General features: G+C 39.9%; 4 protein-coding genes and 1 long non-coding RNA gene across 8 annotated transcripts; 1 reads left to right on the forward strand and 4 right to left on the reverse strand.

The window, feature by feature from the left end:
- Positions 1-507: 507 nt before the first annotated feature.
- ubr3 (ubiquitin protein ligase E3 component n-recognin 3) lies at positions 508-203,471 on the reverse strand. The gene is given in 41 exon segments (XM_052029328.1): positions 508-2,859; positions 9,734-9,873; positions 11,069-11,278; positions 13,178-13,360; positions 15,905-16,030; positions 17,554-17,643; positions 17,646-17,663; positions 23,098-23,219; positions 37,772-37,872; positions 38,960-39,065; positions 58,569-58,654; positions 67,891-68,027; positions 75,356-75,556; positions 79,035-79,145; positions 80,491-80,624; positions 81,865-82,014; positions 108,282-108,369; positions 109,667-109,688; positions 114,462-114,922; positions 123,320-123,487; positions 128,574-128,678; positions 129,622-129,763; positions 133,214-133,310; positions 135,591-135,730; positions 139,063-139,150; positions 142,127-142,260; positions 142,632-142,684; positions 142,838-142,966; positions 145,203-145,292; positions 147,683-147,748; positions 151,043-151,129; positions 157,109-157,242; positions 157,958-158,137; positions 158,449-158,677; positions 161,472-161,602; positions 163,515-163,581; positions 165,515-165,555; positions 169,489-169,632; positions 184,140-184,307; positions 194,685-194,824; positions 203,034-203,471. Coding segments are annotated over 41 exon segments (5,565 nt in total). The 5' UTR covers positions 203,462-203,471; the 3' UTR covers positions 508-2,741.
- A 21,783-nt stretch (positions 203,472-225,254) lies between these two features.
- Positions 225,255-227,585, reverse strand: LOC127573609 (uncharacterized). The gene is made up of 3 exons (XR_007956790.1): positions 227,570-227,585; positions 227,379-227,421; positions 225,255-225,525 (listed from the first exon to the last, which is right to left on the reverse strand). It is a non-coding gene; the product is annotated as an uncharacterized LOC127573609 (long non-coding RNA).
- Positions 227,442-252,181, forward strand: mettl5 (methyltransferase 5, N6-adenosine). Of its 4 annotated transcripts, none has more exons than XM_052021813.1 (7): positions 227,442-227,831; positions 231,209-231,323; positions 237,488-237,621; positions 239,498-239,580; positions 240,824-240,875; positions 241,258-241,307; positions 242,876-242,981. In XM_052021813.1, exons 1-7 carry the CDS (start codon positions 227,732-227,734, stop codon positions 242,915-242,917), a joined length of 576 nt encoding a protein of 191 aa, XP_051877773.1. In that variant the 5' UTR covers positions 227,442-227,731; the 3' UTR covers positions 242,918-242,981. The 4 variants fall into 4 exon arrangements, with proteins under 4 accessions (XP_051877773.1, XP_051877692.1, XP_051877863.1 ...); XM_052021645.1 differs by having other exon boundaries at positions 227,448-227,831; positions 237,437-237,621; positions 242,876-243,971; XM_052021732.1 differs by lacking the exons at positions 241,258-241,307; positions 242,876-242,981 and adding an exon at positions 251,870-252,181 and having other exon boundaries at positions 227,445-227,831; positions 237,437-237,621.
- On the reverse strand, positions 242,650-252,327 carry ssb (small RNA binding exonuclease protection factor La). The gene is given in 14 exon segments (XM_052021516.1): positions 242,650-243,131; positions 243,782-243,910; positions 243,989-244,019; positions 244,022-244,103; positions 244,105-244,172; positions 244,246-244,386; positions 244,943-244,982; positions 245,480-245,539; positions 246,864-246,964; positions 247,066-247,173; positions 247,793-247,964; positions 248,037-248,140; positions 249,938-250,013; positions 252,189-252,327. Coding segments are annotated over 13 exon segments (1,200 nt in total). The 5' UTR covers positions 250,004-250,013; positions 252,189-252,327; the 3' UTR covers positions 242,650-243,033.
- A 15,640-nt stretch (positions 252,328-267,967) lies between these two features.
- On the reverse strand, positions 267,968-273,446 carry klhl23 (kelch-like family member 23). Its single transcript, XM_052029355.1, has 3 exons — positions 272,222-273,446; positions 271,315-271,467; positions 267,968-268,284 (listed from the first exon to the last, which is right to left on the reverse strand). The coding sequence occupies exons 1-3, from the start codon at positions 273,444-273,446 to the stop codon at positions 267,968-267,970; spliced, it is 1,695 nt and encodes a 564-aa protein (XP_051885315.1).
- Positions 273,447-274,208: the final 762 nt, after the last annotated feature.

Below are 274,208 nucleotides of genomic sequence, written 5' to 3' on the forward strand. Positions count from 1 at the left end.
TATACCAGCTAGTGTCAGACTAAGGAAGTATGGAAGAACCTATGGATTAATACTGTGACATTACTGTTTCACATGATGACCTGGATTCAATAAGTCCTGTGTTAATCAAAATGACACATGACATTAAACTGAGCACAGGGGGAGGCTTGTAGTCTGAAGCAGAAACAGACTACTTTTAATGAGATGAAACTCGATACTGAGAACTTTAAAATGCTGCACATTGAATGAAGCAAATAATGTGAGACAACCAAAATAAATGGTATAAAATCAGTTAGGAGAGAGGCTGAAACAAACCGTGGGCAAATCCTGGCAGATTTAACTCTGAAGCTGGGACTCCTCTTGGAGTGCAAAGTTATGGCAATTCTCCAGGACTCATTCTGCAGAAAAACCTGCACCAGGTTAGGCCCAGAATAGGAACAGTATTGTGAGCTGTTACTGAAAATCTTTTTTTTAAAAAAGACAAACATGAATTACATAATTTTATTAACATATTTTACAGTCATTTTAATTAAGCCTAAGATTTACTTTTCAAGGTGCCAGAAAATGTTCAGCTTTTACAGTAATGTACTGTATTTAACACTCATTCATACAGGGTAACACTCTAGTGAATACTCAACTTCTATTTGCAAATTACACACCACTCTTTTGCATTAAAATGGTAAGTTGTAAAGTGGGTCTTACAAAACCAGAAAAGTAAAATGAAGCCTAATTCAGCAGCATGCATGAATTCAAATACATTTTAAAATCAACTGCATATCTGGCACTCAAACTCCACTAGCACATGAATAAAAAGTAAAGGGAAGCCCATTACCAACTTTGAGAGTTAGAACAATAAAGAATACTCTATATATAAGTAACTTAGGAGATTCATACCCATAGCCTTAACAGGTGCATTCATTACACCTGTGCTTGCTGCTGTCTAATTTATAATCACATGCTGGAGCTACATTGCTTCATCCTCTGATGTTGTTTATTAAAGGTTAACTTCCATTCTGCACTTCACTCTTACTGGTCCTTCTTTTAATAAAGAGGAAATTGGTGTAATTGACTTAAGACGTTAGGTCTGTCAGTCATTTTGCATAATATCAGAAGGTGGCAAATGTTATTAAACTATGTTTTCTAATAGGATCTGAATGTACTAACTGTGAACAATTTGGTGACTGAGACAAATAACAAATTAGCTATTATACATCAATTTTCAGTAGCTCCAAATGTTTTACAAAATGAATCCTTGTAAACAAGTCCACAGGATAATCCATGATGATGAGGAATAATCTTGTAACAATTCTACCTATTGATATTTATGAAATGCAGCATTTTATTAACTACTTCCCTGATTATGCAATTTTAATATACTCCTAGTGGTGGAATTTTCAGTTTTAACACTATCATCAAGTCTATGTTCCTTATTAATAGATATGAACATGAAACATAAAAATAACAATGACTTACGGAGTTTTAAACTGGACATTTAAAATTGTCTCGATTAAGGTCATCTTACAAAACTATGAAATAACTTTTCAGCTTTTGACTGAATGTTTTAAAATATAAGGAAAAGGCACAAAATAAAGCATGCATAAATTATTCTTAGATTTCCAAATTTTAAAATCACTTATTTCTATAATGAAAAGACAATTTCAGCAGTGTCTACAAAATATGGTAGTTGTACTTTTCAATTAGAATACATTTCCTACAATCATCTGAATTACTTGTTGTTTAGTAAATGGGTGCAATTACATTTCACAGTTGCAACACAGATAAGCCTAGGGTTGACAGAGTACATCTGAAACAATAATTTGCTGCAGGAATGGCCTGTGTAGTTCAGATCCAATCATGCTGTGACATTGCATGTTGTGCCACTTTTGATAGTCAAGGTTGTTATGTCTGTGAAGAGAATACTGGTGACCAAATTTAATGAACACACCAATCCAGTACAGGGCTTATAAACTTAAAGCAAGAAGCTATGATATCAAATAAACAAAACTGGGGCAAAAAGAATTATTCCATTATTAGCATTTAGTTCCAAAAAATTGTTTTGAACAGTTATTGTTAACAAAATAAGGAACAAAATTTTCCGAGACTTAAGATTTTACAGCCTAGTTTGCTTTTAATTCAAAGTTTCTATACATTGAAACATTATCTTATATATTTTTTAAATAAACTGGGCAAGTTACAGTGAACTTAATAAATGTTATGGAGAGAATTACAAATCAAAACCTCTCAAAAATGTAGAAAAACTCAGCAGAGACTTATCAGAAAATTGCCACAAGTGCAGCAAACTTCTGTGTAATGCAATAACATGTATGCGACCAGTTTTACTCTCCTCGGGGTGCATCCTCTTATGATGAAATGAGAATCAACTAACCACACTTCAAACATGCTGTATTGGCCTTATACTTTAAGCATTTCGCTCATTTTGGTGAGGGACAGATCTGAATTAAAACTGTGCTTCTTTATACTTCCACAGATTGCTACAATTGCTTCAATATAACAAATAAATAATAAGCTCTTTACTTTATAGGAGATAGTTTAGCCCATTCCTAGAGAGAGAGTCTTATAGGGTTGCTGGGATTTTGTTTCACACAGTGCCATAGATGTGATATAAATAGCACCTTTGTATATGCAGAATAATGTTTTTATGGATTGCTTTTAACAATATGGCTACTTTTAAAAATAAACTCCATAACATTCAGATGAAGCAAAGCTGCTTGATGACTTTGATTGAAGGATTCACAAGTCAGCTATAATCCATTATAATGTGGACCCCATCTTTTATTGATGTGATCAAAGGTGTGTGTCACCCATTGTTGTTCCAAGACTTTATACCGCTCACTGCAAAGGTACAGAGGCTTGCCACGCCTAGAAGTAAAAGAGAAAAAAAGTGTATATAAAACAGCACAACTAAGTACATATTTTAGTTAAATAAGACATCAAATGTTCACCATCCCCAGGCTATTTAGTAGTCCTGCAATGCAGAGGTCCAGAATTTCATCTGGAAGCAGATTCCCTATACTTACTATTAACCAATGTGACAAGAAAGAACTTTTGTAAATCTACCACTGTTAACTTCACCAAACCCGTTCCTTATTGGCAGGGCATCCCACATGTAAATCTGAAACATTGAAGAGGACAGAACAAGTGGAGTGGCCATTGTGAGAGTGGGCCAGTGTTTAAGAGTGGCAAGTAAAAGGGCTTTGACTCGTGAAGCTTCGGTGACAGATGTGGGTAAGGTTCTTTAAGTTTTCCATTTTAGTCTCAGGAGCAGTCAGGATGGCAATTAGGGCAGTAGAATGCCCCTCCTGCAGGATATGGGAGATCAGGGAGACTTCCCGTGTTCCTGAGGACTATACCTGTGGGAAGTGTGACCAGCTGAAGATCCTGACCAACTTGTAAATGAGCTGGAGTTGGAGCTGGATGCACTCGGGATCATCTAAGATGCTGAGAGTATCACAGATAGGAGTTTTAGCAACATGGTCACACCTGAGGTACAGGCAGAAAGTGGTTGAGTGACCAGCAGGAAAGGAAAAGGGTGTAGGCAGAGTGCAGAATTCCCCTGTGGCCATTCCCCTTGAAAACAAGTAACCCATTTTGGATGCTATTGGGAGGCTGGGTGGGGGGAATGACTGTTCAGGGGAAAGCAGCAGTAGCCAGGTCTGTGGCACCATGACTGGCTCTGAGGCTCAGCAGAGAAGAGTGAAGACAGATAGGGGGGCAGACAAGTGTTGCTGTGGCCATAAAAGGGATTCCGTAATGGTATGTTGCCTCCCTGGTGCCAGGGTCCAGGATGTCTTGGAGTAGCTGCAAAACATTCTCTAGGGGGGTAGGGAGCAGCCAGAAGTCGTCGTTGTGCAGGTTGGAGCAAATGACATTGGTAGAGACAGGAATGAGGTCCTGCAGAGTGAATATAGGGAGCTGGGAAAGAAGTTAAAAAGCAGGACCTTGAGAGTAGTAATCTCTAGATTACTTCCAATTCCACGTGATAGAGAGGGTAAGAATAGGAGGATATGGCAAATGAATACATGGCTGAAAAGTTGGTGTTGGGGGTAGGAATTCAGATTTATGGACCATTGAGATCTTCTGCGGCAGAAGTGTTCTATACAAGGAGGATGGGTTGCACCTGAACTGGAGGGGACCAATATCTTGACAGGCAGATTTGCTAGTGCTACTAGGGTGGGTTAAACTAGTTTGGCAGAGAGGTGGGAGCCTTAGCAGCAGGGAGGCAAATGAGAGGCTGGAAAGTGATGCAGAAGTCAGTGACAGTAAGTTGAATAAACATAAGGCAGGCACGGTAGTGTAGCGGTTAGCGTTACGCTATTACAGCACCAGTGACCCGGGTTCAATTCCGGCCACTGCCTGTAAGGAGTTTCTACGTTCTCCCCATGTCTGCATGGGTTTCCTCTGAGTGCTCCGGTTTCCTCCCACATTCCAAAGACATATGGGTTAGGAAGTTGTGGGCATGCTATGTTGGCACCGGAAGCATGGTGACACTTGCGGGCTGCCCCCAGAACACTCTACGCAAAAGATGTATTTCACTATGTGTTTCGATGTACATGTGACTAATAAAGATATCTTATGACGGGCAGAAGAACAGCAGGGACTGAGGAAAGCCTTCTGGATTAAACTGCACTTATTTCAATGTAAGAAGCCTTACAGGTAAGGTAGATGAACTTGGGGCTTGGATAGCTACGTGGTACTGGGATATTACAGCCATTACAGAAACATGGCTGGACTGGAAGCTTAATGGGGGCATGAGATAGCTCTGGCAGAGAAGATTAAGGAGAACCAAGAAATTTTAGTTTTTTTGGGGAAAAAGAGTAACTGGAGAGAGAATATGGTCTCCTCAAAGGCCAAAGGAGACATCTTTGTGTGGAGCAGCAGGAGATGGGCAAAGTCCTTAATGAATATTTCACCTCTGTTATTACTGTGGAGAAAGACACGAAGATTTTGGAAATGGGAAAAGTAAATGGGGAGGTCACGTGGATGGTCTGCATTACAGTAGAGGAGGTGCTAGACGTCTTACAGGGAATGAAGGTAGACAAATCTCCGGGGCCTGACCAGGTATATCCAAGAACACCGTGGGAGGCTGGGGAAGAAATTGTAGGACCCCGGCTGATATTTGCATCATCGTTAGCCACAGATGAGGTGGTAGTCGACTGGAGGGTAGTGAATGTTGTGCCTTTATCTAAGAAGGGCGGGAAAGAAAAACCTGGGAACTAACATCTGTGGTAGGGACGTTACTGGAGAGGATTCTGAGGAATAAGATATACATGCATCTGGAAAGGGGTTGATTAGGGGTAGTCAGCAAGGCTTTGTGCATAGGAGATCATGTCTTATGAACTTGACTGAGTTTTTGATGATGTGACCAAAGGACTTCAGTAAGGCCTTTGACAAGGTTCCACATGGTAGGCTAGAGGTTGGATCGCGTGGAATCCAGGGAGAGCTGGCTAATTGGATACACAATCGGCTTGATGGTAGGAAGCAGAGGATGATGGTGGAAGGTTGTTTCTTGCACTGGAGGCCCATGACAAGTGGTAATTACATTCCAGTTTCTTTCATTTCTCCAGCAGCTAAGATGTGGCAAAGGATCTTAAAGATGCATAGAATCAAAGAAACAGAGCATAGAAATAGGCCCTTTTGGCCCACCTCATCCATGCCAACCGTGATGCTAATCCCATTTGCCCACATTAGGCCCATATTCCTTTCCCATCCAAATGCATTTTAAATGTTGTAGTTGTATCTGCCTCACCTCCTCTGGCAGCTTGTTCCAGATGATCACCATTCTCAGTGTGAAAAGCTTACTCCTCCACTCTCCTTTAAATTTGTCCCCTCTCACTTTACATCTATGCCCTCCTGTTCTAGACTCTCCTGCCCTGGGAAAAAAGATTCTGACCATTGGTCCTATCTATGCCCTTCATAATTGTATAAACCTTAATACGGTTACCCCTTGGCCTCCTACGTTCCATTCAGAATAATCCAACCTCTCCTTATAACTACAGCCCTGGTAATCTCTTCTGCACTCTCTATTGCTACCACATCCATCCTGTAGTGTGGTGACCAGAACTGCACACAATAGTCTCAGTGAAGTAAACCGATGTTTTGTACAACAACAACATGATGTCCCAACTGTTGCACTCAATGCCTAAGCCTATGAACACAAGCATGCCAAATGCCCTTTTCACCATGTTTGTCACCACTTACAGGGAACTATGGACTTGCACCCCAGGTTTCTCAGTACATCAATGCTCCTAAGGTCCCTGCCATTTATTTGATATGTCCTCTGAGAATTTGACTTCACAAAGTGTCTGGATTAAATTCCATTTGCCACTGCCCTGCCCAACTTTTCAGCTAATCAAAATCCCACTGTATCCTTGAACAACCTTCTTCACTATCTAAGATTACATTAATTTTTATATCATCTGTAAATTTACTAATCATACTACCTACATACTTATCCTACATCATAGTACAAGTCATTTATATATGTTACAAAGTTGCCAGCACCAATTCCTCGGTACACCGCTTGTTACAGACAGTCAGAAAAACACCCATCCACCACTACTCTCTGTCTCCTACAGTAAAGTGTTACTTGATTGTGCAGAAGTAGATAAGCAAGAGAAAACGTTAATGGAGGAAAGTTAAAAAAAAAATGACCCGCTGGGCGAACTCAGTGGATCAGACAGAGGGACAGTTGACATTTCGGGCCGAGACAATGTATCAGGACCTGTCCAGCAGTTTGAATTTTGCTCCAGTTGCAACATCTGCAGTCTCCTGTGTAGATCTTTCAAAATAAGCTTTTGATTCAGTTTGATTTGTAAAAGGAAGTATAACTTCAGATGAGAATATTACCAACTATTTGAAATTTGGATCAAATAGAAGATCTAAGATACAAAAATACACATGCCTGTGAAAACAGAGCCATGGAACTGCAAAAATGTGCAAAATAGAATACAAAATTTATTTCTAGCTTTACTATAAGTGGAAAATTGTGACTGAGGCAAAGTATTAACAAAATTTTATGACCATTTTTCACTTCATGTTGCCTATCTTTAATTTATGAAACCTACATAACGGGGAGGGGGGAGGGTTTAGCCAACAGCAGCAAGCTGCTGCTGCCCTGTAAACTGCACGCACTTAGCCATGTGCAAATTTCCCAAGCTCAGCAGAGAGGCCCTGTGATGACAGTAGGAAACCATGTCACTTGTGGTTGGAGTGGTGAGAGGCAAGGGCAAAACGAACCCCACACATTAATGCTGGAAAAAAATCTGACAGCTGCTAAAGCTGTGAAAACATAACGTTTGAGCATTTCGGACATTCAGAAACATACAGAGACATTCCAAAACTATTAAAAATTAATTAAATCATTAAAGTAAATATATGAAATATATATAAATGAAAGCATAAAAAAAGTTTAACAAATTCAAAAACTCAGCTGATAGTCATAGAGCAATACAGGCCCTTCAGCCTGACCAGTCCATGCCAACCAAAGTGCCCAGCTAGCTAGTCCCATAATTTCCTGCATCCAGCCCATATCCCTCCAGGCCCTTCCCCTCCATGTACCTATCCAAGTGCTTCTTAAATAATACTGTTGTACCTGCCTCAACCACTTCCTCTGGCGAATCATTTCATATACTCACCACCCTCTGTATGAAAAAGTTCCCCCTCGGGTCCCCTTTTAAATCTTTCCCCTCTCACCCTAAACCTATGCCTCCAACTTTTAGACTCCCCTACCCTGGGAAAAAGACTTTTATCATCCACCTTATCTATGCCCCTCATAATTTTAAACATTTCTATAAGAAATGCCTCTTATTCTCCTATGTTCCAAGGAATAAAGACCTAGCCTGGCCAACTTCGCCCAAAACACAGGCCCTCTAGTCCTGGCAATATCCTGGTAATCCCCTTTTAATCCACCTGATCACCATGTTCCAACAATTTAATGAGATAGTGATTTATCGGTATCTTAACTCCATTCATCTAGTTTGGCTCCAAAAATCTACTTTTTTTTTATCATCACCTTTTGATTCCTAACTTCTCTCCTGAATGCCTTGCCTTTGATTTATGACCCCTTGTCCTAGACTCTTTCACCAACAGAATAAGTATGTATCTCTACCCGACTAATTTCTTCTCTAAAATCTTCAATCAAAGTACCCTTAAACTTCTATTCTTGGGAATATGAGCCTAGGGAATATGATCCAAATTCAAGAAGCAATCAAACCATGTTTAGTATATCTATAATAAAACTTCCCTTCATATTCTAGTCTTCTGTTTCAAAAATGGCCAACTATTAATTAGTCTTTATAATTTTTTTTTGACTAGCAGCAATTTTGACAAGCACTAAATCCTCATGATTTAGTGGGGATATTTCAAGGAAGCTTTTGAGCACATCCTTGAATTGTTTTTCTATTTGGCAATCGCTTGCTGTAGCACACTTTGGAATGGATATCTAAGGTCTGGTATTCAGCATGCGAATGATATGGCTGGTGTATTGGAGCCAGCTGGGTGTAAATACGGCCTCAATGGTCAAATAGGTTGTATGGAAAATAATTAGGGAAATGGGGTGGATGGGAATGCTCAGAGATGGCACAGGCTCAGTGGGCCACATGACCTCCTTTGTCACATGGAATTATGAAAACTGAAATAGCAATAATCTTTTAATTTTAGTCTTTATTTCAGTTAACACAACATCCAAATTGACAGTTTCTCAAGGAGCCTTTGAGGACATCTTTGACATGTTTTCATTGTCCTCAAAATTTCTTGCTGTAACAGACCTTGGAGAGGCATGTTTGCTTAGGGAGTCTTGCTGCATGCAGACATAAACTGCTTTATTTGTCGAGAAGTTACAAATGGAATTGAGCATTGTGCAATCATAAGTAAATATTCCCACTTCCAACCTTATGATGGAAGGAAGGTAATTGATGAAGCAGCTGAAGGTTGTTGGGCCTACAACTCTGACATGAGGAACTCCTGCAGTGATGTGCTAGGGCTAGAATTATTGACCTCCAATAATCACAACCCACTGTGTGAGTTAGTATTCCAACCACTGGAGTGTTTTGTCTTTGATCCCCACTGACCAGTTTTACCATATTGCCTTGATACCACACTTGAACAAATGTTGCCTTGATGTCAGGGGCAATGACTCTCACGTCATCTCTGCAATTCAGCTCTTTGGTCCATGTTTGGACCAATGCTGTGATGAGGACTGAAGGCAACTAGTGCTGTTTAAACCCAAATTGGACAATAGGTTAGTGGTGAGAATGTGCCGCTTGACTGCACTGTCAATGACAGTTGCCATCACTTTACTGATGATTGAGAGTACACTGATTGACTGGATGGCATTCTGTGAACAGGAGTTACAAAGGCAACTTTCCAATCTTGTCAGGCTGAGGCTAGCATGGAGAATGTAGCATGAAACATGCTATGGCCTATGCATTAAGGTCAAAGACAGAGCCTTGGTTGTGGAGATCTTTGAAGTGCTCCTGCCAATTGATGCTGACTGCCAAGCTTTTCTTGACAATTCTCTCATCCTTGGGCCTTTTGGCCATAACTGACAAGCCACATTTTAGGTGCCACTCTTTGAAGTGAAGTGAAATTATAAAACTATGATTTGAATACACATTCTATAAATTATTAAATCAGACCTCTGGTTTACTAGTCCAGTAAGGTTGCAACAATGTTAATATAACCTGCATTTAGTATAGAAATACTACTCCTAAGAAATGCTGCTGAAATGTTTTACCTCAAATCTCTGTCCTCTTCACCATGTGTATCGAGGTAGACAGATCCCCACACGCAAAATCTGTGCCCACGAATGACGATAATTACAGAGGCATTAATCAGAAGGAATATTCCTGTTCCTGCTCCACAGTTCTGGGAGTGCTGTTATAAAATTATAATACAATTAGAATCATAAAATACTTGGAAAAAATTATACCTACATTTAACAATAATAAATAAAATGGAGCTAATGATCATTCTGAATATGGATAGAAAACTGGTCAACCTCTGATTGTTTTTTCAGTGATTTCAATCTGATTTGTACCAAAATGAAAATTAGATCAAATATATATGTAACCATTCTTATGGAAGTCAATCAATCGATCAAGTGCAACTAACATTATTACAATTTGGTAAACCATTCTCTTAATTTTTTTTTCCAGTTCATTGCATGAGTATCTTCACTTAAAAAGAGTCAACAGCACAATAATTATCCGAGGGAGAATAGCCCCTTTAAACACTTGACCATTGAATAATAAACTAAATTTTCTCCAAGCTAATGGCAAACACAAGAATTTTACACAGTGCAATAAGGAAAGAACATGCACTGTGTAATGAATTGATCTGTACAAATGGTATGCAAGACAAGTTTTTCACTGTACCTTGGTACAAGTGACAATAATAAACCAATACTGTTAAATGTTGAGAAGTAGAACATTCTATGACCACAATTATATGTTAAGATAGATCATAATCAGTGCAAGCTGTGAAGACCCAGAATTTCAAGTAAGTTTACATGCCAAATCATTGCATTTGTACAGCACCTTTAACGTTGAAAAAGGTCACGGTGGAGTGAGCAAGAACAGAACAAACAAAAAAAAAATCAGGAGATAAATCATTCAGGATCATTTCAGTTATCTCTCAAAGGAACTTCATTTGGTGCAATGATGCACTCCAACTAGTGGAGATGCTGGAATACCAAAGTTGACTGGAAGATAGAATTGTAGTGCAACTGTTTCTAATGATAAAGATGCACTTGAGAATTTCCATGAAAAAGTCAAACAACTTCCATTTCTATTATCCCTGTAATACACAAAAAAAACATTTCTAATTAAACAAAAATGCCAAGCCAGGGAAGATATTAGGAGGAGTTTACCAGGTGTGTAACAAAGAAGTAGTTTATACCGATGTGGGCTGGGGAATAACTTTAATGACTATGTAACTGAAAGCATCTGTCTAGGCTCCATTGTCTCCCACCCTCTAATTGCTTCACGGAAGACTACACTAGGACTTAACTCCCCATAAAATATTGACCAGGTAAATCAGAAATTGTGTTTTGCCTTATCTATTTACTCACCAGTACACATTCACAATAGCTTTGCTGTTTACAGCATTGACCTTTGAGGCATACAAAGGTACCACACACTAGACAAAGTGCTGGATCCTTTGGAACTTTTGAACAGTGAATGCAGGCTTTACGATGATAGTACTGAAAGATGGTATTGTAATTCTCAGGTAGCTGAAGAAGACATGGTAATGGCCACTGTGGGTCCTGAACAAGTAGATTCTGAAAGTAGAATGGAGAAATTAATTTAATCTTGAACTAGCCATGACAGTCATATGTCAAGATGAAAGAATTTTTACTGCCATGCTTGCCTGAGAAAATGCGACTAGGCTATTCCATTGGATTACACGGGATATATAGCACAACAACAGTCTTTCAGCCCAACCAGACCAATCCAGCATTTCTGCTCCACTTCATTAAATTCATTAAAATTAGTGTCTACAAAATTCTAGTGCAGCTCTTTTATAATAATAAACAAGCTTTGTCTGCAGCAAGTAACCAATCTTCCAGGCTCATCATTGAAGTGCAATAGTGTTTAATTTTTCCTGTTTTAGAATTACAAGCTGAAAGCAGATCAGGCAGCATCTTTGATGAGAAGTAGTGAATGTTTTAGGTTACTGATCTTCCTGCAGAACCGTCTTCCAAGGGGTAAATTAAACATCTGAACTTACAATGAGTGCAGTACGCTGGTGTTAACTGAGGAGAGAAGGGTAAGGAATTAAGTGAACTGTTGAAAGGAAGCTCTGTGGAACAGGAACAGATAACTAGGAGGGGCAGACCTTGGGAAGGGAGGAGAGGGAGTGCCTGTTTGCCTACTACAAATAAACACAAGTTTCACATATTTCCCATTACAAATTATATTCAAGCAATGCATCATTTTTGTCCTAACAATTCATATCATTGAAACAGCTACAATTTTAATGGTTTGTCAACCATCCTCCTCTAAAAAAATTAATAATCTGTGATATTAATTATCATCACATTTTGAAATATTTTACAGCAGTTTCTTGAAACAATATGCTGTTCCATAATCATCATTTCTTAATATTGAAACAGCACCTGCTACTGCTTAAATTGTGACAGTCTTTCATTTCTTAAATGGTGGTTTTGCCAATATTTCCATACATCCCCTAACATTCCACGTGAAAGCCAAGGTAATCCACTTGGACTACTCAATCAAGACTAATTTTATTCACTGCCTATTGCAGTTCCTCTATCAATTAATTTTGAAACTGGAGTAACCAGTGCTCAAATGATTTACTGACTTGTGAATGGTAAGTCGATGCAATTTCTAGTTCTAAAGGAACTTCATCTAATAAAATCTAAACGATCACTGTTTCATTTTTTTTAAAGAACATCTTCATGAAAGGTCTATGTAAAGCATACTTTAGCCAGAAAAACATATCAAAATTCAAACCTGAAAAATGGCAAAGCTATGTACTTACATTTATTCATTTGATACCATACATTTGAGCAAATAATTTAAAACCAGGCCTGATTAGATATTAACTATCTAAACATTTGCAGATGAACCTGGATTGACAGTGGTGGTGGTCATTATTTAAATACTTAATTTAAATAGTTACAGACGATAAAATTTACTGTTTCTGATCCCTCTGGTTATAATTCTGAGGAGGAGAAATACACATTACAAAATGTACCAGGAAATAAATAAATAAATAGATAGATAGATAATATATATTTATATATCAACAAAGTTTTCAATTTACAGTATTTCCTTTCTATATGTTATGCCACTAGAACTGAAACAGCAAGGAATGGTTTCATGTTACCAGAACTGTGCATCCCTTCCCCATTCTTCTTCTTCCTCTGGGTAATATTAGATCAAAGGTTTTAACCAGCTGCCCTCTTTCTCTCTGGGATGTATATAGTCATTTACAATAATGCTTGGTTTTCCTTATAGAAATAAGCTCCACAGAGTCACTTAAATAGCAATGCAAGAGTTTAACAAGGTTGTCTCTTAGTATTTTTGCGTAGAAGACTGTTGATTTTATTTGGAACTCAGAGCCAAGCAAGTAGCAAAAAATCAAAAAGGTGAATGCAGACATTTATTAAAAGATATTACAAATTAGGTATGGAAAGCACCATAATTAAACTTACCATTACTTGTTCTGAGTGACTCTCTGCAGAAGTTGTTACTTCCAAGCACCACTGAGAAACAATATCTAGAGTTGCTACTGGCCATTCGAGGCAGGAAGAACTATTGACCTCATCAGTCGAATGAAGAGAGGATGGCAGTAACCCAAGATATCTGGCAAGCATCCCAAATTCTTCTTCTGTTTGCTTATGAGGAATAAAAATGTCATTTTTACACAGACCATCTGTTGTAATATACTGAGACAATAAACTATAAAACACATTAATCTGACAAGTCATTTCATGCAAACATCATGACAGTTTCATGGCAGCATGACTTTATGATGTTGATGTATCACTAATGAAAAATGAGTAGATAATTAGGACAATTGACATTCTAATCATTCTCAAAATAAGAGGATTTGCTTTTATATTGCATAATTATACCAAAAGTTGGGAAAAAACATTTAAACTATCAAATATTAATTATGCATAGTTCACTTGTCAAATTTTAATATCACTGGAAATAAGATATCTTTATTAGTCATGTATTGTTACCACAAAAATATTTTAAGATCAAACAGGAATGAAGACCATTAAAGAATAAATATTTATTCTAAGAAACTTACTCTTCCGATGACTATTGAGGTAGAAATAGATTTAATGGATCTGATATTATGATTTACAACATGGTGAACCACTATTTACTTAAGACAGTACTCCTTGGCTATCAACATAAACATTCAAGCTGTATGACCAATTACTACTTGTACTAATTCAGTATGTACAACCAAACCGAACAAAGTGTGGCAGAGTCTCTGAAATGAAACATTATCTGTTTCTCTTTCCACAGATGCAGCCTGACCTGCCAAGTGTTTCCAGTATTTTACGTATTTGTATTAGTAAAGCATCCGTCTTGCCATGTATTTATTTCCAAGCACTTTCTCGTGGTTGTCATTTAATCCTGAGCATTCATACCTTTGCTTTCTAGTGTTTGGACAAAAATATTATCTGAATATATTTAAGGTACCATATTTGCACACACTGCTGATCTTTATTCGTATTCAATACAAGATCTATAATTCCAATATAATAGTGTTAAATGTTAACAATTTGTAATATTTTGATTGACAGCAGATTCTACAATATTTCTATTTAGAGAATCTAATCTACTAAATGTTATAAACATTTTGTGTTATGACTTCTGATCTGAGGCAACAAACTATTAGTTTTTAAGTTTACCCCTGTTAATTTCCAGCTCCATGGAAACAGCTGTGAAATTACCAACTGAATTTTTCTCCATGCCGGTTACATGATACCACAGATCACTGGGATCACTGAGGTAAGGTTAACCATCTTTCAGACATTATAACTCCCAAACTTCTCTTTCCCCTCCATTAATCTACCCCTCCCCCTCACCGCAAGTATTTTATCGACTCATTCTAGCCATTTCTCCCTTCTAGACCCAGTCCCTGTATTTCAGAAATCAAAACAAAGTGCTGGAAATACTCCGCAGGTCAGGCAGCATCTATGGAGAGCAAAAGAGTTAACATTTCAAACCAATGACCTTTCATCAGGAATTCTTATCTGCCAGGCATAATCATCATGTTCCAATGTAACTCCACTCCTCTCCACCAATATTCTTGCTGAAATGAGTATTCAAGTATATGAAAACTACACATTTTTATGTAGTTTTCGTATACTTGAATACTAATTTCAGAAACAGCCTCCATTAGTTTAAGTTCCAGCTTTTTTGCCTGAAAATGTTTGATGGGTGTCATTTCACAAATGCTGATACCCTCCCTCATTCTACTTTCATATCTGGCCCTCATAGTTGAGATCAGATCACCACAAATGCCCTTCTTTATTCTCAAACAATAGGGCTGACTGAATAGCAATCAGGGATGGCATACCTGTTTAATTTCACTATCTAGGAATGCTGAGGGATGGCACTTAAGCTGATATCTGGAATTTCCTCTATATTTGTACCCAGAGGCATATCCTATTTGAGGCCAAGTACAAAATGTAAAATTACATCATTTTCAGCATGTCAGTTATACGCGCAGATACAATGCTCCCAGAGCTCCACAATGTTTAAGTCTATTGATTCTCCTGTCAGAGTACATACACGATCCTGCCCCCATGTTATGGAGGTAAGCAATTGCACTAACTCAGGCTTTCATAATTTTCTAACCAGGTATGCAAGTGCTGCTGAAGAGTACAAATTTGCTGTTTTTTCCTCAAAAAATTCTAGGACTTTTAATTGTAATTTCTGCTTCATGGCACAAGAATAAATCACATTTAAAATTAAAAGCACTTCTCTGGCAGTTTCTGATATATTCTGTCTCCAATGTAAATAAGTGGTTCCTAACATACCATTTTATGTACCAAAAATGATTAAATGAATTACAATAATTTTCTCTTTAAAAATAAAGAAAACATGTCATGAATTTGATGTTTTCCATGTTCCAATTGTTTTTACTGAACTCCACAGACTTTGAATGGATCGAGCTAACTCAGTTCAGAAAGGCAATGTAATGTCTGTGTGGCTTTATTGAAAATGGCCATTAATGAATGAGCCATTAGAAAGGTTGCAATTCTTTTATCACATTTATTCTTTGCAAGATATATAAAATTAATGGAAAATAAATGAAAATGTTATTTTCCAAGGACCTTTGCAGATAGGCAATTTTTTTAAAAAAAGTAAAGATTAGCACATCACATGACAGGGAGATAAAGTGGTTGCCATACCTGACAACTGGGAAGATCATCACTGAACAGGTGGTGTTGAAGAAGGCTTGCGGTCCTGAAGAAAGGTAGACAGAACTGCTGGATACTATATTCTAGGGATTGAAGTGACCAAATAGTGGTAGTAATCTGAGGAGTTAAAAGGCAAAAGAAAATATAATTACTAGGTAATTTTAAAATGACAAAATTTTATGGTGCTAATGACATCCAAAAATGAATTGTTACTTTCTATTTCAGTTTTTATGTTTTAGTTTTAGAGTAGCAATCATGCACAAAAAAGTTGGAACAAAAAATGAACATGTCATTTGATATTTTAAAAATTCTAGTCTGTTCTTTAGTTTAAATTTACAGATGATGTACCATATTAAATTAATCATCACTAGCAATAAAAAGACATTAATTTATTGAAAATGTATTTAGCTGATCACATTCACTCATTCTGTATTCAGCTGAATTTTAAGCTTGGGTCTTTACATTTTGTGTGTGAATCATTTATTAGTACAGTGGAGTCATTTACTTTGCCAGGGTGCAGCTATTAAAATTGTTGATGCCTTGTACTCTAGTATGTGGAAAAGACGCTCTATTTTCTAAACACAGGACATTCCACTTGGGCATATTTAAGTTACCATACAATTGTTTAACCCAAACTCAGAAGAAATTAAAATACTGATAAAGGCTGTCCTCAGAGATCTTGAACATTCATTTATTTCACTTTACCAGCAGCATAAAACCTCCTAAATCAATACATTTAGCAAAATTGTGCAAATAATTTTTATAACATCACTGATGTTCCCTCTATGTAACTGGTTTACTACTGGAATACTTACCTCTAGGCTCAGCTATTCAGTGCTCTGCTGGCCAACCTCCCAACTACCACTAGGCAAAATTTTCATTCACACAAATCTCTGTTGTCCTTAACCACAGTGCCATCTGTTTGCCCATCGTCAATGTGCTCAGTGACAATGCCTCATTGATTTTAAAGGCATTCATCCACGAGTTCAAATACCTTCATGGTCTTGCCTGTCTCTGTTCGCTCCTGCATACAGCTTGGAATTCCTCAAATGTCAGCCCCGTTTTCTTTCTCCTCATCTTTCTGTCAAGCCTTCACCTGTATCAGTGCCAAGGTCTGGAATACATTCCCTAAGCCACCTTATCTTTCCAACTCTTTTTGCTCCTTTAATACAATTTATTACAAAAATAAGCTCTTCTATCAAACCATTGGTCATCTAAACTATTACAGTTCAGTGTCAAATTTTGCCCCTAAGCACCTTGGGACATTTTACTGCATTCAAGCTATGATTAATTATTGTTGCTTTAAAACCATCATTTTTAAAACATCTAGCTGTATTGTGAATGGATAGCTTTTCAGTAAAACACTAAAGAAAAATTAATGCTGCTTTTAAGGTGTTAATGTGTTCCTTATCTTTAACAAAACTGGCATCAAGCAATTTAATATAGTAGCCTAAAACTTTTTCCTCGCAGTTTAAAAGTTTCTCCTAATTTATTTGAGTAAATTGATAAATGTGGTAGTAGCAAGAAAATAGAGTCAACAATTTGAAAGGAAAACAAATGAAGAGTTTTGATTAAAATTTACCTTGTGAAGGTATCAAATGCAGTGAGTTTATTTGATACAGTTACCAGTATGTACATACCATTGATGGTTGATTTATATTACTTGCACAGTAAAGCTTTCCTTTCGACAGTTCACTGATCACATGGCTAAGTAATACTTCACAGTTTTTTTTTCCGAATTACCCATGATCTGTGAAAGTTTAAAAATAAGTTGAGATTTGGATGTAGTAATAATGCCATGCAATATCTGTATATATTTAGATATTCCACTTGGAAAACCAAACAAGCACAATATTGAGAGCTGGAGAAGTCATGTTTTAATTATATTCCATAGGTAAAAATAGATCTCAGAAATGAAGATGTAATTGCTGAGGATGTAACTTAAGTAGAATTAAAATTTCAGAATCTCAGATATGACAAAGAATGTTGACCATAAAGGAAACTGATTAGATCAATGGACACAATAATGACTGAACTGGAATAAAAGGGGAAGTAGTATTAATTAATGCAAGTTTAGATATAACATTATAAACTTACTAGGTTTATAACATATGCTGCTCTATAACAGTGGCAATATATAAACAATGTCAGGAACTTGAAAAGTGCTTGGTATCTACATAACATGTGCATCAGTGGAAAGATCTGATGCAAAAAGAATGGGCTTGATTCACAGGAGAAAAAGAACAGAGCAGTATCAGTTCACAGTGTGCTTCTCAAGCTCACATACTCACCAATGTTGCAATCCTAAATTCACATATTAAACATTACCCACCATTGCAGGGGATTCTCCAAAGAATTTTCAACATTCTTGCTAATTCTACTGTTTGCCCCAGGCAGCTCCCTCCACCAACCTCCCATTCATTGCAACTAGAGATGGAACTCAAAGCAATGCAAGGGTACCATAGAAGGAGAGACCACTTTGCTCATCATTTCCTTGCTTATGGAAAGCATGCTGGCTATCATGAAAAATGGCAGTCAACACATCATGACACAGAATGGTAATTTTCTTGTTACCAAATCCAATTGATCAGACCTTGGCATCATTTTTAAAAGTTAGGTTAAAAATATACAGATATGGTGACTCAGGACACAAATGTGCAAGAGCTTTCTCTGATGGTTCACACTGGTGACAGGGAAGTCAGATAGATGCCACCTTGGCCTTGGTGACCTATGTCCATAAGGACCTTTGATGAATTACAAAGTTCCAAGACTGCTGAGGCACTATCCCAGGAATATGGCATCAGTTCCATGAGACACAGCCCTCAGGTTGATAACATGCCTGCTCCTTCACCAGCCACACTACCAGTGGCTCCAAAGTTCAGCAGTCTGCAGCTAGGTCCTCAACACTCTGAGCTAATCAAATTAATCCTCAACTGCTGCCTGAAATGTCTCAGTGGAAACTCAGAAGTCCACCTCTCAACCTATAAACACTGGGGAAATAACCTGTCAAAAAAACAAGAATACAAAACAAAAGCATGCAAGAAAAGCACCAAGGAGGGCAATAATGGTTTGTTGGCAACAATGGTAATTATTAATTACTTTCATTAACTGTTAGATAAAGATGCATCTTAGTTGATAAACTTGTTTCTTACTGTGATTTACTAGTATTGATTTTGTAGTGAAGTAAGGATATAATCAACACTGAACTGAAAGGAGGTTAAGTGGTTGCTGCTTAGAAGGAAAACAGCTCACACTTTGAGACTAAAGATCCATTGGGGTGCAAGCTAGTCTGCAAGAGCTGTGATGACTGCTGCTCCTTAACTCTGTCCAGCTGATTGTCCTACCTGGTTCTATTCTCATCTGTCCAACCACAGCCAGAAACTTTACTGCATTTGTACACCATTACTTCTGGAGCATTCCAGGGATCTTTGCTCCCTACAACATCTCATCTATGTTTTTCCCCTTAGTGAAGTCAACCAAACTGACATCAGATTCTATTGCACGCTGACAACATCCAGCTCTAACTCACCACCTCTTTTCCCAATTCTCTACAACATTTAATTTGTGAAGAGAGTTTAAGTTCTGAAAATATTAAACTCTCACAACTGGCCATCCAAGTTCTGAACAGCCTGCTTCATGTAATATCCAGTACTGAATGAGCAGAAATTCTCTTCAAGACACAAGCCATTGTTTTCAGTCTGTGTCATAAACTCTACCCTTAGTCAGTCCACATCTTCTCCTGGACAATTCACAACCTCACTATTATATCTGAGCTTGAAATGGCCTATGACCATATACTCTGTCCAATTTAGGATCAGGCTAGTCCCATTACCATCTCCACCCTGATCTTAGCCCAGCTGTTGCTGAAACCCTCATCCAATTCCCTCATTACCTCCAGAATAATTTTCAATGCTCTCTTGGTCAGTTTACCACCTTCCAACATCCAGAAATTTCAGCTCATTCAAACTTCTGCTGCTTGCATCCTAATTCACACCATCACTTTTACCTGTCACTCTTGTGTGACCTACACTTATTTTTTTTTTTAATTCATTTATTTCATATTGTGGAAGTGTTATCAGCAAGGTCAGCTTTTATTGCCCATTCCTAATTGCCCTTGAGCTGGTAGTGATGAGTTGCCTTCCTGAACCACTGCAGTTCTATTAAAGTTGCTCCAACAGTGCAGTTCTATTAAAGTTGCTCCAACAGTGCAGTTCTACAGGGACTTCCAAGATTTAGATCCAGTGACAATGGAGGACTGTGATACATTTCCAAGTCAGGACGGTGTAAGAGGGAACCTACAGGTATTGTGTTGTTATGGACCTGCTATTCTTGACCTTCTTGGTGACAGAGACCATGGGTTTTGGAAGTGCTGTTGAATAACTTGGGTGAGTAATTGCAGCACATTTTTGTAGACACATTGCAGTCACAGTGCACCAGAGGTGGATGGTATTAATGCCTGGCATGGTTGATAGGTTACCAATAGGCTCTTTTGTCCTAGATGGTATCAAGCTTTTTTTCAGAATTGCTGGTGCTGCATTCATTCAGGCAAGTGGAGAGTTTTTCCATCAGACTCAGTATTTGGGTATTGTAGATGGTAGAAAAGCCTTGGGTGTCAGGAGCTAAAGAAACCCATCACAGGATACCCAGGCCTCTGATTTGCTCTTCTAGCCACAGTATTTATAAGGCTGGTTGAATTGAGTTTCTGGTCAACGGTGACCCTAGAGGATGTTGATGGTGGGGGGGGAACGAGGTTGCGGTGGTGGGGAGGAGAAAGGGTGTCAGTACTGGCAATGTCATTGAATGCCAAGGGTAACTGGTTAGATTCTCTTGTTGGAGATGGTCACTGCCTGGCACTTTCGTGATGCAAATGTTATTTGCCACTTATCAACCCATGCCTGAAAGTTGTCAAGTCTTGCTGCCTGCAGGGAAGGGTTGCTTCATTTAAGATATCTTTATTAGTCACATGTACATCAAAACACGCAGTGAAATGCATCTTTTGCATAGAGTGTTCTGGGCAGCCCGCAAGTGTCGCCACGCTTCCAGCGCCAACATAGCATGCCCACAACTTCCTAACCCGTATGTCTTTGGAATGTGGGAGGAAACCGGAGTATCCGGAGGAAACCCACGCAGACACGGAGAACGTGCAAACTCCTTAGACAGTGGCCGGCGTTAAGGAGTTGCGTAATCATCAGCAAGCATTCTCACTTTGGTCCTAACAATGAAATTTCAGGTTATTGGTGAAGAGGCTGAAAATGGTTTACCCAAGGGACACTGCCTGAGGAACTCCTCCTGGCAGCAGCAATGCCCAAGTTCTCATTTTAAGCTAAATTTTCCACTGCTTGCCCTTCTACATCTCTGTAACATCTTGCAACAATCTGAGTTCTCTGCAATTCCTCTCATTATGGTATTTATGAACTAAATTTTGCAATTCCCACACACAAGTTTCTGCCTCTCAGCTCCCTTACGACATTATAACCTACCTCTTTGATCAAATTGTATAATATTTCTTCAGTGGCTGTGTCATTTTACATCTGATAACACCCCTTTGAAGCATTTTGATACATTTTCACTATTTTCCCTCAGCTTTTGCTAAGAGCAATCCTCATACTCTCTAATTTATATTTTGTTATCCCCTCCTTTCCAAACTGTCCTCACTTCCTAAATACATTTCTCCTTGAACATAATCCAAACCACCACAATGACAGGCATCCACTTGACCATACCATCTCACTGGTCACTCCACGGGTATGATGGCACTAAACATTGCCACTTTTGAACACTTCCTTGAAATCTTCATCATCTACATTCCATTAACATTTCTTTTAGATCCACTCTAAAGTTTCAAGTTGCTTACAACTACATTATAAAACTTTATACTGCTGAGCTTTTAGACTTCAATTTTTCTTGATAATGTACAGGTGCTGATTTGCTTAAATCACTCCTTTAGCAGTCCTTTGGGGCCCAGAATAATTTGCTTCAAGTCTCTGAGTTTCCAGTACTGTGAGTTGGAGGTGGTTGATGAGATCTGAATATGTAGAAGACTGCCACAGATGGGGTAGGATGTGCCTAACAGTGTAGGTAGGTGAATACTATGGGAGGTGGTGCTTTGCTACTGTCATTTTTGATAGGCCTCTACTTGCTCCTGATGAAGAGACTCTAGATTGTCAATGCTGTCATAGATGCTTGCATTCAAATTTGATTGGCATGGGCCAGGGATTATTATTTGTTGGTGAAGATGTAACATTTTTTAAGGATACTTAAGAGAACATCTTGAAACAATTCCTTTGTCCTCCTGGTAATCTCTCGCCATGGAAGAGCTCAGAACAAACTGTCTATTTCAGGAATGTGGTATTAAATTTGTGTGCCCTGCTGAGTGTGATAAAAGCCTTAATGTTGGCGAGTCACCTGTGCTTGGTTTACTCAACATATAAAGAAAACACAGGGTAAACTGCAATAAAAAAAAATGTAACTTTCCAGATTCTTTCCTGCAATGCTATAATTCCCGTTCACAAAAATTGACTCTTAAATTCTACATCTCAATTTGGCACAGGAACCAAGAGCAATTTCCACAGCATAAATGCCAAGGACTCTCAGCAAGCTCCTGCTCCGCCACTAGACGCAGGGAGCCTAGCAACAGAATGCAACGTCAAAATTGCTGATGGAGTTTGGCCAGTAAGTTTGGGACTTTTGTGTTCATACTTACACCAGACTGCTGGAAAAATCCAACAAATCCATTCTTTTAAGTCTGTTAACTGCATCTTGGTAAGAAAAGCCAAGAACACAAGACTATTTTTGACTGTTATCGCATTTCTATTCATTTTTTTCATTTTGTTCAGGTTACTCTCTCTGACAAGTTGGTTAACTACAATATTCACATTTAATTAAAAAAAACTACATCTGAAACATTTACACCATGTCTGTATAGAAGATAGATTGGTGGATATTCATGAGCTTATTCAATACACGGTTGGTTTGCCAAGGCATAATATGTATAAATAAGGACCAAGAAATATCATTTTAAAAAATGATTTCATGGTGTAGCAGATGCAAACTTTATGAACTTTGCATTTCAGGAAAGCCAGATACTTAGCACAATCCTTGTGTTTTCTAAAAGCAAATCTGTTTAAAAGTGGAGAGACTTGTGTACAAATTAGTGTGTTGAAGCTTTATTAATATAAACTGACCTGCAGTTTTCCAGAATTCTTCCAAGCTTCTCTTTCTTCTTCATTAAATCGAAATGAGAGTGTTGCAATAGCTTGTACATATAATAAATTGTACAAAACCTTCACAATACAGGTAAAATGTTCTGCAAAATAAAACAAAAAAAAATGGTTAAAACTTCTGAACACTGAGCAATGTATATAGCTGATCCTCATTTAGATCAAATTTAAATAGTACCCAAAGAGAACAATTTCCCCAAAGGTAAGATCCCAGGAAGAATATACAGTATACTACAATATGATAGTTCATTAATATAAATACACTGAGCGTAGGACAAAACACACTGGTCCTGAATGAGTTAGAATAGTCAAGTCTAGCAGTTAAAAAAAAAGACATCAGTGAATCTTTCTGCAGCAGATGACATGAGGTGGAGCAAAAATGTTAGAGAAATTAAAGGAGGTTAAAGTAGGCACTTCTAGCAAGGGAACAAATTGAGGTTCAAATCTCAATTTGGAACCAAATATGATATAATGGCTGCAAATGGTCAAACAGTTGCAGACATTTACCAAAGAAGGATGGTGCCAGAGCAAGAGAGAAATTTGTGATGATAAGCAAACAAGATAGATTTGTTCTTCTTAATAGGAAATTGAAGGAAATTTCTGTTCACCTACCATTGGATTCAGATACACAATCTGATAACTTAGAACCAGTATAGAGGTCCAAGACAGTTGTTCATGATGAGGTCATATGCATGTTTCAACTGACATCATGTTTTCCAATGATGGTGTTAATGAATTGCATATAGGTTATAGCAGAGGCTTGTACAGAAATAGCAATAAAATTATTAAAAGGATTTAACTTGGTCATCTTGATCTGACACTACACATCATTTTAATAAATGCCCACGACGAGAACCTGAAAAATGTGGACAACTTTCCCTACCTCGAGTGCCTCTCTCAACAAAGACAGACATCAATGATGTAACACACCATATCCTTCAGTGTGACTGCACAGCTTTTGGCAACCTCAGAAAAAGAGTATTTGAAGGTCAAGAACGCAAACCCATTACAAATCTCAGGGTCTACAAAACAGCAGCAACAGTCGCCCTCCTGTATGCTTCTGAGGTGTGGACTTCCTTCAGTAGGCAACACTAGCTGTACAGTGAAGAGTACTCCTGTTAAAGTGAAGGGCAAGGCTGGCAGGAGTAAGGAACATCTGGTTGATGAAGGATACTGAGGTCAGGAAAAAAAGAGGCATAGGTAAGGTTTAGGCAGCTGGGATTAAATGAGTTATAGGGGACAAAAGATCAGAAGGGCAAAAGGGGGGCATGAGATAGCTTTGGCAAAAAAGATTAAAGAGAAACCAAAGAGATTTTACGTATATTAAGGGAAAAAGTGAGAAGAGGCATGCTGACCTTCATCAGTTAAGGCATTGAGTATAAGAGTTGGGATGTTATGTTGCAGACGTACATGATGTTGGTGAGACTGCATTTAGAATACTGTGTTCAGTTTTGGTCACCCTGTTATAAGAAAGATACCATTAAGCTGCAAAGAGTGCAGAGGAGATTTACGAGGATGTTGCTGAGACCTGAGGGACTGAGTTATGGATCATGAATAAAGTGAGGACTTTATTCATTGGAGTGTAGGAGAATGAGGGGCAACCTTATAGAGATGTATAAAATCACGAGGGGCTTAGATAGGGTGAATGCGCACAGTTTTTTTCCCCCAAGGTAGGGGAATCAAGAACTAAAGGGCGTGGATTTAAAGTGAGAAGGGAGAGATTTAATAGCAACCTGAGGGGCACCTTTTTCACCCAGAGGGTGGTCAGTATATGGAATGAGTTGCCAGAGCAAGAGGTTGAGGCAGGTACATTAACAACATTTAAAAGGCATTTGGACAGGTACATGGATAGGAAAGGTTCAGAGGGATATGGGCATCTTAGTCAGCATGGACCAGTTGGATCAAAGGGCTGGATGACTAACACAAAGCACTGGAGGGAACAGCCAATTCTATCGCCACAAAATCCTCTAAATTAACTGGCAAGATAAGCAAACCAATGTCAGCATCCTCTTCCGGGCCCTATCCCCAGGTCTAATTACACTCACCAACAAATGGGCAGGATTTGCAGTTCACAAGCATGATGCCAGACTCCTGAAACAGACATTCTATTCTGAGCCTTGTCTTGGCAAGAGACTACCAGGGTAAATGATTCAAAGATGTTCTCAATGCCCCCTTGAAAAAGTATAACATCACTACCAACTAGTGACAAAGTGTTGCTTCTGAATGGTTAAAACAGAACATTCAGAAAAACAGATATTCTGATGTGCATAAACATTTTGGGATACTGTGTACCAGGGACACTCTGGTAAATTATACAAACCCAAACTCTGATAGTTGCAGACAAGGTGGCTAAGGTGATTGTGGAAGCTAGCAGGAATTTGAAAGAAGAAACAATTACATATAGGGAAAAGGAGTTGACTTATAGCCATACAATTGGTTGTAAGAACAAAGGAACGTCTAGAAGCTATGCAAAGAAATGTATTAAAGGTATCTCTTGAGATGATTGGCAGCAATAACTCAGGAGACCAACAACTGCAGAAGAACACCCCAAGTCCTTGACTCAGAAAAGAACTCACTGCATCAAACCCCAGCCAGGTTCATCTGGTTTTGGAAGTTGTGAAACTAACTAAAGAGTTAATGACTTTTATTTGAAACTGCATAGTGAATCAGAGTTGTTTGATCAAATCATGATCAATAAAGTATTTATTAGGCAAAGTCAATGTCTGGTGTGGTTTATTGGGTGCTGAACTTTAATTAATAACATTGGCAATGATGGCTTACTGACATGATTTTGGTCTCCTATGAGGGACATTTTTTCCCTGAAACAAACTGAGTCACTTAACTGGGATAGTATATACATGCACTTAAGGCATCCCATTTTTAAACCATTCATTTTTCAGCTTAAGGTTTGCTGCTGTGAATCCTGTAACAACCTCTGGAGGGTGCACATACATTTAAATGTGATAACCTAAAAGTTGCTGTTGATGCTTTCCTGGTCCTCCCCAGGAAGTGCTGCTCTCTGAAGTCCTCCAGTTTAATCTCCAGGAATCAGTAAATTAAAAAGAAAACAGGTATTTACAATCTATTCATGCTGCAAAATGCTCTGAAATATTATATGTTGAAGCAGGAGAGGCAAGGGAGTAAAAATGATGTATTAAGCCATTATTACTAACAAACAAACTCCAAAAACAAATATTATGCATGTGAATCATAATTCAGATAAATCTTTCAAAATAGATCGAATATTTTTTTCTGAAAGCTTGCTTTTGTTGCTTCTGTATCTACCTTTCCTTTAGGTATACAGAACATAGAACAGTACAGCACAGGAACAAACCTTTTATCCAACAATGTCCGTGCCAACCATGATGCCAAATTAAACTAAACCTATCTGCCTGCACATGATCTATATCCCTCCATTCTCTGCATGTTTGTGCGCATCTCTAAATGCCTCTTATATGCCACAATCGTGTCTGCTTCCACCACTACCCCTGGCAGCGTATTCCATGTACCTCCCACTCCCTGTGTAAAAAAACTTACCCGCACATCTCCTTTAAACTTTTCCCCTCTCACCTTAAAACTATGGCCTCTAGTATTTGACATTTCTACCCTGGAAAAAAAGACGATAACTTTTCTACACCTCTCATAATTTTCTAAACCTCTATCAGGTCTCCCCTGCTCCAGAGGAAACAATCCAAGTTTGTCCAACCTCTCTTTATAACTAATACTCTTGAATCTAGGCAGCTTCCTGGTGAACCTCGTCTGCACCTTCTCCAAAGCCTCCACACCCATCCTGTCATAGGGCAATCAGAACTGTACACAATATCCCAAATGCAGCCTAACCGAAGTTTTACACAGCTGAAACATGACTGATTAACATTATACTCAATGCCCTGACCACTGAAGGCAAGCATGCCATATGCCTTCTTTACCACCCAGTCTACTTGTCTTGCCACTTTCAGGGAACTATGGACTTGGACCCCAAGATCCCTCTGTACATCAATGCTCCTAAGGATCCTGCCATTAGCTGTATATTTTTTCCTTACATTTGACCTCCCAAAATGCAGCACCTCACATTTGCCCGGATTAAACTCCATCTGCATTTCTCTGCCCCTATCTGCAACTGATCTATATCCTGCTGTATCCTTTGCCAACTTCCTTCACTCTCCACAACTCCACCAATTTTGGGTCATCTGCAAACCTACTAATCAGCCCATCTACACTTTCATCGAGTAATTTATCTATATCACAAACAACAGAGGTCCCAGTACGGATCTCTGTGGAACACCACTGGTCACAGACCTCCAGTCAGAATACCCACCCTCCACTACTACCCTCTATCTTATATGACCCCACAAATTTTGAATCCAATCTGCTCCGTTACCATGGATCCCATGCATCTTAATGTTCTGGGTCAGGCTACCACGACGGACCTTCTCAAAGTCCATGCGGACAATCATCTTCATCACCTGGTCAAAAAATTCAATTAAGTTTGTACGACGTGACTGGCCCTGCACAAAGCTATGCTGACTATCCCTAATTACCCCATGCTTTTCCAAACACGAGTAAATCCTATCCCAAAGAATCCTCTCCAATAGTTTCCCTACCACTGATGTGAGGCTCACTGGTCTGTATTTACTGGATTATTCCTATTGCCATTGGCATTATTAGCACTACCCTCCATGTTCTCCTTCTTGATGCAAAGTACTTGCTGAGCACCACGCCAATATTCTCTGGTTCCAGACAAATTCCCTCCATATCCTTGAGTATTCCTACTCTCTAGTTACCCTCTTGTTTTCCAATGCATGAATAAAATGCTTTTGGATCTTCCTTAATCCTACTCGCTGAGGAAATTTCATGGCCCCTTTTGTCCCTCCTAATTCCCTGCTTGAGTTTTTTTCCTGCCTTTTTATATTCCTTCAGTTTTCCAAACCTTACATATGCTTCCTTCTTTGACTAAATTTACAACATCTCTTGTAATCCAAGGTTCCTGAACCTTGCCATCCTCGTCTTTCCTCCTTACTGGAACATGCCAGTCCCGAATTCTAATCAGCTAGTCTTTAAACAACTCCCACATCCCAGATGGGGACTTGCCCAATAATAAATGCCCCCAATCTACTCTCCCTAGCTCCTGCCTAATGACGTTGTAATTAGTTTTTCCCCAATTTAGCAGTTTTTCCTGAGGTCCAGACTTATCCTCATTCATAAGGACCTTTAAACCCAAGGAACTGTGATCACTGTTCTCAAAATGCTCTCCCACTGAAACCCCAATCACCTGGATAGACTCATTTCCTAATACAAGATCTAGCATGGCCTCTCCTCTGGTTGGACTATCTACATACTGTCTCAAGAAACCACCTTGGAAGCACCAAACAAATTCTGCCCCATCTAAGCCACCTGCACTAAGATCCAGTCAATATTGGGGAAGTTAAAGTCTCCCACTACAACAACTCTGTTGCTTTTACATCTTTCCATAATCTGCCTAAATATCTGTTCCTCTGTCTCTTGGTGGCTATTGGAGATCTATATTAATATCCCCAGGGTGACTGTACCTTTCTTATTCTTGAGCTCTACCCACATTGGCTCAGTGGATGAGCCCACCAGTATGTCCTCTCCGAGTGCAACTGTGACATTCTCCCTGATTAGTAATGCAGCTCCTTCCCCCTCATTTACATCCCTCTCTATCACATCTGAGACATTGAAACCCCGGAAAGTTGAGCTGCCAGCCCTATCCCTCACTCAACCTAGTCTCTGTAATCGCCACATCATAATTCCATGCACAGATCCGAGCTCTAAATTCATCTGCCTTACCCATAATACTCCTTGCATCGAAATAAACACACTTCAGCCCATCAGTCTCAATGTGTTCATTTACTTGGCCCTGTCTGTCTTTCCTATCAGGCTTACTTGGTCTAACCCCTACCTTCCCCTCAATCCCTCCATCCTCTGACATGTTGCTCTGGTTCCCACCCCTCTGCCATGCTAGCTTAAACCCTTTGTCTCACTGCTGACCACTAAATCCAGGTCACTATTATTATTATCCTGATCGTCCAAGTAAACTTTCTTTTGGCTGCTATTTTGTCATTTACTCATCTAAAAACAAAATTCCAGTGCTAATTCTATTAGCTGGTTTCTTTAAAAAGTTTCATGCTATAAATTACACTGGACACAGCACTGAATCCAGCAGCAGTTCCATAATGTCTTGAGCTGAGAGCTTGAATGCACTTGCTGTCTGGTCCCCCAGCTTTATGCCAGCCATTAGCAGTGCATTTGCCATGACTCCATTTGTTTGGACACATTTCAGACATTGCTTTTATTGTACTATGTTTGAATTAATATTAATGTTTTAAGCAAATTAAATAAATTGTTTTAATTTAAATAAGCTGAATGAAGGGGAATAGATATGAAAAAGAATCATTTTTTCACCTTTTGGGCCTATGAAATAACTGTTTCAGTCAATGCAGAAGTATTGAAACTTTGGCAGAATTGCCAAATTGATAATTTTATTTTAAAATGGCATCTTCTGGTTGATACAAGAAATGGAGAAAATTGCAATTGTAAATGAGGATGATACCGAGTAAGCTGAGGCTCACTGAGGGTGAGGTTGTAGACACATTACTGAGCAAAGGAAATAGCTTTTCTCAGCGTCAGGCTCAGTCATGCATAAGCTGGAACAATACATTCAGTACATAATGTGAATAGAGACATGCTGGGGAAAATCAGCCAAATAACTTGTTTTCCTAGTCAAGAAAACAGGCCAAAATTATGAACTAAACAGTGGAATATGCACCCTCAAAATGTGAATGATTATTATAAATGACGTATGATTTCCAATTGATCAAATATGCTCCATGGGTAAATTTTATAAATTGCATTTCAGAAGCTGGTTGTACTGACTCCAGTCTTTGAAATGATAATACAAATTATTAAATGGGATATTACTGAAGTCATCAAAACACCACCCACTCCAAAAATGCACAAGAATATTAACCTCAAGATCTAAGTGCAGAGTAGATGATGTATTTCCATCACATAAAAAGAGAAGCATGTGGATCTTAACAGGAGTAATGAATCTCCCGTCGGCTATTGGAACTCTGATCTTTTTAATCAACTCTACATGAACTTTCAATATAGAGTTCAATAGGAAGTTATATTTTCATCCCAAAATTTGTAGCCATTCCTTTGCAGAAGCTGCATGGCACATCACCATGGCAACAAGATCACAGTGATTACAAAGAAGCTGAAAGTCTCTTCATACTGCACTGCCTACACATTTGATCCCTGAAAACTGTTCCAGAAGTGATATTCACACATCCCATATCTTCAAATTGGTGATAAAAAGCATATATTGATTTCTCTATTGTCCTTAGTACATTACAAATGAGATTTCTCCTCTTCTTAATATTTTCATTGACCAAGTTGCACTTATTTTACCAAATTGATTACATATATTAATACTGATAGAACTAAAATATTATTACAACACAGAATAATGGTACAGGTTCATGAAGGCAACTGTGTTCTATTAAGCACAACTGAATATTTGCTTTATTTAACTTTTGCCATATTAGCAGTCTCTTATGTCCAATTCCATTAACCTACTGAATGCCCCATATTCCAATTTGATATGAAGCTCCCAATTTTCTAACTTAAAAAAAAGACCTGCAGGGTAAGAATTCATTCACTTACAATGATCAATTGATACCAAATTAATGTGCTGGTAAATACGCTATTAAAGTAATGTTTCCTTAGAGAAATAGGGTTCAAAGAACTAATTTAAAACCTTCCATTTTCCAAACCACCTCAGCAAAAACCACACATTTCAACTCTCCCCAAAGGTATAGGTAAAATTTTAATGGCAGAGAATTTGCAGTCAATAGCAAACAGCCAATGCTTGCCACAAACCAGTGAACAAAAGTTCAGATTCATTTACTGCTGTTTTCCCGGTGGAACTTGCCACCTGCAACCAGGTGGATTGACTGGACCTTCTGAAACATAAAGGGATCATGCTGAGAAAGGGTGGGGGTGGGTAAAATGCAATAACAGATTAGTCAGCCATCAAAACAGTCAAAATCTTTGAATGTTTCTAATTGGTACTGACATTCAAAACATCCAGAAATATTCAAAAACGATTAAAGCCTATGAAAATATAAAAGCCATAATATAATACCTCACTTCAATAAAAGAACCTCATATGTCCCAAGGGAACAAGTGTGTAGGAGGTGCCTCTAGCTGCTTAATCTCAAAGTCAGGATTTCTGAGCTTGGGGCAGCTGAAATCACTGCACAGTGTCATAGAATGTAAAGGTTTCCTCGATCATCCATCCCCAGAGATGATTACCCTGTAACTTAAGAGTCCCTGACAGTATGTGGGTGGCCATTCAAAATGTTAGGATCAACTAGTGTAGGAATCTTCAAAGAGTGTTTCTCTCTGGAAAAAAAAGTGCTCAAAAACTGAGGGAAGTAATGACCCTTTGAAGAAATATTGTTGAGAGCACGGCACCATGAGACAAAGGGGAAAAAGGGGATTCCAATACTCTTGGGCACAGAAGGTTACATTTCGGTAGCCATCAACAGGAAATCTCAATTGATGTGTTGCCTCCCTGGTTAAAATTACAGAGGGTGTAGAGCGTTCTGAAGTTGGGGGTGGGGGGGGGGGGTGGGGAGTTGGAATGGGAGATGAAGAGGGGACAAAAGTAGAATCTCACATCAGAACCGAGAACCAGTGATGCAGGGTTTTGACACAAAATGTCAACAACTCCTCTCCTCTCACAGACACTGCCCAACCTCCTGAGTTCTCCATTAGATTGTTTGTTGCACTCTAACAAGAAAGTTATGTTGAACCTGTTTTGGTGATAACTAAAGTATTATTTATCCAATTCTAATCAGCAAACTTTTGGAAGGATACAAAATCCTGGAGAGGACACAAAATAAATCCCTAAATGTGCTAGATAGGAGCAATTTCTGCTACAAGTTATCTAGATAAAACTGGGGTTGTTTTTCTTGGAGAAAAGTTGAGAGGAGATTTGATAGAAGTGAATATGATCCTGTGGCTTAGATAGGGTAAATGAAGATAACTACACTCTCAGTCCTGATGCAGCGTAATGACTTGAAAGTATTAGTGGATAATAATTTAGTAGGAAATAGTAATAGTAAATAGTAGGAAATAATTTGGAAGGTAATGGAGAAAGAGTGAGAGAATGGGACGGACAGGATTCCTCTACTCGAAAGCAGTCTAGACTCAATTAAATGAATGGCCTTCTTCTGTGCCATTACACTTAAAAACATTAAATATACTCAGTTAAAAATATCTGAATAAACAAATAATTGCTTGCTAGCATTCCCCTCTATTGAAGTCAATGGAGAAAATGTCCATGCCAAGTCCTATCTATGACATGATGTCCATGTGTATTCACCACTGGAATTGGTATAGTAGTGTTGCATGTGGAATCCCTGGCATGAGGAGCGCAGCTTAAGAGTGCATTCAGAAAGACATACACGTAGAACTAACTGCAAATTTGGGAATTCTGTCTTTGCTGAAATTCCAAAGGTGCAAGTAGCATTAACAGGTACATGGGCAAATGTCTATATTGCCTTACAAAATCTTGGCCAATATTTCAAAATTAATCAAACAGCAACACCTGATGTACAAGTAGTATTCAACATTACTGAACTGTAAACTCCAAAGATAGATTTAATTATTTGCTATTATAATAATTAATTTAAATGCAAATGAATCCTGTTCCATGCAAAGTTAAACATTCAATTGCTCATAACAGAGTAGAAAATAACAGTCATGTCAATTCTAAAAAGAAGGGCTTTCTCCAATTCATGCAAAAGAAATTCATAATAGAACCACAGAATTTACAGCACAGAAACAAGCCCTTTTGGCCAACCTTGTCCATGTCGACGGTGATGCCTATCAATGCTAATCCCATTAATCCCAATGCTAATCCCAGGCCTCTTCATTAGGCCTGTATCCCTTTATGCCTTTCCTATTTAAGCAGGTGTACAAATAACTTTTAAGTGTTGGAATTATATCGGCCTCTACCATCTCCTCTGGCAGCTTGTTCCAGATTATCACCAACCTCAGTGTGAAAAACCTACCCCTCAGATCTTCTTTAAATTTCTCCCCACTCACTTTAAACCTGTGCCCTCAAATTCTAGACTTCCTTGAATTAGGGAAAAGACACAATCTATCTTATCTATGCCCCTCATAATTTTATAAACCTCTATAAGGTCACTTCTCAGCCTCCGACTTTCCAGTGAGAATAAACCCAGCCCATACAATCTCTCTTTATACCATAGCCGTCCGTTTCAGGCAAATTGCTGGTGAATTGCTTCTGCATGCTCTCTATCGCTGTCACATCCTTCCTGTATTGTGGTGACCTGAGCTGTACGTAATACTCCATAGACAGTCTAACCAATGGTTTGTACAGATGTAACATGATGTCCCATTTGCATACTCAATGCCTTGATCTATGAATGTGAGCATACTAAATGCCTTCTTCGCCACCCTACCTGCCTGTGTTGCCACTTTCAGCGAGCTATGGACTTGCACCCCAAGGTCCCTCTGAACATCAATGCTCTAAAAGGTCCCTGCCATTTACTCTACATGTCCTACCAGAATTTGACTTCCCAAAGTGCATTACCTCACATTTGTCTGGATTAAATTCCACTGGCACTGCTCTGCTCAACTTTGCAGCTGATCTATCTCCTGCCGTAACCTTAGACAATCTTCTTTGCTATCTATGATTCGACCAAACATTGTGTCATCTGTGAACTTACTAATCATACCACCTACATTCTCATCCTTCACTTACTATATATATTACAAACAACAAAGGTCCTAGCACAGATCCCTAGAGTACACCACTTGTCAGAAACTTCCAGTCAGAAAAACACCCATCCACCACTACCCTCTGCTTCCCATCACCAAGCCAATTATAGATCCAATTTGCCAGCACACCTCAGATCCCTTGTGCCTTCACCTTCTGGGCCAAACTTACTGAAATCCATGTAAAGTCCACGTTGACCATGGTATCTTCTATTTTCTCAGTTGCTAACTCAAAAAGCTCAATCAGATTTGAGAGACACGACCTCCCCTGCACTTAACCATGCTGACTCCTCCTAATCAGTCCCCATCTTTTCAAGTGAACATAAATCCTGTCCCTCAGAATCTTCTTCAAAACTTCCCTACCACTGATGTAAGGGCTCACCAGCTGGTAGTTTCCAGGCTTATCCCTACTGCCCTTTTGGAGAAAAGGGACAACACTAGTTATCATCCAGTCTTCTGGTTCCTCATCTACGGCCAATGAAGATATAAAAATCTCTGTCAGAGCCCCAGTAATCTTCTCTCTTGCTCTTCTTAGCATCCTGGATAGATTCCACCAGACTCTGGGGATTTATCCACACTAATGCACTCCAATATTTCTAATACTTCCTCCCTCCTGATGCAGACATGCTCCAGGATATCAGTGAACTCCACCCTCAACTCTTAAGCCTTCACATCTTTCTCCCTGGTGAATACCGATGAGAAGTATTCAGTCAGAACGTCACTCATATGCCCTGGCTCCACACATAGATTGCCCCTTTGGTCCCCGAGAGGACCTACTCTTTCTTCAGCTACCCTATTGCTTCTCATATACTTATGAAAGATTTTTGGATTCTAATCTTATTTGCCAAGGTCATTTCATGACCCATTTCTCTCCTATAGCCCCTATAAACCTCAAAGGACTCAGTCAATACCAATTTCTTATACCTGACATTGCTTCCTTCTTTTCCCTGATCAAAACTTCAATATCCGTTGTTAACCAACGTTCCCTAATCTTACCACCTTTGCTTCTTTCCTTTACAGGAACATTCTGACTCAGAACTCTTACTATCTCGCTTTTAAATGCCTCCCACTTCTTGGATGTTGTTTTCCTCTCTAGAAGCTGCCCCCACTTCTACCAGGTCCTGCCTTACACTATTGAAATCTGCCTTCTGCCAGTTAAGGGCCCAATATTAATACTCAAAACAAAACCAAAAAGCAGGTTATCTGAAACTCATATGCAAAGGAAGGAGAGAGTGTATGAGCGTGAAAGAGGGAGAGCGCAGGACCGCAAAAGTGAGATGGAGCTTGCAAAGGAGTGAGCACACAAGGGATTGAACAATTGAAGAAGTAAACAAATATGTAAAATAGCAAGTAAATGTTCAATGAAAGCAAGCAGAGAACAAGCAAGGGAGCGAGCAATGGAGCACAACACTGTGAGCAAAGAAACACACAAAGGTGCAAGTGACAAGAGTGCACCGAAGAATATCCGATAGAGCGAGTGAAAGAGCAAACAAAGGAGTACATAAAAAAAGTCAGGAAGAATGAGACAAGGTCAATAAAAGAGTTAGTGAAAGACACAATAATTTCAATTATTTTACTTCTATGATTAAATAATTTTCTTGTTGTTGTTTTGTTTATCTAGACTGTCTAAACTTCAAGTTGCACCTTTTCAAAGACCTTAAAAAACCCTGATCTATGAGGAGACAAAGTATAGAATTGTGTTTAAATAGCCCATTCACCCTGAAAGCTACAATCAAATTCAATTTAGATTGACTGGATGAAGATGTCCTCCTCCTTTGTCTGCAAAAATCCAGAGTAAATGAGTTCTGTAGCAGACATAGTGGATGTTGTTCCACAGTAAGAAACTGTACATAATGAAGTACCAGATTGGCAGCTTCATCCCGAGAGGTCAGAATGTTACCTGGTCCTCAAAATGAAAATGACATACTAGACCAGTTGGGACTTTTAAACTAAAATTAAGGATAAGAAGCAATGATTGTAAATTAACTTTAAACTGTTTCTTCCCACTAACTTGGTCACATATTGGTTAAATACAAGAAAGTGGTTGCAACTTCTGGTCCTGAAATCTCTCACTTTGACATCAAAAAATTAATCTTAAAAATTTTTAAACGTTGTATAGAATGTAATAATGCAACAATGTTCAAACAAATTAAACTAGGAGTAAACAGGGACCAGTTACCTAATCTACAAAAATTTAAATATAGAATGTAGCAGCAACACAAAATGATGAAATATCCAATCGTATTTTGATGTATGTCAATAGTACCATACAATATCCAATCTACCATAATGCTATTTAGATATAAGAGATAAAGTTTAAATGTAATTTACACAACCAGCTAAGTATTTAAAACTGTGCATGAATACTGCCACAGCACTGAAAGTGTCGATAATATGTCCAATTTTCCCAATCACCTCCAGCATTTAACATTCCCTGCCATTAGGATGCATTCATAAAATCAGCCTTCAATTATTTTTGCTCTCTAAACTTATATGCCAAATTTTGTGGAAATGCACCTTTCACTGTTTTAGCCAAAGATCAAAATAATATTGCAGCGTTCTATTTCAATGATCTCCTTCCATCACCCACATTCCAAAATTACTTATGCCCAACAAAATTAGGAGAACTTCATTGTGATAACAATACGTGTGCAGTTATTACAGGATACACAGTATGTGCTCTGTAATTATGCACTCAGCATGTCTGGAGACAGTGTTTAACCATCAAACCTTTTCTCTGCTCACAATCTGTTTTGTACTTGCTAGTTTTCCATCCATTGCATCTGCACCCCTCCCCCACCACCAACAATTGCACTAACAGCACCAACAATTGTTCTGACCTCCATCAAGAAGTCCTTCCTGTAATAAAAGACTCAATTTGCAGCTGTGTCTCCTTGCAATGGGATCAGATCAATTTTCTTTCACAGGATGAACAGTGTAATGGCATTTGCTTTAGTTTAATCAATGTGGGATTGGAAAAGATACCAATTCTCATCTAAGCGCTAACAAGACAACGCAAGTCTCATAGTTCCAGCTTACGGGTAAAAGAATGTTGAATTTTCTTCTGCAAAACGTCAATTCTTTCTTCCAAAAAACCAAACTGTATTCACTACATGACAATGTGCAAAATTCACCATTTGTAGTCGAGTTTTTTTTAAATCATCTAATAGACTTCCATGGGTGTTCCCAATTTTAATTTACTGTTAGTAATAGATTTATTGAATTTGATAACTATGACCAAAAAAGCTTTGTGATTTTGTATTCATCACACGTTCTGCTCTGCCTGAGGCCATGTGCTGACATTACATGTCGCATCCAGTAAGCATTACTGTAATTATCATTTTTTTGTGTACAACCTCTTATTATACATGATTGCTGCAATTGTGACTGCTAAAATTCAATGTAAATTGCTATCTTTATTCCTCAGGCACTGAGCTGAGATTGAAGGATCACACAGATCACAGTACTGTTAACAGATGAAGGTCATTGAAAGGACTTTACTAATAAATAAAAAGCCTCAATGGCTTTCCAAGCCTTAGTGTGCTATGTACAACCAAGCTGATAACAAGGTAAAAGGACAGATGATAAAGGGACAGACAATGCTGATAAGTATATCAAGCTCATACTAAAGGTCCTTTAAGTCCAGTTTTGAGCATATATCTAAGATAGTATCATTTATTTGCTATATGAGGGTGCCCGGTAAATGATTGTTACACTCAAAATGTTAACATATTTTCATTCAGCTCAAAAATGCAAGTTAAGTGGCTCTAACAAGCAGCAATTTTTTCTAGAAATTAAAACTTGCCTTTGTGAAATTCTTGTGGCATGGTTAAAACAAGGATCATTAGGAGAGAGGGAACATCTCGGTATAATAATGGCACATCTGGCTTCTCATCATCACAAATTCTGAAAGTAGAAATTAAACAGTTATGAGTGTGCAAGACAGCTGAAAGTTTGTTTCTGCAAATTGATCACTGAGTATTCTGTGATCCAAATGTCAGCACCCATGGCCCTGTTAAATTTTTTGATTTAATCCATTTCAAATGCTATTATGCTTTTGACCTTAAACTATGACCTTAAAGACAGATTCTCCGGAGAATGGAAAAGCACAGAAGAGTAATTACTTCACAATAATTTTGGATTTTAAAAAAGTGGTTAAACAAAGCCCTTCACACAAAGCAAACAATTTTAAGTAAATGTTACATCAGATGTAATCCTTTCTTCCACTGAATTGTTCTATGGAATTAAAGAAACCCTCACTAGCTAGTAAAAATTTCTGATGGTGTCCAAGGCTGTAGCTTGTGTTAGCAGTGATTTCCCAAGTTAGTGAATTCAAAAAAGTGCATTCTCTAGCAAGTAATGAACTCTCCCTAAAAAAATACAACAGAGATGATATTTGCTCCAAAAATAGTTTTCAACCAGATAATTTATTGGAGATTATTACTTATCAGTTTAATTGATGATGTAATCCAGCCAAATGCAGCGCACCACCTGGTTTTGGATAATAAGGGAATCAAAGGATACTGGGCCGGTGCAGGAGGGAGAGTCTCAAAGGGCTAAATGGCCTCCTCTACTTTTAAAATGCATGGGGGAGGGAGTTTTGAGAGGAGGTGAGAAGGGAGGAGGAGAAAGAAGGGAGCTTGAAAAAAGGAAAAAACAATGCAACAGAACTCTGTTAACCATCAAGGAGAGCCAATTGAGTGAACATATTCTGAACCACAATATGTAATGATATGGGAGATTGGTAGTTATTCATAAGAGCTAGACATCAATTGCAGAAAATATTAGGTACGTTCCATTGCAGAAGAACTGTTTACCTCAGTATTATGAAAATTCTACTTGATCAAACCAGAGAATCAAAATGTGCTAATAAAGATGCCCTTTGTTCCTATCTTTGACAAAACTATGGTGAGGAGACTTGGAATGTATTAATTTCATTTTACCATCATTAGGTCTGTACATATCAGAAAAAAAATGTAAATGGAGTACTTACCCTGAATCAATAACCTGTGTTAACCGTGTAAGTCGTGACCAAGGATTGTATGCAGAGTCGATTCTAAAAAGGCGCATATGCATAGCAAGCACATGCAACAGCTGGTCTGAAATTTAAAACAACATGTTTAATATGATGTTTAACAGTGCTACACTTTCCCATTTTCTCCATGTTCTTAAAAATATAAAACAAAACTTCATTGTGCACAATCTCTGGAATGATTATCGACAGAATGAAGAAGTTGTGGGATCCTGCTGAATTGATATTACTGTTATCACAAAGTACAGCAACAATAATTTATTTTCTTGATTCTGAATATTCTTTTTAATAAAGACGTTGACACACATTGGAGCAATATTACCGAAATGATATGTGCAAACTTGCTCAACAGACCGAATCATGCTAATATGCTAAACAAGTAGAAGCAGTTGTATCATATTGGAGGTCTAATTACCTGTTGTCTGATCAGACAACAACTGAGCACAAATCTGATCAGATGACACTTATCAAAGTTCTGAAATTATTATTGTGGTTTCCATATTAAGTCTGGTCTCCTGTTTGAGAAAAATATCCCTTAACTCCATTTCTTTACACTTGGAACTTCCAAGCACCCCACTGCTTTAACCACAAATCCCTGACCAATGTCAGCATAGAGATGTATTAATAATTCTTGTATCCTTGGATATAAAGAACATTTAGTCACCTCAACATTTCACTCCCACAGCAGTCCCTTCTATCTCTTTAAATAAACATATATATTGTGTTCAATTTGTAGCTTCAATTAAATTTCTCAGATGTAAAAATGTATGAAACTAGAATGCTTCAAAATAATTTATAAAATAATAATGAATCCAAATGGGGAAGTATTACATTTCTGAATGTCAACTGAAGAATCTTGTTAAAGAAATAAACTATGAAAATAACTTTTCATGAAACTATGATAGCTTTAATCAATACAAAGGACCATAGGTAATAAGAACAGGAACGGACCATTCAGCCCTTTAAAACCACCTCGGCCATTCAATAGGCTCACGATCGATCTGACAATCTTCAAGTCCATTTCTGGTCCTTTCCTTACAATACTTGATTCTCTTATTGATTAGAAATCAATCTATCTTAAATATACCTTAGGTCTCTGCCCCAGTTCTCTGAGGCAAGAAGTTCCAAAGACTCCCAACTCTCCAAGAGAAGAAATTCTTCCTCGTCTCAGTCTTAAATTGGTGGCCCCTTATTCTGAGACCTAGCCCTCTGGTTCTGAACTTTCCCATTAGAGGAAATATCCTCAGTATTTACCCTATCTAGCTCTGAAGAATCATTTCTGTTTCAGTAAGAGCACCTCTCATTCTTCTAAACTCCTATAAATTGAATCCCAATCTATTTAATCTTTCCAGAAGGACAACCTCTCATTCTGGCAAAACCTCCCTGAACCATCTCCAATGAAATTGTATCTTTCCATAAATAGGATGACTGACATTGTTCGTAGGTATGGTCTCACTACAGTTTCTTGTACAGTTGCATAAAAATTTATACTGATTGCCAAAATGCATTACAAACATTAATAAATATTGATTTTCCCGTAGGTTTCGAAAAAAGGACAGGGCCGAGTTAAATGTCCTTGATAACTGGGTGATGAGCAGTTTTTTTTTAAACACTCGAAGTCCATTTCACAAATCAGGGCAATTTTTTAAAATAAGTTTTACAAGCTACAAACTTAGCACCCCTATTAATATTAAAATGTTGATAAGAGATGTTAACCTAAAAATTAAAACAGCTCATTGCCACTGTACAAGGAAATGTACAAGTTATTAAATCACCAGCTAACATACAACAATCCCTTAAGGGGCTCCATGGCATTTTCTTCCAGATGGGTTAAATGCATTCAATGATGCTATTCCCTCAGGCCATCCATTGTAAGCTCCCAAAAAATCCTAGTAGGATTGTGGAACAGGTACTTTCAGTGTAAGATACTACTAATGTAATGCCAAAAACAAATGTAATGAATGAAAATGGATAGACTGAGTGATGGCCATGCAGTGGACAGAGTGCACCTGACATCCATACGTAAAGTCATAACTACCAATTTCTCTGCTCCTACTTGGACAAATATTAAGAATTCTTAAATAGAAAGAGTTTTAATTTGGTTTTATTTTACTCGCAGTTTATCATTGGATAAAACAAACTCAATGTTATCAGTTCTCTAGCTGCAGTTTCGACTTGGCATTGACCTATTGTAAGGGCACATGTGCCAAATGGTAGCATTAGTGTTTGGGATAGCAACACTCTATTCCAAGAGACTCTTGGACCGTCATTGACGGCTGGTAACCTTGAATCCTTACCTAACAGAAAAAATAATCTTAAAATTTTCAACAAATTTAGCATTGACTATTTATTGGGGAAAGGGTTATAGATTGTGAAAATAATTATTTCCAACTGAACTCCTAAATAGGCTAATTTTAATTTAATCTAATTTATGTAGATAGTTTATCTGCACCTATCCAATGGAGCCCATTTATTATTTTAAAGGCCTCGATTATGCCACACAAATGACAAAATACAAACCAAGTTTATCCAATGTCTTCATAATTTGGCTTTTTAAGCTTGATATCCCTCAAGCCTGCCCTGCGACTCATAATGATCTGCTCCAGGTCTCATATCCTCTTCTGTGCCAGTTCCCCATAGCCCTCAACTCCTCAATTTTTCATGATCTAAATGATTGCATGATTTAAATGTGTTTTAAAATTACAACTGTGGAGTGTTTTAGCTTAGTATTAGCTTTTCTTCAATATATTGGAGCACTGCAGTTCATTGCTGCAGTCCAGGGATGTGATCGGTCTGATCGCTCTATGAAAAACAATGCAATAGCTTACTAGGCTTACTTTGACTGTACCAATCAACTCTGTGAACTAAACAATGAAGAAACACTAGATTATGCCATCATCCTGACCTAGATACATGGAGGGATGGGTTTAAATTCTAAAGACAATGACCAACCAAGCCAATTGCGTATTCATGATCATTAGCCCCCTGACTTTAGTTTCTGCAAAAAGTGTAGGTATCCCATCACATACCACAAACTCTTTGTAAATGGCAAAAGCAGTTTCACAATATAACTGGTTAATCGCCTAGCATGCTGATGGCAAGGACTTTAACAATAGTAGGGCCTTTGAAGGTGGCGGTCTTTTTCTGTTTGCAGATAGTTTAATACCTGGGACTTGGAATGTAAATCTTATCTCACACTTGACAGCGCAGATTGACAGCAGCAAGAGGCAAGCAGAGTCATATCTGTGGAGGCAGATGGATGGTTGATGTTTGGCCTCAAGACCCTGCATCAGGACCTGATGCAGTATCTCAACCAAGCCGAGTTCATCCAGTAGTTTGTTTTTTGCTCCAGATTATAGTATCTGCAATCTCTTTTATCTCCATATTGAGCTCCAGCCTGATGTTACATCGGATAAAATCACTGGTCAAGCAACTGAAAAGAACTGAATTTACAACACTTCCCTGAAAAACACCCGTCATATCATTTTGGGATTGCAATGTCTAGTGTTCCACTGAGTTTTAGACCCAACATCTCAGCTTTACTAGGGTGTCTCAAAGCTATTCCTAGTCAAATATGGCCTTGATGGAGAGTGTATGCTATTGCTTGTCCTATAGTTTTCATCTTAGGCAAGCCTGTGAGAAAATTAGGAGCTACAGTATTCTCATAAATTTGGACCATGCATTGGTGAATGTGCAACAGGTGAACTGGCAGATTTGTCCTTCAAGAACAGAAACAGATCATTTATGGTAAATCCTCCATCTGCATCACCATCCCTATTTCTCCCATACCTCCCAATAGTACATGCTGTTCCTTCTGTGCCTCCTCCAAGTGGCGTTCAATGTAGAGAAGTATTAATATGTCAATTTGTCAATTGAGGAAAAGGAGTAGATAGTTATCAATTTTCTGGTCTTGTTTAATTTGAAGTGGATACTACTGGGCTTGTTTGTTTTGGTTGTTATTCCCTTATGGATAGTTATTTTAAGTAAACAACTTAAAAATATTTTAATACCAAGTTATTTTTTATGGTGGACATTTATATTCTTGAGAAATGAATAATTCAAACTTAAACAATGCTGCCTAAGCAGTTCAGATTTTAAGATGGAGTTGACACACATTTATATCTAGAAAAATCACAGGAATGTTATGTGACACTATGTACAGTTCTGCTGGAGTTATTTCAGGGAAATTGAGTCAATTTTAAAATTACTGAAGGAACTGGTTGGATGAGAGCATACACAATTGTGTAATATAAAACATTTTCAATATACAAAGCTGCCTTTATTCATAAAGTTGCAATCTTTATTAATGAATCCACTCTAATTGTTAGAAAATACAAATTACAAAAGATCCAGAGGCAAATGGAGCCAGAACCTCACAACAATAAGGATGGGAAGAAAATTGATTGCAGCTTTTCTCCATTTACAATCATTGTAGCCGTCAGTTGGCTTATGTCTTTTCTTTGAAAAATACAAGATAGTTTATGGGTAGGTCATGGGTAATGTTTAGCATGTGAATCTAGGTAACTGAATAAATGTAAACAAAAGCTTCTTTAAAATAAATTCATTGATTTAAAAAGTATAAATATTTCAAGATCAGGTTTCTCAGACATCCTCTCTTTGTCTCTAGTAACCTTTCTTTTTGAAGTTTGAATAAAACATGCACTTTATAAAGCTTTGCTTTTACATTACTTGCTTTTGAGAAGCATGTGCAAAATCAACTGATTCCGTGCAAGAGAACAGTCATATTTTTCCACTGAAAATGGAAGCTGATTTGCTGCTCAACTCATACTGTGGTGGAATCCAGGGTGTCATAATAATGGACCCTGCAACTCTATATCTTTCATATAGGTACTTCCTGATCAGCTCAGTCAAAACAATTATTAGTCAAAACAATTCAAATACGTGACAGCTGCTGTGTCAATTTGTAGTCATCTCCTTCTATCTTGCTTTAATGTGAATCCCTCTTTCTTCCTAGCCAGGAGACAAGAGAATGCAGATGCTGGAATATGGAGAAAAAATAAACTGCTGGAAGAACCGGCAGGTCAAGCAGCATCTGTGGAGGCAAAGGGATGGTCAATATTTTGGGCTCTTCCAGCAGATTAATTTTTGCCCCCTTTCTTTATTTGCATGTGTGCTTGGGTCTTTTATCACTCTGTTTACAATTAAATTCACCCAAGTTTGAAATTTAACATATATAAATGAAAATTTATTCTCCACTCAGCCTTGAAGTCATTTGGAAAATAAAACTCAAGCCCTATTAAAGGATAAACCATTTTAGAAATGGATTTTGAAATTCCTACTGATGGAAAATGTTATCATTCCTAGCTTCAGGACAAGGGGGTAAAATATTTCCACCAAGTGCAGGCATCTTCAGAAAGGCACAGGAAAAATATTTATAGTCGGATGAACATAATGGACAAATAGACTGACGTCAGATTATCAGAATCAGAAGCTGAGTAATCTTGGATGATTTTCAAAGGGAAAGAAGTGGTAGATGGAAAAGCACGTTTTTATTATATCAAAAAATAAATATGGAAAAGCAAGGAAGGATTAGAGTGTACATTATTTGGAACCCCATGTCTAATTCAGAAATTTAGGAGACAGGATAAACTATGTACGACATGCAACCTCAGTTTGGAATGGCCTATACAGAAGGTGATTGCTCAAGAACAGTTATATATCTTTGTACCCATTTTCAAAAATCAAGAACAACAAACTGGATAATTCAGGGCAATTTACAATGAGCAATTGCTCTAGAAATTTCACATTAACATATGGAATGTCAATGGATTTTTGCTTAGAATGTTTTTTTGTATTACAGAAATAAAAGCTTTATTATGTTCTTATTGTATGATATTACTTCAATTTTTATCAATTCTGGGCAATAAATATATTTACTTAGTTTTTAAACTTTACAGTTGAGGGTTGCCAGAACAAACTTACCCAATAAATTATTCAGCCATATACGACAGCTCAATTGTGCTAAATGAGCTGTTGTCATCTTAGCTAGAAATGTTGGGTGGTCCAGCTGAGCACAAGAGGAAAATTTGTGAAGCATGTCAATTCCTGATTCACTGAATCCTGAAGAAAATGTATATTTGTGTATATTACATGATGGAGGGTGTAATTTTTCTCTTTTTGGGTTGGATGGCCAATTCTAATCCAATACTAGGCCATATTTATAAGGACAAAGGAGGATCAAGAGTAAACCTTTCGGCACTTTAAACCTGCTCCATCAAACACAGAGATTGTGCCTGATCTTATGCCTCATCTACTTTCCTGGCTGATCCCCATCCACAATTATATGTAATCACTTGAGCGAGTTACTAAAGGCTGACCTGACATCCATGGAATCATACTCAAATAGCAGTCAATCTCAATAAAAAAAATAGAAAAACTACTGCATATTATTATTAGTTTATATGTGGGAAAATGTAACTGTAATGATTAGTCTAACGTTAACAAAGTGACATTGCATGCAGAAACACAACATTCATTTTTCAACATTTGTGAGCACTTTCATTTATATTCTTTTCAACAAGTACTCAAGCACATATTTGCTTAAAAATCAAAGTTAATTAAATATGATTTCACTATTAAGTGCTCAAGAGATATATTTCACATTTTTAGTATCCCAGGAGTGGAACACTGCTGTTAAAAAGGAATGGTTGCCAAATCATTTCATCCTCATTTACTCTGTATTCAGGAAGCAGGTGACAGCAATCAATTGCAGTGCAATCTCGATCTTCAATTATTTTAAAAGCTGCTGGAGATAATTACAAGCCTGAGGCATGAGATGTCAAATGACAACCAGACAACTCTGGTGTCAAAAGAGTGGTGTATAATGATAGATAACCATTTTGATATTCAAGGGAAATTAATATTTGTCTTAATATTCTCCAGTACAATTCAGACCTTCCAATGTATACAAGAGAAAGGCAATATCTTCAGATTTTTAATCCATGCTTTGAATGAAGCATTTTTTTTTCCCCAGAAGTGCAAGAGCATCACATTGATTCTAAATTTTCATGTGCCAGCTTTGTTGGCCCAGAAAAACAAGGCAATCAAAAATGATAAAAGTAAAATGATTTTCATTCACAAGGTTGGCTGTTTGCTTTGTGGAATTTGATCAATGTTCTGAAGTAAAACACTATGTATTTCAATTTGAAAATGACCAATACTGTAAAGTGCATTTAAAAACACATAACGGTAATACAATTTTCATCCTGCCTGGATGAATTAGACACAGATCCTCCAGTCTGACCTTCTTCCCACTCCCTGTGCCACTACCACCTGCTCAATCCCCTCAAATAAAATACTCAAAAATACCTCATCATTTTGTATAGTTTGCTAATCTGCTAAAAAAATCTTTTCTCCTCCAAAATAATTACTATGTTGCACACAAATTACTTAAATTAACAAGCAGCTACAATTTTTCTTCCTGTTTTAATGCGATTGGCATGAATTGCTAATTATCTTATTTCCATTGAACCACATGATATGGTTCAGCTGGTCAACTATGAGGGTGGGGAAGGAGGTCAACATTAGTGAACAATTTCTCATATCTTGGGCAAATACCTATATAATCCAAGGAGAAATCACAGCATGGAAGAAATCACAGCATGGAAGAATTCCTTCAGTATTTTCTCTCTCGGAACTTTCCTTTTACAAAGGTGTTTTAGATGTATATTGGTTTTAAAATAAAAAGGGATAGGCCAGCCCCACCATGATACATGATCATTTGAGATACCAGTACATTGTTTCTTCTGTATCAGAATCCACTGACGCAGCCGTTAAGCATTTTTGAGTCTTCTTTCCTATACTTTTTTTAAACAAACTGTATCTTTGGTATATAGATTCAAGAATTGAGTAGTTACTCAAGCCTATTAAAATATTTTTAATGGATCCAATATCTAGGCATATTTTTCCCATAGTAATGAACTAAAAAAACCTTAGAATAACAGGACCTAATGTGAGCCCTACACAATCCTTATCATCCAAAAAGGAATGCAGTATTCCAGCATTAGATCTTGTTTCAGATCAAATTATTGAATTACAAGTGCACAAATGTGCAATGATAATACTTTTATAATTATTGATCTACAATAAAGAAAGAGGGCATTTAGACCATTGTGCTTTGGTCACTTCTAAATGGGGAGAGAATTCAGAAATTGGTGCAGAGGGACTTGGAAGTCCTAGTGCAGGATTCCCTAAAGGTTAACTTGCAGGTTAAGTTGGTATGAAGGAAGGCAAATGCAATGTTAGCATTCATTTCAAGAGGACTAGAATATAAAAGTAAGGACGTAATGCTGAGGCTTTGTAAGGCTTTGGTCAGACCACATTTAGAGTATTGTGAGCAGTTTTGGGCCCCTATCAAAAGAAGGATGTGCTGGTGTTGGAGGCGGTCCAGAGGTGGTTTACAAGAGTGATCCCAACGATGAAAAGGGTTAATGTATGAGGAGCGTTTGATGACTCTCAGCCTGCACTCATTGGAGTTCAGAAGGATGAGGGGGAATCTCATTGAAACCTACCAAATTTTGAAAGGCCTGGATAGAGTGGATGTGGAAAGGATGTTTCCTGTGGTGGGAGAGTCTAGGACCAGAGGACACAGACTCAGAATAAAAGAACATCCCTTAAGAACAGAGATGAGGAGGAATTTCTTTAGCCAGAGGGCAGTGAATGCGTGGAATTCACTGCCACAGACAGCTGTGGAGGCCAAGTCATTGGGTACACTTAAAGCGGAGGTTGATAGGTTCTTGATTAGTAAGGACGTCAAAGGTTATGAGGAGAAGGAAGGAGAATGGGGTTGAGAGGGAAAAATAAAATCAGCCACGATCGAATAGCAGAACAGACTCATGGGCCGAATGGCCTGATTCCGCTCCTATGTCTTAGGCTCTCTTCAGTTTAGAGACGGTGAGAGGGTATAGCCAGGAAGAACGTGACAGATGGATTTTACTATTAGGAAATGTGAAATTATCACTTTGGTGGGATGAATAGAGAAGCACAATATATAATAACAGGCAATCACATCAATGTTGCCATTCAAAGAGATTTGGTTCTCTCAAAGTTAATGAGGATATAACAGGGAAATTAGGAAAGCAAATGGTATGTTACACATTATTGCAAGCAAATTGGGATACAAACGTAAGGAAGTTTTACTGCAATTATGAGACTATACCTGGAGAACTGCGTATTATTTGAGTCTCCTTATTTAAAGATGAATATAGTTTCATCTCAGCTGTAAAGTTCACCATTGGTTCCTGGTATGAGAAAGTTGGCTTAAAAGGAGTGACTGAGTATATTGGGCCTATACTCTCTATAATAAGAATAATGAGCGACAATTTTATTACAGTATTTAAAATTCTTGAGAGTTTAACACTGTAGATGCGAGAAGCTATTTTCCTTGGTTGGAGAGTCCAGGATAAGGAAAAGGAAGGCTAAAGTCATGTGAGAAAAAGGGCAACAGGAGCATGGTGATAAAATCTGGTGAAAGAACAGAAAATGGAGTGTGGCAAAGGCATGTTTTTGGAAAGAGGTTCAGAGAAGGGCCACTTTTTTTGGCAAAAAATAATGAAGTGGACTTGGGTAAGTACTGCAAAGTAGATAGTAACATCAACAATAGACTGGTGGAAGGCGCAGACACATAGCAGATGAAATTAAAGCAGTTAAAGGCCAGGTGATAAATTTTGGTGGGAAGAATAAGAGATCACATGTACTAACTGGTGCAATTTTAAATGTATTACAGATAGAGAGAGGGACCTGGGGTTGTTTCCACACAAAGTTTTGGAGGTTAACATTGCAGTAATAAATTAACAATAACTTGCATTTATGTAGCATCAACAGAGCAAATTAGCATCATAAAGTACACATCGGGAGTAATAAAATTGACACACAGTCACAGAATGAAATATCAGGTCAGATGAACAAACCCTTGGTTAAAGAGATAGGTTTTAAGAAGCACCTTGAAAGGAGGAAAAACTAATTCAGATGAAAGTTTTGGGCTTATGCATCAGATAGCAAGATCATCAATGGAAGAATGATCAATATTAAACATGCAAAAAAGGCTAGGACTGGACAATCTAGAAGAGAATGCAGGATCTGGGAGATAAAGCATGAGATATAAAGCATATGCAATCCCATGAATTTTTAAGTTAAAGCAAAGGAATCTGGGGAATCAAGAGAAAACTGCAGCAGCCTCAGCTTTGACTAATTCTGGGTACAACAGTTTAGCAACGTGAAGGTTTTTGAAGTGAGAACAGAAAATATTTACTTAGGACTACTGTTACCTGGCTAAACTGGAGGAGTGACCAACACAACAACCCAACTTCCCAAGTGGACCCCAACAACATGTATGCTTCAGATACATAGACTATGAATCAGGCACCTCAGATCACTGGAGAAACACCAAAGCTGCTGCTTCAAAATTTCCAAATCCACTGACAGGACAGACAAATCAATGTTAGCGTTCTCGCACACGTCAACATTCCCAGCATTGTGCTTCTGATTAATGTTCAATCAGCTCCAAAGTTTGGGTCATATGCTTCACATGCCTGACACTGGACTCCAAAAGCAGGCGCAATTCCCCTTGCTCCATCATAAATGTGATTTCCAGAAGGGTACAGAAAATGCTTCAAGGACTTTCTCAAGATCTCGTAAAAAATTGTTACATCCTCTCAAACACAAGTTATTCCCCTACCCGCAACTGCTCAAAATGGAGGAGTATTCAGGAAGACACTGAGCATCTTGAGTCTCTACTACAATGTAATGTCGATGGATTTCTTTGCATTGCTGCTTGAAAATTATTGAAGGCAGAGTTATAGACAGGTTATCTGTAATTGCAGACAGTAACTCTCAACTAAACTGCAGTTTCTGGACACAACAACATATCAAGAGTGAAAAACAAACTGCTGGAGGAACTCTGTGTCAAGCAGCATCTGTGGAGGCAAAGAATGGTTGACATTTTGGGTCGAGACCTGCATCAAAAGTAATGCCACTTGATACAAACCCAAAAAAAGGTACAGTAAAACTCCATTAATCCAGCATTGATTGTTATATTATAGATATCCCAATAGGCTTTTAATTCACTCTTTAATGAGATATTACACAGTAACATTTCACTGAACTCGGTAAGTCTAAAGGGAAAGTGGTCAACAGAACCATGCAAGTTTAAAGGGAACATAGGACCAGGGTCCAGACAAGTGGTCAGAAAGCATGGGAACCAAGGCCCAGGTGAGTAGTCAGGGAGCATGTGAACCAGGGCCGAGGGCAGTGGTCAGGGAGCGTGGGAACTAAGAAGTGGCTTAATGGAAATTGCAAACACCTGGTGAGCTAGATACTGAAACATCAAAATTTCCAAATGGATCGGATAGCAGATTATTGAAATTTTACTGCTTCCCCTTTAAATAGGAAATACAGCCACAGAATTAAGTATGTAGATATACAACTGGTTAAATATTTAGATTAACATAGTTATAAATTCAACCAAAGATGAATTCACTCTATCCCAGTCTCTTTGTTCACTGAACTCTGCATAGTAAGCATTCTCGATATCTGGAGACACAAGAGACCGTAGATGCTGGAATCTGGAGCAACAAACCATCTGCTGAAGGAACTCTGATTTGAGCAGCACCTGTGGGAAGCCTGATGCAGGTTCTCAACCAAACATCGACAATTCCTTTCGTCCTAGAGATGCCTCTCGACTTGCTGAGTTCCTCCAGCAATTTGTTGCTTGCCTAATATCTATTCAATATCCACTCCAGGCAGTGGTAATTCCATTGAATCATTGCCCCAATGGGCTTCATAGATATTTGCTCCTGAATCTTGTTCTGCAAATTGTTGTCCTAACATAACTGCCTTGGTCAATTACAGAATATATACATATACTGGATTCACCATCTTATTGGTGTCACTGGAATGCCCTGAACAGTGCATGTTAAATTTAACAGAGCCCAATAGATTGTATAAGTAGCTAATGGGAACCCAATTAAACATTGTATTTAAATATTGTACTGGATACAGTGAACTGAACTGCAATAATCTCTGCTCTGATTGCTTCTTAAAGGTCTCCATTATTGCACCTTTATTTTCATACCACCTTGCACCTTGACATGCAGTCAAACTTACTGTCTATACCACACCTTTCCTCTCCCACAATAACCACTGGTGACACAGTCCTCTCTCAAATCATCCATCTCAATGCTTGAATTTGACAAACAGTGCAAATAACTTTTAAAAAAAAAACATATTTAACCAAAACTTGATTTAAAGTTCAAGCCCTATTTTTAAGTTTATATTTATTACCCTGTAACTAGGCATTTATAGCCCTGTAATTGCACAACATAGTGACTTGATTCCCACTTAGCTTTAAATATTACTAAACAAGTCTAATGTCCAAAATAAGAGTTTCTTTTGAAAAAGGACTTAGATTAATGAAGTGATCCTGGGTACAGGACCGTGGAAAGCTGGAAATCAAAAAAGGTGCAGGTTCTGGAAATCTGAAATAAAAGCAGAAAATACTCAGCAGGTCAGGTAGCATCTGTGGAAAGAGAACAAAGTTAATGTTTCAGGTCAATGACTCTTTGTCAGAACTAGGAAGGAGAGAAAAACTAAACACAACAGATGCCCCCTGACCTGCTGAATGTTTCCAGCATTCTCTGCTTTTATACCATAGAAAGCTGGACTTATCATTCCTTCCATCCTGGGGATGTTGAGTACATCAGTCAAACTCAAGATTCACAAGGGACCAATAAAAGCAGAGTGTAATTGTCTCAATGAGGGAAATTGATGATCCAATGCTTATGTGAATCTCCACAACAGATTTGAAAATTTTGCAGCACTGGAGCTAATGTAAATCTTTTGACTGTTCCCAAACGTTTTTAATTTTATCTAGTGGCACCTTACTCATTCCTAGTAATCTGTCATAAATATTAGATATTGAGCCATCCTGAAAAAGGTTCCAAATTAAAAATTACATCTAATAAATTCTTATCAGGACTCAAAGGAAAAGAATGTAATTGAGATCTAAAAAAAAGTTTTTGATAAATTATACTTGGTAGACAATTGTTCAAACGAAGAAGGGTTTCCTCCAACAAACAGATCTTGAAAACAAGTAATACCTAATTTGTCCCACTCTTCAAAAACTACATCAGTCATAGAAGGTTTAAAAAAGTAATTAAAGAAAATGGGACTGGACAAAGAAAAACTCAATAAACCAAAATATTTTCTAAATTGTAACCAAATCCTCAAAACGTTTAACTACTAAATTACCTGTTAGTTTATTTAATGATATTGGAAGTGAAGAACCAAGCAAAGAGATAGTGCAGATATTGGCTGACACGGTTATGTTTTTAGAAGTTTTTCCTTGTTTTTTCCATCTAACAGCTTCGGGTTTTGGTAGTGGGAGTAGATTTTTTTTTTATACAATGTTTCAATATTTTTCTTCCTTTATTAACTAACTACTATATGCAATTATTTATTTAGAGTGTTGTAATCTAAGTACGATTTAATACAACGTATTCAGTAGTATTTTTATTTTCTTTTTTGATGCATGTACTCTATTTTTTTTCATGGATTCAATAAAAATATTGTAAAGAAAAAAATATTTTGACTGGAAAGCCATCTTTTGATATGCATAATATCAAAACGTACAATTTCTTCAGATTAATGTCAGGACTTCAATCTCACAGAATCATATAGCACATTGGTCCGTTAAGTACTTGCTAACAATTTGAAACCATCCTATTTCAATCCAATGTGTATATTGGAATATATATCACCATGTCCTAGCTTCCTCCCACATTCCAAAGATGTGCAGGGTTGTAAGGTTAACTGGCAACCACAAATTGCCTCTAGTGTATAGGTGAAGAGTAGAACTGGGCGATGTTTATGGGCTTGTGGAAGGAATAAGTTATACGGAAAATGAGTAAGGGAATGGGATTGCTCCAATAGCCAACATAGATTCAATAGGCTGAAATGGCTTCCTTCTATGTTGTGAGGAAGTATGGAAATAGTTGTGTTACAGCTTTCCCAAGTTACCAGCACAATTTTAGGAATATGCCAGACTCTGACATAATGAATTGTAGTGGAGAACATTGCTGCTGCTGATGGTCTAGACAGTCTCATCGTCTCCCTGTTTTGAGCCATCAGATCTGAGTCTATCACATTTAACAAATTGTAGTGAGAGAGACACAGAGGTCAGAATGGGTTAAAACCTCCTCTGAAGGGCATTAGTGACTTCTGTAATGGTACAGGCCCCAGAAGGAAGCAAATAGAGCTCATCCACTCAGAACTTCTGGGTGAACATGGTTGCAAAAGCTTCAGCCACATCTTTGGCACTCATTTGCTGGGTTCCACCATGAGCAAGGATGGTACTTGTCTTTGAATCTCATCTCCTCATTAGAAGTTTAAATCTTTGCCACTATTCATGGCTAGATGCAGAGTTTTGACCTCTTCAAGGGGTTGTGGGATTGGTTAGCTCCATCTATTGCTTGCTATTCTTATTTGCATATAGTCACAGCTCCATCAACCAGGATTCATAAATAAATGCATAAATACTAAGAGAAATGAGTGCCTCATCAGCTCACAAAACAAGATCTTATTTTTCTCCCCACTTTTAGATATGTGCAGATAACTACAAAGGGCTACATCAACTGTATTACAGCTGTGCAGCAGTTCAAAACTCGCCCTTCCTCCATTATCAGCCAGAAGTGATGCTGGCTCTCCATGTGGCAATCTTTCAATGGCACCAGTACAAACAGTATTGTCTCTTCCAAAATAAATGGGAAATTTACATAATAAGAATGATGGCAATATTTTTAATAAAAAAATTCCATATGAAGTGCACAATTTAATTCAAAGACCATGTGCTACTTTGCTACATCACTGAATTACATCATGATTAGAGCATTTGGAGATATCATACAACTGTAAGCTTAATCATCAGGTTTTTAATCAGAGGTGCCTTCTAGAACCTAATAGACTGCTCTAAATTTGTGTCATCTCTTGTAGGAAGCTGAACATATCAACCAATTGTATGCACCCCAGACTTCCACTGTGATACAAAATAGCATTATAATGCAAGAATGTACATGCAAGATACCAACACACTGCAACAACTGCCAGGTCTAAGTCATTGTTGTGTGAACACAATATTTAAGACGTTACCCAAATTAACTGAAACTGATTTACCCATCCACCCTCCAGCTGCCAACTGCTGAAATATATCAGATTACAAATCAATGAGCAGACTAACAAGTTAGATTTCCATATGTTGCAATGAAGTTTAATTTAGAACAAGAGATATGGAAGGAACAGCAACATATACATTTCCAAATCAAGATAGTGTCTGATTTGGAGAGGAAACTGCAGGTGGTGGAGCTGTCATGTAGTGCAGGGAAGGAATGTTTTAGGTAATGGATGCAATGCCAATCAGACAGGCTGCTTGAATGTTGTTAGAGATGCACTCATCCAGGAAAGTGAAGAGTAATCCATTACACAGTCCTAATTAGTGCTTTTGTAGATGATGGAAGAGCTTAGGTATATTAGGAAGGAAATCATTCATCACAAGATATTCAGCCTCTGATCTGCCCTTGATGCCACAATATTTATGTGACTGGTCCAGATGTATTTTTGATTCCTAGAATTTCAAAAACAGAAGTCTTGGTGATGGCACTGTAATGGATATTAATTGTTGAAGATGGCCATTGTCTGACACCTGTGTGGCTCGAGTGTTACTTGCCACTTATCAATCTATGCTCAAATACTGCTGCATGCAGGCGTGGATGGTTTCATTTCCTCAGAAGCTACAAGCAGAACTAAACAACATGCAGTCATTCAGTGAACATCTGCACTTCCATATGATGGAAAGAAGTTATTGATGCTGAAACAACTGAAGGTGATCGAGCAAGGCAATGTCCTGAGCAAAATCCTGGTAGTTCAAAAATTCCTGGACCTTCAAGAACATTAACTATCTTCCTTTCTTAAAGCCCAATGATGTTTGTTTAACCAAGGCTCTTTGATGCAATATTCAGTCAAAAGACGTTCTGATCTCAAGTCCAACAAACACAAAATGCTGGAGGAACTCAGCAGGCCAGGCAGCATCTATGGAGGGAAATGAACATTCATCAGGACTCGATGAAGGGTCTTGATCCGAAAGGTTGACTGTTCATTTCCCTCCAGAGATGCTGCCTGGCCTGCTGAGTTCCTCCAGCATTTCTTTGCTCCAGATTTCCAGATTCTGCAGTCCCGTGTCTCCTGACGTCAAGTCCAGTCACTTTCATCTTAAACTGAAAGCATGAGGCCTCATGGAGTACAAAGTTAAAGTCAACAACTCAGAGGGCTATTTCCTCACAAATAAATGCTATTCCACTATCACCTCTGATGGAACAGTCTTGTTTGTGGGACAAGATGTACTCAGATATTGTGACTAAAGGTCTGATTCTGAGAATATATCAGGTTGCTCGTTGATTCATCTGTTGGATAGCTTTTTCACAATTTTGCATAGTTCTTCACACAATACTTGGGTAGCTTTGTTGGGCTGACTGGCTGGGTGTGTAATTGTCATGTCTGGTGCAGAACTAGGTGGTCAGTTCAGTTTTTTTTTTGCAGAGGCCTGGAATCACATATAAAGCAGATGGGACAAAAATGTTTCCAATCCAGATGAGGACTTTATGATAAGCTGTCAATTTCCTAGTCACAATCACGATAACAGCATTTATTATCGATTTATTTGATTAACTGAAATTATTTTGGCTAAATGTCTGCAGTTCATTAATCCAGACTTCTGGATCACACATCAGATATGACTAGTTTGTTGAAAAAGGAACAAATAGGATTAGATTCTAGTAACTTTTTGCAACCTGCATCTTGATATTTGCAACAATACTATTAAAATAATGCAAGATTTAGTAATGCTATAAATTAAACATTCATGGTGCATTTACTATTTATTTCAGCACCTGGTATTAGCTACTTGCACAATTTGTTCCAAATATTAAAAATGAGAAAGAACAGAAAATATAGGATACACTCAGTTGGTCTTTCATCCCCTGCTCCCCTTTGTTTGCACCTTAAATCTTGTTTTGTTCCCAACTTTCCCAAGTTTATTGAAGGATCATCAGTATGAAAGGGTAAATCTGCCAATTGTGCAGGAAGACTAAAGTATAGTCTTCAGAAAGATTATACTTAAGATTTATACTTATTTGAAACCATGTATTTCAGTGTTCCGTAAATTGGTTCACAATATATGCATAGTGTTTTAACATCTTTTTTCCCTTGTCTTCTGCACGTTAAATGTTCTTTACAATGTCTAATAGAACAGTTTACACATTTTGTCAAAAGAGTATCAGTTGCTTGTGAAGTTACAAATGAAACTAACAATCACAAATCCATTTGGTACAAGACCTGACACATCAATTATATTAACTGGGAAGATGTACCAATGACACAGTGGCTTCTACTGACTGCTCAGCAAGCCTCATATTCAGCTATTCCTAAAACAGTCATACCACATGTGTTTGTTGGTCTCAATAAATGTATTTTTCAAACAGTATTTTGGAAAATTAACAAGGAACAATTCCCTATTATTTGTAGTAATGTACAAATGAAGACAGTTCAAGTATATTCCCCTAAATGATGCAGAAATTGAAACACAATCACGAAAACCTCTCATTTTTCCCAAATGTAGTGCTTAAACCTGGAATTAACTTTCAGTTGTCACAGACTCTCCAGTTTTTTTTTGATCAAATGGATAAAAAAAATACAAGCCTGCTTTGTTCACCTCAGTTTACTTAATACTGAAGATAGAGAGTAACCAGGATGAATTGGAGCAACTCCATTCATTACTCAGGACAAAATATAATAAAATCAAATTGTCTATTTAGCCTATTCCAAGTATCGTTTGTTTTGCTACTCAGGACAGGTATAAAATAGTCAGGCTGGATAAAGTAGTGAAGAAAAACAGGAGTTATTTTAAAAGTTGTTATAAATGGCCCAAGTCCTCTTAGCACAAGTTTCTTACAATTATTCATAACCACTCTTAACTGGTATGGTCCTTACTGGTCCATAACACGCCAACGTCCTCCAGTGATACACTGAAGCCCAACTATGAAATGCTCAAAAGTTTGTAACAGCCAAACCAACTTCCAGCTTAACCAGTTGTCAAAGATAGAAGGGTTTTTAATCAGAGACATCCATAACTATTTAAAAATGTAATCAAAATTATTTTTTATTTAAAATAATCCAAACAGAAAACTTGCTAAAACATAAAAAATATTGAACAATACTGAAACAATTGAAAATTTACTTTCCTCTTTACAATCTTTCTTACAATTCCCATTAAAATCATGGGGGCTATGGATCTTGCAGAGATTTAACCTGAAGCATGAACTTTTTCCCCTGCTTAGCATTCCAAATCTTTAAGTTCAGGACCTCCATGTATGTTTAATCAAACACAGAAACCCAGGACTTGCTTCTATTTAAATGATTAAATGGCAGATATTCCACAATCCTTGTTTAATAAAAGGGGAGCAGATACAGGCTAATCATTCTAATATTAGTGGGTAGTTAAGTTACTCAAGATCACTGTCAAAGGCAAAACTAATTCTCTCTTTGAGAAATATATGAAAGGGCCAGAACAGATAATTTAGAACTCACAGGTCAACATAAATGCCTCTGTCAGTTTCACTTGATTCTCTCCAAGCTGATACCTTGAAGAACTACCAGATTGACTGACTGGTCTTTAGATCATAGTTGCTTTTAACTATCCAATATCAGCTTTCAGTAGAAGCTGATATGCAGTCAAACTCCACATCAGGAAATTTTGCAATACAACACACATCATTTCCAGCAGCACAATAAGCTGCTAAAAAAAAATCAAAACTCAATTATCACACTAAACAGGGGCATGAATGTAAATCTTACAGTGAGATTTGCCAAAAACAGGTAACCTGACATAACAGAGAAGGGAAAAAAAACTTTAAAGTTTTACAGTGGCGAAACAGTATAAACATGACAAATGCAGCAGGTTCACTGCATTGTTGGTACATCTGGCTGCTTTGTTGGTACATCTGGCTGCTTTGTTTCTGCTTTGCCACTGTGCAAACTGAGCTTCCTTAATGGAACACGCACTCAAAGGATGCTTGCTCGGACTTCAGGAACTTTGTAATTTCTATCACCGCTTGAGGCCAACAAAGGATTTTATTTTCATTGAAAGATGAACAGGATTGCAGAACGTGATTTGAATAATAACACGGAGCCAATAAAATAAAAACAATGAACTTATTCAAGGTTCTTTCAGCACTTTTGGCATGAACCACAGTTGAATGATGTATATTCCATTTATAAGAGTTTAGGTTGATATGTCAACTTTTCTAAAACCATTTGTTGGCTTCTGCAATTTTGTTGGCTTGCATGTTTGTGTCAAAGATAATCCTCAAATAATGTTCACGATGAAATGTCTGGTTAAATGCCAGTACTTGAGAGAAAAAGAAAGAGAGCAACCAAGAATGCAAAGGGAGAGGTAATAATTGGCATTTAGCAGAAATAAAACAATTATATAAATGTATGCACTTACTTAAACAGGATCTTTTTGTAGTAGCACTTGCTCCTCCTGAACACAAGTTTCCTCCTCGATGAACCAATTCCAGCTCCAAATTCAACCTGTTGCAACAATTAAGATGTGTTTATAAATTCTACACAAAAATTACTTCACTGTCTTTATATTTCTCAAATTATAATCAAGAAGAATACATGGAAATACATACTTATTTGTAGATGAAACTAAGAAAAATTCACTTCTGCCAGTAAGATTTCTGTTTAGGAGTTCTAACAAAAATAAATGAATTTTCACTGGCAGCTGCAGAAAGCAATCCCCTCGTCATTAGCTGAATCTACCAAGGTCTCAAATCCTCTCTGTTGCTCAGAATAATGCAATGTAACATTGATTTTTTTTTTGCATAGGTCTCCATCTGTTTGCTGCTGATAAGAGGTTTTGTATGACAAGAGAATTTTCCACTCTCGGGGCAATTTGCTCTGTTCTTCTCAGCAATGAAGGGAGCAGAGACAGAAAATTTCAAACCAATGGACAGGTCGGAGAGAAAAGTAACATGATTCCATTCACCTTAGGAATACAAATGAATTTCAATATATCTAATTTATCTACACATGTAGCATATATGTGTTTATACTATGACAAATGAGGTTCTAGAACAATATTAAGTCTTTTCAAAACAGTGTTAAGGCCCCTTAGGAAAACTAACTTGTATGATTTTGAAAAAAAGGCAGTTTTGATTTTATTAGGTCATTACATTTAGAAACTGTTTTAGTTGAAGATAAATGGTTATATAATCTTATCAATTAATAGTGACACAAACTGAAATGCATTTTAGAACTTATCAGAACTAGAAATACTGAACTGCCAGTCAAATGTAGGAAACTGTGTACATCGTCTGTATGTGATAAAAAGATACAATCCTTTAAGGTTAATTGTCTGGCTGGCTTGGGAATAATTTCATCACTTACCTTAGTTTACATGCTTAGGAAATGGGCGAAAAAGGGAACTGGTGACACAAGAGGCTGCCAGAGTTTTAAAAATGTAAATAAAAGGCATCCTTCAATACAATGACAGCTGTACAGATATCAGAACTACGGGATGGATCCTGTAGCAGCCATATTATAATCCATTTTTGTACATAATCAAGAAAATCTCAAATATTTGATTAGCATCAAAAGTGAATAAGATTAATGCAAATACAAAATCTGTTTTTGCTTGCCATTGTTATATTGTGAAATTAACACCAACTTGGCATATCCCTACATGCAGTTTAACCAAAATCCCAAAGATGCTGTCAGTGATTCAGTATTCCTTTACAGGATGTATTTTTTTTCTCTTATTCATTATTCAGTATCTGGGCATTGCTTTCAACTCACTGTTTATTGCCCAACCCTACTTGCCCTTGAGATGGCTGTGGTAACCCTCTTCCCTGAACCGCCACGGTATTTCTAATGAAGGCACTCTCATGGTGCTTTTGGATAGGGAGTTCCAGGATTGAGACCCAGTGATAACAGAAACACAAAGGATACATTTACAAATCAGGACAGTGTGAGACTTTGGAGGAGAACATGCACCTTCTTGCTGGTTGAGGTTGGGGTTTGGGAAGTGCTGTCGGACTAGCCAAGATGATTAACTGGAGTCCAATTTGTAGATGGTACATTGCCTCTACTGTGCATCAGTAGTGGTGGTAGTGGATGAGGTGCCAGTCAAGCAGCTGCTTTATCCTAGAAGGTGTCAAGCATCTTGAGAATTGTTGGTGCAGCATTCATCCAGACAAGAGAATGTGCCATTACCGTCCCAATTTGCATCTTGTAGATGGTGGATAGGCTTCAGGGTGTCAGGAAGTGAGTCTTTTTTTTACTGTATTCTTTTGGAACTCACAAGGATCTTTGTTCCTCTGTAGCCATTGTATTTATGTGGCTGACCTAGTTTCATTCCTGTTCAATGGTGAACCTGCCAGGATATTGCTGGTGGGAGGGGGAGCTTGGTGATGGAAATGCCATTGAATGTCAAGGGTAGGTAATCAATAATCAGCCTGTGCCTTAATGTTGTCCAGGTCTTGCTGCGCTCTTGCACAAACTACTTTATTTTCTAAGGAGTTGCAAATGGAATTGAACATTGTGCATCCACCACCTGATGAAGCTTCCAACAGAATCAAGTTAAATCATTACAATGTTCTGCCATAAAGTATCCTAAAAATGTTATGGTTTGTTCCAAGGTACAAGCAAGTTTTAATGGCATACTAAGCCAAAATTATGACTTTGTATGCTATCTATCCTTACAAAAATCCTAACTTTATGGACGTATTTTAAAATGTGTGAAAAAAAATTAAAGAATTTTAAAAGAGATGAATTTTTTTAATAAAGTGTATTGTGATATTCCAACACCTACCTTAAAACTGTACTTCCAATATTTATTTAGCGTATGCTGTTTTTAATTAATGTGGTTGACAGCTTAGCCCATTTAATAACACCATCGCTCGATATTTGAATTCCTCGAACTGTGTCAGACATCAACTGGCATCATAGAAGGGGAAGGTTTTACCATAGAGATCACTAAACTGGGATGATGTTAATTTGATACTGAAATTCCCAGTGTTTTCATTTCGAGATCAAATATGGTCACAGCCTTCATGCATGTCAAGATACCCAGTTGACCAACATAAAATTTCTCACCCTCTGACAAAAGGGATGGATAGCGTACAGAATCATAATTTTGGCTTAGTATGTCATGAAAACTTACTTGTACCTTGGAACAAACCATAACATTTTCTCACCCTCTGACATTCATGTACCATCTTTTGAATGCCTTTAAGGATCTCCCAATGAGGTACAATGTAATCACTGTTGTAATAGGAGGATTCAGGAAAGCTAAGTTGCACACTACAAACTCTGATGAACATCAGTGATAATAACAAGATTATACTGGAATAATGTTGATACAGAGATAAATATTTGCTAGGTTAATTTAATTTTGCTGCCCTATTCTTAGAATACTTGATTCTTCTCTGGTCCAAAAATCTCTCTCAGCCCTGAATACAAATAATGCGCTTGACCACACTGACAGCTAGCTAATTGTTCTGCAGAGAATTTAAGGGAAGGTGCAAAGCACATATCAGCAGATTCCAGATTTAGACATAAATGCACTTTGCAAATCCAACTTCCTGCTGCATAATCTTCAGAGCCAAAGTGCCAGATACACTTTATAATCTGTCCCTTCAGCATTATACCATCCATAGATACTACAGTGGATGAAGCCAGGGGTGATCTGGGGCCTCAGAATACAACATCTAGAGGCCGAGTCACCACTCTTAACCCCACCACTTATGCAATGTGATGGAACCAAAGACTCAAATTTTTTGGGAACCATGCAGCTACAAAATTTTAGTGCCACCAGACAGCTAGCACAGACAGATCAAGCACAATGCAGCCCATTGACTGTGCATCTAAGAGTCAGAGTGTAAAACACAGAAAAGTGCTTTTCAGTTCATCACACCCATGCCAACCTTTTTGCTCATCTGCACTAATCCCATTTGCCTACATTACATCCATATCCTTCTATGCCCTGCCTCTTCAAGACCATGTCTAAATGTCTCTTAAGCATGGTAATTGTGTCTGATCCCACCATTTCCTTTGGCAATGAGGTCCTGGTATCAACCATGCTCTACGTGAAGAACTTTTCCCTCTGTCCTCTTTTTCTTACACACACACACATATATATATATATATATATATATATATATATATATATAAAATATATATACATGTGTGTGTGTGTATATATATATGCACACACACACACAAACACAAAAAAGATTTCTTCATTAGTCACATGTACATCGAAACACACAGTGAAATGCATCTTTTGCGTAGAGTGTTCTGGGGGCAGCCTGCAAGTGTTGCCACACTTCCGGCGCCTCTTTAAATTCCTTCCTCTCACTTTAAATATATTCCCTCTCATTTTTGATACTCCAACCATGGGAAAAAGATTCTGACCACCTACCCTTTGACTCTTATAACTTTTTATTCCTTTATCAGGTCACTTCTTAGACTCCTTTGGTCCAAGGAAAAAAAGCCCAACCTATCCAATCTCTCCCCGTACCTAACATCCTCCAATCCAGGTGGCATCCTGGCAAATCTCCTCTGCCCTCTCTCCAGTGCAACCACATCCTTCTTATTGTGTGGCAACCATGGTCCAACCACCATCTTGTAAATTGCAACATAACATCCTAACTTTTACATTCAATGCCCTGCCATCCGAAGGCAAGCATACCACCCTGTCCACCTGTGCTGCCACTTTCTAGGACTATGGATTTCAACCCCAAGGTCCCTCTGTTTATCAACATTCCTTAGTACCCTACCCTTATTTGACATTCTGAAACGTATCAGCTCACACTTGCCAGAATTAAATTCCATCTGCCAATGCTCCACCCAACTTTCCAACTGATCTACATTCTGCTGTAGCCTTAGAGAATCTTCCTCACTTTCCACACCACCACCAATTTTCAGGTCATCTGCAAATTTACTAATCATTCCTTCTACATCCGTTCACATTCAAGTCGCTAACATACATCACAAACAACAAAGGTCCTAGCAGTGATCACTTTGGAGAATCTTTTCCCTGTAACGAATCCCACTCTGCAAGAGATGGATCAGGTCTAAAATTACCTTCTACCTGATTAACATTTAAATAGTTGCAGACAATTATTTGCAACACCTGTAGAAGGTTTTAAATGTCATGCTTTGCTGCATGGATTTCCTGTAAGCCTTGGTAACACGAAAGCAAGATTTATAGGCACAAGGGCCAAGAGTTAAAGCAATGGAAATAACATGATATGCATTTCAAAATCATTTTTTTCTTTCAAGTTAAAAGTGAAATGAAACAATAAATACATCCTAAGGAGGAAGGCATTGAAGTTCCACCTACTACACCTTTCTGCAATATCTGGAACATGCAGCTCATCATATATTTACCATATTTCCTTTCAACATGGGAGGCTACTTTGGCTCATTGAATCCATGCTAGTTTTCAGAATAATCCCTTTCCCTCAACTCATTTTCTCTAAGCTATTCTCCCCACATGCACATCAACTCTCCCTCCCCCCAATTCTGCTACTCCTCCATACACAAGGAGCAATTTACAATGGCCAATTAACCTACCAAGCCACATCCTTGAGACATGGGAGGAAACGGGAGCTCCTGGGGAAATTCATGTGGTTGAAGGGACAATGTACATATGTTACTCAGACAGCACAACTAGTCAGGGTTGAACATGGATCACTAATTGTGAGGCAGCACTTCTACTGGTTGCAGCCCTCTGCCACCTCTGATGTAGTATGCAAAACAAAACTACAGAACCACTTACACGCAAACATCAAGACAAATGGAACTTTTTCCAAAAAAGTAAAGAAATGTGAAGTGAAGGATGTCAGATCATATTTGTCAAATACTGACAAGAACAAAATGCTCAAAGGTAGTGCAAGAAATGCATTTCAGTTAATTTTATTTAAGTACATGAGCCCTATGTAATTTTTTCTGTGAATGTTTAAAATAAGTCAGAAAAAAATATTTTTTGTTTGAAAAGGTTCCTCATAGTCACCTTCTATGTTTTTCACTGATATTCAAGAGTATGCCAACTGAACTTAAAAACTCAAGGCAAAAAAGTAACTGCACCCTGTGGCATATCAATGCAAAATATTTAAAGATGCAAATGCAAAATCCCTGAAATGAAAATGTAAAATACCAGGATGCTGTTTTCACAGTTCAATGCCAGACCATTTTATTAAAGTAGCCCTAAATTGACGAGTACAGCACAAGACTCTTCCAGAAATTATATGTTTTAAACAAAAAAGTCATAAGCATTTGTAGAGTGCACAAATTTTCAAATCAATCATTCCAGAAACATCCTCACCAATTCACCAGTGATATTTGGGCCCCTCAAACTTATTTTTAAATCACTGTTATGGAAAGCCTATGCAAAATGCTGGTAGCTCTGTACAAAGTAGGCTTCGAAAAACATAAATGTCTCTGCCCTCACCCCTCACCTAACCCGCTGTAAAAAAAATTCTGCAGTCCAGATCTCAGTCCCAGAAACTGCTGTGTGTTCCAGAGTGACTTTTACACTTTTTGTCAAGCTGGGCCTCACCATTTCCAATAGCCTGAGCTCTCACCAAAAGACCTACAATTGTCCCAAGGCCTCCCCTGTACTGCCAAACCCAAGGTGGATAAACACAAGATTGTCTCAGCCTGATCAAAAATAACAAAAGGTCACACCCAATTCATTTGCACAGCCAGTTACAATTGCACCAGCATCAGCCAAAATTTTCAGACCCATGGACTCTCCAGATCTGGCCAAACTCTCCACCAGCAAAGCCACGAGTGATCAAATGATTAGTATCATTCCACAATGAAACTTACAATGTGTGTATTTTTCCCCAAAATAAGTTTCCACACCCACTGATATTTGTTTAGCAATTCAATATGGTCCGTTTTAGGGTTCAAGCCATCAATTTTCTTTTCATGGCCAAATATTCATTTTCCTGGATGAGCTTTTAGGCTTGAACCCTGAAACTGATCAAAAGATGTTTCAGAGATGGGCATTTTTATTGCCCATCTTGGAAACACCTTGAATGACTGCAATCCTTGTGGTGAAGGTGCTCTCACAGGAGTTAAGTCTTGTGATAATGAAAGCTTGGCAATATATTTCCAAGTGAGGATGTTGTGTGAATTGGTATTGGTTTATTATTGTCACTGGTACCAGGGTAGTGAAAAACTTGTCTTGCATACCATTTGTTACACAGTGCATTGAGGTAGTACAGGGTAAAAACAATCACAGAATACAGAGTAAAGTGTCACAATTACAGAGGAAGTGCAGTGCAGATAAACAATAAAGTGCAAGGTCATAACAAGGTAGATTGTGAGGTCAAGAGTCAATCTTATTAATCTAGGGGACCATTCAATAGTCTTTTAACAGCGGGATAGAAGTTGTCCTTGAAACTGGTGGTATGGGCCCTCAGGCTCTTGTACCTTCTGCCTGATGGGAGAGGGAAAAAGAGAGAATGAGTCAGGTGGGTGGGGCTTTTGATTATGCTGGCTGCTTCACTGAGGCAGCGAGAAGTATAGACAGAGTCCATGGAGGGAAGGCTGGTTTCCATGATGTGCTGAGCTGTGTCCACAACTCCCTGCAGTTCCTTGCAGTCCCGGGCAGATCAGTTGCCATACCAAGCTGTGATGCATCCAGATAGGATGCTTTCTATGGTGCATCAATAAAAATTGGTGAGTGTCAAAAGGGACAGGCCAATTTTCTTTAGCCACCTGAGAAAACAGAGACACTGGTGAGCTTTCTTGGCCATGTCATCTATGTGGCTGGACCAGGACAGACTATTGGTGATGTTCACTCCAAGGAACCTGAAGCTCTCATCCTCTCGACTTCAGCACCATTGATGTAGACAGGTGCATGTACACTGCCCCCTTTCCTAAAGTCAATGACCAGCTCTTTTGTTTTGAGGGAAAGGTTGTTGTCATGACACCAGGTCACTAAACTCTCTATCTACTCCGTGTACTCCGACTCATCGTTATTTGAGATATGGCCCACTATGATGGTATCATCTGCAAACTTGTAGATGGAGTTAGAGCAGAATCTGGCCACACAGTCATGAGTATATAGGGAGTAAAGGCCTAAGGACGAAGCCTTGTGAGCCACCAGTGTTGAGAATAATTGTGCTGGAGATGCTGCTGCCTATCCTCATTGATTGTGGTCTGTTGGTCAGAAAATCAAGGATCCAGTTGCAAAGGGAGGTGTTGAGTCCCAGGTCTTGGAGTTTGGTGATGAGTTTGCTTGGAATCATAATATTGAAGGCAGAGCTGTAGTCAATAAACAATAGTCTAACATAGGTGTCTTTACTGTCCAGATGCTCCAGAGATGAGCGTAAGGCCAGGGAGATGGCATCCACTGTAGACCTGTTTCAGCGGTAGGCGAATTGCAGTGGGTCAAGGTTTTCCAGGAAGCTGGAGTTAATGCGTGCCATAACCAGCCTCTTAAAGTGCTCATGATGGTAGATGTCAGAGCCACCAGTTGGTAGTCATTAAGGCATGTTACCTTGTTTTTCTTAGATACCGGGATGATAGTGGTCTTCTTAAAACAGGTGGGAACCTCAAATTGAAGGGAAACATGCAAATAGTGGTGCTTCCACACACCAGAAGCCCTCGTCCTTGGTGATCGAGGACAAGTGTTTCCAAGGTGCTATCAGAGTAACCAAGGCAAGTAATTGCAGTGCATTTTTGTAAATGGTACACCTCTCCAACCCTGTGTGCCAGTGGTGGAGGAAATCAATGTTTAGGGTGGTGGATGGAATACCAGTTAAGCAGGCTGCTTTGTCTTGTATCAAGTCTTGTCAGACTGCACTGATCCAGGCAAGTGGAGAGAATTCCTTCACCCTCCTGGCTTGTGCCATGTACAAGGTGGAAAGTCCTTCAGGTATCATGAAGCAAAAGCCACCTGTGGCAGCATACCTAGCTTCATGGCCATGGAATTTATGTAGCTGTAACAGGTGAATTTGTAGTGAATGGTGACCCAGGATGTAGGCTAGATTCTGATCATACTCCATCTACAAGTTTGCAGATGACACCACCACAGTGGGCCGAATTTCAAATTACAATGAGATGGAGTATAGGAAGTATAGGAGAGCCTAGTGACATGGTGTCATGACAACAACCTTTCCCTCAATGTCTGCAAAACAAAAGAGCTGGTCATTGACTTCAGGAAGGGGGTGCACACAGTCCTGTTTATATCAATGGTGCTGAGGTCGAGAGGATTGAAAGCTTCAAGTTCCTAGGAGTGAACATCACCAATAACCTGTCCTGGTCCAACCATGTAGATGCCACGGCCAATAAAGCTCACCAGAGCCTCTACTTTCTCAGGATGCTAAAGAAATTTGGCATGTCCCCTTTAACCTTCACCAATTTTTAATCAATGCACCATAGAAAGCATCCTATCTGGATGCATCACAGCTTGTATGGCAACTCATCTGCCCGTGACCGCAAGAAATTGCAGAGTTGTGGTATGCAAAACAAAGTTTTTCCACTGAACTTCGGTACACGTGACAATAATAAACCAATTTAAAAGAGCTTCTATTACAATGAATAAAGTGATTGAATATACCTGAAAATAAAAACTCAATTTCATTAGAAACTTATTTTCTATTTGATAGTAATTTAAATCTTTCAATTCACTTTACATATTTTTGTGTGCATTGTATTGAGCAATTAAAAATACTGTTTTATCAATGCCAAATAAATTTTTCATATTAATCCAATTTTTAAACTAGGTAATAATGCTTACATACCTAGCTACTGAATACATGAAGAGAAAGTCATTGTCTGGTGAACCAGGAATCTTCCCATAATCTATGTATTTCTTTTGGGTTGTGCTCCTTATGTCCTTCATCACCGACTCCATCTCCTTGCTCAAGTTTGTTACTGACTACAAAAAGCAAATCAATGCAAGCAGAAAACATATATTTACCAAAAACATTTGTTTAAAAACATTAGTATGAAGAATGCAAATTTTTACATAAATTTTAAGAATAGTAGACTGTAATATGGCATCAATTTGGATCAATTAGAAAACATAATTAGTAAGTAAACTCTAACAGTCCAAATGTACCAGACTATAATTCGCGGATTGATAATCTGAAAACATTGAAGTCCGCAACAGGATCGTTAAAAGGAAAAAGTAACCACCAAATTATAAATGGAATTGAACAGATAAGATTATTTTATCATTTTATAATGAACTAATCAGCCTATAACAGTCAGACAAAAATTATCTTAATTCTTATTTTCTAAACCTTTGATTGGATTCACAAGTCTCTAATTACAAAATGCTTTTTACATGCTGCAAATCTAATGGATATATATTGGCAAGTATAATGCATCAGTGTTCTGAATATATTTCTTATGGACCAATGAAAAATCACTTCAAAACTTACTGCTAGCCATATTTGTGAAAATATTTCTCTCAATTATTTTCAGCAGTCATTTTTTTCACATTTACTCAAATTAACAAATAACACTTAAATTTCAATTGTTCTTAAAATATTTCAAAATTTGAAAAAAATTGAAAATTCCTTAGACTAGCTGAATCATCATCCCCTTTCACAAATCATTCTTTGCCTAATATTTTATTGTTTTCTTTGAACCCATTCTCCCTTGACATTCTCTCTTGAACTACTTCTCCTTGTGACCCCCTTCCATTTGGGCCTCTCCTCCAACACATCTGTTACTTCTTTCCTAACTAGCTATTAAAGAAAAGTGCCACTTTTACCACAAGTTCCAAAATAAAACATATCTATTACTCATCTTAACTCAAAACAATCATTTTACTCCCACATGGGCAAACAAAACCTTTCCTATACATCTTACTCACTTCAAGACTTCTAAATAATGGCTCCAAGCCCCTTTTAATTTCCAACAATGTATTTTTAACAATACAGCTCAAGCTTCCCACTACTATAAATTAATATTATACCTAAATTTCACCCTTTTTACAGAAATGCACAATACCTATAAATTACTCAGTTACAGGATCTGTTTGACATTGGCAAGTCTGGCATTGTCCCCAAACTGAGAAGGCAGTTTAGAGATACAATGGGATCTGAAGTCACATGTAGATACCACCTGCAAAGGATAGCACAATTCCTTCCCTGGTGGAAATTAGTGAACAATAATCTAGTAGTTTCATGGTCACTATTATTGATAATGGCTTTCTTTTCAAATTGTAGACATATATAATCACTCGAGTTTAAAATTCTCAGCTCTTGTGATGAGATTCAAATTCCTGTATCAAGATCAATTTCCCAGGCCTCTGAATACTAGTTCAGTGAGTTGACCACTATGCTGCCATGCAAATACTTATATGAGAACCATATCTAACCTCTCAGACACAACCAATGTTAAACATCACATTTTAAAAGAGATTCACAAATGCTGCTGCTCAAGTATATAGTGCAATTTGTTTTACAGGACATTTTTTTTTTACATTGATCATTTGCTTATAACAATCAACTCTTTTGTAGCAAATCCATACTTCATCTTCCTAGTGTTTTCCAGGTAATAATTATTGCACATTATTGTGTACAACCTAGGTTTATGCAGAAAACTGAAGAGCACACACAATGTCAAATGGAATCTCATACTTCAGTTACGGAAAAAGAAATCAGAACGACAATTTTCAGTGACTGCCTGAACAGCAAGTTTCCTATAGTATTCCCTACCAATTGATATGGCCTGCAGAACTTGCCCTTTTGTCCCCCTTGAAACAGAGTAGAGATTTTGCAAGACATTATTTGGACAATGCCAAAATCTCACCAGAGACCTACACTGATACCCAAGTGTAAATCACAAATGCCCAGCTAGCTAGAGAGAACTGATTACAAGCACAAACATGACAACAAAGAAACTGCACTTGAGGGTGTTAAACCTGTTAAGCTACTGGATATTGATGCTGCCTGCAGAACTTTACACACATAACTGCAAACCATTTTTGTAAATGCCAAATTAAATTTTTTGTATTTCCTTATGACTTAGGAGGCCACCACTTGGCCCAATGAGTAAATGCCAGTTCTCTGAACCATTGTGTCAATCCCATATTCCCACCCTTTTTCCTGTAATCTACTCTCTCATGTGCCCATCAATTTCATCTCCACTCGCCTACTCTCCACCTACACCAAGGGCAATTTAAGTAAGTATTTAAACTCCTGACCTGCAGCATCTTTGGAATTTGGGAGTAAACAAGAAGCCAGGAGAGTATGCAAACTCCACAGAGACAGCAGCAGATTGAACCAGTCATTGGAGCTGTGAGGCAGCAGTGCTACCTGCTAGACCACTGTGTCACCCACAGGAATAAATGACTAAACATATAATAAAAACTATTCTCTTCAGCAACTAGTGAGTGAACAAATACTTCTATCAGTAGCAACGATACAAGATACTGCAACTTGTTCATGATCTTGAAATATATTGAGATTTGCAGCAACCTCACAGGCCCTCAAAAATTTCATTGTAGTTAAAAGGACCAACTTTCAAATGATTTCATGGAAAGTTTATGAAAAAATTCCCAAATATTAAAAAAAAGTGTCCCCAAAATTCAAATGCTTTTGTACACAAGTATCATGTCAGAATAATTCTATTTGACAGATTAATTTAGCAGGCACCCCCCATGATAGGATTTGAACAGCCATATCAATTAATCATAAACCGCTACATGGAGAGGCATCAGAGTAATCACTTCCTTGGAAAACACGTGTACTCGCGGAGCATTAAAGATCAGATCAAGATGCCAAAAAGACACAAATAAGGTTTTCCATTTCACAAAGTAAAAGGCTCCACAGAAATCTGTAATCTCCTTCCCTGCAAAGAATACAAAGCAAATGATGCATGCTGATACAATGCACATTCAAGGCATCAGACTTCAGAAAATGGAAGTGAAAAGCTGTCAAAAGAATTCTGGTAGCCATAGCTATCAGAAGATTCAAATGATGGTTCACACAGCATTGCAATGAAATTAAAAAAAAACTTTACTGTGGTGCAGGCAAATTACTGATTTGAAACATAGCCTGAAGGATCAGGGTTTTTGCAGCTGAATTGTTAATTTGCTCTTCAGCCATTTCTGAGAAAGAAATAACATTCCGATCTCAAGATTTGACAAACAACCTCCCCTCCTTTAAGCATAAACGTGGGATGAACAGAAACACCTCAAGTATTAATCTTTATTGTTGATCACGAAGACCCAATTGTGCAGTACTTTCATGTTTCATCAACACAACAAACCCTTTAGCCATGAACTCCAGATTAAAGCAACAAAACATGCACCCATCTGAAAATGTCCACAGTAATCATTGCTGAAGTCCGTGAACGTCCCCATTCAACTCACAAAACAGCAAGTTTCCTTTTAGTTTAGTTTACTTTAATATAGCATCATGGTAGGCACAGACATCATGCCCAGAAAGGCTTGTTCTTGTGCTGTACTGTTCTATGATTACATCAACATGGTAACCAGTTTCCAACCCCATTCCACTGAACAGAAACTCCAACCTAGGACCACAAAACATGTAAAGAACAGAAATTACTCAAAATATCCTAAGAGAAAATTCCTCAAAATGTAGACTCCCTTCCCCATTGAGCACAACATAGATGCTGGAAACAAACTCCTCCCATGCAGATATCCAAATATCTACCACAGAGATCTGGGAAGATTGAGTTACCCAAACCCAAATGCATCTTTGCTCATTGTCCTGAAATGTTATATCTGTTTCTGATGCCTTTGCTGAGCATTTCCAGCACTGTGGTTATCATTCCAGATTTCCAGAATCAGCCGTGCTTTACACTTGGTTTCACCATATCCTGCCATATTCTTTCTCATCCTATTGAACTAAATTCTCATCCAATTACTAAGCTAATAACCAGGTAATGCAATGATTACTTTTTTCAGTGCATTCCGCTTCTCCCACCTCAATTCCCAGAACCAACAATGCATCCTTTGTTATGCCAGAAACATTCTGATCAAAATAGCTCTCCTGAGCACAATTCACAAAGTCCTCTTCTTCCCTGCTCATTAACTCGATTTCACTCCCTCACCCCACCATATAACCACTAATAGTTCCTGCAGGTTTCTATAATTTCCCTACAGATTCGCTACCCTTCACAATTTAATGATCTATAGAAATCCACTCTGCCTCCAATGTACAATGCTGCCCCAATGTTGGCCCAGGAGTCCCAGCAGCACTACCCAATACCAACAAATGCACTTATTCAGTGCTGCCCCTTTGTTGGCCAGGCACATCCTAGGCACTGCCCAGATGTCACCTGGGTTGGACCCTCAGTGTTGTCCCAATGTTGGGCTGGTTTCACCCTCAGTGCAGTCCCAATATCAGACTGGGAGCACTCTCAGTGTTGTTGCCCAAATGTTTGCAGTGTATGCTTATCTATGACTACATTTACCATTTCCAATAGTTCACTTTCTTCCTCGGTTTCAAATCCAGTGACAGAGTGGTGGCTTAGATGAGATGGCATTTAACCTTCAACTCATCTCTGATTTCTGTGTTTTAATACAATGTGGAAGACAGAGATGAGCTGACCATTAACAAGCAGAGCATAGCATCCAGTCTTTTTTGAACATCTCTCATGATGACTTATGTTCCCATCAGTAGATTTACGCATTTACGGACAGTGCCTCACAATCACAGTTCAACCTACCTAAAATTAGAATCATAATAAAAAGAGAAAAAGATGGAAAAAACTGAGGAGGACAGGCAAGCTTTGGGAGGAGGGAACTTGTGTTTTCTCCCCCCTCTCTCTCCTGTCTCATTCATCTGCTTCTAGGTATATCTCATCCAGAGAGATCATTCTCAATTAATCAGCCTGTATCGCCCTCTCTCAGTCACCATTTGCATCATTGAAGCTTTCTTGATCATACTTTTTTTTCTCTCCATTCCATCCCTCCCTTCTCAGCAACTTAAAACATGTTTTATTTCTAACTTGTTGCAGCTGAAATGAAAGATCATCCACTTGAAAAGTTAATCATTTCTCTTTCCGCAGATGTTAGCTGGCTTGCTGCATAGTTCATTGGCATGAAGGCCACCTTTAAATCCTGGTACTGACCATCTTGCAGCCATAACTCAACAATGGCTACCATCTCACATCTTCCAAGCTGAATTGGTTGCTTAAGATCTTTACGTTTCTAAAACTGTACTGTTTCTTTTCTGTTTTTTTTATTAGTTTTTTTTTAGTATTTTGCCAAACCCCACCCTGAAAGCTCATTGTGATTCTGCTTATCCTTTCTGCTAAAACCCTGATCCAAGTCAGGTTCAAACTGAGCATACCCTACTGGCACAGTTCTTTCCTATCCCTGAACAAATGCAGGCATCCCGTGAAATTGATCTTCTTCCACACCACTTAAGTCATGTGTTCAGCTCCTGAATTTCCCTACTCAATTTGCAACTGGTTTTAATAGTAATTCAAAGAATATATAATGGGATTTAACATATTATAATTTAGTACTCAGCTCCAGATACCTTTCAAATGGACTACTTGCTTAGTCTATTTTGTCCTTCCCAAAATCACTGCCCTTTCATCTCCAATATCCTTTCAAGCCAGTTGCTCACCCTAGCATCCTATAGGTGACATACCTTAGATTTTTGATTGTGCTTATAAAGGGTGCTACCTGACCCTAAACTCAATTCCCACAACTTGCATATTTTGTTTATTACACACCTCCCCTTCCACCCCGCATCTCAGCTGTAGTGACTCTTGACTTGTGATGTCTTGCTCAATATAATTTCCTAATGCCGTTAGCCTTAGCAACAGAGTTAAGTACACTTTCTCTGTCGGGCAGAATGAGTTTCTGCAGATCCTCATTTGTTCATCTTACTTTGGCTTCCTGTACTCTGTGTACTAATGAGTTACACCAACAAGGTTTGGATCCTATGACACTATACAAGGCATGAACATGAGCAGTGGCTGTAACAAACTGTTCGGATACTCCTCCCTCACACGTTGAAGCAGCTTCAACCCATGTTCTATCTCAATGGCTCCAAAATGGAAGCAATCAGAGACTCCTCATGCAGATTTGTTTGTCACTGCCATTGAGAGAGATACAGAACAGAAACAGGCCCACTGAGTTCATGCTGACCATGAAGCACCAATTTACAGTAATCCAACACTCATCCTATTTTATTTTCCCCACATTCTATCGCTCATTTACACACTACAGGCAATTTACAGTGGTCAATTAACATACCAACCTGCATCACTTTGAGACTTGAGAGGAAACCAGAGCATCCAAAGGAAAACTCATGCAACCGCAAGGAGAACATGCAAATCCCACACAGGCAGTCCCCGACGTCAGGAGTGAACCTGGGTTGCTGGAGCTGTAAGGCAGTAGCTCTACAAGCTGTTCCACTGCACTGCTCCCTTTGCTCAGGTTTGTTGCCCACAAACACTTGCATTCATACGAACAGTGTCTCAGGTCCATGACCAGCATAGGCAACAATGCACTATTCTCTGTAGCTCCTTCCCTGAACCATCTCAATTCTCTTGCCATCTTTTAAAAAAAGTCCTCTTTTTAACTACCACTATAGCCACGACTGCTCACCTCTTCCTTTCCTATCCAAAGCACTTAAGGGCATTCTCTACATCAAAGGTGCCAATAGAATGAAGATACCTCAAAGTAGGTAGCCTCAAAGAAAACTAATATTCTTGAATTGAATATTTAACATGGTTTGATAAACAATATTTTTCCTTTAACTCCATAGTATTAAATGCTGGAAGGAGCTAATCCATCTCTTCAACGCTTAAAAAAATATTAAAGTACTATATAGCATGCACTCTTTCACAATTTTTTTTAAAATCAAAAATGTCAGTGAGTAATAAACCTTCGTAGTCCATTTTAAATAGCATTAATAACTATAAAATTTGCAGTAATAATGTTTCAAATTAAGTATGAAAGAAGTGCATTTAACAACCTAAATTGGTCTATAACATTCAATGTTAACTCTACAAGTCACCTTTTTGCTCTATATATTAGTTTTGGATAATCAGACTAAAAATTAGTATAATCACTCAGTCTCTCCAGTGAAAATAGATGGAGAGGAAACATCAACTCATTCATTTGCTCCCCAAATACCAAATGACTTGCTGTATGGCTCAAATTTCCAGCAATAGCAATTTTTAGCTTTCTGTTTAGTTAAAAACATCTAATAGAAAACCAATAGAACACACAAAAAGATGTTTCCACCTTACACTAATGCTTACTGGGAACATTCCCAATTGTTCCTGCTGTTCCTCCACTTCCCTGATCAGAACCTGCAGGGTTTTATTGTTGTACGGTAACCAAGGACTCTTTTCCTCATTCTTCTCAGGGTAACAAGGAAGAACACTGTTGGCAAACTGCCTGCAGAGTGGACAAGTAAACTCTCCTTTATCCACTGAGAAACTCTGCAGCACCTGGTCATTCTGAAAGAAAATCATACATTAACTTTTTTTTAAATGAAAAGTATCATCAAATTCTAACTCATGACAAACATTTGTTCACTGTAAGATTTGTTATCAAAGAATGTTTCACATTTTCTTACAACAACAAAGTGCATCACAGTTTCTAAGCAATTTAACTGAAAGAGGAATAATCAAATGACATATTAATTTGATACAATGTCATCAGGATATAATCATTAGGCTTCCTGTTTCTCTTTATGATTGACAAAATATAGCTCTAAAAAGACAATGCCCTTTTAAAAATATGTTGAGCAGCAGAGTATTATTGTTGCTATTCCAACATTACTTCAAAGGAGCTATGAAGAGCCTGGTGGGCTACTGCACATTGAGCAGGTGGCGAATAGAATACTGAAAATTCCTCACTTTGATGGAGGGTATACAGAGAAAGAGCTAGCCATCTCCCTCAATTATTTGAGAGAATTTTGAAAATCAACCCTTAATTTTCAAGGCAGTGTGTACAAATCAGCCATTACAATCACTTTTTAAAAAGGCATATGGTCAGTAATTAATGACTGTTCATAAAGTGCATCTAATAAAAAGTTTTTTTAATTTTTATTTTAAAAGTACAGTTTTAGTTTCAAAGCGATTAGACACTGGATTCTTTAAAATATGGAATTGAATCATATCATGATCACTCAATAAGTGAATTCAAAATGAATTTGCCCAACCTTTTCCCCCCCACACAAATAGATGATTAAAGTCATGTGACCAATTTGAACCCTTCCTTTCAGAACACACATTCTACAACCCTCTCATAACAGCCATCTTAAATGTCGATCACCCTCTTTCTCAGCTGAATCAAGTATCTTTTGGCTTTTCTTCTCATCGCAAAAGGAGGCAAAGCAGGACACCTATGATAGAAAGTCATCCAATGTCTTGTCCTTGCCGATCAGCTGGAACCTGGCCTCCCAGAAGAATGGACATGCTCAAACGAACAGTGAGGACCAAGGAAGGCAACCAGGAAGCTTGGGCATCAGAAGATTAAGCACATTCAACTGCTGCAACCAGTTCAAATACTGCAATAGTTTCAGATACCTTAACTGAGCAGAGATCAACTCCTAATAGAGGATGCTCATGGTGCCATAAGTCAACTGATATTGAAAGTTAGTTGGCCAAGAAAAGGTAGTACTGAAGCCACATCTGTGGGCAAGTGCTACACGTGTTTTTAAGGTGGTAAACCAAGTGCAATGAAAAAGCCAGTGAGCCCACCTGTGCACCACAATATGAAAGAATTCCAAATTCAGTCTGAGATCCATAAGTGTCTTTAACTTAAATAAGCATAATTATAATGGAGTGAGGGAGGAGTTGTCAAAGGTGGACTGGGTAAACAATTTAAGAAACAGGTCTATAGAAGAACAGTGGCAGATATTCAAACAGCTAGTCTATAACGTTCAACAAGAGTTTATCCTAAACAAAAAAGGGGATTCCATGAGAATGAGGCACAATCCATGGTTAAGAAAGAAGGTAAAGGGTAATGTTAAATACAAAGTGGCAAGGGATAGTGTCAGACCAGAGATCTGGGACGTTTTTAGGATCCAGCAGCAGAAAAGTAAAGTGCTCACAAGGGAGAAAATGAATTTTGAGAGAAAACTGGCATGTCTTATAAAAAACAAACAGTAAAAGTTTCTATGGATATATAAATAGGAAGAGGGGGGCTAAGGTAAATGTGGGACCTGTAAGGAAATGATACTGGTGAATTAATAGCAGCAAACAAAGAAATAGTAGATATTTTGAATAACTTTTTTGCATCATGACATTACAAATGTCTTTAAAATATCAGATAGATTAATTTCATAAGGTGGTTAAAGCTGCAAAAATCCCAATTACAAGGGATAAAGTACTGGAGAAATTCAGAAGGCTAAAAGGCAAACAAGTCTCAAGGACTGATAAACAGCATGCTATGGTTTTAAAGGAAGTGGCTTTTGGACCCATTGGCTGAATTTTTTCATCACTTGCTAAACTCTTAAAGGGTATCAGAAGATTGGAAACAGCCAATGTGACTGCCTTGTTCAAAAAAGGAGAAAGGCAGGAGCTACAGGTCAGTTAGTTTAATAATTACTGCCAAGGTGCTAGGGTCAATAATCAGAGGAAATAGCCAATCATTTAGGAAAGCTGAATATGATTAAACCTGGAGACACTAGAGATTGCAGGTGCTGGAATCAGTCAATTAAAACCAAGCTAAGTAGAAAGCTCTCCTTGCAGGGGGTGGTAAATCTCTGGAATTTTCTGCCCCAACTGGTGGTGGAAGGTGAATCATTAGAAGTATTTAAAAGTGGAGGCAGATAAAATATTTGATTGCAGGGAATAGAGGAGTATAGAGAATTGGCAGAGAAGATGAGTTGAGGCCAGCATTTGTCTGCCATGATCGTATTAAATGGTGGGGCAGGCTTGAAGGGTCCAATGGCCTACTTCTGCTCCTTTTTTTCTTGTGTCATCTTGTATTCAATGGAAAATCTAGATCTTCATGGTCTTCCTGCTTCAAAACCTCATTTAGCAAAATAGCCATCTTCTATTTATCGTTCAATACGTAAAACCTGAAGGATTACAACTACCAAAATGGATTAGAAAGCTGAAAGGGTTTGATCCTTTGTGTTGTGTTGCCAGGACAGTTATGATGTACCAAAATTCTCCATGCACCTTTGAGGCATGGATATCCACAATTTCGCAGACTTGAAGGATCATATGACCTTTAATCAAGTATATTCTTATCCATGAGCTATGAATAAAATAGCAATCAGCAAGGGTTTTTGATAATGTATATCCAGCAATCTGCATTCTTGAGTATTAATAGGAACATGAGGAGTCGGCATTCAGTCCTTTGGACCTGAATGGATCAGATAGATTATAATGGCTCATCTATACTACAATTCCATTTATCTAATTTAACACCAGTCACCCAGCCTTGTTCTGTGTCCCTTGGCATCTCTACCAAAAATAAAGTTACGAATCCAAGTCTTAAAATTTCCAATGTCCTAACATGCACATCATTTTGGAATAGGAGTTGCAAATTTCTACTAGTCATTGTGTGCATAAAATACCAATAACGACATAGGAATGAACTGCACCATCAGGCCAAGCTCCAGAATAACAAATGCTTCCGCAATTTTCATTCTTTTCTTAGTACTCAAGGGAAAACCATTAAGTTTAAAAGATTTATCTAATCTATGAAGAAACCATTTAGATCTCATGGCTACTTTCACCTCATGGATTGTTAGATCATGTGGGCATGCTTCTCAGTGAATTTTGTTCTTTTCAAGACATCATTAAAACACTAAGTTCCCCCAAAAATTGCTCAAAAACACTTTATAAAAAGTCTTCATATTTATCATGTTTCATCTGAAAATGAGAGGACATTTATAAATTTATTGGTCTTCTGAACATTATTTAAAGAGCAACATTTTTACATTGCAGATATGCTTTACATTGATTTTAAACTCACCCTCAATGATTCCATATAGGACTTATGACAATCAATATGTAAAGTATGCCCACAGGTCTGAACATACACTCCACCTTCCCAACCAATGGAGACTGACTGTAGACAAGAACTCTGAAAGAATTATAGACAAGCATCAAAGGTTTGTTTTGAACTTCCAGCAAAAATTATTATAAATTAAATCTAGAAACAAATAAAGTTGGTTAATCTGATAACGTATTCTGGATCATTTCACAGTAAAAGCATTAAAATACACATGGTAAGGATATAATGACATTTTAATTTCTAGTTTGTGATGTACTTTGTTTTCTGTGCATCTTCTTGGTTATGGAATTCACCAGTTAAATTGGCAAAGGGCTACACATTCAATATGTGCGATAGGCCCAAGCAGAAAACAGAAGAGATCATTTTGTTACAATGTTGCCACCTACAGATCACTGCTCAGAACAAAAACTTAAGCCTATTTGTAATAGAACAATGAAATCCTGATTGAAACAATACAATATTTTTAAAAAAATAATTTGCAAGGGTTATTACATTGTTTGTTTGAACCCTGCTTCAGAAACATATAGATATTTACTTTTTCCTCAGTATCAATCCAAAGACAGGTTGAAAATTTAAAAAAATATTTTTCACTATAAAAATGCTCTGCCAGATGGTTGGATAATTGCACATTAAAAATCCTTCTTCTGGTTCTAATCTCCAATAAATTGTACAGACTAGATGCAAAAATTAAAATTATTTTCATTTAAATGGGAATGGTAAAGATTATAATCAACAAGGTTGAAGCAGGAAAGGAAATATGATTCACTAGTGGTATAAAGAAACTTTGCATACACGCTTGAACTAAGTTATCCACAAACCACTACCAAAAGTGCACCAATTTACCATTTTCATTCATATCAACTACCTTTTTGGTTACATTTCAGTAAAACTGATTAGTGCTAAATTATAGACAATATTCTGCTGTTAACTTGAATTCGCATAAGCTGACCTAGTGTCTTGCTTACTCACTTCTCCTGGACTAATTCAACCAAACAGAAGAAAATATTATCCCATTACCAGTGTCCCAAAAGTGGAAAAATGCTAATCAAATTCAAAACAATATCTGAGCCTAGCTTACTTCTTCCCATTAGACACTTTATGCCAAGTGGAAAGACTTGGGAAGTGGAAATGTTATAATAATATCTTGTTGTTTATATTTAATTGTCAATACCATGCCACAATACAGCAATGTGTTGCTTCAACAGGAAGCTTATTTATCCAGCCTTCTCTTCCTTCCCTGTAATTAATTGGCAGAGAATGGGAAAATACCAAAATATTGACAGTATGCTCAACTTGTACCAAGTTATTCACTTTACACAGCAATTCTCATTGAAAACTATTGTTTTATACTCAAATCTAATTACAACATGGAAAATTTGATCTTTTTTTTATGTCTGTAAAATAAGATACTTACATCTTTGAAGTGTCGTTGCAAATCTGTTATTCTGACATCATGCGCAGTTCCACAGGTATCTTCAGGGTAAATCTGCTCTTCATCACTGGTTGGAAGTTTCTTTGGTTCAGTGCTTCTACGACGGTGCCCAAGGACTGTAACAAATCAGTGATTTTATGTACAAATGTCAGAAATATAATAAAACTGCATTATAATTCAATCCTTTCTCCTGAACTTGCAACTTCTAAATAACCAATCATGAGAAATCAGCAAATGCAAAATTCATTCTTTTAGAGGAAAAAAAACTAATATTAAAAAAATGCAGACAAATTTGGGGAAAAACTACTTTACTTGCTATTTGGAATATGCAGTAAATTTCTTTAAACAATCATCTCTGTATAGTTGTACTGAAGGAGTTAAGTTCCAACAAATTTCCCTTGTAATCCATATATCAGATGGAATTAAGGTGCTAAAACACCTTGAGGCTGAAGTAGAAATTTTTAGGCAGCAGCTGATAAGATCTAGTAACATTTAAGAAAACAAACAAAATGCCACAGATTATTTCAGCAGCAACCAATGATTATATCTACCAATATTATTTTCATTCTGTTCCATTTTGTTAGGAATATATTTATATCAACTTTAAGACTAGATAAGAAAACCAATCCATGACAGCCTGCAAAAGCTTTCTGTATTTTTAGAAGTGTCATTGTATTATAAGAGCATGGATGATATTGCTCATTTGGACTCCATGTCACAGATGGGCTTCACAGCATTAGACCCCCTTCATGAATGGCCAACAGATTAAGCAGGCCATTCTCAGTGAATTAAACATTGTTATCCAGTTCCCCAACTTCCATATTTCCAGTAATAAAGTGACTAGTTCTCCACTTTCTACAGCAGAGGCCAGCACAACCAGGCAAAAGCAATGAGAAAAGGAGTTTTCCCTAAATAGGGAAAAAAATAACCTGGCAATTTAATCTAATTTCAAAATGTTTTTATTTTTATAGTGGAGTACTGAAGTTATAAATAATAGCTATTATTGAGCAATCCTCATTAAACATCTCTAACGAAAATCCTTTCAAGACCAGAGAAATTAGTTTTGGCATACCACTCTGAATCATTGTGTTAGTTCTCTGACCTTTACATCTAATGCCTTGAGAGTATTAAACGAAAATCAGCTTCAGGGATGAAAGCATTCCATGCAACACAGCTAGATTTTCTTTTGAAATCATGTGTCATCATAATTTAACATGCTACATGCAGGAGCAATTTACCTCTTGACAGTACAGCATATGCCGAGCCAAATTACAATAGAATATTCTTCATATTTAACTTATTTAAATATACTAAGAAATGTACAAAATAAACTTTACAACTTATGCAAACAGTTACCTGATGAAGCCTGTAATAGAACCACTAATCCAGTTGGTCTTTCCTCTGTCGATGGACCACTTTGTCCACAAATTACACAGTCATACACAGTTTCTGAATCCTGTTTTTCTGATGATCCTATGTCCATGGCAACGTCACTGTCAGGTGATTCTGAAAGATAGCCATTCAAGAGGATTCAAATAAAGAAAACAACAACTGCATGATAAAAGGCTTAGAATTTTATATGGTGCCTAGCAAGATGCATCATCAGAATAAAAACATCACTTCTTCCATTTTGGTTCATGAAGAAAAGCGACACAACTGTTTTTTTTTGTCCTAAATATGCACTCCAACTCAACCTAAAAATGACAAATTATTTGATCATACGAAAGAGCAAACCAAATCCATTAATCAGAAGGTAATGTAGATTTAGAATGTAAAAATCATAGAATACATTTAACAGGTTTGTTCAGTACTATTTAGGTAATTAATCAAATTTGCTCCCTTCATCACAATATTTTCCATTAAAATACTTCAAAAAATTCATTCACTGGACTATCCTCATTTTTTTTCCAATGTTCAAATATTAAACTTCCCCATTTGTATCAGTTGGAGTGCAAACACATTGACGCTGGAAACATTAATACGTTACGTGCATTTGAGTTTGAAATATTTTCTAAAGCTAAGAATGTCAAGGGTGACCTTCAAAATTATGGCTACGATAAATAATAATAAATGCTTCCAGTAATTTAATGATCACATTAGGAATGTTTAGAACACAAAATATTTACAAAAGCTAGTTAGAATTCTTTCCCCAGTTCATTATGGAATAGGGAGTCCTCGGACTCATTCAAAAGATAATCACATAGTTGCTTTAAAATAAAATTTAACTTTTCTCGGTTGCATTTCACCAGGGGTGGAATATTTATCTGTCTGTAAAAGAAAAAAATATTTTTAAAACTGAAGATGCTGTTGACAAGGAAGATATATAATATATATATGATATATATATATGGAAGATATATATATATATGGAAGATATATATATATATGGAAGATATATATATATATGGAAGATATATATATATATATGGAAGATATATATATATATATATATGGAAGATATATATATATATATGGAAGATATATATATATATATATGGAAGATATATATATATATGGAAGATATATATATATATATGGAAGATATATATATATATGGAAGATATATATATATATATATGGAAGATATATATATATATATATGGAAGATATATATATATATATATGGAAGATATATATATATATATGGAAGATATATATATATATGGAAGATATATATATATATGGAAGATATATATATATAGCAAAGATGATACTCTGTTGGATGCTCTAACACCATTAAAATTTTACTTTTGTAAATAATGTGAGCAGCAGAATTGTCTATGCAAATTTCTGGGCTACTAATCAGGGAGCACGGAGAAGCATGGAGGCTGCCATTTATAACTCATCCAGATAAGCAAAACAAAAAAAAAGTTGTCCACCAAATATATTTCATACCAAAGTGAAAACTCAGGTAATTTAAAAGCAAGAAACTACAGATGCTGGAAATTTGAGATAAAACCAGAAAATGCTGGAGATTCACACAGCAGAGAGAAATATCTCAGGTCAATGATCCTTCATAAAAACCACAATGAAGACTTGAAACATAAACTGTTTCTCTCTCCACTGTTACTGCCTTGCCTGCTGAGAATCTCTAGCATAACTTGAAATTGTTTACAATTTTATACTGGCTTTGAAATTGAAGATTTTAATTCAAGAATTTCATACTGATCACTCACTTTAATTACTTTTTAGTAGAGAAAATGAGGCAAACAGATCAACTTCCAAAATCCAGAGAGTACAATGAAACTCAGTGGCACTCATCTAGCTTACTCATGTATTTAAAAGAATCTGATGACTTAACAACATACTGCAACTAGGCACAAACTACTGCTGACATCTTTCACTTTAAATCAGTACTGTGTGGAAAAGAAAATTGGGAATCCACAGAACATAGCTTTGAGGGACAGTAAACTGGCTGACTCACTTCTAATCCACTTGTATGTGACGTCCGTTAACACATATTAACAAGGAATATTGTAAGTAATCCATCAGACTTTTATAGAGCCAAGAGAAATTGGTTAAAAGGACTACTCTTATATATTAAAAAATGACAAAATTTTGCATGTCTTCATCTTCAGTAAGGTGACTGCCCACGTTATACTCTCTGCCAGCACAGCTTTTAAAATTGACTAATTTAAAGCAGCATATCACATGGTTAAAAAGATTTATTTTTAAGTAGTATTACACAAAACCTCTAAATATTTAAACTTTCAAATAAGCTAAATTTCATGCAAAAGCTGTTCGAGTCATATGATTACTGTTTAGGCTAACAAAATGGGATCCTCACGAAAAATGATGGACAATGTTTCCAACTCCTTACAAATTTGAAGTCAATTACATCTGGCACGACTGAAAAGTAACTTAGCCAAGGCTACCATGTCAGATTAATGTCAAATTGATTTCTTCAGCTTATGTATGATTAACAGAAAGCCTTCAGTTATTCAAAAATCAGAAAAATAACCAGATGGTAATCCAGTTACACATAAGCAAAAGTAATTAGTAAATTTATTCCTAATTAATTTACAGCAGCAAAGAATTTGTGAAAGCAAATTGTACAAAACATACATCTGGATCACTGTCATAATCTAACTTGGTCTCAATTTTTTTTCCATCTATCACTAAATTATCAGAATATAATGTAAACTTATCAGAATATAAATTGTCCTTAAGCACAGCAAATACAGGTACCTGAAAATCTATTCAATTTGTCTGTCAGAGTTCACACACATCTCAATTTAATTTCACATTTGTGCCAAGCATAAATGGTTCAATTGCCCCTGGAACAGGAATACATGCCCAACAGCCTTCAGAAAACTAAAATATCTCGGAGGGAATGTTAAAGCTTACAGAGCCCAAGGCTTAGGATGAAACACATTTTCTTCATAAGGAGTTAGTCAAAATTGTCTTAAATTGGGATAGGCATTCCTGAAGTTGTAGTTACTAAATCAAAACCTAAAGAAAACTTAGTCCACCTCACTGTCCTTAGACTCTAACTCTTGTCTTCACACCAAGGACACTTTCCATCTTATTCTGTGGCATTACAATTGTACCAAATAGGATAAACTCAGAACAAACCTGACAGTACTGGGTATCCATGAGGCATAGCAGCAGACATGAGCACCACCACAATCTGCAATCTCATGGCCCAGCAGATCCTTTATTCAATCATTACAAACAAGTCAGGGAATCAACCACGGTTCAATGAGGAGAGCGAACATCATGCCTGGAGTAGGAACAGGCATTCCTAAAAACGTGGATCCAGTTCAGTAAAGTTGCAATGCAGGAGTACATGCATGCGCTACAGCAAAAACAGCAAGATAGACAATCCATCTCTGTTCCCTCCCAAGATTTCCAACACAGGTCAGTTTTCAGGCATTTTCAGTTTTCGTTTAGTGCAGGTGACATGAGAAATGACTGAGAGCAAGAGTTAGTGGACCAGACAACATTTTAACTGCAGTACTGAAGATCTGCACTACAGAGCTAGCCGTTGTTACGTATGTATGGAGCAAGAACGACAACAGGCAGCAGAATAAATGTTTTTACTGAGTCAAGTTAACCAAAGTAAAGAAACTAAGCAACTTACAGTTTTAGATCATCAGAAAGGCCGACAGAGACAAAAAGCACACGAGTCCCCGAAGTCCCGCACAAAAAGTAACATTCCTCATGTAGGAGAGTGTCATTGCTCTGGCAGGAGGGGGAATGAGTACAGGCGCGCACATGCGTACTTGCCACATTCTCGCAACTGATCAGCCAAGTGATCAACCAACAGGTGCATGCCCCCCCCCCCCATAGAAGGAAACTGCAGGGGAAGAAAATAAGTTAGGTAAACATAGAAAGTGATGAAATGACTTTTCTGTCACTACCCTGCCTAGTATCAGTTGACTGGCTGACGCACCCTTGTGCACCGCCACGGGGGGGGCGGGGGGGCAGCTTTGTCTTGGCGTCTTCCTGATTAGCTGATGCCAAGGTCTGAGAGCTGTAAAAGGTCCTCCTCTCTTGATGGAGCACCCGCTTGAACGGTTGCTTTGTCAGCAGGGGTTGCTTCTGTAGCTTCACTGGGTTGTCCGTCGGCTCACCAACGTACATGATCCAAATGTCGCCTGACAATTCGTCTGTCTGCCAGTTCAAGTTCTGCAACTTGACTGTTACAACGTCGGACGACGGCCAGTAGTCGGTTTTCTTCGTGCGCGAGTTGCGTAGACTTGGTCATCAGCACTAAAGGTTCACTGCCTAATGCGGGCATCATATTTTTGTTTCATGGCCTCTTGTTTGCAGCAAATTCATTCCTGGACGGCCAGCCGTAAGAGTTCGAATCTGGTGCATAAAGTGCGCTTAAACATTAATTTGGCCCGTTAGTTTGTTTGGGGTAATTCAGTAATGGAAAAGGAAACAGCTTAATTTCGTCATCAAGTCACCCTATGTTTGCTTAGAAAGGCCTCGTTTCACCGTTTGCACTGCTTGCTCAGCCAGGCCATTTGATGCTGCACGATATGGAGCCATTGTCAGGTGCCTAATACCATTCTTCTCTACAAACTCCTTAAATTCTGCACTTGTGAAAGCCAGGTCATTGTCGGATACGATCGTTTCTGGAGTACCAAATGTAGCAAAGACCAATCATAGTTTAGTGACAGTAGTTGTTGAGGAACGCAATGTACAAGTAGGTTATGCTTCTACCCACTTCGAATGGGCATCCACAATAACCAGAAACACACGTCCCCAGAATGCTCCATAATAATCAATGTGAATGCACTTCCACCGCCAATCGGGCCAGGCCCATGGTTTGAGGGGAGCCTTTGGTGATGCTTTTTGTATCTTCTGACAAATAGGTCAGATGCGCACCATATTCTCAATATCGGTGTCAATTTCTGGCCACCACACATGGCTTCTCGCAAGTGCCTTCATTCTAACTAGGGTGAGCATCATGCAGAGTACGTGCTTGCTGCCTTGAGGGGGAAACATTACTCAAATGCCCCAGAATATACAGCCATCCTGTAGGCTCAGGTCATGTTGGCAATTTGTAAATGGTTGAAATTCGGGTGAAAGGTTGGCAGGCCAACCAACCTGTAGTGTTCTTTTTGCCTGAGATAGAAGTGGATCACGGGCTGTCCACAGCCTAATGAGGTGACTTTTGATTGGTGTTTCATCTAGTCTTTGTAACAGGTGAACAACCTTGAACCGAGGAGTGCCAGATGCTGTGCCCTTGACAAATGGCAATCTGCTTAAGGCATCAGCAACAACACTTTTGTTTCCGGGGGTTTACTTCACTGCGTGAGAGTAAGCGGATAAGGCCAATACCCATCACTGCATTTTCGGTGAGGACACTTGTTGGATACCTTGTGTCTCCCCCAGTAAGTCTAGCAGAGGCTTATGATCTGTGCAGATTTTGAGGGGCCACCCAAGTGTGTATAAATGGAAGCGTTTGATGCCAAACATAATAGCTGGGGCTTCTCGGTTAAGCTGTGAATAATTCATCTCTCCTTGAGACATTGTCCTTGGAGTGAAAGCAATAGATATCTGTGTTCCACAAGGCATTTGATGTAGGAGGATGGCCCCGATGCCGTTTGACAAGGCGTCACATTTCATAACTAAATCGGTTTTTCGGGATCATGATGCACCAACACAGACGAAAAACTGGGGGGGTGGGGAGGTGGCGTTATTTGTTCAAATGCCTTTTGCTCGATTCTTGACCATACCTAGTGTTCATCCTTCTAGAGTCATCGGTATAAGGGCTTTGACACTGTAGCTGATTAATTGAAGAATCGGTTGTAATGCGTGACTAATCCCAGGAATGAGTGTAATTGCACCACTGTTTCATGGATGTGGAGCCCCTTCTAAGGCTTTCTGTGCTCCTGCAGATGGAGACCCGTTTTGTTAACTTTGAAGCCCACGTAATTGACGGAGTCAGCCAAAAATGTGCATTTCTTTTTCCTTAGAGCAAAGCTGGCTTCCTCCAAACAGGAAAGTACTCAGTCTAGTGTCTCCAGATGATGCGACTCTGATGTACCGGTTACTAAAATATTATCAAGGTATACACAGACCCAAAGAATATCCCTCACTAAATTGTCAATAAGGCATTGGAATATACCAGGTTTAGAACTCACTCCAAATTGTAGCCACTTGTACCGAAAGAGGTCTCTTTGTGTATTGTCACAACATCCCGAGTGCCTTCATCCAGGGTGACCTGTTTGTAATCATGTTTCAGGTCTAGCTTTGAGAACTCCTGGCCCCCCCCGACAGGGATGCATACAAGTCCTCGATTATTGGTAATGGTATATTATTGTCATTTGTACTGAGGTACAGTGAAAAACTTGTCTTACAAACCGATCTTACAGGTCAATTCATTACACAGTGCAGTTACATCAAGTTAGTACAGAGTGCATTGATGTAGTACTGGTAAAAAAAACAGTAACAGTACAGAGTAAAGTGTCACAGCTACCGAGAAAGTGCAGTGCGATAAGGTGCAAGGTCACAACAAGGTAGATCATGAGGTCATAGGTCATAGTCCATCCCATTGTATAAGGGAACTGTTCAATAGTCTTATCACTGTGGGGTAGAAGCTGTCCTTAAGTCTGGTGGTACGTGCCCTCAGGCACCTGTATCTTCTACCCGATGGAAGAGGAGAGAAGAGAGAATGTCCTGGGTGGGTGGGGTCTTTGATTATGCTGGCTGCTTCACCAAGACAACGAGAGGTAAAGACAGAGTCCAAGGAGGGGAGACTGGTGTCCGTGATGCGCTGGGCTGTGTCCACAACTCTCTGCAGCTTCTTGCGGTCTTGGGCAGAGCAGTTGTCATACCAAGCCGTGCTACATCCTGATAGGATGCTTTCTATGGTGCATCGGTAAAAGTTGGTGAGAGTCAAAGGGGACAAACCAAATTTCTTTAGCCTCCTGAGGAAGTAGAGGACGCCGCAGATGCTCACTGATCCATCGGACTTGAGGACAGGTACGGTCAGGCTGCCCATTCTATCTGCACCGTCACATCCACTCTCTGTAGGCAGTCAAGTTCTTCTTCTACCTTTAGGCCCATAGCATACAGCACTGGACGGGCCTTGTAAAACTTTGCTGGTTTAAATTTGAACTCAGCCGCCAGACCATGGTATTGACCCGAAGCATCTACTTGGAATACATGCTGGTGCTTTTGTTGTAGAGCATTCAATGCAAGGTTTCCCCCAATACTATTGATAATAGAATAGCACCAATGGAATGTTCTTAATCCAGTTTCTGCCCAGCGAATTAGGCCATTGGCCTCCCCTGACAACATGCACTGGTAAGTGGAACAGGCCTCCGTGGTGGACCACTTCTGTCATGAATACACCGTGTACACTGATGCCATCTTTGACATAGCTGCAGAACACAGAGTTTGGAGGTTGTAGTTTTGGAATCTGGCATAAAGATGATTTGCTTACCAAGGTGATGGCTGACCCAGTATCCAGTTCAAATTTCACGGGCTGGTTGTCCACTGAGTGTAATCAAGGTTCTGGTTGCCCAGTTCATGGGTTTGGAAGATAATGTCCACTTCTTTGCACTGGTCGTCTCCTTGCATAGAGTTGATAGTCGAGTTCTGTCACTTTCCCGCGACACATTGCTTTCCAAAGCACACCTTCAAGGTGCCTTACCTTCTGACAGAACCAGCAGACGATCATTTGATGCTTGCAGTCTGACCACTGGAATGACTTTCACCACAGCGATGGCATCTCTGTGAAAGCTGACATGATTTTGACTGGAAGCTGTGGGTCTGCAAACGCTGGCAAACATTGACATTTTAGGGAGGGGGCTCTCGCTCCAATGCTGCCTGAATAAGTGGTGATGGGGGTGGCTGAATCTGCGCAAGGCCTCTCTTGACTGCCTCCCTGTGACAAGCTGTGGAGCATGCATTGCCCCAGGACAAATTGTGCTCTACGGACAGAAGATTCTCATGTGTCTTCTCATCATAGACTCTGACAATCAATCGCTTCTTCAAATTTGTTCGGAGACATATCTTTGTACTCGCATTCTTGCACAGCCAGAGTTAATCTTGTGATGAAATTATCTAGGTTCTCGTCAGAGGTCTGTTGTAGCTGCAAGAACCTGAAACATACCATAAAGACATTGTCCTGTGTCCCCAAACGTTGTCTAAAGCCTCAGACGTGCTGGTTAATTCAGATTTGTTCTGAAAGTGCAGAGCATCGAAGTATTTCTGCCCAAATTCTCCCAAGTGTATAGGAAGCAGCTTGAGTTTTGTTGCTTCCTCCAGTTCCAACAGTGTTAAGATTGGTAAGTTCGATGTAGTCCTGGAAGGTTTTCTTCCATTGTAGCCAGGTTTCCAGTGTTGGTTTTGCCATAGTTGCAGCCCAAAATGGATTGGGTGCTTGAAGTAGAGAGGCCATTCTTGTTTTGATCCTCGTTGCCAATTGTTATGTATGCATGGAGCACGAACGACAACAGGCAGTAGAATAAACGTTTTTACTGAATCATGTTAGCCAAAGAAACTAAGCAACTTACAGCTGTAGATCATCGAGAAGGCCAGAGACAAAAAGCACACAAGTCCCTGAAGTCCTATGCCAAAAGTAACATTCCTCACGTAGGAGAGTGTCATCACTCTGTAGAGTGACCAACCAGCAGCTGCGTGCATGAATATTTGCCATGCTCTCACAATCGATCCGCTGAGCGATCCACCAACAGGTATGCGCCACATTCTCTGTACGGTTCAGCCAAGTGGAATGCCCTGTTTACGAAGTACAAGACAGATCCAATCCAGCTAAATACTAGCCAACCAGTCTATTCTCAATTATGAGCGAACTGATAGAAGACATCATTGACAGTTGTATAAAAAGTGTCACATACCAATATACTGCTCACCAATACCGAGCTTGGATCTCACCAAGACTATTTGGTTAATTACCAACATGTATACAATGTACAGTGTAATGACCCTGTGAAGCAGTAGGGGAAGCCCACAAATGACAAAGAATTATATTTTTTTGATGGTGCCCTCCATAGGAGCTCCATTGTACTGGCCAAGAAATATGTGGCACAACTTCACTTCATCATCGACTTCAAATACACACATGATGTACTCCCCACACATTAATAGGAGGATAATTCATCACTGCTAGTTTACTTTTGGACTCTGAACATCAGTCATCAACTTAAATTCATCAGAGCAGAGAAACAATAAAGTTCTTGGCTGGCAGTAAAAAGACCCGCAATCATGGACGCCTTTCACAATGCAAGGAGGTTCTGTAGCTTAGCACATTTCATCAAGTGCTTCAATGACTATAATGTTACATTGGAGTTAAAGACTCTTTAGAGGGAACTTACAGAAAACTTGGACTCATTCCTCTACAAGAGCTTAAGAGGTATCTGCAAAGGTTTTATTCAACCTGCGATATCACAGAATCATTACAGTAAAAAAGGAAGCCACACAACCCATTGGTTTTCAACCAACTCTTTACAAATAGTAATCCAACTAGTCCTCCCACACTCCTATAGCCCTGCAACTTATCCTTTCAGATGTATCCAGTTCCCTTATGAACACTACAATTGAATTTTCCTCCACATTTACCTCTGGCAATGCATTCCATATCCCAACCACTTGCTGTGCAAAAAAGACTTCTGTCGTGTTTCTCTTGGTTCTCATTCTAAGTTCCTCAGTTTTTGGCCCTTCCACCAATGGGAAGTTTCTATTGACTGTCTATATCCTTCATGACTATAAATATTCAAACAAGGCACACCCTTCTCTGTTCCAAGGAGAACAACCCAACTTCACCAGGCCATCCTAATAACTGGAGTCCCTCACCTCTGGAATCAGTTTGGCAGATCTCCTCAGCACCCTCTTCAAAGCCTTCACGTCTTTTCTGAATTGTGGCACTCAGTAATGGATGTAATACATCAGTTGTGCCAAAACTAGTGTTTTATAAATGGTTCATCATGACATCCTTGTACTTTATGCTTCTGATTAAAAAGTACAAGTTCCTATAGGCTTTTTTTAAAAGCACTTTCTCAACTGTCCCTGCTAGCATCAACTAAATGTGCACCAATAGATCCACTGCTCTTCTAACCCTTTTAGAATTGTCCCCTATACTTATATTGCCTCTTCTCTTTCTTCCTACCAAAATGCAACACGTCCATACTTCTCAGTTTTAAATGTCATGCACCACCTATCTACCCTTTCCACCAGTTTGTTTACAGGACTTTTTCTATGACCAACCCCTCACAGTTCGCTGCTGCTTCAAATTCTGTTATCTACAAGTGACAGCTAATTCTTTCCCCTATTGTTTCTAGATCTTTTCCTGTCATTAAGGTAAAACTGACTGGTCTGTAATTACTGGGTTATTCCTATACCCTTTTCTTGAACAGGAGAGTAAAACTTGCAATTTTCCAGTCCCCAAATATTAACCCCAAATAGAATGATTGAACCTCCACATGGGAGGCTGGTCCAGAAGGTTAAGTTGCTTTACATTCAGGATGTAGCCAGTTGGATTCAACATTGGCTTAGTGGGAGAAGTCAGAGAGTGGTAGTAGATGGTTGTCTCTCTGACTGGAGGCCTGTGACTAGTGGTGTGCCGCAGGGATCAGTGCTGGGTCTGTTTATCATCTATATTAATGATTTAGATGATGATGTGGTAAACTGGATCAGCAAATTTGCAAATGACACCAAGATTGGGGGTGAAATGGACAGCGAAGGCGGCTATCAAAGCTTGCAGTATGATCCTGACCAGCAGGGAAAGTGGGCTGAAAAATGGCAGATGGAATGCAGACAAGTGAGGTGTTACACTTTGGGAGGACAAACCAGGGTAAGACTTACACGGTGAATGGTAGGGCTCTGAGGTGTGCAGTAGAACAAAGGGACCTAGGAATACAGATCCATAGTTCCTTTAAAGTGACACCACAGGTAGACAGGGTCGTAAAGAGAGCTTTTGGCACTTTGGCTTTCATAAATCAAGGCATTGATACAGGAGTTGGGATGTTATGTCGAAGTTGTATAAGACGTTGATGAGGCTGAATTTAGAGTATTGAGTACAGTTCTGGTCAACTACGCACAGGAAAGATATCAATAAGCTTGAAAAAGTGCAGAGGAAATTTACAAAGATGTTGCCAGGACTTGAGGACCTGAGGTAAAGGGAAAGGTTGAATAGGTCAGGACTTTATTTCCTGGAGCACAGGAGAATGAGGAGATCTTATAGAGGTATACAAAATTATGAGGGGTATAGATAGGGTGAATGCATGCAGGCTGAGGTTGGGTGAGACTAGAACTAGAGGACATAGGTTGAGGGTGAAAGGTGAAATATTTAAGAGGAATCTGATAGGAACTCAGAGGGTGATGAGAGTGTGGAACAAGCTGTCAGCAGAAGTGGTAGATGCAGGTTCAATTGTAACATTTAAGAGAGATTTGGATAGATACATGGATGGGAGGGGTTTGGACGGATATGGTCCGGTTGCAGGTAGAGGGGACCAGGCAGAAGATCAGGTCGGCATGGCCTGCATGGGCCGAAGGGCCCGTTTCTGTGCTGTGGTACTCCATGACTCTAGAGGGCATAGGTTTAAGGTGAGAGGGGAAAGATTTAAAAAGAGACTTGGACAAGTACGTGGATAAGAAAGGTTTAGAGGGATGTGGGCCAAACGCTGGCAAATGGGACTAGCTTAGGTGGGAATCTAGGTCAGCATGGACCAGTTTCCATGCTGTATGACTCTATGAATGGAACGATCAAATCAATGATCGAAAATAGTTCCTGGAAAAAAAACACTTAAAGAGCAACATAATTCAATTTTTGATAAGTTTGTTGTTTGAAAAGCTCCTTGAAGGTACGTACATGGAAAATAGAACCAAATATTGGCATATAACAAGAGAAAGTCCACTTTCTAACCACTGGCCTAATATACTATGTACTCAAGATAAAATAATTGCTATTTAGGTGTAGGTTAATGGGGGTTGGTTTTGGTCACTTAAACACCAGCCTCTAACGTTCTTATTCTAAGTTAATTATGATAGGATGACTTGGGTGTATAAAATCACCAACCGTATGTGCTGCAGTTAAAGAAATGTACTAATCGGATAAGCAATTGTTCAAAAAGCAATCCTACACTGTTAAACTGTTGCAAAGTTTGTTGGAACATATAGCCGAGTTTCAAAAAGTCAGGGACTGTAATGGCCCCAGTGGTGGCTGTTCAAACCATAGCATTCAAGATTTAGATAGATCAGTGGACACAAGAATACTAACTGCTTCACTCCCTCAAGAATTGGAAGATAAAGGTAAAGGAAAGACTCCACAGATGTTTTGAGAATGGGGTCTAGTGAAAGACACAGATATTCCCTCCTGACCCACATACAGTGTGTTTAGAGTAACGTGCTAAAATCAGCTTTGCAATGGCAGTACCCTTGTATGGTCACATCACCATCTGTCAACCATTAATCAACTGTCAACGTGTCAAATGTTTTTAAAAATGACAGTATTTTGTTGATCTGAGAGTCTCAGAGATTCTCCCTTACATGTTCTGAATGATTGGATAAAGACTTGCTATGTCTGTACCTTTGAACTAGGAGTGGTGAATCATCCAGACAATACACATCGTTAGAAATATTCCATCTTTCATTGGAATGAATGGTGGAGTAGTCACAGGGGCTAAATACCTTCCACTCTCATGTTCCCAAATGAGGATGGAACTACTTTTACTGACAAAAGGAGCAATCCAATTTCCAATGTTTCCAGCTGACTTCCTCTCAAGGTAGATTCTAAATAGATCAGACGTGCAACACAGCTTTATTGGCAGAAACAGGTTTTAGTACAAGCGTGGCAGTGATAAAAATTGAAAGTGGCACTTAAGTCCTGTGCACTTACAAATAATTTGAAGTAAGCCAAACACTTCCAGTATTGTAGTTAATGTGTTGGTTGGACTCAAATGACAGTTCTCTTGCCTGAGGAGTAGAATGTGATGTTTTTAAAAAGACATAATAGGATGCTAATGCATAATGTAAGATGAAATTCCTGTACAGCACAGAGATAAAATTGTCTTATTAATGGTGTCCTTCAGATCAAACACTAAACCACTGACTTTTCCAATTGGTCAGGTAGAGTTTAAGCTTCCAGTATACTCAAGTCCAAATCATTGTTATTCATTAAGAAAAATCATGATACCAAAACCAGAATTTGGAGAACCCCACTGTTTACTTTCCTCTAGCCAAAAGAAGTTGTTCACCACAACTGTTTCTGAAACAAAAATGTCAGAAATGGCCCAAATTGTTCTCTGACCACAATATTAAAAAAAAGAGCTAATTAAAAATATTTGATCCCAATACAATGGGTTTCTAATGCCCATGACCAATATAATCCCAACCTGGAAGTGCCTTGGAACTACTCATGCAGTAGGCTCATTAAGACTTCAACACTCATCAAATGGCAGAAGGCCCCATGACATGATTGGACCAACCTAGTAATGAGTGATTGTTTAAGATGTATTCAACAAGACAACCTCCTTCAACTCTATTATTACCACAAAGGCACAAGAACAACCCACATTTAATGAGAAGTGCAGAAGAGTTTGCCGGAAGGAGTCAGTTACTGCTTACTTATGCATCACAAGCAGCATGTAGCAGAAGGACATAAGCAATCTCATAACCAACTGATCACCATGGCTCTGCAATCCCACCACATCTGAACAATTATACAACTATCAGGAGGAGGAACCTCTTAGAAATCCCTTTCCTCAATGATGGCAGAACACAGGATACCAATGCTAAAGAGAAGGCTAAAACATTCTCAACCATATTCAGTCAGAAGTGCCAAACAGATGTTGCATCTCAGCTTCCAGCTTGGATCCTTGCCATCAGAGATCCCACTCTCCAGCCAATTCAATTTGCAGCAATTGATAAAGAAACAGCTGAGGTCACTGGATACACCAAAAACTACAAGGCCAAACGACATTCCAGCTCCTAAACAAGATGCACCTCTAATCATGCTGTTCCTTTACAATCACAATACTGGCATCTCTGCGATAATGTGGAAAATTGGCCAAGTACCTCCCACTACAAAAAGCAGGACAAGTCCAATCTGGCTGATTTCCGCACAGTCTACTTTGAGTCATCAAAGTGATGGAAGCCATCATCAACAGTGCTTTCAAATGGCCCTTACTTACCAATAACCTACTCACTGTTTCCCAGTTTGGGTTCTGCCAAATATGAACCAAAGAGTTAAATTCTAGAGGAGAATTGAAAATAACCGTCTTTGACATCAGGGCAGCAGTTAACCAGATGGGACATCAAGATGCCTTAGTAAAGTAAAGTCAATTAGCATCAAAGGAAAACACTCCAACAGTTGGAATCATACCTCACATAAAGGAATTGGTTGTGGTTGTCAGAGGTCAATCATCTCTGCACCAGGATATCACCACCTAAGTTGCTCAGTACAGTGTTCTAGGCCCAACTATCTTCAGCTGCTTCATCAACGACTTTCCTTCAATCATATAGTTAGAAGTGGGAATGTTCGCTGATGCTTGCAACATTCAATTCCACTCACAACTGTTAAGCAAATGAAACTGCCCATACCTGATGCAGCAAAACCTGGACAATGTTTAGGCATTGGCTTATGTATGGTAAGAAACATTCACACCACAAAAGTGTCAGAAAATGACCATCTCCAATTGGACCGAAACTAACCACTTACCCTTGACCTTCAATGGCATTACCATCGCCAAGTCCCCCACCATCAACATTCTGGGAAAGACCAAAAACACAATGGACCAGGTGCCTACAAGAGCACTTCAGAGGCTGGGCAACCTGTGGTGAATGACTCACCTCTCGCACCCCTGGTCATTCTACCATCTACGAGGCACAAGCCACAAGCATAATAGAATTCTCTCTATTTGCCCGGATGAGTACAACACCAACAACTCTCAAGAAGCTTAACCCCAACCAGGACAAGGCAGCTTGCTTGAATGGCACCCCATCAACCACCCAAAATATTCATTGCCTGCTCTATAGTGTATAATGGTGGCAGTATGTACCATCTACTAAATGCACTGCAGTTATTCACCCAGGTTAATCAGACATCACCTTCTAAACCTGCAAGCTCTACCTTGAAAAAGGAGGAGAGCGAACACCTGGGGAAACCACCACCAGCAGACTCCCCGTCAAGTCACACACCATCCTAACTCGGAAATGGATCCTCAGACCTTCAGCATAGCTGGATCTAAATCCTGCAACTGCCTGTACAATAGCATTATGGGAGCACCTTCACCAAAAGGACTGTAGCAGATCGAGAAGATAGGTCACCAGTACATTCTCACGGTTAATTAGGAATGCCAGCCTTTCCAGTAACAAAAATGAATATATTAAAAAAAATTCCTTTTCCTTAAAATGCATACTATTGTTTTGTAGCACATTAAAATATCTGAAAATGTACCAGAGTATCTAAACATCATTTAGCAATATTGAAACAAGCATTTCAGAAAAGTAATCACCTCAAAATTGTATCATTGTAAAGCTGTGACTGTAGAAAGCAATTTCTTATGAAGAAATATTGCACCTCAAGATTTGCACAAACCAGCAACATCATTTTAACTATAAAGGCACCACTAAAAAAAACTTCAAAATGTCAAAAATGTTTTCAATTGAACGAAAAAATAGCAATATTTATTTTGAAATGAAGGTCAAAGAGCAATTATGAAATTGCCGCAGTACAGGCAATAAATGATACCTATTACTAAAGCTATATACCATTGCTTCAGGCTAGAGAAAAATGTATTATGACTATGCCAATAATACATATCATGTAACAGAACATTCACTGATAGATATAAAAAACTTGTGTCACAGAAGAAAGCTGAGTTCAAAATAAAATTTGTCGTTTGTAATTAATAGCTTGTCACTGAAGCCACAAACATCATGCAAAACTAAAAGAATTAATTTATTTCCCATTCCTCGCCCCCCCCCCCCCCCCCAACCCCAGGAGTTCAATTTTAATAACAACTGTCCAGTGGTAACTGGGCACATCAGCTGTAAATACCCACGTTCCTTACTGTTCAGATTCATTTCTAACTTTGGTAAAGGTAATATGCAAAGTTTTTAAAAGGCAGGGAGAAGCAGGAGGAAGCATCTTAAATTAGTGCAAATTAAATACAACATTAGTTGGATCAAAAGCAATTTTAATGAAAAATGACTCTGGATAAAGTTTTTTTTAAATGACAAAAAGATGACCTTTCAGTCTAAAACTTGTTTTTAGGAGGCCAGAATGAGGAGGAATGTGCCTCTGAATTCTGCAAGAAAACCTATAAATAACCATAAACTCATGAATATAGAGGACTAACTAATTCAACACAAAGGAACCATCACATCTGCTACTGGCTGTGCATTCCTTTTGTATTATTGTATTGTCATAATTACATTAACTGTTTTTCAATAAATTACTTTATTCTTAACCTTCTGGATGATCTGTGATTCCCAGAAGTTAAGATCTTACAAGCTTCCCTACATGTACACCAATGCAAGTCACCTCACAATTCTCAGAACTCTATGGAATCAATAAAATTCCTTTCGTACTTATGGGATAGCACCATACATCCACAGCTCCTAATGCTGATCTTGCACGCAAAAGGTAACATTTTTTTTTTTCCTAAGTCAGCATCTATCAAGACACCCTGCACTCTTTCCAACCAATGTACAACCCTCTCATACTTCCACAAATTCATTACACAAAACTGTTCAAGTTCTTGTAATCCACTATGTATTAATTCTACATTCAATGCACCTCCACCCCTAAATCAATTTGACAATGGATACAAACATTTAAACTGATTCTAATGAGAGCACAAATAGTTGTTCCTTTTTATTCATTTCTGGGACCTGGGTACCTTTAACAAGGCCAGTATTTATTGATCATCCCTAATTGTACTCAAGAACCACCATGGTGAATAACAGTGGCTCCAGCACTTACTGGAACATCACTTTCCACTTTTTTTAACCAAATCTGCAATTCATCTTTGAAGTCATCATGACAAGGCTTACTGCATCAGACAGCCAAAGACGGGGTGGGGCCAAACTGCATTACCCAGGTAAAGGTAAGAGATTTTGCGATAGAGTGGAAGAGGGGCGGAAAGTTCTTATGACCATGACATAAAAACCTAGGACAAACTCCCGTAATTGTGCTTTAAAGCTGTTTATTGTTGCAGCAATTCAGCAATTTGTAAAAGCTCCATATTGAACTGTGATCTTAAGAAAAGTATTTTTAAAAGTTTTTCATAAAAGTTTATGAAACAAATATTTCCTTGTACAGAGTGAACAATTTAGGAAATATTTTAGCTGGGTAATCTAACCAGATCATTAACATTTTTAAAAATTATTTTATTCTTAAAATTTTAAAACACATGGTTTGAAATGAATTGAGTTTTGTCTTGACTGACAGTGATCTCATTGAAACATATAAAATTCTGAGAGAAATTGGTAAACTCAATGTCAAGAGATTGTTTTCACGTGGCTGGAGAAAATGAGTAAGCCCCGCTCCCAAGACCTGGGATAAGTAGGCCAATTACGTAAAGATAAGGAAGATTTTATGTTACATCTAGGAAAATATGTTAAAATAGATTTCTTTATTAAGCTGCAGAACAGGAGGTGAAGACAATGGATGTAAATTATATCTGTTGCACGACTTAACGTGGAGGTCCATGGACAGGGCACGATCATGCTGGGATTCCACAGCATTATGCTGGGGGATCAACTTCTGTGCCAGCCAGATCTGGTTTAGGATCAGAATCCACAATCATTAGTGTGAACATCTCCCTGTCTTGAGGACTTTGAAAGGAGGCAAGGCACCTTTCTCCAGCCAGTCACTGCTGAGAATCTCACTATGTCTCACCAACCAATTCAAGGACTGGCAGGGCCCAAGGATAATTGGACCAAGCAATATAGTTTTAGATCAATAAATATGCCTATGGCATTTAGGATGTCGATCAAGAAGTTCTGCTTTGGAACATTATTGGTTCTCAAGTGCAAAGTGATTTTTTTTGCTCAAGTTGACCTCAAATTAATTTGCATATCACCAAATGTGGCATCTCCCATGAACCAGTGCAATTCACACAACATTCTGGTACAACACTTAAAATTATTCTCTTTAAAAGAACTTGACTTCTTTGTAAGAACACTAGTGTCACTTTATTAATATACCAGAAGTTTGGAATTTGGTGAAGCTCAAAAATAATTTTAGCATCAGGTTACACCCTTGAGTAGCCTGACTTTTAAAACTGAAAATTATTTTAATAAATACTTTTGTGACTTTGGTTAATTTCTCATTAAATTAGAAAAAATAGTAATTACTCATAAAATGCTGCCGAAATTAAACTTTTAACATTTGGTTTAAAAAAAAGCTAAAAGTTTAAAAATCTTCTTCAACAGCCAACAAACTCGCAGTTAGGAACTTGCCATGGTTAATATTTCAATTTGGAGCTGTGGCCAAATTACAGAAACCAATTGACATTCAATCTTTGGTACTGCTTTTGCTGATAAAATTGCTACATTTGTTCAGTCCAGAATGTAAAGGAAACAGAGGAGGAGAAGGTTAATTCATTATCATATTCCTTTAAAAATCTACTACAATTTTGTTTTCTTTTGGAAAAATAAATATCAGAAATACTTTCATCTACATCAATTATCACTTCCAACTAAGCCACAAGTATAAACTAATTTGCATTTTATAATACTTCTTACAAAAGTATGATAACAATGTCAGTGTAAATAAACAGAATTTCAATTTACCTCACAGAATTTCAATTCACTCACTGGAGAAAACATTTCTGCTTTGTATCTGTAAACTTCACTAAATCTATCAGGAGCATGCTTTTGCTGGAAATATCTACTTTGCCACTGTTTTTATTTTCTGCTAAAGATTGTTTTAAAAAAATCAAATTTGAACATTAATACAATGAAGAAATATACCAAAATACACCAATGTTTTAACACTTTAAAGTGTTAGCTCTTATTCTGGATTTAACTATTTTTCATGTGATCTTTCAGCAGAGTTTAATGAAAGCCGAAATCTAGCTAGCTAAACGTGAGAATTATTGCTAAATATGGTATAGTCTATAATTGCAAAGAAATGTTTCCCATACTAACCAGTGTGTGTCATAGTGGCTCCCTAGAGGCAGAACAAGTGCTAGTACTTTGATGTCTTCCGCCCAGCCTTTCACCTCATTTCCCAAAAGGCAATTGGAAACTCATTTATTTTTCTAACTAGGCTTAACAGCCCGATAATACATGGCACTTGTGATGTTACCTTGCTTAGGGGGAGAAAATAAAGCCTCTTTCTTACTTGCACGAGCTTTCTCTACTTGTCACAGAGCACAATATTATTAGAAATTCTTCCCATTGAGGAATGCTTAAGAATTTTTGAAATTCACAATTGGTGTAATTGGACAACAATCTTGATCAAGACTACAAAATAAATTTGATCATTCCTGAATTTAATCACCCCAATACATACAACTGACAAGTCCCCATTCTCTGGAATTACTTCACTAAACCACCCATCTCTCTGCTTTCTTTGTTTGACCTGAAACTATCAACACCACTTTCCAAAGAAAATGTAGGGAATTACAAATACTTTTTAAAAAATCATTTAAATGCATAATATGCTTGCAATCTTTCAAATCATTTTAGAACTCTCAACAGTCATGGAGAATCAATAACAGTTCAGGTTTTTGATCTATCAGGCATCACTACATTACAATTAATCTTAAAATAATTATTGCTTTATAAATTAAACTGAATTTCAATGTTTAAAACAATACAAGTTTACCAGGGGATGTTTTCTCAAAAAAAAGATGAATTGCAATGCATTGAGAAGATTATTTTGTGAATATCAGTCTTAATTTTTGATGATGCCTGGCACTATACTAGGTTCAGATTGACTGTGATCTGATTGTGCCATTTGATTTGTTGAGATTCAGTACAGAATAAGAACGCTTTCAAACTCATGGCTCTCTGCTGTGGTTTTGGAAATATGTCTCATTCGGAACTACTTTAGAAATAAAATAGATTTGTATGGTAGTCTGTTTTGCAAAACAAGTCAAAGCATTGGAAGTTAATAAGTTCAAGATTAATGCTTGGTTCCACTAATTCTGTGTTTGCTGGAAATTGGTCAGTGAATAACTTGTTCTTTTTTGCACCTCCATGAAACTCTGAGAATCATTACGTAAATGAATACTGAAGCTCCCCCAATAATTTGGAATAGGACTCGAGTCGCAGCTGTTTCAGAAAACACCAACTGCAAGTAGGAATGTGAACAAGTTCACCTTGCTGCAGTTATGCATAGAACAGTCTCAGTTAAGTCTGGGGAGATTTGGCTGGAGAAATCAGACACAAATGGTTGTTTTCTCTTGAACACAGAAAATAGGATCATTATGATGGACCCCAAGTCAATGAGGAAAGAAAGGTCACAAAGCCATCTGGGGGCCTCAAGATAAAGTCACATGCCTTTTAACTGTCATCAGAAAGAAGCACTGATCTCCAGCAATAGTGCAGTAAGTTTTTTTTAATGCTATGACCTGTTGAAACAACATGGTATTGGTGGCATGATAAATTATGTCATCACACCAATTTCTTTAAATACCAGTGAAATTGATAGTGGTCAAGGAGACAAAGATATTTATCAGATGATAAAATCAGATTTTGTTGATGGGTGATTAAGTAACACTTCATGGACTTCGCCCCCCCCCCCCCCCCAATCAGTGAATATTGCTTAAAATTGTCATCATGTTTGCCTGTCATTGCAATCATCTATTGAACTACAAAATCAACTTTTCCCATTCAGTTATATCCTGGAAACTGATGAACAAGTTCTGACTCTGTTTCTCTTTCTGCAATTGCTGACCTGCTGATAGTTTCCAACACTTACTCTTTTATTTCAGATTTCCAGCATCTGCAGTTTTTTTTTATGATTTTCAACAAATTCATGCCTGTTGTTCCTCCATGGTGATATCAGACCTGTTAGTTACTTGTAAATACCAAACTCATTCATTACATCAGCAAAAATACAAGCAGCTAGATTGGGTTTGTCTAGTGAATATTTTTCTCTGCTGCTACACACAGGTATGCAAGTTTTTTTGCCATATCTTTGCAAAATATCAGTTTCCAAATCTAAAACACAATGCTGAACAGCTATACAACCAAAAGGTTTGGAGATTCCTATGCAATTAATAAGTCAAGTCTCTTGGTATTTTGTCCAGCTCTTGGATCTTGAGAAGCTGGGAAATTTGAGGCAGGATTAGGGAAAATGACAGCCTTTAAAAAGAATCCTTTGTAATGCTCAGACCATCAGTCAAGTATTTCATGCCTGACAGTCAGAACATTACTATCTTTTGCTATCAGGATTGCAGTTAGAAAACGTTTTTGAACAATTGCACATCCAAACAATACATATTACTAATTGCAACCCTTGTCAAGCCACATTCTAATAATACTCTCAAAAGATTCATTCTGCAAAACCAAAAAGCAAATCTTGCCTCAACATTACTCAAATCTATTTCATCTTTTTCAGATTTATGTGGGTCACAATATTCAGCATCTTTTCTATCACCTTTTTGATTCAAGTCTCACTCCAGCCTGATCAAAAATGACATTAATTCTGTAAATCCATCACAATTTATTTTACTCCCATGCAGTTAGCCTGCATGACATTACTTATTACACCAGTCTGCCATAGCAACTTTACCTGTTGCTCAGATTTTAGTGTGGTCCACCTCCCTGCTACTCTGTCTTAATATACTTGGTAACCAAGTCTTCTCAGCACTCTTGGGTAGAGAATTTCAAAGATTCACTATCCTATGGGTGAAGAAATTTCTTCTTATATTAACCTTGAATGGCCAATCACTTATTTTGAGAGTGATCTCTTGTTCTAGACACTCCATTCTTGGGAAACGTCATCCCTGTATCTACTTTGTCAAGCCCTTTAAAAAATTTGTATGTTTCAAATGAGATCACTTATCAATTCTCTAAAACTCAATGGAGCATGACCTAGTCTCTCTGCATATGAAAAACCTGCCATCCCAGGAACCAGTCTGAGGAACTTTGCTGCCACTATTGCAATAACAGTATATCCTTCAGTAGATCAGAGCCTGACCTATTCACAATATTCTAGATCACCAGAGCCATATCTACAATTGCAATGTTTTTGTATTATAATACTCTTGCAATAAAGACTAATATAGCATTTGCTTTCCTAACTGCACAATAACCTTCAGTGATTCATGTAAAGGCCACCAAGATCCCTCTAACCACCAACATCCTTCAATTTCTCACCATTTAAAAAAATACTCACCTTCTCAAGGTTTTCTATCAAAATGGATAATTTCACTTTTTTCCACATCATATTCCATTTGCTATGTCCTCAACTATTCTCTTGGCCTGCTCATATCTCCCTGCAACCTCTTCCATTGCTTACCACACAGCTCTGTAGCATCAGCAAACTTCCTCCCATCCTTCATCCAAAGAAATGCCCTACCCAATGTTGACCATTAAAATAGCTCTTAAAACCTTGCAAGCACCTTCACCACCCCGTACCCCAAACATACTACAATCATTTTATTATCCTGCCTGAAACCTTGAAATAAACTAAGAAATATAACTGTAGTCAATTCCATTCATGATTCTTCAGATAATGAAAAAGTCCATGCCTGCAGGCACCAAGACATTCAAGGATGGGTTGGTAAATGGTGTTACGGACTAGGTGAATGTCCCTTTAAGATAGAGCATAGTTTTGTGTGTGTGTGTGTGTGTGTGTGTGTGTGTGTGTGTGTGTGTGTGTGTGTGTGTGTGTGTGTGTGTGTGTGTGTGCGCGCGCGTCCAGCTTACATCAACAGAAGATAAAGGACATAATGACATTATGACGTTGTTGAAGAAGTCAGAGGAGAGGAGAGGAGAGAGAGAGAGACACCAGCCTGCTAGTTTTCTCTATTGATGGATGAGAAACAATAACCGTGTCTGTTACTACAATCCACGTATGGAAATTGGGAGTAATCCGGTGGAGTTCACTTTGTTGCTGACCTGTAGAGGGAAACAGGTATTTGTGTGGACGACCACAATTCAGATGCTTTTCGGGATAAGGAAGTCACTACCGAGTAAACACTGAGGTGTCGTTTGGGTTCCATTGTGGACCATTTGGATTTCATACTCATTCTCTATGTTTTCTCTTACATCTACATTTTATCTTCAGACAACGGTGGTTGTTGAAGAAGCCTTTTGCTCATGTTTCACCTTATGGCTTGCTGAACTGAACCTTAATAACCATTCCTGGACTTGGAGCTTGGGACTTTGCCACACACACACGACAAGTTTAGTTTTGGGGTTAATGTTCAAGGTTTAACATTTTTACTTCTAACATATTTACTTTTATTTTTCTTATTATCATAAGTAGTTATTAATAAAGTAGTTTTTAACACTGAATCATGACTCAGTGTGTTTCTTTTGTGCTGGTTCGTAACAATGGTAAGTAACATTTTTCACATAGCAATCATCTCCAACACAACAGCCTCTCATAATCTCCCAGTGATTTTCATTACCAAAACTATATACACCACAAATCAACATTGAGGATCACCCTTAACTGAAAAGTTGGACTAGCTATATAAATACTCCAGCTACATGAGCAGCTGGCAGTTTGGGAATCCTGTGGTAACTAACTCACTTCTTAGCTCCCAAAAATCATTCTAAAATGTAAGGTTGACAGTGTGATGGAATACTCACCCCACCCTCTCCCAGCCTGAATAACTGCAGTTCCAACATACACACAGCTTGACTTCAGGTAGAACAAAATAATCTACTTGACAAGCACCCCACTTCAAGCAATCACTCACTCCACCACCAATGCACTATCATTGCAGTATGATCCAAGGATACACTGCAAACAAATTCTTAAGGCTCTTTTGCAAAGACCTCCCAAATCTGTGACATCTACCATCTTGAAGAAAAGAGGATACAAGGGAACATCAACACTCAAAAAGTTCTCCTCCAAGTTACACCCATTATCTCCATTTGAAAATATATAGCACATCTTTCATTGTCTGAAGTCCAGGTCCTCTGACTAAAATCAGTGAGAGACTGTCTTCTGCATAAGGACTTAACATTACTTTCTCAAGGTCAATTAGGCTAATTACCTTTCAGTACTTCACTGTTCATTTTGTGCAGATTGAATGATTTTTCAAATTGTGCTTCCCCAAACATAAATCTTCTGAAATCCTGCCCTCTTAAGGTTAGAATTTCTTGCAACTGCTTTTGGAAGATACTGAAAATCTCAACGGAAAACAATTCAATGCCTGCTGACAAATAACTGAACAAAAAAATTCAGGAAACTCTCCCCCTGCACAAAGACAGGAGAAATGGAGCAATTTTAAAACTGTTAGATCTCTTAAGCTTTATGCATTGGAGTAAATTGAAATGCTATTGTAAACGGGACACAGTAACTATGCTATTTTCATCAAATATAAATACGGGATTCCCCCAACCTTTCTTTTTCCTTTTACCATTCCCTTGAGCTTTTCTCTTGCCTCCATCACATTACCGTCACCTCTTCTACATCCCCAAAGGTACCCAAAATTCACTCCCCAGTCATCACTTAATGTGGCATCTCCCAGTTTCTCTCTAAATTAACCTATCAGAGCCTTTCAGTCTTACCAATACACATTTCTCTCGTCTTCCACTCTCCAGATTTCAGAGCTTCTGAAATCATAGTTCAGATTTTCTGCATGATAAACCAATATTAATTATAGAAACAATCCAAAATGCAAACAATATAACAATTTTTGATACCTTAGGTAAGCTTCCTTTTTCTTTTTAACATGCCTTCCTTATCTTTCAACCTCACAGGAACATGCTGGTCCCAAACTCTAACCAGTTGGTCTTAAAGAGTCTCACTTGTCAGATGTGGATTTAACTTCAAACAGGCGCTCCCAATCTACTTTCCCTTTCCAGCCTGATACTGTTGCAATTAGCCTTCCTGCAATTTAGCAATTTCACCCGAGGACCAGGCTTATCTTTATCCATAACTATTATCAGGAATTATAATCATTATTCCAAAATGCTCCCCACTGAAACTTCAATCACTTGGTCAGGCTCATTCCCCAATACAAGGTCTCGTATGGCCCCTTCCCTAGTATGACTGTCTGCATGTTGTTTCAAGATGCACCTAACAAATTGTCCCCTAATTAAGCCCCTGGCATGAAGGGAATCCCAGTTAATCTTGGGGAAATTAAAATCATGCACTACAACCCTGTTGTTTATACACCTTTCCATGATCTGTCTACATATCAGTTCCTCTAGCTCCTGCTGGCAACTGGGAGACCTATAGTATAGTGACTGCACCATTCTCATCCTGAGCTCTACGCTCTCCAAGATGCCTTCTCCAAGTGCAGCTATGACATTCACCCTAATCAGTAATGAGCTCTCCCAACTCTTTTACATCCCACTCTATCACAGCTGAAAATATAAATCCTGGAACGATCAGCTGCCTGCCCTGCCCCTTCTCTCTAGGAAGTTTCTGTAATTGCTACAACATTGTAGTTCCATGTACTAATCCAGGCTCTAATCTGTTATATTCCTTGTATTAAAACTGAACTTGTCTCTCATACCTTGACTCCATCTTATCTCCCCCCTTGTCCAGGTCCCTTCCCACCTACATCTGGGACACCTCTCCACCATTTACCAACTTTCAATTCCTGAACAAAATTTGTTGTTATATAACTAGAGATTCCATTACTTTCCCTTATTGCCACATTCTAAATGTAGTTTCTCAATTTTCTCTCTATTCTGCATCTCTACCATAAATCTCTTTCTCTGAATGTCTGATTTGCTACCTGCCCTACCAGAATGAGAGTTTTTTTCCCCTACTGCTCTCTCTTTTCACCACAATTTCTGAGTATCTAACTCTTCTATATTGCTCTCTCAGTGATTTCCATATCATATACTTTTCCTTCACCATGCTTCATTGTTCCCTCTGTAAAAAGGCCCCACAATTTTTTTTGGGTGTCACAATGCAGCTTAAACTTAAGCAATAAACAAATATATTCAAAGACTTTCTCATAGTCCAGAGATTTTCAGCCTACTTGTGAAATTCAGGAGCAAGAGACATTAGATTGCTTGTAGTGAATATCTATTCCACAACTTTAGCTTACATTACAATGAAAACATTCAATGCAATGAAACAGTAGAAAACAACCAATTCATCACAGAATACAAATGGAATGCCATATTCACTTGTACAACAATAATGATAAAATGATCCCCAAAATAACATATTTCACTTCATTAAATAGAATTACCAAGATCCATTGCCGTTTCCATGAAGCTTTTCTGTCTTGAAGCAAATTCAGCAAGCAATTTCTGTTGTCTCTCTCGGCCTTCTGGCGCCTGTATAAAGAATCAACAGATTAAAATAAAACTGTCACTGGGAAAAGTCATACAAAAGTTAATTCCTTCCAATTCCCATCACTTTCAGCAAGATTCCAACACCAGAGAAATCTTCCCCTCCACTTCACTTTCAGCATTACGAAGGACTGTTTCCTTTCTTGTGCAAACACTCCCCTTCTCAAGGCACTTTCTCACACAACCACAGGAGATGCCAAGCCTATCCTTTTACTTCTTCTATACACATTATCTTCAGTACACTAATGTGGTCTCATCCACATTGGAGAAATCAAACAGATTGGGTGGATTGCTTTACAGAGCACCTAAATTCAGTGGCAAGGGGAGATCTTGAGCTCCCTCCTCCTTGTCATTTTAATTCTCCATTCCATTCTCATTCTGACCTATCTGTGGACCCTTGAACTAATATAATGAGGTTCAACGTAAGCATGAGAAACAGCACATCATCTTCCATCTGAGGACCTTGCAGTCTTTCCGACTCAATATCAAATACTACAAGTTCGGGTAACTCGCTTTCTTTGTCTGTATCAGAAATGGCCAGTCCATCTGTGACATCTGCTTGTTTTGTTTCCACTCCATTGACACAGGAACCTCCTACAGATCTTCATTTGCAACTTTTATGCTCCTTTGTTTGTATTCTCACTTCCTAACCACCCTCACATCTTTGTTTCATTTTCCCCTCACCGCCCCCATAACCCATCCACTGGATGACCTCTAATATCTTATCCATCAACAATCCAGGCCTCACCCAAGAGATATTTGTTTTGACTTGTTCATTCCTTCCTCACCCAACCTTCCTCTCTTTCCCAGTTCTGAACTAAGGTTCTTCAACTGAAAGGTTAATTCTGTTTCTTTTTGGACAGATGCTGTCTGACCTGAGTGTTTCCATCATTTATTAACAAATAACAAAATTAAGATTAGAAAGTTTTATTCCACCACTCAGTATTTCAAGAGGTTGCTGAGTAGTTCAAAAGCAAAAATGAAGTGCCTCTGGAAGAGCAGCTTTCCCATCAGGACATTCCAGAAGCTCCAGAGTCATTTAACAACCTTTGCAGTGGTGTTCATTGTCAAAATGTAGATAAAATTGCAGAACATTTGCACACAGCAAGACCTTACAAACAACAAGGGGTAAATGATGAGGTTTATCTGTTACAGTGGTGCCACTTGAATTTTGGCAAGACAAAATGAAACATTCATACTTCCTTCAAATACCATCAACGCACATTTCAACTCTAAATGGTAGCACAAATAGTTTTATCCTCCAAATACTTAGAGATCATACTTTTGCCAATGCAATTCTTTTGCTAAAAATGCCCATAAGAGGCAATTGTACTAACAACAAACCAAAGACAATACCTCACAATTACTGTAGACTTCAATTTAGTTTACCCACACAGTTACCAAAAAGGATCTTCCAATAATCTAAGTCAGGTGATAAATTAAAGAATATCAGACAATGATAAGAAAATGGCTTTCTTCATTGGTGTCATATCTAGAATTAACATACGTTCAGTCTCAGCAAAGTGATGGACTTTTATCCAGGGTATTTTTCCTTCCCTGACATCTCTAAATAGAAAAAAGGGTGGAAGGTTAGAAACTCAATGAATGAGAACTGTTCCTCCAGATTCACGATGCCCTTTTGTAAGCAGATCAACAATCCTTTTCAATATTTACTCATTAGGATTATTTTATTTAAATAAAAGCCGTTTAAGAGGCAGTTAGAAAGACACATGAACAGGCAGGGAATAGTGGGATACAGACCATGTGCAGGCAAATGGGATTAGTTTAGGTTGGCATCATGGTTGGTACAGACATAGAGGGCCAAAGGGCCTTTTCCTAGGTTGTACTGTTCTATGTTCTTAAGCTTCATTAGCCACATATCAATTAACCAGGGTGTAGATCAGAAAAGCTTGTTTGAATGCAATTGGTACATTCTAATTTTGAGAGATACTTACAGATTCAACATTTTTGGTATTTCTTAGTAGACTAATATGGTTCTGTGTTTTTTTCTCCCCCCATATTGAATCGGTAAACATATATACAGTTAGTGATAGCTACTTATTTATTATGTCAGTTAGGGGGATAACTGGATAAACTTAGCTCATTAGCTACCACTTTAAACAATGGGTCAATATTTTATTCTCAAAATGATTTTGAGTTTGTGAAACTGAACTACGAGCATCTGTAATTCACTGACTTTAAACTACTCAATGACACCTTCCAAACCAGGAATCTCTACCATCTTCAAAGGAAATACAATGGGCACCCAAGAAGAACAACTGTATTCCCTTCCAAGGTCACTTGCCGTTGTTTCATCATCACTAGGTCTAAATACAGGAATCCCCAACCAACTGCTCTTTAAGAAGCATGTTCATCATTGACTAAAGCAGTAAAGATGGCAGTTCATTACCTCATTCTCAAAAGCAATTAGGAATAGGCAATAAATGACAGCAATGCCCGCATACCATAAATTGAGGAAAAAGCAATGTCATTGGATTATTACTCTGACCTACTGTCAAATATTTAGTAATCTAACATTTGGATCTATCTGTATTTTAGTATTATGGATATATTTTCGTATTCCAAATAAAAATACTTAGTCTAAAGAAATAGGAAGAATATTGATTTCATCCATAACCGGACATGACCTACTATTCACAAAAGAAGATGACTCTCCGATCAACTGACACTTGAACAAATGATTAGTCTCTGTTTTTGAGAGGTTCCTGCAACCTGGTAACAAATGATGTTAAATCAAGGTCTCAACCTTCTGAAAATCAAAAGACCATGCTGATCTATTTTTTGAGAAAAAAAACTCATAAGTTCTGCTGCAGTTTTGAAGTTGTTGAACGCAATTAGATATTGCAGGTAAAACAACTACTTATAACCACTGGGAAGGATTATTGACAAATATTTAATGTTGAGTTGAAAGCGGCCTTTTCTGATCAAGCAATCGTTCCCAAATACATCATTTCAGTTACACTATAGTTCAAAGGCACACCATAAACTGATAATTAAGCTTAAATAAAAATTGTCTAAACTTTATGAAATTTCAATAAAAGTGAATTATTCATTCATGTAACTAAAGTAACTTTTTTTCCTGTGAAAAGAGATAACCAAGATTTTCTGTTATATACACTAGAAAAACCTAAAATATCACCACAATATATGAACTTCCTTTTGTTCCTTTATCACCACCTGCCCCCACTGACTCCAAACTCCTTCTAAACAAGGGTCATTCCTCTCCTCCCCCCAACAGCACCTCATACTCCAATTTAACAAAAAACCCACTTTAACCCACCTGTCCTATCCCAACCAGATTATCTTCATTTCCTCTTCCTCCCAGAAATGTATCTTTATTGCTTTATTATATCCATTAACACTTAATTATCTTCCCTTCAACACAATTGTTTCACTCAATAGAATCTCGATCTCTTTTCTATGTCCTTCAGTACTACAATATACAGATTTTAGATATTGCAAAGAATGTGGCACATGGAAATGCAATTATAGTATAACCTCGTTCTATGTCCCTGAGACTGAAGTTGCACAACGCTTAACAAGTATATCCCAGGCAAGGAGGTGGGCACAAAAAAAAATTGGCAGATCATTCATCATTGCACCCCGTGTTCAACCAGCTGAGGCTTGATCACTAACAAAATGAACCAACTGTAGAGGAGGAAACAGTGGGATGGAGGGCAGGTTATACGCCAACAGATAATGTTTGTTAATTTAATTAGCTGCCATTGAGTATTTGGCAGCAACCACATGGAGGACATTCCTCCAAACTCAGATTTAGGGGTTATATGGTACATTCTAGACAACCGTATTGGTGTAAATGGCAATTTAACAAAAATATGAAAGGAGGAACTGCACAAAGGGCATTCCTTGAAATCCCCAACAAAAAAAAACCTTAGCCAGTATAATTACAGAATTTAATAGATGCCTTCACCAACCTGAAATCAAGATCATTCAAGTGAAACATTATATTGGTCTAAGTTTTTATTAATTTTATATGTTGGTTACAAGATGACCTGGCCAATAATAAGCTGGTAATAACTGTATGATTAGAAGCATGTTTAATACAAAATTTGCAGAAAAATTCCAGAAGAACAAATCCAAATTAACCTTCACTTCTTTCTGCCAGGTTCCTTCACAGCCCAAGGCATTTTTGACCTAAACTTATTCCTAATGTAAATAGAGATTCTTAAGTGTATGATATAAACAAATTCTGACAGATTCCATTCAGCTCAGTAATTTTTCTGACTGCTTCAGGGGTACACATAGTAAGGCTGCAAGATATCAGCATCAATTTGTCTTTTCCTTTGGTACAGTGCTGGTTGCTGTGGAAACAGTCTATCTTGTGAGACACGCCACTTGTCTTTGACTAAAGGTCAGAACTGGAAAAAAAAAATGGGTCATCATCACCTACTTATTGCCCTTTCCATTTTCATCACTACTAAATCTAACTTGAAATCCAAAATGAATTAAACCTAGTATACATTTGCAACAGTGCTTTGTTCTATGTGATTAATCTTAATTTCAGAATCTGCTGCCAATGAATGACAAATGGTGAAATTATCCAACGAGAAAATCTGTAAAATAAAATTGAATGACAGCTACAGAAATTTACATCAAGATATCTGTTTTTCTCAACATACTGTGCAAATTTCAGAATTTTGCTCTTATTACACAAAAATGTGTATGAAGCAATATTGCAACAGCTGTGATTTTTTTTTGGACAATGCAAGCAGCTTAAAAATGAAATTTCTTTGAAATCCAGTATAATTTTTTGACAAATTTCAGAAATGATTATGAGAATCATTTTTTTAATCCAATTGTTTTAATAGTTGGATTTAAGCTACAACAGGAATATAGGAATGCACTGTGGCACCACCATCTAAAATGAGATCAGCCTAGTATTTTTTTTAAATTATAAATGTTGGAAATCTGAATTAACTTTTATTTCCATCTCATCCACTCAGCAATTCATGTCTTTTTTAAAAGAAATGTCATTTAAATTTTAATCACATTGTGCAACATAATTCAAGTAAACTATGTTTTGATTTTTTAAATACTGCTGATTAGAATGAATATTGAAACTGATAATCATTATAAACTTCCTTGCGATATCTTTATTAGTCACGTACATCGAAACACACAGTGAAATGCATCTTTTTGCGTAGAATGTTCTGGGGGCAGCCCGCAAGTGTCGCCACACTTCCGGCGCCAAGAGAGCATGCACTCAACTTCCTAATCCGTACGTCTTTGGAATGTAGGAGAAAACCCACAGACACAGGGAGAACGTACAAACTCCTTACAGATAGTGGCCAGAATTGAACACAGGTTGCTGGCGCTGTAATAGTATTACGCTAACCGCTACATATTCACTATAATGTACAAACTGTTTTCTTCAGTAACAGTCATTTAACTTGAATGTTTTACATTACCTCTGAATTTCAGTCTATTCCACCACAATGGAGAGGCTCAAAATATAAAGTATAATTTGAATCAAGATAAAATATTTCAACCCTGCTTTTCATTGGGCTACCTTCAGTCCTTCTCTACAATCATTCTACATCTTCCCTGGCAATAACATCACACTAATCTTGCTTCATCTTCCACAGTGAAAATTATTTTTTATACGGATTTGGTATTATTGCTTATTATTATGCCTTAAATTAAGCAATTTCTTTTGATTAGATTTAATACACAACTTCCTCAGGAGGCTAAAGAAATTTGGCACGTCCCCTTTGACTCTCACCAATTTTTAATTGATGTACCATAGAAAGCATCCTATCCACATTCTGTTATTGCTTTCCCTTGTACTACCTCAAAGAAATGATGTGATGAAATTATCTATATGGGTGGCATGCAAAACACAGTTTTTCACTGTACCTTGGTAGATGTGACAATAATAAACCAATTTACCAATTTATATTGAAATGCTTGAAATAATGTCATGATGCAATTACAATCGCCAGATCAATTCCAGAAAAAAAATACATGCAAACAGGAACTTCAGTTTCCTATTAGTTCTCCATCAAATCCACACATATATTTGGATAAACATTTACCTTTCTTCTTTATCCAGAGCTTTCTTATCTGAAATACTCTTCTTTGGAGGTACAGGAGGTGCAACCTTCCTACAGATCTCCTCAATGCTGAACTTGTTCTGCCGACTCCGTGCTGCTGTCTTTTTTAAAATTCTTTCCACTGCTGTTGTCCCATCACCGTGGATTTGTTGCATTGGGTCCAACCTAGACGTAGACTCTGAATTTTCTAACCAGCATGGATAGTAGGAGTTTTGTTTTCCTGAGAGTTTATGATGGATTTTAATTAGGAGAGAGAGCATACTTTCTCTGACTTCCAAAATGGTTGTGGTGAATTGTGGAGTTGAATTAGGTGCAGTCCACTTTGATGTCTTTGGTCTAACATCTGCAGTGTGAATAGTGCTGCTGCTGTTACGATTTATAATTTCCTGAAATTTTCGTCTACGTTCTGCAACTAAACTGAAGACCTGAGCTGTATTTGAACTCTAGAGGAAAAAACAAATTAAATTCAGATAACAACATAAAAATTAAGAGCAGGAGTACCCCATCTGACTCTTTGAGCCTGCTCCACCATTCATCAGGAACATGGCTAATCTTACCTCCACTTTCATGCATTACCCCCTTTTCCCTAGATTACCTTAATTTCCAGAAATCTATTAACCTCTGCTTTGAATGGATTCAGTGCCTGAACTCAACCACAGCCCAAGTAGTTCAAAATAACTGTTTTCTTGCCAGCAATGCCCACATAAAGATAATTGATACTTTTCAACAATAAAACCGTGAATGCCCATAAATATTGAAACACATGGCAATGAGGTAGATTGTTAACTCATGGCCGAGGAGCAAAGCAGTTACGTTAATCTACTATTGGTTATGGATACAAATAATTTCAGATCTTTTGGAATGTATGGAAATGGAAAATCAGATAACCAACTCTCAACACAAATGTTACACCCAAAGAGCAAGCTGAAGACCTTCATTATTCTTTCTGATGAGAAAACCATGCAAATGCACTTGATCACCTAAGAAAAGCAATGTTAACACAACTTAGCAAAGTACATTTAACATTAGGCTTCAAGTTGGAGTTAAGATTTTTTAAAAAAACCAACAGACCCCATAATGTTTACAGTGGGGTTAAAGGAAATTAACCGAATTATACATAACTACATACAAGTACTTTGACACACTGGTTATTCAAAGTCGAGAGAAAAGTTGAAGTACAATGAAGTACCTCTCTGTTGAGAGCAGTGGCCCTTCTTGACCCCTGTCACATAGAGAGAGAGATATGACAAAGTTCAGGTAAAGAATAGCTAACTTCACAGCATGATATTTTTATTAACAGAAAGATAAACACCCATGCAAGGTCCAAGGTAATCTGTTTTCTACATCTTATTCATCAAGCCTAAAAATCGACATACATCATGTATTAACAAATATTGGTATAGGCTTTTGCATTTAAAAAAAAATTGGCAATTGCATGATAATGAACTCTACTATTAAAAGGGACTCCAAATGTGATAACAAAAGAACACTAGAAATTCTTGAGTACTTTCCCCAGAACAAAACTGATTTGAAAATATTTTCTCTAGCCTCTCAAATGCAATCTGGATTTAAACAAATGCAATTATTGATTTCTCAGCTTCAATCTACTTTTAAATATAAATTCTTCCCCATACACACAATGTATACACTTCAACTATTTTTATTATTTATTCATTTTTTTAAGAATGTGCACATCACTGGCAAAACACCATTTATTTCCCATCCTTTCATGCCCTTGAGAAGAATGTGATAAGCCATCTTCTTGAATGGCTTCAGTCTTTACGGTGAAGGCACCCAATAATGACAAAACTGCAATACATTTCCAATTCAGGACAGTGTGTGAGAACACGTAGTTGGTGGCATTCTAGTGTATCTGCTGCTCTTCTCTTTTTTGGTGGTAGAGGCTGCAGGTTTGGAAACAAATTACCTCAATATGTTTTGCAAATTGTACATGCCATAGCCACCACACACCAGTAGTGGAAGGAATGTATGTTTTGGGTGGCCAGTGCTATGGCAATCAGTCTGCTGTTTTGTCCCAGCTGGTGTTGTGCTTCTTAAGCAATGTTGGAGCTGCACTCATCTAGACAAGTGAAGAAATATTCCATCACATCTCTGATTTGTGCCTTGTGGACAGTAGAAAAACTACCCAACCTCTGAACTTTTCTTGCAGCCACAAAATGTGTGTGGCTCGTTTATTACGGACTAGGTTACTATTGGTGAATGTCCCTTTAAGATAGAGCATTGTGTGTGTGTGTGTGTGTGTGCGCGCGCGCGCGCATCTGCGCACGCGGGGCATGGTTACGACAACAGAAGATAAAGGACGTAATGATGTTTTTGAAGCAGTCAGTCAGAGTCAGAGGACAGGGGAGAGAGCGAGAGAGAGAGCGAGAGAGAGACCAGCCTGCTAGTCCTTATCGATGGATGAGGACCAATAACTGTGCCTGTCATTACAATCCACGTATGGATTTTTGGAGTAATCTGGTGGAGCCCACTTTGTCATTAACCTGTAGAGGGAAACAGGTATTTGTGTGGATGACCACATCCCGGGTGCCTTTTGGGGTGGCAGATACTTCGGAACAAAGCAGTGGAGTTCACTTTGTTGTTGACCTGTAGAAGGAAACAAGTATTTGTGTGGACGGCGATGATTCGAGAGCCTTTCGGGGTGAGAAAGATGCGGTGGAGTGGTCACTGCTGAGTAAACACTGAGGTGCTGTTTGGGTTCCAAAGTGGAACATTTGGATTTTGTAATTACTCTCTATTTTCTCTCTACATCTACATTTTGTCTTCAGTCAACAGTGGTTGTGGAAGAAGCCTTTGCTCACGTTTTACCTTATGGCTTGCTGAACTGAACTTTGAGAACTATTCCTGGACTTGGAGTTTGGGAATGTGCCACACCGAGTTTAGTTTTTGGGGTTAATGTTTAAGATCTAAAGTTTTTACTTTTATTTTTCTTATTATCATAAGTAACTATTAATAAAATAGTTTTAAACACTTATACATGACTCGGTGTGTTTCTTTCGTTGCTGGTTAAATCGAGTTTCTCGTCAGTGGTGACTCCTCAGGATTTAGAGGCAAGAAGATTTGGTGACAATAATGCCACTGAATGCCAAGTGATTAAACACTCTCTTGTCAGTGATGGTCATTACCTGGCACTTTTATGGTACAAACATTAAATGACACATCAATCCAAGTTTCCAGGTGGTCTTGCTGTATTCAGGCATGGCCTGCTTTATTTGCTGAAGAGTTGTGAATGGAAATAAACAATGTACAATCATCAGGCAAGCATGGGTCATTGATGAAGCAAGTTAAGGTAGTTTAGGTTGGGACATTGCTGAAGGAACTCCTGGGGGCAATGTCCTGAAAACAGGAAGATTGACCTCCAATAACCACAACCATTTAAATTGTGCAAAGTATGACTCCAATCAGTGGGATGTTTTCCCCTTAATGCCCAATGACTGCAATTTTATTTAACCACCTTGATGTCACTCCAGATCATATGCTGCCTTGATGACAAAGGCCCATCACTCTCACATCAACTCTGGATTTCAATTCTGGTATTGGTTGGGATGAGGTCTGGAGCAGGACAGTCCTGTTGAAACCCAAAACGGACATCAGTTGATAACATTGTTGATTTCATCACTTGTTGCGAGTAGAGTGACTGGACAATAAATAGCCAGAATGGATTCATCCTTTTTGGGCCAGAACATAAATGAGCAAATGTTTCACAGTTTTGGATTAATGTCACTGTTAAAATGGAACTAGAGCAGCTTGTCTGAAGGCAGGGCTAGTTTTGGGGTATAGCTTTGCACTATAACTGGGATGTTTTCTGGTCCCTTTGCCAAATGCTGTGTTCTCAGCCATTTCTTGTTATTATGTGATAGCAGAGATCTTAGGATGAAGAAGATCATCCACTTGGCACATCGAGCTGAATACAGCTGCAAAATCTTTAGCCTTGGATTTAGTACTCGTATGCTGATCCCCATTAACATCAAGGATGAAGATAATCTTGGATTCTCCTCCTACCAATTACCTCTAACTGCACATCAGCATTCACAACTACATGTGGTAGGACCACTGAGTTTTGATCTGAGCCACTAGCTAAGGAAGAAATCACTTAGACCAGTCTGTTCATTACTGTTTAGTACATAATCTAAACAGACTTTTCCATCACTCATGGCTCACGACTTCAGGGTGAATTCCAATTGCCTATATCCTAGCAGAAAGTGTAAATTGGGAGGTGCTAAAGGATTTAACCAGTCAGGATCTACAAGAAATATAAGCAAGCTTAAGCATAAACAAAACAGAAAAAGATAGCATGGCTAAAAAACAATCAGGGAGGATAGTAGGGGAACAAAACACACAAAGTATCCTCAATAAAACAAGGAAACTGGGAGAAACCAGACACTACTAAGATTACTGAGATAATGGCTCCAGAAAAATCAGGACAGGGAATTGATCATTGTAAATTACAACATTTTTAGAAAAGATGCAGAGAAGTATGATAGGTGAACAGTACTTATTATGAATAACATATTGACTATTAAATAAAAGAACCAAACTACAAAGAAAACAAAAATAGGAATCTGTGATCTAGATATAAGATAATAAAGAATCAAACCCACTGTAAGCATATTCCACAGATTACCCAACAGTGGAAGAGAGGTGGTGGCTAGACAAGCACATTAGAAAGGAAAAAGGCTATACTGATGTACTTAGACGAGGAAAGATGGGAGCAGACTTGAAATGAGCATAAACACCAGCATGTACTGCTTGGACCAAATGGCCTGCTTCTGGAGCAATCTTCAAAGATAATCCTGTTTTAATCTTCATTTCCTCTCTCACATCCAAACCTCACAGTAATTTCCTTCTTCAGCTTATTCCTCATATACAATTAGAGTCGTAAAGTCATACAGCACAGAAACATGCCCTTTGGCCCAAATGGTCCATGCCAACCAAGATGCCCATCTAAGTTAGTCTTAGTTGCCTGCATTTGACCCATATCCCTCTAAACCTTTCCCATCCATGTACTTGGTCTAAGTGCCTTTTAAACATTAATGCACCTGCCTCAACCACTTCCTCTGGCAGCTCATTCCATATACGAACCAACCTCTGGGTGAAAAAGTTGCCCATGAAATTCTTATTAAATCTCTTCCCTCTCACCTTAAACCTACGTCTCTGGTTCTTGATTCCCCAACCCTGGGAAAAAGACTGTGTGCATTCACCTGACCCAAGCCCCTCATGATTTTATTACACCTCCATAAGATCATCCCTCATTCTCCTACACTCCAATGACTAAAGTCCTGGCCTTCTCAACCTTGCTCTATAATTCAGTCCCTTGAGTACTGGCAACATCCTCGCAAATTATTTCTGCAGTCTTTCCAGCTTAATGACATCTTTCCAACAGCAGGGTGACCAAAACTGAACACAATATTCCAAATGCAGCCTCACCATTGTCTTGTACAACTGTGACATAACGTCCCAATTTCTATACTCCGTGCCCTAGCGTGCCAAAAGCCTTTTTCACCAACTTGTCTATCTGTGACCCCACTTTCAGGGAACCATGTACTTGTACATCTAGGTCCCTCTGTTCTACAAAAACTCCCCAGGGCCCTACCATTCCCTGAGGAAGCCCTACATTGATACGTCTTCCCAAAATGTAACACATCACACTTATCTGAATTAAACTCCAGTGGGCCATTCCTCAGCCCACTTACCTAGCTGATCAAAATCCCGCTGTAATTCTTGATAACCATTTTCACTGTCTACAACACCACCTATTTAATTGTCATCTGCAAACTGACTAACCATTCTCATCCAAATCATTGACATAGATGACAAATAACAATGGACCTAGCACCGACCCGAGGCATCAATTTGCCTGCTGATTTCCTCTTACCTGCCTAATCCTCTTTTCATCTTTATAAAACCCTGCATCAAAACAATTGTTCACCCCCTCTCATTTAACTACCTGCTTTCCCACTTTTTGGTCAGTCTTCCACTATTCCTTCATCAACATATTCCACAATCATTTTGCACTTCAGTGTCTTCATCAGATTACCAGATTCCAGTTTCCCAACCTCAATACTCCCCAGTAACTAACTTTATCTCAAATCAGCAAGCTGCATTATAAGAGGCGGCAAATTGGGTAGGATGTTTACTGGTTTGGTGTTCATACAGTGTTAGTCCTCACAATCTCCAGTCAGATTTTCCAGTGATCCAGTGCCACCATGGATTGTTAGAACAAACAAACAACTATTCTCCACCAAAACACATCTGCTCCAGCTTCTTCCATAGGAGTATTCCATTGTCACTTCATCATGTCATATGTGAAGAACTTTGAGGGAATGGGATTGAGGGGATTGTTCTGAAAAGGTACCATAGATTTGATGGGCTGAATGGTCTCTTTTTATATTGTAATGGAAATATGAGATGTTTGCTTAGAACCCTGAAACCATCCATGCATCTCATCTTTCTAACTCTGTCAACTGAACCCCCTCTGTCAACACATTATCTTCTATCCCTAAACCTCTTTTCTCTATGGAGCTCACAGCCTGCTTTGATGATAAATGTCCAGCCTGGATCCAGGCTCTCTCTTCATTAGTATGAACAGCAAAGATACTGTACAAAGCTGTAAGCTGTGCAATTTTACAGATATGGAGGTACAATGTCTGTGAGATCATCATAAAAGATAATCAATAAAATAAAAAGATGCTCCTAGCAGATCAACAATGACAAACGTTTATATTTTGTGTAAAATGACACCTCAGAGAATTTTATAAGATGATGCAAAATAGCAAGTAGATCATAATTATAAATGTAAACAGCAGTCCAGTTTTTAAGAGAAAGAAAGATCAGAATGTTGGCTTTTGATCTCCAGCCAACCTCATAATTCTGCCTCTGGCATTCACTCCAACAGAAATAATCATCCTTCCAATTTCTCATATCCTACATTCATTCCCCAACCCCACCTTCTCTTTATCCTCCACAATTACCTTGCAGATTCCAACCCACCCAAAATATTTCAAAAGGTTGCAGATGCAGGAATCTGGAGCAGAAAACAAGCTGCCGGAGGAACTCAGCGAGTTAAGCAACATCTATGGAGGCAAAGGTATGGTCAAGACCCTGCATCAGGAATCCAAACATTCCTCTCCCTGATTCCACCTGCCCAGCGCCACTCCATAAGGCTCTCCTTGAACTCACTCACACATCCCATCTTCCAAGGATCCTCTCCAGCCCCACCCACATCCTAACAATTCTCTCTCCCCAATCAGCTTCCAAACTATTTTCACTCTGAACTCCAAGCTTCCTCTCTCTGACTACCAAACCCTGGTGATCTAGTCTCTGACAGCCTATCCCACCCACCCCTCAATAATATTCCCCGACCCTTATCCACACTTTTCAAAACCCCAACTCACTCTCTTGACAATCTCCTCAATGGGAGGAGATCGCAGAAGAAGGGCCAAATCTATCACGCCTAATACTTGGGCCTCCTAATAGAACACCCAAGCCTCCTCTTTAGCATGCCAAGCCAAGAAATTGTGCAAACTAAATTTGGCCCAAAGTTCATAATAGAGGTGGTCCATATTTGGATCATTCACCATGTGAAATCCTTTCAGCTGTTAAGGCCCAAAAGCTCTCGAAATTCTTTGTTAAGCTCTCCATCTCCCTCTTCAAGACGGTCTTTAGGTGACTTGCTCTTCAAATGATTCAGTGCTAAATTATGTTTGATGAAGCTCTAGTGAATTGCCTTAGATACATTACTACTTTAAGAATGCTACCTACCACAAGTTGCCACTATACCTAAAAAAAAAGGATCATATACTAATGAAGTTACATCCACATCCTAGATACAAGAATTAAGGACATCATTATCACATTTACAGAAACAAAAAGATTGTTGTTGAAGATCAATTCTAATTACCAACTTAATTTTGTCATATCTTATTCAAAAAATAAACAAGCTGGTCAAAAGCCTCTATCAAATTTTACTCAGAGTCATATAGGCCCCTCACTGCACGTCCATGCTGACTGTCAAATAGCCATCTACACCAATCCTACACTAACTCCATTTGAGTCTCCCCACATTCTACTACTCACTTAAATTCTAGGGACAATTTTCAGAGGTCAATTAACCTACCAGCCTGCATGTCTTGGAGGAAATCCAGAAAGCACCAGAGGTCAGGATCGAACCCGAGTCACTGAAGCTGCAAGGCAGCAACTCTACTAGCTGCACCACTGTGACCCCTATTAGAGGGCTGATGTAACAGATTTACAGTTTCAAATTGGATGCAAAAGCACTCAGTGACTTTAAGGAAATTAGAAATATGGAATCAATGTTTTGTGTGAATACAAAGAATGGACTTTCAACTTGAGGACATAACTGAGACTGCTGGATTTATTTGTCATTCTAATCTTTTGATCATCAATTATTAGTTCCATACAAGAATACATGATGCATTGATCACTATTGAACCATTACTATATTTTTTAGTGTATAAATGGTGTTCCTTTGACTATTATGCTCTGATGTACAGTACAACAGATAAGACATACACAACCAAGGCCTGTCATTTTCTGTCTCCAGCAGATCATTCAATGTAAGTTATCACCTTGAAAAAGGAACAAGATGCTGAATAATTGAAGTGTCATTTTACATAAAGCTGAAACGCCTAGAAGGTAACTTGTGAGTATAAATTACACACAAAGGAAATTTATTTTATAGGCTATGCATTATAATGCACAGAACATGCAAATAACGTAAACTGTAAAGGATAACACTTGCAAAAGTATTTTTTATTTGAAAATACATAATCAACGCCTCTCAACTTGTATAAACTAACCTGTACACAAGTGGCATCTGAACTTGTGCTTGCAGGTGGCTCCCGGGTCACTTCAGGTGCAGTCTCCGGAACCCTGACTCGCACATGGTTAATGATATGATGCAGATTCGTTGCTATGTTGGTTCCATGAAACCAACTATCAGAACATCGCTCTTCACCAAACATTTCCTATGAGGAGAGTTAATTGTGTAATCAGCTAAATTTTCTCAGAAAAGACAAATAAACATGAATGAGAATTGCAATGTTATGATACAGTCGAAATAAATTGAACGGGATCATTTTGGATTTGCACGAACAAAAATAACGAGGGGGAAAAATGGCCAGATTTTAGTTCCAATACAACAAAACAGTCACTTTTACTATGTGATGATGACACAAAGTAACAAAGACTTTGGGATTTCTGTACATGTTCTGATTCGCTGATACTCAGAGGTTGATCACAGAATCTTACAGAAAAGGAGGAAGCAAGCAACCCTCATGACTGTGCCAACCTTTTGTTAAAGCTACATAACTAATTAGTCCCACTTCCTTGTTTTTTCTTCATAACCTCCAATTTCCTCCACATCACCTTTTCAAGCATTTATTCAATTCTTCTTTGAAAGTTACAGCATTTTTGAAACTACTTCCATAATGCTGGCAGTGCATTCCAGATCATAGTAGTTCTCTAATTAAAAATTGTTTTCTTCATGACAGCTTTGTACCTTAGGTCAATCAAGGCAAGCAGAAACACTATTCTGCAGTCAATGTCTTTCATATTTCTAATCTATGTTCTCTGATTACTGACCATTGTGTACTCAGAACATCTATGACATTGAACACCATCAACTACCACAATTGAATCACCTCCTAGCCTCTCTGTTTCAAGAACAAGTCAGGAAGTTTAACATAACTGAAGTCTCTCATCTCTAGTTCCAGTTAAAACATTCTTCTGCATATTTAGAAGGGCTAAAATATGGTAAAAGCATACTCCAATTTTGAAAATAGTCCTCCTGCTGAGTCTGTCTTCCCCACCCTATGGGTTTTATACAACTTTCTCCTTTGTCCTTTAAGCCCCTAAAATACCAACAATATTTAAAAAAAACAAAAGTCCACTTATCTTGCCCAGCCACCTTGTAAGATTTTTAATACACACCTCATAATGGGAAATCCAAGGTCAACATTTCACTGCCATTGATTTGAAGTCAACCAACAAATAGAATTTAAATAGGTAGTGAATGCATGAAACAAAATCAAGTTTCTATAAACCTACAAAAATGTAAGTAATCAATCTGAATGAAAATCCACCAACAATTAAAAATAAAAGAATCAAATCACCAAACAGTGAAACATTTTCATATCATTATGTATATTCCAAAAAAATTAATTTAATTTCAAACTTCATTTAAACTGACCCATTTGCCAGATCTTGATGTGCACTAGTGAAATGGGATCCAATAATTATCAAATTTAATGATACCACAATAAAACTGATCTGTTGGAATGTTATTATTAGCCATATTTGTCACTTTATAGAATACTGAACAATAAAAAATGAATAAACACAGCTTAGAAAAAGGCTCGAAAAATGGTTCCCTAATCAATTTGCTTTAACTCTTCTTCAGCAATTCACATTTCACATTCCAATTTAATAATTTTGCAGGGAAATAAATGAACTACTCTAGCCAAAAGAGCAAAAGCGTCCACAGACACAAATTTCACTCCCCTGGAATAGTTATCCAAACCATTCTCAGGGAGGTGGGGGGGCAGGGGGGGGGAGAAGGGGGGAAGTGGAGGAGTTTTTCTTTATGCACTATAAGAAGCAGAAGTTCAGTGCATACCAGAAGCTTCAGCCTGAGGCTCAATCAAAATTAGGTCTCAAAAAGCAAGCAAGCTACCACTGTGAATCAAGAATCCAGAGCTACCATGTCCATCCAACATTTAGATTCAACTTAGAGCTGCTGTGCTACTGGTGAATCTTGTAGCTGATACAGGGAAATGCGGGCAAGCCTTTGCTGGCAATGGCCCAGAGTCATGCCTATGGAGCCAGGAGGAGCACTCATTCTTGTTCCCCCCAGCTACAGAGAAGAGTAAAAAAAATACAGCATCTTGAAAGACCATTGTTTAGGTTACTGTAGATACATACTGCCGTTAATTTTACTGCACATTTTTTTGCAGGATCATGAAATAGGATTAGAACCATTACCTGCATTTAATTATTCTAACACTGATCTCAGTTACAGTCAGGAACACAAAAAGTGTTAATTAGTGCAGCAAAATATCTTCTGCTATGGCACCTGCCTATTGCTGCACCACTAGGCTTCTTCTGGAACCCCAAAAGGCAGTGTGAACTTAGAGATTTCCTTGTTCTCAAAGTATGCGTCTCTGTGTGTCAGTGTGTGTGCGTTCTTTCATTTTATTTTTTTTTAAGTGTTCCAACCTTTTTTCCCCTGAATGTTTCTGAATAGTAAAGACTTTCACAAGCATTCAATTTCAGAGCTTGCTTTGACAAATGCTAAGGTTGGGGGTAAGGCTTCATCAGGTATCAGAACTTTTCTCTAAGAGGAGAGAAACATTTACACAGAATGAACCCCAGCACTGCATTACAACGCACTAATTTGGTGGAAATCAGCCTCCCAGTGGAAAATTACACACAAGGTCTAACTGTAAGAAAACACTAATGGTCCAAGGGCAGGTGGCCATTATCTCAAGAGTCAGCAGAAGATTAGCCTCCATGTCAGCACTACTACTACCCAGCAAAACCTGCAGTATACTGCATCCGCATATTATTAATTACAAAATAAATACTTCCACTAATTCCAAATGTGGCGAACAATGAGCATCAGGACATCAGGTATATCCCACCAAATGTAATGGTTCTGAAGTCACTTTATAAGGATGGAAGAGGTAGATTGAGGCCAGCGAGAAGGGCACCATCAATTGTACCACTCTGTCTTGAAATTAATAAATGTTCTAACTGCACCCAGGCAGATGAATAGATAGTATTATTTTACACTTAGGATTTCACAATGAGGCGGCTTTGCAAAATCAGGAGGTAAACCACTCATTGCTCAATACCCTGCTTCTGACCTCCCCCTGTAGCTGCATTGTTACTGAAGTTCATTATCACTGTGGATAAAAAACAGCTAGCTGTTGGACATGATCACTACTTAAGATCTGTGTGGCACAAATGTTACTCATCAGCTTAAGCCTTGACCTTGTCCAGGTCTAGGATGTGCTGTTGCATTATTGGATGAGTCAAGAATGAATCTGTACACATTTCCCCTCGACTACATTAGACTAGCTGCAAGTCTATGTTTCTTAATCTCAAAGCTGCATGATATACAAAAGTGCAACTGATAATTAGCTGTTCCATGTACTTTCCCCTGCACTTCCCTGAAATGCCTTACAATGATATTACAAGATTGAAGTTGCTACATAAAATCTACCTACATTAGTTAGATTTTTAGTTTATATGGAATCTATGAGTATGGAAATCAGGCAGCAAAGCAGAGTTGAATGATCAGATCAGCCGTGATCTTAATGAATGACGGAACAAGCACGAGGGGCTGAAGGGCCTGCTCACACTACTGTTCTTTATGTTTTTATAAAATTTGCCACTGTACCCAAGGTATTTTCAGATAAAACTCTAACTGTCATTCTATTTTAAGAGGAATGCATGGTAGCAGTCCAACAGTGTGAGAACACTGAAATAGCATTGTAGATCACTATTCTTTCTAACCACTGCACATTTTTATGCCTGAATTTTTTTTTGTACAGAACAAACTTGGGTTTAAAAAAGAGCTGCTGAATTTTCTAATGGACAATTTCCCATTTCTGTTGGCTGAAGGGATTTGTACATTTGACTCAGAACACCTGCTCAGTTGCCTGAGGACATCAAAGGTAATCAACTATAAAACAAGCAGTTATGCCACCTGTCCAAGTACCCCAAGGCAAAGAGATTCATAGCCACTCTTCTTAACTCTGAGAGTTAACACCAGAGTATAGTTTATTTAATTTTTGGTTACTCAGAGGATAAAGTCCCCTTCATGCTCAAAAGATACAACAAAAACTGAAATTTTAAAAGATGAAATGAGCTATATTTGCCATGTCAAAAAAGAGCTTTTAGTTTATTAAATCGATGAAGATTCTAATAACCTAAAATTGGATACTTTTAACCTCAGATTACTAATCAATGCAGGTCTATTTTTAATTTTGATATATTCTATTTCTAAATCACCAATTAGTCAGCAATAAATGTTTACTAATTGCTTTGGCCTGCAAATCATTTGGCTGCATTGTAAGGCCCACAATTTTAATAAAACTTTGTTGCTTAACTCAGTGCTGAGCTGAACCCTACAGGCAGATTATTACAAGAAAAAAAAGTGTTCCTCAGAATACATGGAGAGCATTTCACAGATAACCTACAGATTCCAGATTATAGTAGATATGCACACTTATAAGAAACTGCTGATATAGAAAGTTTGTAACAATACTAATAAATTAACAATTTCAAGCTTAGACAGCAGCTCATCACAGCTTTATGCAGGTGGGGTGGATTTTCTAGGAATGCAACCCCCCCCCCCCCCCCCCCCAATACAGCAGGAGTCATCTGTATAGTGCAATTGGATAAAAATTTATGACTATGCATGACACAAGAGGCATTGTAATGGAAAATAATTTGTCAGGACTAGATTCATACAAGCAATCCTCCAAATCACTAAATCCCTAATTTTAGCTGAGGAAAGTTACTGAAAGAGACCAGGCATTTCTTCAGAAAAGGAGTTGAAAAGAAAAAGGGAAGTCTCTTTGGTGATTTACGCATCTTCAATCAACATTTGCTATAGCCATTAGCTGCATTCTTGCAAGCTGCCTGGATATCTTTTGTAACACAAGGAGATGCTGAGTTAAGAAAATTTAATTCTAAAACTAGAAGTCTCTTAAGACAAAAATTAAACAGCTAAGCTTTCACAAACTGGAGTGTTATTGGAGCTACTTAACAAAACATCAGTTTTACTCAAGGCATCTCCTCTGTATGATAAGGTAGGTTGATCCACTACTCTTTTCCTCTAAGTCATACTTAGTAGATTTATACATTTCAGCATCAGAACCAAAAAAACCATTGTCTCCAAATGTTAGACTATACATGATCAAAAGCTCAGAATTTCAAACGTACATAGAGCAAACAAATTATGTTCCACATTCAGGTTTAATACTCTAAAATGCTTGGTAATGCACATAGGCTTTTCTGAAGTTTTTGTTCAGGGATTTCACCCACCTCCTCCTCAACTGTTTCTTCTGGTAAGTTGTCAAGGCCCAGTTCAATCAAGTTTAATACCATACACAGTATATGTTCAGACATGTTCTGGTGATCCATTGATATCTATAAAAGTAAACCACAATCCAAAAACCAACATTTACTCCTTTTCAATGTTTAATTCATTGAATAGATTCAAACAATAAAATATCAGCAGGATTGGTGAAGATTTCTCCATTTTATAAAAGATTATAGACTACTTTGGCTATTCCATACAGCACTGAGAAATATTATTCCATTTAACTTACCAGATGCAGACAAGAAATTTTAAAAAAAATTGAGATTTAAAGCAGGGTGATGAACGCCAATTTACAATAAAGCTTCAAGCAGCTAAAAATAGAGACTCCAAAGCCACTAAATATAAATAGTCACCAAAGCATTTATCGACCCAAAACAAGGACTTGAATTTATTTACATAACTGTGACAAACCAATCTGCCTTTTGTAATATTTGAAGTCTAACAAAATTCAACTATAATTTCTTATGATTGTCATTGCCTGGCAACATTGATCAGAGGTGGAACATGTTCTCAGGATGGGACCAGAGGACAAGATGCATTAACATCAACATGTAACTTATAAAGTACAGGGGCTCCCCAGGTTATAAATGACCTGACTTAACGGAAATCCGACTTTACACAAATTTGCCCATACATTTTCAGCGTTTTTCAGGCTAATAATAGTAATATTCTTCATGGTATTCATTAATAACTCAATACTTAATAACTCAATAATAGTCTATTATTTTAATTGTGGGTAGTGTTAGGGTGATTATTCAATGAAATGAAAGCATTATAGCAAGTATAAAGAGCAATACGATATGGATTACTATAGAAAACAGGTGTTTCTGACAAAGAGAAATCGGCTTACGGACAATTTTCAGGACTGGAACCCTTACATAACCTGGGGACCACCTGCAGTTCACCAGTTACAGTATGGCCTCATGAAGTTCAACCTTAATTTTATGCTGAGTTATAAATCGATATTACACTTGCATGTCTATTATTTACCTTGTAAAGAAGAGTAAACAGCACAATGTGCAAAGTTTTACAGTGCAATATTCGCATTAGACCTTTGTAGCTGGGATTTAAACGTGCTCTCTCCCGATATGGTGGCCATGGATTACCATTAAATTTTCCAGTCTGCTTTAAGCTGTCAAGAGTATACAATGATAACATATAATATTTAAAAAGGCAAAATATACATAAATCAGTAGAAATCACAGCTAAGCAAGGAAGAAAATAAAAGTGTATTTTATTTTGTTTCTAATTATTGCAAGAAAAAAATGGAAATAATTAACAAAGTAGCACATATCTATTAGAAATGTGAAAAGATATCAACTACAGAACACGGTTTCCACCTGCCTTGAATGGCTCAAATGTGCCTTGGGGAATAACTGTTGAACTTAGAATTAAATTGTTCTAGTGTAAAATCTGTGCAATGTTTTGTCAAAATGACTGGCTATATATATCAAAAATCTCAACAGCTTGATTCAGCATTGGTAAAATATTACAAAAAAACCTTCAATGATATTTGCTGGCAAAAATTCTCATCATTACCCTTTAGACAACATTCAACTCTTTTGCAGCTCCATTTCGAGGCTAAATGAACTTAGGGACTCTGTTTTTAAAAAGGATAGACTATTTCAGCTTTAAGGCAAAATAAATCCAAAGGAATTACCAAGTAAACGGCCTAATTCTGCTCTTATTGTCTGAATATGACTGCCATCTTTTAATATGCATTTAATTCTCTAGAAATATTTAAAAGGGGCTATACCAATTGTCACATCACAAAAGCAAACGCTGCTGAAAAGAGAAAAAAATTAATTTTCAGTGGAATGCCTTCATTTGCAACTGGGTGAAATTCATCAGAATGCAGTGGTTAACTGAACTAATCATAACTAATTGTTTTATATGCCAAAAGTCATGCAACTAAATCCACATGACTTGGCCTCAATTCCCTGATAATCAGATTCTCTAGGGAATAATCAGTCATGAGCATGATAAAGAAGCTGCATCTGCTAATACGCTAACGGTTCAGTAGGTCCATTTGCCAATCAGCTTCTTTATGTAACTAGCTTTTGATTCACCTTGCTCTAAGTGATAAAAGGAATTGAATTTCAACATTGCACCTATTCTTTAAGCATAAATCTGGCACTTCTATGGCAAATTTAGCAGTGTGATGACCCATTTTTGATTTGAGATTTTCTTCCTTTGTTGTAAAATGGATATAAGTCAGTTGTTTCTTTTGAAAATGCAACATGAAGTGGAGCAGAGACAACAAGACAAATGGAACTACTCAAGTTACAAGAAACAGTGCAGGCTGAAACTGCACTTACATTATGAAGACAGGCAAGAACCAGATTTCCTCCTTCACAGGATCAATGTAATAATAAACTCCAATTATCTTGGAAGGCAGTAATCAAGTACACAACTAAGAATCACAGTACAGCACTAAGACACAATTGTACAGTATGTCACAAGATTACCATCACCCCAATATACAATGCATTGACCTCACTTCAGTATTGTGCATACAAGGTCAATAAGCGTTCTCATTGTTTCTGCATATATGGCAATTCAGATGGCCTGAGGTATATTGTTTGCAAAGCAACAAAAAAATTGATCATCTTCATTATATAATCTGACAAATAGAGCATGCAATATACTTTGTAGGAATTGCTACATTTCCACTTCAACAGAATCTAAGTAGCTTATCATGTGTCCCCATAAAACAATGCCCTCTATATAAGATATTTTCAAAAATGCAAATTGCCTTTGACCAAATGGAAATCCATGCAGGTCCATGTCCAGTATCCTGGCAATACTCAGGATGCAGTCACCTTACACAGGTCTTCATTATTCTCTCTTCTCCACCCAGAACATCAGGTTAAAGTCTGACTGATCGGGGACAAGAACTCACATGAACACCTGTCTACGTTAGGTACCCAGACACAGAAGCATTGCACAGGTACCATAAGAGCTGCCTCCAAACCGGGGTTGTCAAAGCAAACAAAAAGAAAACTGCTACAGATGTTGTAAATCTGAAAAAAACAGAAGATGCACGAGGGTGGTTCATCGATCTGAGGCATTAGCACAGTTTCTCTCTTTGTGCATGCTACACATTTCCCATATTTACTGTTTTTGGTTCATATTTCCAGCATCTGCAGTTTTTTCTTGCTTCTCAATCCTTGCCAATTCTAACGTACCTGTTTTTTCCTCTCTCTACAGATGCCACCTGACCTACTGGGCTTTCCCACATTACCCTTTTATCCCCAGATTTCCATCAATTGCTATGTTCTGTATCTCATGATTCCACAATTTCTTTCCCTGCACTTCCCTGTTCTCTATTTACCTCTCCAGACAGATTACCAACCAATACAAGCCATCTTCATCCTCTCTCAGTTGATGCCAATCTGTGTCATCCATTTTCTGTTTGTTTCTGTCCTATCACTGTTAGTAACTTTGTTCTCCCCACTAAACCACCATTGACTGCAGCTTAAAACATGCCAGTTTCCTATCTGCTCTGAAGTCATACTTCTTTAAATATCAAGCGAAAACTTCTCTGGTCTAACCACTAAGTTCAGTTGGAATCCCAGTAATTCCATAAGAACAGCATTCGATTTAACAGGTTCCAAGAACAGGATTAGTGGAAATATTGACAGCAGTGAGGATTCAATGGTTATGAAGAATCTATTTCACTTTGCCCACTGCTTTGATTTTTTCTTGATACAAACAGATTCTTGGAAGTACAACACAGAGTTAATTGCCCAAAAATTGAGGCGCAAGAGATTCTGCAGATCCTGGAATCTTGAGCAACACACATAAAAAGTGCTGGAGGAACTCAGCAGGTCAGGCAGCATCTATGGAGAGAAATAAACAGTCGACGTTTCAGGTCGACACCCTTCATCAGCACTGCTGAAGGGTCTCGACCTGAAACTTTGTTTATTTCTCTCCATAGGTGGTGCCTGACCTGCTGAGTTCCTCCAGTACCTTTTGTATGTGTTGCCCAAAAATTGGTTAGTTTTCATTCCACAGTATGCAGCACAGCAAAACAAGTTGGAAGTTCAGCTTTTTTCTTCTACTTTTTCCAGAATGTGAACAGCATACCCAATTTGTACTGATCACTACAATCAAACAGAAAAGCACAGCATGCAATGCAAGTTTATCACTGAAAAGCTACAAACGACGCTCACAGTTTTTACTATTTGCTTACTTAACTTCAAAGCCTGGTTGAGATCTACAGGTATATTCTGAGATACACTGGTTAGAGTGAAGTGCTTACTATTCCATCTTTAGTAATGTCATGTCAGCAGGAATAGTAATTTTGAGACAAAAATGCAAAATTACTTCATAATAGTGTGCACAACCTATTCTCCATCATATTACCAATATGCTTTATGGTAACATCTCTAAGTTCAAAGAAAAAAAACATAAAATTGTACATAAATTTTCTTAATAAACTTGCATTTCTAGTTTTGTGATGATATGTTCAATCAGAACCAAAATATTGCAAATACCATGTGTCATAATGATTTGTGCTGCCTCAATTTATTGAAACAGTTCCATACAATACTGAACATACAATTAAAAAGATACTTACAATCCCATGTATCTATCCATTGCAGACTGAACATCCCTGCGATATACTGTTCTTAGAATCACCATTATTGGGTCAAACTCAAGATTCCAGACATCAGCTGATTAAAGGACAGAAACATATTAATAGATATACCAAGTATTTTTGTAAAAAATGACTAAAATTTTCTATGAAAAAATTTATTAAACCTAAATGTGTGTTCTTTTGAAAGTATTTTTTTTAAATGGGGAGCACCAAGAAAGTACAAAAAACCAAATGCAACAGCAGTAGAGATAGGTGCAACATCACCATAACTTTTATTCTTCCTGGGAGCAAAGTAGAATCTAAGGAAACAATATTGGTATATCAGTATAGTCACTGACAGTTACCAATATCTCTGAACTTCATTGTACCAGGTGATATTATGGCCTTAGAAAGATTTCTGCCAGGAGAACTATAACAATGAAGCATCAACTACAATATTCTTGCAATAATAGGGAGCATCAATTACAACCATGTATTTCTCAAACGAACATGAAATAATCTATGTTAACCAAAAAGTATACTTTTCTGTTGAACTAATTGCTCCACATAAAAAGCTGTCCTACAAATTGGATAAAAATGTTTGAGCAAGTGCTTCCTTTTGATTGACCTCTCGATTAACATACTGTCAATAAACATAAAAAATGCCCAAATCAAAGACATCAGTGGGTAATGCAAAACAAAGGCAGATGCATAGCAACCTAGTCACTTGCATTCTAGAGAACAGATTTCATTCCATAAAATAATCAAATGTTTGCATAACCTCTTAAAAAAAATCAATATTTATCTAATGTCAATGAGCAAAGGATAATTAAAAACAAGTAATTTTTCAAAAACATTTAATTTATAGAACGTAAATAATCAGAATGTGAATCATTTAATGCAAAGCAAGAAAATGTTGTGAAACTCCCAAAATACTTCTAAAAATTCTCAATAGGACTAACAAATATTTAAAAAAACTAACTTTTTTTTAAAGAAAAAAACATCTGGAATTGGCATAGGTATTACTGGTACACTGCATTACTCAAGACTAAATATCTGTGGCAACTATTTTATTAATTTCTGAAACTAACTTCAAATATACATTAAATACAAATATAACCATTCTCCCATGCTTGCTAAACCTTTTAACTCTGTGCATCATGAAAGGAGGGATACAATTCCATACTTCCTCCCATTCATCAACTATGTGGTCATATATTTGATATCAATTTCTGCAATAATATTTTTCCTCCGTGAACTGGCCAATAATTGTACATCCAGCAAGATTGTTAAATAACAATCAGGTGCAAACATGAAAGCCATTTTAATTTTATAAGTATAGAGACAGTATTACACACCATGTCTGCACCAATCTTAATGCCAATCTAAACTAATTCCATCTGAGTGCACATGGTCTGTCTCCCTCTATTCCCTGCCTGTTCATGTGACTGTCGAAATGCCTCTTAAACATTGCTATTTTAATCTGTTTCTACCATCTCCTCTGGCAATGCATTCCAGGCACCCATCATTCTCTGCATAAAAAAAAGCTTGCCTCAGAAATCTCCTTTAAAATCCTCCCCCCCCCCACCCCCACCAGCTCACCTTAAACTACGCCCTCTAGTGTTTGACATTTCCATCCTGGTTAAAAAAGACTATCTACCCTATCTATGCCTCTCATAATTTTATGCACTTCTATCAAGTCACCCCTCAGCCTCTAACACTCCAGAGAAAACAATCCAAGTTTGTCTAACCTCTCTTTACACTTAATAGAACCAACCTTGGGTTAATTCTTCAAAAATTAAGAGAGCAATTAAAATACTTCTTAACAATAGCAGATAATAAATGATAATACTAGTGAACTTCTTTAAAATTAGTCCTTTTGCATTTTAAGCATTTGGAACTGAATGCATATACTGCCATCTTCTGTCTAAATGATGGAAATAATGTCAGAACATGTTTCTCTATGGGCATTCAAGTCTTACCGCTCAAAACAGGATTTTTTATTTTAAATAAAAGTGCAACCTAAGAAAACCATTGCCCCAAATGCTGCCACATATTTTGAAAAAAACTTTTGCCTCAAATTCATGATGCTCATCTTGTGTAACTACAACAAAATATATTTAAGTTATTTTAACAAAATAATAAATCAGGAGGTGTTTTATTTTTAAAAATTCCAATTTTATTCAGGAAAGGAAAATCATGCTAATATAAGCAGACAAGCACATCCAAATGCTATAAGGCATTTGAGTTTTAGAAAGCTTCTAACAGTAATCTGCAATAGCTACTTGTAAGGGGGCCCAAGAATGCGTAACACATGTAAAAATTTCTCTTCAGTATCAGCAATATTTTAAATAAAACTCAAAGCACTATGATATACCTTTAGGCGTGTACATCCCTTGCTGCATGGAACCTCCTGGTTCAAATACTGGGGCTTTAAAATCAGCTACAGCTGAAAGCATGTTTTCAAAATAGTAGCTACCTGGCGTAATACCACTCTTTGGGTTGGGATTTTCAGGAATGTACAAACTTAGTTAAGAAAACAACACATCAGCATAAACATAAAATTATGAAAAACATTATGCAAGTTACAGTAAGACATTTTTGCAGTAATAAAAAAACTAAAAAGTTGTTATTAAACATAAATCTTTCTTTTAAAAATACATGACACTCTCAAGACCTTAGCAAATACTAAACATCTTAGCAAAAGTAAATTGTTGATTTACCTTGTTTCATAAACCTTACTTCAGTATTTAAACCTTCTTTGAGATGCATGTGTACATGTACTAAACAGCAAATGAAGCATGCAATAGACAGAGCTAAGGAATCACACAATCAGTGGATCGGGTCAAAGCCTGAAGTCCTTCCATGTGAATGATGATGAACAATTAAATAGCTAACAGGAGAAGATGGTGTCCAGAACACACCACACCCTTAACAATGGGTGCATCCAGCATGAGAATACTAAAGATAAGGCTCAAACTTTTCATAATCACATCTAGCCAGAAGTGCCAAGTGGATAACCCTTCTTGGCTTCCTCCAGAGATCTCCAGTATTAAACAAGCCAGTCTTCAGCCAATTCTATTAACTCTACATGACTGGTTTAAAGTACTAGATACAGGAAAGGCCACAGGACTAGACAACACCATTTGTAGTAGTCACAATTTGTTTACTAGAACTAGCTGCACCGACACTCCATTCCAGTAATTAGAAAGCTGGCATCTAACTGATAATGTTAAGTATTGCTCAGCTATGTCATGTTTACAAAGAGCAGGACAAATCCAATCCTGCTAATTACCTTTCAGTCAAAGTGATGGAGGGTACAGCCAAAAGTAGCACTTACTCACCTATAATCTGCTCACTGATTAGATTTTGTTAGCACTAAACACTTGGTTGAGAATGAGCCAAAAGAAATGAATTCAAAAGATGGAAAGAAGATCAAAAAAATACCGTAGATGCCAGAAATCCAAAATAACCACAGAAATGCTGGAAACATTCAGTATATGTGGAAAGAGAAATAATTAATGATTTATATCTAAGATCATCAGAACATGGGTAGAGAAAACAAATTATTAGTTGGTAGCAGCCGGTTGGTTAGTTGGTTCACCATCTCACTCCCATTCAGATCTTTTTTTTGGTGGCCTTCTGCATTGTTACAATCAAGCCCAATGCAAGCTTAAGGAACACCTCATTTTTCAGTATGCTACAGAAGGCAGGAGTCAATGCTACAGAAGGCAGGAGTCAATATTAAATTCTTCAACTTTAGCTAACTCACTCTTTCTTCCTGTTTGTATCAGAACATATATATGTCCACCAGCCTCATCATTAGCAACACCCTACACAGACAAAGAAGCTTAATCTGATCTTTACTGCTCCTTAGCTGCCATATTAAGGAATCCAGTCTCACTCTATCGAAGATATTCCCTTTGTTCCAACCATCCCCTTCCCCTATCTTCTCTGCTACCTAAAACTAACTTATTTTGTCTCTCAGTTCTAATGAAGGGTCCCAGACCTGAAATGTTAATTTGCCATAGATGCTACCTGATCTGCTGTGTGTTTCCAATACTTTGTTTTCCTTTAAGAAAGAGGGGAAACCCTTGAAATCAAGGCAGGATTTGACTGATTAGAACATCAAGAAGTCCTGATAAAACTGAAGTCAATGGTCAACAAAACACTTCAGTGATTAGAGTTCTATCTCCCCAAAAGGAAGATGGTTGCAGTTGTTGAGGGATCGATCATTCCAGCTCCAGAACACCATGTCTTCCCTCTTCCCAAGAAGATTAAAGGTCCAAAACAGAGTCGAAAAACTACATAAATAAAAAGGCACTAAAATTAAGTGCAAAAACAATGTTCCAAAATTTCCTGATAGCAACAAGCCATACACGCACACTGCTCAGCGACTGCCATCCTTACTCACCTTCAGTAGCACTTACAATGGTAATTTCCTTGAAACTCACCAGCAAGCCTTCTGGACATAAATATCAGCACATAAAATGCTAAAGCAAGCCTGGCCTACATAACTGCTTAGCGAGCTGTCATAACTGTCAAAATTTGCATATTTTACAACAATTTTTAAATGTTTTAAGTAATCTCTAATGATTAGAAAAAAGATTACCTACAAGTTAACTTTCTTCCTTGGACCCATTCTTCTATGTTTAAATGAACACTGCGCAAGATTCGATCAGTACAGATACTGTATATCTGGCAGATTCTCCAGAACAAATACTGGAGAACTAAAGGATGTAAGCACTGCCACACTGGACTCCCATGAGGAGGCCAATGGAACAACACCTTCTGCAAGACCTCAGCAAACAAAGGGTATTGGGAACATTCATAGTCACACATATTAGCACAAGAACCCCAAGCTTCTGAGTACATACAAGAAGAAAATATATGTTGTTCCATTTGGAGCTGCCATCATTTCTCAGGAGAATCCAGCCCGTTAGTACTTGGTTTAAGATGGTTTATTCTAGCATATTTCCTTATGATCTTGTAGCACTGCATCACAGTGCCATCTGGTGGCCTGAGGTGTGCAAATGCTGACTCGCTATTCTAAATTCATCAGAGATCTTAAGACAGTACTTATAGTATATGCCAGAGACACTAAACTTTTAACATTTGTTACCTTACAAGCCTTGTACGTGCATACAATTCCTGCAAGCTTCACGGGGGAGTAATTTTGTTCAAAATTTTAATTATCAGCTTTAAAAACTCATCTAAATGCTTTTGGTTAGGAGATACTTTTATTTCATAAATAGAGGAATTACTTAAAATGTATTTTGAATAATATGAGATATTAGTTTTACTATTTATTAAAACTTCTAAAAAGTCAGCAAAATCAACAATAATGCTTGATGCTTTGACACCAAATAACAGCAGAAGTTGTAGGAGGAGCCATCTGAAGGCAATTAGGCAAATACAAGGCAAGATTTAGGAAGAAGTATACATGAGAACACAGGTGGGGGCTTGATGATCTGAAATAGGGTAATTGAAATTATATAATGGTGGCATCTGCTCCCCCACAAGACTGCTGGACTCTGTACAAGAATCCCAGTAAATTCTAATACCAGACAAAAAAAAATCATGTTAACTGGAATAGTTTATCCAAGAAAAATGCATTCTAAATTTGAGCAATGCCAACAGCAGACTGACTAGAATTATTTCACAAGTTCAGTCATCTATCTCCCGTACAACCAATTTGATATTCAATTATTGGACTTCAACAGTTTGCAAACCTTAAAAATTATGCACAGAACACTGAGAAAACTAGTCGCTATAACATGTGAAGCTAAAGTTTTAATTAGCTATATCAAAACTACATAATACCAAATTCAGAATGGCCTCAAAAGGATATTAAGTCTAATAATGTACTGTGTGTTCTGTCACTCATGCAGAGTTGTGCCACCATTTCTGCCCTCAGGATCTCATCATCTGTCATCCCTGAAATGAAAATGAATAAAATATTAAGGCACTTTAAAAAAAAATCTGCAGATGAATACAAATATAAGTTGTCATTTTTGACATAATTCATTACTGCACAACATTATAGAGCACAAAACAGAAAATGAAATGGTCTGGCTAAATAAAAATATAATGCTATGAAATTTATCACAGCTCAGAGAGATCTGGTATTTACAGAATGTGGTGAACAAAAAATATTTTCACACTTCTTGCTCTTCAACAAGCTATTTTGAAAGGTGACAACATGATCTAGGTACCTTGAGTTTTGACCAAAGTTTTTGATGAGCCTGTAATTCTACTTGATATGCTTTTATGTCCACAAATGGAAACTCTTGCCGAGGTGACAAAGAATAATTAAAATTAAAACATCAGAAGTGTGTGTGAACAAAATATTTAGTTTCGGATGGGGCTGAACAAATAATTTGCCAGTATGGCTTCTAACTAAATAAGTTGGCCAAAAATACAGATACCAGTGCATAATTCATATGCAATTTAATTCTCTTTCTTTCTTTTTCAATCTTTTTATTAGTTTCCAAATTAATACATATTAATATATAACATTGATGATTGTACATGTAATACAAAGAGATCAAGAGAACAATCATGGCATAGATAATCATAAAGAATAAAATATTTTTTAAAATCTTTAGATCTCACGATCTCTTAGTAGATGAATATAATATAAAAGAAAGGAAAGAAAAAGATTTATTGTGTATATAAAAGAAAAGAAAAAAAATCCCCAAATCAATAAATTCTCTCCGTGGTCTTCCATATATTCTTTTTTTTCCCAGCTGGGTCTTCAGCATTGGCTTTAGCTACTTCAGTTTTGGTTTGACTCAAGGTATTTTCTTCTTGCATACCTCTTGCTCATACAAAAGACTCCATCAAATAGAATAAGGGCCAGGCCTATTTTATTCCTAAAGAAAACTGGTATTTTTTAAAAAGAACAACAAGACATTTCAGAAGGATGATACAAGTCACTTCTATAAAGAAGCGACTGAGTAGACCTAAAGTAGTTAACCAAGTTCTGGACAAGAGTTTATTCTGTCAAAACATGGCTGATGTATTCAAGAAGGTACCTACTAAAAATCCTGGACCCTGGCACAACACATCAGTATTCCATTTGTTTCCTTGTTGGTGTTTTAACAATCACATTGGCAAATTGCAACGAGCAAACAGAATCACCTGGGCCTCTGCTATTTGTGGCCAATACAGGTCTTGGATTTTGTTTACTGGAATAAGGTCTAACCTGTAATTCCTGACTAGTTACAGAAACTTGCCCCCACTTATCTCCAAAGACAAATCATAGAAACATCTTGTAGTACTGATGGTATTGCTGATTTTGAGAAACCTGCATCTAAGTCTGGACCTATCAACTTTCTTCCATACTATGCACTGTCAGAAATATCTTTGCAGCTTTCAATTTCCGTTCCCCTCATGCAAAGCACAAGTTGATATTACTTCCTGCAATATTCTTCTGACTATATCTCAACGTTATTTCCAGGATCCAGAACATTTCTCAAAACCCTAATGTACATAACCCTGTCAAAACTGTATCCCTAAGATGTCTCATTCCCCAGACACTTTCTTCTGTTTCGTGCCATCACTTATAACACTCATCACACCCAAATGATAAGACTTAGACTGCTGAGCAACAAGTAATAATTTGAGACACACCATGGTGAAGATATAACTACTCCCAACCCCATCACCATTCTCAAGCTAAATACTGCCAGGTGGGTTTATTTCAAATAGAAATAAATTGGTAGATAACTTTAAAATAAAGTATGAATAAACATACAAGGGAGGGGTACGTACAAGTCCAAACATCATGTTCACATGTGCTGCAATTTTCAAGTATCCAATCCTGAAGCTTGCATATGCCCAACCTTGGAGAAGCAGAACATTTCTATTATATTCTAAATATAATTATTACAAGTTTCTAGGGCTAGGAATAACTGGTGGCTAAATAAGGACTAGATTTTCTGCTGAAGAAGGTAATTACTTTTGTTTACCAGTATTTTTCATGTGAACCTGAACCCAAGCAAACCTCCATTCTGCTGAATGGGGCCAGTTTTTAATGCCATACGATGTGAAGTAAATTTACCAGACACTAGTAACTGCAAAAGTGAAAAAGTTGCACTTTTAGCTGAAGATACTTGATTACATCTGTTCATCATTAACAATGACCGATATTAAATTTCTGTTTTTACCCAGCTGGCAGTCAAATTTATCTAAACATTATCATTTTTTAGATCCTGTCCTTTTTCTTTTTTTCCTGAAACTCTGCCCATAAATGACAAATCTTTTTATATATACATCCTGACTGATACTGACAACTTTTATTGGTAGGCTCCTGCATTTAAAATCATTGGTGCTCTGTCCCACTCTCCTTTCTCATGTAGAAGTCACACCTTCAACACTTTCCAGAATATTTACAGCCTAGCTGAGTGATGAGACAACAGAGAAAATACAATGTGAAAGGGGCTTAACTAACCCTGATGTCCCAATTACAATCTGGTTCAGCCCTGTGATAAACAATTTCTGTTGTTTTCTTGAGGACAACAGAAATATCTAAGTAACAAGAAAATCAGTGGCAACACCTACACCTCGTGTGACGTGTTTGGGGGTGGGGTAAACATGATTCTGTTCTTAAATCTCTTTCTTAGCTTCCGAAACTCTGCCCGTAGACATAAACCCTTTTAAACATACATCATTGGTTTTGACCTAAACCATGACATTGGAGTTCTTAATGTTACCCCTTTTCCTTCCAGGATATTCTGCTGTGGAAATGCAAAACTAAAATTCATAGAGGTGTTTCTTTAAACTTTTTGAAGTTCCAATTCAGAATGAAGGCTAAGGATAACAGAAACTAGACCGCAGTCTGAGACAAAGGGGATCTCCCAAATGAAATCTCCCTTGGTATATAGAAATATGTAAAATGTAAGACCTTACCTAAGTGAATACGAAGACTGAGTAAAAGGACTAGGAAAGTTAAGGCACCCTCAAGCATAGATCTTTCATGTTCTGGATCAAGTGCTCCATTTTGGTGCTGCGATGCCATCGTCAATAGATCCACCACTTTAAATCTAGATGAAGTCACAAGATTACTTTGATAAATCAATAATTATTCATTTAAACAGCGTTGCCTCTTGAATTCTATAACAATCATAACATGTATAACATCTCTCAAATGCATCAAACTTTATCTACAGAAGAAATCCACGGATGGCAATTCCTGGCTCTCACCATTAACACAGGCTAAGAACAGAACAATGCAGACCCAGAATGTTCTCTCTCTTCCAGTTTTAGCACAAGTGCCTTTATATCAGTTTTCTTGGAATATCTCTCAACATCTTTGTACTCATAAATAATTCACAAGCATAAAGTTGCAAAGTTACATTCTGATGGTTATGCAAATAAAAAATTCAAGATTTCAAACAAAAAACACTGCATTTACCTTTCAAAAACAGATGAAACAAAATAATCTGGATCAAGTCTGGAGGCACAAACCTAATGGGGAAAATGTATGATATTCCAACATTAATTTTCTTAGGCAAAATTAAATCATTACATAGGTGGACTTTAACAATTTTAAGTCAAAATTCCACCAAATACACTAAACTTAAACTACTGCAAGCCTCAAAAGATTAAATATATCCATACCTGCAGAAGGAAGATATCTGGATCAATCATAGAATTATAGAAGTGGGACTGCACATAAGTCATAGCTTGTCCTTTAATCTGTAGGCCATTTCTAACCCACATATTGCTGTGTATTTCTGACAGGCTAGCCTAAATAAAAAGAAGTACAATAGCCTCTTAGTCTTTAATACCCATTATGAAAAGGGAAAAAGTTACGTAACTTGCATATAAAAGTAACATTGATATCATTTCAAAGCAACATGGACCAAACTGACCAATGAATTAAGAATCCTAAAGCAATCACGTCTCTACAACTGTAAAAATCCAACATCTAAAATCTGTACTTGTAAATTATAAAATTGGCAGTAATAGGTTCAAGTGCACATGGAAACATGTAAATAAAAATAATGTATGCCTATTTTCAAAGTTCAGAACAACCAATTATCTAAAATATTTATTTTGGGGCCAAAATTTTGATGCATAACCGGATAGTTTCTCCAAATTCCAGGGAGAGTGGAAGAAGAATAGAGCCACCTCCCAAAGGATTCAGCCTGTTTCAGACAGAAGATCAGAACATTTCAGCTAATACACATCTTTCTCTCAAACTCACACCACATCAATGCCTGGAGGTTCTCAGGTTTCTCTGGAAAATGTCCCACATCAGGTAGATTTAGCATAGTTATGGGAAAAAATAAAGTTAAACCAGGATTAAAAATTCTCAGATAGGGCAATGCCAAATTTACTGGGCTGAGAAATCTGTTGAAAGTGTACAGGAAGCAGTAACTTTTAAAAGAAAATAAGAGCCAAAGCAATGAGACATTCAGGGGTACTAGTGAAGGTTCAAAACCAAAATGCTCCCAATATTTGTCCCCCAGATCTTGACTGCCTTGGGTGCTAATGAGAATACAGAATAGAAAAATGCAAGAACAAATATCAAACGCCCAATACCGCAGAAATTCTAAAAATGTACAAAGTGCGGATACGATTAGGAAATAAACTTATAAGGCAAACATAGGTGTGTGGCAAAGGTACTGACGAAGAAAAATGAAATTAAACTCAATGTTTTATAAAAACAGAGCAAGAAAGTAGCAAAGGAAAGGTTTGGAATTATTTGAAACCAAAAAGATAGCCACGGTGTGAAAGTGGAAACAATTAGTATGGTTTCTAAAAGGACATCAGAGCAAGTAGACAAAGAAGAAGAAAATATAGTATATTCTATGCTTCTTCTCTTTATGTTTATCCTATTAAGCAGTTTAGGATCTTTGGAAGTCAACAAATGGGCTGGCGTAGATAAACATGTATTTTAGGTTGTTAAGAGTAGCGACTATGAACACATCCTTTGAAAAACAGGAGGCACAGGGTTCACTTAACTAAGGTTTTTAAAATTATGAAAAGCCAGAATAAGATGAATTTCAAAGAACCTTTTATCCTTAGCAGAGTCATTAATGAACCAAGGCATAGAGTTAAAATAATTACTATAAGAATTAGCTGGAAGTTGTTGAAAACCCCCCCCCCCCACCACCCCAAAGAATGGCAAGGATCTAGAATGGCAAGGATCTAGAACATAACTGCCTGAGTTGGTGGTGGAAACATTTAAAAATTGCCTGGTTTAACACATGATGCTTATTGGGGTACACATAGAGAGTTATTTGAAATAGCATTATTTTAAAGCTGGCAGGAACACATTGGCATCCTTCTCTGCCATAATTTTCTGTGATTTCTGTGACTGGTTTCAAAAATCACTCAAACTTCAAGCAGCATAGAAAAACTATCTCTGGTTGAGAACACAAAGCTTGCACTTGGAAAATCCAGAGAATATGCCACTTGTATCTGCCTGCAAAAATCTATGAACTGCATGCACAGTTATGATTCTGAGAAAAAAAACCCTGTTCAATCTTGTTGAAGCCAGGTTGTTTAAAATAAAGACTTCTATGAAATTTTTGGAAAACATACAAAAAAAAAAATCAATTTGATAGATTTGGTCAAATGTTCTCATCTTTCACTGTTATACATTATTTGAAGTGCTTTTGGTCAAAACACTTCATCGAATAAAACTTTCAGTTTAAGAATAAAACAGCAGACAAGATTACATTTCTGGATGGCTTTTATTCTTTGATTTTTTTTGCTTTCCTAAGTGATTGTCTTATCTACCATTTTTCATTAGGCCACGGTAGTAGGCAATTTCATAACTGTTTTCTTTACATGTTCACAAACCCATTAAGTTCCAATTTGCCAAGGTTTCACTTGGAAACTTTCAACAAATGAAAAAAAAAGTACAGCAGAAAATATACAGCCAGAAGTGTAATTAGAACTTCAAGAGACATAACATGCAGGTTAAAGACGCTGACAAAGAGTTTCAATATGCAACAAAGAGAGATGGAAATACCTGAATTTGAAGTGGATGAACCATCATTTTCATCAACATCTCTTGATCTGGTAAAAGTGAATCGAGATCCAGTTGTTGGCATCTAACAGCCTATAAGTTGTTTAAAACATGAACACATATTATAGAAACCCAAGTATATTGAAAATGTACTTTAAATTTACACCTTTTTGTAAATAATGGATGAATGGACATTGAATAGTATATTATAAATTATCAAGTACTTCATTTGTACTTTTATCATTTGAAGTTTGTTTAGACAGAAATTAGTTAAACCAATTTAAGAGATGCTGCCTTTGACCTGCCGTCACAAATGTACATGAAACATATTACATGCTACAATTATAAAGATTTAGTAAGTCTCCACTGGATGACCATCAATGCTATTAGGTAGTTTATCACCTTTGGAGTAGGTTAATAATTATTTTTTAAATAAATAGTGATACAGAAACATCTAACAATACCTCCTATTCCTCATACTGTTGAGAAGCGGGAGATGAACCTTCTTGAATTATAGACTCACAGAGTTATAGAGCATGGAACCGGGCCCCTCAGGCCAGCTGGTCCATGCCAACCAGATTCCCATCTAAGGTAGTCCCATCTGCCTGCATTTGCCCCATATCCCTCTAAACCTTTCCTATCCACGTACCTGTCCGAGTATCTTTTAAATTAACCACTTCCTCTGGCAGCTTATTCTATGTACTGACCACCCTCTGGGTGAAAAGGTTGCCCCTCAGGTTCCTATTAAATCTCTCCCCTCTCACCTTAAACCTGTGCCCTCTAGTTCTAGACTCCACTGCCCAGGGAAAAAGATTCTGACCATCTATCTTAACTGTATCCCTCAATTTTATTAACCTCTATAATGTCACACCTCAGCCTCCTACATTCCAGAGAGAATAAACCTGCCTATCCAATCTGTCCTTACAACTACAGCCCTCCATTCTAGGTAACATCCTAGTGATTCTTTTTTGCACTCTCTATTGCTACCACATCCTTCCCATAGTATGGCGACCAAAACTGTACACAATACTCTAAGTGCGGTCTAACCAATGTTTTGTACAACTGCAGCAAAAAAATTCCAATCTACTTCCCCAAATGGCCTGGCTCCAATTTCAAAGTTATGTCCCCTTAGCTCACGTCTTCCACCTGTGGGAGAAGTATCCATTTGTCTCATCAATTATTTTCAAAATCTTGAAACCTCAATCAAGTTATCCCCTAATCCTAGGTACTATATTCACAGGAATAAATATTTAATTATATAAATCTATTTGCACCCTGAAATCATGGTAATCATCTGGTGAAATTGCTTTTCATGCTCTCCAAGTTTTTACTGAGATCCACCAGCGTTTGCTAGCAGATATGTTCATAACTGATTTACTACCATCCTGAAATCTCAACTAAACAGAGTGTGGAACACCTGTGCCGTCCTAACAGAGTCCCCATAAATATTTGCGGATTTCCCAGGTCCAAACCTGCATCAAGTTAATTTGGCACAAACACAGCCAGCCCATGGAAACAAATGAGAGAAAGTTAAGTAAAATCTTTTATTGTGTGATTCTGTTGTTTTTAAAATGTGCATTGTTTTAGTCTTTTAACTTTAACTGTTTTTTAATAAGTGATTATGAATATTTGCAAATGACAAGCTGGGGGCAGGTCCTACCAGCTACCAAAGGCATTTAGCCAATGCAAGAAGTCACTCTCACTGCAATAGACCCTGCATTTCTCTTGACCAGACTAATCAACTGGGAGACAGCCTGCAAGCAATAGCTTGCATGGTCCTGGCCACACTGCAAGAAACAGGAGGGTACAGGGCATAGGTAACTGACAACTTCAGGGCAGTGGAAAATCTGACCCAATATATCCATGTACTGTGCAGTGCCCAGAACTGTACACAATATTCCTGGTGTGGCCTAATCAGGACTTTCAACAACTGCAGCACACGTCCTTCCCTTTTCTAATCTCAAAATATTACAGCTAACATTCCAGTAGCCCAATTTTTTTTTTGCATTTGACCAACACATTTGAACATACACAGGTCCCTAAAGCTTGCTGAAAATCTATTATTCTTAAATTTCCATGATTTAAATGCTCACATCTATCTTCACACTTGCCAGTTTTGCCCACTCAACTTACCAACTTGTTTTTGTAATGCTACACTTGCCATATGCCATATTACTATAATTCCCATATTATGCTATATTCCCATAATATGCCATATTGTTCATTGTACTGCTTTTTGTGGAAATTTGGATAAATGGCTCTATCATTTTGGACAGAGCAGTTTTCAGTTTGATCTCTTCCATCAATTTAAACAAAAGTAAATTTGGGCAGATTATTGCCCAGGCAAACAAAACTTATACTGTAAATTTTAGTAACAGCACGGAGATTTCTATCACATCTATTTTAAAAAATGTGAAATTTTTCTTATGTTAAAAGAAGTTTACAAAAAAAAAAGCACAATACCAGTTTGAGTATGACTTTACCTTGCTTAGAAACATGGCATAGTAACGGTGAAGAGGCAAGTGAAATGTAACCTGATTAGGAGCAGGCTAGGTTTAAGAAAACAAAGAAAAAGACATCAGTCTGAGGCTCCAATATCATATTACTATCAAGTTTATGCTTAAACATTTGAAAATAAATATTACTTTTAACATTACAAAAAACCTCTGCAGATTTATTATAAACTGCAACATTTAACACATTAAATTGACTACAATTTCATGCAGGGTGGGCGTAGTTACATCAGACCCAATGCTTTAATTTCCCTAATCAAAATGCAATTAACATTAAAATGTTAAATCTAGCCATGGAGTTTCAACCAAAAATATGTGAGTCCTTGCAAAATCTAGAACATTAATAAGATTACACTGTGCTCTGGGCTGCCCCATTACAACTAAAGACAATAATCAAGATGGAATTTCAAATCTTTACTAACTTTTACTCTTGGTATGAAGTAAAACAAGTATACATTTCTGAGGCTTTCACTGGACATGCAGATCACCCTGATGAACTTCTTAATGTTTTGCTCCACAACAGTATTCACCAACTCTTCAATGTGAACATCTCTGTGACAAGAACTCAACTTTTGCAGAAAGTAGGAAAATTCCATATGTAAACCTTTGTTTTTCAAAATCAAAACTTAAACTTCAGAGCAAATAATTTGAATTTTTCATCTATTTTTTAAACCTTTTGTTTGTGGTATTCTACTCTACTCAATTTATACCTGTATGAGAAAATGTCTTAGGATAATGTGTTCTCCAATTGAAATTAAAAGGAGGCTTTCCTAAAAAAAATTCCTTTTCGGTCTTCACTTCAAGCCATTTTATACATTAGAGTAAGTAAGAGATCTCCTCTCCAAACTTTACTGACGAAATCTATCATGGTCACAGGTTTAAAAACAGTGAAGTATTAACAAAAGCAACTGAGTAATTTGTAATCATAAGAATTACTAAAATGACATACCCTTTTGTGAAGTCAAAGACTAAGATTTTAAGCACTTCTTTTTCCCCCAGTAGTTTAAAAGATAGATAACTGCATTCTTTAATGCAAGTACCAGATTACGAGATTCGGGTTTAATGCGCGTAATCCAGTGCTCTCCTAGACAAGGAAATCCAACCATAAAAACTGCTGTGGGGCTCATTGGAGAAATGAATTGGTCACTTCACAGCACACCTGCTCTTTAGCTCCAAATAAGTACTGGACAGTCTTTGGTCATTTGCATTTACCTAATTTCAAGTACCTGCATTAATGTAGAAGCAACACACCAGCAAGTCCCAGATATCGCAGTGGTTGCAACAGTAAAATCACTAACCTTCTGTTATCAAATCACAAAATTCACAAAACTAAATTATTATATTTCAGCTTCTACCTTAAATCATACACATATATTCTAACCTTTAAGTGATCTATAAAAAGGTTTTAAAGAGAAATTAAAAATTGTGTTTTTTTTCCCCTTTTGACTAGCAGTCTCTACTTTGTTAGCAGTCCACGAGAATTCATTAACTTGACTGGCTGGTAAACTAGACTGATGATGATATAGCCAAGGGACACCAGGGTCCCCTTGAAATAATGCCAGCTGGCAATGAACATCAGTAAGAAGGAGCAGTCATGTTATATAGCAAGTTATTTCATTTTGAATTCTCTGAGGTCAACGGTAAATGCTGTTTTTTCACTGCTAACCACAAATTTATGTCTGCAAGTCTAATTAATCAAGAATACACATAGGGAAAATACCACATCTTTTTTGCGACAATAATCTCTCAAGCTTGAAAATTCAAACTGACCCATAATCCATAACCTTTAGGGGGAGAGATTTCCAAACCCCTAATATCCTCTGTGCAAGATGTGTTTCATAGAATCGTTCCAAAATATCATCACAATAACTGTATTACTGTTCTGGATCCTCAACACCTTCTAATTAAATCAATTATCATTCTTAACACTTCAGTTTGACCACAACTTTAACTTTTAAGTTCAAGGAAATATACCCAAATTTATGCAACATATTGCAATAATACAAGGCTTTAAGATCTGATAATATTTCTGGTAATGCTTCAATGTACTCAGTCTAAGGCGAATACATCTTTCCCGAGGTTTGGTAACTAAAGCACTTTGAACACTGCACTCAAAGATAATAATTGAAAATGCCGAAACACTCAGTAGGTCATTCAGCATCTGCATAAAGAGAAACAGAGTTAACATTTTAGGCTAAAGGCTCTTTGTCAGAACCTACTGGAAACTAAAGGCCAGTTTAGCTTAACATGAAAACATCAAGTTCTGATGAGCAGTCTTCGGACTGAAACATTAACTTCATTTCTCTCTCCACAGATGCTGCCCGACTTGCTAAGCATTTCCAGAATTTACTTTGATTTCAGATTTCCAGCATCTTCAGGTTTTAAGTTTTCATTTGCAGCACTTTAAGATCCCATAGAAATGAACTATCAATATGTCTTTTTTTTTGAGAAGTTCAATTCCCTCGAGATAAAGACCAACCCTTCATTCGCCTTCATGATTATTTAAAAGCAATAATGTTAAAACACAGCCAGTGCAAAGAGGAAGAAAGCAATCAAGAAATTACAGGCTTATTAGCTTAACATCTATCAAAAGGAATATGTTACAAGCTATTATTAAAGTTATAGCAGAGCAATTTGAAAAATTCAAGGTAATCAAGCAAAGTCAATATTATTTTGTGACAGGAATATCATGTTTGACCAATCAGAGTTCTTCCAAATAACATATAGTGTGGTTCAAGGAGGACTAGAGAGTGAACTATATTTTGGTCTCCAGAGGACGTTTGATAGCTGCAGTATCAAAGGTTATAGCAGGGGAAAAAATGCACATGTTGTCGAAAGTAACATATTGTTGTGGATTGACACTAGGCTAGCCAATAAAAAAAACCCACAGAGAATAGGCTTGACTGGATCCTTCTCTGGATGGCAGGATGTAGCCAATGATGCGTCACAGGGATTGGTGTTCAACATGTTAAATTTGTATAAATGACTCAGACTTAAGCCCCAAAGGTAAAGTTGCTAAATTTGCTAATGACACAAAGAATGGAGGAAAGTAAGCTGTTAAGAGAATACAAGGAGATTATAAAGGGATATATTAACTGAGTAAGCCAAAGTTCTGACAAATGAATATGTGAAATTGTATATTTTGGCAGGAAAAGTAAAAAAAACATTATTTAAACGGTGACAAATCACAGTTCCGAGATACAGATGGATCTGTATGTACCAGAGCATGATTCATAAAAGGTTACTATGCAGATTTAGCTAGCAATTAGGAAATCAATGCTATTGTTTATTGCTAGGGGATTGCAAACATATGTTCCATTTCATAAGTACCTCATCAACAAAATTGATGGCATCAAACCAATCCTGCAATGCATCTAGGCAGTATCGGACCACTGTTCTGGTATATTCTTCCATCTCCTACAAAGTTCAAAAAAGAATCCTAGTCAAATTACAAGATTTTTGAATATTATTAGCATTTAGTACAACAATATTAATAACCTTGTTATGTGCTTAATACCAAGCATTTCTTTATTTCATCCTTATAATCACCACGGAGAGATTTGCTCACTACCCTCCTAATCAGAAGTCTTAGAAAAAGAATTAATGTTAAAAATACTAATTAAACGCTACTCTCTCTTTCTGATTTGCTTTGAAAGACAGTGCATTCTACATTTCCCACATCAACTCCCATCATATTCTAATTTTCAATTGTTCTCCCCAAGTACATTCCCACACAACTTGGGGCCAATGGTGTCTACTTATCACCTGCTGTACAATCAGAGCTTAAAATTCCTCACTCTCTCATGTTCAGACAAAGGTGATCCTGGAACTCATTTAATTACATTGTTCTAGAATATCATTACTATTTAGTGCTTCCGTCTTTGTTAAATTCATTCATTCTTTCTAGAATCATGTTTTACTCTCATCCTTGACATGCCAAAAAAAAGCTTCCTTTTGTCAGCTTTAAAACTGCCATATAAGCCATTCACAGAAACTGCCCAAGTATCTGAACAGCCCTGAATGTATGCACCTGTCCTGCCCTAGTGCATCTTTAATTAACATTCCAGTGTGGCGACTCACCGTCTAGTTGGGCGAACCAGCTCGGCAGTCGGGTCGCACGGCGTCGGAGCGATGAGGCCCAAGATGGCGGCGGGCCTCATCTTTCCGAGCGACGGGGAGAACCCACGCGCGGGAAAGTCCTGATGACGTAGGACTTACGTCATTGCCGGTTGTTTTGGGCGGGAACATTCTCCCTTAAAGGGCCCGCGCAAGGTGGGAAAATAAACCAATTCTGTTTGGCAATCCTCCGAGTAGAGTCTTGTTTTAATTCCGCGGTAGCAACTGCTACATTGGTGACCCCGACGGTCCAAACGGCTTTTGGACCCGCGAAATGAACAACAGCGCAGCAGCCAACGCAGTGGCCCTCAAGCTGCCCACCTTTTGGACACTTCGGCCCAGCGTCTGGTTTACACAGGCCGAAGCGCAATTCCACCTTCGGCAGATCACCTCCGACTCCACGAAGTACTACCATGTGGTTAGCTCTCTGGACCAGGAGACAGCCGCCCAGGTTGGAGACTTCATCCAGTCGCCTCCGGAGGAAGATAAGTAACCGGCTTTCAAAGACCTTTTGATGCGGACCTTCGGCCTCTCCCGTCGTGAGCGCTCCGCCCGCCTGCTTCATCTGGATGGCCTGGGGGACAGATCCCCATCCACCCTAATGAATGAGATGCTGGCATTGGCCGAGGGACACAAGCTATGCCTGATGTTCGAACAGGCCTTCCTCGAACAGCTCCCCGATGACATCCACTTGTTGTTAGCTGACGCCGACTTCAGCAACCCCCGTGAGGTGGCCGCCCAGGCAGATGTTCTGTGGAGGGCCAAGCACGAGAGCGGTTCGTCCGTCAGTCAAATCACCAGGCCGCGAGCCCAACGCCCGCCTCGCCCGGCCCCAGCAACCGAGCAACCATGCCCCAGGAACGCAGACGACGACACGGGTGACCAGCTGTGCTTCTACCATCAGAGGTGGGGTGCGGAGGCCCGTCGATGCTGCCCACCCTGCAAGTTTCAGGGAAACGCCAGGGCCAGCCGCCGCTGATGGCTACGGCGGCCGGCCACCGACAGAGCCTCCTCTTCGTTCAGGACAAGAAATCTGGACGGCGTTTCCTCTTTGATACTGGAGCGGAGGTCAGTATTTTGCCCCCGACCGGCCACGACACTCGTGACAGGCCACCAGGTCCTCTACTCAATGCCGCCAGCGGTACAACGATACGGTCTTTTGGCACCCGTACGCTTCAATTACAATTTGGCGGCAGCCGTTTTACCTGGACCTTTACCCTTGCCACCGTCGCCCGACCACTCCTAGGAGCCGATTTCCTTCGGGCCCACAACCTGTTAGTCGACCTGCGAAGGAAGCGGTTAGTCCACTCTAGCACTCTCCGGACCTATCCCCTGGGAGAAATCAGCCCACCAGCCCCGCGCCTGGACTCCATTTCCCTTTCTGGCGACGATTTCGCCAAGCTCCTAGCCGAATTCCCATCGATTTTGGCACCTTCGTTTACAAATTCTAGGCCCACACACGGGGTACGACGCCACATCATTACCACAGGGCCACCCCTTCATGCCCGAGCACGACGATTACCTCCAGACAAGCTCCGCCTGGCAAAGGAAGAGTTCCGTCACATGGAAGAGCTGGGGATTGTTCGCAGGTCAGACAGCCCCTGGGCCTCCCCCCTGCACACGGTCCCCAAAGCCACCGGAGGGTGGAGGCCCTGCGGCGACTACTGCAGGCTGAATGACACCACCACCCCGGACCGCTATCCCATCCCTCACATCCAGGACTTCGCAGCGAACTTACACGGGGCCCGCATCTTTTCCAAAGTGGATCTCATTAGGGGATACCACCAAATCCCGGTCCATCCGGATGACGTCCCCAAAACTGCGATTATCACCCCATTCGGCCTGTTCGAATTCCTTCGGATGCCGTTCGGCCTTAAGAAGGCCGCGCAGACCTTCCAGCGGCTGATGGACGTGGTAGGCCGAGACCTGGACTTGGTGTTCATTTACTTGGACGACATACTGATCGCCAGCCGTAACCGCCAGGAACACCTTTCCCACCTCCGCCAGCTGTATTCCCACCTCCGCGATTTCGGCCTCACGATCAACCCAAGTGGCAATTCGGACTTGACTCTATCGATTTCCTCGGCCACAAAATCACCAGCGACGGGGCAACACCCCTACCCGCCAAGGTGGACGCTATCCGCCATTTTGCCCGCCCCGACACAGTCAAAGGCCTACAGGAATTCCTTGGGATGGTCAACTTTTACCATCGTTTCATCCCTGCAGCAGCCCGTATCATGCGCCCTCTGTTCTCGCTGCTGGCTGGTAAGGGCAAGGACATCACCTGGACTGACGAGGCTGCGGCTGCTTTCGTTAAGGCCAAAGACGCCCTGGCAGACGCCACGATGCTGGTACACCCCGGGACTGATGTCCCGACTGCCCTCACGGTAGACGCGTCCAACACCGCGGTGGGTGGTGTACTGGAACAGCTACTCGAAGGCCGCTGGCAACCCTTGGCATTTTTCAGCAAGCACCTTAGACCGCCCAAACTGAAGTACAGCGCTTTTGATCGGGAACTTCTAGCGCTGTATCTGGCGGTCCAGCATTTCCAATACTTTCTAGAAGGCAGGCCTTTCACCGCTTTCACCGATCATAAGCCTCTGTCCTTTGCCTTCTCCAAAGTCTCCGATCCCTGGTCAGCTCGTCAGCAGAGACAGTTATCCTACATTTCCGAGTTCACAACTGACATCCAACATGTCTCCGGAAAGGATAATGTCATTGCTGATGCACTTTCCAGACCAACCATCCACAACCTATCCTTGGGTGTCGACTACACGGCCCTAGCTGACGCACAGCAAGCCGACGACGAACTGCCCAGCTACAGAACCGCAGTCTCGGGTCTGCAGCTCCGAGATTTCTTGGTTGGTCCAGGTCAGCGGACCCTACTTTGCGACATTGCGACTGGTCAGCCCCGCCCTATAGTCCCTGCAGCCTGGCGGAGACGCGTTTTTGACTCGGTACATGGGTTGGCGCACCCGTCCATCAGATCTACTGTCCGACTGTTCGCCAGCAAGTTTGTCTGGCATGGCCTGCGCAAACAGGTCAGTGAGTGGGCCAGGACTTGTCCGCACTGCCAGACGTCAAAAATCCAGCGACACACCAAGGTCCCACCACAGCAGTTCGAGCCTACCCGTAGGAGGTTCGACCACATACACGTCGACCTCGTGGGCCCTCTGCCGGTTTCAAGAGGAGCCCGGTACCTCCTTACCATCGTGGACCGGTTCACGAGGTGGCCTGAGGCAACCCCCCTGACTGACATCACAACTGATTCCTGCGCCCGGGCGCTGCTCACAACTTGGGTCTCACGTTTTGGCGTTCCGGCCCACATCACTTCAGACAGAGGCACCCAATTCACTTCCAGTCTCTGGGCTGCATTAGCAAACCTGCTAGGGACGCAGCTGCACACCACCACGGCCTACCATCCTCAATCAAACGGGTTGGTGGAACGTTTTCACCGCCATCTGAAATCGGCCTTGATGGCCCGCCTGAAGGGTCCTAACTGGGTTGACGAGCTGCCTTGGGTCCTGCTCGGCATACGCACTGCCCCCAAAGAAGACCTCCGCACTTCGTCAGCTGAGCTTGTATACGGGGCGTCACTAGTTGTCCCCGGGGATTTCATACCTGCCCTTCGGGACCAAGGGGAACAACCCCCCGCAGTCCTACAAAGACTGCGCGAGAAGCTTGGCGACTTGGCCCCGATTCCCACCTCACGGCACGGTCAAGCCCCATCCTGCCAGCCCAAGGAACTACGGGACTGTAAGTTTGTTTTCGTTCGCAGGGGCACACCTCGGGCGCCATTGCAACGACCATATGAGGGACCGTTCCGAATCATACGGAATAACGGATCCACTTTTATTTTGGACATTGGAGGCAGGGAACAGGTTTTCACGGTGGACCGCCTCAAACCGGCCCATTTGGATCTGCAACAGCTTGTCGAGGTTGCCACGCCGCGACGCAGAGGCCGGCCCCCTAAGCGGCAGCTGGCACAGCCCACGGACCTTGGGGACTATATCGCCGGTTCTGGGGGGGGGTTGTGTGGCGACTCACCGTCTAGTCGGGCGAACCGGCTCAGCAGTCGGGTCGCACGGCGTCGGAGCGACGAGGCCCAAGATGGCGGCGGGCCCTGTCTTTCCGAGCGACGGGGAGAACCCGCGCGCGGGAAAGTCCTGATGACGTAGGACTTACGTCATTGCCGGTTGTTTTGGGCGGGAACATTCTCCCTTAAAGGGCCCGCGCAAGGCAGGAAAATAAACCAGTTCTGTTTGGCAATCCTCCGAGTAGAGTCTTGTTTTATTCCGCGGTAGCAACCACTACACCAGTTTATTTTCTGCACAATGTTACACATCTTGCATCATTCTATAAATGCTTTCCTCAGATATTTTTTTTCAAGCTGAAGAGATCCATCATTTCTCTTAAGCCTTCTTCTTAACTTAAAATTAAATTCATGTCTACTCCTTCCCTACCTGAATTGTTCTTTATATTGTGGAGATCACATCAGCATGCAACACTGCAGCTTTGAAGTGACTCAATCCATGAGGAGATTTAGCTGAATTCACCCAATTATAATTGTTTACCGCAATAGTCCTTTAATGCATACTTCAGATCTCTTCAAGATTTTCACCCATTAGTCACCCTACTTTCATATATTATTCATTTTCTTGTGACAGAGAAGAATCTAAGCCAGCTCTCAGAAAAATTACTTTTTATCCATTCTCTTACCTGATCATCAACTGATTCGCCTATCATCTACCCATTCACCTACAATCAACCTACCAACCAGCATGTTTTTGGGAAGTGGGAGGAAACTGGAACACCCAGGGAAAACCCTTGTCGTCACAGGGAGAACGCTCAAACTCCACACAACAACAGAGATCAGGGTTAAACCAGGGTCACTGGAGCTACAAGACAGCAGCACGACCTGCTGAGCCACCATGCCATCCTAACTTTCACCTGAGAAAGTACCTAGCCCTTAAATGTTTATTTTTCATTTATCTTTTGTACTTTATATTTATTTCAGTTTTTACTGATAGTTCAGCTCAACTTTATGCAACTCATCATCCTGTCGACCAATTATAGGCACAATCACAATTCTCATACACATATTGCAAGCACATTACAAAGCAATAGTTACAAATCTACTGGTGTATACTACCTGGTAACCAAATTTGTTTTCAGTTATTAAAGCACAGAATTAAATCTTCATATATATTTATTTATTTGATGTGTTATACTATTATACATCTTACTTCAAAAATGTTTACAACACACAAAACATCTCACCTTAACTTTACAATGTGTTAAAAGTCCCCACATTGGTTGTGCACAGGCTTCTAATTCTGCTGCAAATGCAGCATAGTAGGTTTGTGACTCAAATTCAACATGCTCATTTAGTTCTCGTTTATTTAAATTCATCCCTAAAAAAGAAATTGGGTAAACAAGAACACAAGACAATTTGTGAACTTTACACTTACCATAAGGATCTCAAATTACAGTCACATTTCTGCCATGGACAAATTATAGATTTCAGACTGTGTATATTGGATTACCACAGCACTGGAAGTGGGTTTCAGGTTTCACTGGAATTCCAGTGGGGAAAAGAAGTCTTGTAACCCAGGAATTTAGCAAACTGTCTTTTCACCGCCAGAGCAAAATACTCCTTTCTGATAACAAAGATTAAATAGCCTCAATTTAATCCCTACGGAGTTTAGGCCTCAACTTAAAACTTCCAATTTGATATCAACTATCAATCTCATTTGAATACCATAGCATTAACTATCCCAGGAAATAAAAATATCACACACTGAGGTATGCCATTCAGGAGGTTAAAATTTACACAGAACATCATCAGAAACTTGATTTTATGTCTGTTCAAGAATAGAAAAGAAAATTGTATGTGGAACTTGTTAGACTAGTTCAGGGCGTATTCATAATGCTTGGGATGAAGAAACAAAATTTGAAAGTCTTACAACTGCTGAACTCAACAGAAAAATACTTCAACTAAGAATTATTTCACTAATTATTCAGAAGCAAACTACATGAAACAATGCAATGTGCAAGCAAGTCGACAAGCATATAAATACACCAGACTCCCTAAGCATGACTTTTTAAAATCCTTAGAAATAAACTTACCTTGAAAGAAGGAAACAAAATTCATCCACATCTGAAGAAGGCCCTGGTCTTCCAAGAAACGTTTTGCTACACTTTGGTGTGAAAGGATATTTATAAAATCACTAACTAAAGGCCAATAGGTATTGTTCTTTAGGAGTGGCTCACCACAGTTTACAACAACATGAAAATTGTTCTCTTCATCTAAAACAGTAAGAAATAAGATATTACAAAATAAAAAAAATTCAAGTTCAGAGCTCTAGTAGAACTACAATGTTTCCTTTTAAGAAAATAATAACTTGAAAAGGTAATTCTAAAAATACTGAAAGTTACTGAATGTTCTAGTATTTGCTAGATTTTTAATATTTAAAGCTTTGTGCCCAATTAAATTTAAGTTGAAGACAAGCAGTCTTTTCCAAAGGGCTTTTTATTTCCTAATGCAATGCATATTTTCAAGTCTGAGAAACACCATCTTTGAAAATATAAGGCCGTCATAAAATTGACTTTCAGCTCACCTTGTAACTCACTTTTGACAAGGCAACTTTCCATCATGTAAAGTAAAACAGTGACCATTATTTCTAGCAGCTGGCATTCTTCAGTCACTTGACGTGCCAATTCTTCATTGCTAAATAACTGCACGCTAATATGAACAATTCTATTGGACATAGTGTCTGATTCATGACTCTTAATCAGAGTCTTCATAATGAAGGCATAATGCTGAACGAACGTTTTAGTAAAGGCTATCTGCAAAAAAAAAAGTAAAAATTAGTATGACGACATACTAACTGGAGCAGGGAGAATATCTCTGGCTCATGTGATCTTGCAAACTAACTTTGAACATCTGTGGGATTTAAAGCGTAATTCTTTAAAGAGGAGACTACTGCTTATGAGATGGAGGAGGTTGCAGGGCCCCAGGAGAAAGTGCCTAAATATAATATCCCACCATTATGCATGAGGGGGGCATTCTTTTCATGCTTATAACTTTCATATGTTTGTATTTGCTAACTTTGCTGAAGCCAAGACCCAAGTTCAATCACTAAATTGCCTACCTTATCCAAAATGGCGGAGGGTATTAAATTATTTGCTACTACTCCAGACCAGAGCACAGAGAAGAGCTTTGAGTTTTTTGAGGGTTCTAACAAATCCTACATTAATTATTTACCATGCAGTTACATTTGACAGTCCAACAACACACATTAGGTGAAGAACAATTAATTCCATTAACTATCTGAAACCCATGTCTAGCCATAGTAAATTGAAAATTCACTTCACAAGATAGGAGGTGCACATTGAGACACATGTAAATAGGTATAATTAGATAACCACTAAACTGTAATTTCAAAATCGGTTACATCATATTTTTAAAAAACCCACTTGGGAAGTTACACAAGCACAATGTTGCAATTAATTCAAAGACTGCAGAAACAGAGTTCTCAGATCATTTACTTCATCTCCCAATCAATGATGTTGCAATATTTTATAAATGAAGTTCTCAATTGCCAAGAGCTATATCATTAGGTAAGATTTTACAAACTGAATAGAGTCAGCGAAGTTTTAAATCCACAAAATATCTTTTTTTTTGCAAAAGTTACTACATCAGAAGTGACAATTTTCTACTGCCTGCAGCACTTGGAAAGAGCAGAAAGCAATTACTTTCTAGTCCACTCACTTCCATCCTAATCCAGGCTTTTTTTGTTAATTTACAGAAATTACAAATTACTTGTATTTTGGTCTATTAAGAGTCAGGACAAGTATATCAAAGCTTTTTTCCCCAATATACCTTAAATTCAGATAGAAACGTGGGTAGAAGAGGAGAGCAAACAATTTTAAAACAACTGACATCTAATTCTGCATCACCACCAAAGGGTTGCACTATTTTTCCTCAATTCCGAAAGGCAAGATTTGGTGAGGAAGTTATGGGAAAGGATTAAATATCTATTTCTTCTACAATTTTACAAAGGTTGTTTAAATTTGCAAGTTTCTATATTGAGGCATAAAGTGACAGGTGCATACTGCTAGAATGTCTACTGGAAATCTCAGAAATATATTCTTAAGTGTTATTTTTTTTAATTGAGGTCGCAAGTCAAAATGACAAAACGTTTGCTGTTACATTTAGGAATATCATTAAAATGTCAATTCCTCAACTGGCAAATATGCCACATAGAAAGCAGCTTAAACATTGACTTAGAGATCTTGTAGGAGATAGCTGATAAACTTTTTGCCAGTAGGGAGGACAACTCAAGCAAGACATCAGACTTTAAATCTGGAGGGTTCTTTTTAATGTAGGAAAATAGAGTGCAGACATTTCCATCAGTGTTCTTTAATCATCTGAACTTTTAACTCCTGGTAAGGAAGTTCTGAACAGGGTATAACCAGTTAAATACCAGAGTATAACCCAAGCTAGACAATGTAAACAGAATCTTGCTTTGTGGAAGCCAATTATGCAGTTTTTCCTCACAATCATGCAACTGAACTGTGGACATTTGAAGATTACAATGAAAGAAAATGTTTCCAGTTAAAAAAAATTTCAAGAACTTGCAGATGCCGGAAATCTGAAATAAAAACAGAAAATGCTGAAAACATTCAGCAAAGGAGGCAACGTCTGCAGAGAGAAAAACAGAATCAATATTACAGGTTGAAGTCCTTCATCAGAACTGGGAAAGCGAGAAAACAAGTTTAATTTAAGCTGCAGGGAAGGTGGGGAATGGGTGTATAGAACAAAGAGATTAGCTCTGATAGGGCAAGGACAGGGTAGCTGTGATGATATGCTGTTTACAAAACAGTATGATTGACAGATTAATGAGGGAAGAGAGCAAGAGAGAACAAAGTAACATTTAAATCTGTGAAACACAGCTCAGAGCAGTTGTAGAAAACTGAAACCAAAAGAAAAATGTTGGAAATACCTAACAGATCAGGCAGTACCTTTCAAGAGAAAAAGTGAATTAATATTACAGCTGAATAACCCAACAACAGAACTGACCAGTTCTGATGCAAACAGAAAGCAAGTTACCTGAAACTGTTGAATTGAATATCGAGTTCCAAAAGCTGTAATGTGCCTAGATGCAAGATGAGGTGGTGTGTCTCAGGTTTATGTTGGGCCTTATTGAAACCATGCTGAGGCCACAGACAGATAGGTCAGAGTGAGAATGAGATGGAGAGTAAAAGTGACAGGCAACTATTAGCTCAGGGTTGCCCCTACGGTCTGAACAATGGTGCTCCAATATGCAGTCACCCAATCGGCATTCGTTTTTTCAATCTGAGACCACATCGTGATCTCATCATGATTTTCCAAGAGAGACCACATCATGAGCACCAATTCAGATCAGTTTATTGTCACATACACCAGGGTGCAATAAATTCCTTGCTCCTGTGGAGCTAGATTAGTTTCTAGATAGAACATGGTTTATTTTATATTACCATCCACATTATCAGAAAGATGTCATAAATAGTCCTGTATGACATCAGAATGAGTCAACCTGTTAACATTTGGTTTAACTTGATAATTAAAAAAATGTTTACTAGTATAGAATCTACATACCTTGTAGTCCTGATCAGGCAACATGTTTAGTAGAAAGGTTACCATTTTTTGTGGAAACTCATATTTGACAGTCCAAAATAATATTTCTTCTAGAAAGCATTTATGCTTTAAGATATCCATGATGGATGGATCTGAAATTGAATATATAAAAATAGATTTGTTTGTTTAGCTGGATGGTGCCTAATAACTTCAAACTCCTGTCAAATCCAGGTTTAAATTGATTTTAAGATTATTCTCAAGGAAGACCAAAGATTAGTTCAATTGCATCTCTCAGGTATTTACTGTACCACTCTCTTACCCACATGGTGTATACCTACTCCAAGGAAACAGCTGGTGGGCTAGGATGGCCAACCTCTGGCCATTTACTTCAAGACCTGCCCACATAAATACTTTGATAGCTGATTAAGCCAAACCAACATCCCCCACCCCCGAGACTTACCAAAACTGTCACACAATTCCACTTTCTGCATGTCTCGATATTCACAAACATTTAAAGGCTGTTAAAAATTGATCACCTCAGTGATTTAAAAAAATACAAGAAAACATGTTAGTTTTTATCCTATTTTTTGTTTTTGTATCATGTAAGCTCAGTTTTTCTTATCCTACTCATATCCACCCTTCCTCCAACACCTTATACAGATCAAGGAACTTAATATGCTGTTAACTGCTTCCATTAAGCCATTTTGATCAGTCCTATCACATACATTACCTTTGTTGCACACATTCCTCCCTCCCCACCTTTTCTCCTAATGAAAACTAACTTGCATCTCTCTTTCCCAGTTCTAACAAGGGATCACAGATCTAAAACTTTAACTGTTTCCCTTTCTCTTTCCAGAGATGCTTTCTGAACTACTGAGTTTTTTTTTCAGCATTTCTGTTTTTATTTCTGCTTTCCAACATATGTAGTTTTTTTTAAATTTCCATAGATTGAATAGACAAGTTAACTTTTCAGGTGTAGATCTTTCCTCAAAGCTAGAGGAAAGAAGCAAACATGCATAAGAACAAATCAGAAATAAGAGATTTAATAGTTGTATTAAAATAAGACAAAGTCAGAATTAACGGTCAGAAGCAATGACTGGGCACAAAGCTAAGAAAGTAGGAGTTCTAAAAGAACTGTGAGAAAATGGATAGACAGAAAGACATGGTAAGTTGGCAATTCAGTTATAAAATTAAAACAAGCCACAGTAAAAACAATAAATTTCTGGATTTATCTGACATCGACAGAACTAACATGATTAAATAATGGGTAGAGTTTTCAGAAAAGTTTGCACCCAAAATGATTGTCTGATCTTTCCCATAGATGTCACTTGACCCACTAAGTATTTTCAGCATCTACTGCTTTTCTCCAGATTTTCTTCAGCATTAGTTATAACCTCTTCAAATGTTGCTAAAGTTGAAGGTCAATGTTAAAAACAGTGGATGCTTAAGAAAAAGATGAAAAATTGTTCTTTAAGCTTTCATTTGGATTTACTGGAACAGGGCACATCACCAGTGATATGTCACTGAGAAATATAGCATGTGAAAAAGGCTTGATTTTGCATTTGCAAGCAGAATATGCCTTAATCTATCTTTGGCTTCCCCAGTCTAAAGACAATTACACCACAACCAGCAGTACAGTATATTTACTTTTAGAGGTACAAATAAATTGCTGTGTATGAACAAGCAAGTAAGGAGCCAAAGTAGGCCCCTCTGGCCCTCAAGCCTGCTCTGATATTTAATACGATCCTGGCTCATTTGATCATAACCTCAACTCAGCATTCCCAACCGCCTGCTGTAACCTCTCATTCTCTCCCCCTCCCCCCCACGTTGCATATGTAAATGTCAAAGGTTAAACATTATCATTATGCCTTCCACAGATTCAAGGCTGAAACATGAAAATGCCATTTTGGAAAGGTACTTAAAATTAATTAGAATATATGAAAATATAGCCCAGCAAATAATTAATAAATTCTTAAATATAGGAAGCTTGACCAAGAAAGGGTAGCTCCCTCAAACGAATTTCACAGAATCACTACTTTTAGCAACAAGTCGTTTCAAAAATACCTTTGGTGCTGTTGCAGAGTTTGACCCTCTTCCGTTTGCCAATTCCTTGACTGCCATCTTGCTCCTCCTGAAAAACGAAGGATTGTCTGTTAGTAAAAAAAAGTTATCCCTTCATCAATAATTGAATAATTTTTCCTAATAGAGTTGTTATAGGTTACCTCGTGAAAGATAAATTTAAAGATGTAAAACAATAACTCCATGGTTATCTAATATAACAACAATAACTCCAAGGTTATCTAATATACCATCCAAACCTCACAGACTGAATGTTAAAAAAAAGCTTCAGCTTTAATAATATTAAAATTCTTTTCTTTTGTTCGAGATTGTATTTCATCCATTTATAATTAGGTCCACTGGTTTGTAGGAACCAACTCAAATTCAGTTCTGACAGGCCAGAAATAAGGGACTTTGATTGTTTTCTGCAATGCCATCCATTTTACTACAAAATTACAAATAATGGACCTCTATCTGCTGATTGTATCTCTGTAGTAAAGAACTAAATTGCTGTCGGTTATAAATTATAATCACATATTCAAGACATATGGAAATGCTACATTTTACATGAAATGGCAAGCAAAGACTCTATCCAATCAGATGGATATACAAGATCAACGAACAATCTGCTGGAAGAACTCAGTGGGATGAGCAGCATCTGACAGAGGAAAGGAATTGCTGACATTTCAGGTCAAAACCCTGCATCAGGATATACAAGATCCAATGATATTATTTTGATAGTCAGCTTTAGAAAACATCCCTCACCCAACCAATATATGCACTTGCAGATATCCCCTCCAAGTCACATATTACCACTGTTCAATCATTCATGCTGGGGCTGTTATCCTGGAATGGCAGCATTATGGGAGTACCTTCACCAGAAAGGCTAGTGATTCTCAAGGGTAGTTCGGAACAGGCAATAAATGCTGGCCTTGCCAGTGATGCCAACATCCCACATAAAATTTGAAAATGAACACTCATTCACTTGATGTTAATGGGATCTTTCTCTACACAGCTTGCTATGTTGCCTTTAAAAAGTACAGTACACTCAAAATCAATTCACTAGTTGTAAAGTACTTCAAGACAAAAAAAAGCACTGTTTCTTCCATGATGCATTTCATCTTCACACACTAATCTTCAAATCTAAATTATTGCTACGACCATAAATTAAACATCACCATGCAACAACTTTTCTGTATTCCAAGCAGCATGTTTAGAGTGTTATGAAGTATATTTATATAATGGATTGACAGCCCATCGAGAACCCCTTACATTACAATAAAAATAAGAAAAGTCACCATTTCATATCCACACTCCAGAAATATACATCTTTAGGCCTGCACACCAATAACATTTGTTTACTGAACGGGCAAGATGATGAATGTTGACATCAGAGTAAACAGAAATTATCCGTCAAAAGCTTTCATCTGTAAAAGGTTAATCATCAGAAACTTTAACTCCATTTCTCTGCCCACCCTAACGAGCATCTCCTATATTTTTATCTCAGGTATTCAACATCTGCTGTATTTTAGTATCACATAATTATCCACTGGTTTGAGGTTAGTAACAATGATCTTTTACTTTTTTTTATTAACGTGAATTAAATTTGATCAAATGGGTTTATGATGAGAACCAGAAGACAAAGGAAGCCTACTAGATTAAAACTATAGTTCACACAGAAAGCAATAAAATGGATTAAAACTCATCATATCAAAAATTATTCATGAGAAAGCTTTGCTAAAATATTGTGACATTTCCCTTTATCTAAATTATCTTGTGAGGAAGATTACCAGTTTAGTGATCATTTATGCTGTAGTACTTATAATTCCATAATGACAAAAAGCAATACTGAGACAACTCAAATTAAGTTCACAGGAAATTCTTATAATCACCTTTCAGAAAAAGCAGAGACTGCTGTAGTCTGAACTTGAATATGGGTCATAGAAATGTAAAGTGGCCAATGCCCCCACACCACCTCCATTTTTTTGTTACATATTCAAACTCACCTCATCAGAAGAATCCATCTGCCCTGCTCCTGTTGTAGCACCTTTTAGAGAAAAATACAGTGGAAAATTGGCTTTATTGTTTGATGAAATAAGATGAGGAAATCTTTAACATATTTCAGCACTCTTTAAGACAGCATGCTTTAACAAAAGAGGGAAGTATGGAGACACAAGAGACTGCAGATGCTGTAGTCTGGAGCAAAAATACAAAGTGTTGGAGGAACTCAGCACATTAGGCACCATCTGTGGAGGCAGAGGGATAGCCAATGTTTCTGGTCAAGACCCTGCATAAGGACTAAGAGCGTAGAGGGGATGTGGCCGGCATCAAGAGGTGAGAGGGAGAGGTGAGAGAGGCTGGAGGGTGATAGATGGAACCAAGTAAGGAGGGGGATGATGGGCAGATGAAGCAGTTGGAGGAGGAGAAGGGTGGCATTGGGAGAGAGCAATTGGTGGGTGAAGGGTAGAGAGAGATGGGGAAAAAAAGGGGGGCAGATGGTGCCAGGTAGGAGAGACAGTCAAGGTAGAGACAAAGGTTGGAAGGTGGTAAGTGGAGACACAAGAAATCGCACATTTTGGAATCTGATCAGAAAGGTGAGAAATGGATCCAGATAAGGAAGGGATGGTGGGCAGGTGGAACCAGTTGGGAGAGTGGAGTCCCCATTAATACAGTGTGTGGGTGATAGGCAGATGGAGTCAGGTGAGGGAGGGGAGTACCTAGGTGATCAGGAGGAGAGAGGAAGGAGCACAGGGAGTGTGTTATCTGAATGGAAACAGACAGGAGGTTCTGTGGCAGTGAGCATAAGTCCCAGATGGTTATGTTGCCTCCCAGGTGCCAGGGTCTGGGATGTCACTGATCAGGTCCACAGGATTCTTGAGCAGGAGGGAGAACAGCCAGAAGTCGCGGTTCATGTTGGTACCAACAACACAGGTAGGAAGAGGGATGAGGTCCTGAAAAGTGAGTTTAGGGAGCTAGGCAGAAGGCTGAAGAACAGGACCTCAAGGGTAGCAATCTCGGGATTGCTGCCAGTGCCACGCGATAGTGAAGGTAGAAATAGGAGGAGATGGCAAATAAATGTGTGGCTGAGAAGTTGGTGCAGGAGGGAAGGTTTTAGATTTTTGGAGCATTGGGATCTCTTCAGGGGAAGGTAGGACCTGTACAGAGAGGACAAGTTACACCCGAACCTGAGGAGGGGGCCAATATCCTTGCAGCCAGGTTTGCTAGGGTGGTTCAGGAGGGTTTAAACTAGTTTGCAAGGGGGATGGGAACCAGAGGAGTAGGTCAGAGGAAGAAGGGGATGGGGAAAAGTCAGATCCAACAGGTAGAGAGGCTTTGAGGAAGGAGAAGCAGAGTACAGGCTATAAAAGTAGTAAGGTGGATGGGCTAAAGTGCATTTACTTAAATGCAAGAAGCATCAGGAATAAGGGAGATGAACTGAGAGCTTGGATAAGTACATGGGACTACGATATTGTGGCTATTACAGAGACATGGCTGACACCAGGGTAGGAATGGATATTGAATATTCCTGGTTTTCAGTGTTTTACAACAGGGGATGGGGAGGGGGGGGGGGGGTGGAGAAGAGGAGGAGGAGTGGCGATACTGGTCAAGGACACTATTACAGCTGCAGAAAGGGTGGATGATGTAGAAGGATCCTCTCTACAGTCAATATGGGTGGAAGTTAGGAACAAGAAAGGAGCAGTTACTCTAATGGGAGTATTCTATAGGCCCCCCGGTAGCAGCAGGGATACTGAGGAGCGGATTGGGAGGCAGATTTTGGAAAGATGCAAAACTAACAGGGTTATTATCATGGGAGATTTCAACTTCCCAAATATTGATTGGCACCTGCTTAGTGCCAAAGGTTTAGATGGGGCAGAGTTTGTTAAATGTGTCCAGGACGGATTCCTGTCACAGTATGTTGACAGGCCGACTAGAGGGGATGCCATATTAGATCTAGTTTTAAGTAATGAACCGGGTCAGGTGACAGATCTCTTGGTGGGTGAGCATTTGGGGGACAGCGACCACTGCTCAATAACCTTTAGAATTGTCATAGCCAGGGATAGGAGCAAAGAGGAAGGGAAGATATTTAATTGGGGAAAGGCGAATGATGAGGCAAAAAGGCAAGAACTTGAGAGTGTAAATTGGGTTGACATTTTTGAAGGGAAATGTACTGTGGAGATGTGGTCGTTGTTCAGGGATCTCTTGCAGGGTGTTAGGGATAAATTTGTCACGGTGAGGCAGAGAAGGAATGGCAGGGTGAAGGAACCATGGGTGACAAGAGAGGTGGAACAATTAGTTAGGAAGAAGAATGCAGTGTACATAAGGTGTAAGCAGCAAGGATCAGATAGGGCTCATGAGGAATATAGAGTAGCAAGGGGCTGAGGAGAGCGAGAAGGGGACATGAAAAGGCTTTGGCCAGTAGGGTTAAGGAGAATCCCAAGGCTTTTTACTTGTACGTGAAGAGCAGAAGGATGGCTAGAGTAAAGGTAGGTCCAATAAAAGACAAAGGTGGGAAGATGTGCCTGAAAGCGGGCGAGGTTCTCAATGAATACTTCTCTTCAGTATTCAAAAAAGGTAGTAGGGATAGTCCAGGGAATTACAGACCAGTGAGCCTCACGTCTGTGGTGGGTAAGCTGCTGGAAAGGATTCTAAGAGATAGGATCTATGATCATTTAGAGAATCATGGACTGATTAGGGACAGCCAGCATGGATTTGTGAAGGGAAGATCTTGCCTTACAAGCCTGATAGGGTTCTTTGAGGAGGTGACCAGGAAGATTGATGAGGGTAGTGTAGTAGATGTGGTCTACATGGATTTTAGTAAGGCGTTTGACAAGGTTCCGCATGGTAGGCTTCTTCAGAAGGTCAGAGGCCAAGGGATCCAGGGAGGCTTGGCCATGTGGATTCAGAATTGGCTTGCAAGTAGGAAGCAGAGGGTTGTGGTGGAGGGAGTGCATTCGGATTGGAGGGCTGTGACTAGTGGTGTCCCACAGGGATTGGGTCTGGGACCTCTATTTTTTGTGATATTTACTTACGACTTGGATTGAGGGAGTGGAAGGGTGGGTTAGCAAGTTTGCAGATGACACAAAGATCAGTGGTGTTGTGGATAGTATGGAGGGCTGTCAAAGCTTACAGAAGGATATTGATAGGATGCAGAGCTGGGCTGACAAGTGGCAGATGGAGTTCAATCCGGAGAAGTGTGAAGTGGTACACTTTGGAAGGACAAACTCCAAGGCGGAATACAAGGTAAATGGCAGGATTTTGGGCAGTGTGGAGGAACAGAGGGATCTGGGGATTCATATTCACAGATCACTGAAAGTTGCTACACAGGTGGATAGGGTAGTTAAGAAAGCTTATGGGATGTTAGCTTTCATAAGTCGTGGGATCCAGTTTAAGAGCCACAAAGTAATGATGCAGCTTTACAAAACTCTGGTTAGACCACACTTAGAGTACTGTGTCCAGTTCTGATCACCTCATTATAAGAAGGATGTGGAAGCGTTGGAAAGAGATTTACCAGGATGCTGCCTGGTTTGGAGATAATGGATTATGAGGAGAAACCAAGGGAGCTAGGGCTTTACTCTTTGGAGAGGAGGAGGATGAGGGGAGACATGATAGAGGTATACAAAATATTACGAGGAATAGATAGAGTGGACAGCCAGCGCCTCTTTCCAAGGGCACCAATGCTCAATACAAGAGGGCACAAGAGGGCATGGCTTTGAGGTAATGGAGGGGGTGGGGGGGGGGGGTGGTGTTGGTGCAGAGTTCAAGGGAGACGTCAGAGGGAGGTTTTTCACCCAGAGAGTGGTTGGTGCGTGGAATGCGCTGCCTGGGGTGGTGGCGGAGGCTGATACGTTGGGCAAGTTCAAGAGATCGTTAGATAAGCATATGGAGGAATTTAAGATACACACTTATACTTGACAAAATCCTACTAAACAGTATAGTTTTGTGATACAACACATTAAACTCTCATAAACATGTTACTTACCCAAAATAGTTACATTACTTGCTCCTGCCATTTGATCCAGTACAGATGTCACAGACCGTTCCTCTGATGAAACTAGTCCTGAACCTTTTAATGCTGCAAGATACTTGTCATAATTTTTCTTTGCATATGTTTTTTCTCCAGTGCCTTAAGAGAGGGAGGAAATAGAAACTTTTCAGCATCAAACAGTAACAAAAAATATTTGAAAAAAATCCACTCTGCAGGATTAACAACAAGCAATATAGTAATAACACAGTGGACATCATCAACCATACAAGATGCAATTAAAATAACCATTCCATTAACATTCAGTAAAACTCAAATAGTCCAGTATTAAATTGTTCAGAGATCCTAATGGTCCAGCATCTGGCTCACTCCGTCACTGATCTAGAATGTGAGTAAGGGATCTGGAGTGCAGGTGTGGTGCAAGGCTGGAGCCAGGAGTGAGGAATGCAGCTGGGACCGGCGTCCAGACTGTGGGCCAGCACTGGGGTTGTGGTCCAGAACTCTAGTAGTTAGGAATGTGGGTAGGTTTGTGATTGGAGCTGGGGTCTGGTGTGCTTGTATATTTCCACTCTCTTTAAACTCAATGGGTTCAGTGGAAAAGTTACCATAGTATGGTGTAACATGTAAAATAAGTGAAATAAAAGCGTGTTTGGGGGTTCAGTAAAATCCAATCGACCTGAAATTCTGCTGGTCCAGTACCACCAACTCCCAAAAGGCCCAGATAATAGTTTTAAGAGTATTAACTATAACTGAATCTCATAAAAGGCCAAAAAACAAACTGCTGGAGGAACTCAGCGGGTCAGGCAGCACCTATGGATGGAAATGGACAGTCAACATTTTGGGTCAAGACTCTTCATCTGGACTTGCCTTTCTCCTGAGTTCCTTCAGTAGTTTGTTTTTTCGCCATTCCAGTTGGTTTGGGAAAGTTGCACATTGGGCCAAGTCAAGCTGATTGGCAGCTTCATTCATACTCAGATAAACATATTAGTCCAATATAAACTGGAGATCAAATACCAATGTATCTGACCTTCTGTTCCATTAATAGACCACAGAGTTGTAAAAAGATACAGTCAAGCTCAGAGGAAGACAAAGAAATGTGATGCGGCAATGGAAGATCATAAAGAACATTGATGCTTTGTTCTTCATATTAAAAAACCAAACCAGTTAAGTTCATTTAAAAATGCAGTTAGTTATTTCACGAGATGAGAATAATCCAACTGATTTCCACATAAATGGCCCATATTTCATATCCTCTGAAAAGCATTGGCACTTTGATCACTTTGCACTAAAATGGACTGTCTTTTTGTTTCTAATTGTGTTCTTTCTTGTAAAAACTATGTACAATTTATGTTTAATTTATATTTGTTCTTGTAAGTACTGCTTATATGAGGCTGTGCACCTGTGATGCTGCTGCAAGTAAGTTTTTCACGGCATCTGTGCATGCACGTACACGTGGATATGACAATAAACTCGATTTTGACTTTGACATCCCTTCTGAAGTGTGGTGCCCTGAACTCTGTAGAATGCACCACTGAAACTTAAATCAGAAATTATATGAAAGTTTACCATGAATCCTTTGCTTAAATTATTCAATGCCCTCACTTCCAGTATTTTTTTTTAATTTCCCCAATCAACTTGTTCCACCACATCAAAAATTTTTAAATATGTTCTCCAAGGTTCCTCTATTTATGCACCCACTCAAAATAGCATCAGCTAAAGCATCCACCATCCCCTGGACATGAATCTGAATGGATATGTATCTGAAATTGGTACTATCACATTCATAACATTTCTTCTATTTTTCTATTGTGTATTATGGTTAGTTTATTTAATATATTTTCAAATACAATTTATGTAACATCTATAGCATAACTAGAGAAACTGCATGCTCTTGCCCCACAGATCTTGAAAACCCAAAATCCACAAGATGGACTGTCCCAGCAGACCTACTGTCTCCACATGCTCTTGCTCAGAGGTCGAAAACCATCCCCCGGTGGATCTGCTCTCCCCTCCTCCCCCACACTTGCCTATCACCATCTCTTACCTGCATCTACCTATCACTACCTTGTGCTCACTCCACTTGCCCTCTTGTCTACCTATCATTGCTCTGCTTTTCTCTCCTATATATTGGGCTTCCCCTTTTCCTATCTTCAGTCCTGAAGAAGAGGCCTGACCCCAAATATTGACTGCCTGCCTTTCTCCACGGATACTGCCTGGCCTGCTGAGTTCCTCCAGCATCATAGTGTTTTCCACCTATAGCATAACCTTCTTCAATCTTCTCAGTATCAAAGGATTTAAAATTAGGTTAATTATTCACAAGTTGCCTTTAACAAATCTGTGCCTAATTAACTCATAATTCTAGGTGATCAAGTAGTTTCCCACCACATTAGTTGCCTGATTTGTAGTTATCTAGGTTTATTAGTTTCATTTTTTTTTAAATGTGATTATAACATTTGCATTTCTCTGCTACTCCTGAGGGGTGAAAGACTGGTCAGAGCTTCTGTTAACTTCAACTACACTTTCCTCATCAATTAATGATACATCCTATCTGGACTGAACAGTTTATTGCCTTATAACTTTTTACCTTGCTTTATCCTTTCCTATATCTCTATCCTTCCTTTCCCTATGACAACAAAAAAACTGTGCCTTTTATGAAGACAGATGAAAAACACTCATTCACCCTGACTCAGTGGGAATATTTAATTCCTTGTAGTTAATAGAACCCACCATTTTTCAACTATTCTTTTATTTAATATTTATATAAAAGAAGTTCTCAGTTATATTGCATGGAAACAGGCATTTCAGCTCAACTCATCCATGCCTAGAAATAGTCTAACTAAGCCAATCCCAGTTGCCTGCAATTGGCCCATATCCCTCCAAACTTTTGGCCCATATCCGATCCGTATTCTTGTCTAAATGACTCTTAAACGTTGTAAATGTATCCATCTCTAAGACTTCCTCTGGCAGTTCACTCCATATAACCACCATCCTGTGTGTGGAAAATGTTACCCTTCAGCTCCCCTTTAAATCTTTCCCCTCTCACCTTAAACCTATGCCCTCAAGTTTTACATGCCCCAACCCTGGGAGAAAGACTCTGACCATTCACCTTATGGCACCAAGATGGCGCCAGAGTATGGCGACTCGTTGCAAGCTGCTATCTGCAGATCTACTCATTACTTCTACTATAATAGTTTACTCTTATAAATTTAAATTCTGTGTCATTAAGTATTACTAACAATATTCTTTTAAATCTTCTTACAGGCCTGGCGATCTTCCGACCTCCAGGAATGACTGAGCAACTGACCTGACTCCCGGACCCACATGGAAATGACCAGCGAGGCTAAGACAGGCCCATCCACGTAGAAGCCTGTCAGGGTGAAGAGCCGACCCTACGGAGCCCCCACCACTGAGACCCGACTCCTGGACCCCACTGGAGCATGCGACACTGAGACCCAAGGACCCAGAGTGAAGACCCGACTAGCAGGAGTACCCGATGCCGACCCCCGTGTCCCAACCTATCCGAAGGCCTGACCAGTGGAGGCCGAGTCCCTACCCGACTCAAGGCCTGAACTGCAGGGATGCCAGGGCATGGCGCCAGGGCCCCTTCAGATCGGAAGCCCGACCCTATAGAGCACCCGGGGCCCCCCTAGACACCCCCACTTACCTGCTGGGACAGACCACTCCTCTTCAGTACGGGAACGACTTACCTCACAGGCCAGATGAATCCATTCCAGGTCTTCTAAGTCTGTTCACAAGCAGTCACTTACCTTCCAGTCCAGCTGAATCCACACCAGGTCTTCAAAGTCTGCCCAGAAGAAATCAGAGAAACAAAAGACTGCAGATGCTGGAATCTAGATGAAAAACACTATGATGCTGGAGGAACTCAGCAGGCCAGGCAGCATCCGTGGAAAAAAGCAGGTGGTCAACATTTCGGGTCAGGACCCTTCTTCAGGACTGAAGATAGGAAAAGGGGGAGCCCAACATATAGGAGGGAAAAGCAGAGCAGTGATAGGTGGATAAAAGAGGGGAGTTGGGGTGGGCACAAGGTGGTGACAGGTAGATGCAGGTAAGAGATAGTGATAGGCAGGTGTGGGAGAGGGGGGTAGAGCAGATCCACCGGGGGATGTGTCAAAGGTTAGGAGAGAAAGGAAGACAAAAGAGCGGGTTAGAAAAAAAGAGATAGGCTAAGAAGTGGAAGAAGAAAAGAGAAGCATGGTGGGGGGGTGCGGTTTGTGGGGAAGGAGGGGTGGGGATTACTTAAATTCAATGTTCATGCCGTTAGGCTGCAAGGTTCCAAGATGGAAAATGAGGTGCTGTTCCTCCATTTTGCGCTTGGAATTCTCCTGGAGGTGGAGGTGGAGGCGGCCAAGGACTGATATGTCAGTGATAGTGTGGGAGGGGGAGTTGAAGTGACTGACAATGGGGAGATGCAGATCGCGGTTACGGACAGAGTGCAGGCTTTCTGTGAAACGGTCACCTAGTCTGCATTTAGTCTCACCAATGTAGAGGAGGCCACACTTGAAGCACTGAATGCCGCAGATTAAGGGAGGTACAGGTGAATCTCTGTCTCACCTGAAAGGACCACTTGGGTCCCTAGATGGAGATGGTGTAGGGGCAGGTGATGCACCTATGGCGGGGGCAGTGGAAAGTTGCGGGATGGGTGGGGGGGGGAATGAAATAGGGAGTCGTAGAGAGAGCAGTCTCTGTAAAAGGCAGAAAGGGAAGGGGAAGACATGTTTGGTACTGGGGTCCCGTTGGAGATGGCAGAAGTGGCAGAGAATGTGTTGGATATGTCGGCTGGTGGGATGAAATGTGAGGACAAGGGGGACCCTATCCCTGTTGGGTCTGGGAGGGGTGGGGGTGAGAACGGAGGTGCAGATAATGACAGAGATATGGGTGCAAGCTCTCTTGACCACAGTCAGGGGGAAGCCCCAGTTAGAAAAGAAATTGGACATCTCGGATGTCCTGGAGTGGAAAGCCTCATCATGTGAGCAGATGTGGTGGAGGCGGAGAAATTGAGAAAAAGGGATAGCACGTTTTCAAGAGACAGGGTGGGAGGAGCTGTAATCGAGGTAGCTGTGGGTGTCAGTGGGTTTGTAGAAGATGTCGGTGGATAAGGAATCTCCTGAGACGCAGACGGAAAGATCGAGGAAGGAGCGAGAGGTGTCAGAGATAGTCCAAGTGAATTGGAGAGCAGGGTGAAAATTTGTGGTGAAATTTATGAAACTGTCAAGTTCTGCATGCGTACAAGAGGTGGCACCAATGCAGTCATCGATATAGCAGAGAAAGAGTTGAGGAATGGGGCCAGAGTAGGCTTAGAACAGGTATATAGGGACTCGACGTCCATGGTGAAGATGAGCTTGTGTGTGCCGGAGAACTGAAAGCTATGGAAGAGTTGGATAGCGTGTGATGTGTCATGGACGTAGGTGGGAAGGGATTAGACTGGGATGGGGGGGGGGGGGGGGATGGGACGGCAGGGTGGACAGGATAGTGTCCAGGTACAAGTATACACAGAGACAACAGGTCTGCTGGGACAGTCCATCTTATGGATCTTGGGGAGGAGATAGAAGCAGGCAGTCCTAGGTTATGGGACTATCATGTTGGTAACTGTGGGGGGGCGGGGGGGGGGGGGGGGTTGCTGAGGCTGGTGGGTAGATCTCCTGAGGTGATGAGGTCAGTGATGGTGCAGGAGATAATGTCCTGGTGGGGTCATGGTTCAGGGGTAGGTAGGAGGAAGTGTCTGAGAGTTGGTGTCCAGCTTCTGCAAGGTAGAGGTCAGTACGCCAGACTACCACAGCACCACCTTTGTCAGCTGGTTTGATGACAATGTCAGGGTTGGTGCAGAGGGAGTGGAGAGCAGAGTGTTTAGAAGGGGCAAGGTTGGAGTGAGTGAGGGAGGCAGAAAAGTCAAGATGGCTGATGTCATGCCGACAGTTGGCTATGACTAGGTCCAGGGAAGGTAACAGGCCCAGTGGGGTTGTTGAGGTGGAAGAAGAGGGCTGGAGGTGGGAGAACAGATCATTGGAAGGGGGAAGAGGACTCCTTACAGAAGGAGGCGGCACAGAGGCAAAGGCAGCAGAAAAAGAGCTCAGCATCGTGCCAGGCTCAGAATTTCTTGAGGTGGGGACGTAGAGGTACGAAGGTGAGGCCTTTGCTGAAAACAGACCGCTCAGCCTCAGAGAGGGGGAGGTCAGGGGGGGGATGGTAAAGACTCAGCAGGGGTTAGAGTTGGGGCTAGAAGAGGAAGGGAGGGGCAAGGGGGGGCTAGGCTGGTGAGAGGAAAGGGGTGAGAGGGGCTGGGGGTGGTAAAGAAGTGAAGACTGCAATATTGGAGCTGGATGTCAGGGATGGAACAAGAGGGGGAGCAGAAGGAGAGGTCAGGGTAGGGGGAGGGGATAAGGGGGGGGTGGGGGGTGCAGGGAATGAGCTGGTGGAGGTGCAAGGTGTGAATCCACTGCAGGTCTTCCCTTAAGCAATCACTTACCAGATAGCTCAGCTCCAGGACTTCCAGGACCAACAAGTCACAGCCACTTACCTCTGAAGCATGGTAAGATGGCTGGACTGCAGGCGATGCTGAAACAGAATGGGTACAAGACCCCCCCTCCCCCAGCATAATTCTAGCTAACGTCCAGGCCATTGAGAACAAAGTTGATCAGCTAAGGGCAAGACTGACCTATCAAAGAGAACTGAGAGACTGCTGTGTGCTGTGTCTCACCAAAGCATGGCTTACACCTGCTTCACCTGACTGTGCCATACAACCTGAGGGCTTCTTAATCCACCGAATGGACCATACAGCATCCTTGGGCAAAGTTAGAGGTGGAGGGGTCTGCTTCTTAATCAATAACTCGTGGTGCTTGGACATGACGATTCTGACAAGCTCCTGCTCACCCAACCTGGAATATCTAACAGTGAAGTGTCGACATACTACCTGCTACGGGAGTTCACTTCAGCTCTCCTGATGGCAGTCTACATCCCACCCCAGACAGATATGAAGTCTGCACTCAATGAACTATACTGTGGTCAACAGCCTTGAAACAGGATACCCTGAGGCCCTCTTCATCATTCCAGGTGACTTCAAGAAGGCCAACCTCAAGAGTGTGTTATCAAAGTACTACCAGCACCTCTCCTGTCCCACCAGGGGCCCCTAACACCCTTGATCATTGCTATACAACCAAAGATGCCTTCCGAGCTACCCCTCACCTGGTAAATCAGACCACCAGGCTGTGCTCCTTCTCTCTGCATACAAATAGAAACTGAAACAGGAGGATCCAGTACAGAAAGTTGTGCAATGCTGGTCTGAGGAAATAGATGAGCTTCTACACAACTGCTTTGAGTCAGTGGACTGGTCCACGTTCAAAGACTCAGCTGCCAGCCTTGATGAGTATGTTACCACCATCATGGACTTTATCAGCAAGTGTGTTGAGAACTGTGTAATAGACAATACAGGTGTTCCCAAACCGGAAACGATAGATGAACTGGGAGATCCACTCCCTACTGAAGTCGAGGACTGCTGCATTCCAATCAGGTGACCCTGACCTTTACAAGAAATCAAGATATGACCTCAGTAAAGCTATCAGAGATGCCAAGAGACAATACCAGTTCAAAACTGAGTCCCAGGCCAGCCGTCAGTTATGGCAGGGGTTACATGCTAAAACGGGCGACAAAACGAAGTCAGGCAGCATAGTCAACAACAGCGTATTCCTTCCTGATGAGCTTAACACATTCTACGCACGTTTTGAACAGAAAGGGATTAGTTTGTCACCACGCACCCCGACAGCCTCCAATGCAACTGAACCCATGGTTCAGAGGAAAGCATCTGGCCTGGATGGTGTCCCTGGCCGTGTCCTCAGATATTGTGCTGATCAGTTGGTGGGGGTATTTGCAGACATATTTAACCTCTCCCTGCTTCAATCTCAGGTTCCCACCTGTTTTAAGAAGACCACTATCATCCCAGTACCTCAGTAAAACAAGGTAACATGCCTTAATGACTACCGAACGGTGGCTCTGACATCCACCATCATGAAGTGCTTTGAGAGGCTGGTCATAGCACACACTAACTCCAGCTTCCCAGAAAACCTCAACCCACTGCAATTCGCTTACCACCAAAACAGGTCTACAGTGGATACCATCTCCCTAGCCCTACACTCATCTCTGGAGCATCTGGACAGTAAAGACACCTATGTTAGACTATTGTTTATTGACTAGAGCTCCACCTTCAATACTATAATTCCAAGCAAACTCATCACCAAACTCCAAGACCTGGGAATCAACACCTCTCTCTGCAACTGGATCCTTGACTTTCTGACTAACAGACCACAGTCAGTGAGGATAGGCAGCAACACCTCCGGCACGATTATTCTCAACACTGGTGCCCCACAAGACTGCATCCTCAGCCCTCTACACTGCTCCCTATATACTCATGACTGTGTGGCCAGCTTCTGCTCAAACTCCATCTACAAGTTTGCAGAGTGTACTGGGCCGTATCTCAAATAACGATGAGTCAGAGTACAGGAAGGAGATAGAGAGATTAGTGAGCTGGTGTCATGACAACAACCTTTCCCTCAACGTCAGCAAAACAAAAGAGCTGGTCATTGACTTCAGGAAAGAGGGCAGTGTAATGCACCTGTCTACATCAATGGTGCTGAGGTCGAGAGCTTCAAGTTCCTAGGAGTGAACATCACCAATAGCCTGTCCTGGTCCAACCACGTAGACGCCATGGCCAAGAAAACTCACCAGCGCCTCTACTTCCTCAGTAGGCTAAAGAAATATGGCATGTCCCCTTTGACATTCACCAACTTTTATCGATGCCCCATGGAAAGCATCCTGTCTGGATGCATCATGGCTTAGTATGGCAGCTGGTCTGCCGAGGACCACAAGAAACTGTAGAGAGTTGTGGACACAGCCCAGCACGTCATGGAAACCAGCCTCTCCTCCACAGACTCTATAACCTCTCGCTGCCTTGGTGAAGCAGCCAGCATAATCAAAAGACCCCACCCACCTGGGTCATTCTCTTTTCCCCTCTCCCATCAGGCAGAAGATACAGGAGCCTGAGGGAACATACCACCAGGCTCAAGGACAGCTCCTATCCCACTGTTATAAGACTATTGAATGGTTCCCTTATATGATGAGATAGACTCTTAACCTCACAATCTACTTTGTTATGACCTTGCACCTTATTGTCTACCTGCACTGCACTTCCTCTGGAGCTGTGACACTTTACTCTGTATTCTGTTGTTGTTTTTACCCTGTACTACCTCAATGCACTGTATAATGAACTGATCTGTACAAACAGTATGCAAGACAAGTTATTCACTGTACCTCAGTACAAGTGACAATATTAAACCAATACCAATCTATAACCTTCATGATTTTATAGACTTCCATAAGGTCACCCCTCAGCCTCCTACGCTCCAGGGAAAAAAGCCCCAACATATCCAGTCTCCTTACGACTCAAGCTCTCTAGTCCTGGTAACATCCTTGTGAATCTCTTCTGCACCCTTTCGAGCTTAATGACATCCTTCCTATGGGTAGGCCCCTTCCACCAAGCCAATTTCATATCCAATTGGTTTGTGGAAGGAGTCTACCTACAGAGAGGATACCATACGGGACCTTGTCTACATGGACTTTTAGCAAGCCTTTGACAATGTCTACCACCCTGCCCTTTTCAATCCTCTTGGTTACCCCTTCCCACACACAAAGCCATGTTGATTATATCTATTCTGTCCTTGCCTTTCCAAATACAGGTAGTTCCTGTTTCTCAGAAACCGCTCCAGTAACTTTCTCACCACTGATGCTTGGCTCACCGGCCTGTAGTCCCCTAGTTTATCCTTGCAGCCCTTCTTAAATAAAGGGACAACATTAACCACCCTCACATGATGATATCTCACAAGTGACCATGATACAAATATCTCTGCCAGGGCCCCAGCAATTTCTTCCATGGCTTTCTACAATGTTGTAGGATACACTTGGTCAGGGCCCAGAGATTTATCCACCTTTGTGTGCCTTAAGAGCTCCAGCTCACCCTCTTTTATAATGTGAATATATTTCAAGACATCACTTTTGTCTTCCCTGAATTTCCTAGCTTTCACAACCTTCCCCAGGGTAAATACAGGCGAGAAATATTAACTTAAGATCTCCTGTGGCTCCACATATGGATGGCCACTTTCATACTTGAATGGACCTATTCCCTTTTGCTCTTAATATACTTCTGGAATCTCTTTGCATTCTCCTTTACCTTATCTGCAAAAGCTATCTTACATGCTTTTTTTGCCTTCCTGAATTCCCTCCCTTATGCTCCTGAAGAGATTCGCTCAAACCCAGCTACCTATACCAGACATATGCCTCCTTTTTCCTAACCAGAACCTCAATATCCCTCGTCAACCAGGGCTCCCTAATCCTGCCAGCCTTGCCCTTCACTCCAAATGGAACATGCTATCCCTGAGCTCTCACATTCTCACTTTTTAAAAAAAAACCTCCCATTTGCCAGACATCTCTTTACCTGCAAAAAGCCTCTCCCAGTCAAATTTTACAAGTTCTTCTCTAATGCCATAAAAATTAGCCTTGCCCCAGTTTAGGTGTTTAACTTATGGACCAGTCCTATCCATATCCTTACCCATGTTAAAACAAATAGAATTATGGTCACTGGTCCCAAATTGCTCCCCAAATGACGCTTCAGTCACTTGACCTATCTTATTTCCCAAATAGTCCAGTATTGCCCTCTCTCTGATAAGACTATCCACATATTGCTTGAGAAAACTTTCCTGGACACACTTAACAAATTCTGCCCCATCCAAGCCCTTCACAATATGACAGTCCCAGTCAATACTAGGGAAGTTAAAACCACCTACTATTGCTATCTGCAATCTCCCTACATGTTTGCTCCTCTAATTCCCACTGACTTTTGGGGGGGGGGGGCGGAGTCTATAGTACAGTCCCATCAAAATGATCACCCCCTTCTTATTTCTCAGTTCCACCCATATGGCCTCAATGGAAGATGCCCCAGAAATATCCTGAGTATTGCCATGATGTTCTCCCTAATCTAAACCACAACTCCCAACTCTTCTCTTACCTCCACCTCAATCACAACTGCAGGATCTGTTACCCCGGAACATTGTTCAAGAAGAATACCAACGAAGATGAGAAAAAAAATCATGACCAGCCAGCTCTTAGACTTGTCATAGATTTAAACAAGTGGTAATCCATGAAGCTTTACCTGAAAATTTCATTCTGAAGATTTGTTTTCTAGTAACAGATATCCTTTTCCATACAAGATGTATCTTTCCAGATATGAATCATGTTGCAGCTATTCTACTGATGTAAAGAAAATTCTGCAAAAGCTCAGACTGCATCATCACTCTGAAGCTGGAAATCTAATAACTGTTGATCTAAAATTTTGACAAATAAAAATATTAAATGAAAGTGGAATAGAAACACAAAGTAGTTTTTGATTAGGCTCATGGGTCTGAATGGTAATGTGCTGTTCACGTCAGGGAATGGAGTCAGAGAGAAGATATTGTGGACAAGATGTTATGAAAAGGAAAGCCTCCAGGACTGGTTGCAGGGGAGTTAAAAATTGGAGGGGGGTACAGGGCACAAATGAGCACAACAAAGGAAAAGAAGTAAGGAAAAAGCAGGGGAATGGGCTGGAGGGTGAGAGGGAAGCAAGAGGAACATTAAACGAAGTAGGTGCTGTTAAATTGCTGGAGATATCCAGATCACATTTATCTGCACTCATCATCTTAAAACTTAATGCGCAACCATTTAAAAAAAACTCTTCCCCTTTCATCTTTTTGGGATGAGATGAAAAGCAGAAAGAAAGTACAAGGGGGAAACAGAAGCTTATAAAAATGCTTGAATCACACATGCAGTGAAAATAATCCTATTGTCATACATAGACTTCACCTAAATAACTTTATCTTGACCCTCTCATTCACTGCTGCCATTTTCCAACAAATGGCATCTTTAATAATACATAAAACATTGATTTAGTAGGAAAAAATTATGATACCACCTCAATCTTGGTTACTGTGATCCAACCATTAATTGTATTTCATTACATTTTATTAGATTTCATTTCTTCCTTGGTTTTCCTTCCAACTGCTCTTCAATGTTCTACTAGTCCAGCAGAGCTATTTGTATACACAGCTCAGTCATCATGTTTTTTCGAGTCACCATGAAAAAATTTTGCCGGCTCACGGTCCACCGTCCACAGCTTTCTGATTCCACTGGACACCTGTCCAGTTTCTCCACTAATGTTCTGGCTCTCAAACGGTTCTCTGTTCACAAAGGACTACAAGCTTGAATAATGAATGAGAAATACTCCAAGTAACTTCACAGAATCTTGAATTGAAACTTCACCTTCCCATTTGGCCTCAAACTATTGTTTCTGTCTTTTGCCATCAACATCCACTCCCTTCCAACTTCCTCCCCACCCCCATTCCCCTGCGTCTGCAACTGGCAACTCTGCTTCAGTCACCCTCTTTGCAACATATTCTCCAAGCTTCTCTGCTTCTAACATTCCTCTTTTCCTCACGCTACAAGCTCTTACTCAGCCCAAGAATTAAATATTTGGCATCTATATCTTTGATTACACCTCTGGATTGCCATGGCACATTTTTGTTTACATTTTAATAAAGGTTACATATATTCGAACTTTACTCCCAATTAGAAATTTTAGTTTTTGCTAAAACAACTCAGCTACAGTGGCTTTTTCCCCCCTTTCTTGCACCTTTCCATTTATATTACTATAAAGACAAAGGTTTCCACAATCACCAAGACTGCTTTCAATGACAAAGGCTCTGCATCCATAAGAAACAATAACCGATCAGAAAATAAGATAATCCACCTTTCTTTATGGAAACAGTGTGCAAGGAATCAGCAACTAGTAAATCAGCCATATCATCTGGAGCAACAGTAAGCAGGCAACATTAGAGAACTATAGCTCTCTGGGAACCATAACTAGTATTTTACATTTTACAGCAGTTGTTATTTTAAAAACAGTGAACGTCAACTAGCCCATAGAAAGACAAAGACTTTCATATTTAGTACTTAACACAAAGGTGGGGGGTGGAAAACAGCTCTCAGACTAAAAGAAAAGCTGGCAAATTTAAAAATCTTAAGGTCAATTACAATCTGAAGTCACTAGAAGATACAATATATTTTCCAGAATTGTTAAAACATACAACACAGAACAGTATAACACAGGAATAGGTTCTTCAGCCCACGATGTCTGCACTGAACATGATGCCAAATTAAACTACATCTCTTCTGCCCATACGTAATTCATATTCCTCCATTCCCTGTATATTCACGTGTCTATCTAAAAGCCTCTTAAATGCCAGCACTGTATCTGCTTCCACCACTACCCCGGCAGCCTATTCCAGGCACCTACCAGTCTCCGTGTAAAGAAAAACCTGCCCTGCACATCTCCTTTAAATTTTCCCCCTCTCACCTTAAATGCATGTCCTCTACTATTTGACATTTCTACCCTGGGAAAAAGAAGATTCTTACTATCTAATTTTATGAACTTCTATCAGGTCTCCCCTCAGCCTCTGACGCTCCGGAGACAACAAACCCAGTTTGTCCAACTTCTTCTTGTAGCTCATACTCTCTAATCCAGTCAGCATCCTGGTAAATCTCCTTTGTACCCTTTCCAAAGCCCCCACATCCTTTCTGTAATGGGTCAACCAGAATTGCGCACAATACTCCAAGTGAGGCCTAGCTCAAGTTTTATACAACTGCAACATGACTTCATTACTCTTATAGTAAATTACCTGGCAAATAAAGGCAAGCATACCATACCATACGTCTTCTTTACTACCCTATCTACCTGCATGGCCACTTTCAGAGAACTGTGGACTTGGACCCCAAGATCCCTCTGTGCATCAATACTGTTAAAGGTCCTGCCATTAACTGTATACTTTCCCCTTACATTTGACCTCCCGTGCATCTTTATCTTCTGGATCAGCCTACCATGAAAGACCTTGTCAAAGCCCTAACTAAAATAGACAAGATCCACAGCTTCTTATCCACCTTGCTACCTAGCTCAAAAAATTCTAGCACTGAAAAATTTTTTTGAGGTGGTGACCAAGGTGAATAAGGGTAGGGCAGTGGATCTTGTCTATTTAACAGCAGCTGAAAAAAAACTATAATAACAATCTGAAATTAATACAAGTACATAAGAATATGATTGGTCTCTAGCTGACCACTTTCAGTAAATTCTTCTTGAAAATGAAGGTTTGGATTTTACTTCCTAAATAATAGTGTATTTTCAATAGCTCAAACACCTGACTAAAAGCCAGCCAATCATCATTCTTCACTAATTAACGGGACCTTGCAGTCAATCAGTATTTTTCATATACTATCTTTCAACAAGCTCACACCACATAGATAATTTAGAACAAATTCCTACATGGCCTGAACAGTCCCTACACGAGTCATTTACAGATGCTTGAAAACTTCCTAAAAATACAACTTGAGCACTTTACTCCATTCTTGCACATCACATGCGCATTAGTGACATAATAGAATTTCAACAATCCACATCAATATTTTTGAGATTTGCGAATTATAAATGCAAATAATTATAAAAATCTTTCAGTAAATTACCAAGTTAATAATTTTCAAACAAGTTTACAAACCAGACTTACAAAAGTCACCAGAGCTGAGATCTTTGTATATCTGGTGATTACCCAGAACTCTTGTCAGGATGGATCGCATTGCCCCTCCCATTTTGGTCAGATCTTCTAAAAGAGAAATTAGAGGTTCCATCTGTTGGAGTGTCTTCTGGAGGTCTCTCTCGGTTGCTGGATCAGAAACTAAAGAAGGAATAAACAAGATATTTTGAAAAATAAATTAATATGCATGTCATGGTACAGCCATAAAAAACAAGCAATTTGACCAACAAATCTGTGCAAATAGATTAATGCATAAGGTAATACAATAAAGCTCTGATAATCCAGCACCCTTGGGACTTTAGTAGTGCCGAACAGATCTTCCAGACTATTGGATATTAACAGACCGCAATCAGTGAGGATAGGCAGCAATACCTCCGGCACGATCATTCTCAACACTGGTGCCCCACAAGGCTGCATCCTCAGCCCTCTACTCTACTCCCTATACACACACGACTGTGTGGCCAGATTCTGCTCTAACTCCATCTACAAGTTTGCAGATGATACCACCGTTGTAGGCCATGTCTCAAACAGCGATGAGTCGGAGTAGAGGAAGGAGATAGAGAGCTTAGTGGAATGGTGCCATGACAACAACCTTTCCCTCAACGTCAACAAAAGAGCTGGTCATTGACTTCAGGAAAGGGGGCAGTGTACATGCACCCATCTACATCAATGGTGCTGAGGTCGAGAGCTTCAAGTTCCTGGGTGTGATCACCAACAGCCTGTCCTGGTCAAATCACATAGATGCCACGGCCAAGAAAGCTCACCAGCGCCTCTACTTCCTCAGGAGGCTAAAGAAATTTGGTTTGTCTCCTTTGACTCTCACCAACTTCTACCGATGCACCATAGAAAGCATCCTATCTGGATGTATCACAGCTTAGTACAGCAACTGCTCTGCCCAGGACTGCAAGAAGCTGCAGAGAGTTGTGGACACAGCCCAGCGCATCACGGACACCAGCCCACCCTCCTTGGACTCTGTCTTTAGTTCTCGTTGTTTTGGTGTAGCAGCCAGCATAATCAAAGACCCCACCCACCCGGGACATTCTCTCTTCTCTCCTCTTCCATTGGGTAGAAGATACAGGTGCCTGAGGGCACGTACCACCAGACTTAAGGACAGCTTCTACCCCCTTATACAATAAGATGGACTACGACCTCACGATCTACCTTGTTGTGACCTTGCACCTTATTGCACTGCACTTTCTCTGTAGCTGTGACACTTTACTCTGTACTGTTATTGTTTTTACCTGTACTGCATTAATGCACTTTGTACTAACTCAATGTAACTGCACTGTGTAATGAATTGACCTGTACAATTGGTTTGTAAGACAAGCTTTTCACTATACCTCGGTACAAGTGACAATAATAAACCAATACCAATGTTAATTACCAAACACACTTTTATTTCTTTATTTTTTAGATGTTACACACTAGTTTAATAAATATTCCAGTCAACGCAGTGAGTTTAAAAGGGACCGGGAAACTTACAAACTCTCCACACCCTAGCTCTGGCTGCAAACCAATCCATGCTGCCGACTCCTGGTGTTCCAGACCCCAACCACACACACACCTCCAATGGTCCAGACCCCGGCCCCAGCCGCACTTTAAACTTCTAGCTCTAGCCACACATATTGCCTGCATTATGGACACCTGGCTCATATCCTGGAGTAATGAGTGAGCCAGATGCTCAATCATCAGGACTTCCAAACAATTGGACACAGGATTATTGGAGTTTCACAGTAAATCAAGAAGTTCATTTTTTGCAATGCACTTTCCTGGAAACATGACTGCTATTTGAGAAGGGAACAGTTTGCATAGAATTCACAACCAACGTCCAGTCAGCACAGATCAGCAATCTGTGCTGCTGATCTGTGCTGACTGGACGTTGATTGTGAATTCTATGCAAACTGTTCACTTTTCAAATAGCAGTCAAGTTTCCAGGAAAGTGTACTGCAAAAAATGAACTCAAAGTTTTTCTTTCTTTCTACAAATGAGAGGCAATTGCTGTGGTATGCCATTAGAAATACTGTTAACTTTTGAGATTTAAGTCTTTATTCTCCTATTGCACAAGAAATTAAAACAAAATATTCAATGACTACACCCAGATGCGTCCACAGATACATTTTGAAATTAGGAAGCCTAGCTTCTTTCTTTTTCCCAGACAATAGACATATAGGTAGTTGCATTGTATAACAGAGATCAACAAATTCAGAACTCTCCAAAATGTATTATGACTTCAACATAGTACATTGATCCACATGTGATTTTAGTCTATAACGTTTATAAAGGACATTAAGCAATTAAGATAAAAAATATTTATGACTACTACAATGCATTTTTCTTTTAGACATTGCTATTTTGCTGTATTATTTTAAAAACCATACCCAAAATATTTCACCCATGGCAGTTTTTATCCTACATATACTAGGTGGTGTAGGATGAAGAAAAGAAGTTGCAAACTTATCTCATCATCTGCTCCCCCTTGAATAATAGCCATAAGGATGGTCAATGAATTCCATATCACAATAACCAAATAATCATCAAATCATTTCCAAATAATAGATCATAAGATCCAGGAGCTACAAATACGAGAGATTCTTGGATTGGCAACTCCACAAATCCTGAAGGTGTAGCGGCTAGCTACACTACTAGAGAATAAAGACACGGAGTCTGTTGCTTGGAGTCAGAAGTCGATTGCTCGACAGGGGCGTGGTGCGCCTTTTAATACCAAAACTCTTCCCGCACTGATGTCACGCGCGGGTCACCTGACCCTCCCTCGCGCGAGCTTTCCTAGCCCAACGATGGAGAAGAGAGCCCCGCGCCATCTTGGGTCGGGGCCTCAGACGATGCTCGCGATCTTGGGAGCCGGTTCAATACCAGTAAGGTGAGTCGCCACATAACACACCCCCACCACCTTCCCCCCCCACCCCAAGAACCGGCAATACTGTCGTGAAGGCCAGAATTAAATAAACTATGACTTGGGTGGCCTGCCCCTGCGTCGCGCTCGCTGGACCACTACCGGTTGGTCCAGGCCTAAATGAGCCGGCTTCAGCCGGTCAATCGTAAAAACCTCCTCGCGCCCCCCAATGTCCAGCACAAACGTAAACCCATTGTTCTTGACGACCCGGAATGGCCCTTCGTACAGCCGCCGCAGCGGTGTTCGGTGCACACCTCTCCTGACAAAGACAAACTTACAGTCTCGGAGGGACGTCGGCATACAGGTCAGGGCCTGTCCGTGTCACGAGGTGAGTATCGGGGCCAGGTTGCCAAGCCGCTCGCGCAGCCGGTCAAGCATCGCAGCAGGTTCTTCCTCTGGCCCCCAAGGGGCTGATAGGAACTCACCCGGGATGACCAAGGGCATTCCGTAGACCATCTCCGCGGACGAGACATGCAGGTCCTCTTTTGGCGCAGTACGTATCCCCAGCAGGACCCAGGGGAGTTAGTCTACCCAGTTGGGCCCCTTAAGGCGGGCCATGAGTGCCGAATTCAGGTGTCAATGGAACCTCTCCACCAGCCCATTGGATTGCGGATGATAGGCGGTGGTGAGGTGGATCTGGGAACCCCACAAGTCGGCAGCGGCGGCAGACCACAGGCCGGAGGTGAATTGAGCTCCCGTCTGAGGCGATATGGGCCGGTACACCGAAACGGGCCACCCAAGTTGACAAAAGGGCCCGTGCGCAGGACTAGGTGGAGGTGTCCGCGAGGGGAATGGCTTCGGGCCAGCAGGTAAAGTGGTCGACAATCATGAGGAGGTACCGCGCTCCTCGGGAGACTGGGAGGGGACCGACCAGGTCGACATGGATATGGTCGAACCTCTGGCGGGTAGGTTGAAAGTCCTGCAGAGGGGCCTTGAAATGCTGCTGTACTTTCGAGGTTTGGCAGTGTGTGCAGGACCGGGCCCATTCAGAAACCTGTTTACACAGGCCATGCCAGACGAACTTGTCGGACACCATCCAGACAATAGTCTGGATGGATGGGTGTGCCAGGCTGTGGATGGAATCAAACACCTGTCGATGCCAGGCAGCTGGAATGATGGGGCAGGGTTTACCGGTGGAGATATCGCAGAGCAGGGTGCGCTCACCGGGACCTACCAGTAGGTCTTGCTGTTGCAGACCCGAGACTGTGGTGCGAAAGCTGGGCATCTCCATGTCCGTTTGTTATGCCTCCGCCAAGGCGCCGAAATCCACCCCCGAGAAAAAACTTGGATGGTGGGCTGTGAAAGTGCATCCGCGACCACATTCTTTTTCCCAGACAGATGGCGGACGTCAGTGGTGTACTCTGAGATGTACGATAAGTGCCGCTGCTGCCATGCTGACCAGGGATCTGAGACCTTGTTGAAAGCAAAGGTCAACGGCTTGTGGTCGGTGAAAGCTGTAGACGGCCTGCCCTCTAAGAAGTATCAGAAGTGTCTGATGGCCAGGTACAACACCAAAAGCTCGCGGTTGAAGGCGCTATATTTAAGCTCTGGTGGTTGAAGGTGTCCGCTGAAGAATGCCAGCAGTTGCCAACGCCCTTCGATGAGCTGCTCTAGAACGCCTCCGACCGCTGTGCTGGAGGTGTCGACCGTGAGGGCAGTCGGGACGTCCATACAAGGATGCACCAACATGACCGCGTCCGCCAAGGCCTGCTTGGTTTTGACGAACGCGGTGTCAGCCTCCTCTGACCAAACAACGTCCTTGCTTCCGCCTGACAAGAGAGCGAACAACGGGCGCGTGATGCAGGCCGCGGATGGTAGGAACTGGTGATAAAAGTTTACCATACCAAGAAATTCCTGCAGGTCCTTGATGGAGGTGGGTCTGGCGAAGTGGCGGACGGCGTCGACTTTTGCAGGCAGGGGCGAGGCACTGTGTTTGTCATCCGATGGCCCAGGAAATCGATTGTCTCGAGCCCGAAGTGGCATTTGGCTGGGTTGATGGTCAGGCCGAAATCCCTCAGGTAAGAACTGAGTTGGCGGAGGTGCGTGAGATGTTCCTGGCAGCTGCTGCTGGCGATCAAGATGTCGTCGAGGTATATGAAGACGAAGTCAAGGTCGCGCCTGACCGCGTCCATCAGTCGTTGGAAGGACTGAGCAGCATTCTTGAGGCCAAAGGGCATCCGGACAAATTCAAAGAGGCCGAAAGGTGTGATCAACGCCGTCTTTGGAATGTCGTCCGGATGCACCGGGATCTGGTGATAGCCGCGGATGAGGTCGACCTTGGAAAAACCCGTGCAGGTTGGCAGCGAAGTCCTGAATATGCGGCACGGGGTACCGGTCAAGGGTAGTTATGTCATTCAGGTGTCGGTAATTGCCGCTGGGTTGCCAGCCTCCGGCTGCCTTGGGAACCACGTGTAGTGGAGAGGCCCATGGGCTGTCCGACCTGCAGATGATCCCCAACTCCTCCATCCGCTTGAATTCCTCCTTCACGAGGTGGAGCTTGTCCGGGGGTAGCCATCAGGCACAGGCGTGGAGGGGTGGGATCTGGGTGGGGATGTGATGCTGGACGCCGTGCTTGGGCAAAGTGGTGGAGAACTGGGGCGTTAGTACAGATGGGAACTCTGCCAGGACCCTGGCAAACTTGTTGGTCGACATGGTGACGGAATCGAGGTGTGGGGCCGGTAGCTTGGCCTCACCCAACGAGAACGTTTGGAAGGTCCTGGCATGCACCAAACGCTTACCTCGCAGGTCAACCAGCAGACTGTTGGCACGAAGGAAATCTGCCCCGAGGAGTGTTTGCGCAACGGCAGCCAGGATGAATTTCCAAGTAAAGTTGCTGGTGCCAAACTGGAGTTGCACCGAACAGGTACCAAAGGTCCAGATGGCACTGCTGTTGGCGGCTCTGAGGGCAGGTCCTAGTGTGTGGTTGCGAGTCTCATGGCTGTTGGGAGGCATGACACTGACCTCGGCCCCAGTATCTACCGGGAAACGACAGCCGGAACGCCTGTCCCACACATGCAAGAGGCTATCCGGGTGGCCAGCCGCCGTAACCATCAGCAGCGGCTGGCCCTGGCGTTTCCCAGAAACCTGCATGGTGGCCAGCACCTGCAGGTGTCTGCGCCCCACCACTGGTGGTAGAAACACCATTGGTCGGTTGGTGTCTCAGACCTGGTGGCGGGTGGGGTGCGGTCGATTGCCAGGTCTGGCCTGCTGGGCCGCTGGGTACGTGGCATGGCAATATGCTCTCCTTCTTCGCCCGCCAAAGGACATCAGCACGGGCAGCCACCTTCCAAGGGGGGAGGGGGGCGTGGGTGGTCGCTGAAGTAGGCATCCGACATCCACCTGCTCCTGGTGTCGGGTAACCACTCTAGAAAGGCCTGCTCGAACATCAGGCAGGGTTTGTGGCCATCTGCCAGGGCGAACATCTCGTTCATGAGCACAGAGGGGGTCTGTCACCCAACCCATCGAGGTGGAGGAGGCGGGAGGCCCGTTCGCATCGGGAAAGGCCGAAAGTCTCAAGAAGGAGGGTCTTGAGCTTATCATAGTTCTCCTCCTCCGGGGGCACTTCGATGAAGTCCTCGACCTGGGCTGCAGTGTCTTGGTCAAGGGCGCTCACCACGTAGTAGTACTTGGTGTCGTCCCTGGTGATCTGGCGAATCTGGAACTGGGCCTCGGCCTGGTCGAGCCAGACACATGGCCGGAGGGTCCAAAAGGTGGGCAGTTTAAGGGCTACTGCCTGTACCTCTTGTTGCGCAGACATCATGGGCCCGTCAGGATCACCAATGTAGTGGCTAGCTACACTACTATAGAATAAAGACATGGAGTCTGTTGCTTGGAGTCAGAAGTTGATTACTCGACAGGGGCGTGGTGCGCCTTTTAATACCGAAACTCTTCCCGCGCTTCAGTTCCCGCGCTGACATCACGCGCAGGTCACCTGACCTTCCTGTGCACGGGCTTTCCTAGCCCAACGATGGAGAAGGAGGAGGGCCCCACGCCAACTTGGGTCAGGGCCTCCGACAACATTCATGATCTCGGGAGCCAGTTCGATACCAGTAAGGTGAGTCGCCACAAAGGCATATGAAGGCCAAGTTCCAACAAAACACTGTGATCTAAAAATGGTCGGTGGAAAGAGGCGATCCAGCAACTCACACTATCAAGATTATCAACAGCCCAAATACCCAAGGACCCTCCAAGCTAAGAGTCAATAACAGAGGAAAGGTTATAAAAAATAAAGGGGCAGTTAGCATCCACTGGAAAGACCACTTCAAAACAACCTCAAAGAGCCTCTTTCCTTAATGCCAATGTCCCACACTCAATTCCACTATATGGTCCAGTATCACTGGCTGCTAAGCAGTTGAGAAGGCCATGTGTCAAAATCAGAATCAAGTTTATTATTACTGTCTTATGACATGAGATGTTGTTTTACAGTGCAAAGACATAAAATTACTATAAATTACAAAATAAATAGTGCTAAAAAAAAAGGAATAATGACGTAATGTTCATGAGTTCATGGACCATTCAGAAATCTGACGGCAGAAGGGAAGAAGCTGTTCCTGAATCATTCAGTGTGGGTTTTCAGGCTCCTGTACCCCCTCCCTGATGGTAGTAACGAGAAGTGGGCATGTCCCAGATGGTGAGGGTCCTTAGTGATGGTTGCCACCTTCTTGAGGCACCACCTCTTGAAGATATCCTCGATGGTGGGGAGGGTTGTGCCCGTGAGGGAGCTGGCTGAGTTTACAACTCTCTTATGATCTTGTCCATTGGAGCCTCCATACCAGGCTGTGATGCAGCCAGTAAGAATGCTCTCCATTGTACGTCTGTAGAGGTTTGCAGGAGTCTTCGGTGACATACCAAATCTCCTCAAATTCCTAATGAAGTAGAGCTGCTGGAGTGCCTTCTTCGTGATTGCCTCAATGTGTTGGGCCCAGGACAGATCCTCCAAGATGTTGACACCCTGGAACTTAAAGGTGCTCACCTTTTCCAGCACTGACCCTTCAATGAGGACCAGTGCATGTTCTCCCAACTTCCTCTTCCTGAAGTCCACAATCAATTTCTTGGTCTTGCTAACGTTGAGTGCGAGGTTGTTGTTGCGACACCACTCAACTAGACAATCTATCTCACTCCTGTACACCTCCTCATTGCCATTTGAGATTTTACCAACAAAAGTGGTGTCATCTGCAAATTTATAGAGGGTGTCTGAGCTGTGCTTAGCCACACAGTCATGAGTGTAGAAAGAGTAGAGCAGTGGGCTAAACACGTATTCTTGAGGTGCACCTGTGTTGATTGCCAGTGGTGAAGAGATGTTATCACCGATCCGCACCGACTGTGGTCTCCCGATGAGGAAGTTGAGGATCCAGTTGCAGAGGAAGGTACAGAGGCCCAGGTTCAGAAGGTTGGTGATTAATACTGAGGGGATGATGGTGTTGAACAGAGCTGTAAATCTATAAACAGCAACCTGACGTATGTTTTGCTGTTGTCCACGTGCTCCAAAGGAGAGTGGAGAACCAGTAAGATTGTGTCCGCTGTAGATCTGTTGTGGCAGTGGGTAAATTGCAACTGGTCCAGGTCCTTGTTCAGGCAGGAGTTAATTCTAGCCATAACCAACTTCTCGAAGCACTTCATTATGATAGATGTGTGTGCCGGGTTCAATTCTGGCTGCTGTCTGTAAGGAGTTTGTATGTTCTCCCTGTGCCTGTGTGGCTTTCCTCTGGGTGTTCCGGTTTCCTCCCACATTCCATAGACATATGGGTTAGGAAGTTGTGGGCATGCTATGTTGGTGCCGGAAGTGTGGTGACACTTGCAAGCTGCCCCAGAACACTATGTTTCAATGTACATGTGACTAATAAAGATATCTTGTCTACCGATCAATAGTCATTGAGGCAGCTCACCCTGCTCTTCTTGGGCACCAGTATGATTGCTGCCCTTTTGAAGCAGGTGGGAACCTCAGACCACAGCAGTAAGAGTTGAAGATGTCCTTGAGCACTCCAGCCAGTTGGTCAGCACAGGTTTTTAGAACCCTGCCAGGTACACAGCTGGGACCTGATGCCTTGCAAGGCACGTTCCTTAGGCCTACATAATTGTGATCAAATTTCTTTTTTTGTTACTTTTCTACTCAAATTCTCTTGCAATAAAGCCCGACATAACATTTGACTTTATTGCCTGCTTCATCAGTTTTTTGTGGCATACATAAAAGGGGACACCCAGATGCTTTCTAACATCAACATTCCCCATCTTTCAGCATTTTAAAAATATGTAGCATATCTGTTTTTTCTGTGAAAGTGGATAACCTCATTTTCCCCCCACATTGTCCTCCATCTGCTATGTTGTAGAGCACTCACTTACCTAGTCTATAACCCTTTGAAGCCTCTTTTTGTGTCCTCATTACTATTTACATTCTCACTGCATGGCTCACTGAAACTGCTGTTAGTGCCTGCAAGAGACCTGGGCCCATCAGTACTGTATCTTGATGTTATGCAGCAACATGTGTGCTCACCAGTACTGCATTCAAGTACTGTACAGTGACAAATCTATTCCCATCACTAAGGCACTCCAGGGCCTAGAACTTGGTAGGGACCCAGATACGAACTTGTTTTATAAAGATTATGATGATAGCTGGCATCCATTGGGCCAATGGTAGACAGCAGGCATCACCCACTCCTTTTTTCAGTCTTCTGCAACAATCTCCAAAGTGCTCCTCCTGGTCACTATGTACTTCTAAGTTCCCAGTAAACTATGATGACTTCACTAGTTGATCCTTTTTGAAGAGCTTGGGCAGGCCTATGGATTCCCAGCCACAAACCCAGAACTTCTGTTGGTTTTATCAGAAAGTTGGCATTCAGTATCAAAATCATATGGGAAAGCAAATTTTCCTCTTGGGTACAGGATGTTTTGTAACATACCGGATTGTTGAATACCCCACCTATGCGACACCACTATTTATCTTCCTCCAATCTGGAAAAAAAAACTTACTACCATACATTGCTTTGAAAAACCCCCACCAGCCCATTTTCATTCCACCCTGCTACTGTCCCTTTCATTGCACTGGCTTTCATTTTGTTGTTGTCTATTATGTGGTACTTCGTCAAAAGTGTCCTTAAACACAACATCAACTGCAGGACCTTTATCTATCCCCCACATTGATCAACTTGATCACTCAAACAAAATTTGTCTTTAGTATATTGTACCAATATAAATTTGATAAGTGCCAACTAATTAATTCCCGGATTATCATTTCTAAAGATTTTCCATCACAACCATTAGGCTGACTTGACTATAAATGAGTTATACATTTTCACTTTCTTTGAACAATGTTTACCTTTTACAGTTCTTCTCTACCCTTTACCTTTCTGACTCAATTGCAGTTTCTATTGCAGTTCCTTATTCCCCTCACTTGAAGTCATCAAATATCCACCTCATTGTTTACTACATTTCTAAGCTGTGTTATCTGCACAGTCATGTCTTATATACCAGGTCATTAATACTGGATCAAGTGACTACACAGATCAAGTGACTTTTCTATTTTAAGTGTTGCCAACATTTAAAAACTTATGCTCTATTTTTATCCTAATGCAGAAAGCAGGAGCACATATATAATAAGACATCAGCCCTACCTGATTCACTATAGCCATCCCGTAAATGCTGCACAAGACGAAGAATAACTCGAGGAAGTATGTGTTCTGACATCATCATCAGCTCATTAGGAACAGAAGGAATACTGGAACTTGATGTGGACCGATGCCTTTTACAAAACCTGCAAAAAGTTTCCAAAATGTTATTCGTGTGTATGGTGAGATATATATATGTATACAATTGAAGCTTTCAATGCTGCAAAAAATAATTCCTCTAAAACATTTTGAATAGTTATCTGGTGTTCCTTTGTTTGTGATCATCAATAAATAAAGTACCTTTCTTCCCAAAGCGCAAGAACCATCAACCCTACTCCACCATTCAATAATTTCATGGCTGATCACATCTGCACCTTGGGTCCCTTCTTCTGTCTGTTCCTCATAATGCTCAAATCCCTATAGACCAAAAATCTATCTGATGTGATCTTAAGTATAATCCATGATTCATCCTCCACAGCTCTTTCGGGTAAAGAATTTCAAAGATTCACAGTTCTCTAAAAACAGAAATTCCTCCTCAAATTCTTTTACCAAAGGCAAAATTTTGGCAGTTTTACACCAATGGCAAGAAAACAGTCATTGGGTCCAAATGTGAACACAATTTTGGACTCAGTACATATACATTATACACCCATCCTACTACTACAGATTTGCTTTGTGTTTTTTTATTCAAAAGTAATTAAATGTCAAACCACCTTCTCTACCCAAAATTGCCCACACAACCTCCTCTCCAAACAGTTCTTTGGGAGTTGCCAATCCCACAGAATTTCATATCAAGCATTACCAGACCTCACACGTATCAGACCCACCCCCAAATATCATTATGACATTTCATCTTACTTCATTGCAGCCCTCTCTAGTGCATTTTATCAAATACCTTTAGTAAGTTGTTATACAAAACTTAATGTACAAACATAGTAATTTGCTTGAGGTTAACACTTGAAGACAATTCTACAGGAAGAATTTAATATCACTGTGGAAATTAATGCACTTTGGTTTCCTAGATACTGAATACCAGGGATAAGCACTTTGAGTGATTTGCAGATGCTGTAATCTGGAGCAAAAACAAACAAACTGCTGCGGGAACTCTGCAGATCAAGCATATCTGTAGAGGGAAAGAATTGTCAATGTTTCAAGACACTGCATCAGCATTGTGAGCATTTGTTAATGGTTGGAATGTGGTGGGGAGGGGGCAGGTCCCAAGAAATGTGCAAATGGAGTAGGTCATGCTCCCATAGTAATTACAAATTGGCAGAACCTAAAGCTAATATTCCTGGGGGATCGTCCAGTGAGGCTATATGGGTGGAAATGGGAAATAAGAAGTGGGTGATCACTTTGATGCAACTGTACTATAGGCCCACCAACAATCAGCAAGAAGTAAATGAACAAATATGTAGAGAGATGGCAGGTAACTGCAAAAATAATAGGGTTATAATAACAGGTGATTTTAACTTTCCAAACATTGACTGGGAATGCCATATTGTTAAGGGTTTGGATGGTGAGGAATTTGTCAAGTGTGTTTGAGAAAAGTTTCTCAATCAATATGTAGATGGCCCTACTAGAGAAGGGGTAAAACTTGATCTCCTCTTGGGAAGTAAAGCAGAACAAGTGATTGAAGGGCAAGTGGGGAAGCATTTTGGGACCAGTAACCATAATTCTATTAGTTTTAAAATAGTTATGGAAAAAAATTGGACTGGTCTACAAGTTAAAGTCTCAAATTGGGGCAAGGCCACTTTAGATGGGATTTGACAGGAACTTGCAAAAGTTGATTGGGGGAGGCTATTTGCAGGAAAAGAGACGACTGGCAAGTGAGAGGCTTTCAAAAGTGAGAACACAAAAGCTCAGGGACAGCATCTTCCTGTCAGAGTGAGGGGCAAGGCTGGCAGGTGCAGAGAACCCTGGATGATAAGAGATTTTGAGGCTCTGGTGAAGAAAAAGGAAGCATACATCAGGTACAGGTAGCTGGGATCAAGTGAATCACTTCAGGAGTGCAGGGGGTGTAGGAGTACACTTAAGGGAGAAATTAGGAGGGCAAAAAGGGGACATGAGATAGCTTGGGCTGAAAAGCCAAGGAGATTCTACAGGCCTATTAAGGTCAAAAGAGTAACTAGTGAGAGACTATTTATTCCCAAACACGCTTTTATTTCAGTTTTATACATATTACACAGTAGTACAATAAATTGTCAAGTGAATTTGATGAGTTTAAAGGGAGTAGGAAGTACACAAGCATTCCAGACCTCTGGCTCTGGCTACCCACATTCCTGACTCATGGTGTTTCGGATGCCAAACCCAGCTCCAGTTATACACCCCACTTGTACTCTGGACCTCCACATAATCCTCCAATTTCACTGGAAGTAAAAGAAAATCAACTTCAGCTTCCTCTCCCAGGTCAATATTCCCATTTATTCCTAGTTGGCTACATTGGACAACTATTACCATTTTCATGCCCAACACCACAATCCTGAAACATACCCTCTACAGTGGGCTCTGCAGTGTGATGGTATAGCAGAGACAGAATGGTGGAAGAAGCTTGTATCGATGAGGTCCTGGAGCCCAGCTTCTCACCATGCTCAATCATCAGCATTATTTGTATATGGTAGCTCAACTGGAGGTTCAAGTAACCTTCGTTCTGGAATGCACTTGCCGTACGTTGAACAAATTCCCATTACAGTAAAATTCCAATAATCCTACATCCAATTGTTCGGAAATCCTGAAGTCCGGCATCTGTCTCGTTCATTAGCCCAGAAGACGAGTCAGAGGTCCAGAGTGCAAGAGAGATTTGTTTGGGAATAAATAGGAGTAAAATTCAAAGTTTGGAAAATCTGCTAGTCCATTAATACTAAAATCCCAAGGATGGCGGATATTGGAATTTTACTGTAGTTCAGTGCTGACATTTTTTTTCATGTTCAGTTCCACTCCTACAATGTTTGTTGCACCTTGCTTCCAACATTGCAGCAAGAAAGTTTGAGTAAAGTGTTAGGGCAATAACACAGCTTTGTCTGACACCAGTCTTCACTGAGATTGGATCTTTTTCGACCCTTTCTTTAGTATTGTGGCTTGCATGCCTCCCTAAGCAAATAGAAGATCGATAAAAATCTTGGTGACCATCTGAATTCCACAGCGCCTCCTGACTGATAAGAGTTACAGGCTTTTGAAGGTGGCCACACATATTGGCTTGTGCTGTTCCCTACATTTTTCTTGAAATTGTCGCACAGTAAATAACATGTCCACTGTGCGTCCACATAATGGTCAATTTCAAACTACATGGTAATAAAAAACTTTTACCTTAAAGATTGCAAAATAAATTAATAAAGTTGTTTCATTGCCTACATACTGTAAGTAGAAGTACAGAGTATTAAATGAAGGAAGTTATATTGAACATTTCTAGATTACTGAATGGGCTTCTGCTAAAGTTCTGTATCAAATTCTGGGTACCACACTTTAGGAAGTATGTCAAGATCTTCTAGAAGCTATAGGGGAAATTTATTAGAATTATACCATAGGTGAAGATCTTCAGTTATATTGGAAGAACAGAAAAAGTGGAATTGTTCTTCTAAGTGATAGAATGAAGGTCATCAAAATTATGAGAGATTAAAGAGTGCAAATAAAGAGAAAATGCTTACACCGGCAAAAGGATCAGTGACCTGAGGACGCAGATTTATGGGCAACTTCAATTGAGCAAGAGAGATTAGATTTTTTTTCTTCTGGTTGTTGCAGCAAAAAGACTGTTTAAAGTTGGTGGAAGCAGATATAATAGATATTTAACCAAGGAACTGGATACATACTTCTAAAAAGGGATGGGTGTTGGTGGTGTGGTCAAGGAAAGAGTAGAGAAATGGAATTGCAATTAAACTTCAATAATCCAGAGACTCTGATGGTGCCAGATTTGCCAGACTATCAGATACAGCTCCTTTAATTCTCCAATAAACATCTAATTCACATGTTTTTTTTTAAATGTTACACATTAGACTAATAAACTTGCTCATAAACCCATTTAGTTTCAAGAAAACGGCAGCAATTGGCACCCAGATGTGCAAAAGGGATTGCAGGAACCGATACCCAGGTGTTTGAAAGGGAGGAGCGGGAACCAGAGCCCTGGTGAGTGATCGAGGGCACGGAACCAGTGCTACGCTGAGCCAGATGCCAAACCACGAGAATTTCCAAATAAGTGGATACCAGATTAGTTAAATTGAACTGTGAATGGGCAGTTATTCTTAGACCCAGTGTAAGCAGGATAGAACAAATATCGTGCCATCCTTTATGATTGAGAGCAGAATGAGAATTTGAAATATTTAATTTCTATTATACAACTGCAATGAATAAGCAAACCACCAAGTGATTATCTTTCCCAAAAAAAGTGCTTTGTCTTTTCTAGTCAGTAAAAATTTAACAATAACTTTTAATTGAGATATTTAACCAAGAAGGTAGATCTTCGAAAATAGGAAAACCTAATAAACTATGCTTGGTCATAAATTCTGGGCTTTTAAATATTTTTCTCATACAGATGCCAGCAATTACTTTGAGAAGCAAGTCTTTATTGAAAGACTTTTTAAAATGGGAAAACATGCTTAAATTCTCAACATTTGGTATCGTACAGAATCCAGAGACAGAACAGAAACTTCAACTGTTGTATTCGGCTTATATGAATACATCACATTCCTTCAACAAACTCTTGATTTCAGAATGCAATAATATAAAATCATTCTTCACTTTACCATGCTTCTAGTCCATCTTTTCCAGCAATTTGTGGCATTCCAAGCCTCTATATGTAATTTTTCAATTTTCATGCTTGATATTCTCTTGGGTTTAGCAACATTACTTATATAAGCAAACTGCTTATCCTCCATGATCCAGAGTAAGAGTACTAAGAACACAAGACAGAGGATTGGGGCATATCACTGATCTAATCATTGGCCTCATCCACTTTCCCGTCTCTTTCTCATAACGCTCAATTCCCCTCGTCCGAAAATCAATGTCAGACTTAGCTATACAATGAATACTTCTCTCAATAACCACCAGTCATATATGGTTCTTTAGTAATACTTTGTTTCAGAGTTCTAGTGTCATTCTAAAAACTTCAATACATAATTCAGGCTGACAGATTAATAAAGGGAACATTGCACAGCAAAAGGTACTACCTTTCTGATGGATATCAAACCAAGGCCCATCTGCCTCCATGGCACTATTCAAAAGGATTCCAACAGTCTCATAAAATTCTCAAGTAGCAAAACTGAAATAGATTATCTGATAATTTATTTCCTCATCATGCACAAACTGATTATTCTGTTTGTGTTACAACACTGATTCGATTTCTAATCTACCTAATTAACTGAAATGTATTAAGACATCTGCAGATCTGCGAACTACCACAAAGTAAAATTTTTCCCCACCTCCAGCCTCCCATTCATTGGCTTCAACTCAATATGCTATTTATAAATAATTCTTTTTGTTCATCTCTCCCCACTCCTACAATTTCCTCTGGTCCCAATTCATATATTCCGTTTATCCAACCCAGTCATATTTATCACCAGGTCCACCCACTTTCACCTTAAAAAAATGCCATCTTTTGCCAAACTTTCCTTCATGCTTTTGTTACCTCTGAACCTGACTTTTTTTTTCCAAAAAGAGCTTCTGACATCCATAGGTTCACACTCCAACCTGTTTCAATGCCAACCATTTGCTCCCTTCTAATTACCAAAATGCAGCTTTTTCTTTTAAAAAATGACTCCTGCAGGCAAGGAATGGCCTTCTCCAACAAGAGGGGCTTTAACCATCCACCTTCGTCACGCAATAGCATTACCATTGTTGAGGACATCACAATGACACAGCTACATTCTCCCTGTGAGTGGGTGGATTTTCACCAGGTGCGCCAGTTTCCTCAAGACATCCTAAAGACAGGGAGGTTGGTAGGTTAATTAGCCACTGTGTAGATGAGTGGTACAATCTGGGGCTAGTTGATGAGAATGTGGGGAGAATAAAAAATTGGATTAATATAGAATTAGTGAAAATGGGTGTTTGATCATTGGATTTGTACAAGGCACAGCTGGTAAGTTTGCAAATGACACTAAAATAGGTGGTATTGTAGACAGTGAAGGTGGTTATCAGGAATTACAGCGGGATCTTGATAAACTGGAGACATAGGCTGAGGAATGACAAATGGAGTTTAATTCAGATAAACACAAAGTGTTGCATTTTGGGAAGTCCAATCAAGATAGGACTTTCACAGTGAATGGTAGGGCCCTAGGATGTTTTGCAGAACAGGGGGACCTCGGAATTCAGGTACATGGTTCCCTGAAAGTGGAGCCGCAGGTAGACAAGGCGGTGAAGGTGGCTTTTGGCACGCTGACCTTCATCAGTCTGGACATTAAGTATAGAAGTTTGGAGGTTACATTGCAGTTGTACAAGACGTTGGTGAGGCTGCACTTGGAGTATTGTATTCAGTTTTGATTGCCCTGATATAGGACAGATGTTATTAAACCGGAAAGAGTGCAGAAAAGATTTACGAGGATGTTGCCAGGAATGCAAGGGACTGAATTATAGGGAGAGGTTAGACAGAGTAGAACTTTATTCCTTGAAGGAGACTGACGGGTGATCTTTAAAGGTGTATAAAATCATGAGGGGCATAGATAGGGTGAATGCACTCAGTCTTTTTCCCCCCAGGGTTGGGGAATCAAGAACTAGAGAGCACAGGTTTAAGATGAGAGGGGAAAGATTTAATAGGAACCTGAGGAGTAACTTTTCGTTTTAAATGCACAGAGAGTGGTAAGTATACAGAATGAGTTGCCAGAGGAAGTGATTGAGGCAGGGACAATATCAACACTTAAAAGACAGTTGGACAGGTACGTGGATAGGAAAGGTTTAGAAGGACATGGGCCAAACACAAGAAAATGGACTAGCATGGATGGGCATCTTGGTTGGCTTGGACCAATAGGGCTGAGGGGCCCGTTTCCATGTTGTACCTCTATATGACTCTACAAGTCCCCCACTATCAACTACCTGGGGATTGCCATTGATCAGAAACTGAACCAGCCACATAAATACAGAAACTACAAGTGCAGGTCAGAGGCTGGCTAACCTGTGGCAGGTAAATCACCTCCTCACACCCTTTCCATCATCCAGCAAGACACCAGTCAGGAGTACGATGGAATACTTTCCATTTCTCCGATGAATAAGCACCAACAACTCAATGCCATCCAAAACAAAGCAGCCCATCAACCACCCGAAACTCTCATTCCCTGCACCACCAGCACACAATACTACCTACAAAGTACACTGCAGTTACTGAACCAGGCTACTCCAACAGCACCTCCCAAATCACTGACATGGAATTATGTTGGCTTAGAGTCCCTTAGTGCAAAACTCTGGAATTCACTCCCTTTAACCCCTCTTTCTTCACCAGGCCACTCCTTTAGAAGTATCCCTTCAACCCATGTTTTGGCACCCATCGGAATACGTGGCTCGGTGAGTGTATTTGATAACGCTCTTAATAACATTTTGTGTGGTATTTTAAAGGCGCAATACTGTTAGTGAATATTCCCCTCCGAGAATCTACACTCTGGAACTAATTCTTAAGTGTGTCATACTGCACCTTTCCTCACCTTCAAAGCCTCTTCATCTGGGAGAATGCAGTTTGCTTATTTGCTCGGGACGGTGGAGAGGCGAAACGATTTTGGAATTTACAGCCCCGGTCAACAAAGGGGTCAATTTTGCCTGGTCATCGGCACGAACAAACTATGACAGTACAGTATCCAAAACTTCGATTAACCAAAATGTGGGCTAAAATGTTTAGGCCTATGATGTACACCATAACGATTCTGTATGGAATTCAATAAATTGATGTTTCTGCGGGAAGGATCGACCACGGATTTAATGCTGTTTAGGCAACACTTCAGTACCAGCGGCTCTGAAAATTTCAGATTTGGAGCAGTTTTTTCAGACACATATGAAATTACAATATTGGGAGGGTCATTAATAATTCCACGATAATATTACTAGGACTTTATGAAATTTCACAAACGAAGAGATTAATGTAAAGTTTACACTAACATTCCGAACCAGATGAAATTGAACCCAAAAAAAATCAAGGAATCAAACGTATAAAATCATTCCGTAAGTCTCAGGATAACAGCAGTCACGTCCTGTTTTATACCCGGTCCTCCGCGTTACTGGGAAACGCAAGGAGTTTACAAACAAGTGCTGCTGCTGCTGGAAGGTCAGTGATTAACCCAGCGAGTGCGGACACGGACCACTTCAAGCCAAGGCCGGAGACGGCAGCCCTGGGAGCGTAGGTTACCGGAGCGAGCAGCCGCGGCTGCGGCAGGTCAGTCACTCACTCACCCGCTGTCCCGCATCACACTGCTGTCCCCGCAGTCACAGGCCCCGCCCGCTTGACTCCGAAACATGTTGAAATCGTGGCCCGTGTGCTCCCCGGCGTTGAAACACTCGGCGCACAGGGACATACACGGCGAGATCCCGCACGTCCTGCACCGGTAGGCCACGAAGTTGGCCGTCCACACCAACCCGCACAGAGTGGCGTTGTCATAGGCGCGCACCATTTTACAGAAGTCATCGAAGCTCTCGCCACCGGCCATCAGGCACTTGCACCACTCGATCACCTCGGCCTCGGCCACCGGCCTCTTGGGGCTCAACACGTTGTCGAGTAGCTCACTGAGCAACTGGACGCCTCTGCCGTCCGGCCGAGAACACTCGGCCTTCAGTGAGGCAGCCACACTCCGCTTGTCCCGGCGTAGTAACGACACCGCCATGACGGCTGCCCCCCACCCCCCCTCCTCTCTCTCTGATCCCCGACTTATTTAGTTCTTTGACCAGCGTCGCGGCAGCTCTCGCGATATCTCCGTCGTTCCGCTGACTCCATTCCGGGGACATCCTCCCCCGCGCACGCCGCACGGTCGCCGGAGCTGCTGAACGCTCCCCGCCGTTTAAATGGTCATCGCCGTTCCCCCCAGCCCGGCTCCGCGGGTGGTGGGTGCATTCGCCACAACAATGAACCTCGGAGGTCTTCTGAGGGTTTAATTTGTTCGACTTTAAATTTGAGTACTGCAAAAACGTATTCTGCTGCTGAACAGCTTTACAAGGACGAACTGAGAGAAAGTGATTTGTGTGACGGGCAATGGATGAAATGAAACATATACACGTGGAAATGTGCCTGGAAAAAGTTGAGGGTTTTGTGGTGACCCTGGGCGCTTCAGTGCTACTGTTTACTCAAGCGGAGATAGAGCTATCGACAAAACACTCATTTTGAAGGCAGTCAACTCCCAACTAACAGGACAAGGTATAATAACGTATAGTGTAAATCATAACGCATAGCCCCACGAAGTTCTTAAAGAAGCAGTTATACTGAGGTACATGATACAGCATTCGATACAAACCAACTATCCACATGCATAGGGTTATACCATCAGTTAACTACTTACTGGCATGAATCTATAAAAAAACAATTATTTACAAGAAATATATGCACAGTTATAAATTAAAACAAATGTACATTTATTCAGCTTCTTTTCTCAACTGCAAAGCTCTTCACTTTAAGCTGTATTAAACATTATCACAGTATTCACTTGGGTACTGATTATTGGTATTGGTTTATTATTGGTATTGGTTTATTATTGTCACTTGTTCCGAGGTACAGTGAAAAGCTTGTCTTACAAACCGATCGTACAGGTCAATTCATTACACAGTGCAGTTACATTGAGTTAGTACAAAGTGCATTGATGTAGTACAGATAAAAACAGTAACATTACAGAGTAAAGTGTCACAGCTACAGAGAAAGTGCAGTGCAATAAGGTGCAAGGTCACAACAAGGTAGATCGTGAGGTCATAGTCCATCTCATTGTACAAGGGAACCGTTCAATAGTCTTATCACAGTGGGGTAGAAGCTGTCTAAGTCTGGTGGTACGTGCCCTCAGGCTCCTGTATCTTCTACCCGATGGAAGAGGAGAGAAGAGAGAATGTCCTGGGTGGGTGGGGTCTTTGATTTTGCTGGCTGCTACACCAAGACGAGAGGTAAAGACAGTCCAAGGAGGGGAGGCTGGTGTCCGTGATGCGCTGGGCTGTGTCCACAACTCTCTGCAGCTTCTTATGGTCCTGGGCAGACCAGTTGCCAAACCAAGCCGTTTGATTATTCACTTGGATCACTTCTTCAGGTAGATGACATAACATCTGATGTCACATCTGATGTCACATCCTGTTACCTGATTGTCTAACTGGTACAGTGTTGAAAAGTCTGTACATTGCTTAAAAAGTCTAAACATAAGTTGTTAACATAAACCCCAACATGGGCTTATACATTTCATCAGCTATACAGTAGTTACATTTATACACCATATTCCATACATGATTGGATACTACAAACTCAACCACAACAATTTCTACTTTGGTTGCTCAATAAGACTTTTTTTTTGTTCTTCTGTTTCCACTCTGATGTTTGTAGACTCAGGATCCTTCATCTTTCATGCTGGCCCTTTTCAAATTATAAAGTCTGACTTTCCCTTTTTGAATCTATTCCAAGACTCCAAAGGTTGAAATGTTTTCAATCTGTCTTCTTGTATTCTGTTCAGCCAGAAGTTTTGGCTGGATGAAATATCAGAGTGATCAATCCATCTTGCCTTCCTCCTGAGATCCCCACCATCACACAAGCCTGTGGATAGAACAGAAAGTTTAGAAAGAGAGAAGAATTTAACTTCAGGCAACATGGAGACAAATTTGAAAAGAGGGCTGGTAAATACAGGACTGAAGGTATCATATTTGAATGCACGCAGTATACGAAACAAGGCACAGTTAGAAATTGGCAGGTACAATGTTGTGGGCATCACAGAGTCGTGGCTGAAAGGAGATCACAGCTGGGAGCTAAACATTCAAGGATACACATCCTATCGAAAAGTCAGGCAGGTGGGCAGAGGGGGCGGCGTGGCTCTGTTGGTAAAAAAATGAAATCAAATCCTTAGCAAGAAATGACATAGGATCAGAAGATGTAGAATCCTTGTGGGTAGAGTTAAGAAACTGCAAGGATATAAAGGCCGATGGGAATTATATACAGGGCTCCAAATAGTAGCCAGGATGTGGGGTACAAACTACAACAAGAGATAGAAAAGGCATGTAAGAAAGGCAATGTTCCGGTGGTCATGGGGGACCTCAATATGCAGGTAGACTGGGAAAATCAGGTTGGCACTGGATCCCAAGAGAAAGAATTTGTAGAATGCCTACAAGATGGCTTTTTAGAGCAGCTTGTGGTCCAGCCCACTAGGGAAAAGGCAATTCTGAATTTGGTGCTGTGCAATGAAGCAGGTTTGATTAGGGAGTTTAAGGTAGAAGAATACCTTTGGAGGCAGTGATCATAATATGTTAGAATTCACCATGCAGTTTGAGAGAGAGAAGCTAAAATCGGATGTATCGTTACTATAGTTGAGAAAAGGTAGCTACAGAGGCATGAGAGAGGAGCTGCCCAAAGTTGATTAGAAGGGCATACCAGCAGGGATGACAATAGAGCAGCAATAGCAAGAGTTTCTGTGAGTAATTCAGAAGACGCAGGATCATTTCATCCCAAAGAAGGAACAGCATTCTAAAGAGAGGATGAGGCAATCGTGGCTGACAAGGGAAGTCAAAGACAGCATAAAATCAAAAGCGAGGCCATACAATATTGCAAAAATTAGCAGGAAGCTAGAGGATTGGAAAGCTTTTAAAAACCAAAAGGAGGCAATCAAAAAAGCAGTAAGGGGAGAAAAGATTAAAATAAGCTAGCCAATAATATAAGAGAGTATACCAAAAGTTTTTTCAGATATATAAAGAGTAAAAGAGAGGCAAATGACACTGGAGATTTAGTAACAGGGAACAAAGAAATGGCAGACGAACTGAATAATTTTGCATCAGTCTTCACTGTGGAAGACACCAGCAACATGCCAGAAATTCGAGAGAGTCAGGGGCAGAAGTGAGTTTAGTTGCTATTACTAAGGAGGAGGTGCTTAGGAAGCTGAAAGGTCTGAAGATGGATAAGTCACCTGGACTGGATGGACTACAACCCAGGGTTCTGAAAGAGGTAGCTGAAGAGATTGTGGAGGCATTAGCAGTGATCTTTCAAGAATCACTAGAGTCAGAAGTGGTTCCAGAGGACTGGAAAATTGCAAATGTCACTCCACTCTTTAAGAAGGGAGGGAGGCAAAAGACAGGAAATTATAGGCCAGTAAGCCTGACTTCACTGGTCAATAAGAACATAAGAAATAAGAGCAGGAGTAGGCCATTTGGCCCATCAAAGCTGCTCCGCCATTCAATAAGATCATGGCTGATATGGCCATGGACTCAGCTCCACTTACCTGTCTTTTCCCCATAACCCTTAATTCCCCTATGCAAAAATCTATCAACTGTGTCTTAAATATATTTAATGAGGTAGCCTCTACTGCTTCCTTGGACAGAGAATTCCACAGATTCACTACTCTCTGGGAAAAGCAGTTCCTCCTCATCTCCATCCTCAATCTACTCCCCCAAATCTTGAGGTTATGACCCCTAGTTCTAGTCTCACCTACCAATGGAAACAACTTTCCTGCCTCTATCTTATCTATCCCGTTCACAATTTTATATGTTTCTATAAAATCCCCTCTCATCCTTTTGAATTCCAGTGAGTATAGTCCCAGATGACTCAATCTCTCCTCAAAGGCTAACCCCCTCGTCTCTGGAATCAACTTCTGTACTGCCTCCAAAGCCAGTCTAACTTTTCTCAACTAAGGACCAGAACTGCATGCAGTACTCCAGGTGCCGCCTCACCAGTAACCTGTACAGTTGCAGCATAACCTTCCTGCTCTTAAATTCAATCCCTCTAGCAATGAAAGCCAACATTCCATTTGCCTTCTTGATAACCTTTTGCAATTCATGCACAAGCACTCCCAAGTCCCTCTCCACAACAGCATGCAGCAATCTTTCACCATTTAAATAATAATCTGATTTTTTTTCCTTCCAAAGTGATGACCTCCTATTTACCAACATTGTACTCAATCTGTCAGACCCTTACCCACTCACTTAACCTATCTATTATCCCTCTGCAGACTCTCCGCATCCTCTGCACAATTTGCTTTTCCACTCAATTTAGTGTCATCAGCAAACTTAGATATGTAACACTTGGTCCCCTCTTCCAAGTTGTTAATGTATATCGTGAACAGTTGCGAGCCCAGCACCTATCCTTAAGGCACTCCACTCACCACTGATTCCCAACCAGAGAAACACCCATTGATCCCAACTCTGCCTTCCGTTGGTTAACTGATCCTCTATCCGTGCTAATATATTACCCCCAACTCCATGCATCCTTATCTTATGGATAGGTCTCTTGGAAATATTTTTAAAGATTTTAGAGTCCATTATTAAGAATGAGGTTTCGGAGTACTTGGAAGCACATCAAAAAATAGCCCAAAGTCAGCATGTTTTTCTTAAGGGGAGATCTTGCCTGTTGGAATTCTTTGAGGAGGTAACAAGCAGGATAGACAAAAGAGAGTCAGTGAATGTTGTTTACTTGGATTTTCAGAAGTCCTTTGACATGGTGCCACACATGAGGCTGCTAAACAAGATAGGAGCCCATAGTATTACAAGAAAGGTACTAGCATGGATTGAAGATTGGATGACTGGCAGAATGGAAAGAGTGGGAATAAAGGGGGCCTTTCCTGGTTGGCTGCTGGTGACTAGTGGTGTTCCGCAGGGGTTTATGTTGGATCCGCTACTTTTCACGTTATATGTTAATGATCTGGATGATGGAATTGATGGCTTTGTGGCCAAATTTGCGGATAATACAGAGATAGGTGGAGGGGCAGGTAGTGTTGAGAAAGCAAGGAGTCTGCAGAAGGACTTGGACAGGTTGGGAGAATGGGCAAAGAAGTGGCAGATGGAACACAGCATAGGGAAGTGTATGGTCATACAATTTGGTAGAAGGAATAAAGGTGTATACTATTTTCTAAATGGGCAGAGAACTCAGAAATCAGAGGTGCAAAGGGACTTGGGAGTCCAAGTGCAGGATTCCCTAAAGATTAACTTGCAGGTTGAGTCAGTAGTAAGGAAGGTAAATGCAATTTTAACATTTATTTTGAGAGGACTAGAATATGAAAGCAAGGATGTAATGCTGAGGCTTCGTAAGGCATTGGTCAGACCACATTTGGAGTATTGTGAGCAGTTTTGGGTCCTGTATCTAAGGAAGGATGTGCTGGCATTGGAGAGGGTCCAGCGGAGGTTTATGGGATTGATCCCAGAGATAAAAGGGTTAATGTATGAGGAGCATTTGATGGCTCAGGGCCTGTACTCGCTGGAGTTTGGAAGGATGAGGCGGAACCTCAAATTGAAACCTACCGAATATTGAAAGAACGTGGAGAGGATGTTTCCAGTAGTGGGAGTGTCTAGGACCAGAGGGCACAGCCTCAGAATAGAAGGACATTCCCTTAGAACAGAGATGAGGAGGAATTTCTTTAGCCAGAGGGTGGTGATTCTGTTGAATTCGTTGCCACAGATGGCTGTGGCCAACTCATTGGGTATACTTAAAGCAGAGGTTGATAGTTTCTTGATTAGTAAGGGTGTCAAAGGTTACGGGGAGAAGGCAGGAGAATGGGGTTGAGAGGGAAAAATAAATCAGCCATGATTGAATGGCAGATCAGACTCGATAGGCCAAATGGCCTGTCTGCTCCTATGTTTTATGGTCTTATAGTTTTCGACTGATTCAATTTACTCCGCGTGATATTGAAAAAAAAACTGCTGAGATCATATGATGCAGCAAAAGCCAAGACCCAACAAAGTTTTGGCACTAATAATGTAGACATGTCCAGAACTAACTGCACCTCTAGCTAAGCTGTTTCAGAACACTCACAACACTGGTGTCTGAGCAATAATGTGGAAGATTACCCAGGTATGCATTATTGTTCATATAAGGCATGACAAATCCAATCCCACTAATATCAGTCTACTCTTGATCATCAGCAAGGCTTGATGGCACTATCAAGTGGCACTTACTCAACATCTTCTCACTGATGCCCCAGTTTGGATTTTGCCAAGACTTTTTGATTCCAGAACTCTTTGCAACCTTTGTAATGGTTATCGTGGAGAAAACATTACACTGGTGCAGCCATACTTCTCACAAAGGATGGTTGTGGTTATTGCAGATCAAACATCTCAGACCAGGATATCGGGCTGGTTCTCCTCAGGGCAGTATCCTGGGCCCAACCACCTTCAGAGAGAGCCTAACCACCAACCCTTGATACATAATGGCATTTGCATAGACAAAACCTCTGTCATCAGCCTTCGGGGTTTACCATTGATCAGAAGCTCAATGGAACAGCCCAATAAATATTGTGGTTTCAATAGCAGGTGAGAGGCTGGGTATTCTGTGGCAAATGGCCCACATCTTAAGGGCTTTCCACCGTTTCCAAGACAAAAATAAAGATTGTGAAGAAATACTCTTCACTTGCCAGTATAAATGCAGCTCCAACAATATTCAAGGAGCTCAACACCATCCAGGATACCAATCATGCTTGATTGGTATCCTATCCATCCTAAACTTCCAATTACCCCATTATTAGTGCACAGTGGCTGCAGTGTATACTATGTATAAAATGCACTGCAGTTACTCACCTAGGCGATTCTGCTGCCTGCAATTCTCTTGAAGGTATTGCATAGTCAAGATCACATCCACTAGGTTCCTGATAAATGGAATCCACACCATGAGTGGAAGAGCAGCCTTTTGGCCATCAGGAGGATTTGAGTATTGGACAGTTGAGGGATACTTTTGTAGTTACCACAGCTGGATCTGTGTCCTTTCTTGAAGGTGGTAAGTTCAATGAAAAGCAAGGAGCAAGGAGCAGCACTAACCACAATACATGGCTTTTTCAACCTCATGAAAACCTATGATTCCATCAACTGAGTGGGACTACCTAAAATCTGCTGCCTGCAGGAATTTGTCTCCATCTTACATTTGCTTCATGATGGCATGCAAGCCATTATCCTAACCAACAGGTCCACAGCAGAAGCAATCTTAGTGAAAATTAATGCCATGCAAGACCAATGCTTTCTTCAATTTTCTTCACTGCAATGCTACAAGTCACCTCCAACAAACTTCTCGCTGAAGTTCATTTAATCTACCAGTCAGATGGAAAACTGTTCAACCTACGGCATTTACATTCCAGAATGAAGGTATCACCAACCTCAGTAACTGAGCTACAGTATACAGGTGACTCTTGAATATGTGTGTATTCAAATGCTGTAAGTTGTCTTCAATTTGTTCATTAAAGTATACTAAAGGACGGGTCTTACTCCCAAAATCTGCAAGACCAAGGTGTTCAAGTAACCTGCCACCACACCCCAACAATAAAGGTTCACAGCAAGACCCTGGAAAATGAGAACCACTTCCCATATCTTGGGAGGCCTGTCTCAGCAAAGGCAGAGAATGATGATGACATTCGCCACTTCCTTCTGTGCACTAGCACAACATTTGGTTGATTGATGAAAAGGAAAAAGTGTTTCAACAGTACTGTAAAACTCATGGTCTGCTGGACAGCAGTGACTCCTGCCCTACTATGTGCTTCAACAACTAGGACTACCTACAGAAGACATCTCAAAACCCTGGCAAAATACCACCAATACTGCCTCTGCAACATCCTCTACATTCACTTTCAGCATAAGCAAACCAACATAAATGCCCTCTCTGCAGCCAATATTGCAGCATTGAGGCCCTAGTTGCACTCAGTCACATTGTCTGCATGCTTGAAACCATACTCCCAAAACAGAGACTCTTTTCCAAGCTCTGTCACTCAAAGACATTACTAAACAGGTGGAGGAAATGATTCAAGGGTGTGTTCAAAGCATGCTTCAACAAATGCAACAGTCCCACTGATCTCTGGGAATTCCTAGCGCATGGCCTCTCAAAGTAGAGAAAAAGCACATGAGAACGTACATCAGGAGCACATTGGTTTCCTTTCCAAAATGACATTAATGAACCAGATGAGTCTTTGACAGCACCTTGGTAACTTCATGCTCATTATTACTAATCCTGGATTTTCTAAACTCAGCAAGAAATTACAGATTTTTAATTAATGAATTGAATTGACACTTTAGTAGGATTTAAACTAACATCTCCTGATCATCAATCCACAGTCGCTAAAAGCTAGTTCAGTACAGGCCATTTCTGGGTTAAGAATCCCTGACTTATGGATACCCTCAACACATGAACGAGCTCCCATTATGTTATCAAATTCAAAGGTCTGACCTATGAATGGCAGGACTAATTTCCTCTCTCTTTACTTTTAGTAATTGTTCTTTCTTATCAGTCATGTGCTTTTGATGCCATTCATTACAATACCATGTTTGTGTGGTTACCTTATTGGGTGATTTTTGTTTATTTTCTGACTTATGGACAAAATCAACTTATGGACATCTATAAAAACAGAACTCGTTCTTTACCCGGGAACAACCTGTAACTTAACCATAGCACCATCCTACACTTCTACGGATGGTTTTCCCCACTGGTTTTGCACTTAAACTGTTTGACAAATACTCCAACAGCCTCTCCTTTGCTGCATATAGAAACCAGAACCATTGAGTATATATTGAACATAAGTGACATTAATGGCTGGATTTGTTTAGCAAATTGAACCAATTGGAATCTTTATCTGAAAAAGAAAGATAAACTAGTTTGCTTCCATAACAGTAACATCAGAGCAAAAGAATAAAACTAACCATCTAAAAATATTATTCCTACAAAAGTATAAACTAATATCAGATAGTGAATTTTATTGTTTAATTTCTCCTTATGGAGTTAAAAAGTAAACCTAAAATTGCAAATAGTTCATTATGCTTAATATTTCAAAATTAAAATGAGACCTACAATGACATATTACCATTTCAAAAACTAGAAATAAAGAAATCCCATGGAACCTCAAATTAAATTCTCAAAATCACAGAAGGGTTTCAGCATGGAAGGTGGCATTTGGCCTGTCATGGCCAATCCAGCAAGTACCATTCCCATGCCATCTCAACACAGCTTTGTAAATGCTTTCCCTCCAGATACTCATCCAGCTCATTTTTACATTTGCATTTGCTTTTACTACAATTGCATTCCATATCCCAACCACCTGCTGTGTAAAAAAAAATCCTCATGTCACTTTTGGTTCTTTTGGCTTCATCTGTCTCCTATAGTTTTGAGCCTCCAAATTCCCATTTAATAGTTTCTCTCTGTCCATGCTCTTAATAATTTTAAATATCTCTATTTTATCATATTACAACCATCTCTGTTTCAAGGAGAGCAACCCCAACTCCTCAGGTTTATCGTCAGAACTAAGACCCCTCATTCTGGGAACTATTTTAGTAAATTTCTTCTGTACCCTCTCCAAAGCTTTCACATCTTCCTCGGGGGTGTCATCCAGACAGAATACTACAATTATGACTGAACCAGTGCTTTATAAAGGTTCATCATAACCTCCTTGCTCTTGTATTCTGTGCTTCTGTTTATAAGGCCCATTATGCCAATTGCTTTTTAACCATTTTCTAAATCTGCCCTGTCACATTTAATGAACATCTAATCCCTTACATCTATGGTTTTGTGCTCTTTAGTTCACATTGCCTCTTCTTCCTATCAAAATGTAGCTCTTTCATTTCACAGCTTTTATTGCAAATAGTTTGAAAAGAAAATTATGAGAGGTTTTATTATCCTATGCATCATTCTTCTAATACCTCAAAGCAAAGTGAGACACTCAAATGTTAAGAAATTATTCAGAAAAGAGCTGAAGTAATCAAGAATAAGAACAGTAGAAACAATGAGCATGTCAGCGAAAGGATTCTTACAGCTCACAAAGACAAAGCAAAATTTAAAAGTAAGCGTTTCACAGTAGTTATTTTGACAATAAAAGACAAAAAAGTTCTCAGAAGTCAGCAAAACAAAGCAATAAGCCACGGTAGCTTGTCTTGGTAATACACAGCTCAAAGCCATTCGTTGCAACATACTTCAAACTTTGAATAAAAATAAAGTTGTACATGGTGAAGGAGTAGAGATAACTGGTTAGTTCCCGTCAATCAATGCAACCGGTCCTTTCTCCTCTTCCCAATATCCACAGATCCAAACAGTTCAGATGAATTAGCAATTAAATTAAATTTCTTCCAATCCAGTCTACTGCATGAAGGGTCTCTACCCGAAACATTGACTGTTTATTTCCCTCTATAGATGCTGCCTGACCTGCTGAATTCCTCCAGCATTTTATGAGGGTCACTACATTTGGTGTTAACAATGTGGTCTCCTATGAATTAGAGAAACCAAACACAGATCAGGTAATCAGAGCACCTGTGGTCAGTCCACAGAGGTAACTCTGTTTCTGGTTGCCTACCACATTAATTTCCCCAACCCAGTGTCACTCTGACCTGTCTGTGGCCTTCTGCACTGTTATGAAACCCAACACAAGCTTGAGGATGAACATTTCATCTTCTGTCTGGGCAAGTTGCAGCCTTCTGGACTCAATGGCAAATTCCCCAAAGTAGGGTAACTCACTCTTTCTTCCAGAACTGGCTACTTGTGCTTGTCATCATTTTGCCTCAGTTTTTTCTCTTCTATTGGTACAGTCTGGCTTGCTGAGCATGTCCCAGAGCCTTGCTATTAGCAACACACAAGACAGACAAGCATAATATGACTCTAACTGCTACATTAACACATTTGGTCTCACCCCATCAGAGATATCCCCTTTGTTGTACCCATCCCACCCTCTTTGCCACTGAAAACTAACTTATTTTCTGTCTTTCCCCATTCTTACCAATGATCTCAAACCTGAAGTATTAACTGTCTCTCGTTCCACATATCCTGCCTGATGTGCCAAGTGTTTCCAGAAAAAGTGTTTTCTGTTTTTTTAAGCTTAGTGTGACCACAGTAGTGTGTGATTGAAGTTGACTATTTGTGCAGAACTTATATGCAAGTTTTTCCTATAGAAAATTGCTATAATTTGTCTTCTCCACTCTTTAAATATACTATTTAAGGAGCAAATTAATTTCTTTTGCTGCCAAATATATACTGCTTGCTGTGAATCATAAAAGTCAACACACTTCCAAATCATTTGGTCATACTGTTGGAAGTAAATAATTATTTTTGCAGAACATTTATTGCAAAACATTAAAGACAGCCAGGGAGAGAAGATTTTCAAAAAAGTTGCTCTGAAGGCAGCAAAATGGAAAAGCAGAAAAATACAGTTGAGGAAGTAAAGGGTTAAAAAAACTGTAACTATACATATAGCTGATGGAAAAATACCTCGCAACAAGAGCAGGCCAGCTGCTGACTCAATAGACAAGGTGTTAATTACTGTGTCCGGAACCTTGGTTTCAGACCGGGTATGCCAGACAATAAGGGTACTGGGTGCAATAAACAACGAGTGGGAAGCTTGTCCTAAACAACGAGGGGGTGATACCTGTCTTTGAATCTCTTGATTATAACTCAATTATGCTGGACAATAGGTGCGATGTCTGTCTCGGGATCTCTGTGGCCTGACCGAAATTCGCGGCACTGCATGCATTAAGTGTGCATGACAATATCTGTATAAATTACTGTCTGCTGCTTTGGACTGTAGAGACCTCCGATAAAGACTCTACATAGAGTTTGAGGAGAATTCTCCCGCAGTATACTGCTAATAAATGTGATTTATCAAATCAACCTTGTGGCACTGTGTTACTTTGCAGCGGACAGAAGTGGGAACTCAAAATCGGGACAACACAGTAAGCTCTCAGAAGGAAAGATTGAGTCATGTGGATATGTATAAACTTGTGAATGATGTTAGAGTTTTTTAGGAAAACTAATTATATATTGATGAAAATAAATGTAGCTAATAATAACGTAAGTGAATCCAGTATTAGTATTTACCTGATATTGAAATAAAGTTGTTTAACATTTTGTATAAAGTTTCATCACATCACGTTTGCTGGATTCACCATAGAAATACAGTACATATGCAAATACATAAGTGTCAGCTTTCCTTCCTACTGCTCCAAAGACCATGAATCAATTGAAACACAATAATTTAGTAATTTTATTAACAGTCACACTATCAATTTTACCACATAACATAAACAAACTACCCTATTCTGTGGGGAACTCAGAAACTAAGGTTGATCAGATCCTTGCCCTGGGGCAAGGTTAAGAAGTTTCGTCTTGTGAATCATTTTGAACACCTTTTGTGAATCTCCTGAAAGTCATTGGGAGCCTGCATTAATTTATATCCTTTCATCAAAGTCTTTTGCTGAACAGATTAGGCAATTTTTTTCCTTCATCTTTTACAATTCAGCAGTAGCTGTTTAATCCCTTTCCTTTTTTATCTGTTGCTGTCAACAGAAGAGTAAACTCAGCTCTTGAACAATTGAACAAACTCCAACCAGTCTACTATCCTATACTTTGTCATAGCAGCTGTGAGCTTTTAATAAATTCATGCTAGTTTTTGGACCTTGGTAGAGCTAACAATTATGGCCAAAAGATCTTTGTTCACTGAATGTTTTTTTTACAAATAATTTTTCCCAAATTAGATAAACTGTAATTTTATTTTGATGGAATTGGTGGCACACATTCTTCCTTTACTATTTGCTCTTTCACCCATTACGCCTTATTGCGAAGCATCAGCAGTATCATTTCAGCCTTTCATGTTGATTCTTTTAACCTCTTCATGGTTCTTGGGCAAACTTTGTACCGAAGTTCCCAGTCCATAAGTCCTACTTAGTCCTCTTTAATGGTCAGCACCAACATGTGTTCATCAAGAAGCTCAAAATCTTTCACAAGTGTGTATGCCCACCGCACTGCACCCATAATTATTATCCAAGTAAATTTAGAGCAGATGAGTAAACAGCAATAAAAACAAGACACACAGCCTGCTTTGAAAGACTTTTGCTGCCAGAAGATACATCTACAATAAACCTAGATTTATAACAGCCTTCTTTCAGATTTCTGTCAAAAACTGATATTTAAAAACGAATTTCTCTTTGTCTGCCCAAGGATACTTTCCAAATCTTTCTCCACAGCAAATAATAACTTAACTCACAATTCTTACAATTTTCTTCGTGACTTCTTCTTTCAGAGAATGAGAGGGGATCTTATAGAAACGTATAAAATTATGAACGGGATAGAGAAGATAGAGGCAGGAAAGTTGTTTCCACTGGTAGGTGAGACTAGAACTTGGGGTCATAGCCTCAAGATTTGGGGGAGTAAATTTAGGACAGAGATGAGAAGGAACTGCTTTTCCCAGAGAGTAGTGAATCTGTGGAATTCTCTGCCCAAGGAAGCAGTAGAGACTAGCTCATTAAATATATTTAAGACACAGTTAGATAGATTTTTGCATAGTAGGGGAATTAAGGGTTATGGGGAAAAGACAGATAGTAAGTGGAGCTGAGTCCACGGCCAGATCAGCCATGATCTTAATGAATGGTGCAGAAGGCTCAATGGGCCAGTTGGCCTCCTCCTGTTCCTATTTCTTCTGTTCTTGGCTATAGGTACAAAAATTGTGAAGAAAATCGACAGAAATTTGAGTGATAAATTGAATCAACTGATACTTACAATTATCAGACAATTCTGTTTAGACCAGAAGATAGTTTTTTTTATTGCGAGAATTAAATATTCAAAACAAAAAAACCATTATGCAGACCTCCATTTTCCTTCTTCACCAAACATATCTGCAATATAGTGTAATGCTTCCATTACGTTTGCATGTATATCTATATTTAGGCTTTTCTACCTCGACTTCTTCTGACAAACATGGTAGAACCGTCCTCAATAAACAGCACACCTTCAATTTAACAGTTTTTCATAAATGAAAGAGAAAAGCACTGACAGTGGATTACAAAATAATAAAGCATTTCCAATGGAAAGTTTCACTTTCAATACTGTGTCAGAACATGTGATCTTTGTCATTCCGCACATTTAAGTAATACAAGTTATTCAAGGTTGTTTAGTATACCATATTTTTAAAAAGTAATAGAACATAAGTGAATGTAGTACACCAAGCTCGCCTCCTGCTCTGTTGGTAATGGTTTATAATTGACTAATTGCATAGTTTGAAAACTGATTTTTTTACTGTCTTGTTTGCATTTAAGGAGTTTTGGTTAAACTATGCCACAACTCTAGTGGCAACCTTGGCATGTGTCCAGAAAAAATTTTGAGTATCAAGAGGAGGTTAACTACATTTTCATTGAAAAAGACCATTAAAAAGAACATAAAATTTTTCACTAAAAGTAATATTTTTTCCCATTAACTTAGCTCAGAAATTGGAGAATAATTAATTATCAAAGATACCATCATTCAGATGTTAAACAAGGCATCACATTATCCATAATACTTAAAATGTCTTTCCATATTCAGAGCTCTGGTATACATGTTAATGGCGATTGAGGCCTAGTCAACAACAAGCATTGCTTATCATCTTCCTGGAAAATAAAAGTATAGGTCCCTGGAGGTCACTTCAGTGTAGGTGGGTAATTCTTATTTCCTAAGAAGGAGCATGCTTAAAGAATGATCGATGACATCTGGGGAAGTCATTATAAAGATCTCACTATATTATTTGAAAGTGCAATTATGTTCTCCCAGTGTACTGGCCAACATTCTCCTATCAACACCTACAAAGCAAATTAATTCATCTCATCACTGCTTTGTTCAGGGAGTGTGATAACTGTCAAGCATTTTGTTTTCCAAAACAATAACTGCACTTCAAAAATAAAAAGTAATTAATGGCTGGGACCATGAAATGTGAAAAGTTCTTTCTTAACTCCTTTATTTAAGAACTTGAATGAACAAACTTGCAAATAAAAATATTCTTATGTTCCTAATGAGTTAAATATACAGGCCGCCTCCAGGCAATGAATGGGTTCAATTTTCACATGTCTATTGGTCGATTTTGTCATATGTTATAAAATACACAAATATCACTCAATATGGTAAATGTATCTCTACAGTATCATAATGAATGCAATCAAGAGTACATAGAGATTTATAAGAAGAACAATTACTAAACGTGGAGAGAGAGAAGAAACTAGCAGATATGTCAGACTTTTGAATTTAATAATATTATGGTTGTAGCGGCTGCTACTGTGATGCGAAAGTTAAGACACTAGTCGATGAGCTGCAGAAAAAAACTGATTTATTTTCCCGCCTTGCGCGAGCCTTAAGAGGAACGGTTCCCACCCACCGAAAACGGAAATGATGTATGCGCTACGTCATCAAACTTTTCCCGTGCGCGGGTTCTCCCTGTCGCTCAGGGAAGACGAAGGCCCAGCGCCATCTTGGGCCTCGCCGCTACGACGACGCGCGAACCGACCGCCTGAGCCGGTTCGCTTGCTCGGACAGTGAGTCACTACACAACACCCCCCCCCACAGAGCCGGCGATATGGTTCACGGGCTGTGCTAGCCGTTGCTTAGCGAGGTCGGCCTCTGATCGCAGTGTTGGGACCTCGACCAGTTGTTGTAGAGCTAAATGGACCAGTTTGAGGCGGTCCGTCGTGAAAACCTCTTCCTTGCCCCAGTGTCCAAAATAAAGGTGGATCCATTATTCCTGATGACCCAGAACGGCCCTTCATATGGTCGTTGCAACAGTGCCCAGGGTGTGCCCCTGCGAACGAAAACGGACTTACAGTCTCGTAGTTCCTTGGGCTCACAGGATGGGGCTTGACCGTGCCACGAAGTGGGAATTGGTGCCAAGCTGCTGAGCTCTCGACAGTCTTTCCAGGACTGCCGTGGGTTGTTCCTCTTGGCCCCTAAGGGCGGGTGTGAAATCCCCTGGGATGACCAGGGGCGCACCGTACACGAGTTCAGCTGACGAAGCATGGAGATCTTCCTTGGGGGCAGTGCGTATGCCGAGCAGGACCCAAGGCAGTTTGTCAACCCAGTTAGGACCTTTCAGGCGGGCCATCAGGGCTGATTTCAGATGGCAGTGGAAACGTTCCACCAACCCGTTTGATTAAGGGTGGTAGGCCGTGGTGGTGTGCAGCTGCATCTCTACCACGTTCACTAATACAGACCAGAGGCTGGAGGTAAACTGGGCGCCCCTGTCTGAAGTGATGTGGGCTGGAACACCAAAACGCGAGATTCCCGGGCGCAGGAATCAGTCGTGATGTCGGATAGAGGGGTTGCCTCTGGCCACCGCGTGAACCGGTCCACGATGGTAAGGAGGTACTGGACTCCTCTTGAAACTGGCAGAGTACCAACGAGGTCGACATGGATGTGGTCGAACCTTCTATGGGTAGGCTCGAACTGCTGTGGCGGGACCTTGGTGTGTCATTGGATTTTTGATGTCTGGCAGTGTGGACAAGTCCTGGCCCACTCACTGACCTGTTTGCACAGGCCATGCCAGACGAACTTGCTGGCGACCAGTCGGACAGTTGATCTGATGGACAGGTGCACCAACCCGTGTACCGAGTCGAAAACGCGTTTCCGCCAGGCTGCAGGAACTATAGGGCGGGGCTGACCTGTTGCTATGTTGCAAAGGGGGGTCTGCTGACCTGCACCGAATAAGAAATCTTGGAGCTACAGGCCCAAGGACTGCGGTTCTGTAGCTAGGCAGCTCGTCGTCGGCTTGCTGTGCGTCAGCCAGGGGCCGTTGTAGTCTACACCCAGGGACAGGCTGTGGATGGTCGGTCTGGAAAGCGCGTCAGCAACGACATTGTCCTTTCCGGAGACATGTTGGATATCCGTTGTGAATTCGGAAATGTAGGACAAATGTCACTGCTGACGAGCTGACCAGGGATCGGAGACCTTGGAGAGGGTGAAGGACAAAGGCTCATAGTCAGTGAAAGCAGTGAAAGGCCTGCCTTCTAAAAAGTCCCAGAAACGCCGGACCGCCAGGTACAGTGCTAGAAGTTCCCGATCAAAAGCGCTGTATTTCAGTTCGGGTGGTCTATGGTGCCTGCTGAAAAACACCAAGGGTTGCCAACAGCCTTCGATTAGTTGTTCCAGTACCCCACCAACCACGGTGTTGGATGCGTCCACCATGAGGACAGTTGGGACGTCTGTCCTAGGGTTTGTACCAGCATCGCAGCGTCTGCAGGGCGTCCTTGACCTTAATGAAGGCAGCCACAGCCTTGTCGTTCCAGGCTTTGCCCTTGCCAGACTTCAGCGAGAACAAAGGGCACATGATACCGGGCTGCTGCAGGATAAACCGATGGTAAAAGTTGACCATCCCCAGGAATTCTTGCAGGCCTTTGACCGTTGTTGGGACGGGCAAAATGGGCAAGATAGCTTCTACCTTGGCAGGTAGGGGTGTTGGTCCTTCGCTGGTGATTTTTGTGGCAAGGAAATCGACAGAGTTGAGTCCGAATTGGCACTTGGCCGGGTTGATAGTGAGGCCGAAATCACGGAGACGGGAGTACAGTTGGTGGAGGTGGGAAAGGTGTTTTTGGCGGTCACGGCTGGCGATTATTATGTCATCTAAGTAAATGAACATGAAGTCCAGGTCGCGGCCTACCGCGTCCATCAGCTGCTGGAAGGTTCTGCGCGGCGTTCTTAAGGCCCGAACGGCATTAGAAGGAATTCAAAGAGGCCGAATGGAGTGATAATTGCAGTTTTGGAGATGTCGTCAGGGTGGACCGGGATTTGGTGGTATCCCCAGATGAGGTCCACCTTGGAGAAGATGTGGACCCCGTGTAGGTTCGCCGCGAAGTCCTGGATGTGAGAGATGGGATAGCAGTCCAGGGTGGCGGCGTCATTCAGCCTGCAGTAGTTGCTGTAGGGCCTCCACCCGCCGGTGGCTTTGGGGACCATGTGCAGGGGGGAAGCCCAGGGGCTGTCTGACCTGTGAACAATCCCCAGCTCCTCCATGCGGCGGAACTCTTCCTTTGCCAGGCAGAGCTTGTCTGGAGGTAGTGGTCGTGCTCGGGCATGCAGGGGTGGCCCTGTGGTAATGATGTGATGCCGCACCCCATGTTTGGGTATCGAATTTGTAAACTGAGGTGCCAAAACCGATGGGAACTCAGCTAGGAGCTTGGTGAACTCGTTGCCAGACAGGAAAACAGAGTCCAGGCGCGGGGCTGGTATTCTGGCTTCTCCCAGGAGGTAGGTTGGAAAGGTTCTGGAGTGCACTAGCCGGTTCCCTCGCAGGTCGACTAACAGGCTGTGGGCCCAAAGGAAATCGGCTCCCAGGAGTGGCTGGGCGACGGTGGCAAGGGTAAAGTTCCAGGTAAAACGGCTGTCGCCAAATTGTAATTGAACAGTACGGGTACCGAAAGTCCATATCATTGTGCCGTTTACGGCTTTGAGTACGGGACCCTGTTGCCTGCTACGAGTGTCGTGGCCGGTCAGGGGCAAAATACTGACCTCTGCTCCAGTATTGACGAGGGAAACGACGCCCGGACTGCTGTCCCCAACGAATAGGAGGCTGTGTTGGCGGCCAGCCGCCGTAGCCATCAGTGGCGGCTGGCCCTGGCGTCTCCCTGAAACTTGCAGGGTGGGCGGCATCGACAGGCCTCCGCGCCCCACCTCTGATGGTAGAAACACAGACTGGTTGCCAGTGTCGTCGTCTGTGTTTTCTGGGGTATGGTCGCTCGGTTGCTGGGACTGGTTTAGGTAGGCGTTGGGCACGCGGTCTGGAGATTTGGCCGACGGACCGACCCACTCTTTGCATTTGGCCTTCCACAGGACATCTGCCTGGGGGCTACCTCACGTGGGTTGCTGAAATCTGCGTTGGCCAACAGCAGGTGAATGTCATTGGGTAGTTGTTCGAGGAAGGCCTGTTCAAACATCAGGCAGGGCTTGTGTCCCTCAGCCAAGGCCAGCATCTCATTCATCAAGGCCAATGGGGATCTCTCCCCCAGGCCATCGAGATGAAGTAGGCAGGCGGCGCGCTTGCAGCGGGAGAGACCGGAGGTCCGAATAAGAAGGTCTTTGAAAGATTGGGGTACTTGCCTTCCTCCAGAGGAGAGACTGGATGAAGTCTCTGACATGGGCGGCTGGTCTCCTGGTCCAGAGAGCTGACCACGTGGTAGTACTTTGTGGAGTCAGAGGTGATCTGCCGAAGTTGGAATTGTGCTTCAGCCTGGTCGAACCAGATGTGGGGCCGAATCGTCCAAAAGGTGGGCAGTTTGAGTGCCACTGCGTTGTCGTCCATTGTGTGGGTCCAAAATCCGTTTGGACCGTTGGGGTCACCAATGTAGCGGCTGCTAACGCGATGCGAATGTAAGACACTAGTCGATGAGCTGCAGAACAAAACTGATTTATTTTCCCGCCTTGCGCGGGCCTTTTAAGAGGAACGGTTCCCGCCCACTGAAAACGGAAATGACGTATGCGCTATGTCATCAAACTTTTCCCACGGGCGAGTTCTCCCCGTCGATCGGGGAAGACAAAGGCCCAGTGCCACCTTGGGCCTCACCGCTCCGACGACACGCGACCCGACCGCCGAGCCGGTTCGCTTGCTCGGACGGTGAGTTGCTACAATGGGAGCTCATTCGTATGTATGGGTGCCCATATGTCCAATGTTCATAACCCGGGGATGGCCTTTACGCTCCATTGCACAACTTTGTTTGGCAATGGCTAATCTTAATATCTTGTTTTTCTGTTCTTGTGTTCCCAGTTTATAAAGAAGAATTACTTTAGGGATTAGTTGTACAGTACTACAGTAGAAAAGTCACCGGGTCTATGTTGAATATATCCTTTGTTACTGAGAGAAGTAAAGGTGAAAAATGTGGAATGACTGACCATAATCTTCCAATCCTTCTAAGATTTGGAAGTCATAGCAGAGATTTCAAAGATTATAAATTTTAGACTTCTGTTCAAAAACAGGACACAGAACTTGCAAATGAAGTAAACAATGAGACTATGGTGTGACATGGACTGGTACAAAAAGGCAGAGAAGTGGCAGATGAAGTTTAACAGGTCTTTTTGATTCTCATATGAGGAATGAGGATACACAAAGCAAGCTATGTGGTATCATTTTGAACCGGGTGTTTATGAATACATTTTTGACTGTTAAAGTACAGAGGTTCCTTGGCTTTATAAACCAGGAACACAAGAACAAAAACAAGAACTTTATGATAAACTAGAGCACTGGTTAGCTTTTGTGATCCATTTCTGGACACACTATTTTAGGAATAATGCAAATTCCTTAGAGAGGGGATTAAAATGGTAGACAAATGAAGGATTTATGTGGAGAAACTGGGATTATTCTCTGAGTAGAGAAGGATAAAAGTAAATTTAATAGGAGTGTTCAAATTCATGATTAGTTTTGATAGAATAAATAGGGAGAAACAGTCTCTAGTGATGAAAGGACCACTACCCAGAAGGTATCAAACAGAACTAGAGGTGACATTAATTATTTTTAATTGTGCAGCAAGCCTGTGTTATCTGTAATGCATTGGCTGAAGATGTGGTGGCAGCAGATTCAATAGCAATTTACAAAAACTAAGTTAATACTCTAAGAGAAAAAAAAGTTAATTGGCTACTATAAATTACCCCTAGTGGGGCAAGTTAATGCGCATGCAAGAGAGAATTGATTACAGAGAAGGAAGTGGAGAATGGGATTGATGAGATCACTCTGAGAGCTGGGATAGGCTCAATGGGTTGATTAGCTTCCTTCTATGTTGCAATAAAGAACAGGCTCAGATATCATGAATCCTTTTGTTCTGTACCATTCTATGATTTAAATTTTGCTTTCAAATTTCAATTAGCATTTGTTAAATTCATGGTGTTTAATATAAATCAAGCAACAAATGTACCGTTCTTGCTGGTGAATGAATTTTGCTGACTGGCTGGATTTGCTGACATGTTTATATTCCAGAAGCTGAGTATCCTGCAGAGAGTGATTCACCTCTACACTCAAGAGCTTTCCATCATCTACAAGGCATAAGCTCAGGATGTGATGGAATACTGTCCATTCTCAAGAAGCTCAACATTCAGGACAAAGCAGCCACTTGATTGACATCCCATCAACCACCCTACACCACCAGGCTCAGTGGCTACAGTGTATATCATCTACAAAATTGCACTGTATTTACTCAATCAGGACTTGTGCACCAGCACCTCCCAAACACAGTATCTCTGCAGTGGTTCAAGATGGCTCACTACCACTTTCTCAAGGGCAATATTAGGATGGGCAATAAATGCTGGGTCTTGATCACTTGAAAATAAATGAATATAAAAAAAATCAACAAAGAAAAAAAAACTTAGATAGAAAGGATAGTTTACAGTAACCTCAACAAATGAAATCTGACAGCAAGCCTTAAGATAATTTGGAGCAGATACCTTAAAAGTGGTAAAAGGGGAAGAGCATCTTAAAGTAGAAAAGAGTCATAGAGAGACAAAGAGCTTTAGGGAGGAAATTCCAGAGTTTAAGGCCTTCAAACAAAGGTATTTCTGCCAACAGTGGAGTAATTAAATCTGTGGATGTTCAAGCAGGCAAAATTGCAGATATCACCAGGGATGGAGGAGATTACAACTACAATTTACAAATATAGCACCCTCAATTTAGCAAAATCATCCCAATGTCCTTTACAGGTCAGCAGGCACATGAGTAATAGATGAATGGGACTCAGTGCAAGATATAATCAGTATTGCTTTGGAAGGCCTCAAGTTCTCCTTTTTTCTTTTACTGTAGTGACTCACCGCACCGGCATCGAACCGGCTCCCGACATCGCGACGTCATTGGAGGCCCCGATCTGAGATGGCGCGGGGCCCTTCTTCTTCCCCAGCGTTGGGCTGGGAAAGCCCGCGCACGGGAAGGTCAGGTGATCCGCGCGTGACGTCAGCGTGGGAACTGTAGCACGGGAAGTTTTTGGCTATTAAAGGCGCACCACGCCCCGGTCGGCATTCGACCTCTGCTTTCGAAACCAGTGACTCTGTGTCTTCATTTTCGTAGTGTGTAGCTAGCCGCTACATTACAATATTTTTTATTAATTCCATGAGAAAAAATAGAGTACATGCATCAAAAAAGAGTAAAAATATTACAGAATATGTTGTGTTAAATCATACTTAAGATCACAATACTCTGAATTAATAGTCACATGTAATAGTTAATAAATGAAAAATTGTAATATTTTATTATTAAAAAAAATCTACTCTCACTACCAAAAACTGAAGCTGTTGGATAAAAAACAAGGAAAAACCCTTGAAACGTAACAGTGTCAGCCAAAGTCTGTGTTTCAGTCACCAAATCAAAGATTTTGAAAATAATTCAAAAAAGGTCCCCACAGGGTTTGAAAGTCTACATTAGTTTAAAAAACTGAACAACGAATCTTCTCTAGATTCAGGTATGACATAACATCCCGTAACCATTGAGCATGAGTAGGAGGAGTAACTTCCTCCTATTTAAGCAACACAGCTCTCCTGGCTATAAGAGAAATAAAAGCCAGAATATGTAAATCAGAAGCCTTCAAAGTTATATCTTTTTCACTAATGATCCCAAATAATGCAGTCAAAGGATTAAGTTTGAAGTTTATTTTCAAAAGTACGGGAAGTTCTCCTATTCCTTCCCTGTAACCAATCAACTTTGGGAGAAAAGTTCTGTCTGTCTGGACCAAGTTTTTCGGTCTGACAACAGCTGAATAACTTGAAGAAGGTACTTGGATTTTTTATTCAGCAATTATGAACTGGTCTTTGGAATACACTTTTGCATTTAACACCATATTTGATGAGGTGAGTAATTCCAAGTGGGACCATTGCCTTTTCACTAATATGTACACTTATCTATTCAATTTCTTGATCTGACATTTATCTGCTCCAATGCAATGAACTACAAATTCATTTGCATAACTCCAAACAAAATAGTGGTTATGCAATTGAAGATTGTTCTAATCTATAGAGGAACAATATTAAACCCATTTGAGTGTCCGTCAAAAATTCACCTTCTGATTTTTTTGGTGAGACTTTTGTAACACTCTCCAAAATTACGTCAATGACACGGCAACACACTAAATTCACGTTCAGGGTGATGTTCAACCTCAATAGTCCCAAAATGAAGGCTCTTGTTTACTCACAGAACAACCGGATTGACTGTGGCCTTGATTTACAGAAACAAAGCAGTCAAAGCACGTGTGAGGCTGTATTTGAGGTCACAGAAAGTCACAAACGCTAGGATAAAGAACATAGAGTGCTTTCCCTTTAAATGGCACAGTTTTCGGGGTTAAGGGCAAGCGCTCTATGTTCTTTATCCTAGCGTTTGTGACTTTCTGTGACCTCAAATACAGCCTCACACGTACTTTGACTGCTTTGCTTCTGTAAGTCAAGGCCACAGTCACTCTCAGCTTCCCAACCGTAGGACTGCTGCTGCTGATCTTAGCCACATTTCAGTTTGCTGCTACATTACCTAAACTCAATAGTCAAGGAGAGATAACTCTCCCCCACAAGAGCAGGGAAGAGGACGTACAGTCATTTGCTTGCTTTGCAGTCTTCAGCAAGGTGAAGAAGTTCACTGACCTAGTAATCTCTGGAAACTTCCAGTCAGGAGGACCTTTCACACAGGGAACATGCCTTCAGCAGGCACTGTTCTTCACCAGCTTGGTAAAACCCACCAATAGGAGGGTTTTCCTGACTCCCCTGGAAGCACTCTCCCACCCAATTCCGTATTTGTGGTTTCCATTCATTCAGTTGCAGATTTCCCTGTAACTGGAAGAGTGTTGTTTATATTGTACCATGTCCCCTTAAAAGCTGACTAAAATATGTCAAGCTAATTACGGCAGCGTGAACTGGCACATGAGAGTCCAACAACGCTGCTCGGTGAACCTCACCATTGCAATCTTCATCGTCATGGAACTTTCACATTAGGGTGACCTGTTAACATAATTTAAAGACATTACAACAATTTCTAGGCCAGTGTGTTCCCGGTTTCTTCGCAAATATCCGAGTCTCCTAACTTAGCGCATGCTCATTAAGGAAAATAGTGCGGACGTCGGAAATGTGAAATAAAATTAAAGAGAACCCAGCCATTTATTTCGATTGAAGGCCATCGACCGGAGATGTGAACCCAGTGTTGTGTTCCCCGCGGGTGATTGGCAGCGCCGAGCAGGACGTGCGCTGGGCGCCGAGTGCCGGGGCGAGCCGCCGGCCGGCCGGCGCTTCATTCCGGGGGCAGGCGGCGGCCATGAAGCTGAAGGAGCTGGAAAGTTCGCTCCAGCGGGTCGAGGGGTTTGAGCGGCCAAAGCTGCTGCTGGAGCAGTATCCAACCAGCCCGCACATCGCAGGTAAACGCCTCCCTTTACGGTTCCGGGTTCCCGAGGCCTCCGACAATATCGCCTTCATCACACGGGAGTTCAGCTGCTTTCCACTACCAAATGCTAACGTGATTTCCTCTTAGTCTTTACCCCCGAATGGATATCAAATCCCCGCATTTTTTTCCCTTCGGTAATGAGTGACGCCGCCGATAATTGGCTTCCTATCTGGGCCCTCACCAAATTTAATCTCCTTTCTCCCACGTGCCCTTCTTTCCATCGCTCCATGCAAAGCCCATCTGATTGACCCTCCAGTTCTCAGCAACATTTTGAGTTACTACGACGTGCCTTTACTGTAGAAAAACGTCCTGCAGTGCATCGCAAAAACATGAAAAAGTGGGAAGTAGAAAGGAACTGATCAAAGTGTCCTGATAAAACAAAATGCAAAAATAAGTTTTAATTATCTAATGTTAACTAGAATTTTACTTATCTCATGTTAAAGAGAGATTGGATAGGCTAGACTTATTCTGACTGGAATGTAGGAGGCTGAGGGGTGACCTTATAGAGGTTAATGAAATTGAGGGACGAGATAGGGTATATAGTCTTTTTCCTAGGGTGGGGGAGACTAAAAATAGAGGCACTGGTTTAAGGGGAGAGGGGAGACATTTAAAGTAGATCTGAGAGGCAAGTTTTTCACACAGGGTGGTGTTTAAATAGAACTGAGTTGCCAGAGGAAGAGGTAGCAGTGGGTACAATTGCAATGTTTAAAAGGCATTTGTTCAGATACTTGGATTGGAAAGGAGTGGGGGCATACAGGCCTAATGCAGGCAAATGGGACTAGCATAGATAAGCATCATGGCCGGCATGGACAGGTTGGGCCAAAGACCCCATTTCTGTGCAATACAGCTGTGTGACTCTTTATCAACAAGCAATTTTAGTTACCCAGTTTTTAATCTTAAACAGAAGAAATTGCCCATTATCACCCTTTTGGAGGGATGTTGTTGCGACCCATAAAAGTTCAATAGAGCTTAAGATGGTCTAGTCAGATCTGGTAATGGATGGCTAAGTCCCAAGGAGCTACAGAACAAGACTGAATTTAAGCATCTTCCAATCAGGCCGGATGGAGAAAGAGAGTGCAGATGCTGTAATTTGTAGTTTCAAATCAGGCCATTGCTTTGACTGCTCATTCCCAAACTGTGCATATTCCAGCAACTTTTTATCCTCCACTGTACTTTTCGGTCCTCTCTGTCTGTGCTTCATATCAATGTCATCAGTGCTGGAGCAGCGTTTAGCTACCTCAGCGCTCCACTCAAACTTCTTCCTTAACTCCTTTTTATCTCTTGTGTTTGTTAGATAAAAGTTTTCAGTCACTTGTAACACCTTTATCAATAACTCAGCATTTATGACTTATCTATTTCCATTTGTAATCTTTCATTCATTGTGTGCATTATCTCAACCAAAACAATATTGACAGCATACTGTTACTGGTCAGTTCTAGAAATAGGGAAATGTATCAAAAGTAGCCTGGACTCTATGAAGTACAGCTCTGAATGTCAACTGTCCACGTGGAGTTACCCTTCTGTATGAGCTGGAAATGTCTAAATTCACTCCACCTCATACAAAAGGGAACGCCACTTGCCAGATTTTGGCTATAAACTATTCTTAGTAATAGCTAAAGAAATCCCAGATAAAAAACAATGGTTGGGAATGTAGATTAGGCCTTCATTATACGTTTAAATAGTCTACCGTTATATTAAAAAAACACTAAGAAATCTAGAAGTATCCTAACTTCAGAAAGTATGGGTGTCCCTAATAATGATAAGATCAGAGATGAGAAAGGAGTCAGGAGACTGAGCCAACTCCTCCACTAAATCCAGATCTTATCGTTCTCCCAGTAAGATGACATATTCCAGTTCAGCCATAACAGTTTTGGGGAGTAGATAGAAACTTCATAACACAACAACTGAGTAGATGCTCATAATAATGATCTGCAGAAAAATTCACAAGTCACATCAAGTTTACCCATCTCATTACTAGGCAAATACAAATGCTTAACAAGTATCCAATATGAAGTGGCACAGTTTGTATTCAGGGCATTCGTTCATATCCAGACTTTTCAGGTAGTATTCCAGGTTACTGCAAGACTTGCCTCTCCATTTCACTCAGTGGAAAGTTGGAATATTCTTCATAGTACAATAAACTACAATGATCCATTACCTGATTGTTCAGAAATCCCAGCTGTTCGGTAATCCCAGCAGTTTTGCCTCTGGGTCACTGGGTGTTGATTCCCGTGCTCTCTTGAAACACACCAGAGCTCCAGTTCTTAAACTCCCTTGAAACCTGCTTGGCCACATTTCCTGCACTCCCTTTAACTTCACCTGTGCCCCAGTTCCTGTGCTCCCTTTAAGCTTATATGGGCCCCAGTTCCCACACTCCATTTAAACTTGCCAGAATGGTTTCCTGTGCTCAATTGAAACTTATAGGGGCCTCTTTCTTGCACTTTAAACCTGCTGGATTCACTGGAAAATTTATCATACTATTCTGTAATATCTTTTTAAAAGAAAGTGAATTAAAAGTATGTAAGATAAGATATCTTTATTAGTCACATGTACATTGAAATACACAGTGAAATGCATCTTTTTGCATAGAGTGTTCTGGCGGGGCAGCCTGCAAATGTCACCACCCACAGCAGATTAAAATAATTTTATTGTATAAACTAGCACAGGTCTTACCAGTCCTGATCAAAAATGTAGCTCTGAAATAAAATGACAGTGGCTGAACCTTTGGGTGAAATAACCCAATCTAAATGAAAGTTCAGCAACTTGTATATAATTATAGTTCATAGTAGAAAAGGTCTCAGTTTTCAACATGATTGAACTGAACTGATGCAATCAAGGTCACACTAATTAATTCACAGGGAACATAAGTAGTAGAGGCTGGAGTAGGCCTCGTATTTTTCCACGTTATATTCCATTTACTATGTTCTTGTCCCTATTCTCTTGAAGCCTCTTTACATCCTTCATACTTAAAATCCTACCTAATTTAGTATTATCAACAAATGCAGAAATCTCACATTTGGTCCCCTCAGCCAAATCATTGATGATTGTGAATAAGCTGGAGCCCAAGCAACGATCCCTACAGTATCCTGTTAGTCACAGCCTGCCAACTTCAGAAAATTTGGTTTATTTTCACTCTTTGTTTTCAGTCTAATAACCAATTCTCAATCTATGTTACGATATTACCCCTTTAAATTCATTTTACTGCCTTAATTTCACCATGTTCTGAACACTGCTCTGCCAAAAGGTCCAGTTTTTCTGTGTCACATAAACACAATATAATCAAACTGTGTAGTAACATCATAAATTTGAAGTACTTTCAGGCAGTGAAAAATCATCTTTCTTCCTTTTTAGCACGTATGTTGTATACAATACACACAACATTCGATGACATTGAGAATAAACTGGTTGCTGATCTTGGCTGTGGATGTGGAGTTCTAAGTATTGGAGCAGCTATGCTAAATGCAGGGTAAGTAGATTGCAAAATACAAGGGTGAAACATTTGCATTTGTATTTGACTAAAGTAAGTATTTGTAGACTTGTACACAAATTTGCAGATTATGTTTAAGAACCTAATGTGATGGTGTGATTCAGGACTATCTTCATTTTGCAGCTACTTTCATTGATATAATTCAGTTTTCAAGGATAGCATTGATTTTCTGCCGGAGTCAACCTCTTACAGTTAAATGGCATGTTTGGTAGTGATAATACAGGCATTGATCCATGGTATCTGCAATTTAGCTGTTAATATTCTGGGCTGGTTAAAATAATTTGTATTTAATTTTATGGCATATTAACACATTTTCACACTAACCTTAAGAGCTTTACAGCCACTGATTTCTTTCAGTTGCAGTCATCAATGTAAATAAATGCAGCCAATTTGCACTCAAAATCATTCCAGAACACCAGGCAAATTTCCCACTTTTTTGGTCTCCGAAGGTGGAGACTATGTAGATAGGATTTCAATTCAACCTTTTGTTTGAAAACTGCCATTTCTGACAATGGATGGCATGCAAAACAAAGTTTTTCACTGTACCTCAGTACATGTGACAATAATAAACCAATTTACCAATGCAGTATGCCATTAGTACTGCACCAAAAATATCCAACACAGGACAGATACTGAAGTCCTTCTGCCCAAAAGATGAGAATGCTAGCCATTGAGGAAACCACCTCAAATGAGATAGAACAGAGAACAGTACAGCACTGCCGATGTTGTGTTGGTCTTGATGCCAATTTATACTAAATGTCCTCCTCCTGTGTATCATCCATATCCATCCATTCCCTTCATATTCATGTGTCTACCTAAAAGCCTCTTAAACTCCACCAAACTGCCTGCTTCCACTACTACCCCTGGTAACCCATTCCAGGCACTTACCACTCTCTGCATAAAAAAAAACTTACCTCTCACATTGCCTTTATACCCCCCCCCCCCCCCCCCCCCCCAATCTTAAGCATGTCTCTGGTGTTTGACATTTCTACCCTGGGGAAAAGATTCTGACTCTCTGCCCTATCTATGCCTCTCATAATTTAAAACCTTCTATCCCCTCAGCCTTTGATGCTCTAGGGAGAACAACCCAAGTTTTGTCCAACCTTTCTTTATAGCTCATATCCTCTAATCCAGGCAGCATCCTGGTAAACCTCTTCTGCACCCTTTCCATAGTCTCCACATCCTTCCTGTAATGGGTGACCAAAACTACACACAATACTCCATGTGTGGTCTGACTAAAGTTTTATAGAGCGGCAGCATGACTTCTTTACTCTTATACGTAACACCCCTACCAATCAAGACAAGCGTGTGATACACCTTGCTTACCACCTTATCCACTTGCATAGCTACTTTCAGTGAACCATGGACCTGGACCCCAAGATCACTCTGTACCTCAGTGCTATTATGGGGCAGACTCAAGTGACTAAGTAACCCCCTTTGTCAAGTATTATTCAATAGTTCTGTTTTATGAGTCAACTCCCAGCCTCAGGAACTGCAAAGTGTCCACAACCAATGGGCTGTCCTTAAGTCCACATATTTGGCACTTGGAAGAGACTCTCGGCTTCTCTATCAAACCAATTCTTGTTCTTGTCAATGACCAATTAATAGCAAATCTAAGGTGCTCTTGGTTTGGAAGCTACATGTTTCCTTGAGGGAAGAGAAACAGCTGTACAGGCATCCGATGACAGAGGCCCAGAAAAACAACTTAAAGAAATGGTGATGGTGGAGAGACAGGAGTCTCAGCAATCCACAGATAGCTATGACATGAGTGGGTTCTTTGGTGCTGTAAAACCATCTGCACCGTAATTACCCATGGCTCCAACCCACCCAGAGCCAGGAATGGTGGTAAACTCATCAGGTAAAAGAGGCTAGCAGCACTTGTTTGAAGGAACACTCCAAAGACCTCCTCAACAGTGACTCTGTTGTTGATGGGTGTGCCCTTGACTCCAACCCACAGCAGCCTTTTTGACTTGCTGTTGACCAACAAGTTGGGAAGGTCGTATCCCAACTCAAAAATAACAAGGCCTTTTGAGTAGAAATCCTATCACCTGGTGGTGAAGAGTTTCAGTTACAAATCCATAGCCTCATCATCCACATCTGGGAAGGAGAGGATAGCCTAGGAGATTTTGGATCTGTAATCGTGACCCCGTTTTCAAAAAAGAACGTCAGACTGTGGTAACCACAGGTGTTCTCTGCTCTCTGGCACAGGAAAACCATCACCAGGGTCTTCCTCAACAACAATATCCTGGTTGCCAAAAGGCTGCTTCCCAACCACAGTGTGGATTTTGTCAATCCAGAGGCACAGTGGATGTGGTTTTCATCATGTGACAACTCCAAGAAAATGTAGGGTGTAAGGGTGTAGTACTGACCACTATATGTGCCTTTTTTTCATCTCACCAAAGCCTTTGACTATGTCATTCAATAGATTGTGGGACAGCCTCCTCAAAATCATCTGCCCACAGAAATTTGTCTCCATATTACACATGCTCCATGAGATAAAGCAAGCCATGATGTTGACTGATAGATCTACAGCTGACCATTCTCTATGTAGACCAGCATCAAAGAAGGCTGTATCATTGTCCCATCATTTTCTTCAGTATTTCTTGCTGCAATGTTGCATTTCATCTCCAACAAACCTGAGGTGAGAAAGATCACTGATCTAAAAGGAAGCCAGTCATGTAAGGCAACAACACTCCTGAAACAATCTACCTCAAACTTTAGGATTCCTGCTGTAGTATGCAGACATAGAACAGTACAGCACACTATGGGCCCTCCAGCCCACTATGTTGTGCCACCCTATATAAATATAAACCTACTCCATGATCAATCTAACCCTTCCCTCCTACACAGCCCATAACCCTCCATTTTTCTTGCATCCATGTGCCTATCCTAGAGTCTCTTAAATGTCCCTATTTTATTAGCCTCTACCACCACCCCTGGCAGTGCATTCCAGGCACTCACCACTTTCTGTGTTTTTTAAAAAAAAAACTACCTCTGACATCTCCACTAAACTTTCCTCCACTCACCTTAAATGGATGTCCTCTGGTAGTGGCCATTGCCACCCTGGGGAAAAGGTGCTAGCTGTCCACTCTGTCTATGCCTCTCATAATCTTATACACCTCTATCAAGTTGCCTCTCATCCTCCATTGCTCCAAAGAGAAAAGCCCTCGCTTGCTCAACCTTTCCTCATAAGACATGTTCTCTAATCCAGGCAGCATCCTGGTAAATCTCCTCTGCACCCTCTCTAAAGCTTCCATATCCTTCCTTTCATGAGGCGACCAGAACTGAACACACTAATCTCAGTGTGACCTAACCAGAGTTATATAGAGCTGCAACATTACCTCGCGGCTCTTGAACTCAATCCCCCAACTAATGAAGGCCAGCATACCATACGCCTACTTAACCACCCTATTAACTTGCATGGCAACTTTGAGGGATCTATGGACTTGGACCCCAAGATCCCTCTGTTCCTCCACACTGCTAAGAATCCTGCCATTAACCTTGTACTCCACCTTCAAGTTTGATCTTCCAAACCGTATCACTTCACACTTTTCCAGATTGGACTCCATCTGCCACTTTTCCATCAGCTCTGCATCCTGTCTATATCCAGATGTAACTTATGACAACCTTCTACACTATCTACAACGATACCAACCTTTGTGTCATCTGCAAACTTACTAACCCACCCTTCCACTTCCTCATCCAAGTCATTTATAAAAATCACAATGAGCTGGGGTCCCAGAACAGATCCCTGCAGAAGACCACTAGTCACCCACCTCCAGGCAAAATACTTTCCATCTACTACCACCCTCTGCCTTCTGTGGGCAAGCCAGTTCCAAATCCACGCAGCCAAGATTCCACGGATCCCCTGCCTCATGACCTTCTGTTTGAGCCTACCATGGAGAACCTTGTCAAATGCCTTAATAAACTACATATACACCACATCCACTGCAACACCTTCATTAATTTGTTTTGTCATCTCCTCGAAAAACACAATTAGGCTCATGAGGCACGACCTGCCCCTCTCAAAGCTGTGCTGACTGTCCCTAATAAGATTATGCTTCCCCAAATGCTCATAAATCCTGTCCCTAATATCCTCTCCAATAGTTTGCCCACCACTGACATAAGACTCACTGGTCTATAATTCCCAGGATTATCCCTATTACCTTTCTTGAACAATGGAACAACATTTGCCACCCTCCAATCCTCTGGTACCACTCCTCTGGCCAGGGAGGACGCAAAGATCATAGTCAACACCCCAGCCATTTCTTCCCTTGCTTCCCATAGTAACCAGGGGTATATCCCGTCCGGCTCCAGGGACAACCTTTGCATTTGTGTATGCTTAGAGGCTGAGCTCCAAGTCATCATTGGTGCTTTCACTGAAGGATTCAAGAGGATGGGCCTGGCATAAGGTCCATAAGACCAACATCCTTACCATCCTACCCCTGTTGCACCACACTATCCTCCTAAAATAAAGATTCATTGTGAGACCATGGAAAATATGGATCACTTCTCAAATCTCAGGAGCCACCTCTCAGCAAAAGCAGACATTGTTGATGCAATTCACCATTGTCCTCATTGTGTCAGCACAGTCTTCGGTTGACTGGAAAGAGAAGGATGGAAAGATCAAGATCTCAGACACAGCATGAAGCTTATGACCTACTGGGCAGCAATGATCCTGGCTGTCCTTTGTGCTTATGAGAGACCTGGACTTACCAACACAGGCAATTTAAGACACTGGAAAAATACCACAAATGCTGTCTCTGCAAAATCTTCCATTCATTAGAAGGATAAGTGAACCATTGTCAGTGACCTCTCCAAGGCACACATCCCCATTATTGATGCCCTACACTAGACATTACAAACAGACACCCTATTCTGTCATGGGGAGAGATTATCAGGTTGACAGGGGAAAAGATTCAAGGGAAGCTTCCTTGAGGAAATGCAACAATCCCCACTGATTCTCAGTAATCCCTGAACCAGTACTGCTCCATGTGGAGAAGGAACATTGTGGATGGTATTGGGAATCTCAAAATGGTGCATCTAGCACACACAGAGACTGCATGTGGATCACCTCACAAACTATCTGCCGTCAGTCACCACCTGGCACATTTGTGAAAGTCTAATAAAAACTAATGTCAATCTGTAGTATTATAAAATTTATTGAACACCAATGATACTTCTAGTTTAACTTCCAAATAATTAACTGCTGATGGTCTATTTATTTTGCATTCCAATTTATTTGACTCCATTTACCTAACCCAACACTATAATTTATCTAAGTTGGTGTGGAGACTGGAAACGTTCACAGTGTAGTGAGAGGAAGAGGGCAACTTAGTAAGAAAATTCCAGTCAGAAGCTTCAACTTTTGATATGTGTAATTAAATAAACAAATGTTGGTAATTCCTTCCTGCATGTTTATATCCCATCTGCAGTTGATTTGGGTGATGGCAGATGAATGTTTTACAAGAAAATATCTTACCTAGTTTAAGGGACACTTGTGTGGATTCACTGAAGCACACATTGATTTGTGTTTGTTTATTCATTTTTGGGATTTGGATGCAACTGGCAAGGCCAACATATATTGCCCACCCCTAATTGAAGTGATGGTGGTGAGCTACTACCTTGAACTATTGCAGTCGTTCTGATGAAGCTGCTCCCACTGTGCTGTTGGGTAGGGAGCTTCAGGATTTAAACCCAGTGATGATGAAAAACTGGTGGTATATTTAAGTTGGGATGGTGTGTGATTTGGAGAGGAATCTGCAGGTTACAGTGCTTCCTTGTGCCTGATCCTTGGTGAAAGAGAACATGGGTTTGGACAGTACTATCAGAGTACCCTGAGCAAGTACCTGTTGCATATTTGTAGATGGTACACACTGCAGCTATTGTCTGCCAGGGTGGAGGTAATGAATGTTAAGGATGGTGAATAGGGTACTTAACTGTACTTGGTGGTAGCTAGTATAATTTAAAATTGAAGACAAACCCAATTAAGAAACATGATTACAGAGGCACAGCACAAAAAACCCAAAGTCATTAAATGGAAAGAATTGAATAAGCATTCCTCTCTAAATTGGTCTGTTTACCTTTTTCAGATTATGTCTGGGAGTTGATATCGATGAAGATGCTCTTAACATATTTTACAGAAATGCAGAAGAATTTGAATTGGCCAATGTCGATATGGTGCAGTATGACATCTGTTCTAAATCAACTGACAAATTATCCAAAAAATTTGATACTATAATAATGAATCCACCCTTTGGAACAAAGCACAATAAAGGTAGATTATTTGACATTGTATTATGTATTTTTAAAATTTGTTTAAACAGGAAGTATAGAAGTATTAACTCTAAATCATTCAAATCACGGAGAGAAAAGTATATTCCAGTTGCTGCATGATTGTGCTGTAGTACATTCCTTGAACAAATGGAGATGAAAGTTGTTATAATAACGTTATTATTAAGATGTCCAAACTTCTGAGTTTCTGATTCTAAGTTAGAACTCAGAACCAGATACTCAATTACTTCACGGATTGTGCTATAATTTAGGAAAACAATTTGATTACCTCAGAATCATACAGTTGTATCATGTGGCTTCTACTACTCTTTTGTCAATTGTGCAAATAATTTCAGGCACTTCAGTTAGATAAATGAAAAGCTGGAGGAAACAGGTCTACAAACAATTTCCAAATCCATTTTTAAGCAGTAAATTTCACTTGCTTGGCAATTTAACAATAGTTTAAGCCAGAGATCAGGGAGCAAAATAAATCTGTGCTGTCCTTTCACGTTCAGAGCCCAAATTCAAATCCATCTCAGAATTAGCACTTTGCACCCAACAAGAATCCTCTGTAAAACATTATAAAAGCAAAGTAATCCAAACGCTAGATATCTAAATAACAAAATCATGAAAATTTTCAGGGGCAAAGGCAGCATCTGTGGAGAGATAAACAGTTGACATAAACTACTCTCACCACGGGTACCTTATCTATTATTTCCACCATCTTGTATTTTGCTTTTATCCAAATATTTTACATAGTTGATAATGGAATACTGTAAACAAAGAGGGAGCAGTAAAATTTAGTAGCATGATCATCAAGATGTCCAAACTTTGTTAAGCACTTTTAGTTGCAGGTCCACATCATGCTGTATTTGTTATGGACGTCCAAGTACATTGAAGGAAAAGGTGGCTAACAGTCTGCACACAGATCCCAAGGACGTGAAACAGCCAAATTTTTAAATGATACTGTTAGAAGTATATACCTGGGCCAGAGCCAGCACTCCCCAGAATTTCTTTGAACAGTGGCATTCCACTTGTTACATTCACGGAATGGGAAACTGGGTCTTCAGTTTAATTAAACCTGCCAATCCAGTAGTCCATCATCACTGCATTGAAATCTCAAACTAAATATTCTCAAGTTTAATTGAATATTTTCCCTATCGAACACTTTTAGTAGTGAAAAATGCTACCATGGCAAATACTTTCTTTCAAGATAATTAAGCCAAAGTGCCATATCACCTGGTATAGCAGGTGTTCTCCCACTGTTTTGACCATTTATTGCTTAAATACCAAAGAACACATTGGCTGTTTATGACATGTTGCTGTTTGTTTGGACATGTCCACATTTAGTGGCCACATAACACTTGTAATTGTGTGGCCTTGAGCTGCTTTGTGATATTCTGAGGATATGGGGTTTGCTAGATGAACAAATTCGTAGTTGAATCTATTATGCTGCTGAACCTATGAGTTTATGTTGCAGGATTATAGTAACGAGTACTGATAAACTATTTCATCTAATTTTTGGTAGGGATAGGGAGATGTCTCAGAGTGGTCTTCTCACCAACTTCTGCAATATATGTGTGTAATTTGAAAGCTATCAAGAATTGGAATCTAAGAGCATGAAAGCCACATGGAGCCCAACTACTACTGCCATCAGGCTGTCAGCTAACTTAAACAATATCTAAGACCACTTTAGATTCTGGTTACTTATTTCCTTTACCAGCTAACTTACTTGAGGGAGCAGGTAAAAAACACAAAGTAAATTAAGCCCTGTCACTTCAGACAAGCAAAATCCTGATAACATTTGAACTATAACCAAAAAAAGCTAAAATCCTTATTATTTAAAATTTACTGTTTCAAACCTAATTTGTTTTTAATAGGTATGGACATGATATTCCTCAAATCTGCTTTAGATATGGCAAGAACAGCTGTATATTCCCTTCACAAAACTGCAACCAGAGATGTAAGTTAATTTGTGTTGTCTTTCTGCAGCAAGGAGCCACTTTGATCATTGGTTTAGAAAATAATCTGCAGCAAGAAGCCACTTTGCAGATGGGTTTCATATTGATCATTGGTTTAGAAAATAATCTAGATTAGTGACCATTTTATCTCTAATTTTGGACTCCAGAAATGGAGAAGTGTCCAGCATTATCCAAGCACTTTTATCCGATCACCTCATGTACTTTCCTGAAGAACACTCATGATTTGCAAATTTTGCCATTAATTCTTTGTTATCAAGTCCTTACCCTGGTGCTCTCTACTTAACAGCTCTACAAGAATCTTCACCAGCTTAATTGTACTGGTTCAAGAGTGGTTACCATCACTTTTAAAAGTAAATACAATCACTTACCAGCAACATCCTTACCCCCATTTAAGCAAAAAATTGTTATGGTCTTCAATCTCCATATTCTTTTTACAACAGGAGGTCAGAGCAATGCATTGCTCAAAGCATGATCTAATCAAATTCACTACAACATTTTTTTTCTCTCATTGTCTCACTTTCACAAAGGCTTCCAAGGCAGAATTCTGTGCAGATGTGTGTTGTCCTTAGCTGAAACAAAATCAAATGCACAACACAGCCATGACCTTGCTCAATGGCCAAGCAGGCTTGAGAGGCTGGATGGATTACTTCTGTTCCCATTTCTTATATACCCTAATGAGGTCCCCAGGTTGAGATAAAAGTCAATAGAGATGGATGAATGTGGAACTTCGAAATTGGTTTGATTTGCAGGTTAGATGCATTTACCAATGAAATGATTATAGAAGCTTGTTACAAAAATGGTTTACAAGTACTAATTGAAGCTTTAAAGCAGACAATGCTCCTATCAGTGATAATAAAAAGGAAGAATTTACACTGCTATCTAAAGCTGCTAGAAAATGCAAGAGATCAACCAAAGAAAACAAGCTATGACTCAAACACAAGAGATTCTGCAGATGCTAGAATCTGGGGCAACACAGTTCCTCCAGCATTTTGTGTGAAGCTATGATTCAGTTAGAATGCCCAAAACTCAATTGGCTTGGACCAACTTCAAATGTTAACAATGATCACTTAATACTATTGAAGCAGCAACTAGGGTAAGCTAACCATCTTTAGGGACACAACGTAAGGCATATTATAGTTGTTGCTAGTTGAAAAAGCTGTTAAGTTTTTTAAAGAGAGCACTTACATTCCAAATGTACTGACTAACCCTTAATTTTCTTTAAAGCATATTAAGAAGAAGGCTGATGAATGGAAAATAAAGATGGAAGTAATTGCTGGTAAGTCACTTTAGAAGGTAAAGGCAAATATATTTTCACTACTGTAGGCATAGTTCATAAATACTTCCAATGCAAATTTAAACCCAGTTTATAGTAAAAGACTAGGAGCATAGTGGTTGGCACATTTTAGCAAGTGATTTGTTGGAATCTAGCATCATTCCATGGAAGGCCACTCCACTATTACTTAGAATGGAAATCATACTTAAATTTTCAACCTTCTTAAATCAGTATTTCAGTTGAATTATTCTACTTTTGCTCATTTCCATCTCTGCACAGAAAGAAAATTGTTTGTAGATAAATTGGAGTGAGCAGCCATTTGGGCCTGCTCCAACATTGTGTAACTCTGAAAGAAAATTGAAACCTCATATTTCTCTTTTAACAGAGCTTAGGTATGATTTGCCAGCATCATATAAATTCCACAAGAGGAAATCAGTAAGTCAGATCATATTTCTATCTATATTATTAAAAAGTTGTCATCTATTAATATGGATGAGAACATAGGTAGCATGATTAGCAAGTCTGCAGATGACATCAAAATTGGTGATGTGGTGAACAATAAAGAACATTGGCCAAGGTCACAATAAGATATTGATCAACTGGGAGAAGGGACAAAGAAATGGCAGATGGAATTTAACTTGGGCAAGTGATGTTTTGGGAAGTTAAAGCAGGGCAGGACATAGTGAATGGCAGGGCCCCAGGCCGAGTTGTAGAACAGAGACCTAGGGGTACAAGTACACATTTCTCTTAAAATGGTAGTACAGATAGACAGCATTGTTAAGGCATTTGGCATGCTTGCCACCTTCAGTCATGGCATTTAGTACAAGAGTTGGGCTGTCATATTAGAGCAACACAAAACATTGGTTAGACCACACTTGGAATATTATAGTGTGTAGTTCTAGTCATATTTTGTATTGTGATTAAGCTAGAGACTGTGCAGAAAAGATTTACCAAGACTGGAGGGCTTGAGTTAAAAGGAGAGACTGGATAGGGTTGGACTATTTACTTTGGATTGAAGGAGGCTGGGGGGGTTGTAATCTTAGAGGTTTATAAAATGATGATGGGCAGTTTTTTTTCCTCCCCTCTTCACCCCCCCCCTTTTTTTGCAGTAGGGGAGTCTAAAACCGGAGGGCTTGTATATGAGGTGAGAAAGGTTTAAATGGGATTTGAGGTGCAGTTCCCTGTCACTCCTCCCCCACAGAGTGGTGGGTATATGGAACAAGCTGCCAGATGTGGTGGAGGATACAACTACCATGTTTGAGAGATATTTTGACAGATACATGGATATGAAAGGTTTAGAGGCTTATGGGCCAAATGGGATTAGCTAAGACAGACATCTTGGGCAGCCAAGAGGAGTCAGCCCGAAGGGCTTGTTTCCTTGTCATATCAGGAAGGAGATCCAGATCAATAAATAAAATTGCTTTTAGTTCCTTTATTTTGTAGCATACACACAGCAAGGAACTCAAAGCAAGTACAAAAGTTAGTACAATTTCTAGATTATATACAGCCCACTTTATACTTCTCATTGAGTCATTTTCAATCTTCCCTTGTTTAGTAGCAAATTCTCAATGCAATCCACACATTATCAAAATATTGCATCAAGTGGCTGCAGTTTGGGCTGGGAAATTTACCATTGTTTCATTCAACTTAGTAACACATTAGATGAAGAAACTAACAATAGTGCATGATTTTATTTCTAGTGGTAGAGATTTAATGCACATTTAGATTGTGAAACTTTGTTCACGTCTGACCTAATTAAGGATGGTCTCTCTGTAAATAAACTTCAGATTGGTATCAAATTTATTGTACATGTTGAGGCTTAAGTTTGCATACTAGCAGTACAGTATCTTTATAAATAATGTTATGCTTTAGCACTCAAAGTACACAATATTGCATTACACCAAAGTAACATGTTTTAACATTTTTATAAAAACATACACTTAAGAAGCATGCAAATTAAGGCATCTTCAAATTTACAGCAGTTCACTTTTTTTAAATTGCAGATTGACATTGAAGTGGACTTCATCCGGTTCTCAGCTAAATAAATCCTATCCTGACATTCAACAGATGCAATTTTGAGGCTGTCAGAATTAAACACAGTGAAAACTCCTTGGATGGGGCACGTGGTCAATTTGTTCTTTTTATAGGTCACAAAACAATCTCAGTGATCACTAGATTTATTTTCAGTTTTTGGTTGTTTTGCTGCATGCTCATCCGTAGATTCAGTTTCAAGGGTTCGCTTCTTTGGACTTGTAGCAGCTAAATTAGGTAAAGCAGTTTGATTAGTTTAAAACACATTTGTAGTAGAGATCAAGTATTTAAAATTGGGCAGATAACTCACATTTTACTCCAGGTAAAAAAAATATCCTGAGCTGAGAAAACACCAGGGTCCTATTCTTACAATTAACTTTCAGCCACCCAATGATCTCTAGATTTAGTCAGTGCTGTCCCATAAGAAACTGGGTTTACTCATTTCTCTATATACAGAAGCATATGTATCAAGTGGAACCCACAAGAAATAATTAAATACTCGTCCTGCAAGGTGATACTAAATAACAAAAATATTCTGATTGAAGCAGATGCTTTTTGTCACTGGGTTACAAAGATTTGGATTGAAGGGAAGCTGAACATTTAATAGACGACAGTCCTGCTCAACATGTCACATGCAACATAGTTCTTCAGTTGGCAGGTTAACAATTCAACTGTAGTGAGAGGTGGATATATTGAAACACGAATATTTGAGATATTTATCTCCTGAGGTTACTATGCAATCCTTACTCTGATAATGATATGATAGAATTTGTAACTGCATCAGTTTACTCTCAAAAGTTTAGGCATGTGTATTTACCACACAAATTGTTCCAATTGTTGGTTTAACTGACATTTGAAATGTAAGTTTGCCAACTTACCAGTCTCTTCAGTTTCCTGTGTTCCCTCACTGTCTTCATCCTTAATGTTGTTTTTCTTGCCTTGGAACTGCACCCTTTGTGGTCCACAACCTCCTTTACTGCCTCTTCCTTTACCCCAACCTCTTCGAGCTATAAGTAAATAGCATGAGTTTTTTTTTAATGTTACAAAATAAAGTGGGTGATAACCTCAGTTATAAGCAGCTTTACCTTTGGCTCTTTGTTTGTTCAGAGATTCCTGTTGTCTTCTATTATCTTCTTTAAAATTGATTTTTCCTCTTCACCATCGACTGTTTCCCAGGTCACTTCTTTGTCCCTCAAAGCAATTTCCAGCATGAGCTGCTTCTGCCTTTTCAAGTATTTCTTTTGCATTTGTTTTGAAAAGGATATTTCCCTATAAATAAAATGAATCTTTATAGAATATATAAAAATAAATCAATTTTGAAATTATTAAAATGAAAATTTACCTCTTTAGCACCCCGTATAAAATCTATCCACTGTATTTCACCATGAGTGGAGAAAATTTCATGAATATCTTCCCTGCATGTCTGATCAGTCAAATCACCAGCAAACTTCAGCAAGCACCCAGTTCTTTCTTCAAAGGATTTCTTTAAAAAGGAATTTAGAAGTTTTATTTTTAAAAGCAGCAACACATTATTGGAAATCAACATTGATCCTCATCTCATTGTCTCCTCTGACTGTAACTCCAGATTTTTGGTACTTTAACTCTGACATCATGCACATTCCTGTATTTTTTTCCTCTATCATTGGTAGTAATGCATCCAGCTGCTTGGGCACTAGAATTCCCATTCTTTCAATATGTTTCTTAAAATTTTGTTCTGCACCAAAACTTGCAACTTGCATAGATCTAAAACTTTTGTGCACTGAATGCACCTCCTAACATGTACATGGCTTTACTATTCATTGTGCAAACTCACTCCAACTGGGAAACTTTATTGTATTTAAAATTTCAGGTATAACTTATCATACAGTTCAAGATAGCTTCAAGTAGTCAAATGCTTAAACAGTGGGAAAATTTCATGTCAACTCAATTTATTCATAATTGATGGAGCAAACTGTTTCAAACATCCTTTCTAAACATGTTGGTGAAAACAAGTTGAATGCATTTGTATCAAGTGGATTTTGTCTACTTAAAAAACTTACCATGCCCAGCACATCCTGAGTATTTTTCTGTTCTTTATCACTAATTAAGACAAAACAACAGTGATTTCAACCAAGGGAATTTGCATAACAAGGATAATTCAGATATTTTGACAAATCTAGTACATGGTCTAGGCATTAGTGTCAGCCAAACTTTTAATGTGATGAGAGGAAAACATAGTAATCTCCTGTTGATTTTTCACCACTTAAAATGTAAAAATTGGAAAACAAAAAACTCTCAAGTTAACTACATACAACTGTTCAAACTCGGTGGACTGCCTTCAGTTTTCCAAACCAAAAGCACCCATGTTATCTGCTAAGGATAATACTAAATAAGGTACAGACAGCTGCCGTTGGGAAGATTTGATTCTTAAAATTAAATTTCAACAGTTTCTAAAACCATTTCTTAAAACCAAATTTCATAATCATCCTGTTTGTGCAGCCTTCCCCCACATGAATTAAAAGAGATGCAATTACAACCCAGCTACAACTCAAGTACAAAATACAAACAGTATACAATAATTTGTTGAATTTACTTACATTTTCTTATTTTTTGCTTTATTCAGCCTTGCTTCAGCTTTTTTTTGAAAATAAGCTTCTCTTCAAGAAGAAAAAAAATAACATTCTTAAATGCATTGTAATTCTTAATTCTGATCACACTGCTTCTCGATCTTGTATATGCTTATTTGAAAAGCTCTTCCCACTGAATTTAAGAAGCTGGATATTTTAATCACTTATTAGATGGAGTACTTTTACTGGAGGCATTAACAATGCCCCTGACATCTGTAAAACAGCCAAAAACAAAGGACTAACTAACTCTTGCTAAAAACCATGAATTCAAATATTGTCAATACATTCCCCCCTCCCCAAGAGTATGTGGCAACAAAAATTTTGTAGTTTTTATTCTGAAATAGCCAAGGAGTTAAAAACAAAATGCCTTCTTGCCATATCCAAGGTACAAGCAGCTCAGAGTAGAACCTAACAAAGGGTCTCAACCTGAAATGTCGACTGTTTATTTCCCTCCATAGATGCTGCTTGACCTGAGTTCCTCTAGCATTTTGTGTTGATCCATCCAGTAATCTGTCATACTGAAACTTTTTGCCTCCAATAACAAACCATTAACTTGAGTTAATAGAACACTGACATTTCTTATTTGATAGATGAGTAGAAGGGCCAAAAGCAAATAGAATGACAGCCAAAAATATGGTTAATTAGTCTAACAGCATTTTTTTCTTTGTGAATTTAAGCCTTTACAGACTGATTCTGCATGCATTTCTTTAATATTTTGAAATCATGGGCACAGCTGGCTGCTATGTGTATATTGGCACTCTCTAGACTTCCATGCTTGCATACTGCAGCAAAGTAGTACAGAACTTTGTGGGTACATCTTTTTTGGGCTTGCCACCAAGTCCAGGGGTATTCTGTAACATACTAGGCCGAGGAACTGGATACACTTTGTATCTGGCCCTTTGGCTGGCAGATCGAGCTCAGCCCATTCAATTGGACAATTGATATGGTCACCACCAAAATGGTAAATTAATGGTTTAAAAATTCCATTTCAATTTGTTTTTAATTTACCAGGTATATAATATAAAAAATGCTTCTGTTTCTATGCATCTATGAATATCAGGGACATTTGGAAGCAGTAATAAAAGCCTCCTGACAGCAGTGTACTCTGGCCTTTGACTCAAAATGCAAAGTAAACCTCAAATTTAAGTTCTCTCCTCCTCTTCCCAACCCCCCCAAACACACACAAACAAAATCAGAGGCTGGAGTAACGGAGTATTTTCTACATGAGTGAGACTATGCCCGCTTTCAAAATTTCACACCAGGTCTGCTTTCAACCGCACCCACTGGAAGTTACAAAAGTACAATCTGTATTCTCAGACATACTACAGTTGATCCATCAAAATTAATGACTTACTTGAAAAGTATAATCATTTCAGTTTCTTTATACTTCAACCCTGGAGTTTCTACAAATTTCGTAGCCGAATCTAGACTGTCAAAGGTGACAAATACTGATCCCTGTTGAAAAACAGTGGGAACAACCACGTTACTTTTAGCACTTTTTTTGGCTTTGGATGTTTTTGAGGGCGAGGAAGGGAAGAGGGGAGAAAAATACAGACCTTAAACTGCCTCTGCAGTGTTCTTCTCATTTGTATATTTTCCACAGGTCCATTTTCATCAAACCAGTCCTTAATCTCATCAAGTGTAGCGCTTGTGGGAAAGCCTTTCTGTTTAGAAGGTTTAAAAAAAAAGGGTAAACATTTAAAACAAAAATCAGGTAAACATTTTGATAAATAGAAAGGAAACGTTTTAAAACAAATGCCGAAATTCAAGCAAGGTTTCTTCCCAAAATTATAATATCCTTTATTTTATATTTTACCAAGCAACGACTGAAACCCATCAACGAAAGTTAACACTGAGTTAGGTAATGAACATGTTCCATTAACTGTGCAGACAAATTACAAAATTTAGTCAAAGTACAATTTTATACACCCATTGTTGACTTGCACCAATATTTAAAATCTGTAATTTATTAGAACGAAACAAGTGTCTCACCTCCAGCTAGACAGATAGCATCCATTGAGTGATGGCAACACTAAAAACAGACGAAACACCCCCAACCAGCCAAGCTCCTTTTGAATGGAGACACTAACATAACAAACAACCGCTATAAACAGAGTTAGGTATTTCCAAATTGTCTTAACGTACTGCACAGATTTTTTAATCGCAGAATTACTTATTTTTTCCAAAAATTACTTAAGAAAATTGCATGCTTTTCTATCAAGCATAATTCATGATTAAAATCCAATATATTTTTACCAAGTTAGATACACCAGGAATACTTACAACATAGACAGATCTGGCTTTAATAGAGTTTTTAAAGTCCTCAAGTTCAGGAAGAGGCTTGCTTGGAGAACGGCGGATTTTGGATTTGTCCTCACTTATTTCTAAAAGTCCACTTTTGGATTTCTTGAGACCTTCTACTATTACAGTGAAATCTGTTGTTAGACGACTTAACCTGTAAGACATTTTCAAGATTCAGAGATAATTTATGTCACTACTTGCTTTAACCAACTGCAATTTTCCTTACCTGTTAAATTTAATCATGGTTTCCAGGGGTACCCAGCCATCATCCAACTTGATCTGTTCTTTGAGAAATTTATCTCTTGGCAAATTGTGATCACCAAAGTAATACTGTACAAACACAAAGTACAGAAACTGTCAAAATGCACTTTCTAGAAAACGTGGCTGCCCCATCTGCTACCCGAAAAAAACCACGACAAGCCTAAAGTTTTAAGTATCAAAGCTTTTAACCTTTGACCCCAAGAAATGTAATTGTGACCCATGAACAGAAGCACAAACATTTACTGAGAAAAATCAGTTAAAGGATATAATTAGAAAACTGAACTTTGAATTTAGCATTATGTGGAATTGTCCAAGTTTAAACTCTCTTATGCAAGCAGCAAATGCAGTACTTGGAATGACCAAATATAAGATTTAGAGTAATAATTTATAATCTAGAAGCAAATCTACATTCAAACCATCCTTTAGCGCAACAGTAAAGTAGCAAGCAGAATCCTATGCAATTTTCTAGCCAAAGGGAATTCACTCTAAGCAGCAAAATGAAATTTCTCATTGGCATATCGCTGATCTGAGCCTGTGGCAGAATCAAATATTTCCCCCAAGAATCAATTGACTTGCTATGATCAGGGATACTGATGTAAGTATTTGAAAGAATTATACACGCTCCTTCCACAACTCAGGAGAACCTGAAGAGTTTAGGACTTGCCACATGGTAATTTTTGAAAGACTGAAATGAAAACAGTGTTGACCATTCAACAGATCAGCAACTGCTTCTCTCTTCACAGATGCAGTCTGACTTGCTGATTATTTCCAGCATTTTGTGTTTTCATTTTTGAAATGAGCATTCGTTTCTTCAAGTGTTCAACAACATCCCCACCAGCAACTTGGCATACCTACTGCATACAACTGATGTAAATTTAAAGTGCCTTCTATCAGTTAAGCCTTTAAAGATGACCAATCAAACAAATTAAAGCACGCAAAAGGACAAAACAATATTAGGAAGACATAACTTTGGGCTTTTAGTTTAGGAATACAGCTAAGCCAACTGCATGTGAACTTGGTTAGTCAAACAGGCTAGGGATGAATATTATCCTTTTTTTATACTCTTTAGATACAGTAACGAAAAATGTAGAAGGCAGCAGAATCACATATAAAGGTCATTTGATGATGGGGAATGAATAAACACAGCATAGATGATAGTTTTACTGGATGGAAGGAGGCAAGGTCAACAGGGCTCAAAAATGATCGAGAAGAAACAGGCAGGAATCCCAGAATCAGTGGACTAATTAACTATGATGAGGGATGTGGATTAGGATTGGTACTGGTCTCACAACTCAGTCTTTGAAAGAAATGCTTGAGAAACTTGCAAGAAAACATAACATGGTTGATAATGAAGATCATGACCCTGAGTAACACTATACATGTGAGAATAGAGCAGACCACTAGAATAAAACAAAACTAAGGAGGATATATAAAGAGGGGTCTTGAGCTGGTTCAGCAACACAAACCCAGGACCAGCACACGAAAGAGGACCCCTAGGTTTGGAACTCAACGCAAGTTGCTAGCCCAGCCTGATCAACAGATACTGGTTTACAGATACTGCTGAGATAGATGAGCACTTGCAACCTGTTTGCTGTTCTTTGAATAAATATTATTGTCTACATCACTTATGTTTTCTGCTATCATTGAGGTACTAAGGATCTGGTAACAAGGGTAAGAAAAGCAAAATGAGCAGAATAGGAGGGAAGGTAACTCATTGGTAGCTAAAAAAGTACTTACCTAGCCAAATTCCAAGCAACAAGAGAATAAGCAGGGTTTAAACTTGAGGGAAATGCTGATAATTTAAAAAACACAGAACACTTTGTATATTGAAAAAAAATCAACAAAATGCATTTCAGTATTACGTACTTCAATCTGTTCACATATTTTCTTCTCGAGGGGAGTCATTTCTTGCGCTACTCCATTTTCTGCCATTTTGGCAAATCTGTACAAGAAAAATACATAATGCAGGAAAAAGGTTCAAATTAAAAATGAAACCATTCCCAACCAAATACAATCTTCTTTCACACTGACTTTGCTTTAGTATTAACTTGGGGAAATTATGCATTGGCAAAGGAAAGGGCATGATTGTACCTAGTAGGTTAACCACAGTAAATGTAAATACTTACACTAATATATTTAATCTTATAAGAATTATAGCATGAAAATGTGTATTTAAGCCTTACAGAATTCCAGACATGCCGAACTATTTTGCAGCAAATAATGAACTACTGAAGTTAATAACTACTGTTATCCAATGTAACAGTCACAAAATAAAATGACATCCATTTCCGCCAATTATGTCAGGACATTGCTTCCCCACTGATTCAGTTGGCAAACATTTGAAGAATACAACTAATTTTAATTCTGTCCCCTACAACTGTTGTTAACTTTTACCTAGAAAAGAAATTGGCCATTTGCTACCGTTGATTACCACTGGCAAATACATGACAGCAGACATTTGTAAGTATAAACAATTAAAATTAATAAACAGTTTGCATCACAGCCTGGTACAGAGGCTCCAATGCACAGGGTCACAAAAGGCTGCAGAGGGTTGTAGACTCAGCCAGCTCCATCATGGGCACAACCCTCCCCACCACTGAGAGCATCTTCAAGAGGCAATGCCCCTAGGCAGCATCCATCAATAAGGACCCTCACCGTCTGGGACATCCCCTCTTCTTGGGGAGGTGGTACAAGAGCCTGAAGACCCACACTCAGGAATTTAGGCACAGCTTCTTCCCCTCCATCAGATTTCTGAAAGGTCCATGAATCCACAAGCACTACTTTGTTCTTTCTTCTGTGTTTGCACTATTTTGTAATTTACTGTAATTTTGTGCCTTTGCACTGTACTGCTGCCGTAAAACAACAAATTTCACGACATACAAGTCACTGATAATAAACCTGATTCTGATTTATATTAGGTTTTGCTCCCTCCATGCATGTTAAATTAGACCTTAAATTCTAGTTACATTTTTCTTAAAATACTTCTACATCCAAGAACCATTGTCTGATAAGAGATAAATTATTCCTCCCCTCAAAACCATTTGCCGAGGACAACGTGTGCAGGATAGTTTATACCCATACAAGAATCGTACATAGCGCTAGAGAAACGTCCAACTCAAATATGAAATCATTCCCAACTAAATCTATTTTCACGCTAATTTCGCTTTAGTATTGACTTGGGGGATTATACGTTGGGAAGGAAATATTAATTGGAATTAATAATAAATACATAAATTAACCCCACAATCGACTCAAATGTTCACGTTCAATCCAGAGGCCAATGTTTCGAAACATGTCTCAATGGTTCAAAGGCAATATACTGTGGACGCTGGTAATCTGAAGATTTAATCCATCATCGACGATCATCCTGAAACATTAATAAATTCGGCCCTCTTCACAAATGCAGCCCGACCGAGTATTATAGTGATTTTTGTTTCAGTGTACCAAGCATCTTTCCCCATCCCCTTTTTAAGGAAAATATACGTCATTTGCTAAGATTCAAGATTTATTAAATAACAAACCCCAAACGATGACTTCCATAACTTTAAGATCATTGGAAGTTGTGTGTTATTTGGAAATTACATCCTGCTTTTTCTTGCGGAAGAAAATGCAGGCTCCGGGGCCTATTGAATTGCACCACAACAACGAACAAAACTGATATAAAATAAAGTATGTATTTAACCCCCGATTGAATAAACACGTACACCTGGTTCGCAATCCAGCTTCAATGGAAGTCTCGTACTGGAAAGTGTTGCAATTGGAAATTGAAAATAAAAAAAACCTGTATTCGCTTCACAGATAACGCTCCGCCCAGCCACGGCCGCACAACCACGAGGTCGCCAGGTTGTGTGCGGACTCAAGGATGATTGAGCCAACCGAGTCACCCAGGTCCGGCGGCCCTGATGGCGGTGTGAAGAGCCGCCGCCAGTGCCCCAACTCCGGGGCTCGGGGTGAACCGCTCGCATTCGCCCACTGACCACCACACCGGAGAGAGAGCTGCCAGAGCCCGGAGCAGAGTTACGGGGCTGCCGCCATTTCATTCCTGCCCATGCCTCCTGCACACAAAGATACACACAGCGACCTGCGATAAACTCTATTACCATGACCGTGTACCTACCCGGAGACACAACCCGCCGAGCCAGCCGCGCTAACCCACCAGTCGCTTGACCACCGCCACTTAAAGCCTCTCCTGCCTCACACTCGCCCCCCACGTTGCGACGCAATAACGGCGCTGGTGGCGAGGGCCGGGTCCGCGCAGGCGCGTAGTGTGCCCCGTGTGCGTCTCCATCCACCGGCCGCTGCCCCAGCTGTGCCCCGTGTGCGTCTCCATCCACCGGCCGCTGCCCCCGCTGTGCCCCGTGTGCGTCTCCATCCACCGGCCGCTGCCCCCGCTGTGCCCCGTGTGCGTCTCCCTGTCCCCCGGCCCATGCCCACGCTGTGCCCCGTGTGCGTCTCTCCGTCCCCCGGCCCATGCCCGCACTGTGCCCCGTGTGCGTCTCTCCGTCCCCCGGCCCATGCCCGCACTGTGCCCCGTGTGCGTCTCCCCGGCCCATCCCCACGCTGTGCCCCGTGTGCGTCTCTCTGGCCCATGCCCACGCTGTGCCTTGTGTGCGTCTCCCCGGCCCATGCCCACGCTGTGCCCCGTGTGCGTCTCTCTGGCCCATGCCCGCACTGTGCCCCGTGTGCGTCTCTCTGGCCATGCCCACGCTCTGCCCCGTGTGCGTTTCTCCGGCCCATGCCCACGCTCTGCCTCGTGTGCGTCTGGCCCATGCCCACGCTGTGCCTCGTGTGCGTCTCTCTGGCCCATGCCCATGCTGTGCCCCGTGTGCGTCTCCCCGGCCCATGCCCACGCTCTGCCCCGTGTGCGTCTCTCCGGCCCATGCCCACGCTCTGCCCCGTGTGTGTCTCTCCATCCCCCGGCCCATGCCCGCACTGTGCCCCGTGTGCATCTCCCCGGCCCATGCCCACGCTGTGCCCCGTGTGGGTCTCTCCGTCCCCCGGCCCATGCCCACACTGTGCCCTGCGTTGTTCGTGCAGGAAGGGTCTTCGGCCTGGCAGTCGGGTTTGGTCGTGGCTCCCTCAGCCACATCACTTTCCAATCATGTTCTGGATTCTGTCATCAATGTTAAGCCAGTAGTTGCTTGATTTTCGTTGTGGGGGGGGTTGTTTTTTTTAAATAATCAATAAAGAAACCACCATGTTGCCCCAGCATCATTAACCAAAAACCAAACAGTCCCAACTTGAAAAAAAAGTGCAACTAACAGAAAACAACCACCAAAGGGAAGGAAAGCAAAACTTAAAATAATGACATTATTAGCAGTGTTCACTTTTCCTTAAATTTGCCCATCAGTTGTGGAAGGCCTCAAGCGTATTCAATAAAAACAGAAAATGTTTTGATTTTCATACATTGCAAACATATTTATTCTCTTGGGCCACCTGCTGGCATGGACAAGACTTCAGAAGTGTTCAGAATAGGCACACCTATGAACTCGCCACAGGCCCACATGATCTAGGCCCTCCACTTTCCCAGGCTAAGCCAACCCTGCAACAAAATATTTTAAAGTTCGTTCCTCGTTCTTTCCTGATTCAGCAGCAAGAGCATAAACTCTATACAACGGTGTTTGGTGTACGGATACCTGTAACTCAAATGGCAGCCCAGGTAAACAAGGGGCTGGGATAGGGCCTGAGCCAGTGCTTCCTTGGCAGCCTCAAATGCTTGTTGTTGCTCTGTACCCCATTCAAAAGCTGCCTTTTTCCTAGTTATTGTATACAGAGGTCGTAGCAGAACAGTTAGGTGTGGAACGTGCTGCCTCCAGTAGCCCAATAGCCCCACAAACCTTTGTGTCCCTTGCTTATTGGTGGGGTTAGCCATTTCAGCTATCTTGTTGAGTACTTTATCCAGGATAACTCGATGTCCTGAGACCCACTGGATACCCAGAAACTGAATCGGCCTCTGTATTTTCTGTGGATTAACCATCCATCCTCTGTCCCTCATGTGGCTTACCAGCACATCCAGGGCTTTGGCTATCCCCCCTTCGGTGGATCCTCTTAGTAAGATGTCATCATCAGGCAAGAGAGTACATACATCGAGGTCCCGCACTATCAGTCCATGGCACAGTGTAGGACTATGTACATACTGTTATGGACTAGGTTACTATTGGTGAATGTCCCTTTAAGATAGAGCATAGTGGTGTGTGTGTGTGGGGGGGGGGGGGGGGGCGCGTGCTTACGTCAACGGAAGATAAAGGGCGTAATAACATTTTTGGAGCAGTCAGTCAGAGGAGAGAGAGAGGAGAGAGAGAGAGAAACACCAGCTTGCTAGTCTCTATCGATGGATCAGAAACAATGACTGTGCCTGTCACTACAATCCACATATGGATTTTTGGAGTAATCCGGTGGAGTCCACTTTGTCGTTAACCTGCAGAGGGAAACAGGTATTTGTGTGGACGGCCACATCTCGGATGCTTTTCGGGTTGAGGCAGATGCAGTGGAGTGGTCACTGCTGAGTAAATACTGAGGTGTCGTTTGGGTTCCAAAGAGGACCATTTGGATTTCATAATTACCCTCTATTTTCTCTCCACATCTATGTCTTGTCTTCAGTCAACAGTGGTTGTCGAAGAAGCCTTTGCTCATGCTTCACCTTACAGCTTACTGAACTGAACTTTAAGAACCATTCCTGGACTTGGAGTTTGGGAATTTGCCACACACACACTACGAGTTTAGTTTTGGGGTTAATGTTTAAAGTTTCACATTTTTACTTCTAACATTCTAACATTTTTACTTTTATTTTTCTTATTATCATAAGTAGCTATTAATAAAGTGGTTTAACACTGAATCATGACTCGGTGTGTTTCTTTTGTTGCTGGTTCGTAACAATACCCCTGAGGCAACCTGGTGAAGATATTTTGATAAGATAAGATCTTTATTAGTCACATGTACATCGAAACACACAGTGAAATACATCTTTTGCGTAGAGGGTTCTGGGGGCAGCCCGCAAGTGTCGCCACACTTCCAGCACCAACATAGCATGCTCACAACTTCCTAACCTGTACGTCTTTGGAATGTGAGAGGAAACCGGAGCACCAGGAGGAAACCCACGCTGACACGGGGAGAATGTACAAACTCCTGACAGACAGCGGCGGGAATTGAACCCAGGTCACTGGTGCTGGAATAGTGTTATGCTAACCGATACACTATACTGCCTGCCTTCCCATGTGAAGGCAAATTGATCCTGTGACTGTGGTGACAGGGGAATGGAAAAGAATGCATTGGCCAGATCTATTACAGCATACCATTTCTTGCCTCCCTGTGACATTCTTTCCACTAAAGTCACTATGTCCAGGACAGCAGCAGTTACTGGAGGGGTGTGTTTATTTAGCTGGCGATAATCAACTGTCATCCTCCAGCTGCTGTCTGATTTCCTCACTGACCAAACAGGACTGTTGTACTCTGAGTTTGCATGCCTGATTAGGCCTTGTTTTAATAACTCTGCTACGGTGTCCGAGTGTCCTCCCGGTATCCAATATTGCTTCACGCAGACCACGGCACTAGGTGGTGGTGTGGTAAGAGGCTCCCACTTTGCTAATCCCACTAAAACAGTTGCCTTTAAAATGCCAAATGTAAATTTTCCCAATTTAGTCTGCACATTCATCCCAACTATGTTTTCAGGCAACACAGCTTCCATCAGCAGTCGCTCCCCAATAGCCAGTCATACCGGTTTCCCCCCACATTCCAAAGATGTACAGGTTAGGAAGTTGTGGCATGCTATGTTGGCTCCAGAAGTGCAGCGACACTTGTGGGCTGCCCCAGAACACTCTACGCAAAAGATGCATTTCACTGTGTGTTTCGATGTACATGTGACTAATAAAGGTACCTTACCTTACCATTGTTTCCCATGCCCTTACTATAGATCCCCCTAACCCCTCTCTCTGCACCAGGGGCCCCTGGTGCCAGTCAGGGTTTCCACCTACAATTGAGTGTTCAGCACCCATGTCTAACAGAGTGTTAACCCTTTGCTTTTTCCCATCTTTCCACCATAAAATGATAGTCATATAAGGTCACGGGCCCCCCGGTGGAGAGACTTCATTATTCTGACTGCCCAAGGACCCTGACCACACCCCTATATGACAGGTTGGGGGGGGCTGGGCCACTCTGGATCGGTCCCTGTGCCCCTGTTGTCAGCCCATTTTTCCATCATTTTCTCCACCTCAGCCCCAGTCATAAATTGTCCCTCCACAGGAGTGGCACTGGGCTTGACTTTCTTACTGTCACAGTGATGCTTCCATGAGGCACACATGGTTCCCGTGGGAATACCATCAATCTTTGACTTTTCCACTCCTGCCTTCAGCAGGGACAGAGACATCTCTCTGCGGGTTAACCGGGGGTTACTGCCTGCATTATTTTTACTGCCTACCATACCTCCCTTTGACCGTAAAGCCCTGACTTTCACTTTCCCCTCATCAATCTGCCTCAGTCCCTACGTCTTTTCAAGTGCCCCCAAGGGCTGTCCCACTTGCGGTGCTAAGGGAGCCAACAGGACCCCTTTTAATAGTGGAGGTGCATATTGAACTAATCTGTTCACGTGACCCTGATTCAATATCTCATCATCCTGGCCACCCCACCCTAATCTACAGTAAATCCCTGTATGTGATCAGAGTGTCATGATTCCTTCGTCTATGGTGTGCCAAGGTGCTCCTTGTTGTCCCCAGTCCACCACAAGGGGATAAACCCTCAATACCGCGCGTCGGCCTCAGGCAAACAAGTCTGTAGGATCATCGTTCTCATTCCGCATCTGGTTATTAATGCTACTTTGTATAGAAAGAGGGAGCAAGTCATTAGTCTCCTCCATGGTCAGAGGCACCATGTCAGCATCTGTATCCCACAGCCACGTTAACCATGACACGAGACATTCCCTAGTCTTCCGCGGATATTTATCCCGCATGGCCCCCTCTTCCTCAGCCTTCCATGCCCTGGTCACTCACTCCTCTTGTGTCGTCTGCCTGCCTCCCGGGGTTGTAGTCTGGTGTCTATGGACCATTACTGGACGTGCCTGTACTATCAGCATCTCTTGTGTAGAGCCCCGCTCATTCTTTGGTGGGAGATCCTCAGGACCGTCACCATGCCAATTGTCGGGATCATACAATATATTGCCATCCCAGCTGTTGAGGTCCCAACCCTTGGCCATTAATGCCCTTAATCTGACGGGATCCAGATCCTGATCCATCAGCCTTGCCCAATCTTCCTGGGTTTCGGCTTTGTCGGCCCGTTCGTAGGCTGACTTAACTGATTCAGTTAAGGTGACATTTTGCTATTCTAGGGTTACCACTTTCCCACTGAGAGTGGCCACTTGTTGCTCTGCTCCCTGTCGCAAGTCATGCTCCGTTTTCAAGGTGTATATCAAGATCTAATAGGCTGCACCCTTACTCTCCTTCTGTTTGGGAATCCCTACCTTATTTAACAGAGTGGCTACTGTACACAGGACATCACCACGACTGCTTTCCATCTTGGCCCTCCAACACGTGGAAGAGCAACACGCAGACAATATGTTGGCCACTACTCCAAAACAATGGGTGTTGTCTGTCCACGCCGGTACCCTAAACCCAGTCCCACCTGCGGGTTCGTCCTGTTGTTTGCGAAACATTACACTGAATCCTGCAGACTACGCCAATTTTGTAACTAAATATTTTAAAATTTGTTCCTTGTTCTTTCCTGATTCAGCAGCAAGAGGTAATCACAAACAAAGGAGGCATTGTACACATGTTAAAGGTTATAGAAACTACTTTATTTGAGTTATATAAAGGAAAAAATACAGAAAGGAAGAAGAATACTTAAAACACAGAAGGGAGCAAAATAATACTTATCAACCAATCAATGAACTGATCTGTATAATACCAGAGGGAACCTCAGGTGTCCGACAGTCTTTCACGCAGTCTTCTTACTGTGTCTTAGCACTGGTCACGACCCAGCCTAAGGGAAGGTCCCAATTTGCACAAAGAAGGTGCCCACTCTTATACCCGTCAAAAACATAACTTTTACCCCAGTACTTTTCCATTCCTTAGTGATACCAGCCTGTACCTTCTTATCACTCACAACCTTCAGCCTAAACACCTAACTTAGAAACAGAGACAACAGGTCTGTAAAGAAGAAAACATCCTTCACTGGTATCTAATCTCAAGGATGTGCATCAGTGCTCCTGTAAGTTCTCAAAACATTCCCACATTCTGAGCTGACACCTTTGTGTCATACAACCACATTTTGTGTTACACTCTACTGCACATACTAAGGTGGAATCAGAAATGACTTTTGGCTAATTTAACTCTTTCCTTACAAACCCCCAAGCTAATATATGAATTTATGATTACTAATATTGTTTGCTTTCATTGGCATAGAACTATATAAAAATGACATAAAGAAAACATGACAAGCATTTTGATGGCTTCAGTCACAGGAAGCAATTGTGGACAACACAAGCTGGGAGAAGCAAGCAATCAAAAAAAAAATTCTATCCTGCTGTTATAAGACTATTGAACGGTCCCCTTGTACAATAAGATGGACTCTTGACCTCAAAATCTAGCTTGTCATGCCTTATTGTCTGCCTACACTGCACTTTCTCTGTAACATTTTATTCTGCATTCTGTTACTGCTTTTCCTTTGTACTAACTCGATATACTGTTGTGATGAAATGATCTTGTAAGCATGAGCTTACATGCTATAAAGGGCTACAAAACGAAGTCAGGCAGCATCACCAACAACAGTGCATCCCTTCCCAATGAACAATGCATTCCATGCATGTTCTGAACAGAAGGGGATTTGTATGTCACCACCCACCCCGACAGCCTCCAGTGTACATGAACCCAAAGTTACCGTTGAGGACATATGATTAGTCTTCCAGAGAGTGAACCCACGGAAAGCATCTGGCCCAGATGGTGTCCCTGGTCGTGTCCTCAGATCCTGCGCAGATCAGCTGGCAGGGTATTTGCAGATATTTTTAACCTCTCCGTTCTTCAATCTGAGGTTCCCACCTGCTTTAAGAAGACTGCTATCATCCCAGTACCTAAGAAAAACGAGTATGCCTTAATGACTACTGCCCGGTGGCTTTGACATCCGCCATCACGAAGTGCTTCGAGAAGCTGGTCATGGCACGCATCGACTCCAGTCTCCCAGAAAACTTTGACCCACTGCAATTCGCCTACTGCCGAAACAGGTCTACAGCAGACGCCATCTCCCTGGGCCTACACCCATCTCTGGAGCATCTGGACAATAAAGACACCTATGCTAGATTATTGTTTATTGACTATAGCTCTGCCTTCAATACCATAATTCCAAGCAAAGTCATTACCGAGACCTGGGACTCAGCACCTCCCTTTGCAACTGGATCCTTGACTTCTTGACCAACAGACTGTAATCAGTAAAGATAGGCAGCAACACATCCAGCGCGATTATTCTGAACACTTGTGCCCCACAAGGCTGCATCCTCAGTCCCTACTCTAATTCCCTATACACTCACGACTGCGTAGCCAGATTCTGCTCTAACTCCATCTACAAGTTTGCACATGCTACCACCATAGTGGCTGTATCTCAAATAACAATGAGTCAGAGTATAGGAAGGGGAGAGAGAGCTTAGTGGCATGGTGTCCTGATATCAACCTTTCCTTTAATGTCAAAAAACAAAAGAGCTGGTCATTGACTTCAGGAAGGGGGGAGTGGTGTGATGTGATATAGACAGCACATGCTCCTGTCCACATCAATGGTACTGAGGTCAAGAGGATTGAGAGCTTCAAGTTCCTAGGAGTGAACATCATCAATAGCCTGTCCTGGTCCAACTACGTAGATGCCATGGCCAAGAAAGCTCACCAGTGCCTCTACTTCCTCAGGAGGCTAAAGAAATTTGACATGTCCCCTCTGACACTCACCAACTTTTATCGATGCACTATAGAGAGCATCCCATCTGGATGCATCACAGCTTGGTATGGCAACTGCTCTGCCTGAGACCGCAAGAAACTACAGAAAGTCATGGACACAGCTCAGCACTTCATGGAAACCAGCCTCCCCTCCATGGATTCTGTCTATACTTCTCGCTGCCTTGGTGAAGCAGCCAGCATAATCAAAGACCCCACCCATCCCAGACATTTCCTCTTCTCCCCTTTCCCATCCAGCAGAAGATAAAAATGCCACCAGGCTCAAGGCCAGTTTCTATCCTACTGTTATAAGACTATTAAATGGTTCCCTAGTACAATAGTGATGTGATATTAATCAAAGGCCCCTTCTGTCCTCGCAGATGGATGCAAAAGATCACATGAGATTTTGAAGTGTGAAGTGATAAATTTTGGAAGATCAAATTTGAAGGCAGAATACAAGATTAATGGCAGGACTCTTAGCAGTGTGGAGGAACAGAGGGATCTTGGAGTCCACATCTATAGATCTCCCAAGGTTGCCGTGCAGGTCGATAGGGTTGTTAAGGAGGCATATGGTGTGTTGGCCTTCATTAGTCGGGGTATTGAGTTCAAGAGCCATGAGGCAATGTTGCAGCTCTATAAAAATCTGGTTAGACCACACTTGGAATATTGTGTTCAGTTCTGGTCACCTCATTATAGGAAGGATGTGGAAGCTTTAGAGAGGGTGCAGAGGAGACTCACCAGGCTGTTGCCTGGATTGGAGAGCATGTCTTATGAGGATAGGTTGAGCGAGCTAGGCCTCTTCTCTTTGGAGAGAAGGAGGATGAGAGGTGACTTGATAGAGGTATACAAGATGATAAGAGGCAAAGATTGAGTGGACAGTCAGAGATTTTTTCCCAGGGCGAAAATGGCTAACATGAGGGGGCATAATTTTAGGTGATTGGAGGTAAGGTGATAAGTTTTTTACACAGAGAGTGGTGGGTGCGTGGAACGCACTGCTGGCAGAGGTTGTGGAGGCAGATACATTAGGGGCATTTAAGACACTCTTAGATAGACACATGAATGATAGTAAATTGGAGGGCTATGTGGAAGGGAAGGGTTAGATAGATCTCAGAGCAGGATAAAATGTCGGTGCAACATCGTGGGCCTGTACATAATGTTCTATGATAAGATGGATTCTTGCCCTCACAAACTATTTCATTATCACTTTGCAAGTTATTGTCTACCTGCACTGCACTTTCTCTGCAGCTCTGACACTTTACTCTGCATTTTGTATTGTTTTACCTTGTACTACCTCAATGCACTGTGTAATGAATTGATCTGTATGAACGGTATGCAAGACAAGTTTTTCACTGTACCTCGGTACAAGTGACAATAATAAACCGATTCCAATCTGCATGGATGGCATGCAAAACAAAGTCTTTCATTGTACCTCGGTACATGTGACAATAATAAACCAATTTAGCATCCTCCATCAGACAGTGACTTTCTTCAAGGAGAATCACACTGCTCTCAAAGCTGAAAACAAAAAGAGAAGGAAGGAAAGGAGAAGAACACCCTACCATGCTTGCAGTTCACCAGTAGGAAAATATCTGTAAATAGTTCAGGCAGGCTTCCAGGATAGGACTCCTGAGTCATTGCTGGGCCCATAACTAAATCTGTTTAGAATTGTCCTTGATTCAAAGAATTGCTGACAGTCATAGCCTCAGATCATCCCACAGTGCTTTAGAGTCACTTAAGTACTTTTAATGTGTGGTCACAGTGCAGGGTAGGAAATCTGGTAGATAAGTTGTGTATAGTAAGCTCCCACAAACATTAACATCATTATAACTCATAATGTGTGTTTTGGTGATGTTGACTGAGGGATAAATCACCTCAAAATCTCATGTGATCTTTTGCATCCATCTGAGAGGACAGAAGGGGCCTTTGTTTAATATGCAAAAGGCAACACCTCCAATCATGCGGCCATCCTTTGGTGTACAGAAGTGATAGCCTAAGTTTTAATGCTCAAGTGTCAGGTATGGATTTGACAGAGCAGAAGGTGTTAACAGCTGAGTCATGGCTGACAAATTAAACAACCCAGGTGTTACACTCTGTAATTCCTCATTGACATTTATCCTCCACATCAGTTTTTTTTTAAATCTTGTGATTCCTTTTAACCACCTATCCAACCTGGACTTAAATATTAACAGGGACCTAAAATTTCCCTATGTGCACAGGGATACACATCACACCCACAAGTATAGTGACACAGATCACATGTCACAGCTCTAATACATATATATGTACATTTAAACATAAATTTATAAAGTACAAAAAGGAGCAGGGAGGCAAAATGAACATGCAAATCTAAATACATATAGAAATAGCAACATTCAGAGATTCACAATATTTGTCACACTGTTCATTCACATAAATTGAATCTGCAATTCATGGCAGGGCAAAATCGACCTACACCTGCGTGTTAAGCAGCTATTAGTAATCAGATATGTCGCCTGAGTTTATAATTGAATTATTTTAATCTTATTCAAAAGATTGAGGAAGCAGCTATTCTACTTGGCAACATATCAGTATTAAATATTTGGAAAGTTACAAACTTCAATTTGGTCACTGTCTTTATAACTGATCTAGTTTTATTATTTATTTGTGCGCTTCCTCCACAATTCTCCAGACCTTTATATTTATTGCAGGTTTTCTCTTCAATTTGCAGCAGTCCTATAACTAGCTTTTCTGTTTACTCTGTCCCCTTGCACCTTTTCTACTTCCTACATTTCTAGCCTTCTTGAATTTTCTCACACTAGATGTCCCTAGTTTTTGAAATAATGTGCTTAACACTCCCATTTTGAAGATTGTAATGTGGTTTTCAAAATTGGACATACAGTTTGGTATTCTGAGAAGTATGTGCTTGTTTCTAAAATATGCTATATATCACATTTTCATTTCAACATTATTCCCCAGGGATAAAGAAATATATAATTTTACATACAACACGCAAGTGTCATGTCTTAGCTAATGCATTTCTTCAACTTGGGTAAATCCTACCAGAACTCCATATAGTAGAGTAGTTAAAACCAATTCAGTTCCTTAAGTAGCTTTTAAACACACTGCTCCTCACCAGTCCCTAGTTACCAGTGTGCGCACACGCATGCACACACACACATTCTGATCAATAATTTTTGCTTGTGAATTTTCACTTCATCAGGGATAAAGAAAAATTTCATCATCCATCCAATTGTGCGCACTACAGAATTATGGATCACAAATCTTAACAGAGGTCAATGAATTGCAAAAAAAATTATTTCACTTCAGTAATTTGTAAAGTATTTGAAAATGCTAATTGAGATCCATTTTCAATATTTTATGTGAAATCCAGCATGAAAGTGCATGATTTTTTCCCTATACATTTTCAAAAATTCAAATTATTTTCAAGCCAAACACCTACTTTCCATGCCAAAATATTTTAATGTTCATGCCAAGTGGGTTTACCTCTGCAGTGCATTGAACCCAATCTAAGCTGATAAGAGTGTAGATCTGAGTAAAATTAATTTTTATCAGTCATGATCCATGCAATCAGCGTGGGCTTAGATTTTCACAAATTGGAGCAGTTTGACAATTTTGGATAGCTGAGAAGAACTAGGAAAGGAAAATGGAACATGAAGAATGTCGTGTATAATACTGAAAAGAAAAGCTGCAAGGTAATTTGATAAAAGACTATAAAATTAAAAAAAGGAGTCAATAGGGTAGATCTGAAAAAATGATTCCATGCAAAGTAATTCAAAAAAGCGGCCATGTTATGAGATAGTAATAAATCCAAGAGAAAGTTCAGGAGAAGCAATTCACTGGTGAAAGCCTGGAACTAGTTAACCACAAGGTGTAATTGAGCCAAATAAGATAAATGTATTTATGTGGAAGCTAGATCTATTGATGAAGGGCAAGAGAATGGAAGAATACATTGATAGGGTGACATGAATAAGACATTAGGAATATAAACTACAGTGTAGACCTGTGAATCAAATGATGTAAATACTATATAATGTGCATACCATATTCACAGCAATGTAAGAAGTTGCAGAGAGTAGTGGACTTTGCTCAATGTATCACAAGCACATCCCTCCCTACCATTAGTAGTATCTACAGGAGGCACTGCCTCAAGAAGGCAATATCCATCATAAAAGATCCCCACCATCCTGGCCATGCCATCTTGTCTCAGCCACCGTTGGGCAGGAGGTACAGAAGCTTGAAGTCCCACACCACCAGATTCAAGAACTTCCCTTCAACCATTCGGTTCTTGAACCAACTGGCAAAATCCTAATCACTACAGCTTAGCAACACTATGACCACTTTGATCACTTTGCACTAAAATGGACTTTTTTTTGTTCTAATTATGTTCTTTCTTGGAAAAATTGTGTTTATGTTTAATTTATTTTTCTTGTGAATGCTGTTTATATGATACTATGTGCCTGTGATGCTGCTGCAAGTAAGTTTTACATTGCACCTGTGCATATGACAATAAACTCTACTTTGCACTTTGACAATATGATGCATACATCTGAGGTTGTGATGAAGTTACTTCACTGGCCAGGATAGAGAAAGGTTTGCTCAACCTTCTGCTGGGTTATTCCTTTGTATGTGCCAAGAATATAAACAAGATACCTTACAATTCTCAAAACCAATTGTCACAGAGGTTAGATCAAGTAATAACACTGGGGCTAATATTTTTGGCTTGCTAATGTTAGTGAACAAGTAAACATGCTTTTAAAGTGTTTGATGCACTGTTGGAAAATTTTAAACTGTTTTAACCTGAATTATTTTAACTATCAAATTTTAGATTGTTTTCACTGCACAAATTGTCTTTATTGAATGACATAAGCAAAGTGTGATAGAAAAGTAAAATGTTGCAGATGTTGTAAACCTGAAATAAAACCAAAAATAATGTTCGCAATACCCAGCAGGTCAGGCATCTGGGGGCTGGGAAACAGAATTAACACTTCCGATTGATGATCTTATGTTCCACCCCAGGTCATCAGCTTAAAATGTTAACCCTGTATCTTTCTCCTCAAACACTACCTGACCTGCTGTGTTAGTCTGGCATTTTCTGCTTTTAATTACCCAGTGTGAGAATTACTTTCAGATAATGAAGTATTATATGCCTTCAAAAGTTCTCACATTAGTCTTTAAAATATGTTAATGAAATTACTTTTTTACATTAAATACTGAGCAATTAAGCATCAGTGTACTTTAGAGGAAAACAGGAATAGTGTAGAGAAAGCGGAATAGATTGGTGAAAATGGATAGGGAAAAGAAAGGGGGAGGTAAGGAAGAATAATTGGAGGATCTGGAAGAGAGAAAAGGCAATTGAAGGGCAGAATATGGGAAGGGAATCCGAAGGTTCTGGAAGAAAAAGAGGAGCAAGGTTAAGAGAGTTAATGGGGAAAGGTCACCGAAGTACAGAATTGAAAGAATAAAAGAAGAGGGGAAGGATTGGGATGGGAATGTGGGAATGGGTGTTGATAAGCTTTAGAACATCACCTTGGCTGACAGGAGTGGGTTGCAGGGAAATCTACTGGGGGATAGAAAAGCTGAAAGACAGGGTAGTTTAGTCCTGATAATATTCAATACTGTTTAAGGATTATTCCTCCTCCATTGCTCAGTGTTCCCCTGTGGTGAATAAGCATATGAGTTACCACACCTCAATCCTCCGCTACTGAAAAGGCTTCCAACAAAAGAGTGCTTGAAAGGGAACATTTTAAGGTGCTCATAAAAATGTGGTTTGGCTGGTGTTAATTTTCTTTTTAATGTAGCCTTCTTAGGTTCATTGAGAAGAGTTGAATGGAAAGAGACCTACTTCATTAGAGTCAATAATCTGGATATCGTAAATAAACAAGTGTCATGAGGAACTAGAATACTAATAGAACAACTTTTATGATCAGATTCATTTAAATCCATATAATTTATCTTCAAATAATGTAAAATAAAAGCCATGCTGTATTTGTCTGCTCCAGCAGGTTGGCTTAAACAAGGTAACAAGGATCAAACTTTCGGGGCTCTGCAAAACCATTGCAGGCTTCTTTTTTACAAATGTTACCTTTCCAGCCTTCCTGTTTTAAAAGCCTCTGTGCCTCTGTCACCATTTCAAGCATTGCTTTATCAGCCTTTGTTCAAGTCAATGAAACCAAAGTGAGTGAGGTGTTTTCCAAGTGTTACCAATGTGTAACAAATTTCTAATCAAGTCAGAGATTCCTTTTAATCTCTGAGTATGTAGTGGCCTAGGAATTCTCATGTATTCTAAGTGGGTGTATGAAATGTTTGTAGCAGCAGCATGCCAATAACTACTATGGGCCCACTGCTCCAAACCTCGGGTGCTATAGAAAGGGCATTGCACATTTTTGCGAGCATCAGGTCAGTGATTAGGCAAGTTGCTGGAGGTAAGCACAAATTAAGCAAGGTTGGGGCCAGAAGGTGTGTGGATTTGGTGTTGATGATGAGGTCATCTTGAGAGGGTGGTGATCAAATTAATGGTTGTGGAGGTTGGGATACAGATCCAGTAAATGCAACTAAGAGGCCAGGAGGGTGGGACAATGAAGAACAGTTAAATGGCCAAGTGTTTGGGAATGTCTGTATTTCGGGGAATTGGTGATATCCGCCAATCAGTGCATGGAATCAAGTCAGGAAGGAGATCAACACCTCGGAAAGGAGTTGAAGCATTGGGGCGTGGCTAAATGCTGCTGGTGTGAGTGGGGAGATTAAAGCCAAGTATGAGCTTACTTTCACGGGGTCCCAATCTACTACTGTATTGAGAAGATGTAATTATCCTGGAAGTGACCAATGATGTTTGCCTTTAGGACTGCAACATTCCAAAAGGATCATAGGATGGGTAATGATGTAACCTGATATGCATTTGATACAATTTCCATGCAGATCTCCAGTTGAATCTCAGGACTAAAGCAGAATGACTCAGAAATGGTAGTTACCACTTTTCACTCTGTGGGGTAAGTACATTTTTAACCACATAGTATTAAAATATACAGTGCTGCAGGAATTTTTATAAACATAATATTGAAAGTAACTCTTAGTACTGAAGTGGCCAAAACAAAATCATAAAAAGTTTTCTCTGAATGCTTATTTAAGAAGGTTTTAACAATCCTAAGGAAAGTTTGATACTAATTTCATTCTTTTAAGTTAAAAAATGAATATGATAGAAAAGGAAACATTCTGTTTTGGACTTATCCATCAATTTTCAGCCACTTTTAGTGGTTTCTCTGCTGTTATTAGCACAAAGCAATACCAGAAAATAATCTATGTATGTCAAAATCATGGATTTTTATTATACCTATAGAGTATTATGTTTCCTACTATGTTTCTGCCATATGCTATGCTTCTGATGATAACAAGTATTAAAATAAAGTGAATTCTATGATGTCTACTAGGAAGCAGCAGATTTAAAGAACATGCGCTGTATTTGTTGCATCGGCATTTTTTCACATAGAAATTTTCAGACCTTCTTCATTGATGAAATGTGTTCGAGAGAGGATATTCCACAATCTGGTATCCAAGCAGAAGGCAGAGCTCAAAGAAGCCACATTTTCAGGAACCTACAGGCACAGTGCCCATAATTACCTGTGACCACCACCCTACACTAAGAGTACTAAATCATACAATCACCCAATCTGATTTCCTAAGTTGCCACTGAGTATTATTCAATCATTTTTATAGTGAGTTTCAAACATTATTTCACATCATAATTTTCTTTAAAAACATAGGTGCTGGAGTAGGCCACATGGCCCTTCAAACCTGTGCTGCCATTCAATATGAAGGCCATATTTTGTTTTATCAACTCCAGACTCTTATTCTATCACAATTTCCCTTGATTTCACTTTAGTGCTCAAATTTGTGAATTATGATTATTTCTTAGGATTATACAAGTCATGACATCACTACCAGTAACATATTCTCTAAATCATCCACTTGCCCATATCATTTTGGGTTGTAAACAGAACATTACTTATGCTTGTATATCATATACACTTACACAGCCATGTGAACGCATGGCACCGGGCAAATTCCCTATTATTTCCCAAGTACCTTTCTCGGGATCATATTTTTCAATACTCTGCAGATAACTTCCCTTGGAATATGAGTATCCACCTGTAAGATAAATGCAGCCATTCATCACCAATGCACCACATTCCATTCGTCTTTCATTCATTTGGGCTATCTGTTTCCATTCGTTCTTTTCTGTGTCGTAACAATCAGTGATAGTCGTCTGGCCACCAACAAGATATATCTTGTTATATAAACCCACAGAGCACAGCCCATACTCTAGAAAAGAAAAATAGCACAACTAAATTATAAACATTCTTACAATAAACACTGCGTATGTTTACTATTTCAAGTTGTCATTTTCCTGACTCAGATCCTAAAATTAAGACATCTAGCATTCAAATCTGCTGTTATTAGACAGACAAAAACATGTTAACAATACCAACTTATGTTCATTTTGATTTTATTTTCTCAACAATAAACTTAGTAAACAGAAATTTGAGGTAAACCTTGCATTTCAGGAATATTCAAGAAATGTCTATAATTACTGGTACACCACTGTGTAACTGGCTCTGCCTTCCAGTAATACCTGACCATGGATTTACTTCATGCAAAGTTGCTTTCCAATGTAATTTAAGGATAGTGTTTTGTTCAGGGCTACTTTTAAAACAGAGGACAAAGGATACAGATCACAGGAACCCTATTTTCAAAGAATGAAATTCCCTGTGCATGCAGAAGAAGCAATTTCAAAGCACATAGGGAAAATGATGGGAGAGTGGGAGAACACATCTGTAGCACATTACAGGAATTTTTTATGCTATGAGGCAATCATAATTACTTATTCCTGAACTCTCCCCCCTCCCCAGAATACTCCTTATACCATAAATCCAACTATATAATTTTCTTCTTTATAATTCCTCCTTAACGTTTCTCACCCTTGTGTTTCTGCTGTCAGTCGATCTAGAGCCTTGACTTCCTGTGAAACTGAATATTTTCCCTTTCCTATTGTTCCTGTTGAAGGACTAAAGTCATTGCCTGTTATCTAACCTCTCTGGATTATTTCTAATGCTTGTACTTAGGACATTGCCATTTGCAGCATGTTTTGCCACAATTTGTCCACACAGTTTTGAGCTGACATTGGTAAATCCAGGCTTAGTGTAACTTTGCTCATGGGATCCCTAGAAGTCTTGATTTGCTCCACAGTGCAACACAGTACCCCCTCAAGGCACCCAGCTCCATCTGTTTGATTCAACCCACTCAGTCACGCAATAAACAACATAAATTCTGTAGACATAAAACTCTTTCCAAAATCTTATATAGTCATCCACAGAAACAAGAACATCACACAAGATGCTGGAGGAACTCAGCAGCTCTAGCAGCATCTATGGAAGGAAATGAACAGTCGATGTTTCAGGTCGAGACCCTTCATTTGGACTGAAAGATAGAGGGGAGATAGCAGTATAAAAAGGTGGAGGGAAGGGGTGGAGCAGGAGCTAACAAGTGATAGGCAAATCCAGATGAGGAGATGTGATAGGTAGATGGAGGAGGGGAGAGTGGAAATAGTGACAGAAGCTGGGAGGTGATAGATGGAGGCGACAAAGGGCTGAAGATGATGGGATCTGATAGGGGAGGGAGGTGGAGCATGGAATCAAGAGAGAAGTGGGGTGGGCAGGTGGGAGAAGTGGGAGGAGTGTGTGAGTGATGGGCAAATTGAGTGGGTGGAGGAGGGGAAAGAAACAGTGATGGGGCTAGGATGAGTGTAGGAAGAACTGGGTAGATCAGGAGGAGAGAAAAGTGTCAGAGGGGGAGCAGTTTAACGGAAGTTGGAGAATTCATTGTTTATGCTGTTGGTTGTAGACTACCCAGGCAGAATACAAGGTGCTTTTCCTCTAGTTTGCGTTTAGCCTCACCCTGGTAGTGGAGGAGGCTGAGGACAGACAGGTTGGTGTGGAAATGGGGAGGGGAACTAAAATGGCTAGCAACTGGGAGCTCCAGGCGGCCATGGCAGACAGAGCGCAGGTGCTTGGCAAAGCGGTCGCCTGGTTTGCACCTGGTCTCACCAATGTAGAGGAGGCTGCATCGGAGCACCGTATGCAATAGATTAGGCTGGAGGATTTGCATGTGAATGTCTGCCTCACCTGGAAGGGTTGTTTAGGGTCCTGGTTGGTAGTGAGGGAGGAGGTGGAGGGACAGGTGTTACACCTCCTACAGTTACAGGGAAAAAGTGCTTGGACGGGGGAGGGATGGGTGGGGTGCAAACCACGCTCTGGATAAATCCATCTTCATTTTCTCATCCAGCCAATGTGTAGATGGTAGGCCAGTCTGACAGTTCTATATTGCTGCCCCCCTTGCATCCAAGACAAATGGAGACTGCTTTCTCATCAGCAGCTACTTTCTTAAGGGACCTGCACTGCTATGCAGTTTGCCCTTTCCTAAACAGTGCTTACCCTGCGTCATCTTGAATGGGGACTCTGAGTAGCAAGGCTTCCTGCCTTTTATCCTTACATGATTGACAGCCTTCCCACTTTTGGCACTGACATGACCCATTGGTTTCCTACCAAATACACATGTAACATCTGCATTACTTTGCTGTGAAGAAGATCACAATTTCTTTACTATTTCTGTTACTAATTACATCGTAATTTTCTGTATCTCCATACTATAGCCTATTCTGCAAGCTCCTTTGAATGTTTGGTCCAGTGTGTCAAACAATTTGCCTGAATTTTCTCATTTACCAACTCGAAAACTAAACAATCCCACAGCACATGAACAAAACAGAGCTGAAAATTGCAACTTAATGTCCATGTGTTTAGTCTGACCACATTTTTTCCAAGCATTTCCACTGGTCCCTGTTTGCCCAGGGCCAAAATTGTAACTCAGGGAAAATTGTTTAATGCGCTGGACCAAGCCCAATACATCCACTGCCTGCCATCACTACTTCTTCACCTAGAGAATCTGTTCCCAATTGAATCACATTCAATTACTGCCCTGTTCTTTTCTTAAACAGCAGCATCCCAAACACTTTGACAATGTCCAGAGGCTCTTTTGTGTTGCTTTTCACGAAGGCCAGGTAAACAAGGATAGAACTACCAATTAAACACCCTTTATTGAAAATAATCAATGCTCAACTAACAGCTGTGTCTGGTATAACAATGTATCCAGCTCATATTACATGGTCCTTAGAGGTGCACTCTCATGCATTTATACTACAGTGCCATTTGTGCTTAGCTGATCTCAAAATTCTTATCAATTCTTATTGTTAAATTGCAAGATCAATGATTTTAATTTATTAGAAATGCTGTAAAATACCTGGGTGTGGAGTGATGGTGACTATTGTCCACTCATTGAGATCTGATCTGTAGCTCTGAATTTTATCATAAGTTGAACTTCCTCGGTAACCATAGTGTCCTCCGGTTACATAGACAACTTCCTGGACGACACAAGCCGTTGCATTTCCAACCCCTACCCATCAGATTTCTATTAGTAACAGTGTGATAATAAAATAAAAAATTCGCTGAGGAAATAGTAATTCAAATTGCTTTTAGATAAATATATGCTGAATTTTAAATTATACTCTAATAGAACATAGAAAACTACAGCACAGTACAGGCCCTTCGGCCCACAATGTTGTGCCAATATTTTATCCTGCTCTAAGATCTATCTAACCCTTCCTTCCCACATAACCCCCTATTTTTCTATCATTCATGTGTCTATCTAGGAGTCTTTTAAATGTCCCTTATGTATCTGCCCCCACAACCTCTGCCGGCAGTGCATTCCATGCACCCACCACTCTCTGTGTAAAAAAAACTTACCCTGACATCCCCCTTATACCTTCCTCCAATCATCTTAAAATTATGTCCCCTCGTGTTAGCCATTGTCTCACTGGGAAAAAGTCTCTGACTGTCCACTCGATCTATGCCTCTTATCATGTGTCTTTAAACTAGTAAATTAGTATGAAAATACAAAGTAACATAAATTGAAATATTATCCCTTCTACTGTTTACTTAAATTAATACCATAATCGCAACAGCATTCTTAAAAGTAAATATGCTCCAATTCTTACATTGTATTTAGTTCAATAGCACATAAAGTCAGTCCAGATTTTAATCCTACTAGATTGGTTTGGTAAACAGAGGCTATCATGTCAAACTCTTGCTTAATTTTAATCTTAAACAGTTGAGGGTTAAATCGGTTTGATCTGACATTGGTTACATACCTTTCAGCATGTTTGCAATCAGAATCCACTTCTTTTTCAAAGGATCATAAAACTCTGCATCTTGTATTGGAGCACCGGCTCGGTATCCACCCATCACATAGACACAGCCATGCACTACCACTGAACAGTGATAATAACGAGCATTTAACATTGGGCTCCCTTCTGCCCAATTATCCATTTCTGAATTATAAATCCACATGGTGTCCAGGGCCTCCAGGTTATCAGAACTATAACCACCTGTTACATAAATGTTTGGTCCCAAAGCAGAAACACTGTAACTTTCTCTCGTGTGATCAGGCATCTGTGAACCCTGTGTCCATAAATCAATTGATGGATTCCAAATGTGAACCTCTGAAAGTGGATGCCAATAATAACCACCAATTATATACATATTGCACGTTGACTTCTTGCAAGGCAATGGATTCATAGTGTAATTTGCTGTTAGAACATGACATTTTAAAGAGTGCATCTTAACATCACTGGTGAGAAGGGACTGCCCATTCACCTCAAGTGCTGTTTTGAGGTACAGATCATCCAAATCAACTTGGACATATCTTAACAATTCCACCAAACATTCAATTCTATTTTCCAAGTCATATGCAATCCACCTGACAATGGCTTCAAGAAGTATATCTACCTTCCACACATTGAGGTTTTTTCTGGACAGAATGAAAAGGAGTTTGTCCTTGCTGATTTCTAAATATTCATCCTGTCTTGAAATTTCTTCAAAGTTAGAGAGAATCATCCTTCGAGATTCTTTCTCTAAATCAGTACAAAGATGGCTTTCTGCAAAAGAATGCATTCCTATACAATTGCCAAAATCTAGATGTCTGGCCAGGAAGTTTTCACATGCCATTTTAACTGTTGTAAACTGTAAGAGATCTGCAGTCTCTAACAAAGTTTGGACGTTGTTTTCTGTTATTAGCACTTCTGATGTGTATACATACTTTATAAGAGCATCCAAGATACTGTAATCAATGTTTGGAAGTTTAATAATCCTGGTAGCTTTTTCCTGCATATCTGCAGTGAACATTGCTTTGAAATAAGTGCTGCAAGCTGCCAGAGCAACTTTATGGCAGTGAAATAATTGCCCTGAGAAACACTCCAAAGTGATGTCGGTGAATAATTCATTTTGATAAAATTTGTTAAAAGCATTAAGGAATTCTGCAGAAAGATTTGTATCTTTGAATTCATAGGTATATGAATAATGTTCTTTCCCAGCCATATCTGTAAAATAATTAAATTATTGTCATTCTCACTTACATTTTGTTACAATATAGTTTCTATTGAACAGGTTTATCAGTTATATTTAATTTGGAGATGCAAATTCATCAGTAAAGCCATTAAATGACAATACTCAGCAATGACATGCCAACTAATTCTCAGTTTGAACCATTGCCTCAGACTATGTTACAACCTTAATTAAGGCATATATACAAGTTGAACACCAGAGGGAAGATGGGAGTAGTTGTCTTCAACCAGTGTAGCAAGAAGGAACCTGAATTATGGTAGTGTTTGGTGTGTCAGGAATGGGGTGAACATGGGGTATTCAATGAAAAATGCCTAAATCCATGGAATTTAACAAGGGTAATGTCTATGATGGTCGGAGGTCAACCATAATGCTCCTGAAATATCATATTCAGAACTCACCCAGATTTAATTAATTACTTTCTTTCCATGATAAACTAAGAAGATTTTATAATATTCAGGTCCATTTACAAATCGTGCATTAACGCCAGCCTGCAACAGAGAATAGTCAGAATTGGGTTGGTAAGTGTAGGTAACATTTCCACCACGTGGTATAAAAAATTAAGGAAGTAAACTGTGTATTAATGGAAAGATTATTTAATTTGAGGAGAGGGGTGAACTTGCTTAAAGATTAAATAGCCAGTTAAAACAGCAAGCACTGGAATTTTAAATGTATGGCAAATACACTTTTATTCAAAACAAAAAGTTTGGAAAGACTATGTCCTTTGTTTTGTGCCAT

Source organism: Pristis pectinata, chromosome 1 (genome assembly GCF_009764475.1).
Source record: "Pristis pectinata isolate sPriPec2 chromosome 1, sPriPec2.1.pri, whole genome shotgun sequence".
NCBI lineage: Eukaryota > Metazoa > Chordata > Chondrichthyes > Rhinopristiformes > Pristidae > Pristis > Pristis pectinata.

Bases quoted from the DNA above. Each gene is read 5' to 3' on its own strand.
- mettl5 (XM_052021645.1), top strand. From the start codon at position 227,732: ATGAAGCTGAAGGAGCTGGAAAGTTCGCTCCAGCGGGTCGAGGGGTTT. The intron at 231,324-237,436 runs GTAAGTAGATTG...TACCTTTTTCAG, and splicing joins GCAGCTATGCTAAATGCAGG to ATTATGTCTGGGAGTTGATA. The intron at 237,622-239,497 runs GTAGATTATTTG...TGTTTTTAATAG, and splicing joins TGGAACAAAGCACAATAAAG to GTATGGACATGATATTCCTC.
- klhl23 (XM_052029355.1), bottom strand. From the start codon at position 273,446: ATGGCTGGGAAAGAACATTATTCATATACCTATGAATTCAAAGATACA. The intron at 271,468-272,221 runs GTATGTAACCAA...TCTGATGGGTAG, and splicing joins GATTGCAAACATGCTGAAAG to GGGTTGGAAATGCAACGGCT. The intron at 268,285-271,314 runs GTATTTTACAGC...TTTCTTTTCTAG, and splicing joins CACCATCACTCCACACCCAG to AGTATGGGCTGTGCTCTGTG.